The sequence below is a fragment of the Myotis yumanensis genome, unplaced genomic scaffold (assembly GCF_028538775.1).
Source record: "Myotis yumanensis isolate MYYU_CA2020_CCGP unplaced genomic scaffold, mMyoYum1.0.hap1 SCAF_22, whole genome shotgun sequence".
NCBI classification, from domain to species: Eukaryota; Metazoa; Chordata; class Mammalia; order Chiroptera; family Vespertilionidae; genus Myotis; species Myotis yumanensis.
Window position 1 is genome coordinate 58,103 of NW_027223773.1, and position 261,450 is coordinate 319,552.

A 261,450-nucleotide genomic window follows, 5' to 3' on the forward strand; every position below is an offset into this window, starting at 1 on the left:
CTGACCCGTCAGTAGTCACAGAGGGACTCGGACCCACGCACAATCCAGACGAGGACTTGTTCCGGGTTTGCAAGGAGCACATGGGAGACGAGAGGGAGACTCACAAGAGAGGCTGGGAGACTCGTGTGGCGAACATCCGATTAGGACTTGATGTTCTTGTCCCAGGAAAGGCACTTGGTTGAAAAGCCCTCTGACTCATTCTGGCTCATGCTGTTCTGAACTTTTCACTCACTGCCTATGACTTCAGAGCCGGCAAGGAATGAACCTGTCCTGGATCTTTGGCCAAACAAGGGACCCACACACAGGGCCAAGCCATGCGGAGCCTTGATCAGAAGTTCGGATCTTATCCTAAGAGTGAGGAGGGTCAAAAGGGAGTTAGGCCGAGTGACGGCACTGGGCCTGGCCCGGACAAGCCTGTGGGAGACAGGAGCAGCGGCTGTGGAGGTCAGGAGGGATGGCCTGCTCCTGGGGAATCAGCAGTCACCTGGACTGCTCCCTGGTGCCTCCTGCAGACCCAGGCTCCCAACACGCCCTCTTCTGCTCATTCCGGAGCCACTTTCAGAGCCAGCACGTCCATGGCTGAAAGGCCTCCACTCTCAGGCCGAGCTGCGGGACACAGCGTGCGGAGGGGAATGCTGAGGGGAGAGGCGGGTGCTGCTGGGCTCGCGGAGGAAACACAGGACAGCCTGGTTTGGGGCGCAGTGGGTTACACAACAGTTTTCACTTGGCCAGGAGCCTGGACGGGGAAGACATGGCTGCCAGGAAAGCCTGGTAATTGCTGGCTGGAAGAGCTGGGGCGGAGGCTGCAGAGGCCAGGAAGTGGAGGTCTTTGGAAATGCGGGAAGCCCCGTCACCCTGTTGGTTCTTTGGCTGGCAGGTGCTGCGGGTTTCTCAATCCCCCTTGGGCCGACAGTGCTCCCCACACCACTCCCCAGCCTGTTGGTTCCTTCACTGCCAGTCCGTTCCCATAAAAGGGATGATTTGGGGCACAGAGGAGTGGAGGGAACAGGTATAAAAGGAGGGTGAGGCCCCGGAAGAGGCAGCTGGGCACAGAAGCACAGCAAGAGGCCACACCATGCCCCTGTCTGCTGCGGCCAGGACGGGTCTGAGGGTGGCTCAGACAGGTCTCTGGGCTGACCACGGGTCTGGGTTGTGGGTGTTCAGGCTGAAGGGCCCAGACGGCCTGCAGAGCCGCTGCACGGAGGGGTCTGGACCTGCTGTGGGGAGGGCAGAGGCAGTGGCGGGAGAGGAAGCAGAGCCAGGGGTGGGGGAGGGGGGAGGGGGGAGGAGGAAGTGGAGGGAGAGGAGGAGGAGGGGGGGAGGGGCAGGTGCACTTGCAGGGTCTGACCCTGGTTCTCCCACAGGCTTTGTGGTCCTGCTGGTGGTGCAGAGCTGTGAGTACCCCCTTGGGTTCCGGGACGGGAGGTGGGGGTGAGGGGGGTGGTGAGGTGGGCGGTGAGGAAGGATCGGCAGATTCATGTTTGCTAAAGGAGGTGAAGAACAGTTACCATCGTTATCTGGATGTTTATTTTACTAGTGTGTACTTGTCTGTATATTGGAAATTTTTCAAAATACAAATATTTCCAAGGCTCGGGTTCAGTGAGGCCTGGGGGAGCCCAGTGGCAGTGTGGCTGGGAGATGCCCGCTGTCCTGCCTCCAGGACCAGGAGGGCAGAAACGCTTTCTTGGCACCAGGAGGACTTGGGACCCCTGCCCTGGGGCCCAGCTGGGGGAAGGGCTGCGGGGCCTGGGGGCTGACAAGTCAGGACGCCCAGAGAAGAGGCTGCCAGAGCCTCTCAGGTCAAACACCCACCACGGGGCCTGCCAGGTCCACCCTAGAGGCCGGGGTCTCCTCCAGGAACCCTTCCTGACCTCACTCCTCTTGATCAGCCTGGGGACTCCCAGAGCCGCCCCTTCATTCACATTCTAACTTTGCTCAAACTCTGCCCTGAGTGCTGAGCTCAGGGCTCAGCGAGAGGGTCCCTGGCGGAACCCTGGCCCAGGTCCCACCTGACCTTTCCTGTAGGTGCCGCCTACCAGTTGGTCTGCTACTACACCAGCTGGTCCCAGTACCGAGAGGGGGACGGGAGCTGCTTCCCAGATGCCATAGACCCCTTTCTCTGCACCCACGTCATCTACAGCTTCGCCAACATCAGCAACAATGAGATCGACACCTGGGAGTGGAACGATGTGTCTCTATACGAAACGCTGAACACACTCAAGACCAGGTTGGGCCAGGGCAGGGGGAGGATGGAGGTGGAACGGCTGGTCCTGGGCAGGGCACCTCTGCCCAGCCCATGGCCCAGCCTCTGGGTAGATCATCTGAGGCCTTAGCTTACGTGGGAGGCGGTGACGTAAGCAGGTGCTGGGCAGGGTTTGGGGTGATGGTGGAGGCGGTGACGGCAGCAGGTGCTGGGCAGCGTTTGGGGTGATGAGGAGGCGGCTGGAGAAAGGGGACCTCTGAGCTCTGAGAAGGGAGGCCTCCCCGTCACTGTCAGTCCCTGAGGGCGTCTCTCGGGCGCATGGGCCTTGCTGCTGCTCTGTTCCTCCATATCCGGCTTCCCCACTGGGGAAGGGGGGGATAGGCAGCCCACCTTAGTCTTAGAAACAGAGTCTCAGGGCTGGAAGGACCTTGGAAGCCAAACCTGGGGCCACCCAGTGTCTCGGCATTTACGTCACCTGCCTCCCGCCTCCTCCTCCTCACAGGAACCCCAACCTGAAGACCCTCTTGTCTGTGGGAGGATGGAACTTCGGTTCTGAAAGGTAGGACCCCTCCCCACACAAAGCTGGACTAGGTGTGTGGACATGAGGCTCACAGGGACCCCAGACTGGTCGGCACAGGGGCCGAAATGGCCGTCGGGGCCCCACCTCGTGTACAACCAAAAGGGACTTGCCAAGATCGCACAACAGCTGACAATGGATCTTATCCGTCCTCTTTACCACCTCAGACCTGAGGCTGCACGGAGCGGGGTGGAAAGAATGGGAATCAGGTGGAGAGTCTGGGAAGACTTCCTGGAGAGGGTGGTGTGGGAGCAGGGTGTACAGAGGGGGCGGGGCGTACAGAGGGGCGGGGCGTACAGAGGGGGCGGGGTGTACAGAGGGGGCGGGGCGTACAGAGGGGGTGGGGCGTGCAGAGGGGGCGGGGCGTACAGGGGGCGGGGCACGGCCACAGCAGCTCCCATTCAGTGAGTGGTTACTAAGTGTCAGGCGCCCTTTCAGGCCATTTCACATGCAATCCTCACAGTGGCACCGAGAGAGCACATTCATCCCCGTTTTACAGACGAGCTCACTGCGACCCAGGTCACAGCCTGTGCGAGTGGCTTGGCTCGTGGGTGACGGAGCCTCCCTTGGGAACCAGAGGTGTCTGGCTCCAAAGCACATGACTAGAAGTGGGTCCCACCCAGGCCGTGTCTCCTGGGGCTGTGGGCTAAGGCTCCCTGCTCCTCGGGGAACAGAAACCCCCCCGAGGGGACCGTGCCCAGCATCTCAGCACTAAGCACTCTTCTGCGGTGATTTCATTCCTAGATTTTCCAAAATAGCCGCCAACACCCAGAGTCGCAGGACTTTCATCAAGTCGGTGCCACCGTTCCTTCGGACCCATGGCTTTGACGGGCTGGACCTGGCCTGGCTCTACCCTGGACGAAGGGACAAGCGGCATCTCACCTCTCTGGTCAAGGTGCTGGTCATGTCTGGGACAGGGGCAGGGAGGCAGCCCAAGCATCTCCAGGGACCGGGGACAGCGACCGTCCACACACATCGCCCACAGCACCAGCTCTGGCACGTTCACTCTGGTCTCTGTGCCTGCGGGGACAGAGCACAGACCAAAAGGCAGTCCCCTGGAGTCCAACTGGGATCTTGCAGTCCCTCCAGGGCAGGAGTCACTGAGTGACGGGGTAGGGGGTGGGCACGAGATGAGTCCCAGGATCGGCCTGGGGACAGGGCCACTGAGGCACCACCCGTGGTCCCCAGAGCCCCTCAGGGGCTATGAGGTGCTCAGAACTGGCCTCCCAGCACGGGGCTCTCTCCCACCCCCGGGACCCCTTCAACCTGCGGCCTCCCTCCCACCAGGAAATGAAGGCTGAGTTTGTAAAGGAAGCCCCGAAGGAAAAGCAGCCGTTGCTCCTGAGCGCCGCGGTGTCCGCCGGGAAGGTGACCCTGGACAGAGGCTACGACATGTCCCGGCTGGCCCAGTGAGTCCCCGCCACCTGCCCTCCGTGGGAGCCAGAGGCAGCTCAGGAGGTCGCGCTCCCTCTCTGCGTCTCGTCTCCCCGTCCATCGTGGGGAGAATAACACCTCTCCTTCCTTTCCACTTGGGTCTAGTACAACGGTGGAGAGAGTGGCCGGGCACGAGTTTGCGGGAAAGGAAGTAGGAGGAGCTTACACACCAGCCAGCCGAGCCGCCCAGCGCTGTCCTGAGTGCTCCTCCCTGAGTGGCTTTTCCTTGCCAGGTGGTCAGGGCAGCCTGACAGGCTCACTCAGGCGGGTCCCCCTGTTCCTCAGCCTGCCCCCCAAGCCCCAAATGAGGAGCAGCCACAGCCAAGGGCCTGATGGCAGGTGGGGCTAAGGCCTGGGCCTCAGGAAGCCAGGAGTGAAGGACGAGGGCTCTGCTATGATGTCAGATCTTCTTTACCACATTTGAGGGGTGGAGACTCAGAGCCTAAATGCACCATGAGGAGGGGAGGACTCAAGCATTTGCCCCCAACACCTGACGCTCAGGTCCACGAGTCCGTCTGCTGTCTCTTGTGTGCATGTCCAGGTCTGGTGCCCTCTGTCCTGCTGTCTGTTGATGACACTTTTTTAAAAAATATATTTTTATTGATTTTTTACAGAGAGGAAGGGAGGGGGGTAGAGAGTCAGAAACATCAATGAGAGAGAAACACCAATCAGCTGCCTCCTGCACACCCCCCACCGGGGATGTGCCCAGAACCAAGGTACATGCCCTTGACCGGAATCGAACCTGGGACCCTTCAGTCTGCAGGCTGACGCTCTATCCACTGAGCCAAACAGGTCAGGGCTGATGACACTTTTTTAAAAAATATTTTTTTATTGATGTCAGAGAGGAAGGGAGAGGGACACATAGAAACATCAATGTTGAGAGAGAATCATGGACTGGCTGCCTCCTGCACGCCCCACACTGGGGATGGAGCCCACAACCCGGGCCTGTGCCCTGACCGGGAATCAAACCCTGACCTCCTGGTTCATAGGTCAACACTCAACCACTGAGCCACGCCAGCCGGGCAGCTGATGACAGTTTTAATCTGCTCTCAACACAATGAACTGGAGGGGTCCGGTCTGGGAGCCTGGACAGTGGGTCACTGGGCGGGACTGGGTTGGGTGGATGGCCCGTCTCTCCAGTCTGCCCTGCTCACATCCCGTGGGACTGGCAGCTTCTCCAGTTCCCACCTCGCCCTCCCTCCGCTCCCACAGACACCTGGACTTCATCAGCCTCCTGACCTACGACTTCCATGGAGCCTGGCGCCAGAGCGCGGGACACCACAGCCCCCTGTTCCCAGGCCAGGAGGCCCCAAGTTCTGACAGATACAGCAACACTGTGAGTAGGGGACAGTCCTGCATGGCAGGGGCTTCGGGCCCAGGTCATAGATGCGGAGACTGAGGCCCAGGGGCCACGCGTCCCCACAGTCTGAGAACAGAGGGCGCCACCCCTCTGTGGAGGAGCCAGGCCTCAACTGACGGCCCCGGGGGTGCGTGCAGGCCGAGGGGGGACGAGAGGATGGGGGGCCGGGGCTGAGGAGGCCGGTCGGGTCTAGACCTGCCTTTTGCTGACCGTGGAGCCTGAGCCCGCCGCCCGGTTTCACAGCTGTCGTAGCTGACACTCCTCCCTGTGCTCAGGAGGCTTTTTGAGACCCCAGCTGTGCAGTGCCCTTTAGACCGAGGTTATGGGTCCCTGGGAGGAAGGGGAGCCCCAGGTGTGTGTAGGACAGACTGACGGCTCCACTGTCCTCCCCCACTCCCAGGACTACGCCGTGGGCTACGCGCTCAGGCTGGGGGTCCCGGCCCAGAAGCTGCTCATGGGCATCCCCACCTTCGGGAGGAGCTTCACGCTGGCCTCTTCGAAGATCGGAGTGGGAGCCCCCATCTCAGGGCCTGGGCTGCCCGGCCAGTTCACCAAGGAAGGCGGGATCCTCGCTTACTATGAGGTGCGACTGGGGAGAAGGGAGTTCCTGGGGAAGGTGAGCCGCCGCCCACCCCCTCTGCTCTCTCCGTGTTCCAGGCTACTGGTGTCCAGGCTGAGGGGAGTCAGGCACACCCGGTCTTCCTCTGTCCGCCAGCCCCAGGTGCTTTGGTTTCTGGCGGCCTCTGCTCTTCGCAGCCAGGACCACACAGCTGGGGACATGGGCCTCTGCTCGCTAGCAGGCAGCCAGGCGTCTGCCGAGGGCACATGTGCCTGCGGCTGAGAGGCTGGAGGAGTCGCACCCTGTGCCCTGCGGCCCCTCACACCCTGACTGTCCTCTGCTCAGATCTGTGACTTCCTTCGTGGAGCGACCGTGCACCGACTCCCTGACCAGCAGGTCCCCTATGCCACCAAGGGCAACCAGTGGGTGGGGTACGATGACCAGGAGAGCGTCAAAACCAAGGTAGGTCTCGCAGGCCACGCCCCAGGAGGGAGAGGGAGAGGAGCCCAGGGCGCCCTGCTGGAGGGCGATGCTGAGTCACCTGGGGCGGGGCCAGGACAGCAGGTCCCCCCTACGCACATCAGGCAGGTAACCCAGCGCTGCCCGTCTGGGCCTCCCCTGCCAGGTGCAGTACCTGAAGAACCGGGGGCTGGCAGGAGCCATGGTGTGGGCCCTGGACCTGGACGACTTCCGGGGCACCTTCTGCGGCCAGAATCTGCACTTCCCCCTCACCAGCGCCATCAAGGAAGCCCTGGCTGCCGCTTAGCGCTCCGTCCGTCCCTCCGTCCAGCACATGCTGGGCAGGGCACTGCTCCTGGGGTTCTTGCTGCTCAGGAGCTGGTCACCTGTCCCGCTGCACCTCAGTCTCCCTCCCTGGCCCTACAGAGGGTCCAGCTCTGAGCTCTGCGCTCAGCTTTGTGGGCTGGCAGGGGGCGGTGGGGCTGTGGGCAGTGAGGGCTGGATCCCCACAGTGTCAGGCAGGGACAGCGCACACGTTGAGGAGTGAAAACGCCACTCCCTCCCCGGGCCTCCTCGGCAGAGGCCACACGAGCAAGCTCCTCCACCCAGCACGGACGTCATGCAGGAGGCAGTGACCACACAGATCCAGCCTCCGCGTGCCCGGCTTCAAACCTCCACCAGGAGCGTCCTCTCGCCTCCCTCCCAATCCCCAGCTGCTCAATAAAGCACCGGAGCTTCTGTGTTGGCATTTGCTGACCCGTCTCTGAGGCCCATGGGCTCCTCTCTCCCCTCTCGTCTGGGTTCCCCTCTCCCAAGTTTGGGGGCCCTGAGCTTGCAGAAGGGGAGGCCAGCGTGGCCACTGCCAGGGCCTTGGGAGTCCCCAAAAGAGGCAGCCTCTTCAAACCCGCCTGCCTGGCTCCACCCGGCTGGGCTGAGAGCGTCCACTGGAACTTACTGTCATCCAGAGCTCTCACCTCAGCTCCTTGTTGAGAGAACCCTGTTTCTGTAAGGCCAGCAGGAAGGAGAAGGAGGGACGCCCCAATCCTAACCCTTCATCTGCCAGGGGAGATGTAGGCGCCAGCACAGGGCCAGGCTGCAGAGCTCTGACTCAACTTCCAGCTGGAAGGAGACACCAGGTTGCATCACCCGTCCTCCCTTCGCCCAGGTCTGGATCCAGCCTCCCCATGTTCCTGCCATTCCCAAGGGCTCACCACGGCAACCCCGTCCCCTCATCTCTCTCTTGGGACACACTGAGCCCTCAATCCAGCGTGGCTCCTCAGCCGGGCTGGCCTGAGACATGTGGTGGGCAGGAGGGGACGTGTGGGATGACGTGCTGTGCAGCCAGAGAAAGTCCTCGAGGATTCATTCGTGGAGGCTCTGATGTTTGGACTCTGACTTGGCCAGTGGTTTGTGACGCTAGTTTGAGGTGCAGGGAAGGAAATACCTATTGGCTGCATTGAAATCTGAACCAGCTGGAGCTGGGCAGATGCAACTGGTCTCAAGGTCACAGCTCAGCCAAAGGCACAGAAGGTGGGGACCTGGCCAGAGCCTCGGGGTACGTGACATTTCCCCGCCGGCCAGAGGGACCAAGCTTCCCTAATCCCTGAAAGAAATACAGGCCATGCGTGCTTTCGCGTGTACAGGGTACCCCACCACCCAGGGTCTTTGAAAGCCGGGGCTGTGAGCCCTCCGGGGCGGCCACCCCTCCACCCTGCCCCCTGGGCCAGCCTTCCGCCGACTGGGACACGCCCGGCAGGGGTGACTCAGGGTCCTGCACTTAGTCACGTTCCCTTATAGCTGCAGACTCAGCGCAAGGCCTGGGGATCGGTCTCCAGGGCCCACCCCCTGCCCGGCAGGACCCTGAGTCCCCTGGCACCGGCCCCCAGGCCACTCCCCACAAGGACAGCCAGGGGAGAGGCAGCCACAAGCGCGTGGCCTCACCCCGGGGACAGAGAAGAGGGTGCCTGCGGCTGAGGACCTACATAAGTACACGTGTCCTGGACTTGACATGGGGCACCGTCCAGGATAAAGCCTGCCTGGCCTGTGTTTCTTTCATTTAAAGAATTGCTTCATTGTGAAAACTTGTGTAGCCGCCACCCAGGACGGGAAACGAGACCTCAGTCATGCTCCCCAAACTCCGCTCGGGGCAGCCACATCCTGGCTTCCTCCGTGGTCTCGCCACCTGGGGACGCCCCTGGAAGCAGAGAGCCGGCCACTGACTGCATCTGCATTGGATGTGGGTGGGTGACACCGTGGTGCTTTGTGGGTGCAGACTCTCTCACAGTCGCCTACGCACCCCCCGCCGGGGCAGCGCTCTCCGAGCTGCCAGCTGTGGCGCATGATCCTGTGGGGACGGTTCCTGCAGGGCTGTCTCCCGAGGGCCGAGGGCCGGCACCGCCGGGCGTGGAGTGTGCACTGTGCTTGGTCCCATCTCACATTTTCAAAGGGGATTCCTCCGTCCACAGCCGAGCCCACACGCCCAGCAGCAGTAAGAGCCCTGGTCTCCGTCTCCCTGACCCTAGTGTTGTCCGGATTTAGATGGTCACCAATCTGACATGTTAGGGATGAACAAACCAACAACTACAGATATGTACCTGCCTCATTTCCTCCACTGCCAATGCCCACGCCAGGCCCTGCTTTGAAGCATCTAGAAGGTTCCGAGTGCTGGCTTCCTCCATGGTCCTTCCCACGCCTGACTTACTGACATGAACCACCCCAGGGGTTGGCTGGGGGTCTGTCAGCGGCGCTGTGACAGGTGGGGCAACGGAGGCCCCAAGAGGGTCCTGCCAGCATCTCAGAGAGGCAGTAACAGGGCCCTGGACCCCCTTCCTGGAATCCCGTTGCTGAGAGACCCACCTTGGCACCCCAACTCCTCCCTCTCTAGGGCCCGCAGCAGCATACAGCACAAGGGAGACCCCCGGGAATGGGAGGGCAGGGGCACGGCTCCCAGGGGAGGCTATTTCAGGCAGTCTGGGCCCCAGCCCCAGGCTCCGGGGCCTGGCCACACGTGACCCCCGAGAGGCCAAGGCGGCCTGAGCTGGGTTCACCCTCCAGATGGAAGCTCTCGTTGCCACTGCCCTGACCCCTGGCACCGGCCACTGCCAGCGTCCTATCTCACCCATCTGTGCCTTCCTCCCATCTGGGCACCAGCACCCTGGCTGCTGGGAGCCAACCCGGGTGATGGACGACACAGTGCCCTCTCAAGGGACCCTCCGTCCCTCCCCCAGAGCTATTCCTGGCCGAGGCGCCTCCCCACTCCCAGCCCCCACCTGGCCTGACCCCACAGCTGGGAACCATTTGGCCGGGGGTGGGGCAGCCCTGCCTATATAAGCCTGGTCCTAGGTGTCCCAGGCACCCTGGAGGCCCAGACCCTCCACAGCTGACCTCTGCACACTCAGCCTGACCACAGCCAGCCCGGCAATGACAGCGACCTCGCAGGCCCCTGACTATGGTCCGGAGGAGCCCGCCTCCGAGGTGCCCAAGGTGCCCACAGAGCCCTCAGGAGAAGGGGCAGCGTCGAAGGCCTCAGGGGAGGAGCAGGCTCCAGCAGCAACCTCTGAGGCTCCTGCCCCCGCAGCCTCGCAGGCCCCTGACCATGGTCCGGAGGAGCCCGCCTCCGAGGTGCCCACGGAGCCCACGGAGCCCTCAGGAGAAGGGGCAGCATCGGAGGCCACGGGGGAGGAGCAGGCTCCCACGGCAACCCCTGAGGCACCTGCCCCCGAAGCCACTAAACCTGCACCTCGAAGTGAAGGTGAGCAGAGCGGGGGCAGGCGGAGGAGGGAGGCAGGCGGGGCCGAAGACGGGGGGACCCTGGTCACACACCTTTCCCCTCCCCTCCTTCTCCCACAGACGTGCCCAGTGTCCCGCTGCAGCTGACCATCGAGGACGTGAGCGACTGCTCGGTGACCGTGAGCTGGGAGCCTCCGGAGAGGCTGGGGAGTCAGGGCCTCCAGGGCTACCTGCTGGAGCTTCGCAAGGAAGGAGGTGAGCTCTGGGCACAGCCCCGCGGGCACCAGAGAGTGGGCTTGGGGGCCGCCAGCCCCAGACCCCACTCCGTGCCAGGAACGCGAGGAGGCAGAGGGTCAGCGTGTCCCCAGGAAGTGCTTGTCCCCCAGCTCCAGGGAGCCCCTGAGTGACAGCACTGGGATGGGGACGGGGCACTGCTCTGCGGAGAAGTGAAGGAGGGGCTGCCTCTCAGAAGACCCCGTCGGGGCAGGGCAAGCAGCAGGCAGAGCAGAGGAGCTGGGGGTGGAGGGACGGTGAGACGGTGAGGAGAAATGGGACACATTCCTGTTTCCACCTCCAAGGCAGCCAAGCTCAGCCTGGCCTCGGCCTCTGACCCGACCTTGCTGTGCGACTTGGCCACTGTGTCCACCCTCTGAGCTGGAGAACAATCCTCTGGCCACTCGCCCAGCCCTTCCATCAGGTGTCCTCCATGCGTAGAAACAAGGGGCCAGGAACGGGAGGAAAGGGGAACTAGGCCCAGCTCCTCGGCGAGAAGGGTGCCCGTGGCCACGAAGCCAGGGCCTCCCGGCCTCTCCCTCCTCAGCCTCGGAATGGGTGCCCGTGAACGCCCGGCCCATGATGGTGACCCAGCAGACCGTGCGGAAACTGGCCCCGGGAGACAAGTTCTTCCTGCGCGTGGCTGCCGTGAGCCCCGCGGGAGCCGGCCCCCCCGCGACGCTGGACCAGCCCATCCACATCCGGGAGATCATCGGTGAGGCCTGCGTCCCACCCCCAGCCCGTCCCAGGCACTCATGGGATGGATGGAGAAGCTGAGGCCAATGGGCAGAGGGGACAGGCAGTCATTCCGGCCCTACCATGCGCACAAGCCACGTGCTGTCGCCATCTTGCCTTTAGAAAGTTCCGGGTCCCTCTGAAGGTCCAAGAGCCCATTTCTCTGAGTATCCCGTCACCCAAGCTTGGGGGAAGGGTTTCCTGACCCCAGAACGAAGGCTCAGCTCCCCTGGTCACCTGCCTCAGGGTCCCAATGCCACACTCATTCCGCCCGTCCTCCTGTCTGAGAGCCATGAACGCTCCTTCCTGCTCCTTCCTCTGGCCTGGGTTCCAGAGCTCCCCTGGGGTCCAGGTCTCTGGTGGGAGGAAGACACGGCCCTTAAACGGCCCATGAAGGTTTCTCCATCTCCAGAGAGCAGCACCACCCTGGGGACCTGGGAGCCCAGCTGTTTCCCTTGCTAAGGTTTCTATTTGTGGGGGCACCAGCCTCTCACCTACCCCTGTTCCCTGCCAGAGCCGGTCAGGTTTCAGTCTCCTTCGGCTCCAAGGTCTCTGGGGACAGCCCAGGGCGCAGTGAGGAGAGGTACAGGCCAGCAGGTGGCTGAGGCCTCCTCACCTCCGTCCTTGCTCTGCACCTCCAGCCTCCGAAGGGGAACCCACAGGTCTGAGCAAGGCCTCCAGAAACAGGGGTTTTCACGGCCACAGGAAGGGTCAAGCTTGGGTTCAAGGCGATAATCTCAGCTCCAGGGCCAAGGAGATGTGACCACGGGAACTAAGAACCCTTGGCTGTCAAGCTCGTCCCCAGGGTCAGGGACTCTGGGGAGACCCAGGCTCCGGCCGCTCCCAGAACCTGCCTCCACACAGGCCCTCTCCTGCCTCCAGGGCGCAGGGAATGTTCTTCCTGGTTTTCAAAAGCCAAGGGTGCTCCCAGCCTTTGTCTGCAGCACAGACACTGAGACCTGTAGGGAAGGCGCTGGGTCTTCCCCGGGGCCCCAGGGAGCTCAGGCTCTGCGAGGCCGCAGGGCCCGACCTCTACCCCGAAGCCCAGCGCTGACAGCCAGCCTCGGCCCCTGCTACTCCGTGAGAATTCCTCTGGCAGCCGAGAAGGGGATTTCCTGGAGAGAAGAGGGGAGAGACTGTGAACAAACAGGGACCAGCCAGCCCTCCTGGTGGGCAGGGCAGGGTGGGGGCCTGTCCAGGTTCCTCGGCTGCTCAGCTGTCCCTCCTTGGCCACCTGCAGCTGCCAAGCATTCCACCCCGAAGCTCCCAGAGCCAAGTGCCCACACAGCTAATCCTCGGAGACACAGTGTTCCTTCTCCCTGTCTCCTCCCTCTGCCCTGTGAGCCACCAACTGCCGCCACCTGTCCGCCCAGAAGCCTCAGTCACCACCCCCACCCCCGCCCAGGGCAGCGGCTTGGCTGCGCTGCCTCCCTAGGAATGCCCGTGGTGCAGGGCTGCACCTGGTTGGGTGATGGTCAGGACCGTGGTGTCCTGTCCTCGTAGATTCCAGAAAGGCTTCCCGACTGAGAGACTGGATGGTGGCGGGGGGGAGGGGGAAGGGGGGTTAGGGTGGGGCAGAGAAGAAGGGAATTTTCTGCTCTGGCCTCTTCTAGGAAGACCTCCTAACCCTCCCACGTGACCAGGAGGCAGAGCACAAGCACTTGGGTCTCTTGGAAGGTCCTGGGCTCTTGTGGGTGGAGGGGCTGGGTTCGGGCCTAGGCTGTGCCCCTTTCTGGGAATGCAGGTCCCCAACATCTGGACCCAGGAATCTGGGGCTGCAGGAGAATCCCAGCCAGCAGGGCCCAGGAGCCTAGGGAATCCAGATGCTTCTCCATCCACACCATGGAGGCCTGCCCTCCTGGGACTTTCTGGCTTAGTTCCCCAGGGGCTTTAGGGGGGTTGGGGCCCCTTGATTTCAGGAGCAAGTTTCATTCATCCCACAAGATGGCCCCACAACACACCCAAGAGCCCTCCTGCCCAGCCCTCAGGCCTCACCAATCAGCAAGCCCAGTGCTGTGCTGAGCCGCCTCTCCCTTTGATGCAGAGGCACCCAGGATCCGTGTGCCCCGCCACCTGCGTCAGACCTACATCCGCCAGGTGGGAGAGATGGTCAACCTGCAGATTCCCTTCCAGGTGTGTGTGGGAATCAGGGTACCAGCTTGGGTGGAAATCAGGGCCCCTTTGGGTTGGTCAGAAGAGCCCAGGAAATGTCAGGATCTCTGTGGGGGGTCTGTCTGGGGACCCCCCCAGAGGTTCCCCCTCCTGCACATTCTCCAACCTGTGGACGGGGCAGCTCGCCCCAAGGCTGGCTGGACATCCATGGGTGACAGTCTGAGCAGCAGCTGGGGCTCCAGCCTCTGCTGCCCCTCCTGGGAGGACTGGTGGGGATGGCTCCCTGCACACAGCTCCAGAGACCCCAGCGTGGGGTGGCTGTAGGTGCTGGCACCTCCCTGCACACCCTGAGGGCTCCTCCCTCCCAGGGGAATCCCAAGCCTCAAGTCTCGTGGACCCACAACGGCCAAGCTTTGGACAGCAAGAGAGTGAGCGTGCGCACCGGGGACCAGGACTCCATCCTCTTCATCCGCTCGGCCCAGCGCTCAGACTCAGGCTGCTATGAGCTCACTGTGCGGCTGGAAACCCTGGAGGCCCGGGCAGCCATCAACATCCTGGTCATTGGTATGGGGCAGGGGAGGCAGCGTGCCTCCCAGGGGCCAGACACCCCCACATCCTACACCACAGCTGACGCTCATGGGGTCAGGCCAGGGGAGTGTGATAGGAGCAAGATCCTGGGGGTGGGGGTTGTCGGGCCAGCCCAGCCCGCCCCCTCACCCCTCCTGACACTGGTCCTGCAGAGAAGCCCAACCCGCCCAGCAGCATCCGGCTAGTGGACGTCTGGGGCTGCAATGTGGCCCTCGAGTGGACGCCGCCCCAGGACACCGGCAACACTGAGCTTCTGGGCTACACGGTGCAAAAGGCGGACAAGAAGACAGAGGTGAGGCTCCCGGGCCAACCTGGGTGGGGAAGTGTGAGTGGGGCGAGGGAGGAAGTGGACGAGATGGGGGGAAGGCCCAGCCCACTGAGAGTCGGGGACTGAGCTCAGGTCTGCCTACCACTGGCCTGACTCCTCCTGCAGCTTTAGGCACGATCCCTTTCATCTCTGGGCCTCATTTCCCCCATGAAGACTGCAGGGGCGGGGGAGGGGGGGAAGATGCTCTCTGAGGACCCCAGAGAGGTCACCCAAACGACCCAGAATGATCCCAAGAGGTCACCCGAATGACCCAGAGGCCCCCCTCAGGCCCAAGGTAGATGCTGCAGCCTCCCCGGGGAGTAGGAGCCGGGTGAGCAGGAGGGTGAGGTGGGTGGGCTGTGATGACAGGGTCGGGTCCCCACAGCAATGGTTCACCGTGCTGGAGCGCTACCATCCGACCTCTTGCACCGTCTCCGACCTCATCGTGGGCAACTCGTACTCCTTCCGGGTCTTTTCGGAAAACCTATGTGGACTCAGTGACTCGCCCGCCGTCACCAAGGAGCTGGCCCACATCCGGAAGATAGGTAGGTCTGGGCCTGGACAGGAGGGAAGCCAGGCCCAGCAAGGCTGACTCTCTCCCCATCTCCATCTCCATCTCTACCTTTTCCTGGTGTGTCAGCTGCCCTCTCTGAGGACTCCTCATGGATGCCACTCCACACACAACTATGCATACACAGCCATGCACACCAATGCACACAGCTGTGCGCACACACAGCCATGCACACACAGCCATGCACAGCTGTGCACACACACAGCCATGCACACACAGCCATACACACCAATGCACACAGCCATGCACAGCTGTGCACGCACAGCCATGCACCCATACACAGTCATGCACACACACAGCCACATGCACACACAGCCATGCACAGCTATGCACGCACACACAGCCATGCACACATAGCCACGCACGCACACAGCCATGCACACATACAGCTATGCACGCACACACAGTCATGCACAGCTGTGCACGCACAGCCATGCACACACACAGCCACGTGCACACACACACAGCCATGTACACACACACAGTCATGCACACACACAGCCATGCACACACACACAGTCATGCACACACACAGCCACATGCACACACAGCCATGCACAGCCATGTACACACACACAGCCATGCACACACACACAGCCATGCACAGCCATGTACACACACACAGCCAGGCGCACACACAGCCATGCACACACACACAGTCATGCACACGCACAGCCACACGCACACACACGCAACTGCAAAGGGATGGATGTGGTGGATGATTGAACAAGTACGTCCGAGTGTCTCATGCAAATAAGAAGGGTCCCTTGGGAGAGGGAGACTGTGTATTTATTCCACAGATGCCCTGTGGCTGCCGACATCAGGGTGGTCATTAGGCCTCACGTGCACTGTCCCCAAAGAACCAGCATGAGGGCAGTGGGGACAGTGGACTCTGGCAAGTTTGCTGATAGCACAGACCTCCAACCCTAATATAACTCCACGTGGATGGACGGGAGACACTCAGCATTTACTCTCTCCACACGGGCAAGACCCCTCACGTCGAAGGTTAAATCCCAGGCCCTTTCTCCTTCACCCTGCGTGCTCCAAAGCCCTCCCCTATGTGGAGTCTGTGTGGGTCCGGAAGGCACACACTTGTTAACAGCAGCCTGAGTTGTACAGAATTAGAAAGAAATTTTTGTTTAAAAAAGGAAAGCCAGTTATTTCTCCAAAGACAAACAGAAATAAAATGTAGTATCTCCAGACTGCTGGTCTCCACCATCAGCCAAGATCCTCTCCTCTCTCTGCTCTCCTGCCCACCCTCTCAGCTCCCCTTGCTCTGCCCCTGGGACACACTCTGTCCTACGTCCCCACACACTGGCCAGGAGCTTGGGACCCGCCACGGCGCTCAGAGGAGGGCAGGGTGGCATGGATTGTCATCGTCCTCTGGACGCTAAGACCTTCCTCCAGGCTGTCAGAGCCAGTCGTCAGAAGATGCCTAGATGGAAGCTGTAGCGATCGTTTGGGGAAAAGGGCTGAGGTCCATCCTAAGAGATCTCCTCCTATATCTCAAATTTACCCCATTTTCTCCCATGAACCCAGATATTGTTGCCAAACTTAAAGGGTTTGTTGAGAGAGACTTCTCAGAAGCCCCTTCCTTCACCCAGCCCCTGGCTGATCACACCACCACCTCCGGCTACAGCACCCAGCTCTCCTGCAGCGTGCGAGCGTCACCCAAGGTGAGGGCAGGCCTGGCTGTGCCTCGGGGGCGGGGGACAAGCAGGGCAGTGGGGCTGAGGAATCCAGCCTGGGAGAGCCAGTCCCAGCCCACAGCCTGCCCAGCCGCCCTGTGGCCCTGCTCCCCAGCCCAAGATCATCTGGATGAAGAACAACATGAACATCCAGGGGGACCCCAAATACCGCACCTTCTCTGAGCAAGGCGTCTACACCCTGGAGATCCGGAAACCCAGCCCCTTTGATTCCGGGGTCTACACCTGCAAGGCCGTCAACATGCTGGGGGAGGCCTCTGTGGACTGCCGGCTGGAGGTCAAAGGTGAGGGCTGGAGGAGGGGCTCCTGAGGGACCTGCCATGGCGGAGAACAGGAGATGCACCTCTTCTCCTGCGAGACTAGCGGAGGCTGAGCCCTGGAAACCCGCAGGACGGGGCAGTGCAATCGCGGTGGGGCTGCCAGGACTGTCCACGCTCGGGAGGGTGGCTTATGTGGGCAGAGGAGGAGGAGTGTCCGCCTGGGAGGTGGCCATGAGCTGCTCTGGTTTCTCCACCCCCAACCTGGGCCCCAGAGGACCCCCCAGCTCTAACCTGTGGGATCTCTTCCAGCCTTAGCCACACACTGAGGAGCACGGAGGAGGCTGCGATGGAGACACAGGTAAATGCTGGACCTGCTCCCGGTGCTGCATCTGGGCAGGGGTGGGGCAGGTGAGAAGGGGAGGGGCAGTCAGCGTGGGCACAAGTCTGCAGTCACACACAGTCCAGAGACGGGGGAAGCTGGCAGGCAGGGCAATGCTGGTGGGGCCTGGGGGCGGTGACTTGGTGGACGGTCCAGTCCTGGCTCTGAGTGACCTGGGACTGGGGCGCACTCTTGGACCTGTTTCTCGTCAGAAAAGTGGGGCCCACAGCGCGTGCCCAAATTCTCTGCGAGGTGGTTCTTAGGTGCTGGACGGGGGGAAGTGGCAGAGCCCAGACGCGAGGAAGGAGAGAGGGCCCGCTTTCCCTGCCCTCCTCACCCCTCAGCCCGGTTTGCCAAGACCAGGGTCATGGAACCTGTTCTCTGCCAGGTGCTGTGGGCCTGAGGGGTCAGGGCCGCCAGGCCCATATCCGGCGCCATGAGTCTCCAGACCCCTCTCTGTTGTGATGATGGACGGACAGCTCTGCTTCCTGGCCCCAGCCTCACCTCCCTCCACTCGCGGCTGCGGCCCAGTGCCCAGGAGTGGGCCTGGCAGCCCCAGGGACAGGATGACTGGGCACAAGGCCCTGGACGGTGCCAAGATTGCTGGGCCCTGCAAAAGCTGCATGCTGGGCAAGAACCAGTCCAATAAAGGTGCATGTGTACTGCCTGGGACTCTGACAGTGATGATCGTCTGAGGGGAGGCGCCATGTCACTGCAAAGCGGTGACTGCATCGCCATTAGGGGTCTCCCCATGGGACCCCACGCGCAAGGTCCACGGGAGGGGACTCGGGAGTCAGGGGGCTTCTTGACCTGAGATGTTTCAGGATCTTGCTCTCACGTTCAGGACTTGCCAGCCCAAGCCAATAGCTGTAAGAACACACGCCCCCCTCGCGGGAACCGGGGGGGAACCGGGGGGCACGTTGCCCGGCTCCCACTCCTTGACCTCCCCAGGGAGTCCTCTCTGCGAGGCTGTCTGTCGCCCTCGGTGTGGCGGTGGGTGCCTAGCAGTGGCTCTGCATGTGGATTCACAGTCTTTTATTAGTCGTGTGCCCCCTGGGAGCACGGCACAGCACCTCTGAGAGAGGCAAGGGCCTGGAATCAAGGCCTGGAGTCGCTACTCATACAGAATCCGCCCCTCCACCCTCTGCACCAGGACCCTGAGCCTGGCAGGGGTGGCTCTTCCCCAGAAACCCTGAAACCCTTGGCTCTGCAGGAGACCCCACAGCCCCTGGAAACCGGGCTACATGCCAGGGCCCTGGGGGTAGTTAAAGGCCAGCAGGACCTTCCCGCCTCCTCTCTCAGGGGCTGGATCCTCTGTCTGGCTCCGGCCTGTCACCCCCCATCCCAGGAGTGCCCCGTCAGCGACTCCCCGGCCCAGCCCTCAGCAGGAGGCACAACTCTCTCGAGAGCTGATGGGTCTCCGTCAGGCCCAGGAGCAGCAGGGAAGGTGCTACTTAGGAGAGTCCAGGCCTGTCTGGGGGCAGGTGCACCTGCTGGGCTGGTCCTGGATGACAGGTAGTCACACTCCAGCTTCCTCCTGGGGATGCTCAGTGCTGCCACCTGATGGCTGGGTGAGGCCCACACCACCACTGCCTACTAGCTGCTGGGCTCCAAGCCCCCACCAGGCTCCAAAGGCTGGTGCAGAATAAAGCGAACGTTGGAAATGACCTCTGCGCTGGCTCTTCCTACCTCCCTCTCAAGTACAGTCTTGGGGTGCTCAGAGCAAGGGGGTGGCACCGTGGCACCCAGCGTGGCTGGGAGCCTGGGGCTGGGGAGGTAGGGCCTGAGGCTCCTTCATGACTGCCCCTCACTGGCTCGGCCACCTTCTCCTTCAGAGACAGCATCTTCTTCACACATCTTGGCGGGGATGTCCTCCCTCCTGAGGCCTGGTCCCAGGCTGCAGGGTCACAGCCGCTGAGACGAGAGCGCCCCCACCTGCAGGAGCAGAGATGGCCTCCCCGCCGCGGGGCCCTTTGCCTGAAGCAGGGGCTGCCCAGGGACAGGCAGCAGGTGGGGTGGCTCAAGCCACTTCCCTCCTTCCCTCAGGTTGCCTGGTTTCCCCCCACGGACGGCCCCCACAGCCCCGGCCCGGCCGGGGAGGCCCATGGAGACAGTTAGATGGTGGGGAGTGAGCCGCGCTGAGGTGCTCTGGCTGTGGGCAGGGAGAGTCTAGTCATCCGGCCTCTCTTCCGGGGGGCCCTCGTCCACGGGGGGTGCGGGCTGGCAGCGGAAATGGTCATTCCAAATCTTGAGGAAGGTGACCCGGAACTTCTGGATGCGGAAGGCGTAGACGATGGGGTTCATGGCGGAGTTGCCGTGCGTGAGGAAGATGGCGATGTAGGTGAGCAGGCTGGGCTTGTGGCAGCTCGGGCAGAAGAGGGTGATGCAGTTCAGGATGTGCAGGGGCAGCCAGCTGAGCGCGAAGAGGAGGAGAATGAGCGCCAGCGACTTGGCGATCTTCAGCTCCTTCCCGTAGTACTTGTGCGGGTCGCCCGAGGAGGCCGACACCTTCTTGCTGAGCTGCCGGCGGATCAGGTAGAACACCTCCAGGTAGACGAGCGCCATGAGCAGCAGCGGCGGCAGCACCCAGACGAAGAAGTTGAAGTAGACCATGTACTCCATGCTGATGACCTTCTCAAACTCGCACTTGATCACGGGCTCCCCGGCGCTGCCGTTGGCCGCCCAGGCCCGCTGCACCGCACCCAGGTTGTTCCAGCCAAACATGGGCGTCAGGCCCACCACGAGGGAGAGGATCCAGCAGCCGGCGATGGCCACCGCGGCCCTGCGGGGCGTCACCACCGTCTTGTACCTGGGGAGGGAGGGCAGTGTGAGTCCCCGTGAGGCTCCCTGACCTCCCCTGCCCCCCCCCCAAGAGGCCACCCCCGCCAGGGCCCAGGGAGCGGGGAGTGTGTGTCTTTGGCTAAAGTGCCAATTTCTCAGGATCTGAGATTTGGACACGCACTGGCTCACCTGTCTTGGTTGATGATAGAAATCATAACCGAAAGCAGAGAACGCTCTTTAGGAGTTTTAATAAAATCACCAAAGTGAAATCACCGTGTGTGCTGGGCGTGTCCCCTGGTGGCCTCATCCCTGTTTCATGACCCCCTTGTGGGTGGGAAGCACCAGCAGGTGAAGATGAGGAGGTGCACGGCGCCCTGCGACCTGCCGGGGCTTCCCAACTCCTGTCCCCACTGGCCACTCAGCCACTGGTGCACAAGCCACCTCCCCGGGCGGCAACACTCAGGAAGCATCCACACCCTCCTCTGGGCTCGTCCACTCCCCGGGCAGCCCCCCATCGCCCAGCTCCTCCGCCCGCCCTTCCCCTCCCCTCCCCATCACTGCACACGGCTTGGCCTCAAGAACCAGCTGTGCACGCCCGGGCCCCTTGGGAATGGCTCTCGGAAGAGAAAGCTGTGCTCCCTGCGCCCCTGCTCATGTCCAGCGAGCTCTGCGTGCTGTGGGTCCTGGCACTGCTCTCCGCTGGGAGTGAGACGAGGACCCGCCTCTCTCAGCTCACCTTTGGGAGAAGACACAGAGAACACAAAAGGAGGAGATAAGGCAACAGGCAGCTGCAGGCTGTGACCTGTCCTTGAAAGGAAACGCAAGGGAAGATGTCGAGGGAACGAGCTTTCACATGACAGGACACACGCACGATGTAAACATGTGGATGATACAGAATCTACCGAGGTGACGACCCCGCACCCCCCACTGAGGCCGAGGGTGTCCATGTCCCCACTTCCCGTGAAGCAAGCGCGGCCAGCAGCCAGCATGTCCTCTGGCCACACACGGACTCGGAGAAGGAGCCAAAGGCCGGGCCCCAGCTCCACGCAAGGAGCTGGCTCAGCACAGCGGCCCGGGGTTATTTTCCAAAGCGGCTTCCAAGCCAGCGCTGGCTGCCCCGTGAGCCTGTGAACAGCTACTGGGACCCAGGGTGTGAGGGCCTCCCTCCAGCTGCTTCTCTTCCCGTGCCCGTGGCTCTCGCCTTCCCAGTGATGACGCCCAAGGCCCTTCCTCGTGGGGCCTTTCCACTCACCACGGCCCCCTGTCCCGCGAAGGCTTCACAGGAAGGAGAGGGGAGGGGCGGTTTGGGGTGGGAGGAATCTGCAAAGTGAGGTGGATGGGACCCTCATTTCTAATCTCCTTATCTTTCTGGTGGGGACACTGAGGACCCCAGGTGACTCCCCCTCCTCCCCTCCCCTGTGATCATGCGTCCTGTGTCCCCACAGCACAGCCCTGAGGGCTGCCCCACTGGCCGTGCCTGCCTGGGGTTCTCTTCGCCTGCACCTTTGCTCTGCTACAGCTGAAGCCGTTCCCTCCACGGGGACCCCAGCAGGAAGGCCCGCCTGGGGCATATGCTGGAAGGAGACCAAGTCTGGCCCCCAAGTCTGCAAGCTACTACATCAACTCCTCCTCTGAGAAATGGGCCCACGGGACCCACGTCAGAGGGTGAGGACCCGATAACACGTATAAACACCCCCCGGTACTCCTGGGCCTGGGCTCCCACACCTCCAAGCCCCTTGAAACATTCCCACCTGGAACCCTCTGGTATAGCAAGGTGCTCAGCAAACGCAAGCTCTGCCAGCACCTGGCTCAGGCTTGGTCCTGAGACTCGGAGTGTCTCCAATGTCCCCAAGAAGCTTGGCCATGAGTCTATTGGGCCAGACCAAAGGGCACAGATCATCCCGAGGAGAGAGAAGAAGGCAGAGGGACACAGAGACCCGGGCACTACCCACATCTGCAGGGTTTATAGCGGGTTTATTGTCAACAAGCCCTTTTACATTCATGCCTCGGGGAACCCCGTAGCATCCTGGGAGGAGCCCCAATTTCAGATTCAAGACACAGAGGCGGCCATCGTGTGCCATGTCTACTGATCTGAGACCCGCTCTCCTCAGGGCGACAGCTGCCTGGGCTGTTTGGATGCAGGATGATCGGCAGAGCGAGAAGGTTCCTTTCCTACAAGTTCACACGTGGGAACGGCTGGCCCTGTTCTAAGAAGAACCTCCAGAGATGGGGGTGGGCCATGAGGACCCACCGAGAGAGGAGGTGGTACTGACAGTGTCCAGGTGGGAGGCGGCGGGGAGGCCACTCCTAGTGAGAGAGGGCCCCCCTCCCTTCCTGACTTCCTGGAGCCCCTAAATCACCTTGTTCCTGGGCTCCTCCAGGGCCAGGTCCCAGCAGACCCTGCAGCCAGGGTATCAGTTCTCATCTGTTTTTCTTGCTATTTTCTCCATGGTGGGAAAGGGCCGGACGCAGGACCTTGCCTGAGGTGGGGCAGGCTCTCACAGGAAGGGCGGCCCCCCCCCCCCCCCCCCCCGCCGGCTAGGGAGCAGCCCCCCTCTCCTCCACGTGGGAAAGAAAAGCGGAGGCTGCACAGCGGGTGAGGCACGCTGATGTGCCTCCGACACTCGGGGTGTCCCTCCCAAATCAGGGTGCAAGGCCTGGCCACCTCGGGGCTGTGCTGGGAACTAGCCCTCGAGGCGAGACAAGAGGCTGCCCTCAGGAGTGAGCTGCCCAGCCCAGGGGGAGCCACAGGAGGCAGTGACACTCCCAGTGGGGCCCTGTCCACAGGCAGCTTCTTGAAGATACCATCAAAGGGACGACCCAGCACCTCCAACCCCTCAGGGCCTGAGACCCACACTGCGAGCCTGTGCTTGGGCTGAGAGCTGCCTCTCTGTTATTCTTAGGAGCAGAGATAACTCCAGCTCCACGGCATGAGTCAATCTACTAGTATCTCCTGTCGAAGATCAACGTGGAAGGACAGTCGGGGGAGGGAGGCCAGAGCCTGAAGGAAAGGCGGGGGAGGGGGGTCCCCGATGCCGAGAGCGAGCCTGGCTGGAGGGGAAAGTCGTTCCCACTGTAGCTGGTGCCAGAGCAAGTGAAAGGCTCAGAAATGGGGTTAGAGGCCAAGACTACAAACCCTGGGGTCCAGGAAGAGTGACTGGTGAGGAGGGGGCCAGAGCGGGAGGCGGGGCCACAGGTGCGATCTGGGTTGGTCACCCAGGGCTGGGTGGGTCACTGTCAAGGTTCTGGGGTTTGTTCTAAGCCCTGCAGCCCCTTTGCTGGGCCGAGGACGGAGGAGCGGCTGGAGCACGCTGGTCCTGAAGCCCTGCTCTGCGTCCCATGGTCTGAGCCCCCACGGTGGCATTTCCCCGGCTCGTGAGCCAGGTGGGTCCTCGGGAGGCACTGCAGTGCCCACGGGAAGGGACAGAAGCCAGGACAGCTCCTCCCTCTCTGTCACCGAGGCCACGGATGCCAGGCAGCAGCTGTGTCTCCTCCTGGGCTCCACCTCCCACAGGGAGGCCACCACATTGCAGCCCTGGGTCCCAGACCCGCCTCCCCCTGTGCCCTGCAGCCCAGGGAGGGGTCGCCTGCAGGTGGTGCCGACCTCTGCTCCTCGCTGACCCCTGCCTGGCTTCGGGTGCTTCATCACGGCTGTGGCCAATTTCAGGCCTCAAAGGCCTTCCGTGGAAACACCTACATGATCCCCGTGTTCCTGGTTCGGCCCCAAAGGTTCGGCACAACACTGGAGTGGGGAGAACTGAGTAGTCACCACAGAGGACTTCCTGCCAGCGAGGACTGCCAGCCTCTTCGTAGATTTGTGTTGACTCAGAAGGAAAGAGAGAGAATCGTGCAGGGGGTTGGGAAAGGCATGGGGTGAGGAAGCGTCCAGCCAACTGCTGAAACCCGGGCAGGGCCCCAAGGCCTGGCCGTCCTCCGCGTCCCTGTCGCCGACTCCCGCAAGGAGCCCACGGCTGGGTGGGCATCGGGGGGCAGCACCCTCTGCTGCTCTGAGGCTTGGGTGGCACCGGCCAACCCTGTCTGGCCTCCTCTTCGCTGGCGTCTGAGATGGAGGCTATCATTGCTCCCGTCCTCTCCCCCTGCCTCCCTCCTCGGCAGGGATCTCAGCCACTTGTAACTGAAAACTTGGACCTCAAGACCAGGAAGTAAGGCTTTCAGACCATTAAACTACTTCCTGCCAAGAAATTCTTCCTCCCCAAGGAGCACAGGAAACCAGATACAATCAAGGGCATCGGAGGCTCTGGCACACTCCAGGGGCCACGTCTTTAGCATTAACTTTGCCCAGAGGAGTGTGGGTGAAGGGCCCAGGAGGGGCTGGACGTCTGGGCCCCGAGATCCAGCTGAGGATCTCACTGCCTGGGCCCCGTGGCATCGCCCGGCATCTGGGAATGTCTGTGCCACGTCCCCAAGGGCACCTCCTGACCTGGCCAGCACCCAGCCCTACGGGAGGGAGGGCCCTGGGCTCCGTGAAGGAAGGAGCAGATGTGTCACTAGGCTCTTCGTGTCATGGGCCTTGGAAGTCGCTCCTGCTCACTTGTGAGGACAAATAACCCACGAGCTGGCGGGAAAGACCAGCCTCTGTGGGTGTCTCCCCCACCCTTTCCGAATCAGTTTCTGGTCCTTTCCTGCCCCTGGGCATCTGGGAGGAGCAGAAGGAAGACAGCCCTGCCTCAGGGAGCCCTGTCCCATGGAGGCACAGCCCCTGCGGGAAGGGAGCTCCCAGTGGAGGGCCAGCTGGTGCGGAAGCATCTGAGGCCACACCCCCCTCAGAGGTCGCACGGGTACTGCCCTCACAGATGCCTTGTCCCTGGTGCTCCCACTCGCACAACGAGGGGCTTGGGTTTGCTCAGAAGTTCTGACCCAGAGGAGTCCACAGGGGGAGGTGCTGGGAGGAGGTTCTCTGACCCTGAGGGCGGCTGCAGGCCCCACATCCCAGGGGCCGGCGGTCCTTGGGGAAGAGGGCGTCCGACCCGGCAGTTACCTCGGGACACTTCCTGCTCGGAGACCTGGCTCTCTCCAGCCCCAGCAAAGCCAGGACAGTCCCACCTGCTGTGGGTGACTTTCCAACTCATCAGGAGGCATGGAAAAATCCATCCTGTCCGCGCAGGGATTCAATGACCTGTGAGAGGCTGTGCAGCCAGGCCTGCCCGGGGCGTCCACAGCATCCAGGAGGTAACATTCCTTCCCAGTGAAGTGGAAAGGCCTGGCGTTGTGGGGACCGTGGTCACCTAAAGGGGTGGCGGAGTCCCACGGCCTGGCTGGCACGGAGGAGGGAGCTGAACTGTTTAGTGTCTCATCTCATTGTCCTGGGCTTGAGAGCACAGAGAGGGACCCACACTGCCCAGCGAGGGGGCCTGCACCAGAAGCAGCCGGGTCAGGACCCCGAGAGCGGCCTCCTGCCTGGAATAGTGGCGCTGGCGTCAGGAGAACAGGGTCAGTCAGGCCGCTGGGGAGGGAGCTGGCCTTGGTGAAACCCCTCCCCTGGCGGCAACTGTGTCCTCAGCGGGCTGACGGGGACTGAATGCAAGGCCAGCTGGGCACCCACGGGAGGGAGGGAGGAATAGAGAGCCAGCGAGGGTGGGAGGAGCCGGGCACATTCAATTCCCGGCAGGGCGGCAGGGCGTACTCGCCCAAGGAGGGGAGATGGGGCGCCATGGGATGGAGAGAAATAAACATTCGCTGAGGACCCAGATCTGAGTTCAAACTGTGCGCGCCCCCCCCCCCCCCCCCCAGCTAATAGCTGGTGCCTCCAGCTGGTCTCAGTTCCTTGTCCGGGGTCTTGTCTGGGGCCCAGTGAGGTGACAGGCTTGCTTGGCCGGCCATGAGGCTGAGCCAGGCCCCCCTAGGTGAGCAGAAGAAACTGGTGCCCATTGTATTCACACCAAACACACACACATGCACGCACGCACACACACACACGCACACATGCACGCACGCACGCACACGCACGCACACACGCACGCACGCACACGCACACGCACGCACGCACGCACGCGCACACACACACATGCACGCACACACACGCACACATGCACGCACACACGCACACGCACGCGCACACGCACACACACGCACACCGCCCGGAGGACCCCCTGGGACAATGAAACAGAAAATCGCACTGTGTCCTGGTCTGTCCCACTGGGGTCCGAGTCCAGCAGAGACTGGGTGGGCGTGGGAGCTGGCCCAGCACCTCCCCCTGCTCCCTGGGGCTCGAAAGCCCTCGGGGTAAGTGGCCTGTGTGGAGACTGCAGCGGGGCGCCCAGGCCCTGTCTCCCACACTCTCTGCTGTCGGGAACCAGGGGTGACTACGCCTCTGCCTAAAGGGCCAGTTCCCTGTGGGAAGGATCTTGTGCAGACAGACACCCCGTGCCCAAACCTGCCCTGGTCTGGGGACAAGGATGCTTGCCCTCAGGGGGCAACTGCGCTCCCCGCCTTGCGTTCATCTCTGTCTCTGCCACCTGGGACCTTGGGGCTCCCACCGTCCATGGTGTCTGGCCCTCGACTCTGGAAAAGATGCAACACAAGGCAGACTGTGCGGGGAGGAGAGAGGACAGACAGAGCTCCCCACCTCGGAAACTTTTCCAAAGAAAGAAGACGCTCCCCCCTGCCCCGCCCCCCCGCCCCGCGGGCCTCCACTCCGTCCCTTGCGCTTTTACACCAGGAAGTCCACCCTGGGGTCTAGCTTCAGTGGCTCCTGCTGCAACACAGCCCGGGGCCGAGCAGGGAGGGCACAGCTGTTCCCCAGGTCTCTGGTGCTCTCTCCCTCCTGTTTACTGCACAGGCACTCACGGAGCCGCACTAGCAGCCAGGACCAACCAGGAGCCAGCTCTCCTCAGCCAGCTGCGCACAGAGGAGCCCCTGTCTTGTGCCCCCCCCCCCCCCCCGGCCCCTCCAGCCCCTTGATGTGCAGAGATGGGCTGGGGCAGGAGGGGCCTGGTGCAGTGGGAGGTGGGAGGTGGGAGGTGAGAGGTGGGAGGCACCCGGCCGGCCCAGATGGATGCAGGGGTGGAGCGGATCCCCTGAGGGACGATCAGTCCAATTCTCTGTTTTCCTCCCTGAGCATTCACTGCAAGTACCCGGAGGTGGGAACCAGGCCCAGTTCCATGTGGGTTCCTAGCACCTGCCAGCGTCCCTGGCACACACGGGCATCCAGTGACACTGGGGAAGGAAAGCAGGTTCCTACACTACACAAAGCTCCATTAAAACCAGAGAACGCAGAGGAAGAGGGGGGCTGGGGAAGAAACGGAGAATGAGCCCAATGAATAGAAAACAGTTACAAACATGAGAGAGATGAACTCAACGACAGCAATCCTCAGGGTTTGAGGGTGAGAGAAGCAGGAGGGGGGTAGGGCTTCCTGCTCCTCGCCATCCCTCCTGTCCCCCACCCCCCCACACAGATAGGGGGTCGGGATTTCAATTCCACGCTCCTGCCTCCGCCCCCCATCCAACACATTAAGCCACTTAATTAGGAGGTTCTAGCAGGAGTCCAGCCTCGGCTCCTCCTGCTGCAGGACCAGCCCTCTGCTCTGCCTGCCCTGGTGCAGGGGGAACAGCCTGTTCTCTGGGGGTGTGGCCTGCACCCCCTGAATGGAGCGGCAGGGAGCCTGGCTGCAGCCTGGCAGCATCCCAGAGCCTCTGAGGGGAGATCAAGCGGCTCATTCTCTGTCAGCTCTCCCACCTCAGCAGAGCCCTGCAGAGCCCTCACAGGGGCCAGGCCCTGCATGGGGCTCTCAATGACCGTGGGGGGCGGGGGGGGGAGGGCAGAGAGGGGGAGGGGGAGGGGAAGGGGAGAGGAAGCTTATTAAATCAGAGCCTTTTCCCCACCCACCATTCACGAAAGCTTGAAAGCACAGTGCTCAGAGCTGGAAAAAGAACATCAGTCTGCGAGCAACAATGGGCCTTGGGGACTGCACAGGACGGGGCCTCCGGCAGCCTCGGCGGGCGAGGGGGAGCCACAGTGCCTTCCCTCCCCCACGGAAACCAATCCCCACCACGTGGGCCATCCGGAGGTCCTGGTCCATGAGGAGCTAGAGCCCAGCACCAGCTCTCAGGTCCCCAAAAGCCAGATACCGCACCTGTCCCTCGCCGACCCTGACTCCTGACCCCTGACCTCCGTGGCTGCCGGCTTCCCCAACAGAGGTCGCGCTAGAGGGACAAGGTCTGACTCAGTCTCCACTTGCTGTCAGTGAATCCCGCCGCCTCTCAGAGCCTGTTTCCTCGACTGTGACACGGAGTGAGTGACATCTGTCGCCACCTCCCAGGTTTCCATGGTCACCGGGACCCGAGCTCCCCAGCAGTCTCCTTCCCCTCCTTGGTCCACTCACCAGGGTGACTAGTCCAGGTCACAGCTGGTGGCTGAACGGGTCAGAGCCTGCAAGGCCCTGAACTGCTGAGGCCAAGGCCGCGAGGAAGTGAGCACAAAGCCTCCTAGTCCGCGTTCCCACCGAGCTTCCCCAGGCCCCTGGCACTCGGGTCTGGCTCACAAGAAGCCCGGCCCAACCTCGTCTGCGAGGAGCCCAGGAGGAGGGGAGGCATCGTCTTGGATCCCGTAGGAAACAGGACCGCGAACCCTCGCCATGGAGAGCATCCCCAGCACACGCAGAGAAAAAGGCGGGACCAGGTGGGAGACGGAGCGGGCAGAGGCTCCGCCTCACAGGCCGCAGGGCACACAGCACCACTCAGAGGGCTTCTGCTGGTGCCATTTCACAGATGGGGAAACCAAGGCCCAGGGTGGGTCAGGGAGATCCCGAGCCGCAGCAGGGTGGGCTGGGGTTGGGGTGGAGACTGGCCCGTGCCCTGCCGCGCGCCTCTCTCTCTCCTGTGGTGCAGAGAGGCCTCCCCGAGCCCATCTCCACCTCTCACCTCCGAGCGCCTGGAGGGTTATTTCTGCTGCCATGATGCTAGCAACACCCGGATTTAGCTTCCCTGCCCTTGTGACCCAGGCAGCCGTGTAGAGGAGCACACACAGGCCCTGGGTCCAGAAAGGAAGCAGTCGGGGCGGACAGGAAACCACGCCAGCCTGCGCCCACCAGCAGCCTCGGGCCTGGCTTCGCCCTCTCCGTTCGGCCGGTGCCAATCTCTCTCGCCACCTGGTCTCAGCGGGGACACTCCCTGGGGACAGTGGCTGAGGGAGCAGTTGTCACACAGCATCCACGTCAGGGTCTGCCAGGCAGGTGTTCAAATCCCGTTTTCCTACTCACTCACTCATTTTCAAGTTCCTTCATCTCCCTGCTTCTCAGTGTCTGCATTTGTGAAATGCGTGGACACCGGCCGTGCAAAGTAAATACAACTGAAGTTGCCACAAAGAAAGCATCCAAGCTGCCCCGACGTCCAGGGGACAGTCAGCTGCCAGGCACCCCAGCCCTGCCCAACGGTGGGCCTCACAGACCAGCTCAGAGCAGAGGGAGGGGCCCCTTGCACTGTGCCCTGAGCAGCGACAGGCCCGCCCTCACCTGGGCACAGGGCTCTCTGTGGCTCCCGCCGCCACAGTCACTTCCCCTTGGTCGACGCCAACACTGTCCGTGTAAAGGAACCCTCAAGCCTCCCTGTGGGTGGGCGTGTCAGCTGCCCACCCCAACCGCACAGGCGGACAGACACGCGCGCGAACACCGCTGTCCACCCCTCGTCCTCCTCCCGGCAGCTGCAGGAAAGGGGAAGAAGGGGAGCTTTTACCTCCGAGCCTCTGCAATCCCGAGAGGCACATGTTAGTCTTTCCAGTTTGCAGAAGAAGAAACTGAGGCTTAGAAATGTGGCCGAGGTGAGAGCAGAGCTGAGGCTGGGAGGCCAGCATGGCAGTCTGCCCCCCATGCCCTGGTCCTGAGAACCCTAAGGAGTTGGGCCGTGACCGCGATCCCCTGACCGATGAGGAGCTTGTCCAGTGGGCCAGGGGCAGACCAGGCCCTGAGCTCGGGGCTCTGGGTTCCCAGCCCCAAGTTCCCCTCTTTACTGGGCCGATTGCGGGATCTCTTCTCTCCCAGCCTCCCCCAGGTGGGAGGGGCTCCCCTACTCTTGAGTCGCCTCAAAGATGTTTCCCTTGAACATTTTTCTTCATGTCTTGACTGCAAACTGAGTTCGGACTCGGGCCACATTCTGACGGGACAAGGGGGGCCTCTAGAATGTCCCCTCCTGGCTGATGCAACTTCAGCAGTGGGGGGAGGCGCACCCCTAGGCAGACCCTCGAGGCCCTGGAGCAGCCCCGTCAGCGAGAGCTTAGAGCCCAGCACCAGCTGCACCTGGATCAGCCCCAGGTGCCTCCCCACCTCATGGGTCAGGGAGTTCTTGTGGGTGCGGAGCCTCCGTTCCCCTGGCTGCTCACTGCCCACTGATCACCGAGCCTCACGCTCATTGTCCCGCAGCTCCAGTGGGTGGGAGACAGAGAGGAAGCAGGTCAGCTCCGGGCGTGGGGCACTCCCACTCCTAACTGCACACTCCCACACTCGGGCCTGCAGCTCAATGCCAAGCAATCAGGCCAGGCCTGGGGCAGCTCTGAACTGCAGGCCAGAGACCAGACGGGGGAGGGGGAGGGGGGAGATGGGTCAGGGTGCCTAACCCTCCTCCCCCACGCACCCAGAGCCAGCTCAGCCCTGAACAATGAAGCTATTCTTCCTTCCCACTCCGAGAGCGCTGCTTTGCAGACAAATATTTGCAGTAGGGATTGGAATTAAGCCCATTTTATAGATGTGGAAACTGAGACCCAAACAGGTAAGTGATTTACCCACGTTCACTCAGCATTAAGTGTTTAAATCAAGGCTCAAATCTGGGTCTTTTCATTCATCTGTTCAACTACTCATTTGACGATTCTGGTCACACTTAGCAGGCATGTGGCTGTTAGCCTCAGCTTTCTCAGAAAATGTGAGAAATAGTGATATGTTATATGGTTAATATAAAATGCTCTTGGTACCTCTTATAAGATTGTGCAAGAATTTCAATAAGAGAATCCATGTAAAGTATTCGGCACAGGGCCCAGCAAACACTAGGTACTCAAAGTCACTTGCCACTACCACCATTCACTCAGTGACTCGCTGGGCCGGTTATCAGATACCAAGAACAGGCAGAACCTATGCCGGGCACTGTGGCCACAGAGAGATTGGCTGGGACCACACCCTCAAGTTGCTCACCAGCCAGTGGGGGAGATTTGACAAGGGCTGTGTACAGGGGAGCATATAGACCTGTGGGAACAGGAAGGCAAACTAGGAAGGCCTCCTGGAGGAGGTGTCGTCTGAGCTGACTTTTAAAGGATGAGTAAGAACTAGACAGACAAGAGAAGGGAGCAGCTTTCTGGGTGTTTATGTGAGTGGTCTTACCCTTCTCTCAACTCCAAGGCCCGGGCAGGTCCAGAAGAGATGGCCAGGGGGCAGGGAAGTGTTTTGAACACAGGTAGAAGGCGTTGTGGGTGCTGTGGGCCTAGTGTGGGCCAGGCCTGCTCAGGCCTCCTGCAGGGGCAGCTGGTGAATGATCAGCCTGTGGGCCTGCGCCCTGGAGGACAGGGCTGGTGTCACCAGAAGACACTTGCTGACTTGAACATGTAAATCATGTTCCTGCCTCAGGGAGATTAACAGTGGGGGTGGGGCGCATGCAGGAAGGAGGGTAGCTTGGCTGGGACTCACATCTGGGACTGGGAGAAGGAGGGGTTGGGTGGGACAGCATTTTTTGATTTCTAAAAATAAAAGTAAAAAGATATAACCCCTCCACACACACAGGTGTGAATGTGTGAATACACCTCCCCCTCTCCCACTAATTGCCTAAAGCCACTGTGACCTCCAGCAGTGATTAAGGGGGGGTGGTGTCATGCCTTCCGGCCCCTGGCTCCTGGCTCCTGGCTCCTGGCTCAGTCCACTCGGTCAGCCCCAGGCCTGGGCCTGCCAGCAGCTCTGAATGGTGTCTGTGTTCCTCTCAGCCACTGTCATCACAGGGGGCCCTGGGAGACTGTGACGGGGGCACAGAGGCGGGTGCGGTGTTCACTCTGCAGGGGACAGGCCCCGTGCGTGTGCCCGCTGAGCACAGGAGCCCCCACACTCCGGATATTTTCTTCCCGGGGCCACGTGTGGAGCTGGTTCACCCAGGGGCCTTGCTTCTGCTCCCTGAGATGCCAGGGCCTGGAGCTGCCCAGCATGAGGCCTCGGGAGACAAGGAGGGTTGTGAGGGGCTAATCACAAATCTCCCCCAGAATCAGGAGCGCGCTGGGGGTCGGGAGGCCAGGATGCGGCCCTAACTTGCCAGGTGAGCTCTCTGTGCCCCAGCCCCACACCCTCTGCTCTCTTGGGAATGTTTTAATGAAATAACCTTCATTCTCCAGGACCGGCCTTTGCCCTGTGGGTGGATATGAAATGCCCAAGTAGCGTCTTCCAGGGCGACCCAACCTCCCCAGGAAGATTTCCCTCCCTTCGAGCATTCTCCCATCCTCCGCAACAGGCATGGATTCACCACCCGCTAAGGCGTGTGTTCGGCACAGGACCATGGTGAGCGAGACGGGAGGACGGGAGAGAACCACACCTGCCCTCACGTGCCGGCAGCTCCTCCTGACACAGAGCTGAGCCCAGTGGGTGCTGAGGCCACATGTCATCACGCGGTTCCGGGGGATCTGACAGAGTCACAGCCCCACTTACTGGGCGCCGGGACCTGCAGGCCCTTCACGTCTCTCATGAAAGCCTCCTGACGACGGTGAGGACATGGACACCGAGTCTCGTCCCAGATGGAGCCTGGCCGGAGGGAGGAACCCCTGGCTCAGCACCTGGAGCAGCTGAGGCGCTGGGAAGCCGGCTGGACCTTCGAGAGACCCCTTCCTTGAGCCAGGCAAGCAGGGCCCGTCTGCCGGGCCACAGGAAGGGACAGAAGCAGGGGTGAGCGAGAGGGGACCCCCTGGGACCTGCCAAAGCTCCAGAGGAGTCTCGAGTCTCCAGGATTCAGACCTCCCCAGCTCCTTCCTCACCCTCCGTGTTCCGGGAGGGGCAGCACCATCCCCCCGGCAGTTCCTTCTCCCACTTGGCGCGTCAGCTCCAGTGCCAGGCAGTTCTACCGCTGTGATGTTCCTGTCCTCTCCACCCTCCCTAGCCCCACCGCCCGCGTCGTCCCTGCCCGCCACCCGGCAGCAGGGACCTTCTGTGTTAATGTGCTGAGCGCACCACCCTGCACCCACCGAACAGCCCTCTTTGGCTAGGACATACTATGCTTTTCACATATCACAGGATCTCACTCGCTAATATTTTATTCAGGACTTTTGACCTCTCGGATATGTAATTGGTTTTATGTCATTTCCCTGCTTAAAGCACTTTAAATGCACTTAGAACACAATGTGACCTCTTGACCCTGAGCCTCAGCCACCAGCCCCACCTCAGTCCTCAGCCCCTGTGAGCCTCTCGGGACACTGTCCACGGGAATCTGGAGAAGCCACAGAGAATGCAGGGTGGCTCCCTCCCTCGAATTCTTCTCGGTTGTCACGGCAGCTCTGTGCCCACGGGTCTCCAGGTTCCACAAAGGCAGTGCCCTCACACCTGTCACAGAATCTGTCACCTCTGAATCGGTGACGGAACGAGCTCTCCTCAGGGCCGGCCGGGCCACGGGAGTCTCCAGGGACCTCAGCGGCCGGTCCCGCTGCCCCAATCACACAGGCCTCCTGACTCGTCACTGCCCCACTCGCGAGAGAATCATTTCACACCCGTGACTCCCCATCACAACTCCCGCCTCCTCCCTCTCCACCACGACCTCGCTTCCCGCCTCACCTCCCAGCTCTGGCATCTACACTCTGCCTCCTGCCCTGGAAGCATGTGCCCCGACCGGGAATCAAACCGTGACCTCCTGGTGCATAGGCTGATGCTCACCCACTGAGCCACGCCGGCCGGGCCAGCTTTTTAATCACAAATCAACATCCTCCCGTCACTCTCCCCTGACCCACCACTGATTTGCTCTTGACCAGCGGAGGCTGCACATCTCAGCTCTGTTCCTTGCAAAGGGTCATTGCTGAGAGCTTCCTGCCAAGCCTTTTGGGGGGTCAGAGGCTGGGAGCAAGTCCCACTGGGGGGAGGGGGTTGACCTTGAACACCTGGAGGAGTGACCTGGACCACCCCAGAATCCTGGGCCTCTGCTTCCTCCTCGCTGGTGAGAGCCTGGACATCAGGGCTCCTCTTGTGTCTCCCACTCCAGGCCTCTGACTAATCTGTCCTCACACAGAGCTGAGAGCAGGTGCCAAGACGACAGAGCAATTGTTCTGGGACCTGAGACCACAGACCACAGCCTGCGGGGCCCCAGCCCAGGAGCACTTTACTGTCAGGAAAAGCCCCAGCTGGTCCGGGGAGGAGGCCACATTGATGGCTAAAAGCGAACACACCCTAATCTACCAGATTCCATTCGCCGCCGGAGCCTGGTCCAGCAGGCTGGCTTCCCTGTCAGCAGCCCAGCTGGGCAGGCTTCCAGCTGTGGACAGAGGCAAGGCTACCAGGGGCTCCCCTGCCCAGTGGAGGGAAGGTGAGGAGGGAGGGAGCGCATAGGCTAAGCGGGGGGCAGGGGACACTGACAAAGCCCAGAGGAGAGCGATCACCCTGCTGACAGCCTTGAGGAAACCCCTCCACGAACCCTGCAGCTTCTTGGGCTGATTCCAGAAGCCCAGGGGCTCGCTGGTTACAGACATCGGGTGGACAAGGCGGAGTTAGATCCTGTCTCCCCCTGACAGGGCGTTTGGGCAAATTTCTGAACCTCCCTGAGCCTCAGACCTCAATTTATCTTAAAAAAAAAAAAAGAGTCTTTAAAATAGGAATTTACAATAACATCTACTACTGAGAGGCTATGAGCATTGAGCGAGATAAAGCAGATAAAAACACAGCATCGTGCTAGTTCTTAGCACTCAGAGCTAAAAACACAACTCGACTGTCCCAGGATCTCAAAACAGCACTGTCAGGACCGACAACAAGGCAGAGCCACCGAGAGCTGGAAGGAACCTTGACATCCTGCATCCAGCCCCTTGTCTAACAGACGAGGGGAAGGGCTCAGAGAGGTTGAACAGCTTATCCAGGGCTGCACAGCTCGTCAGCAACAGAGCAAGGTTCAAACTCAGGTCGTTCTGACTCCCAAACCCCCACCACCTCTCACCCCACCCCACCCGTCTTGGGTCAGGGAGCCCTGCTGGCCCTCCTCCCGCAGCCAGCCCCCTGAGGGGGCGCCACCAAGAAACCCTGGGGTGAATGCCCAGAGCAGGAGCGAGGGGAACAAGGCAGCAGTCACCCAGCATGTGAAGGTGTTATGCAAATGACATGCAGAGTACATGTAAATGACCACAGGTTATTGAGGAATCAGCCCTTCCAGGTTTGTTTTTGTTGTGTTTCGGGGGTAACTGGATCACAGTACTTGCACTGAACCTTCTTTCTCTCTTGTGTCTCTGCCAGGTGGAAGGAAGTAACATTTCTGGTTGACTGACCAAACCATGCCTGGCTTGGTGAGGGGCCCAGTGGACACGTCACCCAGATGCCCGTGAAAGCCTCGCCAGGCTTGGTCAGCATTCCCCCTTGGAGACCAGGGCCCGTCCACCTCTGACTGGCTCACCAGGGCAGGGAGCGAGGTGAGCCCCTGGCTGAGAGGTGACTCAGGCAGACCAGCAGGGAGCAGGGACAGGCAAGTCCCTGGAGCGGCCCCTCCCCGCGGCCCGGCCTCCAGGACCCCAGCTTGGGACCAGCCCCCACAGGAGAAAGGTTCCTCGCTGTGGGCACCAGCGCGGCGCCCTGAGCGATGGGCAGCCGGTCAGGGCTGCAGAGGAGAAGCACAGAGGTCCAGCCCCAGCAAAAGGGTGACCCAGAGGGTCCACCCCCGAAGGCCTGCTGGAGGCTCCACCACGAGCTCTGCACTCTCGTGGGTTCACTCCACGCTTCCTGAGGCCTGTCCTGGGCCAGGCCCCGAGCTCGGATTTCTGGAGAAACAGCAGAAACAGACAGGAAGCCGGGCTGCCTCAGCCGCTGCCCCTGAGACGCTGACGACCCACCAAGGGAGCAAAGGCCAGAACAGATGTGACTTCACGGGACCTTGACGCCCCCTTAAAAGGGGGGGTGCTACTGTGTGAAAGGAAGAGTGGGTGGGGCAGAGCTTCCCTGCTCAGCCCCTCTGAGCCACAGGTTAACAGTGACGCAACGACAAACACAGACCTACCCCCGACCCCGTGCGGCTGGCGCACCACAGGTCAGGCACGGGCTAAGAGCTTCCTGCCCTCGGGCATCCCGGGGAGAGAGTCAAACACTCATGGCCCCTTTTATAGATGAGGAAACTGCAGCTTAGAGACGTCAGTGAGTGCCCTCCCGGTCACAGCTCGAGACTCCCAGGAGGGCTGCCCGCAGGTCCATATGCTTAGCCTCCTGCCCGCAGGGAGCAGCCTCCACCCTAGAACACAGCCCCTCAGGGCCCCCGCTCCTCACTCCTCCAGGCCAGAGACAGAAGCTGCCCCCAGAGGGAGGGAGGGGCAGGCCTGCAGCCACCGCCACTCGGGCAAGTGGGGCACATTCCGCTGTCACATGGGGACCAGGCCTTTGATCACCCTCACACCCTCTCCAGACAGTCTGAGCCGCTTTCCACCTCTGCCCATCTGCGTTTCCTGATGGAGGACACTGTGCTCGGCTCGCGGTCCCGCCACCCTGATGGGCAGGACCAGCCTCCCCTGCACAGCCCCTGCCCCGGGACCACGGCAGCACCAAGGCCCTCCAGTGCCCACCGGCTGGGGCTCCGCACGTCCCTGCCTCCCCCCCACCCCCAGCAGCGGTCTCGGCCCCACCTACCCGGGATGCCTGGGGGCTGGGGAGGCAGGCAGAGCTGCTGGGTGTGGGGGAACTGGGAAGTCAGGGGCCGGGGAACCCAGGCTCCCTCCCAGCGGCAGCAGGACCCTCGGGGTGTCGGTGTTCCCTTCACCAGCCCCACTGGCGCTTCCCATAGGATCATGGTGAGAACGGGGAAAATGCTGCAGGAAAAAAAGCTTCCAAAGTTCCACGAATTGAACGCAAGCAGGAGGTACGTGGGCGGGAGGCCTGCCTGGGCAGACTGCCAAGTGAGGCCAGAGGCCCTCGTCCCAGATATGGGAGCAGGTGCCAGCGACGGCCAGAGCTCCTCGCTGCTGACCTGATGGGACTGAGGGGGCCGCACGGGCGTCCCCGCAGGGCAGCCTGGCAGGGCGCCCAGGCACTGCCTGTGACAAGACTGTGGCCTGGGTGTCCTGGGCACGGGCCCCATGTGGACTCGACACCCACGTGAGGACGGCCACCGCCAGGCCACCCACCAGGGTGCTGCTGGACACAACGCGTGGGTCCCCCTGCTGTGACCCGAAAAGACCTGCAGGGGTTTGTGACGGAACAAGGATGTCAAGAGAAGGGGCCCTGTTTCTCCCTCCTCCTGCCTGCAGCCGAGATCCCGGCAGTGGGAGTGGGGCAGAGGGACTCTGACTGCTCAGCTCCCAGGGCAGCCCGGAGGGTGGAGCCGGCGGGCACAGAGATGAGTGTCTCCGGGAAGGCTGCCCTGTCTGGCTCCTGGCGGGCACCCTCCACACAAGATGACCCCACCCCAGCAACCTGCTCCCCTTATGCTCCCCTGGGACTGGTGGGCTCAGCTTGTCCACCTAGCGCTCACCTTGACTGTCCTCCTAACCCCCACCCCAGGCTGGACAGCTGGCCATGCCCTCAGAACAGCAGCAGCTTGGCTCAGGGCTCCTGGGCACTGCAGGGTCCCATCCTCCAGCCACCAGCATCCTCCTGCTTCCACCACAGCTCAGCCCAGCACCCAGAGCAGGGCAGGAGGCCGCCTGGGGACTGGACACCTGGCCCAGAGGACTCTGGGTTACGGGGGTCTGTGTCCACCTTCTGTCCTCTCCAGAGGGCCCTCACACCACCCAGCATGGGCGTGGCCAGTACCCTCCGCGGCTGGGGACTCACCGGAGCGGGATCTTGACGCGCAGGTAGCGGTCCACGGCGATGGCCAGCAGGGCCAGGATGGAGCTCTGGGTGAGGATGAGCACGGGGCAGGCGACCATGAGGCAGGTGTGGAAGTAGGTCTGCGGCCCGATGTTGATGAGGATGGCCAGCGGGATGACCAGGGCGCCCACGGCCACGTCAGCCACGGCCAGCGAGGCGATGAAGCAGAAGGTGGCGTCCCGCAGCGCCTGGTTCACACGCACGGCCCAGATCACCAGCACATTCCCCGGCACAGACACCAGGGCGATGAGCACCTCGATGCTGATGTAGGCGGCCTGGAAGGCCGAGACCGGCGGCATGGCGGGCAGAGGCCGGGCACATCGGCGAGGGGCACCTGTGGTCAGGAAGCTGGGGTGGGGAGGTTGTGGGGGGCAGGGGACACAGGGGACGGGGCTCCCTCCCCTTGGAGCTGTGCCCACTTGGCACAATGGTGCCCCCGGGGCTAGTGAGACCCCCGGCCCTCTCTCTGCCTGGTCTCTGTCCCTCCCCTTATCACCCCCGAGGTTTCATTCAGCAACTTGGGAGAGCAGCGCTCACTCCTCCCGCCCCACTGCACACGCCCCACCAGGTCCCCACGCCTGCCTCTGCCCACCGATGCCCCAGATCAGGGTGCCAGGAGCTCACCAGCCTGTCTGCTGGCCGCCAGGGGGGCCCAGAGGTGGTGCCCAAAGTTGGGGGCACCTGCTGCCGCCCAGAGCTGGGGACTCGGGGCTGGGCTGGGCTGGGCTCCGGGCACCACGCAGGCAGCTCATGTCCTCGCTGCAGCGCAGCCGGCCCAGCCTCGCCAGCATCACATGGTGCGCGGAGGCTCTGCCCGGCCGCTTTTAAAGAGGCAGCACCCTGCCCTCACCTGGGACGGGGTCTGGGGTCTGAGTCTGACACCGGCGGGGCGGGGATCCCTTTCCCCGTGTGCGCCCTCCCACCACCGCCACCGCCGCCGGAGACGTGGGCACCAGCTCCCAGCGGCGCCCTGGCCCCGCTCCAGCTCTGCAGGACCGCGCTGCCCACCCGCCCTGGAAGGGGGCTCCCTAGCCGCCTGCTTCGCCCGCCCGCACCCTCCGGAGCCCGGAGCCCGATGCGGAGGAACCACAGACCTGCCCAAGGTCACCGGAGCCGGCAGCGCTCAGCCACCTGAGCAGTCCAAGCCTCCCAGCCAGGCGCTCAGCCACCGCCAGCGCGGGGCACCCGGGAACCCCGGCCAGCCCGCCAAGTCCACGTCCAGGTCCAGTCCAGTCCACGTCCAGTCCAGGTCCAGGTCGGTCTGGACTTGGCTCAGGCGCAGGGCACGGGGCTGAGTGACAACAGGGCTCCACACACTGGAGGGGCGGGGGCGGCGGCACCTAGGGGCCCCTCCCTCCTCGCCCTCCACCTCCTCCCTCACCCCCTCCGCTCAACAAAGGAAGTGATTCTGGGTGAGAAATGCTGGGAAAATGTGAGCTTTCCCTGGGCCCCTCCCCGTGTGAATTCAGCCTCCAGGCGCCCGCTCCCCTTCTGGATGCAGGATGCCGGGAGGCGCCCCTACATCAGCTGCGCAGCGCCCCCACATCCAGCCTCACCGACGGCCCCTCCCCGCTCCTCAGTCCTGAAACTGCTCCCCCGAGCCAGTCGGCAACTCGCATCCTCCGTGCCTCACTTTGCAGACTCTCTCCTGAGTCATTTCATTACATTCTTTCTCCGTCTCTCAGCAAATTCCCTTTACGGACGGGGGTACCGGAACTGGGGCTCAGGAAGCGCCTCGCTCCCGAGGTCACCTCCATCCCCCCCCCCCCCCCCCCGCCCCTCTCCTGCCCCCTCTGTCCCCTCTCCCTCTTGTCACAGCCCAATTGGCGGGTGTTGCAGGAGCCCAGCCAGGGAGCGAGGTGCACAGGAAATCCTAACAGAGACCCTGGATGGTGCGCCCCACCTTTCCCCACCTGGGTCCCCTCTGGCTGCCTCCTGCTGCAGGTTCAGGTTAGGTGGCACCGGTATCCACTGAGGACTCCCGACACCGCCCCCCGCCCCCGCCCCGCCCCAAGGCTGACCCTCATCCAGAATAGAGATCCCAACCTGAAGCCTTGGGTGGGTGGGTGCGGGGGGGGGGGGGCATCTTCCATTTCTGCTCAGCCACAGGGAGTCGTGAACTTCCCTGGAGCCTCGTTGGAGAAGCTGGGAAGGGTAATTCTTCCCCAGGCTACGCAGGCTTCCGGAGCACTCTCAGGGGCATCCGTGCTGGAGGCTCCTCACTCCCCTGCCGCCGACTTGTCTCTCCACCCTGTCCAAGCCTCTCAGGCCCTCACCTGGCACCACCAGCCAGCCTGCCCCAGGCCCCAGGCACGTGCCACAGTTAAAGACTCAGCTTGCCCTGGCCGATGTGACTCAGTGGATAGAGAGTCAGCCTGCGGACCAAAGGGTCCCGGGGTTCAATTCCGGTCAAAGGCACGTACCTCGTACCTTGGTGGCAGGCTCCTCCCTGGCCCGGGCCCTGGTCAGGGCACATGCAGAAGGCAACCAATCGATGTGTTTCTCTCACATCGATGTTTCTCTCCGTCTTTCTCTCTTCCACTCTCTCTAAAAATCAATGGAATAATATCCTTGGGTGAGGATTTAAAAAAATAATAATAAAATAAAAAAATTAAAAAAAGACTCAGCCTCCCCTGGCACCTGCAGCCCTTCATCAGGCAGGCCCCCCTCCGCCCCCAGCCTGGGGCGCGAGCTGTGGATCTGGGCTTCTCTGACCTGGATGCAGCCTCTGGCAGATCCACACCACCAGGTCCACCACACCACCTGGAGGACCTGCTCGCTCATCATGGTACGGACTCAGCAGAGCTCAGGCCCTGGCACCGCCCAGCTCGCCCTCCTTGCCAGACCCTCACACACCAAAGGGCACAGGGCAGAAGGGCAATCAAGGCGGGGAGAAACGGGACTCCCTCATGCCCCCTGTCTCCTTCCTGCCCATCAAGCAGTCCTCCTGCTCCTCAGTCGGAAGAAATATGCCCACTAGCTCCTGCATGTGCTGAGGGGGAGAGGAGTCCGTGGAGAGGTGGGCAGGGAGTTGCCGATGAGATTCAGAGCACCCAGTTACATTTTACTGGGATATAACTTCTATGTCGTAAAGTTCACCCATTTAAAGTGTGCAGCTCAGTGGTGTTCAGTGCAGTTACAGAAGGTGCAACCATCACCCTAATCTCCTTTTAGGATGCTTTCATCATCCCTGAAACCTTCCGGTTCTTTCCAGCCCCACCCCATCCCGCTCAGACCCCGGAATCACCGAGCCACGTTCTGTCTCAGGATTGGCCTATTCTGGACGTTCCACATAAACGGAGCCGTGACGCCGTGCAGGACGACCACTGAAGAATGAAGTCTATCAACACGCTGTTGTGTAGAGCTCTCTGCCTCGCACGTGGCTGGTGAAGTAGAGTTATTTACCCATTTCGCAGAGTAGGAGACTGAGGCTCAGGGAGGGATGTGGATCTGCTGAGCGGTCCGGTGCATCCAGAGCCAGGAGCAGCTGCTCCGTACGGGCCGGTGCCTGGGGCTCGGGGTCCCCCTGCTGGCCAGACGGAAGCCCAGACGTGGGGCGAGGAGGCTGCTCCTTGCCCACTGGGTGCTGGGTCCTGTGCTGGTGGGAGGAACCTAGTCTGCATAAAGCTTTAGGGAGACGGTCCGCTGCACCCCACCTCTGAGGGTCTGTGAGCTCACCTGGGAGCTGAAGACCCCCTAGGAATGTCCAGCAAACCTCGCCACCAAAGAATGGGGGGCTGGGTCCTGCCGCCCGCTCCAAGGCCACGTCTCCTAAACCAGGCCCAAGCGATGAGGTCACTCCTGCTTGGAGAAATCTCCAGAGACAAGGGTTTTCAGCTTCCACCGATCTGACTGCCCGCCCTCCGTTCTGACTCTGAGAAAGTCGGACCTAGACCCCCTCCCCCCCGGGGGGACTGCTGGGCATTTCGCTAATTCGGTCCTCCTCGGAGGTTGTGGATTTGGGCTCTTGTGTCAAATAAATTGGGCGTCAAATGTCCCTCTGTCCCTTCTCGAGTGTCTGATGAAGGAGCCTCGGTTTTTCCACCTGTGAACTGGGAGGCGTGGTGCTTTCACAAGGGCTGCTGGGAGGGCGGGGTGCTGGGCTCTACGGTCAGTAGCACTGTGCTCAGTAGACGGTGCTTTTCTACTCTGTCACTTCCCTAGAGAAGAACGGTGAGGGCTCAGGGCACAGAGGAGAATTCTGGACAGAAAAGGGTGGCCTGTCCTGCCATCCCCTCACCGCCTTGTGCTCCTGCCCCTGTGTGCAAGGGGAGGGTGGCAGCTGCTTTGGTCCCCTGCCTGGGCCCTGACCAGCCAAAAGCCTGGAATGGCCCAGATGCCTGGGGTTTAGGGTTCGGCCCAGGGCGGCGGGGGTTGGAGAAGACGGGGGCCCACAGGGAGCATGTCCTCGGTCTCCTTATGTCGCGCACCCTGCAGGGCCCCGAGCCTCCCAGGTCAGCGGCCCCAGCCTGGGGCGGGGGCACAGGAGTTCCCCCTCCTTCCCTCCCTGGTCTCCTGCCCTCTGGTGCCTTCTTCCTGAGGCTGAACCCACCCCTCCCCACCCCACCCACCTGCTGCCAGCTGTCACTGGCCTGAGCCGGGCACTCCGCCTGCTGCACCCCATGAATCGCCAGCATTCACGCTCTGGCCCCAGCTCCACCTGTTCCCCTCGGACGGAGCAGCAGGGCTGTGTGGCCCCAGCTGTTGTCCTCCAAGCAGCTCTCAGTGCGAGAGACGACACTTCAAACAAACCCCAGCTTCACCTGCAGGAGGGTGGGGATGGCTGAGGGAGGGTCTGGGTCGGGGCCTGTCCTTCCCACCCAGGCCCACCAGCACCCTCGCCAACAGCCTGCCTTCCAGATTGAAAAACACAAAGCGCTCACTCTTCCCCAAAGGGCATTTGCATATTTCATGGCGCCCTCTTACCACCTGTCATTTAATCTGGGCCGGGGCCCGAATGAAGGGCCCATCAGTGTGCAATGTCAACAGAACAACCCAACGTTTTTTAATTCATGTTCGTTATGCAGGCGATCTATGAGCGCAGGAGAGGAAGCATGTCCTGGGCACCACAGGACGTGTGTCACCAGCGCGGGCAGCCGCGATACAATGCACAGCCTGGGCCGTCACCAGCAGAGTTATGTTCTCACGGTTCTGGAGGCTGCACGTCTGAGGTCAGGGCCCAGCGTGGTCCGGTTCGGCGAGGACGCTCCTCCTGCGGCCGCCTTCTTGCTCAGCTCACATGCCTTTCCTCGGTCCGAGCAGGTGGAGGGAGGGCTCTCTCTGGGGTCTCTTCTTTTTATTGTTTTGTCATTGATTTCAGAGAGGAAAGGAGAGGGAAAGAGAGAGGTAGAAATATCAGTGATGAGAGAGAATCACGGATCAGCTGCCTCCTGCACACCCCCTACTGGGGATGGAGCCCGCAACCTGGGCCTGTGCCCTGACCAGGAATCAAACCCTGACCTCCTGGTTCACAGGTAGATGCTCAACCACTGAGCCACTCTGGGCTCTGGTGTTTCTTATACCAGGTGGACCGCTTAATAATGCAGATTTTTTTTCACTAGATGGAGTCACACATAGGTTGATATAGATGCGATTTGATATGTATGCTATTTTGTTGTATTGACAACAAGCTTCAAAACTTCCTATGTCAAATTTTCTGAAGTTGTTAACATCATAGATATTTTTACGCTTAAAAAGGTCAAATTTCATGCCAAAAAAAAGATCATTTGCGGGAAATTTGAATTCACTACTTTATTTTGAATAAAAGTGCTGCTGAAAGTGATCACATACTTCGGGAAGCTTATGGTGAACATGCGCCATCTCAAGATACTTGTGAACGCTGGTTTAAACGCTTTAAAAGGGATGATTTCGATGTGAAAGGCAAAGAATATCCAGGTCAACTGAAAAAGTTTGAAGACCAACGATGACAAGCATTATTGGGTGAAGATACGTGTCAAACTCAAAAACAACTTGCAGAAAGATGAAACGTTGTTCAGCAAACAATTTCCGATCGTTTACAAGCAATGGGAAGGATTTTAAAGGAAGGAAAGTGGGTGCCCCATCAACTGAATGAAAGACAAATGGAAAACTGAAAAGTCATCAGTAAAATGTTGCTTCAACGGCACAAAAGAAAGTCTTTTTTGCATTGAATTGTGACTGGCGATGAAAAGTGGATTTATTTTGAGAATCCCAAATGAGCAAAATCATGGGTTGATCCAGGTCAACCATCAACATCGACTGCAAGGCCAAATCGCTTCGAAAAGAAGACAATGCTCTGCGTTTGGTGGGATCAGGAAGGTGTGGTGTATTAGGAGCTTCTCAAACCAGGTGAAACCGCTAGTACTGATCGCTACCGACAACAAATAATCAATTTGAACCACGCTTTGATCATAAAATGACCAGAATGGGCCAGAGGACACGGCAAAGTAATGTTGCTTCATGATGACGCACCATCACACACTTCAAAACCAGTGAAAGACACGTTAAAAGATCTTGCCTGGGAAGTATGAACCCACCCGCCGTATTCACCAGCCCTTGCTCCCTCAGATGACCACTTGTTTCGATCGATGGCACACGCACTTTCTGAGCAGCACTTCAAAACATATGAAGAAGTGGAAAATTGGGTCTCTGAATGGTTTGCCTCAAAACAAGAAAGGTTCTACTGGGACGGTATCCACAAGTGACCTGAAAGACGGGGGAATGTGTAGCTAGCGATGGCCATTACTTTGAACAAAGCACTTTTGATGTTTCTCTTGAAATTATCGTGTTTTCTTTGATAACAAAATCCGCACTATTAGCCGGTAAAGGGTCAATCCACATTTTTAACAGGTACCGGTTCAGAATGCGGATACTGGTTAATAATGCGGATTGACACTTTCCGGGTTACAAATGCGGATACCTGTTAGTAATGCGGATTGTGTTTGGGGGAGTGGGAATGAGAATGAAGACAGGGCCCAAGGGTTCTCACCTCACTCCCCCAACAAGGCTGTGGGCTTGCTTAGCTCTGCGGACTCAGAAAACCATGCCTTACAAGCCCTCTGGCTTGGGGCCTGCCCCTGACCCTCAGGTTCTCTGTGCGGGCTCCACCCACCTTTTAGCTGCTGGCCCCGCCTGAGGAGGGAGCTCGCTACCTCTGTGCACTTCCTCTAAGTGGGCACTTCCTTCCAAGAGAGCTGTCCCCAGAGGTTCCCTTCACATCCGCAGTGATGGAGAGGGGGGAGGAGGCAAGAAAGGGGAAGAGCTTTGAGTTATAAAGCAGAGAAAATAGAATTTCTGCTGAGCAGAGGGAGAGGGGGAGGGAGGAGGGAGACGGGATCCAGAAAGCTTCCGCTTTGGTCTCAGCATCAGGGGTTCATGGGACAGATGGTGTGTGTGTGTTGGGAGGGGAGGTGGTATTTATAACTCAAAACAGACCGAGCTGAGATCCCTCAAGCACCAGGGGCTTGGCTGACAATGGACGGGCGGGGTAGGGACTGAGGCTTCCTCTAGGACTCCTGGATGCTGGTTTGCGGCAGGGTGGGGGTGGGGGGTCACCATTGAAAGGCTGCAGAGCTCTGCCTACCAGGCTGGGTGGGAAGTCCTCCAGAGAACCAAGCTTTTAGGGACAACAACATCCCTCTAGTAGTAATAGCTGCCTGGGTACCAGGCCCTAGGCGACGTGTACTATTCTCCCCATTTGCAGAATGAGAAACTGAGGCTTGGAGGGTAAGTAACCAACTGAAGCCTCACAGCTGTCAATGGTGAAGCCTCTGCCTGGCACCTGGCTTGTGTGGCGGGAGGAGAGGCCCAGATGTAGACATCCCCACTGTCAGCTCAGCCCTCAGCCACTGAACCCTGGACCGTGAGCATTGATGGGGTGGGAAGGGGACAGGAAGCTACCAACCCAGGAGTGTGTGTGTGTGTGTGTGTGTGCGTGAGTGTGTGCAGTGTGTGTGACTATGAGTGTGTGACTATGAGTGTGTGTATGACTGTGGCTGTGGCTGTGAATGTGTGTGTATGACTGTGAGTGTGACTGTGAGTGTGTGTGTGTCTGTCAGTGTGTGTGTCTGTCAGTGTGTGTGTGTCTGTCAGTGTGTGTGTGACTGTGTGTGTGTGTGTGTGTGTGTGTGTGTGTGTGTAGTGTGTGTGTGCTGCAGTGGGTCCATACACCCAGGTGATCCCCCGGTGAAGGCACACAGATGTGTGATGATACGTGGAGGGGCTTCATTCTCCTTAAATGCGTGTTCGTGGCTCTGAGGATGGAGAGGCGGCGGCTGGAGTCCAGGGCGGCTCCCTCGCTCTCCCACCTGCCACTCAGGCCAGTTGCTCCCTGCTCCCCAGTCCTCCGCCTCGTCCTTGGTCTGAGGTCCCCAGCTCTGATCAGATGCTTCTACGGCTTCACAGCAGCCACAGGGTCAGGAGGGGAGGCTTGGGAGGCCTGAGGTCAGAAGTCATGCTCTTGGCCACCAAACTCAAGGCCGGGAACCAGGCCCCGGCCAGGAAGCCGGTGAGAGCAGAGCCGACAGGAGACATCACAGGCACCGTCTGCTCCAGGAGGAGGGAGGGAGGAGGTGCCGTGAGCACCGTGCATCATGCCAACACCCACTCCCAGGCTCCAGGCACTGCTCCAGGCTCGCCCTCTGCAGGGAGATGGAATATTCCTAAATTCACGACTCCAGAGCGAGGCTGCCCGTCTCAGAATAAACAGACACACACCCCCACGCTCCCAACCCCGGCAGCTCCAGTCCTCGCTGCCCCCATCTTCGGAGGGTCAGGTCTCCCACCTCCTGCCTCTTTCTTGACAATCCTCTGCTCCCCTGAACTACACCCTCATCTTTGCCCAATGGGTACCACCAACATCCACAGGACCAGGAGTTCGCCCAAGTCACAGACACATGGGCTGTGACGTCCAGGTCACCCCAAGAAGGAGAGGGGCCCTGAACCCTCACTCTGCACAGAAGGGACTGGCTTGGATGAGGTTGGCTCTGTCTCTCGGTTCAGCTGTCAGTGAGTACCCAGTGAGCACACCACGCGCACTGCTGAGTGCCTACTGCATACACTCCGGAGAGGAGCTGGTCCCGCTGTCGTCCAGGGCCTGCGATTTAGCCGTAACCTTAGTGGACGAGGCTGTTCTCGACTCTGGAGTCGGCCAGGCTGGTGCTGATCCTGCCTCCACCTTCTGTTACTCCCGGAGCAGACTCCTCCCCGTGACTCCCAGTCCAAACCTGGAGTGACGGTACCCCCCATGGTCACTGCAGGGCTGTCGTCCGCGTGGGCGAGTCCTGAATGATGGTGTCGCTGTGGGTGAGGACCTGGAAAGAATGGCCACTGTCCCCTCGTCAGTCCTGCCTGGGCTGAGGGTGCCTCCCACCTTCCAGCACCCCCCCCACCCCCCCGCCGGGGATGCCACCGGCAGCACCCAGCTGGCTCTGGGCTTAGGAATCTGAGGCGCCTGCTCCTCGCCCGGGACCAGGAAGTGGGAGGGCCACGCTGGCCACCAAAGGAAACATCACTTTCAGAAATGTGGCCACAGCCAGGAAAGATGAGGCGCAGGCAGGGACTGGAGAATTGGGGGGCCAGACCCAGTGCTGGGAAACAGCTCTACAGAAAGGCTGGCAGGGGGCAAGTGCGGGTGCTGAGCCCCAGTCCAGTCCAGTCCCCTGACCCGGTTCCTAAGCCTCGACTTCCCCTCCCCATCTGTAACGGCAGAAAGACCAGCCCTAGGCTGGGGGAGGTGGGGCTGTGTCTCTGGGGAGAGGGGAGCCAAGATGGGTGAGAGCTGGTGAGCATGGGCTGTGGGGACTCCACCAGTGCGGTGAGGGGGTGAGGAGAAGTCCCCCAACCCCACCCCTGCCCCAGGAGGCCATCGGCTGGCCCAGGCCCGCGAGGAAGGGCACATGTGGCTCGGGAAGAACAGGCTGGGCACCGGGGCCGAGGGTGGAATGTGGTGTCCGCACGGTCGGCTATGCGGGGAACGCAGCAGATGGACTTGCCCGGGAACATTTGTTTCCTTGTCTCGCAGACTCCCTGGAGAGGAGGGAGGAAGGCTGGGGACAGACAGACAAAGGAGAATGTCAGGGAAGGAGGGAAGCCAAGCCAGGAACGACGGAGTGGGCGGCATGAGTCATCAGTAGAGGGACACGGGAATGGGGAGAGTGAACGGGTTCCCTGTCAGACGCACTTGATGGAAGTGCATGTCCACCCTGACCTTGGGCATGTGGTCGGCAGCTCAGGCCACAGAGTACGGCCTTGGGAGTCATTCATTGAGGCACCGCAGTGCAGAGCAGCCAACCTCCACCAGCATTTACACACGCAGGCGTGCACCCTGGTGGCAGAGCGGGGCTACCCAGGGGGGTGCAGGACAAGGTCTAAGAAGAGAGGCCTCTCCTCAAGGGGAGGTAGAGGAGGGATGAGGAGGAAACCCAGAGGAGCCAGGAGGGTGCAGGTGGCAGGAGCTAGGAGAGCAGAGCTCAGGAGACCGTGGCCAACAGACCACTCCGGTGAGGTCGACACAGCCCTCGCCTGCAGCGGCACCTGTGTCCCAGGGAGGGCGGAGGCCTTGAGTAGACAAGTGAGTGTGAAGTCCCGTCCCAGATCCCAGAAACGGTGCCGAAGGAGAGGCTGGGACAGAGCTGTCGCCCAGGGCGCCGTGGAAAAGGGGGTTCTGGGTGGAGTGACTTCCACACGTTTGTGCTCAGGGGAAAGGCCAGCAGGGACGGAGAAGTTAGAGATACTTGGGAAAGAGGGACATGGAATGAAGTCCTTCGAGAAGACGAGAGGAGCTCCGAGCCCCTGCAGTTAACAGGCGACACACTAGCTACGGCCGGGAGAGAGCTTATCACCCCGTTTTGAAGACGGAAAAATGAAGCTCCGAGGGGAAGAGACGGCCTCAGACACAGAGGCGGTCAGTCCTGTGCTGCATGTGGCCACCTGACTTTCTGGGCCAGAAAGGCCCCTTACCAGTCCAGGGCGGGGCTGGACACCCGAGTTCCCAGGAGGGGAATGCAGGGAGGGTCCCACAGCACATTCTCGGGGGGGCGGGGGCTGGGGGAGAGGCACGGGGAGAGAAGACAGAGCCGGGGGGAAGCAAAGGCATCTCCGCCCGGCAGCAGCTGCTCCCAAATATGTCACAACTTGTCAAAGAGGCAGAAATAGAAGCTGCCCAGGGAGTGGGAGGGGGTGTGGCCCGCGGGGCTTCTGAGCCCCAAGGAGGGCAGAAGGGGGGGCGGGGGGGAGTCCATGGTAAGTGGGACAGTGGTGCCATGCCTAGGGGGGCTGGAAGTGGTCCAGGGAGCCATCCAGGGGCCTCAGGGAGACTGAGCTTGGGGTGGGGCAGGCATGGCAGCAGGAAAGGAAGAGCCGCCCACGCACATGGTCCCCACTGACCCCGCGTCCACTCCTCAGGGTGAGGCCTGTCTCTCTCGCTCTCAGCAGTCCTCCTGCCCGAGCCCTGAGCCCCGCAGGCCACAGGCTGAGTCGGAACCAGGGCGCCACCTTTCAAGGGGCCACTGGGGTCACTCAGTCCAGCACCTGATTGACACAGGGGAGACCAGGGAGGAGACAGGGCAGCAAGGCCCAGGGCTCCCTCCTCCACGGCCTTCCCTTCCGACAGGTCGTCCCGGGAGCTGAGGGCCCAGATCAGGAACCACTTGGGTGCTCACATGCCCACCTCCACGGCTCAGGTGCACACTGCCCACACCCTGAGGGCCCGCCGGGCTCTGTAAACCTCGTTCGGTGCTTTGTGACCGCCAAGCGCCTCCTCAGACCCGTCCCCTGGACCCTCCTGTCCACTCCAGGCCTCACCTTCGCCCGCCCAGCAGAGGCCAGAGATTCTTGGCGAGTGACCTGGCGCTGAGCCGACCCCAGCGGGAGGGACTTCCCAGGGTTATCTGATGCTTGTCCTCGGAGGAAAAGGACACATATGGGCCTCCAGGCCCTCCCCTCCCTGCTCCTCACCTCCCCACCCCCCTCCCCAGGCCCCATTTGCCTCCAAACCCTCCTCTGGTCCCAAGCCCCCAGGTTTCCCGGTCCCCAGCCCATCGCCCCTTAGCCCTGGTGTGTCTTCTTTCCATCTCTCCGTCAGGCCTTCTCTGACGTCTCCCTGACTCTCCATTCGACGCCTAGAGCCCTCCAACCCCCTGCCGCCTCCTACCTGTGCCTGAGCCCACCTGGAAAGCAGGTACTCACAGTGAGAACTGGGCCTTCTCCACCCGTCAGCCTCAGGGAAGGAGAGGGGGCCCCTGGCTCTGCCCCAAGGCCCAAGCTCAGGCACCACGAGCCAACACCCCTCACACTCTGACAGGGTGCCTGTGCCTCCTCAGGAGAGTCACTTTCTTCTCTGTGTGTAGGAGGAAGCTTCCCCACTCAGGTTTTCTCAGATTCTGGATCTGTTCTCACTGCAAAGCTACTGCCCCACAGAGAGCTGGTGCTGGTTGGCACCCATTGTTCCGGCTTCAGGGGCCCGTGGGAGCATTTTCCTGCCGCCCCAGGGACCCAGCCAGGGACCCAGCCAGGGACCCAGCCAGGGACCCAGCCAGAGACCCAGCCAGAGACCCAGCCCGGAGAACAGAAGCTCAGCCATCTTTGCAGAAGCCAAAGGCTCTCACTCCCCGATTCCCAGCACCTGAGACTCTGGACCTGGAACCTGGTTGGATGTTAGCCAATCAACCTGGCAGCCCAGGTCCGCCCACCTGAGAGGTCAGCTGGGACTGGGAGATGCTGGGGGAGCAGAGGGGGGAGGAGAGAGCAGGGAGCAGGTGAAGGGGGTTTCCAAGACCATGCAAGCGCGGCCAGCCCAGCATGCAAGTAACAGTCACATTGGGAGGATGGGTGGGGTGAGGGCTGCCTCTGGAGGGGCCGGGACTGCAGGGGCCTGTGTGCCCAGGCCAGTGGGGTGGGGATTAGGGCCTGACGCCCCGCTGTCAGGGCGCAGCTGATGGATCTCCACTGCTGGGAGCACAAAGACTGCTCTGTGGTGGCCCCAATGTGTTCCTGTCCATCAGAGGGCGGCTTGGGCGGGGGGGGGGCGGGGGGGGCGGGGTGCCAGGGGGAGGAAGGCCAAGTCTCCAGGTGCCGCTTCCCACATCGCGGCTCTGAGGGGAGCAAGGTGGGTAAAGGGACAGTCCCCCCTTGGGGTGTGGCCGTCAGAGACACCGGAGCTGCCCTATCTTCCGAGTCCTCTGTCCCAGGCGGGGGGGGGGGGGGGGGGGGGCTGGTGTCCCTCCCCCTCCCTGCTGCTCTGGTTCCCTGGCGGCTGTGGGGGAGCTAGGGATCCAGCCTCAGGGGGGCCAGGGGGTGAGGAGAGGTGTCTCCACCTGCCCACTGCCCTCTCCTTACCACCATCACCTGCCTCACTCACACACTCACACACTCACACACTCACACACTCACACACTCTCACACACTCGCACACTCGCACACTCACACACTCGCACACTCGCACACTCGCACACTCGCACACTCGCACACTCACACACACCATCCTTCGCCAGCTGACACGCCTGTCCTCCCAGTCCACACTTCCTCCTGCCTCTGAGTCGGCCGTTCTACACCCAGGACCACGCGCCTCGCTCCCGAAGGCCCGCCGTGGTCTTCCATGGGGTGCCCTGGCCTCACTTCCAAGTCCCTCCATCGCTGCTGGGCGTCCCCTTCTCTGCAGGCTTCTCCTGAACCCTGAGCTCCACCAACCGGTCCCTGTCCCCTCCTCTTCCCGTCTGGACCCTGCGTGACCTCCTGACCCAGCGGTGCTCTCCTCCTCCTCAGCCCCGACGCAGGCTCTCCACAAACTCCTGACACACCTGCTTGACGAGCCCACTCATTGCACACGATGGCAGCCCCGTGCTTACGGCAGAGCTGAAACCACTCGCTGGCAGTGAGACTGGGCATTCCCGTTCTCCAGGCTCATCAGCTAGAGCGTGAGGTCCCGAAACTCCCACGACACAAGCCCGGTCCTCCTGCTCCCGCTTCTCGAGGACATGGGCACGCTGTCCGGAGGAAGGGCAATTGGCTTCCAAAAGGCCAAGTGTTGCCATTTCTGGGTTTCCATAGTAACTTCAGCATCCCTCCTATTCTCAAGGCTCCTAGGATTAGCGTGTAGTGACCCTGCAGCCCTAAAGTGAGCCTTGTCCACTTCTGGCCCCCCCTGGACGGGAGCACGGGTCCTCTCAGCCCCCAAGCCTCTGCCGAGAGGGGACCCCGCACTGAGAGGCCCAGAGATGAACCAGTCCCTCCTGCCCCCGCATTCGAGAGAGACCTGCAGGGCGACCTGAAGGCACAGACAGGAAGAGGCAGAACCAGCAGGAAGCCAGGAGCCCGGAGATTTACACTGCGTGGAGGGGCTCTGCTCCCCCCGCCCCTGCCCACGGCGAGGACTCGGGAAACCTCGGGTCCGACTGGGGCAGAAACAGACTGGAGGAGATGACATAGGAGGATGCAGAGGGAGGGAGGGCGGAGATGCAGGTTCCCCAGACCCGATTTTCCACAGCTGGACAGTGGCACCATGACCAGCGTATTCCAGGCTCCCACTGGACCTGCCACAGGAGAAAAACAAGACCCCGAATTCCTCCTCCCTCCATGTATCCCCATCACTGAGCCCTGAGAGACACGGTCAAGGCTGCCGTGGAGACCAGAAGGGGAGGCCATGTGTCCCCTTCCATCGGCCCTTCTTGCCCCTGGACACGCCTGCCGGACGGGCAGCAGCCAGCCCTCTGGGAGGGACTCCTGTCTGGCTGAGGCTCACGGAGCTGCCAGGAAGCAGGGGACGAATGAATTGACATAGGACCCCTTCCAGCCGAAACCCACCCCTCTGGCCCCCACCCTAACTCTTTGGGACCAGCAAGGGAGCAGGCAGGCCCCCCGCCAGGAGTAATTGAAAGGAGCAGATGAGAATGTGTCCCCCACCTCCCCTGCCTGCCCCAGGGGGGCTGCCGAGAAATGAAAACTAATCAAATTACACCCGACGGCCTCCCTCCTGGGCCCAGGAGCCCAGGGCTGGCCGGGGCAGGCAGGCTGGGTGGGTGGGTGGAGGCGGGGGGGGGGGGGGGGTCACGTCTAATCCACTGTGAACGTCTTGATGTGCAGCAACAGCTTAGAGGGGGCTCAGGTTTCCGTGGCGTTGGCTATATTTATCTCTGGTTCCATGCCAGCGGGAAGGGTTTAAATGGCACCCAGCAGTTGGCGTGAGGGGCTGCAGGAGCTTGGGGGCCAGTGGCAGGAACGAGCCTCTTCCGACCCCATGGAGCTGTATGAGACACCCCCTTACTTCTACCAGGAGCCCCACTTCTACGACGGGGAAAACTACCTGCCCGTCCACCTCCAGGGCTTCGAGCCGCCGGGCTACGAGCGGACTGAGCTCAGCCTGAGCCCCGAGGCCCGGGGGCCCCTCGAAGACAAGGGGCTGGGGACCCCCGAGCACTGCCCGGGCCAGTGCCTGCCGTGGGCGTGCAAGGCGTGTAAGAGGAAGTCCGTGTCCGTGGACCGGCGGCGGGCGGCCACGCTGAGGGAGAAACGCCGGCTCAAGAAGGTGAACGAGGCCTTCGAGGCCCTGAAGCGGAGCACCCTGCTGAACCCCAACCAGCGGCTGCCCAAGGTGGAGATCCTGCGGAGCGCCATCCAGTACATCGAGCGCCTGCAGGCCCTGCTCAGCTCCCTCCGTCAGGAGGAGCGCGGGCTGCGCTGCCCGCGGGGCGGCCCCCCGGCGGGGGTAAGTGGTTGCCCCACCTGCCCGTGGGCTCGGGGACAGTCCTTGGTCAGAGCTGGGCGCCCAGCCATCGCTGTGTCCCGTGTCCTTTCCAGATAGGACAGGCAGCAGGACAAGCAGAGATGGAGGTGGGGGGCAGGGGTCCGGAGGAGGGTCAAGGAACAAGTCCCGAGTCAGCCGGGTCAGTGCCTGGGGATGGACAGCTCCACCCCCACCAGCCCACCCGGAACCCCAGCACTTGCATAGAGAGGCCCTGGCTGGGCCGGACACCCTGATCTCTGGGTCAGGAAAACCAGGCGCCCCTTTAAGCTGGTGTCCACCCCAGATGGAAGCCAGGAAAGGCCTGGAAGCTGGGGCTCTGTGGCCAGGCGGGGGCAGGGAAGGGGTGAGTTGTGATGCTCCCAGTGGAGGGGGTGACCTGGGCTGGAGGGGTAGCCTGGGCACAGGAGCTTCTGCCCTGGGGACTGGACAGAGGGCACCACAGAGACCGCTGGGCCTGACCTTGGGCCTCGGTGTCTAGCAGGTACCCAGTGAATGCAGCTCCCACAGCGCCTCCTGCAGTCCAGAGTGGGGCAGCGCCCTGGAGTTCGGCCCCAACCCAGGGGGTAAGTGAGGTGGGACCTGATCAGCTTGGCTCAAATCCCTCAGCCTATGTCCAGCCCAGGTCGCCCCTCTTCCCTTATTCCCTGCCCCGGTTTCTCCCCTCGGCCTCTGTGGGGACCTGCTGAACCCAGGGCCCCAGGGGTGGACTGAAGCCTTGGCCAGCTAGAGCCGGGCCTCCTGCAGCTCCTGCCTTGTGCCTGGTGGCCAGTGGCTGACCTTCTCCACAGGGAGGAGACTGTCTCTACCCCAGGGGTCCCTGGGAGTCCCGAGTCCGTGCTGCCTAATGCCAGCAAGGGCAGGGCTGTCTCCCAGGACACACCACCCAGGCTCCAACTCCCAGGGCAGTCGGAATAGCTACTTCCAACCCCAGCCCAGCCCCAGGAGCGGAGTTGGGAGGAGGCACCTGTCCCACGCGTGCCACTGGGAAGGGCAGTAGCACTCCTGAGCTGGAGACGCCTGTCGCCAGGTGACCCCCGCCCACCTTCTCCCCACAGACCATCTGCTCCCAGCGGACCCTGCTGACGCCCACAACCTGCACTCTCTCACCTCCATCGTGGACAGCATCACCATGGAGGACGTCTCTGTGGCCTTCCCGGATGAAACCCTGCCCAACTGAGGTGGTCTGCGGCCGGCGGCCAGGGGCCCACAGGCTGGCCACAGATGCCGCCACTGGGGCACGGAGGCCGCCGAAGCCAGGCTGTCCTGATGCCAGGAGGCCAGCCTGCCCCCCTCCTCGCCTGTCGAAGGTTAAGCCACCACCCAGAGAGGGAGTGGGCGCTCTCTCTTGGCTGACTGCTCAGAGCTCCCAGGGCCATCCGGGTCCAGGGAGACAGAGCAGGGGACCAGAGCGCCCGCGGGTGCCCCGCTCAGGGGCAAACTCAGGAGCTTCCCTTCGAGTATAACCCAGCCTTCCGCTCCACCCCACCCCCAAATCCAGTCTGAGCGACAGTGTCCTGACCCGGACACACGGTGCACCTCCGTCTGCTCTTCCTGAGGCAGCGGCTGGGCTGGGCCTGCCCTGACTCAGGAGCAGGGAGAGGTGCCCTGTCCCCCAGTCCCCGGGGGCCAAGCTTCTGCCGTGAACACTGGGAACCCCAGGTTTTATGTTGTTTGTTTTGTGTGTTGTTTGTGAAGCTGCCATCTGACCAAGGTGTCCTGTGCAGAGTTGCCAGGTACGGGAGGGGGCGGGGCTCTCGGGGTGACTTCCTTTGATGACTAAGCATTGTGTGGTTTTGCTATTGTTTTGTAATTTTTTTTGCTAACTTATTTGGATTTCCTTTTTTAAAAAATGAATAAACACTGGTTGCTAGATGTCCGTGATGATGTAGACAGAGGGGTGCCTGCCGCTCCTGCGCCCCTCAGTCCAGACACGCCCAGGATCGGGCATGAGCTCCCATTGCTGGTGGTCACCAGGCCCTGGGACCCCTGGAAGCCAGGTCGGTCCACAGGCCAGGGAAGACACGCCAGCCCCCTGCTGAGGCCTGTCACCCTCTAATTCATGACACTGTGCACTCACTACCATCCCGCCAGGTCCTCCAATGAACTGAGCACAGGCCTGGCGCCCAGCCCACAGCCCGCAAGTGGGGGTGCAGCTGGAATCTGTGGATTTCCCTCCCTAATCCCTGCCTCTCCTCTGGTGTGGCATTACCAGGAGCCCATAGGGAAGTGGGAGATGATGGAATCCCACTGCACCCTTCCACCGTCCATCATCCGGGAAGAGGGGGCTGTGGCCTGGCCTGCAGTCCAGAGGATGAAGACTCAGCAGTGGGGGAAGCACACGGGGGCTCCCCAAGAACCACCACAGGAAGGGACGCTGAGCTGCTGCTTTCAGTCTGGCTTCCTGAGGGGGAACAAGGACTGGACACATGACACGAGGGTCAACAGGGGAGGCATCAGGAGCTAGAATTTCCCTGGATGAACATCCACTAAAAACTTTATTAATTCCAACTGCTTCAGGCTGTTTGTCTGATTTATTGCAAATTATAAGTTTCAGAATCATGACAGAAGTCAGGACTCTGCATGGGGTCCCTCCAGCCCCGACTCAGTTCTCTGGGACCCCAGGTGCTGAGCAGGCACTGGTGCCCAAGGGCTCAGCCCTCCAGACTTGCTCCTGGAGACAGGCCCACATGCAGCCCCCCAGGGTGTGCCCAGAAACTGCATAAGAAAGAGGAGGAGCCGGAACCGGTGTGGCTCAGTGGATAGAGCGTCGGCCTGCGGACTGAAAGGTCCCAGGTTCGATTCCGGTCAAGGGCATGTACCTGGGTTGCGGGCACATCCCCGGTGGGGGATGTGCAGGAGGCAGCTGATCGATGTTTCTCTCTCATCGATGTTTCTAACTCTCTATCCCTCTCCCTTCCTCTCTGTAAAAAATCAATAAAATATATTTTTAAAAAAAAAAGAAAAGAAAGAGGAGGAGACAGGCAGGCTCAGGCCCCAGGCGAGGGTGAGGGCGAGGGCCGGGCCTGGTGGGAATCACAGGTTGGGCCAACAACATGTGGGGTTTCCCTCTGCCTCTGCATCCTGGTGTTTCCTCCCACCCCCTGGGAAGGGTGCAGGGAACACCTGGGTCCCTCCCTGACTCACTGGCCTTGGACAGGAGGGCTGCTCAGGCCCATTTCCTCTGCCCAACACCCTCCAGGCTCCCGGGGACACTGCTGCCGCCCTCAGGTGCCCCTGGCTGGGGCTGGGGCTGGCCAAGGGCTTCCGTCTCTGTTCAGGACATGGGGGGCTCTGGGGCTGCTGGATATATTTTTAAAGTTTATTCCTCTGTAGTTATCATGTCATTTGGGAGCTGAAGTTCATATTCATACGCTGGTGAGAGGAACAGTCCTCAACGATGGTCAGGGTTGGCAGTTCCCTCCGTGGTCAGGTGTGGCCATGGCCTGCCTTGCTTCCCACCATGGAGGATGCAGCCGCTCTGCCAGCCTCACCCTGATCGCGAAGCCCAGGGACTTTCCGACATTAACAAGAGCGCAGCCTTCACAATTACATTCCAGAGAAGGATGAATGAATAATGAGGGGAGTTCTTTAGGGAAATTAGCCCAAGTCCCAGTCTCCAGTGGAAGCGCCTACAAGAAATCCAACTGGGTTAATCAAATGTTGGGGAATCAGGCTTTGGGGAATCAGGCTGGAAGGAGACCATGGCTGGCAAAGGGTACGGCCAGCAGCCAGGCGGCCCTCCCTCCCACCCCCGGGCACGAGCAGCCCGAACCGCCCTCTCAGGCCCGGGGCATGTGGAGCAGAAGCTACCGCCCTCAGCTCTCCAAGGAGCTGCTTCCCCAAGGGCAGCCCTAGGCCCGGAGGACGGACATGCAGGTGAGCTCCAGGTTAGAAAAGGACCAGAACATGTTTACGTTGTCGTAAAACCAGGTTTATTGGTGGGGCACACGCACACCCACACGCACACACACCCACGCACCCCCTCCGGATGCACGGGGCTAGCACAGTGCTGAGCAGGGACCTGACAGGAAGCTGTGAGGGCTCAGGCCTCGGGACTCTGCAAATGCACTGACTGAGAAACAGCCTCCTCTGATCAGCAGACAGCAGCCTCATCCCCCACCGGCCTCTCCTCCATCACCTCCCTGAAACACTCCACGATGCCCTGAAGGGACCCAGGTCCCCCAGCTGCTGCCTCACGACACAACCGCGTGGAGGACGGCTGTGGCCGCGCCCTCGTACCAGCTCATCGGGTCCCCTGACCATCATACGCCTTGTGGTCCCCACCCCACCAACCAGAGCCTGGGGTTTCTCCACGACCTTCGGGCCCATCACCCAAGCACAGGGCTTTCTCTCCCGCCCTCATCTCCGCAGTGGCTGATGCCAGGGAGGGCAGGGCGCGAGGGGAGCCCCCACCCCAGCGTGGGGACCTCACCTCTGAGAGGTTGCCAAGTGCTGAGCCTGCACTGCCTCACTAGCGCAGCCTCACTCAGCCCCCAGTCCAGCTGCTCAGCCACCGGCCGGGAGTGTGGCCTCCACACACCTGCCTCTGCTCTCGCTTGGATGAAGCCTGGGTTCCTCCCACATCCTGAACTTGGGTCCCCAGCACTTCCAGCACCGAGGGGGGTGAGGAATGGGCGAGGAAGAGGATTTCCTGGGAATGCCATGCTGCTGGGGAACGCTGCCCACTTGGTAGGAATTTCTAGAGGAGGCAGCCCCTGCACACCCAGGCAGCCCTGAGCAAGGGGTGGAGGGCGGCCTTCACCCACATTCATTCGATGACCTGGGCGGGGCCGACTCACTTAGGGGAAGCATCAAGCTCTTCCCAGGAGAGAAGGGGAGGCAGCCTCAGCCTCCCTCCTCCCCAAGCCGGAGCTGAGGCAGGGCACACCCACTCCACCATGGGCGCGCTATGGGGCTGGGATTCCTGCAGGGGGCAGAGGGGCTGAGGGACAGGGTGCGGGGCAGGGCTGGCAGTGCCTGGGATATGGGGTGATCTCTGTCCTGCCCAGAGCTAAGGCCGCAGGCCCCGACCCTCCCCCACAGCATCCCCCACCCCCCAGCAGCTCTACCCCACGCGGGACGGGCGGCATCCCACTGCCCTTTGGGTGAGGCCACCACAGCCTCTGGTCTCCTCCACTGACCAGCCTGTGCCTCACTGAATGGGGGGCTGTTTCCACACCTGGACCCTCGGCCCAAAGCTCAGGGGCCCATTTCTCCCAGGTTCTTCTCAAATTCACATTTGGGATTCAGCTTAGGCCAGGCCTGGGACCTCCTCCCCAGCCTCACCCAGGACAGGCCTGCTGCCGACCAGCCCCGCAGGGGGTCCCGGAGCAGAAACCATGGCAGTCAGGCCACTGGGCAGAGCCAGGACAGGGACAGGGACCAGAGGCCAGATAGCCCACACGCAGAGGGTGAAGTGCCCTTTTCTTGGCAGGTCACCCGGCCCGCGTGCACGACTCCAGAAGGCGCAGCCACATCAGAGATGACAAAGGACACGCGGGGCCTGGGGTGGGGGACGGCCCAGGGGTGGACACATGTATTCGGAGACCCAGGGCGGCTGGAGAGTCACTGAAGAGCCTGGGAGCCTGGAGGAAGGGGTCGAGCAGGAGGGGTCCAGCGGCCGAGCCTGTGGAGCCCTGGGGGCCGTAGCTAGTCTCGGAAGGCAGAGAGCATGTGTCCGTAGAGATAGTGGGAGTGCGCTGAGAGAGAGGGGGGCGTCAGCTGTAGACAGTGCCTCGAGCGGAGGCCGGGTGGCAGGGCACCCCAGCAAGCAGAGCACCAAGCAGATGCAGCAGAGCGCGCGGGCCAGCCGGGAGGGCGAGGAGGGGCGAAGGCCATGCGGCTGGGCTGGCCCACTTACCCCGAGCACGGGCCACGGGCACAGGGCCAGACCGGGAGGGTCAGCAGGTGTAGGTCCGCACCGTGGAGGTCTCCGGTCTCTGCACCCCGGCCGGCCCGGCTGCGAGAGGCGGCAGCCGAGAACACACAGGCGGCTGTTAGTACGAGCGCTTGCTGGGGCGGCCAGGCCACGGCCACAGCAGGTCAGTGCAGCCTCAGGCAGCCAGGGCGGACAGCGTCACTCACCTTCAGGCGTGACCTTCTTAGGCGGGGCCGGTGGAGGCTGCAGGGACCCCAGCGGGGACACGCCAAGCATGCCTGCGGAGAGGTCCCGCGGCCGGAAGCGCTTCCTCCAGGAGGGCGCGCGGCGGAACACCTTGTCCTCCCCCTGCAGGGGACACAGTGGGATGCACCTCCCTCCCGCCTGGGCGCTCGGCGGGGCCCTGGATGACTCCTTGACGGGAACTGTCTCGGGGATGGGAGGCCTCTGGTGGGATCTGCCCATCACGCACCCGTCATCTCACCTGGGCTTGGGGCCCCCCAGGACCCCCCAGTTTTTCTCCTGTGTCATCGTGGGATGCGCTCACCAGGCAGCCCCCACCCAGCAGGGCCCCCTGCAGGGCACTGGTGAGATCAGATCCCCAAGAGTGGGGTCTGGCAGTCTACTCCTTTCCTGGAACCCACACACGTTCTACACATGTGTGTGTGTGCCTGTGTGTGTGTGTGTGCCTGTGTGTATGTGCGCCTATGTGTGTGCCTGTGCCTGTGCGTGCCTGTGTGTGTGCGCCTGTGTGTGTGTGCCTGTGTGTGTGTGCCTGCGTGTGTGTGCCTGTGTGTGTGTGCCTGTGTGTGTGTGTGCCTGTGTGTATGTGCGCCTGTGTGTGTGCCTGTGTATGTATGTGCCTGTGTGTGTGTGTGCCTGCGTGTGTGTGTGTGTGCCTGTGTGTGTATGTACCTGTGTGTGTAGCAAACTCCAGGGCACCCCATGCAGTCGGTGCTGGCGGCCTGCGTGTGTCCTGTCTGCTGAGGCCCTGCGGTCAGACCACAAGGAGGGCTCAGACCTACTGGGAAGGAAGCTCTAGGACGTCTCAGAGGCCGGCGGTGTGAGTAGGGGCCTCGGGGCCTCGGGGTGGGGGGTGCTCACAGAGCAGATGGAGTGAGGATGGGGAAACCGCCGTTAAGCGGTCTGGGGTCGTCTGTAACTCGTTTGGAGCCAAGGAGCTAAGGCAGACCTGACAGGCAGGGGCACGCAAGGCCAGGCCGGGGACGGGAACGTGAGGGGTGGGGTGTCAGGTGTCCCGATGGGCGCTAGGAGCCACCAATGACAAACCCAAGGCCCCATCAGGGCGGGCGCTCACATCATCCAGCTTCCGGTCGGTGCCCAAGGCCAAGAGGTTGTTGAACTCTCTCTCCATCGCCTGGCGGGCCTGGCGTCCACAGGGAGAGGGAGAGGCAGGGGGGCTGTGGTTAGTCAGCTCTGTGCCCGGTCTGCCACCTGTTTCCTAGGGGCCACGTCCACGCAGACGCAGTTTCAGGACACTTAACCCTCCAACTGATCTGCCCCTTCGCGCAAACCTCAGGGCCCTCTCAAGTCAGCTGTGAACCGGGCTCCTTCCCACAGAGCAAACTAGGAAACTGACTGTAAAAAGCAGGTCACAGATCACACGGAAGGCAGGCCTCACCTACTGGGGAAAGCCCACATTGTGCACCAAGTGAACATCACGCCTTTCTGGGCGGGTAAGTGAGCAGCAGGAGGCCCTGGGGAACAGGATGTAGCTGATCTGGGTGAAGGGCCACGGTTCACTTGGAGGCAGCTCAGTCGTCGGCTGGTGGCCCAGGGCTGAAGGGGGCACAGAGGTCCTCCCACGAGGCCCGGGAGTTTAACTCGGGAGATTTGGGAAATGCCAGAAATAAGCAAGTTTTCAAAAATGCCACCAGATATCAGCAACCATTTTTAAGGAAGGATTCCTACTGGTCCGGATCCGACCTCCCCAACAGCTAAGCCGTGAAGGGTCAGGAGAGTGAGAAGGACTGGGCCCTGCTCCTGCTCACGGGTGAGTCCCGTTCACAGAACCCGGTGACACGGAGACAGGAAACGGAAGACGGAGAACTCGGCCCATTTCTGGGTGAAAACAGCCCCCATGTTGCTCCATAAAGACCATCCTTCTCGGTCCTGGGAACCCTTTCCAAGTGGCCGGGAGGGAGAGGGAGGACGTCCCGCAGCCTGGCACTCTTGCGGGCCGTGGCGGGGAGGACCCGCTCCGACTGGAGCCCCCCAGGCTGAGGGTGGGGAGTGCAGACCAGGTTGGAGGAGGACAAACACAGGAATCCGCATCTGGGGGACATCCAGGCGCTCCTTAGAGAACGGGGGTCTGTGCTCTCCACTGTGGCTGCAGAGCCCGGTGGACACGCTGGCCCTGTGTTGCCTGCGCCCCCAAGGAGACAGGCGAGGCCAGGGCAGCACATCAGAGCCGCGACACCACCAGAGTGGAGGCTGGCGAACTCGCCCACCTTCCACCCCTGAGGCTGGGAAGAGGCTCCCTCCCGGCTGCCCGGCTCGTTCAGGACAAATACAGGAGGAAGCCTTTCAGAGGCAGCACTTGCAGCCCCACTGCCCGCAGGACGGGCACAGGCCGGACATAAACAGCTCAGAGAAGTCAACACATTCTTGGATGGGTTCCCAGGACAACGACATGTAATTTACATGTAATTCACGAGTATCCCTCGGCCCACGCTGAGGCACAGGCAGCGGGGCCCCTGACGCCAGTGCCGCCCACCTGGGTGTTCTGTGTGGGGATCTGCAGGACCAGGGCCAGCGTGTTGTGGTCGAAGTTCTCGTCCAGGGCCAGCAAGGCGCCGTGCACGCCGCTCTCCTGCAGGTTCCCTGCGTAGTCCCGGAGCCCAATGGATTGGACCCAGTGGACCACCTGCTCATTGGTCCAGACCAGCACATCTAGAGGCAGGAAAAGAGCAGAAGGACCCGGGGTCCAGAGGCTTCCAGGGAAGAGGGGAGCCCCCAGACCAGAGCCCCAGCCTTCCCTGCCCTCGGCTCCACCCCATCTCCCTCCTCCATCCTGAGCCCCCTCTCCTCCTTCCCTCTCAGCTTTGGGGTGAGGCCCCTGCACCCAGGCGCGCACCTGCGAGGCCCCAGTGACCCCCTTACCCCTGATCTCGTGCTGGCTCTCCTCCCGCCTCCTCTCCAGCTCCTTCCGGTCATAATTGAGCCTCTTGAGACACATGATGCCGTACTGCAGGCTGCTCCTGCAGGCACACAGCCCACCACAGCCTCAGGGCCACGCTCCTGCCCAGCTGCCCACGTTCTCCAGCACAGACAGCCCCCAGACGCTCTGCTCCACCTGCACGTGCCCCGCCAAGGCCACCTCCCTCTCTGGTCCCCTGTCCCCCCTCAGCCCGGTTGGGCCTCACGGTGAAGTTCTCAGCATGGAAGTAGCATGGCCCTCCCTCTCCAGGACTGAGTGACAAAGACCCGACAGCCCACCAGTCACAGGGAAAGATACCCTTTTGTTCTCATTTCACCGGCTCCTCACACAAGCCTATGGATGCTACCGGGTCCTCCTGCACCGTCTGAGCTCAGGGACACCTGCCTCGCTGCCCACAGGCCTCGGGGCCTTTGCACTGGCTGCACTGCTGCCGGGAGCACTCCCATTCTGCTGCCTTACAGCCTTGCTGAAATGCCGCCGTGCCCACCCGACTATATGACCATCACCACCCAGCCCACCCCCAGCCTCCTTACCCAGGTCTAATTTTCCTGCCACTCGATCCCAGTTAGCATGGAAGCTCCCTCCCGGATCTCACCCCCTGGGACGAGTTCACAGAAAGGACCGGAAGCACTCGTGCTGCAGCAGGTGCACACGGGGCACTCGCTCCATCACAACGAACCCGCGGAGAACCAGAGCCGGGGGTGACATGGGACCCCAGAGGCCATCGCTCCGAGCGCCCGCCTCATGCAGGAGGCAGCACCCGTGCCAGCCTCTGGGGACGGACAGCTCACTACCTCCTGGGGCAGCTCGTCCCACCTCGGGCCGCGACTGCTCCTGCTAAAGAGCGGCCCTGGCGTGTGGCCTCTGGTGTCGTCGCCTGCGAAGCTGAGGAGCAGAGGAGAAACTCCCTGCCAACCCCACTGTCTCCACTCCACTGAGGCCACTGCTTTGCGAGATTCGATTATGCAGACAGCTCCCTCCTCGGCCCCTCCGCTGCCCCAGCCTTTCTGCCCGGAAATCACTTCACGGTTCAGACACCCCTTCCAGGAACTAGCGACCTGGACAGTCTGAGCTGGTGTTAGCAAGGACTTCCTCACACCGTTTTCAGCCCTGCTCTGCAAGCCCAATGCCGCCTGGGGCCAGGAGGCATTTACTGCAAATGGGCGAGCAGGCTGCGGGGCTGAGGGGCTGCGGGGGCTGGTGGAGTCCATGCGACAATGTGACGATAGATAGAGCTTTCAATTTGTGAGGATCCAGACATCCAAAATTTTGTGTAAAATTTCCTAGTGCTTAAAAACTAGCAACTAAATTCATAATTTTAAAAATACCATGTGGGCCACACAAAACACATCTGCGGGCCAAATCCCGTCCACGGCTGCCAATCTGGGACCTCCAAACACCTCTGAACAGAAGATATTTCAGCAAAGAGAGGGGAGGCCTGGGTGACATCCTGCAGCAAAGACCGTGGGTTCGGGCTGGAAGCTCGGGACGGGCACACTGGCCGGGCAAGGGCCCAGGGGACCTGTCCTCCAGCCGGAAGGGGTCAGTGCCCCCTGCACCCGGGGTCCAGGCGAGTCGTCTCCGGGTAAACAGAATCCAGCTAGCCCGTGACGAGCACGAAACAGCCTGGGAGAAACCCCCAGGAGGGGAGTTAAGGGAAACAACTTTGGTCGTTAGGGTTGAAGGGGAGAGAGTCCAGCTCCCCAAGGAGCTGCTGCCACCCAGAAGGCCACGGGAAGAGACTGGACGGAGCCCAGCGCTGGGCCCGGTCGGGAGGGCCGCCGCCTGCTCACCGGTGGAAGCTGTCCACCATCTTCAGGTGCACCCGCAGGTCCTTCTTGGTGAGGTGGTCCAGCATGCGTGCGTCCACCAGGCACTCCATGAAGTAGCTGCGGTACTGGGGCAGCCCCAGGCTGGGCAGCCACTCGTTCCCGATCCACTCGTGGCTCATGTCCCCATAGGCCAGGGTCTGGGAGGAAGGCAGTGCCAGGCTGCAGCCGACTACAGTAGTTCACCCAGGGGTGGGCATGGTGGGAGGTGGGGGTTTTAAATGAAGCTTTTTAGGTCCCAAAATGACGTGGCTCTGTCAGGGACAAACCCCCTGCACTGAGGTCAGAGCTGCTCCCAGGCAGTCGTGTAGGGGCCGTGGGGCAGCTGCCTCCGATTCTCAGCCTCACCCCTGCTGGCGGCTGCAGGGCAGAGGGCGCCAGAGCCAGGGAAACCCAGGGGGGTCTGCTCCTCCCCACCCCACACCCCGAGGGGACCCCTGAGCTCTGTGTCCCTCGCTCGAAAAAAGGTTTAACGGTTTTTACAATCACCAAGTGCGTTTCTCTAAGACCACGATATTCAACCTTTTTCATCTCAAGGCACACGTAAGCTAATTACCAAAATCCTGTGGCACAAAAATACATTGTGTTTCTTGCAGACCTGAGAAAAGTGGGTGTGGTTTTGACTCGTTCATAGTGTGGTGCTGGCTGCTGCCATTTTCCATGTGGAAAGCGAAGGAGGAGGCCAGGCCCTGACTGAGCCGGGCAGCGCCTGGCTAACCCTCTGGGCACAGCAGCGACCGTGTGCTTAAGCCACACACCAGCTCTGCCGGCCTTCCTGGGCTCAGCACCCCGCTGCTGAGGACAGGCTGACATCTGCACTGACCGGCTTCCCTGTGCGACGGCCGTGCTTGCAGCCCCACCGTGGTCTCACTTGCCTGGCTCGCTGTCCAGAGGCGTGGCTGCATTCACTGCCTGTCTCCCTAGAATACGAGCCCGAGAGGGCAGCTTGTTCACGCCTGTGTCCAGAGCCTGGAATATTTCTCACTAAGTGAATGAACAAGAGGTCTCTGCTCAGCTCACAGGCCCCCGAGAGGGCGGAGGGAGGAACAGGATGCTTCCAACCTACACCTCATCATTCCTGAAGGGAGACCAATGGGGGGAGGGGGGGAGTGGGGGGTGGATAGAGGCACCAGGCAGGCACAGCCCGCGGGCTCCTCTCCTGCCAACCTGAGAAGCCAGGACAGTAGCTAAAGGGGAACGAGGAGGGAGGGTCCTCGCAGGTGCCCTGGACCCCGCGTCCGGCAGGGGGTCTTACCTGAGCCCAGCTGCCCTCCTCACTGTCCTAGCAGGAACGTGCAGCGTGAGGGGAAATGGCCAAGTCAAGAACCTGGCAGCACGCACTCCAGGCCCCATCGAGTGGGAGCCCACACCCAGGGCTGGTGGGTGAGCAAGGAAAGTGTTGGCGAGGTTGGGAGAGGAGGCAGGTGTGGGTGCCATGCTTTCGGTAAAAGGGCAGCAAGGCCCTCCCGTCCTTGCACAGGTCTCAGCGCCAGGCAGGACCCGGGTCTAGGCCCACAGCAGCGCAAAGCTCTCTTCACCCCCCCCCCTCCCGCCCGCCTGGTGCCAGCTGTGACCGTGGAATGGACTCTGCCCCCCACCCCCACCCAACCGCTCTGTCTCTCTCCTTCCCCACCAACCTCCACCTGAGAACAAGCTCAGTCACACGTCAGGGCTAATCTCACACTCGGCCGACTTCCCACAACCTCCCCCGCCCGCCTTGGGCCATCAGCCCTAACCCCAGGCCCAGGGCCGACTCACTGTTTTAGTGGATGTTGCCAGAGTCTCCATCTCTTCATGGGTGACCCAGACATTCCCGGAGGACTGTAGAGAGAGAAAACCTAGCTGGCCCTGCAGTGGGTCCCTGGGGCCCCCCGAGGACAAGGACAAAGCTCCCTCCCTGAGTCCTCCCACAGCCTGGCCCCGCTCCGCTCACTGTCCAGCTCTGTGTCCCTTGCTGAGCACAGAGCCTGGCTCTGGGACGTCCCCAGCGCCCCCTCAGTGAGCGAGCATGAATGCTGCAGCGCGGACAAGAGCTGCCCCCAGCCACAGGGAAGGCCTACGGAGAGGCTGGAGGCCTGGGACAGAGTTCACAGATCCCACTCCCTCAGCCACCGCCATCTGACCACACAGACCCGGAGTCCCAGCTGCCTGGAGAGTCAGGGGGGAGACGGAGCCCCTGGTGGTATGTGGGAGGCAGAAGCTAGGGCTGCTGGGACCCCAGAATCAACATCACCCCCTGCAGACCAGATGGACCCCTGTGTGGGGATGGGAAGTGAGGGGCAGACACGCTACCATCTCTCCCAAGACCCATGGGAGGTTCGGCAGAGCTATTCCAGGGCCTCGGGAAGGGTCTTGGGGAGGGAGAGGCCACTCACAGTCCTGGAGGTGGGCGGGGCGGAGGGGCTGGTCAGCGACACCATCTCCTGGATGGCCAGCCGCAGCTTCAGCCGGTGCAGGGCGTTGCTGATGCCGATCTCCCGCTGGATCTCCGTGTCCGACAGGGCCGACATGATGGCCCCACTCTTGACGTTGGCACGGCAGGCTGCCACGTACCAGGCTGGCATCCCCACCCAGAGCTGCAGACACAGGCACGGGGTCACTCAGCCGCCTCTCCAAGGGCTGGGCAACCCCCAGGGCAAGGCCAGGCCCAGCCATGTCTCAGAAGAGCAGATGTGGAGAGGACCATCATCAAACGCGTCTCCCTTCACAGTGGAAACTCTGGGCCTGGGGGAGGAAGGGGCTCCCAGCTCTGCCCGGGGACCAGCTCCCGGGGGCGGCCACAGTCAACGCCTGTGGGCCCTATGGCTCAGCGGGGCCTGCCGCCCTTAGCCATCAAGGTAACCGCTGTGTGCTGATGGGCATGGGGGCGGGGCAAGTCTAGGTCCCATGTGTACTTGGCAGGGGAGAAGCATGCTGGGAAAGTTCTGCCCAGGAGTCCCCCACCCAGGCCCGGAGTAGACCCTCTGCCTAGGTACCTCTAGCCAGGAGACCACAGTAGGGCCGTCCCACTGGGCAAAGGGCAGTCCCTTTCGGCGCGCGTCTTCAAGCAGCTGGTGCCTTGCAGGGAGAGGAGCAGACTCAGCAGTCCTTCCTGTGCCACCCGGGCTGGCCCCAGGGACACGGCTGTACCCCGTGCTGGGCTCCCCTGCTCACCGCCCCCCCGCCCGCCACCCGGCTGCCACCCTGCTCTGTGCCTGAAGCAGTGTGACTCCAAGACACGGGCAGGGACGCCCTCCAAACTTAGGGCGAGAGCTCTCACTGTGCACGCGGCCCGACCACGACCATGTCGGTCTGCTCTGCCAGAGCCACCCTAACAGCCAGCGCCCAGCCTCTGCGTGACCCCACGAACCAGGCCAGCTCAGTTCAGAAAGGGCATCCTGGGCTCTGACCACCTGAGCTCAGCCCCATGCGGCCCACGGGACGGGCAGTGGTGGCAGCCAGGGGACGGGCAGGGGGTGGCAGCCAGCCTGGACGCTGCTCTTACTTCTTCTTCAGCCGCCGGTCCCTCTCTGCCTGGGTCCCCAGCTTGGCAGGCACCAGGGGCTCCTGCAGCCCGAGCTCGGAGTCTGTTAGAACTAGAAGGGAAGCAATGGCAGGTCAGCCAGACCCTCTGCTGGTCTCCCTGGTGGGTCCAGGACTGGGAGCAGACCAGCTGGAAGCTCCTCAGTGCATGGAACCCAGGGCCTGACGGGACCACCCACCATTCCCGGAGCCTCCGCTCAGCGTCCGAGCCCAGGCCCCCCAGCCCCGACGGTGCCCCTGAGCGTTGGCCCTGCGGGTATTTTCCGATGCGATGGAGCCACACTGTGCGACACTAACAGCAGCAGAATCCTCACCAGGACTTGTCCCTCCTCCAAACCAAGCTGCAAAGGAGACCCGGAGAACCAGACCCGATGGGCCACGAGGCTGAGAGAGTTCTCCTGGCCCAGGTCCGACGGGGAGACCGCCTCTCAGGGTGCCCTCCTTCGCCAAAACCACCACGAGAACAAGGACAAGTCTGTCCGCTCCACCCACGGCCTCCTGAGCGGAGGCCGTCCCCCAGAGCGCATGCAGGGCAGCACCTGTGCGGGCACAGAGGGCAGCTGGTGTGGCTGGTCCAGAAGTCGGAGGCGCTGCCCTAGGCTCAGGTGCCAGCAGGCGGGAGGAGCACAGGAAATCGGCTTCACACAGAAGCCTCCTGCCCTGATCAGACGCAGCAGCCTGGTCTGGGGCGTTCAGCTCCCCTGTGCTGGGGCAGAGGCTCCCACACAGAGTAGAGGGCTCTCCCCTCCGTCCTCCTAGCTCACTGGGTTCTGACTCACACCTTCCCGGGTGCAGGAAGGTATAATTATGCAATTATGCATTGGGCTCAAAGGTTCCTTTTCTCATTGATCATGCAGGTTCCCCTTCATGAAATTGGTTAATGCTCTCGCTGCCTTGGGGGCTTCTAAACCTCTTCAGCTGATTCTGCAAGGCCCTTATGAGCTAACCCAGCCCAGGGTCCAAGCCCACCTTCCCCTCCCCCACCCCTCCTACCCACTCGGAACAGACTCAGCTGCATACAGGACTCTCACACCCACGTCAGACCCCCTTCCCCTCCTACTTTGCCTCTAGATTCACCCAAGATATTGACAGCAGAGCAAGCCGCTCCGTGGCCCCCACTGCACCTCGGGCATCTCACTGTCGTTGAATTGTCTCTTCATTGCTACCTTTTCATCAGAGCTATTTGCAGGAATGGACTTAACACTGAGCCTGTGTCCAGAGTTACTCCACAAGTGTCTGCTAAGCAAAGGACTGAGGAGATGCGGGAAGCGAGGAGGGAAGGAAGAGAGCTGACACGGCTGTGTGCCTACCACCTGCCAAGGCGTGCACTAGGGCTTCCTATCATCGCACAGGGGCGCAGGGCCCGCTGCCAGGCTCCGACTCGAACAGGCCTATGAAATGTGGGTCCTGGAGGCCAGACGGGCCAGAAGGAAGTTCCAACCACACTGACTCTCCTGAAGGTCCCGGGCACAGAGCATCAGACCCTCGGCTGGACGACCCCTCGCAGGCCCAGCCTTCACTCCGTACAGGAACCTCTTCAGCCACGGCGGCCTGACCCTGGTTGGAGCCCCCGGGGGACGGGCAGCCGCCCTCTGGGGAGCAACAAGCTAACGGAAACCCCGTCGGGCTGGGGTCCCTGCAGACAGCAGCAGCAGCAGCCAAGCCCACACCCAGCCCCCTCCTGCCTCTGGCCCTCTACTTGAACTTGGACTTGTTTGCTGGGAAGGGGGCAGAGACCGTGGCCCGCAGCTCCATCGTGGCTCAGCTGGGTCAGCCTGCCCTTCTCCTTTTTCCCAAACAGGCGGCCGATGGACGACTTGATGCCTTTGCGCTTGGCGCCCTTGTGCAAGGAGTCCTGGCTGCTGTTGCTGCTGCTGGGGTTGCTGCCCTGGTCCTCCACGGCACTGAGGGCAGCACAGAGGGGAGAAGTACAGCAGGAGGGTGGAGGTCAGACCTCAGGAAGAACTTACAGGCAGTGTCAGAGTTGGGTGGGGGGAGGGGGCAATCAGAGCAGGTGACAAGGGAGACGTGGGACTGTCCTTCCCTGATGGTGATTCAGAGAAGTGAGATGTCAAGATCGCTGGATGCAGTGATGGCCTTGGGGATGGAGAGCTGGGAGGGCTCCCTTACCTCTTGCCTTCCTCCTGGCTCAGGGCTGGGTGGCCGAGCTTCTCGAGCCGCAGCGTCCTGGGTGAGGAAGGAGGAGAGGTCTCACATTTTATGGTGGCTTTATCCTCTCGGTTCTGTTCCCGAGACACTGGTGACTGAACAGACAGTGGAGCCATCAGGGGATAGAGGGAGAGATCTGGCCGCAGGAAGAGCGCAGCGGGGAGGCCTGGGGCTGGGGAGAAGCCAGAGAACCGACCACAGGACCTGCTCAAGCCCACTCACCTGCAGCTTCCTCCGGTGCTTCCGCAAGTCACTGGGCTGGAAGAGAGAGAAGCGTGAGCTCACTCACCCTCTGGGTGCCTGCAAGTCCACCCCAAGGGGAGCCCAGGTCTCAGAAGGGGAAGGTAGGAGTCAGGACCTCGCCCAGGTCTGCAGAGAACAGCTGGCCCAGAACAATAAGCCAGGGCCTCTGGGGGGAGACAGGTGGGCAGCGGTGGGCTTCCTGAGCCCATGCTCCTCCAGGGAGAGGTGTGTCCAGAACAGGACGTGCTCGTGGCGGGACGTGTGGGGTGTGCGCACATCACGGGAAGAGGTGGAGCCCTGCCAGCCCCAAGGCTGAGCCCAGCGACAACAGGGCTGCTCCTCTACTGTCCCAAGACTCACCAGGGTCATGACCCCCATTCGGTCCAGGTCCTGAACAGCACTGCGGGAGGCACACTTAGCTGTGGAGCGGCCACTAAATGCAGGCGACCCACTGGCCAAGGACAGGGCAGTCAGAGAGGTGGGGATGGGGCCGCGCCTGTGCGGCTGGGTCAGATTGAGGGCCTCCATGCTGCCGCTCGTCACTCGCGTCTCAATCTCCTCCGCGCGGAGCTCCGTGGACTCTTTCTCCTCCTGGATCATCCTGGAGGCACAGACCAGCATCAGCCCCAGCATCGGCCCCAGCATCGGCCCCGGCACCAGCCCCAGTGGGCCACCAGGAGGCAGGTGTTTCTGGCCTTGCCCAGCACTTCCCACTGCAGCTTAGAAAGATTCTTCTCTTTCTTGTGAGCTCAACTATGTAACAAAACTCCCCAGTTTAACAAAAGCAGTTGCTGGGAACGGAGGCAATTTAGTCAGAGGAATACAAACCATTTGCACGTCAGAATCGTCAGCCTAACACCAACTACAGGGGGACCTCGAGTCAGGCACTTGGCTCTCTGGCCTCAGTTTCCCAATGTGAGGAGTGGGCTACGTCCCCAACACTGGACCTTTCACTGTGCTGACCCGTTCACAGGAAAATGAGAATAATGGGAGGGGGGCTCAGAGAGACGCTGTCACACACGCTGTGTACGCACAGTCACACACCTACTGACGTAGAGGTGCCAGCTGAGGAAGAGGACCTGCTTTTCTGTGGGGAGTATGTCTTCCCAACGTTAGGGTGCTAAAGGTCTGATGGTTGTAGAATGGCTGTGACAGTCGGGAGACTAGAAGCTGGCGGTCCTGTCAGCGTGTGTGTGTGTGTGTGTGTACCATGTTAACTGGCCTGTGACATCCCAGTGTGGGCGCCCCTGACCCAGAGCCCTCTGCGGCCCTGAAGAGCTGGTGCTGTCCGGCCGGCTCTTCCTTGTCATTGGTCATAACATTAACAAACCCTCTCGACAGCAGGCAAAGTGCCCACCCGGGTAACTTCCTGTCTGAGGCCCTGTTGTGGGGGCGGTGACACCCGTCTGAGTCCTGGCTCTGCCACTCCCTGTGCTGCTTTAGGCAAATCCATTGGTCGCTGGTTTCTGTCCCTTGTCTGTCAAGTGGAGATGATACCGTCTCCCCCAGAAATGGTGGTGAGACTGCAACAGCCTTGGTGGGGTGGGAGCTGCACCCTTGGTGTCCGCTACAGACGCCACCGGGGCACAGCCAGCCCCGAAGGTCGGTCTGAGGTCAGTGCTGGGCACAGCCTCCGGGTCCCTGGACAGCGGCGCTCTCGGGCGCATCTATGAGAGACAAGCGAACTGCGCACTTCCTCCTGCGGCAGCCCTGACCTGATCTCCTCGTTGATGGCATCCAGCTGCTCCTGCAGCATCATGGCCAGGGTCTGCGCATCGGAGTGGCTGCCCGGGGAGACAACATCCACGGAGCCCACCAGACCCCCTGGCCCATCCTCATCCACGTCAGAGATCTCAGGGTCGCTGTCGAAGGCAGGGGCGGGCGTGGGGGCCAGCACGCCAGGCAGTGGAGACCGCTCCCAGTCCTGAGCAAAGGAGGGAGGAGGAGGGGCATTTGTTCACCCCAGAACTGGGGGTGCAGAACCTGCATTTTAACAAGAGCCCTGGCTGATCTATTTGCACATAAAGTCTAAGAAATACGACTGGACTATCAAGGAGCCCGACCGCAACGTGCTTAGCGGGGATTCCAGAGGCAGAGATGCTCCAGCCAACACTGGCTGTGCAGCCACCGAGAAGTCGTTTCACCACCCTGTGCCTCAGTTTGCTCGTCTGTAAAAGGGGTATTCACAGGACCGTGCCATAGGCAGTTGTGAGGACTACAGTGCTCAGCCGTGTCTGGCACAAAGTAAGCACGAGTAACACAAACAAAGGGCGACGAGCCCCAGGGTGTCTCGGGTCCCGGTTTGCACAGCAGGACCCTCTGGTCACCCCGAGAAGAGGAAGCTTCTCCGAAATCATCCTGTGAACCTCTCTGGTGGACAGAGGCCCTCGAGAGGCACAGAGCAGAGCTGGGGCAGCCAGAGAGCAGGGGAGAAGAGGAGCGGGGCCTGGGCAGCAGCTGAACAGGAAGAGGGTGAGGGGAGAGAAAGAGGAGCCTTCACACTGACTCCCCACCCCTCAGAAGAGGAGCTCCTTCCCCCTCCCTGTCTTGGGGGCCCTGGGCTCAGGACAGAGGCCAGCCATCCCGGGCCAGGCGGCCACCAGACGCCTGCGCTTCCTGCTCCTCCGAAGGCTCAGTGAGATCTCACAGCAGCACCTCAGGAAACTCAGGTGCCGTCCCAGGGCCCGCTCGCTACCCTGCCATCCCGCCATCTCCCCTCAGACCACAGCTTTGTTCCAGAAAGCGTGCCAATTCCCTCCTGCCCCCGTCCCCGCCCGACCACACGCCTGCACACCCAGCACACGTGCGCACGCTTCGGTGGGCCCCAGGGACCAGGAGGCTGGGGGAACGCAGCTGTTGCAGCTGCCGAGGCCCCATCCAGGGCTGCAGCTGTCACTGGCACGGGGTGGGGGGCAGGGGAGGATTTGTACCACACGCCAGCCAGCTGTGAAACTGGAGCCAGGCACGCGGCCGAAGTGACCCCACCTCCTGGGAGATGCCCCCCTCACCCTCCACCCCTCACCTTGGCAGACTCTTCCCGCAGCGAGAAGCGGCGACGCAGGCCCGGGGCTGCCGTGCTCAAGGAGAACCGCAGGTCCACCGCGCTGCCCGTGTGCGACCTTGCGTGGGGCAGGGAGAGGACGGGCTGAGCCCAGTGCACCCCACAGGCCCACAGAGTCCCAGTCTGAGAAGAGGGGTCTCTGCTCCCCTACACGCAGCCCGTGCTGTGATGGGCCCAGAGTGTCTACAGTCAGAGCCACGGATTCCCGACACTGAGGAAAGCAAGCATGGCAAGCGGCCTGGTGTCCTCGGGCCACGTCTTATGAATTCAGGGCTGGTCTCTCCTGAGCAGCCTGCAGGAAGGGAGAGCCGAGTGCCGCCCACTGGCTCCGTCCCCTCCCTGCCCCACCACACTCCACACAGGAACGCCTGCTGACCACTGAAGATGCAGCTAAGTCTTACCACCGACACCACAGGCTCAGCACCCCTTTCCCTAACCCCAGCCCCACCCACACACACCACACGCTTCCTTTCACCTCTGCAGAGAAACTGTCCCATTGCCCACAGATCGCTATTGCCTCGAGGGCTCTGATCTAAAGGACATTGTTGGGGAGGACACGGCCAGGCCTGCGAACCTTGATGGATTCACTCATTCAGTCTGTTCCTCACCTGCCTCTGGCAGAGAAGGGAGGCAGGGCCACGTCGCCTGCTTCACAAAATATGGAGATAAACCCAGAAGCTCCCTGCAGCATGGGCCCAATTCCAGCACGAGGAGAGCCCCACCCCCATCTCTTAAATGTTCTTGGGAAAGATGCACAACCGTGTGAGGAACAGTAAGGGAGCTCCTGATGCCTCACTTCAATCTCTCCTGCTGCTTTTGTGCCCGCTGCCTGCCTCCTGCCATAGGCGGCCCTCAGCTCAAACAGCAATCCTGCAGACCCCTGGAGATGGTGTCTCCAGAGAACTAGAGGGAACCAGACACCCTCCCTGGGCGGGCTGTGGGCCGTGCGCCGTGAGCCGTGGGCGAGCATGTAACTCGGCAGACTCTCTGCAGGGCAAGCCCTGTCCAGGAAGCAGGAAGGATGGCCTGTGTCCACGGCCTGGGGAGGGCTCCCTGTGTGTGACCTGAGCACCCCTCCAAGGTCAGGGCTCCCTGCTCAGCTGACAATGAGCTGGGTGGCTTTGACCAAGCTCTCCAGGCCTCAATGTCCCGCCCTGAGGTCCTAGGCGGTCTTTTGGTGGGAGGAAGCCTCCTCCTCGGGGTCCACCAGGACCCCACCCAGCCTCCCGTGCTCCAGTACCTGGAGTGGATGCCATCCACCAACGGCCCCCCTCGACCCTTCAGCTGGTCCACCTCTTGGCGCAGCTTCTCAATCTCTTCGGACAGGCGGCCCTGTGCCAGGCAGACCCGGTGTGGGGTGGGGGTCAGGGAGGGACAGAGAGGGGAGAGAGGGACAAAGAGGGTAGCAGAGTTGGGGAGAAGCAGCAGAGGGCACTGCAAAGTGCAAAGCCAGGGCCCAGACCAGGCCCACAGATCACACCAAAGAGACTCGGTCCAAGTGAAGAGCAAACAGAAGGTGGCGGCAGGCGGGCCGGGCTGGGCTAGGACAGGGTCTGCCTGGGGAAGGAAGGGGCTTAGGAGCAGGCCTGAAACCCTCACCACACCTGGCATGACCCTCGAGCTGGGCAGCAGAGGCCCGTGCCCTCGGACCTCACAGACACTGCCCAGGCAGGAACAGTGGCCGAGCCTCCTGGAACCCCTGCTCTGAGGCCTCAGCAAGCTGTTCTGCTGGGTCCTTCACTGGCCCTGGTCTCTGCCGCCTACTCTATGCCCTATGCTGTGGCCTCAGGTTCTTCTTTACACACAGGTGTAATGCACCTACTGTGGCAGGCTCCAGTGAGGATCAATGAGATCACCTGCACCATCCAGCCAATGGGCTCACTGTGTGCTGGGCACCAGAGCAGCTGCACCCAGCACAGCCCCCGCCCTCCCCGGCTCGGCGGCGGGCAGGCAGCGGGTACCTTGTGGTGGTGCTGCTCCTCGATCTGCCGCTGGGAGCTCTCCAGCTCCTGCATCAGCGTGTTCTGGGGAGAGCAGTCATGAGCCAGGACCCAAGGGCTCCTTCCCCACCTGCCGGGACCTGGCCTGCGAGTCTGCCCTCTAGGGCGGCAGCTCCTCCCTTCTCCAGCCTGACTATGGGCAGGCAGAGGCGCCAGGCCCAGGCCAGCCTCCACCCTGACGACCCTCTCACATCCAACCCAGCCCCTCCGGCCCCTCCGGCCCCTCCCCTCTAGCAGGCCCTGTTCTCCAGCAGACCCCATCCCCCCACAGCCCCACCCCTCCGACCTGGGACACCCACCTTCTCCTCCAGCGCAGCCATGCGCTCCTTGAGGTGGAGCTGCAGGCGCTCGTTGGACTCGCTGAGCAGCCGGTCCACGGTGTCTGACAGCCGCTTGTTGTGGTCCTCGTTCATCTTCTCCCGCTGGCGCACCTGCACACCAGGCACCCCAGGGCCATCCATGCTCACCTGTCCCATTCTCATTCTCCGAAGCCCCTCTCCAACTCCCCAACCGCCTCCTCCCACCCCTCTGTGGCCATCCCTGGCCAGTGCCTTCGCCCTGCCCGCTTCCTCCCTGCCCCACCCACAGACCACCCTGGGGGTGGTTAGAGAGGGGCCTCACCCTCGCCAGCTCCTGGTTCTTCTCCTCCAGCTGGCCCTCCAGCTGCCGCAGGTGCTCCTCAATGTTGCCATGCCTTTCCTCAGCCTGCGGGCAGGGACAGGTCAGCGCAGCCTGGTGTCTGCCCTCCTGCTCAGGTCACCTGTTTCCTGCATCCTGGTGCCAAATGGTCTCTGGAGATCGGGGCCTCAGGGGCCAACGGAGCCCAGCCCTCCCCCTGCCACCCTGGAGCAGAACAGCCTTAAAACTTCCTGGAGGTGCATCGCAAGACACTGGAAATTCTCCACACACTTCGGGAAAAACTCCACCTGAAGGCATGAGCTGCCTCCAGAGAAACTGACCTGCACTTAAGTGCATGGACTCAAGCCAGAGCCTGGACTCAAATCCTGGCTCCCCTCTTCCCAGCTGTGTGACCCTGGGCCAGTTGCTGAACCTCTATGTGCCTCAGTTTCCTCAACTGCACAATGTGGGTAACAACAGCTCTGACGCCTACCACCTGCAAGGACTAAATGAGACAACAAACGCTAGCCATGGCTATGACCTTTGTGATCAGCCAGCCCAGACAGAGTGTCTCCCATTCTGTTCATGATCTCCAGAGATGGAGACCCCCTTGTTTCTGCTGACGAGGTAGTCCAGTCCACCCCTCACCTTACAGTCAGGACAACCCTCCTCATGACTCATGGGAAAAAGGGAGTCCCTCTGTCAGTTCTGGGACATACTAGAGCTGCTGCTCAGCATCACACATCCTCGCACTCTCTACCCAGCCTTGATTCCCAGGGGCTGGGAAGTCCTTCGAAACCACCAAGTCCAAACCCAATAATCATCATGATGATGACATCATCATAGAGCCAATGGTGTCATCACATACATGACATCATCATGGATATGATGACATCATCAAAGAGACGATGGTGTCAACGTAGAGATAACAACACTGGTGTCCAATCAGGGAGGGACGGACTTTTCCCTGGTCACAAGCCAGTCAGTGGCAGAAGCAGACTTGGCCCTGCGTCTACCTAGGTACACCCAGCTGCAGGTTCCACCCACAGGGCCCTAAGCTGCCACACAAGCAGAGGCCGGGCCTGATGCTTACGATACTGGCTTCCTTCTCTGCATGGGTGGGGGGTTAGCCTCTGCCTGGCGGCAAAGCCTCCTAAATCCCCGATTCATCCACACATGTCTATGTCATGCCCTCCCCCAGCTCTCCCAGAGCCCAGTGTTCAGGCTGCACACCTCTTATGAATTATTATCCATAAAGTTAACTATCCACTCGTTAAAATCATATTCTCTTTCTTCATCCTAAAGCTGCAGCCTTCAAGCAACCAGCGTGGTCCCTAGATCCAGATGCTTCACTTTAATAATGGTAGATAAGCATGGATTAAACTCCACCCCCTTCAGGAACTACAGACTTGGATCCCATCTCCTCTCAGACCTCATCTTTCCAGGGATGAAAGTCCTAATTTTCCACTCCAGACACAAACCCAAGGAAGTATTAACCACATGGTGGAAACGATCATTGAAAGAATTTGCACGAGCACCGTCTCTTCTACTTCTCGGAGCGCATTCACGCCTGCTGTGGGGCTGTCCCATCCCACGGGGCAATGAGAGCGCGCACCACTCCTCCAACCAACAGACACCGGGTGGGCTTCCTGCAGTCGCCAGTGGGAAGTGGCAGGGACACCGCGGACCCCTGGGCCCGGCCACTCACCTTGGTGAGGGCTGCGATTCTCTGGGCCAGCTCGGCCTCCACCTCCGGCAGCGTCTCTGCCTTCCGCAGGGTCTGCTGCAGCTTCTGCTCTGCCACCTCCAGCAGCTCCTGCAGGTGTCGAGCCTTCTCCTCGCACTGGAGAGTGTGGCAGGGGGGACAGTCAGGAGGGAGCGCTGCAGCCCCCCAGCCTCAGCACAGCGCAGGACAGGCCAGGAGGCAAGGAACGACCCTGGTTCTTGGCTGCCCAAGGCGACCTGCAGGACCCCAGAGGCCGCTGGGCCACCCAGGTAAGGTTCCTGCATGAGGGAGACTCCCAGGTCCAGCACACGCCCCCACCCCACCAGGAGCAGCTACCTGGCGGTGCAGGGACTCCTTATTGGCCAGCTCGTTCTCCAGCTTGTCATTGAGGTCATGGATGGACGTGGCCTCACGCTGAGCAGCCAGGTAGCGCTTCTCCAGTGTGGTGATCCGCTCCTCCATGTCTTCCTTCTGGGCCAGAGCCTGGGCAGGAGCGAGGGGCCCCAGGCAAGGTCATCGGCTCCCCCTGCACCTCCCTGTCTGCGCCTCCCACCAGTGCCTGGTGGGCTGTCTCTCTCCACACTGCCCTGCCCGCGTCTACCTTACCTTCTCTGTCCGCAGCTCCTGCCCTAACGGGGCCCCACCAAGTGCTCAGTCTTACACTCCCCAGCACTCGCCTGGCCCCCCTCACTCCCAAGGCATCCAGGCAGTTGCCCTCCTGAGCGCTGAACACTGCACCCAGCACACTGGGGCAGGCCAGGCCTTGCTCACCTCCCGCAGGTCCCGCTGATGCCTGCTGCTCAGCTCCTCTGACTTGATCAGGTCCCGGCGGGCGGTGCCCAGGTCCTCCTCCAGTTCAGCCACTGCTGCTGTCAGAGTTACCAGTCGCTCCCGGGCCTGGCTCAGCTCAAAGTTCTGCTTCTCCAGCAACTCCTGCAGCTCCTGCAGCCGGCCCTCGTCATCCTCCAGGGACAGTCAGCCGTCAGTCCACCATTGGTGCCCAAGACATCCCACTCCCCTGTGCCACCCAGGCAGGTCGGAGGAGGGATGCTCTGCCCAGCTTCTGAGCACACCTCAGTCCACCTGCCTCCTCTGGGCCCAGGAGCTCACTCTTGCTCTCCTGTGTGTCTCTTGAAAAGCAATACTTTCTAGTTTGACCTACTATTTCAGCATCTTATAACCTAGAGAGGGGCCTGACTGAAGAACAGGCTCAGAGAAAGCATCTTCCCTGACGGAAGCTGACACACAGGTAGATGGGCCCTGACAGTTCAGGTAGACAAGCACCTATGTGCCTAGCAGTGGGCACGGAAACAAAACTATAGATTTCTCTGCAAATGGGGTGTGGAAAGAGAAAAGAGAAGGGGATATTGGAAGAAGCCCTGAAATACTTTGAGCAGCTGCTCCACTGAACAGGTCAGGGCCCCGCCTCCTGTCTGTGGGAAGACATGCCCCTGCATGCAGCTCCCATAACCCACCTTCCATACGCGTTTCAGACCCAGCTCCACGGTCCCCTCCTCTTCCGCCACTCCATCCCGAAGCCCTGCTCCCTGCTGCAGGGCAGACACCTGCAGGGCACAGTCCCAGCAGAGTGAGTCAGAGACAAGAGAAGCTCTCCTATGTTCCAGACCCTTCTGGGCCCCCTGCCTCCCTTCAGCCAGCAGTCTCCAGCCAAGACAGCGAGACAGCAGTGAGCATCTACAGGAAGCCGCTGGGCAAAGGGTGAACCAGCCTTGGCTTCCAGCTCAGGTACAGATGGAGGGTGAGCAGGCGCTTACCTGCTGGTGGGCACCTGCCAGCTGCTCCTCCAAGGTGGTGACTCGCTCCAGGGCCGCCCGGAGCCGCTCTCGCACCTGCCCAGGTAAGGAGGTGAGGGATGGAGGAAGAAACAGAGACCCCACTGGGCGCAGGCTGGGGGAGCCTGGGCTTGGCTGACCACTGTGGTGTGAGGCAGAGAGGCCCTGCCAAGAGCAAACTTCCAGAGGGAACCTAAGGGGAGCCCCTGACACTGGGCAACGGAGGAGGGAGCCTGTTATGAAGCTGGCAGATGGGGTGGGAAAGAGGATGCAGGAATCACAGAGAAGGGTGCGCCGGGGGTACCTTCTCGTCCAGGGCCTTGTGGTGCTCAAACAGCGACTTGAGGGCCTTCAGCACCTCCACCTCACTGGAGACCCCTGAGGGCGACTGGGCCTGGCGCTTCACCACCGTCATCCGCAGCGATCGCTCATGGCGGGACACCAGGCACTCCAGGTGTTCCAGAAGCAGCTGGCGCAACCAGGAGGCGAGAGGAGGGCCGTGAGCAAGGGGGTAAGGGTTCTAGGAGGGCCCACGTGATCACAGTACACACGAATACAGCCATGTGCGCCGTTAACATGTTGAAATATTTCCGTGTTCATAAGCAACTGCTGTCCCAACCAAATTCCACCCCATGCCAGCTGCCCTGGCCTCCCCCCAGGACCTCAGGTGAAAAGCCCAGCACTGATGGTGGAATAATCTATCACCCAGACATAAGGCAGAGATGTGCCTAGGCTGGCCAAGGGGTCCACCCCACACACACAGGCCAGGTCACCCCACTGACCCTCGTGTTGTTCCGCTCTGCTTTCAGCTCCGATATCTCTTCCTCCCGCTCTAGAAGCTGCTCCCGACACATGCTCAGCTCCCGGGTTAAGGTGGCAAATTCCTGAAAAGCCCACAGCCCCTCAGTGCATGGGGCTCCCGCGGAGCCTGAGAGGCCACGGCCCTGTGCCCCTGCCCCTACCCCTGGATTGCTGCCTTTCTATCAAGGCCACGGCCAGATGGCCAAGCATCTCACACCCTGGCAGGCCTGGCGCTGGCACTGGTTCACTCCTCAGCTCCCACACTGTCATGCACACTGTACCGACACAGGACTCGATGGCACGCCCGGGGCACCGTGACACCACCCCAAAGGACTGGTGCTCCCCTCGCCTCCTCCGCTCATCGCTGCCTGGTTCCCCAGGCCTGGATGCCTCCCACCTGCCCCTCACCTTGGCCCACCTGATCCAAAGCACAACGTTAACACAAACTTCTTTCCGGGTTTTCCAGTTTCTGTCTCAAGGACCCTTTCCAAGCCCTCTAAGGTCTGGTCAACCTGAGTCACCTGCTGTCTACCTTTGCTCCAGGGGCTCCCTATCCCCCTCACCCCGCTCCGGAGCCCAGCCCTCTGTCACCACCTGAGGAAATCACATCCTCCTCAGACCTTCCCAGGGCTCCCCACCTGCCACCTCCAAGAACAGGGTCTGGGGAGCAGCAGCCAGCCTGGGGTGCCACCTGCTGGCCACATGAGCTCACTGCAGCTGCCAACTATGGCCGTTTTCTTCCTGCATCCAATTCCACCCGCTTCTCCAGAAGCTTGGAAGGGACAGGGAAGGGATCTGCAGGGAGGTGAGGGGCAGTGGAGGCTCTGAGGGTTCCATCTGCTGACATGCAACTGAGATGGCCTGCTGAGGGCCCTGAGGGTGCTGGGCTCAGCAGGGCTGGGGGCGGGGAGGCGTGCAGGCTCAGGTCTGACCTGGGGGAGGGCGGAGTTCAGGTGGCGCTGCAGCTGGTCCCGCTCATGCAGGGCATCCTGGAGCCGGCCCTGTGTGGCCGCCAAGGTCTCCTGACTCTCACGAAGGGACTCAAGCAGCTTCTCCCGCTCATCCAGCATGTTCACCATCAGCTGCTCAAAGTTGGCATCCGCATCAGCACCATGTGGGGGCCCCAGAGGGTCCCCCTCGTTGATTGTGGGCATCACCTCACACATGGTGGGGTGGGAGGGCCTTCTCAGCGTGGGGGACAGGGAAGGGATTTACAGGGCTGGCACCTCCAGGGGGACCCAGAGCAGGGGCCTCAGAGCGGGCAGTGCCAGGCGAGCAGACAGGTGGGCAAGGCTCCTCCCATGGCATCAGTTGCTCTTGGTCTGAAAGGGGCCAGGTGCCTGAGGCGCCCCTGTGAAATGGAGCCCGGGGGCCTGGCCTAACCCCTCAGGGCTGGGGCTGGGTGGGCTGTATTCCCAGGCAGGCAGGCAGCAGCTGAGCGTGGCCATGGCAGACAGGAAGAGGGTGGCTGGAAGAAGGCCCTTTGCTTAGACGGAGTTCTGGAGCCTGGCAGAGTCCCAGCTGGGTCGAGCAACACCCATGGTTCTGGAGGGCAGTGGCCTGTGGGAGAAGAGACTGCTGTGAGGACCCGAGGAGCAGAGAAGGCACCCAGGGAAGGGTGGAGAAAAGGAGAGGGAGGTGTCAGTGCACGCCCCTTCTCAGCTTACTCCCACCCCAGCTTCTGCCCCTGCTCCCCACCCCAGCTGTCAGAAGTACAGCCGCAGTGGAGTGGTTCCCACCCACGTGGCTCCCTGGCCAAATATAGAAATGATTCAGGCAGCGGCAGGCTGCCCAGAGCCCTCCTGAGACCTGGGGTGGGAGAGAGCAAGGGGAGGGACCAGGGTCTCTGGCCCCACACTCTGGCCAAGGCAGGCAAGAAGGGGTTAAAGGGCACCGGGTGGTCCTGCCCTGATCACAGTGCAGCTGGGCTCCCTGGAGAGGCACCTTGGTGAGGCCCGGCTGGCCCTGAGGCCCAGCATTCAGGGAGGAGGCTCTGGCTCATCACCCCACCCCTGAAACCTGGCACACAGCAGCAGGTGTCCATGCTGCTTCCATCACCAGACGATTCAAGGAAACCCAGGTGGATGTGGGGTGGGGCTGTCACTCTCCTGGGGCGGGGCTAAGACGTGGGGGCCCTGCTCAAGGCTTGGAATCTTCTCTCTCCATATAACTTCCATTGCTGGTTCTGTGTTAGCATGTGCACAGCCTGGTTCCAGCAATGCCTTGAGCCTGGCACAGGGATGCCCAGTGATCAGAGCAAAGGAGGCGGCAGGCAGCTGGGGACTTCCCTGCCTGCAGCCAGCTTCCAACCACCCTGCTGCTGCTGAAGGCCACCACCTGAGTCACTTTGCAGAGCTCCTGTTACATGAGAGACATGAGGCGCCCAGCAGAGCAATGCTCCACAGACAGTCTTTCCTTCCTTCCCTCTCCCTCTCCACTTGGGAGACACAGGGACAGCTTCTTGTCCACCCCTCAGGCGGCAGATGCGAGAGGACAAGACACATGGGGACCCAGTGTGAGGTCAGAATCCACAGGAGAACCAGAGAAGAGCCAAGCCTCTCCCACCCCAACCCACCGGCCATGCCCTCCCCGAAAGTGCTGATGATCTGGGCAGAAACGGGCGCTGAGGGAGGCTGGGGAAGGATGTAGGCCTGGACCAGAGGAAGTTAGAGTGCCAGCGTGAGAACTAGAGGGCCAGTGGTTCAAGCAGGCGTGTGGGTACTGCCCACACATGTACAGAGGTAGACACAGAGCACAGAGACCCAGGACATAAACACACATGGCCATGCACACGCTCCCAGACACACTCTAACCCAGGGGATCCTGTCCCCAAGCTGACAGCCACCATGGAGGCAAGAGTAGTGCCCTGGCCTGCACCTGCCCACCCGCATCCCTGCCCCCAGAACAGGAGCCCCGCCGCCATCTCACTGATGCTGCCAGCACCAGTGCCCAGGACCCTGCACCCTGGGTGCTCCACCTGGGAGGCTGAAAGGTCACAATGCCCCACCTCCCCAAGCTCAGCATGGCCAGGTCCTCATCCCTCCCCTCCCCGACGCCCACCCCAAGAAAAGAATGAGAGAGCAGGAGGGAGGCTGAGGTAGAAAGCATGCTGAGGAGGGACACTGATCCAGGGCCGCCTGCAGGGAGTGTAGTGACCCGAGCTGGCACCAAGGAGACCACCTGGGTCGCCCTGGACTTCTCACCACCTACCGAGGCCTCTGCTGTCAGACGGACCCACAAAGTCTGCTTTGCTCCCTCAGAGGGATGAGCTCATAGATAACAGAGCTGGGAACAGCAGGAAGCACCATGATGCAGAGCAGTACGAAGCACCAGTGCTGGGCAAAGGTGGGCCTGCGGGAGGGCTTCACAGGTCCTCATAGGAAAGGCCTGGGAGGTTCTCAGGCTGCCCACTGTGACATGCTGGCTATCTGGTCCAACTTGGCCTCCCCCGAAATCCTCCTGGTCATTCTGGCAACTGAGAAGCTAGCTTCGCTGCCACCAGCCCTCTCCCAGCCGCCCTCCTAGCCAGGTGCCAGGTAGCAGCTCCATTTGCCCTGGCAAAATGCCATCAGGCAGAGCCAGATGCCCTGCTGAGGGGGTTGGCCGAAGGGAGCCCTGGGACAGGGACACCTTTAAATAGCGCAGTTATCACCTCAGCCTAACAAAGCCTCAGCTCTTGCCGTCCAGTAACACGCACAGGCCCTGATTCAGAGGCAAAAGCTACCGCCCAAAGCAAACATTGTTGGGGGATGGAGGGGTTGCCAGTGAAGGGTGCGGGCAGGCTGTAGAACAGCGGAAGAGGCTCCAGATGAGCAGGACCATGTGGGTGTGAGCAGGGAGGGGTCAGGGCTCACAAATACGGGACACGAAAACTGAGGTCCCTTGGGCTTCCCCAAGCTTACCCCATCCTTTCCCAGCAAACAGGAGGAATGGGTACTTGGGTCCGATGCTCTGGCTCCCCGCTGCCCCACCAGATGGCAGGCCCCAGCACTGTGAGAACGCGTCCAGGGCCAGGATGCTGCCCCACGGAAGCCACAGGGCCAGCGCCAAGCTGTCAGTTGGTGCTCAAATCCCGAAGCCCATGAGTTGGGCCAAGAGGGAGCCTCAGAGCAAAGAGCTAAGAGGAAGGTCATCCTCCCAATTTGACGGCAGGAAATGGGGAGGGAGGTGTGACACAGGAAAAGAACAATTGTGACAGCAACTATGATTTACTCAGCTTTTACCACGTGCCAGGCTTGTGTTGATGGTTGGCGTATCTTAACTCATTCCAGTCCTCACGTTTCCTTTCAAGGACACGGAATTCTTCTTCCCATTTCAGAGACATGGGAATCGGGACTCAGTCACATAACCAAGTTTCCACAGTAAGAAGAAGAACTAGGTTCAAATCCAGTCTGTTTGAGTCCATAGAGGGGCCTTACTCCTTCACCCCATGACCTTTCTCAGGCCTTTCCGACCCTCATCCAGGGTGCCAGGGTGCTGCAGCCTAGGGACAGCCCCCCCTCCCCTCTGGGGGCAGGTCTCTGAGCAGCAGCCACCCTGGTCACTGACAAGGCCACTGGACCTCTATCTGTGAAGCCCATCTCTCTAGCTGCTCCCAGGTGTAGTCCTTGAATCCGTGTGACTATGAGAGGGAGAGGGGGTTAGGACGTGGATGAGAATAAAGGAGTGAAAATTCCATCTGTTGCACATATTCTGACCCAAACAAGGGCCAAATATTGTTGTTCCACGACTGGCCTAGTGTAAGCTGAGTTCTAGTAACTGGGCCCATCTCCCCTGCTACTTACTGCACCCATCAGAGCCTCACTGCAGGGTCCCCCAAGCCCAGGACTCCACATGCATTAGCAATGGTGGTGATCACCCCATGAACCGCCCCCTCCCCGAATGTCCACTACTCATGGACCAGCCAGGCTCGCCATCCCAGCATCTCTCCTTTAAGCAGAGTCCTGCTCCGTAGTAGTTGCTGGGCCTCCACCCTCCAGCACTCACCCGACCCCAACTCCCTTACCTAGAACTCCGGGTTCCTGCTTGGAAGGGCTCTCTGAGGTCCTGCATGCCCACCTCCCCACAAGCCTACAGCCTGCGCCCACTGTGCCACTGGTGAGCCAGTAGCTGGGTGAGTCCTCAGGCTCTGCTGGCTTTGGAGCGACCCCTCCCCAGCCCAGAGCCCCTGCCCCACAGCCCTGCCCCCACAGCATTCTCAGTTCCGAGACCCCTCAGTGCATCAAAGGGCCTAAGAGCAGCCCCTACAGAGCTGGCCTCCACGTACTTTTTGCTCTGATGACCATCCAGAGGGCCACATTTGCTCCTATGAGCCAGTACCGTATGCCTTCCAGAGCTAATTATAGGTCAGTGAGCCAGCAGGCCGAAGGGGGGACAGATGGTGACTTCCTGTGGCTGCAATGCCCACTCCCTCCCCTCCATTTCTCCCAATTCTCTACCTGGGACCTGGGGCAGCTTTCCATCCTTCAGTCATCCCTACTCCGTACCAACCCCTCCTCTCCAGCGCACATACTCCACACAGCTCCATACCACCCCATGTTCCCATAGCAACCCATCCAAGGGCCTAAGCCCTAGGGGAGAGTATCCCTGGCACAGAGTGACCACAGCTAGCTCCCTCACATCCTAAAGCCCTCTCGCCCCCAGCTCCCTGGCCCTGCTGAGCCTTCACCCTGCCTCACTGCAACCACAGCCTGACTGCCCGTCCTCTCCCCAACTCTCACCATGATCCTCAGAGGCTCTGAAAAGACCAGAAACCCCTGACAACTCTTTCCAACCCTAAGAGTTTAGCAATCGAGAGACCCAGGAGCCTGGCTCCCTGCCCTGCCCCTCCAATGGCTCCTTAACACCCAGCTGCCAGGTCACACACCTGGGTCTGACAACATGATGTGCTCAGCAGCACATGCCCAGACAGCACTGGCTGGAGGAGCTTCCCTTCCACACCCCCTGCCCCCACACTCTGCTGTCTTCCAGAGCTGGAGCCCCCGCTAGGCCAGGTGTCTAGAGCAGTCTGGGGGAGGGGGCAATAACTACTGGATGTTCATCATCTCCTTATTCTGAGATACCATTCACCCCAGGCCGCCTCCGCAGACCTCAGGACAAAGTCCTAGAAAACAGCCAAGGGAAATCATTCAAACAGCTCCTCCTGCCCAGGCAGCTCCCCTGGGAGTGCCCGGCTGCTGATGGGAGGGGTGGATGGGCTGGAATCCCCCTGCGGGCTCTGCCCTTTTCTAATCCAATAGCCATATAACGAAATGGGGAGGGGCTGCTACACGTGCCTAGAGGGTAACTATGCGTACCTTTCAACTGCCCCATGGCCCTAAATTGCCTTGAAAAGACCTAGCCCCTAGCACTATCTGGCATACAGTAGGTGTCCAATAAATGTTTGCTGAACAGAGTACTAAGTGCCAGTTCCAACATCTCTGGAGAAGCCTGGCTATTGGAGGGGCCGCACGGGGAGCCTCCTCTGTAACCACTTGCTCACTTACAGCAGCAGAGCAGCAACCCCAACCCCCTGCCCCTAATGGACACCGCCTGGTGCCTCTCCTCAAAGGTGACATCAGCACCTAGTGGCACCTTGTCCTCCACCCCCATCCTGCTCAAAGCACCCACACGGGTTTCCAAGCCCTCCAACCGGACTGGACAGCTCTGTTCCCACCACCAGAAGCTGCAGGATCGGCCCTGGAAAACAGACTGCGTGGTGGTCAGCTCCGCACCCTCGCCCCCACCTCAGTGGGACTCGGGCTGGCACTGCGCAGACGGGCATCTCAGGCTCAGTTTGCACCTGACAGTTGGAGGGTGAAGAGCTGGCGACATTGAGAAGGGCGCTGTGAGAGGCCAGGAAGGTTGAGGACCCCCGTCCTCAGCGCCGCTGGTGCACCCTGGTATCTGTGGAGCAGAGCTGGCCCAGGAGTTGAGGCGCTTCTCCGACTCTCCTGGGGTGGGGGTAGGGGAGGAGGAATGGGGGTGCAGCCCCTCCCGTTTTCTCCAGACCTGCCACTTAGCCCCCTCCTCCGAGGCCGACGGATGAGCACGAACTCCACCACCCGACAAATTGGGCATCGCCCCATGCTCACCCCAAGGGCACAGCACTGAACAGGCCGGTGAGGGGTGGCGGCAGAGGGACAGAGGGACTCCGGAAAACGGGCTGATGCTGAAGGCGCAGGAGACCCCTCCCCAAACTGTGCGGAAGCTGAAGGTGGAGACATCTACCCCCGATCCGGGCTCTGGACGCTCACCTGCCTGCAGTCCTCGAAGGCCGGGCAGCTCAGCTGGGCAAGGAGCCCCCGGATCGCGAGGCCCCTGGCTGATCGGAGCAGCTGCAGCCTCCCAGACACAAGCCCCGCCCCCGACAGGACCACGCCCCCGCCGAGACACGTCCCGCCCCCCACGTGACCAGAGGCCACTGCAGCCTCCCTGCGGAGCCCCACCCTAGGGGCGGGGCCTGCGGCTCCCTCAAGCCCGCCCCGGCACGTGACCTGAGCAGCTGGGAGGCTACGGGTCTCGGCTAAGCCGCCTCCCTTTGAACCGCCCAGTCCCTACTCTGGCCACCGGCTCCCCGGCTGGGCCGGGTCCTGGCCTTGTTGTCTGGTCTGTCACCTTTCACACCTGCTCGCTCGTGCCTTTATTTTTCCTTTGGTCACACCCACTTTTTAGTGGAGAGACTTGAAGTCAGATACATGTCCGCAATGTGCACTCAAGAGAACTGTCTCACTTTTACCAATTCAGGCACTTGGTGATTGTTAACATTATGAAGACAGTCTCAACGCCAACATTCCTGATTGACAAATGATAGTATTCTCTCCATTTTCCTGAACTGCTCCTTCCCCCATCCAGTGTGGCTATTGATGCATCATTCCAATCTGGTTTGTGTTTATCCCTGAGCCTGCTCAGTCCTGCACAAGGCCATGTGCACTGCAGAAGAGTAAGAATTTTTATGTGCTTGCACTGTGTACGTATTTACAGATGTGCACATGTTCAATAAAGCTGTAGTTGAGGTCAGTTGCATATATAACCTTTTTTTTCTTTCCTCCAATAAAGTCACCATTTGGCTTAGTTTCCAGGTATCTTTTGTAGAATGTAGGAAAATCTGAGTAATTGTGATGTATTTGGGGGGTGAGAAATGAAGCTAAATGTACAGTTTGTCTGACCGTCAGAGCAAAATCAAGGTATCTATTTAAGGAAGTGAAAATTACAAAACAGGTTTTACACAAGTAGTCCAAAAAGTTCCAAACCTTCCCCAGGTGGTTTAGGGGGTCTCATCAAAGAGAAATCCCTGAGACACTTCACATCCTTTCACTAATAAACACAAATCACCCTAGAAAAGGCAACTCAGCCAGTGAAGAGGGAACGCTAAAGCCATGTTAATCAAGTGTTTGTCAACGCTATGCTGAAGCAACATCTAGTTTGTCAATCATCATACCACAGTTTGATACAGAACCTCAGAAGCTGTCAGGTCAGCCAGCTAAATGCATTTCACTCCCCTTTTTAAAGGGAACTCCTAAATGGGGGACAGAAATCCACCAGGAGAGCCCCCTTGTGCTCCACAGAATCTCGAGTTCCGGGACTAGGGATCTGTGCTTCTCTTCTCCTGCCTCTGGGGCAATGTCTGACTGTAGAGATGGGCAAGGCGCTTACTGTCCTTGGGTTTTGTTTGTTTTTATCACTTAAATGCCCCAATTCTGTTTTTTGTGGACCCAAGCTCACTTTTTGTATGCACAGCTTTAATTCCACCCTCGGTGTGGGCTAAGGTTAGCTGTCAGCCGATGCTCCTTAAATAGCAGGGGGCAGGGAGGATGGTAAGGAAAACAACACGCTAATTTAGCAGTATGGTGACAACATTTTCCCGTCTAAAGAGTATCATCTTAACACCCACCTCATGGCAATCTCCAGCTCATGTGGCGGGGGATCAGGCGGCAGAAAGCAGCAAGATGATCTTGTTAGCAAAAACAAAACAAAACCAAAAAAAACCATCCCAGCCAGGATGCCCTTCTCAGAGCACACCAGCTACAGCACGGCCTCTGGCAACTGTGCTTCTGCAGGAACAACACAGGATGCCCGGCCGCCCAGGGCGGAGCAGGAGAGTCAGTGCTTGTAATTCAGGACCCCAGTTTCGACAGGGGATGTATTTTTAATGACCTTCAGTATAATAAATGCCTAACAATTCAATGAAAATACCACCATCTTTCCTATAATAAATTTCCTGGTTTGTTTTACATTTTACTTAGAAACACGTATTTAACAGATTCTTTCATCAATTTTATACACCTTCAGGTTGATTAGGGATAAGGCACACTACAAACTTTTACTCACCTTTGACTTTTTCTATGTGCACTCTGCCTACTTCCCTCTGCCACCATCTACCACAAGAAAACCAAGAATAACCTTCTAACTGTGGGAGAGCTGGGAGTCCTGCCTGTCACTGATTCCGTTTCCTCAACCACAGGATGAGAGCAGTACCTACCTTGCAGGACTGTGGAAATTAGAGATATTATATAAAGTTCCTAGTACAGGACCTAGGGACACAGTCATTACTATTACTATTCTCAGCCTCATGCAAAAAAATACCTAAAATCCCAAAGTGGCAAAAGAATATTTATGTGATAAATATCCAAAAATTATTTTTAAAGAAAGATACACAAGCCAATCTTAGATTCTGAAAACCCTGTCACCTGGTTTATTTCTGGAGAAGGGTAAAGGGAGAATAGTCACTTGAATTTGAGGGGCAGCTAAATTGGAAGCAACAGCAGCAGCAATTCTATGCCTCTAAGGTTCCTCTGATCCATAGGGAATGCTTAAACTTCCTTGTTTGATTCAAGAGTCTAATTTTTTCCTAGAGCAAGATCATCCATTTTCATTGGGATAAAAGAATAAAAACAAACTCAATAGCACCAAGTGAGGTTTAACACAGAAAATAGGGCCCAGTTTCTCCTTTCAGATGAAACTCTTACATTAAAATATGTTTAGAAGTCGCGGCTGTTTTTCCTCTTGATTCAACCCTTCTCCCTCCCCCAGCAGGAGCCCCAGGAACCTGCAGAGCATGTGCCTCACTAACCAGAGAAACAATCCAGCCACCCCTCCCACGGGACAGGACACAGGGACTATGCTCTCAGGGAGAACGGGTACTGGGGGTGCCACCAGTCAAAGAGGCGAACGCTGTGCACTGGGTCCAGGATGACTTGCACACCCTGCTCACTGCGCAGTTTCCGACCACCGTGCACAGGAGTATCTTGGAACACCAGTCTCACTCGATGATGCCGCATGTCCGCGCTCACATTGATCGTAAACTGGGAGGGGAAAGCAAATGACATTACATCCCATACCCAAATTGAACAGCCTTGTTCTCCTACAGTCCCTCTGAAATGAGAGTCTAGACAAAATTTACATTGGCAAGGCCACAAGATAATCTCTGCAAAGATATAAAAAAATTAAGAGTGATTTTATAAGTTCTTCTTAGCTTGATATATTTAAAGTAGACTAAGAAATGGCTGAATAAATCAGGATATATGCACAAAGACTACCACCAAAGCCAACTTTTAAATACTGGGTTAGAGCTGGATGACTTGAAGGAATTTTGAACAGATATTGTTGAGCAAGTGAAATCAAGATTCATAAAACGCACCCAGATCCCATTTTTTGTTTTCTTGGTAAAATACACCACAAAATCTCTAAATATGTTTATGCATGTGTAGGTCCACATAAAACAACATGGGTATCAAGTACCTAACGTAGGAGTGATACACAGCGAGGTCATTAACGTGGCCTAACCTAGAGGAAGGGGAGAGGTGCCTACAATAAGAGCAGCGTGTGTGACATTACACAAAATTACTTAAGAGGGGCCGGGTATCCATGCACATACTGACAGACACATTAAAGAACAATCCCTAAAAGGTACATTGCAGTTGTAGGTTATTAGAAGTCCGTCAATGTATATATGCATTATTTAAATTCTTTAAATGAAGTAGGTATTATTTATTTTACCATTTAAAAAAAAAGCTATCTAGGGCTCACGTACGGCCTCATCCTTGTCCCTAGTACAGCGGTTCTCAACCTGTGGGTTGTGACCCCTTTGGGGGTCGAACGACCCTTTCACAGGGGTCGCCTAAGACCATCGGAAAACACATATATAATTACATATTATTTTTGTGATTAATCACTATGCTTTTATTATGTTCAATTTGTAACAATGAAATTGGGGGTCACCACAACATGAGGAACTGTATTAAAGGGCCGCGGCATTAGGAAGGTTGAGAACCACTGCCCTAATAGGATATGTTTCTCACATTAATGATCACTACAAAGGAGATGCAGAAACATTCCCTTTACTTCAGAGAAGAGATAAAATACTCTCAAACATGAATAACTGCTACATAAATTTGTTCCTAATATACAACTCTGCTTTCAGACTCTTTTAAATCTTCATTAAAGATTTCTTCTTCAATGGTTAAATTTACAAATTTCTTTTAAAACCTAGGTAGTCAGAGTCTGTGAAAGAGCGGAGGCGACATCCTGTCTCCACTTACCAGGGTGAATATCATCCCCATAACAATTGGAATAAAGATGAAATTGAGGGTGGTGACCTGCAGGAGGCAGCAGTCATGGTCGGGGTTGGTATGAACATCTTGGTACTGAACAGGAGGCTGCAACCCTCCCACGCACTTGCTCTTTAATCTGGGGGACTGAGGAGAACGGAAAATTAATCTCATGGCTGAGAGGACATGTTTATGGACCAGACTCCACCAATGACAATTTTATGGCTCAACTGATGCTGTGAGACCTATGTTTCTGTTTTCTCCTCTTTTTTTTATGTACATATTGGTTTCCATAAAGATCAAGAAAACCTCCCGTTTGAAAGGGGCGCACCTATGGATGGGCAATGTGGAGTGGGTGCAATGCTGCGTTTAGATGGTGTTTCCTGCCACTCGGCAAGAAATGGAAACGAACAGCTGTCAGAAGCCCTCCAATGTCTGGAAGACCGCAGATTCCCTGTGACCTGTCAACTGCAGACAACACATGCTGCACAAAGGGGGACACCGGCCCCCACTCCCAGGCATCCTGCACGCTGTGTTCCCAGGCCCAGGACCCACTCTCTGCATTAAGCTGTTACACCCTGTGTGTCTTTCTTTTTTTTTTTTTTTTTAAATATATTTTATTGATATTTTACAGATAGGAAGGGAGAGGGATAGAGAGCTAGAAACATTAATGAGAGAGAAACATCGATCAGCTGCCTCCTGCACACCCCCCACTGGGGATGTGCCCGCAACCAAGGCACATGCCCTTGACCGGAATCGAACCTGGGACCCTTGAGTCTGCAGGCCGACGCTCTATCCACTGAGCCAAACCGGTTTGGGCTCCCTGTGTGTCTTTCACACAGGAGTTCCCTCTTCATTTTCTCTTCATGGCATTTTACAGGTTTTGATGTGTATTTTATTTTAATAAGTCAACTTTATGCCTAGTTAAATTTACTAGAACAAGATATCTGAAAAACAAAAAGGAGATACAATTACATACCTGTTTTTTAAACTTGAAGTTGAATTCCCACATTGGTTCCTGTCTGTTCCCAACAATCTTTCGGTACCAGAAAAGTAAGCACTATAAGAAAATAAAATAAACCAAAAATAAATAAAAGACAGAAAAAAAAAAATCAAAATAAGGCAACAAAAAAATAATCAGCAGAAACCTTTCTAAATGTGTGGTTTCACTCTGGCACAGATAGAGACCCGCCCCCCAATCTGACACTGTGCCACGTGCAGAGACAGTCCCAGGCTACTCAGCACAGAGAAGAGGGACCAATGTAAGTCAACCTCAGAGGCTGTGAGGTCAACCCTCATCTCTAAGGACAGAAACATGGTCTCTAGGGACTGGGGCGTTCTCTGATTCAGCAGGCCACTCCACTATATTAAAACATAGGTAGCCACCAGGCAAGATGGTATCAAAGGCAGGCAGAGAAGGCCAGCCCTGTAATCAACAGGAGCCAGCCACTCAGGACCCTCTGGGAGCCGACAGCCAGGGCTGAACTCAGTACGCCCCTCGGTGAAGCAGGCTACAGCTAAGTTTAAGCACAAGAAGTCAAGTACCTCCCAGGGGACAAGGGGTGGGTCGTCCGCCGTGCCAGCTGTCCTGCCCTTCAGACATGCCCTGTACGTCCTGATGTTCCATCAAAAATAATGGGCTTGGCTTTAAGGGGCAAACACTTCTGCTGCCATCACAACGGCTCCAGTGTCCCACACAAGCTATGCTACTGAAAAGAGAGAGAGGGAGAATCAAATACGAAAAGCTGGAGTCCGGGAACATGGGACTGCTCCTTCGGGCGTGCTGGCAACTCCCTGAATGCCATGTGACTGTGGCTGCACAAGTGGCAAGGCCATGCGTGGGACAGCTGCCACTGCAGGTCCACGTCCTCTTCAGATCTCTAACAAGGCACAGAAGCAGCAGCCAGGTAGCCTGGGCTTATTATCTGGATGAAACATCAGCTATCATTCCACTTTGCCTTTAAGAGTCCACTTTTAAGAGTTACTACGCGGTGACAAGAGTGTGAAGACACAGGTCCTTTAGGACTGGGCACTGGAGCCGCTACGATGTGTCAGCACGAGTTTGCCCGACGCTGCTCTGCTTCCAGCAACCGACCTACACCTGCCTGGTCAGCTCTGGGGCGATGCCCTCCTCATCACAGTAGGTCTGACACAATCACTATTCGGAAGGGTGTGGGGGACTGTAAACGCAACACATACACTGTCCACTCACATTACAAGCAGAAACAGCTGCTGGGTGCAATTCTACCCCAGCCCTGTATCCATCAGCTGGCGTGTTATTAAACTGAGCTCAGCTCATGGCCTGACCACCTCCATCTGCAACCCTGGGAGCAACCTTGATAAATCACCTTGAAATCAGCAGCACCTTTTAATCAATATGTATAAGGTAGAATATGATCACACTGGGGCTACATTAGGGGAGAAAAATCATTGTACCATCCAAAGCATAAAAACAAGATACAAAAGAGTAGGAAGTGCTATAGAACACCAGATTTTGTGTAGGCTGAGAATAAAAATTACCTACAGGATCAAAAGATACAAAACTTAAACAATATTAGTTTGGGGGGTGGGCGTGGAGACCATCAACTGGCCTGAATCATAATATCTGCCATACAAGCTCTGCCGGACAAAGGTGTGTTCACTAGGTATTTCATTATGAAGGAGAAAAGGAAGAGAACGGACCAAGCTAACACACCTACGTACAAATCAGAATGCCAGCAAACGCTAAGGGAGCAAGGCCCACACCAGGACCCTAAAGGAGGTCAACAAGAAGGGAAATCCAGATGTCAATGTCCCAACAGAAAGAGAAAACTAGTAAGCCCTTCGTGTTCTACCTCTGCATCATGATTTAAAACACTTAAGAATTACAGTTGAGACCTACCATGTGAGTTGTGTCTTCCTAACCCAAACCATCAAAACCATCTAGCGTGAAAATAATGCATGAAAATAAGACAAAAGCTCAGGAAGCCAGGCCGGCAGAGCAGGGACGTCTTGGAGACGTGAAGACCCTGAGCCCTGGAAGTTTACGTTCGTCCCCTAGCAGCCTGGGACCCGGAGGCCTAGCCTCCCCACCAAGGAAGCTGGAGACAAGCCACGCGAACAGGCCTACCACACAAGAACCCCACGCTGATTCTCACTTACTTTGGAATTCTTTAATGTGCTGGGCGTGCTTTCTGGAATGGCTGGATTTTTGGAGATTCGAGCAGCGAAGGGCTCATACATATGGTACAGAGATCGGATCACACACGCCCGGAGGCAGCGCAGCTTCTCCATGGACTCTGGGCGCAGGCGCAAAGGCAGAGAGGCATCCAGCGTGTAGTGCCTGAAACACGACACATGACTCCTACCAACGTGTGGCCTGTCTCTCCTGCTCCAGGTCAGCCTCCTATGACTCCTGGTCTCAGTCTGACTTCGCTCTCATACACACACACATCACCATCTCTTCACTTCTCAGCTACTCTTGCTTCTTTGCTATGTGAAAGTCAATTTACACATACCTTATAATCTTACACTTCTCCATCCTTTTTAAAATTTCTAATTATCCTTATTTCACCCTAAGAAAGGGAAAGTCTTCGCTTTGCTAGGAGTACCAGATACTTCAGACCCTGTCCAGAAGGGACACCAAGTTCTCTACTTGCTTCCCACTACATTCTCACTGACAGTTCCTAGCCTCACTACGCTTCTGCACCCAGTATCAAGAACTACCCTTTCACTAGCCACACTGTTCACCCTCTCCTCACCCGTACAAGTGTATGTAGGGCAGCATAAGAACAAAACTATATGGTACTTCAAGACGACCAACAAATATAAGAAACTAATCTAGTTAGAAAGACAAACAGGTGGGCATCTGAAGCTTTTGAAATTTCCAGCTAAGGCAACCCCCTGAGGAAAAATCAAAGACAATTCTTCTGAAACGTGAAGCAACAGTTTGCAAACGGATATGGGATCAGGGGAGGGGACAACCACAGGGAAGACAGCTGCCTTGATGAATTAATAATATAAATTTTAAATGAGGATCTCAAGGAACCCAAAGCCAGGCTCACACCAGGCCTGGAGTAGAGAAAGTGCAAAGGCCACCATCCCAGGAGCAGTTTCACATCACAAACAGCATGAAATCAGCTACACAGACAGCAGTGAGCTCCCTGTGGCCGCACCTTCGGTACAACCTGGTCCAAAAGGCGGCAGTGCAAGTGACAGTCCAGGCATTCTTACAAATCAGGGAAAAATTCACAATGTCCTCAGGACGAATGTAGGAGGCCAGCAACAGCCAAATATCCATGGGGTACTCTTCACCTCCAGCCCCATCCAGGTCTTCTGAAACAGAAGAAAAGAACTATCATCTCTGACCTTTCCTTTTTACAAAAAACATGGGGTCTTCTAGGTTTTAAGGGTACGTTTCTAGGATACATGACATGTATATTACACTGTGTGCCCACCACCCATAGTTAAATCATCTTCCATAAACTCTGAACTTCTATTACACACATATCTAAAAATCCCCAATCACTTAGATTCTCCCAGGTCTTGCACAGCTAAGAAAAAGGTTTAAAAGGTCCAAGAAGCCTCTCAAACTCATCATTTCCTGCTTATTCCAGCTGCTGGAAACTTTTGCTTCCTGTTGCCCCAGTGAATAGGTCTTGTTTTTAAGGCTTTTATTTAATAATTATTTATATGCTATTTTGAAGTTTTCAAAGTAATGTTGCATACATTAAATCATTCAATTCTGGGCTAATCCTAAAGCTAACCTTTAACCTTTAGCTCAGACCTATCATAGAACTATCCAAAAACCAGATTTCTTCCTCCTCTTTCCGGAGCAAAACGCCTCTACACCACCTCCCCACTGCTGCCTCTGCTTTTCTAGGTAATTGCTCCCAGCAGTTCGTTGACTTAATCAGGTTCTTGCGTTGAGTTCCTCATATCAGAGACCAAGGCCTCTAAAGCCACATCCTCTTTTTTGGTTCCTATCCTTTCTTGAAATCACTTAAAGCTTGGTCTATCGTGTTTGGGCCCCACCTTACATCACATTACATCGCTCTCTGAAAGAGAGGGCACCAGCATTTCCCCCACTGAGACCCATCAGAACATTTATGAAGCACAGTGCTATTAAAAATTTGTCTTTAGGGTCAAAATTCAATAATGATTAAAGAACTGTATTTTAAACATAATTATTAAGAAATTTCAAAATGTCAGAATGGAATCAGCAAAGAGAAGCTTCATGGCATGTTGAACCCTGTCCCACTCCTGAGATCCACACTCGGATTCTCTACTTGCTGTCACCACACACAGGACGCACGAACCAAGAGAGAGCAAGCCCTGTACCTCTGTGCCTCCTGCTTTTCTTTTTCCTGGAGACGGGTCTCTCATGGATGCTCTCCTCCTGCGCATCCATCTCGTCACTGCTGTCAGGGACATCGCAGGGCTCCCCAGCCCCGGAGAGGGCTTCCACCGCGGGAACCTGAGAGGCTTCCAAGCCGCAGAGAGATTTTACTAGAAGGAAAGAAGGAAAGAGTGAGAAGGCAGAGTCCCATCCAGAAATACAGACGGCTGAGGCAGGAGATCGGCATTCACGAGGGGGGAAGACAAAAGGAAAAACCAGCATGAGAGTCTGCTGAAAAAGCTGAGACTCTAAAAAGAAAGAAAATTAAGCATTTTAACACTTGGAGTGCGGGAAACGAGTTAAGTCGGCTCGCGTGAATTGCGTGTACTCCGCGGGAGCCGTCTTAACTCGGTTCATATAGATTTGCGGTGGAGTGCAGGAAACGTGTAAACTCGGGCCGATTGTAACTGCGTATTACCAAATATTTGTTTGTTTGCCATTCACAAAGATACCTACCTGCGTATGCGAACCGTTTCATACCCATTGGGGTAATAGGTATCATAAAAATCCCTTGTAAGTAGAGAACACTTTATGGCGCTGGTCGAGTACAATACCGTTAGGGTACCAATGTATTGTTTTCTCATTTTATAACCGATATCCCTGGTTATCTCACCATGCAAAGAGAATAGTTATTGAGAAATACTTCTTGTGTCCGGACGTCTTTAGTTTTGAGTTTTGTGAATATTATTACGTGTTTAAACTAACTGATTTTGCGCGGGAAACCTAAATAATTGCCCGCGCCATCTTATATTTTGGCGGGAAATTCACCCGACACCGTAGTGTTAAATGTTTTAAAAAAATGGAAAGCAATGGGCAAACTGCCTCCCGAAGAGTGCCGACCTCAGAGGTGAAGACAGAGGGACGCACTATTCTCCCGCTATAAGGCCAGGGGCCAAAGCTAAAGGCGAATGCTGTTCTCATGTGCACACATTCTGAGACCAGCGTTTTGAGCGGCACTAAGTCCAATTTAATCATGTTCTTGGGTTGGAGGCTGTGGGTGTCATAAAAACACACGTCTCACCAGGCCCACGTGGCTCAGTGGTGGAGCCTGGACCTACGAACCAGGAGGTCATGGTTCCCGCTCAGGGCACACACCCGGGTTTCGGCTCCATCTCCGCTGCGGGGCGTGCAGGAGGCAGCCGGTCCATGATTCTCTCTCATCATTGATGTTTCTCTGTCTCCCCCTCTCCTTTCCTCTCTGAAATCAATAAAAATATATATTTTTAAAAACACAAGTCTCAAGGATATGCAAGTACAACGCTTGAAAGTACGAGGAACATGGGAGAAGGAAACGAATATACTGCAAGGTTCTTGCACTAGAAGCACCTGCAGAGCACGCGGGCACCGGGGAACTGCAGGGCAAGGGCTGAGCAAGGAGGCGCACACAGAGGCGTCCGTAATGCGGGCGGACACGGGCATTTCCGTACGGAAACCGCCAGCGGAGGCTCCGGCTCCCGCGCCCTCCCGGAGTCCATGGAGCCGCCCCGCGGAGAGCCCACCGCTCACGAAGATGCCCGAGGGCTGCAAGGGAAACACGGACGGAGCCCCCGAACAGACGCCCGCCGGCACCTACCTTCCTGCTGAACAGCATTGGCCACGGCTTTCTTGACTCGTCCGGACCTCACGACGGCCGGGTCCGAGTTGGCATAATCCGCCACGGTCACTGCAACAAGCGGGACCCTCAGCGGGGGCGGCCCGCTCCCCTCCGCGTCCCCCCCGCCGGCCCGGCCGCCTCCCCCGCCCCCAGCCCGGCCTTTCCCCGCCCGGCCCCGCGCTCACCTCGACCCGAGCAGGCGTCGTGGGCCCGGAACTTGAGCCGCTTCCCTCGCTTGGGCATGGCGGCCGGGTCGGGGCGAGGCCGCCCTAGCGGGCCGGGACCCCGGGCCATGTCCTGGGCCCCAGAGCTGGCTCCGGGAGCCGCCGGACAGCGCCGCCCGGCTCCGTGGCCATCCCGCGCCGCAGGACCGCTCTCGCGAGGACGCAGTCCGGGCTCTGCGTCGCAGCGGCGCTACGTCCTCCTTGGACGCCAATCAGCGCCCGTCGTGGTGACGTCATCCTCCAGCGCCGAGGGCTGGGCCTGCGCCGCGGTGGCGCCGTGGGGGCCCTGTGGGTCTCCGCGGTTTGCACCCTTTGCAGGGAGATTGCCGCCAGCGGTCAGTGCTGTGGCCTCTCCAGATGTTAACCAAAGAGTCTTTCTGACCGTCGGGATCTTGGTTTTTATCTTTTCACTTTGTAATTGACTCGGTGTTTGACATGGAACATGTGTCGTATTTATACTTGGGGAAATAGCAGTACAACTACTTTTATTGGGAGAGAAATGTGGCGCCGTTCCAGCCCAGAGCCTTGGATCTCGGCCAGAACCCGGGGAGCAGGGAGCTGACCCAGGACGTCCTCACCCCTCCCTGGCACCTCCTGGGGACCGGTGCTGGGTGAGGTGGGTGGGCGGGACACAATGGTTGTCAGGGAGGGTGTCATGGGAGAGCAGTGACCAAGTTTGTCTTGCCTCAGAGGATGCATATTCTGGCCCGATCCCTGCCTCTCCACGACTCCCCAGACATTACTTTCTCTTCTTCTTAACTTTGGGGGAGTCCTGAACACTCAGGAGTGTGGAGTTGAGTTCCTGTGTGCCAGAAAGAGGAAATCTGAGATGGAACGCCAGCTCCAGTCGAGGTGATACCCTGGGGAACGAAGGTGCCTCAGAAAGGGAGATGGTCTCCTGGATCTCTGACTCGGTCCCAATCATAGATCCTTAATACGTGCCTGTTAGGTTCTCCAGAGGAAACCAATAGGATCTATAGGCAAGAGAGATTTATTATGAGGATGAGCAAACCAAGTCTCCAGTCCCACGGTTTGTTGGAGGCCCAGGAAAGCTGCTGGTGTGGTTTCCAGTCCAAATCTGAAGGCCTGAGAACCAGGGGACCTGATGTCTGAGCGCAGAAGAAAATGGATGCCCCAACTCAAGCAGAGAGAGACCAGCACATGCATCATGGGAATCCCAGAAGAAAAGAGAGAAAGAGGCAGAGAGAACATTTGAAGAAATAATGGCTGAAATCTTCCTGAATTTGACGAATATAAATTTCCAAGAACTTCAACAAACTCCAAGTAAAATGAACTTAAAAGACCCACACCAGGCCACATAATCAAACTTTCAAAACAAAGAGAGAATCTAAAAAGCAGTGAGAGAGGAATCATCACATACAAGGGTCCTTAGTAAAATCATCAACAGAAAAGAAGTTGAAAACTGGCTGGGGAGCTCAGTTGGTTAGTGTCCTCCCGATACGCCAAGGTTGTGGCTCGATTTCTCCCTCTCCATCTGGGCACATAAAGAATCAACCAAAGAATGCATAAATAAGTGGAACAAATCAATGTTTTTATCTCCCTCTCTAAAATCATTTTTTAAAAGAGTTATTTCTATATTTTTTAAGAAGTTGAAAACATGACCATTCAAGAACTGTCCATAAATATTTATAGCAGTTTTGTTCATAATTGCCCAAACTTGAAGGAAACCAGGATATCTGTCAGCAGAATGGGTAAATGAAACTGTGGTGCATCCACATAATGGAATATTACTCGGTGCTAAAAAGAAATACGCTATCAAGCCTTGAAAAGACATGGTGGTACCTTGAATGTATATGACTAAGTGAACGAAACCAGTATGAAATAGCTACATAGTGTATGATTCCAACTATATGCCATTCTGGAAAAGGCAAAACTATGGAGACAGTAAAAAAAAGATGAGTGGTTTCCATGGGGTTGGGGTGGGGGGAATGAATAGGCAGAGCTCAGAGGATATTTAGAGCAGTGAAAATATATGTATTATAATGATGGATACATGTCATGTCCAAACCCTTAGCATGTACCACACCGAGAGTGAGCCCTAATGTAAACAATGAGCTTTGGATGATGGTGACGTGTGGACGTAGGTTCATCAGTTATAACAAACCCACTAGTTTGGTGAGTGGTGTTGATAATGACAGAGGCTGTGCATGTGGGGGTAGGGGGTATTTGGGAAATCTCTATACCTTCCTTCAATTTTGCTGTGAACCTAAAATTTCTCTAAAAAAATAGTCTTTTAAAAAATTTATATATTATTTATATATTATTTATATATTATTTATACAATCATTTCCTGATTCACAAAACACATTACTGTCAGCCATAGCCGGTTTGGCTCAGTGGCTAGAGCATCAGCCTGCGGACTGAAGGGTCCTGGTTCAATCCCACTCAAGGGCACCTGCCAGGGTTGCTGGCTCAGTCCCCAGTGGGAGGCATGCAGGAGGCAGCCAATCAATGATTCTTATCATTGATGTTTCTATCTCCCTCTCCTTCTCTCTTCCTCTCTGAAATCAATAAAAATAAAAACGCATTACTGTCAAATGGTAACTTTTCTCGACAGTGTAAAGGCAGACATCTGAATATAACCCCTGGTCACAGATGAGGAAGCTGCTGTAGGTCCTCCCCACCCGGCACCATGAGAGATGCCCTGTGCCTGCTCGTCTCTGCTGCAGCAGCGCTGCTCTCCGTCTTCTTCTTCATTAACGAAAACCCTTTGGACACCACAAGTTTCCTGTCCTTGGTGAGTACCAGAAGCTGTGGGTCGGGCACAGGTGAAGTCCCTGGACTGAGAAAAAGGAGACACTAAGTGTCCATTTGTGTGCGACTGTCACTAACATTATAGACACTCCGAGAAGAAAGAGAATAAAGCCTAGGACTCAACATATTTTTCTTTGATGGGGCAATAAAGGAGGTGGCACCCTGGAAGAAAGAATTCAGGGTTGGGAAGAAAGCACACTTCTTTCCTATGGTTTCAAAGTTACACATTTTATCCCCATTTTATTCCATAAGATCCTGAACCTCAGAGAAGTTGTCATTTTTCTAAGCCAAGAAAAACTGTAAGGGGATGAGAAATTTCACCAGAACCCAGAAAAGGCAAAAAAGAAAAGAAAGGAGGGGAGAATGAACTTGGAGGGTGAAGAGTTTAGACTGGGGCATTGCAGCGGCATCACTGTGTCTCCTCTCATGCCTAGCACATGCTTCGCCCTTCATGGGATTAAGTGACCCACATCAGACTAGTCAGAGAGATGACTGTGGGGGAAGAATGGCATGGACTGATACCATCTCATTCCCTACATGAAACCCCGCACTCCCTTCACCCCAGGACCCATAACCTGTACAAGAATCCCCGGGTAGAACTTTTTCAGAAGATAAGGACGAAACTGACTGAGCCCTGAGCAACCTGCCCTGTGTCCTGGAGATGTTTTATTATGTGATGCAAAGCGGAACCCACCCAGCCATTATTCTCAAAGGGAGGGCTCAGAGATGCGACTTACTCTCTTCTCAGGAGGAAAAGGAGCTGGTGGCTTGGCAGAGAACCCGGATGCAGCTTAACCCTGGTAGAACACGCCACCTGCAAACCTTCAAAGATATGCAGAAAAACTCAGAACCATTCAAAAACGTGAATTCCTATATCTTGATTGGAGCCCCTCCTAGGAAAAAAAGTGAGTGTGCACAAGGGGTCCAGACCGTGAAGGGGCAGGACAGGCAGGTGGACAGCAGGGACCTAGAACATCTGACACAACAGACCACTCTCCTGTCAACACTCTCTCCAGTTGCTTCCAGGACCCCAAGCTCTGGTTTCCCTCCAGCCTCACTCATAGATCCTCAGTGTCTTCTGCTGGTTTATCTTCTCTCCAGCATCTAAATGTTGATGTGCCCAGAGCTCAGTCCTTGTCTGGACTGCCTTGGTGACCTCGCCCAGTCTCACAGCTTTAAGTGCCATCTATAGGCCGATTACTCTAAAAATACAGCTCCGGCTAGGTCTGTCTGTGATCCCCACTGACCCCTGCAGTGTCCTCCCCCCCCCCCCCCCCCCCCCCCGGTAACCATGCTGGCAGCTGTTGCCAAGATCTGTGTCTAGACAATATGTGGCCTCTAATCTGTCAGCTCAGTTGGACTTTGTCATTCCCCCTGCTCGGCAAGCTTCCCTTTGGGACTGCACCCTCCTGAGGTCCAACTATGACACTCATTGGATCCTCATAAGTTACATTGATGAGAAAAAATAAACCTTAACACAGAATAAGCTTTTTCTGACTCAAACAGTTTAAGAATTCAAAGGGCAAGACTAAGCTATTATGTTAATAAAATACAGTTACGTTCAAGGGGGCTGAAGAGTGTTGGCCTTAATTATACAAGAACTCTGCCCTGGCTGGGTATCCCAGGCCCATGAGAGTGTCATCCCAATATTCAAAGGTTAAAGGTTCGATCCCCGGTCAGAGCACATACAAGAAAAAACCAATGAATGCATGGATGAGTGGAACAACAAATCAGTGCTTCTCTCTCTCCCTCCCTCCCTCTCAAATCAATAAATTAAAAAAAAACAATAACACAAGAATGCTGAGTAAAGAAAAACTTTATTCTTTAAAAGTAATGCTTTTTATTATTCAGTTAGCAATAATCCCACTTTTTATAAACCTCACTGGCTATGATGCTGTACTTTTTTAATTAAATGCACTATGAAGTAGTATGAATGCATGATGGTATTTTATCTTTTTAGAAATATATATTTTGGCTCTATCCAGTGGCCTATAAATGAGTGTTTGTTACATAAATACTGTTTTCCACTAAAAATAACCAGGCTGATTCCAGGTCCAAGGCAGGAAATGTCCTCTCAGATAGCAAGGAAGCCTTAAAAAATGACTAAAGTTGTATCAAAAAGACTCAGGATCCAACTTCAAAAGGCTGTTTGCCAAAGATAGGACAATTTGAGCCTCAATAGGATCAAATTTCCATGGTTTGAAACATGAAATTCATGAGTTTATACAGATGCCTCTCTACGTCTCAATGTCACCTTCAGGGAGCCACACCCAGGGCTTTATCCTAGAGGTAAAAGCCACATCAGCTCTGCCCTCTCCTGCTGCTGCTGCCTGGAGTTCCTGCTCCAGTCCCGGGGTTCCCGCCAGCCCAGGACTCACCCATAGGCTCTCCCCGGGCAGACCTTCCACTTTACTTAGAAAATCATAGCACTTTCGCCTGCGATGGATGTGGCCACAGCCAGCCCCTTAGTGGTCAGTGGTCCAGTGGTTCTGGAAACAGTCCTGTGACTGATAATCCAGGTGACCATCCCAGGGCTCATACCTGTCGTTTGGTGGCTCGAACTTAGAATTCCTCTGAGGCTTTCAGTATGAAACTAAATCTCTGCACTTGTTTTCTCTGTGTGTCTTCTGAACTATGAATTCTTCTACTTAGACTTTTTCACCACCCCCGTTCCATATTCTCTGTCTTCTAAGAATTCTGCAAATATTACGGTTCTCTAATGGCAAGCTTTCTGGTTTTTCAGTGGGACTCTGGTTGAGGAGACATAAATGCAAATGTCTTTAGTTTATCATATTTTATTTCTCCAATAATAGTTTCTCAAAGGTAATGATTTTTTTTTTTAACTCACAACTTGTGACCAGATTATTAACTCCTGACATCGTCCAAGCTTAGGCTTGGGGGAGAAAATGTACAATAACCACAGAAAGACATTAAGTTGGTGTATGGAAAGACCTGCGAGTATTATAACCTCACCCATAGCAACTATGTTTCTCACTTCTGTAAGTTGACAAAGGTCCTCTCTTCTCCCCAACCCTAGAACTGCTGACCATAGGGATTTCCTCCGGGCAGCGTCCTGAAGGGAGCCACCTCGTGGACACCCTGCAGTCTCTCTTCTTTGCTTCCTCCTCATCCGAGCGGAAACACTTCACCGTTCTGGTACACCTAGCAGGTCCTGACCCCAAATGGCTTGTTCAGATGATCTACAACCTCTCAGCCATGTTTAAACCACACATACAGGCCAGAGAGCTGGTGGTGATCACTACTCCTCTCACAAGCTATCTTCCTTTGAAGGATCTTAAAGTGACCTTTAATGACCCTCCTGTCCACTCAGCCTTCCACTCCAGGCAAAACATGGACTATGCCTTCCTCATGAACTTTGCCACCCAGCACTCTGACTATTTCCTGGTGGTCGAAGATGATGTGAAATGTGCCCCCGGATTTGTCACCCAGATAGCTACTGCAGTGTCAGCCTGGGCAAACAGACCCTGGGTGACCCTGGAGTTCTCCCCGCTGGGCCTCACCGGGAAACTCTTCCATACTGGAGACTTGCCCCGCTTCGTTCACTTCCTTCTCCTCTTCTACCGAGAAATGCCCTGGGACTGCCTCCTCTCCCATTTTCAGAACCTGCTGCAGCACACACCAATCAAGTTCCTGCCCTCCCTCTTCCAGCAAGTAGGCAACTCCTCCTCCTTTGAGGAAGAGGACACTGGCTCTCCCAGCAATCCTGCTGCCTCCATCCACACCAGCCTGAAGGTTGCCAATGACTCTGCTCCCTCACACGCCTACAGCCTGGATGAGAATTTCTTTTACACCAAGTCGGCTGAGCCTGGCAGCCATCTGACTGTGGTTTTGGATGTACCTGCCCACGTGTCCCGAGTTCAGGTGCTGACGGGCTCTGACCCGAGAGGTTGGAATCAGCTGGAAGAGGGACAAGTAGAGCTGGGCTGTGACTCTACAAACAGGGTCAGTGACTGTGACGACTACACTCTGCTGGGGCTGCTGGTAAATGGCGTCCTGAACAAGCAGGTGTTGTCTCCCACGTCTGGGAAGAAGGTGAAATGTGTGAGGCTGCTTGTGACAGCCGCTGCTCCTTCTGGAATAGTGGTCAGGCACATCCACCTCTGGACCAACTGAGGTTTAAGTGATAAATGGAGAAGCCACCAGGAGTTGTGGGAGTGGTCAGATTGGAGGTTAGAGTCTACAGAGGTTAAACAAACAAAAGATTAAAATGTTGCACTTGGGTCCTTCAGGATTGTTCGTTCAGAAGAGATGCGTGTTGAAAGGCAGAGTGAAGGTCACGTGCTCTTGGTCCCAGAACCACTGGTGGACGAGGTGGGCTTGTTGAATGGCTTCCTGGTTTACTCACCAGAAGGTCTCCCATTCGGAATTCTTCCCTTGGAGCAGGAACACCAGACTCGCAGGAACAGGAGGAGCGCGTGGGTAGGACTGAGTGATGCTCATATCGCACGACGGGACGGGGTCTCTTCACCAGCAGAAATGGACTCATTAAAGGCGGAACTTCCTGGGTGGCAGGAAAGAAACACGGCTGTGTGCTCGGTGGTCTCATTTCCCATTAAAGGTGGTCATTCGATGCACACTACTGACCCCTTATGGTCAGGCAGAGTCCTCTTCTCCATGGTCACCCAGCATGTCCGGTATTCCTTTTCAAATAGCCTCCAAATGACTGAAAATCACTTGTTCTGATCTGTGATAGCTCCTGTCCAGCAGTCTTATCTCTGGGACCATAAGGTGACATAGGTTTCTGATAGGAAAACCTTTGGATCTGTTACTAACTTTTTTTAGTTCAGTTTGGCTATGAGATCTTTATTTCCAGAAAAATCTGAGCCCTGAGCTCAGCTAATGTGCAGTGTCTGGTTTCCACTAGCTTGACTATAATCCATGAAAGCAGGGAGAGGAGAAAAGGAGAACTCTAAGAGGGATATTTGGGAAAAACCCAAATCAAAAGCCAGCCAGTGTATCCCAATGAGCTGTAACCCAAGTAGATGCAGGAGCCAGAGAGCCTGGAAACAGGATGTGGGACAGAAACAAGGAGAGGATGGGGGACAAATAAGGGCAGGAGGGAGCAGCTCTGAGCATCAGGCAGCCACAGGATCCACCGCAGTGTTGGTGGCAAGGCCACGCTCTCCACAGAATGGTCCCCCTGGTGGAGAGCCCATTCTGGCAAGATGGAGGGTGCCTCTGACAGGTGACCTCAGCCTGTTGGAACTCCCAGAACCACACTGCAGTCCGGGGCTTCCTGGCCAAGACTTCCTTCGTCACCTCCCACCCTTGTCAGACCTTGACGACAATCTGAAGCCTCTCCTGCCTCCTCCCCTCCACTAATGAAGCTCTGGGATGTATAATCCCATGTTCCTGTCAGCAGTTTGGCAGGTGTGAACTGACACAGGCGTGCTGAGAGTATCCTGGGGAAATGGACAGCAAGGTGGGGATTTGGGACTGGCTTCCTCATGATACTCAGGTAGCTGTGGAAATAGAGGCTAAAACAGGATAACAGAGCATCATCACTGTGGGTAAAGTAGGTAGGGAGACGACAACCACAAAAGGCAAAAATGGAGGGGCAGGAGGTTGAGGACAGTCACCCCAATAAGTCAATCCCTTGCCTGGTTCTGGATCTCAGCCACTTTTCAGGTCCATGTGCACTGATGGAAGAGGTGGGCAGGTCCCTAGAAGGAAGGTCCCTGAGACACAAATCCTGTAAGATTCCCCAGACACCCTACCACCACCACCACAGCGCCTTACAGATATGTACTTGGGTAACTGTAAGCTGGGGAGAGGGAAACACCCAGACATTTAAGGAGGTCACCAGTTCGATTCCCAGTCAGGGCACATGCCCTATAACTGGATATCCTGTAACATGGATGGTTCCTCCAGGAGCCATATGGGGCCCTCTAGTCGGGAAGCGATCACTCAATATCCTCCCTTGTCGATTTGATTCAAGCTGACAGTTAATTTTCAGCTTCTGGGTTGAGATAAGACTGGAAAGCTGGCTTTAAACCCTTATTCCCACCATATCCAGAAACAGGTGCTTGATGTGAGCAGTCCCCATTCAGGGTGAACAATGGTTGTCAGGGAGGGTCTCCTGGGATGGTGACTAGTTTCTGCTGCCTCAGAGGAGCCACTCTGGGCTCCTACCCTGCAGCATTGAAGGTGAAGACTGCAGAAGACTGCATTGGTGAAGTTTTTTTCTCTGTGATTTCAGAGAAATCCCTGCTCTCTGCTGGTTGATCAAGCCACATTTTCTGTTAGACACAAAGCCTCCCATCGCTGTGGCTCTGCAAACCTGGTCAAGACTTCCACAGGATTAGAAATTTCCAGCCACTTCTAGGTTTCCATCCTTCCTACCGGTCCAGGGTGGGGAGACACGCAAGAGTTTCCTTTGATCCCTCTGACTTGATTCAAAACCTCGTAATCTGTCTGAAATAACCCCCAGTGGAGACTTTAACTCAAGTTTGAGTTTAGGGAGCTAACACCTACCCCTTGATTTCTGGCAACACATCCCCTCTGGTGGGGCCTCTACTCCAAGTGGCTAAACCAATGTGCTCCAGTTCTACCTGGAAACCAGACGAGCTGAAGAAGGCAGCAGCTGAATAGAACCAAACTCCATGACGTTTGTCTCTCCTCAGATGGCTACATTGGGGGGAGAGGAGGGGGCGAAGTGGGTGGAAAAGATTTAGGAAGTAAATTGGCAGAGATGTCCAGGAGGAAGGGTGGGGGGAGGGAGGGGAGGCTGCAGGCAACAGGAGGACATGCCTGGCTTCTCACTCAGGATCCAACTCCTGCTCACTTCCTGTCAAGGGCCAGGCCCAGCACCATGACGCTGTGGAAATACTCCCTCCTGGCTGTGTCCCTCATCTCCCTGAGCTTCTTCCTCCAGGACAAGAGGAACAAGCGCCTTGAGTACAGCGTGTCTTTGGTAAGTTCCAGAAATTGAGAGGGATTACTTGCCAACACTTCGGCAGGGAGGAAATATGTCGTTATGTAAGCATGCAAGTATCACCATAGAAGTTCTAAGAAGAGGGCACTTGAAGATTCAGGAACGTGTCAAAAAAAGTTATTAACCCAGCCTTGAATATGGCCAGGATTTGCATAGGGTGAGGGAGGAAGAGGGCATTCTACGCGTGGAGAGAGCCTTGCCCAGACCTTCTAGGTGGCCCTGCTGCCACTCTCCTCCCATCCTCCCTTCAGGGACAGACTCCAGCCCTAAGATGACTCCTCCCACATGCACAGCGTCTGCAGTGGAGAAGTTCATGCTCAGGTTCTGGGGTCCACCTTCTCCCTACGTGCTTCAGACCGGCTAGAGCAGAGGGGGAGGTGGCTGTGGGGCAGTGTGCAGCCAGAACCGAGCAAAGAAAGGCCTTTAGAACTGAGGCACCAGGTGTCATTCCTTCAGGACAAGACAGCTCGTTCTTCAGCAGCTGTCCCACACCCAGCACAGTCCAAGCAGAGCCAGGGGCTCTGCCAGCCGGTAATGGTGGAGAAATTAGACCTGGGTAAGGTGGGGCAGGCAGGTTCTTCCTCTGCAGAAGCCTGGGGCCTTCCCACAGGCATTCCACACAGAACTGGAGAGCCCCACTTCCCCCACTCCAAGGCCCACCACCCCTTCCAGCACCACGGGTGTTCCCATGATGAGGTGGGGACAGTGCTTCACTGAGCCCCGATCCTCGAGCTCCCTGGTGACTGGATCCTGGGGCTTACTTGGTCAGTCCTAGGAGGGAGATTTGCCCTCATTTGTCTCCAGAGGAGCTGGGGTGAAGCTCAGGGCTGACGCGTATCCATCCTTAGCAGGAGGAAAAGAAGAAAATACTGCAGCAGCTGGACCAGGAGCAAATCAGCTCTGAAAGCAAGAACCACTTGGAGACCTTCAAGGAGATGCAGAGACGCTCCCCTGTGCTCCAGCTCACCAGCTACAAAGTCCTGGCTGGAGCCCTTCCCCAGGAGAAGAGTGAGTACGTGGGAGAGAGGTCAGACTGAGGGGAGAGGGAGGGGAGGACCCAGAGGGAGATGATTGTGATGGGTGCCAGCTCACTGGGCACTGTACTACGAGAGCCCTCCGGTTCCTCTGTCCCTGCCAACCCTGCCTTCCAGGTCTGAGGTCCCGGCTCATATGCCATGCCAGCAGATTTCCCGTTGGTACAGGGCAGCCTCCCCATCAGAGAGCCTAGTCCTCCAACGACCTTGCAAAGTAGTGATCAAATAAAACCACTTCACAATCTGACCAAAGATTTATCTCTTATGTAACCACACTCTCCAAGGGAAAGGAAACGTGACTTTGTCCCCAGGGGTTGGCATTAAGGAGAGAGGGGCGGAGGGTCTTGTCACCACCTCAAGTGCTAATGGTGCCCTATGCCTCCTACCCCCAGAACTACTGACGGTGGGGATCTCCTCAGTGCAGCGTCCTCATGGGAGCACCCTCTTGCACACCCTGCAGTCTCTGTTCCAAGCCTCCTCAGAGTCTGAGCTGGACTGTATCGTGGTGCTGGTCCACCTGTCAGATCCTGAGCCTGCATGGCTCAGCCAAATGGTCGCCAGCCTATCAGGCCTCTTCCAACCTCATCTTGAGGCCCAGAAGCTGCTTGTGATCCACGGTCATCTCAGTGGCTCTCTTGTCCCAGGAGATCTGGGCAACATTAATGACTCCTCACCCTGTGAAGCTGTTTATTCCAGGCAGAAAGTCGACTATGCCCTCCTTATGAACTTCGCTGCCAGCCTCTCTGAATACTTTCTGATGGTAGAAGATCACGTTGACTGCACCCCCAAATTTGTTTCTACCATCTATCGGGCACTGGCAGCCTGGAAAGAACGACCCTGGGTGACCCTGGAGTTCTCCAGCCTGAGCTTCTCCGGGAAAGTCTTCCACAGCAGCGACCTCTCCCGCCTGACCACCTCCCTCCTCCTCTTCCCTAAGGGCACGCCTACTCACTTGCTTCTCTCTGAATTCCGCCTTCTCTTGGCCCAACATGTTCCTATTCGTTTCAGTCCCTCCGTCTTCTATCCAACGGGCAATTATTCTGCGTCTGAGAACACCTGCTTTCCTGTGGAGAAGGAAGTGGTCTTTGGTGATCCCGACAACCCGGTAGCCAATGTCCTCACTGACATGAGGCCGATACCGAATGTGATTCCCCAGTACGCCTACTTTCTGAACACGGAGAGCTACATCACCCTTGATGCCTTAAGGGGCAACTACCTGGTGGTGGTTTTGGAAAGGCCACAGAAAGTCGTCCGCATAGAGGTGCTGACAGGCGCTGACAAGCAAGGGCAGTACCGGCTGCAGCAAGGCCAAGTAGAACTGGGCTACGACCCGCTGGCGCACCCCGAAAGCTGTGCGCGCTACACCGTGCTGGGCCCGCTGGTGCAGGGGAACTTGGACCAGAGGGTGTTTTACGAAGAGGGCAGCGTAGAGCAGCTGAGCTGCATACGACTGCTGGTGCTGGCCTCTCAGGGCTCCTGGCTCGTCATCAGACAGATCAGGGTCTGGACTCAGCCCGAGGAAGAGGAGCGCTGGAGGCACGCTGGGGATTCTGCAGGGATGGGCCTGGGGAATGCAGCCTACATGGCCGGCAGGAAATAAAGATGGGCACTGTACTACGAGTCCAGGCCTGTGCACTCGGAGCGGAGTGACCGTGTAAGTTACTGTCCAAACTGGGGTGCGTGTGAGAAGGAAAGGAAGCGCCACTGAAAATCGCACTCCAACCGCAGGGGTGAGCCAGCCTGCCCCCGGCGAGCAGAGGTGTGTGCTCAACCTCATCCAGTTGTGTGGGCCCCGTCGGACGACACGGTCCGAGGGGGAGAGAGAAGACAATCTCCTTTCGGCTTCCAAGGGCCAGAGAGAGGGAAGGAGGCACCGTGACCGGCCCTCCTTCTCATCTGCACACAAGCACTACACTCTCGCTTCTTTCCATCAAGGAGCCCCTGCCCTGCCGGGGGCCGCGAGTCCTGGGAGTATCGCGCTCCTTTCCGCACCGCCCTTTCCGGTCCCCACGCCCTGGGTCAGGTCCCGCCCCTTCCGCCTCCGCCACTGCCGTACAGCCCCGCCCCTTTCACGCCAATCCCTTCGTCCCCGGCGCCTTTCACAGGCCCCGCCCTTTCCGGGCCGAGACTGTGGTCAGGCCCGCCCCCCGCCCCTCCCGACACCGCAGCTTCCATCCCCCCTCTTGCCAGGCCACGCACCTTCAGACCGGCCCTTTCCGACACTACCTCGCGCTTTGTCAGGCCCCGCTCTTTGCAGCCTCAACCCCCACCCCTCCGTCCCTTCTGGTCCTCTGTCGCCAGACCCCGCTCTTCCGGCTTCCGGCTTCCGGCCCCTTACTGTGTCAGCTCCGCCCCTTCCGGGCCCTCCTTCCGGCCCGCTCCCAGTGAGGCCTCACCTCTTCCTGTCCCGCCCCTTCCGCCTCCCTCTCCGCGGGCCTGCCCCTCTTTGCCAGGCCCCGCCTTTTTGGACCCACGCCTTTCCGCCTCCCCGGTGCCAGGCCCCCCACCGCTCCTTCCAGCCCAGCTCCCTCCAGGCCCCGCCTCTGGCCCACGCGCGGCGACTCGTGGGAACGCCCCCCGGGCGCAGCGGTGGAGGACGCGGTGCTCGGTCATGGGGTTCCAGCCGGTGAGACCGACCTGCAGGCCCTGCTCCACTCCATCTGGTTCTGGCCCCTCAGCTATGGGCCTGGGGTCTCCCCGCCGCCCTCGCCCTGATGTCGGGTCCCAGGACCCTGCCCCAGGGACCCCTCCGGCCGGCGCCTGCTCCCGCGCTGGGGCTCGGGCCGCTGGTCGTGCGGGACGGTCCGTCCTGTGCCGCGGGCTCTCCTCTCGCGGGGCGGTCACAGTGCCTCCTCTCCCCACAGAGCCCAGCGCTGCTGGCCTCCCTCGGGGCGGGGCTGCTGACTCTGCTCGGCCTGGCTCTGGGCTCCTACTTGGTGCGGAGGTCCCGCCGCCCACGGGTCACTCTCCTGGACCCCAATGAGAAGTACCTGCTGCGGCTGCTGGATAAGACGGTGAGCCGCGGAGGAAGGGGTGGGGTAGAGGCGGGACCAGAGCTCCCCTCTTGTGTGAAGCCACCGCATCCACTGTGGTCGGGATGTCCTGGTGACACTGTCATCCGTCCTCCAGACTGTGAGCCACAACACCAAGAGGTTCCGATTTGCCCTGCCCACCGCCCAGCACACTCTGGGGCTGCCTGTGGGTAAGGAACGTGTGGGCTCCTTTTCCCAGCATCCTAAGAGCGCGATTCTCCTTCCCGAGTCTCCCAAAACACGCAGCTTTCGTCTAGTCCCTCCCTCCGCACGCTCCCCTTCCTCGCCTGGCTGGATCCTCCAGGTTGTCAGTGGGTCATTCTAGGGTGAGCTTCTGTGCCCCAGACATCTTTAACACTCAACAGTCCCCCTCCTTCCCGCAGGATTTGCTCTACCTCCCCCTGAGCAGCCACTAATTTCATACCCATCTCTGCTGCTGCTGCTAAGGTCCTGGTAGTAACAGAGAAGAGTTTGTCCACTGGAGGATTGAAGAGGGATCCAACTGGGGGCTCAAATGGGGTGGATCCTCCCTGCCTGATAGCTGATTGGGGCAAGACGTCCTTGTTCTCTCAAACCTCCCTGGGTATTTTGAAAGGTAACTGGAACACAGCACATCCACAAGCCACCCTCATGTCATTCTCTGCATGGTCCCCAGGCAAACATGTCTACCTCTCAGCCCGAATCGATGGCAGCCTGGTCATCAGGCCATACACTCCTGTCACCAGTGATGAAGACCAAGGCTATGTGGATCTTGTCATCAAGGTAAGGGGGTAGGAAGGAACCCCAGGAGCTCTCCACCCTACTTTTTCTGGGATTTGGGGAAACTTCTGAGTTTGTTAGATAGCAGGAGGCGTGTGTCCTTTGTAGATATGAAGAGTACGTAGACTGGGGAAAAGAAAGCACGTGCGTATATGGTCCCAGCCTAGGGAGGCTCAGTCAACGGGGCCTCAGAAATCAGTGAGAGTCCAAATAAAATCTTTTTTTTCTTTATTGATTAAGGCATTACATATGTGTCCTTATCCCCCCATTGCCCCCTCCCCCACTCATGCCCTCATCCCCCTGGTGTCTGTGTCCATTGGTTAGGCTTATATGCATGTATACAAGACTGCTGGTTGATCTCTCCCCCTTACCCCCACCCTCCCCTACCTTCCCTCTGAGGTTTGACAGTCTGATCGATGCTTTTCTGTCTCTGGGTCTGTTTTTGTTCATCAGTTTATGTTGGTCATTATATTCCACAAATAAGCGAGATCATGTGATACTTATCTTTCTCTGACTGGCTTATTTCACTTAGCATAATGCTCTCTAGTTCCATCCATGCTGTTGCAAATGGTAAGAATTCTTCTTTTTTTACCACAGTGTAGTATTCCATCGTGTAGGTGTACCACCATTTTTTAATCCACTCATCTGCTGATGGGCACTTAGGCTGTTTCCAAATCTTAGCTATTATAAATTGTGCTTCTGTGAACATAGCGGTGCATATATCCTTTCTGATTGGTGTTTCTGTTTTTTGGGATATATTCCCAGAAGTGGGATCACTGGGTCAAATGGGAGTTCCATTTTTAGTTTTTTGAGGAAACTCCATACTGTTTTCCATAGTGGCTGCACCAGTCTGCATTCCCACCAGCCGTGAAGGAGGGTTCCTTTTTCTCTGCATCCTCGCCAGCACTTGTCATTTGTTGATTTGTTGGTGATAGCCATTCTGACAGGTGTGAGATGGTACCACATTGTCGTTTTGATTTGCATCTCTCGGATTAGTGACTTTGAGCATGTTTTCATATGTCTCTTGGCCTTCCTTATGTCCTCCCAAATAAAGTCTTTTCCATTATGTCTTATCAGGTCTACCTGAAAGGTGTGCACCCCAAGTTTCCTGAGGGAGGGAAGATGTCTCAGTACCTGGACAGCCTGGAGATTGGGGATGTGGTGGAATTTCGAGGGCCGAGTGGGTTGCTCACTTACATGGGGAAAGGTAAGGGCCCCTCTGCTCCTCGAGCCTCTCCCAGCTCTCCAGTCCTCTGGGCACACGTGCCGTGCAGAGGGGCCAGGGCTGCCTTCCTGTACACATAGCTCTGACAGTATCGAGAGGCAGAGGGCTCAGCCCACTTGTCACCGGGATCAGGATCAGTTCCCTGTCCACTTGAATTCGCCAACCACGACAGCTGTGGAGATAAGTAAAGCAGCCCTGCCTCACAGATTCGCCCCTCAGGCTGAGCTGTTTAGGGAGCCAGAGAGAGCTTTTAGCCCTTCCCAGGGGAACAGCATTAGCAAGTCCTTGGGGCTGCTCTGTGCACTTGGAAAAGTAGATTCACACCTGTCCCCAGGACAGTTGCCCTCACTAGGGGTGACCCTCTGCTCGAAGCAGCTGCTGACTCACTGTGTGGCCTAAACTGGTGGTTAATAATACAGGCCATGTGATCCTGGCCCCATTGACCCTCCTGTGTATTATCAGGGCTGGCCTAACTCAGATGTCCGCCCAGCTCCAGGGTCAGATTTCATTGCAGCTGCTAACTTGGGATGTTTTTAGTTCTGCATTTGTTTTCTTCATTTCCTGTATTGACTTCACTCTTCCATCCCTTCTTCTCTTGACTTCTCAGGGAATTTTAGCATTCAGCCCAACCAAAAGTCTCCACCAGAGCCCCGAGTGGCGAAGAGACTGGGCATGATCGCCGGCGGGACAGGTGTGTGTTGCTTGGGGGCCCTTCTCTCCCACCATTGTTGTTGTTGCCATGAAAACTTCCCGGGGACCCTCGGAAGGTTTTGGAATCATGATCAAGCTGGTAATTGGGACTCGCAGCAATGCCCAGGGCTCCCCAGTACCTGAAAAAAAAAAAATCATGATCAGGTGGAAACCAATAGCAATTTTTTAACCGATAGAATAAGAGATAACTCATGTGTGCTCTCCTAAGACCTCCCACTGAATGGATCTCCTTTCGGTGAGAACAGGGACACCGCTAGAAACAGGCCAGTCAAGAAGAAAGTTAGCACTGGACATTTCCACATAGTAGACACTATGGTAGGCTCTTTACGTCTGTATCTATGAGAAAAGGCAGCTGCAGAGAGTTTAAGAGGTAAAGGATTAGTATCCAGCTCTGCCTGGTTCCAGAGCACTTGCCCTGAACCTGCAAGCCCAGTTCAGGGCTGTCCCACTGAGTCAGCACCTGTGACATCTGAGTCCTAGCCAACAGGGGACGTTTGGAGGAAGTCTTAGAAGGACTTAAACAATATGAGCCCACAGCGACATGAGGGTGGCTTGAACTGAGCATGACGACAGTTCACCTACCACATACCAGTTTTTGTGAGTTTATGGTAAGAGGCATGTCTATCCAGAACTGTGGGTGCTGGAGAATACACAGGAGGTTAGAGGACTTGGACACTGAGTGAAGGTGGTGCATGGTGAATGGGAAGCATTCAGATGAAAGCGTTGGTTGGCTAAGGAACTGGAACAGGTAGGCTGTGACTACCATGTCTCCCTGTGGCTGTCTATGCAGGAATCACCCCGATGCTTCAGCTGATCCGGGCCATCCTGAAAGACCCCACAGATCCAACCCAGTGCTCTTTGCTTTTTGCCAACCAGGTTGGTTTGCTTTTCTCGGTCCTGGGACTTTTCAGTTGTGTGGGTCAGCTCAGAGATGTGGCACCCATGGGCAGAAACAGGCCAGTGCCCAAGATCCCCCTGTAGCTAGAGGACGCCCTGCTACCATAAGAGGACAAAGCCCTGAGCCAATTCCTTCCCTGGGCCCAAGGAAAGAAGAAAAAACATTTTGGGAATATCGTCCTGAGCATAAAAACTTGCTCTTTGGGTTACCTTGGTTAGATATGCCATCTTTATTTCTTCATGCTGTGTAAATAAAGCCTGTTCCCCTCTCCTTCCCCCTCATCCTAACCAACCTAAAAGTCATGCTTTCTTTTTCTCTCCTGGTTACAAAATGTTATGTGGGCCTGAGAAGATTCCTTAAAGGCTTTGTTTCTCCTTTTCATTTCAGACTGAAAAGGACATAATCTTACGGGAGGACTTGGAGGAGCTGCAGGCCCAACACCCCAGTCGCTTTCAACTCTGGTTCACCCTGGATCATCCCCCAGCAGGTACCCGCCCCATTCTGGATATCCCAGAACCAGGGCCTTGCCCCTACTGGGTTCTGGTTTCGGTGGAACCAGCCTCCCTGACACGGCTGAGCTCCCCCCGTCTGTGTGCAGGGACGCAGGGGTCTCCCGGCCCTTTCCCTCAGGTCCCTGCTCACCGGGCGGGCGGGCGGGCGGCAGGAACAGCTGTGCTGCTGAGGCAGGCTGAGGCAGGCTGTGTTTCACTTGACACCTTCTCCAGAGCCTTTCTGGGCCTCCCCACCTCAGGCTCTACACCCCTTGCCAGCATGGGTCTGGAGTGACTGTTCTCTCCTCTCCACTGCAGATTGGGCCTATAGCCAGGGCTTTGTGACTGCGGACATGATCCAGGAGCACCTGCCTTCCCCGGGGGACGACGTGCTGCTGCTTCTCTGTGGGCCTCCCCCAATGGTGCAGCTGGCCTGCCACCCCAACCTGGACAAACTGGGCTACTCTCAAAAGATGCGCTTCACCTACTGATCGTCCCCTGGCTTCCCTGGTCCATTCCGGGCAATGTTCCTGGTCAGAGCTCGCATGCTGTAAGTCCTAGCTCTCTTTCCTGGAAGGGTAAGCCTTTTGTCCTTTTCTGAAGCTGAAATCTGATGGTACCTACAGGAACAGCATCCTTGTAGCCCTGGAGAGAGCTAAGGCCGAGGCGTTCTCTGGAAGGCCCCCCAAATCTCCCTGTGACAAAAGGTCCAGGTCAGGCCATGGAGCAGTCTCTTCCATGGGTCAGGAAGAAGGAAGCACGTACCTTCGTCCCAAGCCTGCCTATTTCCTTGGTAGCATCACACTCTTCTTTGTGTGGAAAGGAACAACCTATGTAATGGGTTTTACTTACTACTCAGTGCTTAACTCGTAGCAGATTCTGTGAGTGCAAGTTGAGCAGACTTCTAAAGCTAGTCTTACAGAGGTTGCAGGAAAGGAGCAGGTGGTTTCTTCAGACCTGCAGGCCTCAGAGAGAAGAATCTCAAATATGTATTTGCATGTCTGTCTCTTTCTGCCCAGCCCAGGCTAGAGGGAAGTGGCTATCCACAGTCTGAGACTGCTGCTTGTGGCAGGAACCTCTGGCTATGCAAATAAATGGGCTAAGGCCCCAGTGTTATACCTATAGGGCTGTTGTGTCTGATGGTCTTGCCAAGGCTTTTCACACCTGAGAGTTTGCGGAGGAAGGGCTTCCCAGCACAGAATTCTTCCAGGTCTTCCCAAGAACCCTTGAGCAGTTGTCCTGTGTGCTAAAACGTAAGCTGTCCCCAAACCGTGATCATCTTTGCAGCTGTCTCAGCAGAAGCAGAAGCTTAGCTTCTCCCTGGAGGCTTTTCAGGTCGCGGACAGAGTACAGCTTAGAGGGGATGCGTTTTGAGCCCAGGTCCAGTGGTCCTTTCGTTGGCCACTCTTCCTTCTCCCTTCTCTTGACCCTTCCTTCACCATATTCATCCTTCAGGGTACCTGGCAAAAAAATGAAAGTACTGTATTGTCTTTCTGTTTGGAAGAGAAGCCTTCTCCTTTAAAAGTAACCTAAGGCCAGCCAGTGTTTCTCAGTGGTTGAGTGTCCACCTGTGAACCAGGAGGTCACAGTTTGATTCCCAGTCAGGGCACATGCCCGGGTTGGGGGATCAATCCCCAGTAGGGAGCCTGTAGGAGGCAGCCAATCAATGATTCTCTCTGGTCATTGTTTCTATTTCTTTCTCCCTCTCCCTTCCTTTCTAAAATCAATAAAAATACATTTTTTAAAAACAATAACCTGACATCACCAGCCCAGCCAGACTTATTGGTGCCTGGACAGAGTTGGCCTCCCTGGCCCATCCGTCTTGTCTGCCCTCGCCTCTGTTATGACGTCATGACCCAATCCACTCCCATCTCCCAGGGTTGGACCAGGCAGCTTTTTGAGATCTTTGTTAGTCCCATTGGGATAGAACTATGCATCAGTCTCAGGAGGAAAGGTCAGCATTGTTTTTCTGCATGGAACCATGTATTGCTTTCTTTGGGGCCCCTAAAAGAAGGGTTATGGGATCCTGAGAATTCATCCCTTTCATAAAGCAGAATCATCAGTAAATCCTGTTATTGGTATTCTATCAAACATTTCTTGATCAGCTAGTATGTGTGTTCTACTAGATGTGTATACAGGGGGAGACACTTAGCTTCCTCATCTCCAGAAAGGAAAATCGTGCTTAGGATTGTTGGGTTCAGATAATAAAGCAGCCCAGCAAAGAAAATTCTTCACACACAAGTTCACCGTTCCTTGTTCTGCATGGGTTTCTGTCTCATCCATTCAGTAGGCAAACATTTCTTTAGAGCCTGCCATGTGCCAAGCACCGTGCCCAGCGCAGGATACCACTGTGACAAGACTGGTCTCTGACCCCCAAAAGCTCCTCGTCCAAAGTAAAATAGACATGTGAATAGTAATTACAACACAGTGATTAATACTAGAATAGAGATACAAGATGTGGATGGGGGGAAGGATTCAGAAGAGGAGGAAGAGAAGAAAAAACGTTGCTGAGTTCACAGCCACAAACCAGACACTTGCTCAAGTATTCATAATTTAATCCTTATGATCATCCTGAGTCTAGGATTAAGGATTTGGCAAAGGTCTCGCTGAGGAAAATCAAAGTCAGTCCGGTGGACAGTGAATGTTTCTGAGGGTTTTATACAGCAGGCATCACATAACAGCCAGCATGTATGAAGCATTGCCATTTGCCTGGCATCATAGAAGAGCCTGCATAAATCATCTCAATCCTGACAAAGACCCAGTGAAGGAGACGGTTTTCTTCCCATTTTTCAGGTGAGGCATTCAGTAAGGTGCTCAAGATGATCGGCTGGCCAGGAATGGAAACCTGGGTCTGGGTTACTCAAGCCCATGCTTTTAACCAGCACCAAGAGCATCTCACTGCCCCCAGGTCCATAGACTGTCACCAACTACCATCTAAAATCGCACTAGTTATGCCCATCCTCCGGAGAACTGAGAGAGTGGTCCCTCAGATCAGTGATATTCAACCTTTTTCATCTCATAGCCCATGTAAACTAACTTAAAATTCTCTGTCACACCAAAAAATATAAATTTTGCTGATCTAGCTCGTCGGTTGAAAATCACTGCCTCAAATCACTCTCTGTGGTTAGAGGGGGGGGTGCACCACCTGTGGTCTCCCAGACCTGCGCTCGCCGGAGCGTGGGAGCACAGACTGGGCAGTGAGTTCTGGAGCAAGGCTGGAGGCCGTTGTTCATGCCAGAAATAACAGGCGCCAAACCGAAGCGGAGCCCAGTACTTCGCACGTGATGGTGCCGGCCAATCAATGTGGGCGGGACCAAGAGGCTGAAGAAGAGGGGCAAACAACCGGCATCGGCCATGGTGAGATCAGGGGTTTGCCAGCGGAGAGGACGGGCACAGGGATGAAACGGGGCGGGGTGCAGCCCAACTCCCCGACATTCCTCGGTCGGGCGCTCCCGCGTGCAGCTGGGGGTGTGGTCCACACGAAGCCAAGGAGGCGGGGCTCGGGGTTGGAGCTGCGCGGGGGCGTGGCCCAGGGGAGCGGGCCTGTGATTGGCCTGCTGGAGGAAGACCCCCCGGGGGAGGGGCCGGGAGCTGCGGCGCAGAGGTGACGTCAGCGCTGGGCCCCCTTCCGGCGCGGGGAGCGTCCAGATCGGGCCGCTGGGCTGCAGGCCGCCTGCGGCGCTGCGGGATGTAGCGCGGGCTCCGCGGCCCCAGCTGAGCCCGTCGCCGGCGGTAAGTTTCGGGGGCGGCGGCGAGCGAGTGGACGGGGGTTGGGGGGCCGCGAGGCGCTAGGCCCCGGCTCGCGACGGGGGCGCCCCGAGGTCCGAGACCCCCGCCCGACGCCGGCCGCGCCTCCGGCTCCTCCGAGGTCCGTGTTGTAAACATTTCCGGCCCCTCCCAGCCGCGCGCCGCCTCCGAGGCCACCTCGAAAGCCTCTTAAGGGCGGGTGGGCCGCGGCCCCGGCTTCCGAGCGGCCCGCCGTGCTGGTGAGTGCGGTGTCCTCCCGGCCGCGCCGGGGAGATGTCGGGATTCGGGCTCTGGCTGGGGGCGGGCCAGGCCCAGAACGGAGCCCGGTCCCGGTCCCGGCCGCGGCGCGAGCGCGGGGGCAGCGGGGGGAGGGTGGGCGCCGGCTCGCAGGACCGCGGCCCGAGAGCCCCAGGATCCTCGACCTGGTCTTGGTCAGATCAGACCGACGCTGCCCCCTCCTCGGGGTTGGGAAAGGGGAGGTTGGCGGACAGTTCACCTTTGTTTACGGGAATCCTGAACGCTGACCTGGAGCAAAGGCTAAACTACTTGGGGGAAGACGAAATTCCATTCCCTCAGAAATTCTGCATTGATGTTTGCCATCTTATGCTTAAGATTTGTCCTTCACGCCTTTGATTTTTAAGAAAATCAAGTAGATGGATGCTTCCCCTCAGCTTTTCCTGCTTCCTCGGCGGTGGGAACCTGACGAGGACTTCAGTTGACACGGAATCCGTGTGGGAGGAGCCGTAGGAGCCCAGTAGTCTTTGCTCGGTAGTTAGACCGACAGCGACAGGGGAAGCGGCCACTTAGATAGCTGAACGCTGTGGTGGCTCTTTTCTGAAAGGAAGCGGGGGTCTGTTCACTGCTTTCCTCTTGGAGGGCGCGGGGCACCTGTCCCGGTGCAGCTGCTCGATGTTTTCACAGCATCTGCGGTCGGAGGAGCTCGCTGGGTGGTGCTTACCAGATCGCAGTGTCCGGCAGCAGTCCCCGCTCACAGCCACAGAGCGATTCCGGGAGGAACGGCTGCCCCTGTCCTGGTTGGCACCCGGGGAGTCAGTCCTACCGGCCTGCGGAGGCCCATCTTAGAGCACCTCCCCTGTACCTGCTTGCAGAGCGGAATCTGAACGCCTTCTGTTCTCAGTGGCCAAGCATTTCTGTGATTCTCCAGGGATTAAATCAATCACTTTACCTGCAAGTAGGAAAGACTCTCAGGGAAGTGTCAGGAAGCAGCATTAATCCAGAGGCTCCCACTGCTGATGGGTCAAGTGCAGCAGCCTTGGTAGGCTGTCAGGCCATCTTCCTTTTCTTCAGGCTGGCCTCAGTTTACCTTTCCAAGAATTCTTTATGGAAAAGTTGGGGGCGGGGGGAGCTTAAAAAGGAAAACAATACGAAAAAGAAAGAACAAAAACAAAATTTGTGTTTCTTTCTAGGCCAGTTCTCTATTTCCCTGGAAGGTCTCTACTTCCTTATAACATAAAGCCACACTGACACTCCTGATACATTACATTATTCCTTTCCATCTCCTGTGATCACACTGGCGAACTAAACATTCATCTTTAAATTGGAAGCTTTATGAATTATGTTGGGGGTTTTCTGGTGTTGGTACCCATTAAAAGCATTACATTTTCTCCTTAACGTCCATTTGTCCCTAATGCCTCTCACTGGACTTTGTTCCTCTCACTACACTCAGAGTTGATTCTCTTTTTCTGCTCAGAAGTGTTGGGGTGTGGTTATTATTTATAAAGTTTGTAGCTATCTTGGTTTGAAAGGACCTTGAAAGTGCCCCCTAGACAAACCAGTTCCCAGTAATTGGCTTCTCAGTGTGTACTTGGCTTGCGTTTGTTCCATGGGGGATTCTGGGGCACCCCGTGTCACGTGACCACTACGGTGTGTAACTACTCACCGTGTGTCTGTAACGTACTGATGGCCAGGTACTGAAACAGGGACTGCTGCCTGTGCCTGTGTACCATTCACTTTTTTCTTCTTCTTCTTTTTTTATTTTTATCATGGCATTTGAAAAGCTTACTGTCTGTTTGGGAAAGGAAAAAAAAAAGACCTGCTGGGACTGCTTTAGCTGGAGAAGAGCTACAAAGGACATAAGCTTGTGATTTTCCGCTTCAGACTCTTAAGCCAGTGACTTGGCATCAAGTAGGAAAGCCGAGGCCCTGTTACTGCAGTTGGTAATTTTCAGCATCGGCCTTTTCCCAGCAGAGGGTATCAAGAGGAGAAGACAGCTGTGTGCTCTCTTGTCTTTTCTGCTAGACTGGTCAGGTAGGCATACACAGAGCCTACCCATGGAACCTGTAGGGGTGCAGGGACCCCAGAATAAAACCTCTAGGAGCTTGTGCCCATTGACTCCAGGGAAGGAGTGTACAATAGCCTGGAAAATTGGGAACTGGTTCTCAGCATAAATGTCAAAAAATGTCTCCAGCTGGCTGGCGAGTGATTGAGAATCAGTCCTTTCTCAAGTTTGGCACAAGATTATCTTATTTATAGGAGCACAAACACCTCCCTGCCTCCATATTCTACTCTCTGATATTGGTTTATCCAGATAGAAAGCTTAGTGGTAAAGACTTATTAGCTGGAATTGAAGAAATCCCATCAAAAATGCATTCGGTGGGATTTGGCCCAATTATAATTTGCTGTATTGGGTGTGGTGAATTTTCTAAAATACATAAGGATGTAGCTGGCTGAAGTCCTTAGTGCTCCCAGAATCAGTCTTAACAACTTAAGGGTTTATGCTGATTTTATATATCATAGAGACTAAAACATTTGTAATAACTCCCAGCTGTTTATGAGTGGGCTGCCCTGTCAGAAACTGTATTTTCAGGTCCTAGTATTACCTGCTCTTCTTTCTTGCCAGACCTCCGACCCCTCTCTCTCTCCCTCTCCTGTCTCTGTGTTGCTACAGTTTAGAAGACCAAAGTGGACAGTGGACTTTTGCTCACTATGATGACCTCCACTGTATGTATTTCATTGCATGATGACATATCTTGTAGCGGATGGCGGGTTGATGAGTTAGTGGGGTGTTAGGCTTAGTGACTGAATCTAGGAGACACTGCTGGGGGGTGGGGAGTGTAGGAGCGAGTAATAGAGGAGTTGGAGGGAATCAGAAAAATTAGCAGCAGATGATTTGGACAGAAACGGGAAAGACTTTGATGAGGGCCAAAAACTGAGGTTATCCTAGGACAGTGATGGCGAACCTTTTGAGCTCGGTGTGTCAGCATTTTGAAAAACCCTAACTTAACTCTGGTGCCGTGTCACATATAGAAATTTTTTGATATTTGCAACCATAGTAAAACAAAGATTTATATTTTTGATATTTATTTTATATATTTAAATGCCATTTAACAAAAAAAAGTCAACCAAAAAAATGAGGTCATAGGTTCGCCATCACTGTCCTAGGAGAACCTAGACTTGAGGGCGTAGGAACTTTTCAGATCAAATGAGGAAATTTTAAGACTACCAAGCTGGGTTCTGCATCTGATCTCTTGACCCTGATTGCCCAACTTAACGTTTGCCTATGTTATTCTGATTGCTTCTCCTAAAATAGTTTCCCAGCATTCAGAGTAACTGAACTTTGTGTGTGGCTGTTCTAGTTTAGGGGTTCTTGTATCCCTGGCTTTACTGATGCCACAAATTACCTTGTGCCCTCTGATTGTAGGCTCCTTGACGTGTTCCACTTTGTATTTTGCACAGTAGCTGAGAATGCCTGAGGGGGCAGCACTAAATGCATTGGTTACATATTCAGTGAAAGGAGAAAGCTCCACCAGCACCAGAAAGCGCATAAATCCTTAGCTAGTGATAAAGGTTCATGAGTCACATGCTTGCTGGCTGGAAAGCTGCCCCAATCATCCATTCATTCCTTTTGGACTGTGGGCTCTGACCAGAATCAGGGATCTGTATCCACTCGAGGTAGTACTGGATCCCTAAACCTGAGAATAATTTTTGGGCCGTCTCTGAAGTACTGCCAGCAGTATACTAAGCTAAGTGTATTCTCCTTTCGAGACTTACTTCTGCAAGATGCCCAAAGCTATTTTTTTATGTTTCCCAATATAAAGCCCTTCTCAGTAAAGCTGTTGATAAGGTAGTGCTTCCCTGTGAGGAAACATGTTTTGTGGTCAGCCTACTGAAGAGGATTTCCCAACGTTGCTCCTCACATGGGTTGCCTCTCTCCTGAGCTGTCCAGGGGCCTCCCGTTTCCTGGTCTCCGTGGGCTCAGCTGTTGCCTAAGTGGCCTCTGTCTTGTCAGTCTGCACATTTGAAGAAAGAGGAACTTTCTTTGTGTTGACACCGTGGAAAGGCCTCTGTACAGTGAATTTTTGTTTGTCTCTTAAACTAAATTTGCTTGTTGCTTTCCGTTGTGCTTGTGAGTTGAGCACAGCATGACTTTTGAAACTTGAGGATTGCCCTCACTTGCCTACATAAACCAACTGTAATCCCTGAGAAGAAAGTGTGATTACTTTTGGATTTTAAAAGAAGAACTCGAAAAAAATAAAAAATAAAAGAAGAACTCGTACAAGAAAGAGACAGTCTCCGCTGGGAGCAGAGTCACGCTTACTTGCTGCCCTCACACAAGCTGTGGTTCCCTGAGCTTAAGTTTCCACTCCTGTAAAGCAACTCATTCCATGAGTAGGTGTTACCTGTCCTCTTTGCATTGCCCTGGAGTTATGGGGACACAGGTAGCCAGGGCAAGAAAATGCTAATATTATGGCTACGACTATATCTATGAGACATAGGCTCCTTGTTTCTGGGAGAGGGAAAAACCTGGTCATTTACAGGATAGTGGAACTCTCTGGGCACCTTTCAATACTATTTTCATGACCCTGAGGCCTGGTTAAAGACTGCTATCTGAAATCCAGCTCTGGAGGGCCTGAAGGTTTGGAGAGTTCCTAGAAAACGGAGTTCTAGGTTTCCCTGGTTTTCCTGAAGAATCTGTGCCTGTCTGGTTTCTGAAAGGCTCGTTTGAGTGGGGCTTTGCTCACGACCTGTGGTGGCTGGCCAGGCTCTTGCTGAGCAGGTTGTTTGGGATTTGTGTGGCAAAGGGCAAGGCTGCCTCCTTGTGCTCAGCTTCCTGCTTTCAGGTAAGTGATTGGTTACCTTACAGGGAAATGGTGGTGAAGTGTGTTATCTAAGTGTTGAACCCAAGCTCTAATCCTATCATAGAATTAGGAGGCCTCACAGAGAAATTAACCGCTGGGCATCTAGCCCAGGAGCTCCCTCTGCATGCAGGGTATTTGCATTATCCGAGCATTTGTAGGTAAAACCCAGCTGAGTCCAGCTGGCACTTAATTCCTTTCTAAGCCTGGGAGGCCTTGTAGTTACAGCCAGGTGTTGACTTCATATTTTTGCTCCACAGTCTCGAAGCCAGACCTTTCTTGGGCGAATAGCTTTGGCTTGATGGGCTATTTCTTCTCACTGAATGGGGTCCGTACAAGTGGGGGAGTTGAGGGTAGACACTGTTTTTCTGTGGTGACAGTTTGGTACAAAAACCACAGATGCTTTGAAGGCAAACAACCAAGTGCTCTATTTTCAGCCTTACCTGTGAGATTAGTGGGGTTCTGAGTAAAGGCTACTATTAAAGAGGAAGAAGGAATAGATTTCATTTTAGCACTAAGTGGCCTTTAGAATTGGCGACAGAATGAGTTTATTAGCTAGCATCGTACTCAGTGCCGACTTGTGGAAATGGAACCAGAAGAGGAGCAATTTGTCAGTGCCCTTCTTGTCTGTGTTTGCTTTTAGTGTCTGCCCCTGGGGCTGAGACACCCAGCCTGTCCCCAAGCTGAAGCTGCAGGCTCCTGAGGTACCAGCTAGATGTCTTCTCACAAAGGACCGGTGGTGGCACAGGGCAATGGGGCTCCTGCCAGTAACAGGGAGACTGACACGGTGGAGCTGGCGGAACTGGGACCCCTGCTGGAAGAGAAGGGCAAACGCGGGATCGCTGACCCAGCCAAAGTAAGTTGTCTTTCCTGGAGTGATGTCCTCCATCGGACTTTCTCCTGGAGCCTCTGCCGTCTCAACTCCCTCCCCAGAAGGGGAACCAGGGCACCCTGGGAATGTCTCACCTCGTCGTCATGCTGGGTCAAAGGATCTTTTTATTTGTCTGTTTTCCCCACTGTGCGCTTGTACAAGTTCGCTCATCTTCATAACCCCAGTGCTTAGCACAAGGCCTGCACTCCCATAAGTCATCAGTAAATGGCTGAGCGAACGAAGGGTCAGTTAGGTGAGGTTTGGCTTCATATAACGAACAGACATCCCTGTGGCTCTGGCAAGACAGCAGTCTGTCCAGTAAAGGGTTCTAGAAGGAACTGGCCAAGGCTGTGTGGAGGCTGCGCCACTGCCAGGCACCTGTCTTGCTCCTCCTTCATTTAAAAAAATTATTTTTAATTTATTGGAGTGACACTGGCTAATAACATTATATAGGTTCTAGGGGTGCAATTCTATAATTCATCATCTGTATATTGTATCACGTGTCCTCCTTCCATCACCATTTATTCCCCCCTTTACCCTCTCCGACCTCCCCCGCTGCTTTCCCTCAGATAATCACCATGACTCATGGATACAGAGAACAGACTGATAGCTGTCAGGGGAGGGGTTGTGGGGCTGGGTGGAAAAGGTGAAGGGATTAAGCACAAAGAAAACCCGCCTCCTTCATTCTTGAGGTCACCCACCAGGCCCGCACTGGCCACCACCCAGGAGGAGGGGAGAAGGACCCGCCCTTTCTAGAAGGGTCTCCGGACACTGCCCTTGACGCCACCTGTGGGAAGTCGTCGTGGAGTCATGTTCAGCTGCAGTGGAGCTTGGGCAACACAGCTTCTCATTGGGCCTGAGTAAAATTACTGTAACGACACCAAGGCCTTGGCACACTGGACTCTGTCACGAGGACAAGAGGGAGTGTGCTGTTGGGTAGGCAGGCTGGAACCTGTCACAGCCCGAGAGGGGCCGTCTGCTTACCAGGGACCATCAGCAGGAGAGAGAGGATGTCGGGGAAGGAGCTGAGTGCCAGGCTCCGCCGTGGCTTGGAGACTCGGGACAGTCTCCGTGAGGGCGCCCCCCCCCCCCCCCCCCCCCGGGTGCACACAGTGTCAGTGCTGCCTTCGTCTGTGGAATCAGTCCCGGGCCCTGGTCCTCCTGAGGATACAAAGTTCTGTCATCATGGCATCCCCAAAGTCAGCAAACAGGGAACTGTGAGCAGATCTCAGTCCTCGGGGAATCTGAGACTCAGTCCTGCTCGTTGCTTTGAGAATCTCGTGGTCTGGGAGATGGAAGTATTTGGGAAATTGGGGGAACTTGAGAAGCGCTGTTCTAGAGATTGGGGGAGGGGGGCCTTCAGACTTAGAGAACGTGGGGACTCGTGTGCTCATCCTGCGTCCCTCTCTCTGTTGCCAGTTCCCCTCAGCCCGTCTCCTGTGTGAACAGCTTTCACGCCAGCGTTTACACAGTATCAGTCGATCTTGACCTAGAGTGTCGTGAGCTTACTGACTGTCCTGCTTTTAGAGAAGAGGCCACAGGCCCTGTGCACACGGCATTGAGTTTGGGTTTCCCCAGAGCTGTCTGGCCTGCAGTAGCACGGTTTATGAGGTGACTGCTAGGATGGGTTTGTGTTCATTTTTTCTCCCAGGCTGAAGAAGAGCAAGCATGCCCAGCGCCCCAGGAGGAGGAGGAGGAGGTGAGGGTCCTGACACTCCCCCTGCAAGCACACCATGCCATGGAGAAGATGGAGGAGTTCGTGTATAAGGTGCTGAGCTTATGGAGGGGAGGGGTGGTGGGCTTACTGGGGGTGTCCCAGCGGGTGGGCCTGCAGTGGGCTAAAGACCTTTTATTCTTGTGTGTATTTGTTTTTGCTTAAGGTACAGTAAATATCAGGCTAGCAGATTTTTACTGCCTAATGTGTTAAAGCATTATTCAAAATATGTTCTGAGCAGGAGTGGCGATGGGGGCGGGGGGGAGGGGTGGCAATCGGGAAAAAGGAGACACGTAATACTTTAAACAATAAAAATAAATAAATAAATAAATAAATATTTAAATATATGTACTAAACAGGAGCTCTCAATTATTTTTGCTGTGGATCCCTTTGGCAGTCATCAAAATATTAAAATGTGATTGGGCTCCTTTATTAAAACATTAAATATGCATTAATGACAAGCTTTAAAATATTATATTAAAATTTGTGGTTTTTTTAATTTTATTGATTTTTTTTTAAGAGAGAGAGAGAGAGAGAGAGAGATCGATTTGTTGTTCCACTTATCTATACATTTATTTGTTGATTCTTTTTTTTTTTTTTTAAATATATTTTATTGATTTTTTACAGAGAGGAAGAGAGAGGGATAGAGAGTTAGAAACATCGATGAGAGAGAAACATCGATCAGCTGCCTCCTGCACATCTCTTACTGGGGATGTGCCCGCAACCCAGGTACATGCCCTTGACCGGAATCGAACCTGGGACCCTTGAGTCCGCAGGCTGACGCTCTATCCACTGAGCCAAACCGGTTTCGGCTATTTGTTGATTCTTGTATGTGCCCTGACTGGGGATGGGATCAGACCCACAGCCTTTTATGTATTGGGTAGCTCTAACCAACTAAGCTACCCGGCCAGGACAAAATTTTTAAGTTCTAAGTAATGATGAATAAAAATATGTTGGTATCTGCAAAACTAAGGTATGAAAATATCTGTGATTTCTGTTGGTGACAGTGTCACAGTTCTAATCCTACTGTGGTTTGCTGCTCACACTTAAATTGAGGGAAATGGTGAATTTTAGTTAGAGGTGAGTGAAAACGAGAAGTTTTTCCATCTCGTCCCTGGCTTCTGCTCACTGTCCACGTGTCTGAGGCTGAGATCCCCTGCTCTAAAAGACACTGAGGATTTCGTTTCCTGGGAAGGGCAGAGCAGGGGCGGCCAGAATCTCCAGGAGGAGCGGGTCAAGGAGGCTGAAATGATGGTTTTAAAAGCCACAGGCACATTCATGTTCCCACCGTTCCAGGTCTGGGAGGGGCGCTGGAGGGTCATCCCGTACGACGTGCTCCCTGACTGGCTGAAAGACAACGACTACCTGCTCCACGGCCACAGGCCGCCCATGCCCTCCTTCCGGGCCTGCTTCCGGAGCATCTTCCGCATCCACACGGAGACCGGCAATATCTGGACCCATCTGCTTGGTGAGTGATGTGGGTGGGAAAATGCAGTTTTTGTCTCTTTAAGTGCAAAGGAGTTTTATAGCCTTCGTCTCTGGCTAGGAAGAACAAAGTTGTTCTGGCTGACTGAAAGCTGGCATTGCACCTCCAAACTGCCAGTGAGCTTGGTCAGCTCTTGGTCATTGGTCTGTAAGGCAGGCAGGGGTGGGGGGTGGGGGGACTAGAAATGGAAGAAGATTCCTGGAATAACTGTCCAGCATGGAGGCAGTTCCTTCCATTCCATACATTTCCACTATCACAGCAAAGTGCCAACATTTTCTTAAATGATCTTTTTGTCTGGGTCTATGTGACTGGTGCCATTTTCTCCAGAATTTTGGACTACAGTTCCCACAGCTAAACCCTATAATGTTAGTCGTGATTTAAAACCAACCGTCAGAATGCACACTTTCTCTTCCTCCTCAGCTCTGTTCCTCTTCCTCCTCTAGGTTTTGTGCTGTTTCTGTTCCTGGGAATCTTGACCATGCTGAGACCAAACATGTACTTCATGGCGCCCCTGCAGGAGAAGGTGGTGTTCGGCATGTTCTTCCTGGGCGCAGTGCTCTGCCTCAGCTTCTCCTGGCTCTTTCACACCGTCTACTGTCACTCAGAGAAAGTCTCTCGGACTTTTTCCAAGTGAGTGGAAGGCCTGACATTGGGACAGGGGTGAGGAGGGAGGGGAATACCAGGCCCTGCTGTCACATCCTGTGACCTGAGGACTGGGACCCCCAGTGGCCCCTGAAGACGCCCTGCTGTGCCCAAGGAAAGGCTCTCTACCTTATAGGTGTAATAGAGTGGTGAGGTTCTTTTAAATCCTTCATGAAAAAATGGACGGTAGCCCCAACAGCTGGAACCCAGCTGTGGACTGTATTTCCCACCTGCTCAGCGCTGTCCTGGGTGAGCTGGGTGCGAGTGGGCTACTCTGCAGACCAGGCGCCCGGGCCCAGCAGGGCGTGGCGACCGGTCCTGGCTGCGTTCTGCTGTGCTCCTGCACACGGCCAAGCAGCTTATCTTCGCTGCCCACACATCGCTGGAAGCCCCAGATACCTGTCATCTGCTGCCTTCCATAATCCCCCGTTCTGAGCCTGTTGTTGTTGGTGGGGGTGGATTATTTTGTTTTTTTTCCCAATAACACCAGTAATGGCAATACATTTTTATCATTTAAAAGTCAATTAAAACAGCAGTACCTCTTACTACTACTTCTAATTTAAGGGTTTGTGTTTAGAACTCAACTTGTCAGAACTGGGGGACAGTCAGAGCCCTCCTGAGCGAAAAGCTGAATTTAAGTGCCAATAGGGGGCCTGAGGGGAAGAGAGTTCTGTGATTGGGGACTCTTAGCAACTCTTCCACCACAGAGACAAGTGCTCAACCTTGTGGGTTTCAATCCAGGATATAGACAGGAGATGGGGTGGTCAGATCTGCGAGCAGATGGAGAGAAAAACACAGTAAAGCCATTCGAAGTCTTCATTTCTCCCACTGATGCATTTTAACTTTGTGGCTCTCTTTCAGACTGGACTATTCAGGGATTGCCCTGCTGATTATGGGGAGCTTTGTCCCATGGCTCTATTACTCCTTCTACTGCTCCCCACAGCCACGGCTCATCTACCTCTCCATCATCTGTGTCCTGGGCATTTCCGCCATCATTGTGGCGCAGTGGGACCGGTTTGCCACTCCTAAGCACCGGCAGACAAGAGCAGGTGGGTATGAAGGTGCTGTAAATCTCACAGGTCTTTCAGCCTTGACCCTAATAGGCTCAACCTTAGGCCCTAAGATTTGCAGTTTGAGGACCCCAGTCAAACCCTGATGTGTGTTTAGAATCCTGAGAGCAGTGTTGTTGTTTTTATGTTTTTATTAATTTAGGGAGACTGAAAGGGAGAACGGGAGAGAAAGAAATGTCGATGAGAGAGAGTCACTGACCATGTGCACTCCCCCCGGGGATCACACCCACAACCTGGAGGATATGCCCTGACCGAGCCGGCAGCCTTTGGGCGCATGGGACGGTGCCCAGCTACTGAGCCACGGCGGCCAGGCGACAGTATGGGCTCCTGAAGCTCCGTTAACGCCCAGGTTTCATACTATTCCATAGAATGCTAATAAGCCACATAGTGACCAAGTTTGTCAGTTAGCTGCAAGTATAGAAATGACTGCTCTTATAAAAACGTACAGCCCTGGCCAGTGTGGCTCAGTTGACTGAGCATCATTCCGTGCACCCAAAGGTCACCAATTCAATTCCCAGTTGCATATACCCAGGGTGTCGTTCGGTTTGGTCCCAAGTCGGGGTGCGTACGGGAGGCCACCGGTTGATGTCAACTACTGGAATAGCTAAAGCCTGATCATCTTTGGGTTGTGCCACCTATACTCCTATCTTAAGCTTTATTCCTTACATATTACTTACAGCAACACCAGTGACCTCTTTAGATTTCTTATTGTCTGGTATGTTGTAACTTTCAGTTAAAAGAATTCAATGTTCATCAAGCATCAGCACATGCTGGGTGTGGTGCTTTAACAAGGTACATCTAAGAGTGGAGAGGTGGTCCCTGCCCCCCCCCCCCCAACCCCCGTTGTGTTGAGACAGGTGCCCGTTCTTCCCTTCCTCTTACCTCCCTTGTCTGTCCCAGCAGCTACACCAGCTTCTAACTTGAATGTCTCCACCTGCTCGGGTCAGAGCCTGGGTACTTCATAGTGTACGATCTTCCTGGGGAGCTGTCTACCCCTCCCCACCTCAGAGGCACCTGAAGCTTGCATCTGAGCTCGATGGCACCAGAACTGCGAGCAGGTGAAGAATGGCTCGTTTAACTCTTATTCCTGCTCCTCACCTGCTCGCAGATCTGATGCCACCAGAGGGTTTGGTCACTTTTGCCTAACAAATAGTGAAGAATGTGAGTGGTTTGTTCTTGGTGCTGTTTAGAGGGTAATATCTATATAAGCACTTTCACAGCCTTCTTCCCATTCCGGATGTTGAAGAAATATCTGCTAACTATTCTCCATTTTGTGGCCAAACTTCCTGAAAAGTAGCTGATTTTCACAGACATCGAATTCCAGAGGGAAGCAGCAGTGTGCACCGTGTGGTGGCTGTCCCCTCCCTGACCGTCTGGTCTGCTCTGTGCAGGGGTGTTCCTGGGCCTGGGTCTGAGCGGCGTCGTGCCCACCATGCACTTTACCATCGCCGAGGGCTTCGTCAAGGCCACCACCGTGGGCCAGATGGGCTGGTTCTTCCTCATGGCTGTGATGTACATCACCGGGGCTGGCCTCTATGCAGCTCGAATTCCTGAGCGCTTCTTTCCTGGAAAGTTTGACATATGGGTAAGAAACGGCTCTACCGGCAGTGCCTGTGGTCAGGGACTGGCCCCAGGTGAAAGGTCTGAGTAAAAGGCAGTACAGACATGGGGTCATGTAGTGTTTGGGGTACATATATGTACAGGGGAAGTGAGCAGGGGGAGGGAGTGATCAATATGAACATTTTGGTGTATTTCTGACACTTTTATTTATTTTTTAATCTATTTTTATTGATTTCAGAGAGGAAGGGAGACGGAGAGCAATATAGAAACATCATGATGAGAGAATCACTGATTGGCTGCCTCCTGCCTGCCCCACACTGGGGATCAAGCCCGCAACTAGGAATCAAACTGTGACCTCCTGGTCCATAGGTGGAGGCTCAACCACTGAGCCAAGCTGGCTGAGCTCTGACGCCCTGGCTGGTGTGGCTCAGTGCCTTGAGCGTCCGTCCTGTGCACCAAAGGTTGGTTCAGTTCCCAGTCAGGCACATGCCCTGGTTGTGGATACAATCTGCCAGTCAGGGTCCATGCCAGAGGCAATTGATCGATGTTCTCTCCCTCTCCCTTCTTCTCCCTAAAATCAATAAAAACATTAAAAAAATTTATAGCAAATATATAATTTTCATGACATAAAACTTTGAGAGAAGTTAGATGAGGTAAGAGCTCTCTTCTCATGTCTCATCCCTCCTTGCCATACTCTAAGGGTCACCTCTTGTTCCTACAGTTCCAGTCGCATCAGATTTTTCATGTCCTGGTGGTGGCAGCAGCCTTCGTCCACTTCTATGGGGTCTCCAACCTTCAGGAATTCCGCTACGGCTTGGAAGGCGGCTGTACCGATGACTCTCTTCTCTGAGCCTCCCACTTGAGGCTGGAGGGGAACTTCCCAAGTGCTTTCAAAAATAACTTCCTTGCTGAAGTGAAAGGAAGCGTCTGAGTTGTCTGTTTCTAGAAGAAACCTCTTAGAGAATTCAGTGCCAGCCCGGCTTCAGCCCACCTTCCCGCCTCCGGGCGGGGGATAAGCTTTCCATGTCCCTCGCCGAGGAGGGGTGACCACTGGCCACGCCCCTCCTCAGCAAGGCAGCTCTGTCCCCTTGGCACAGAGCGTTCTGAAGCTCATGTTGAGATTTTATCCCTCCTCCAACCATTTTGGGAAAAAATGATGGACTGGGACTCTTCAGAAATTCTGTTTCTGGAAGAAAATGTCCCTCCCTTACCCCCGTCCTTACTTTGTAACCTGGCTTGGAACAGGCCATCCATTTTGTAGCACACTTTTCAGAAACGATCGTAGCCGGTCCCGTCTCAGGCCTGGATCTGACGACAGCAGGAAGAAGGCACCAACTTTGAGGCAGCAGCTAATCATGGAAGTGTGTCCAGGCTTCAGATAACTTGAGTTTTAGTTTTTTTCTTGGCAGAGTAATGTAAAATTAAAATGGGGAGAGATATTTAATATTTAATACTAAGCTTTAAAAAGAAATTTGCTATCATTGCTGTGTATCCTGATGCAAAGGCTATGATGATAATAAAAGGAAGTGCAGAAGACAATTAGCATTCAAATATTTAACATGTGTGGTCTCAACTATTTGCACATAACTCCAAAGTATTAAAACCAGAAAAGTAATCTCGGATTCTGCAGAAGCACAAATTTGAATCAGGATTGACAGGCTGGCGTGTGCGAGCCATTGAATAAGCCCAATTGATTTCCGAGCATCAGCTCCTATGTACAGCCTTACTTTTCTCTACTTATTGCACAGACTTTCACTAGAGAAATTATTCTGAAGTAGTATTTAATGATTAAATGGTTCTCAAAGGTATCGGGGTATATCCCTGTGACTGTCAGAGGTCTACCGTACATTACTCTAGGGTTCAGTTCTCTTAAGGTTGTCTCCTCAGAGGTCATTCTCTGCCTTCGGAATCGTACTCGACCTGAGAGGAGTTGTGTTTGTGTGTGTGGCCTGCAGCAGTCATTTCCGAGCGGAGGTCGGCAGTTAGAAGGCAGTTTTCTCGGGTTACAAAGATGCATTTGCTCAATTTATGCAATTGGGAGGATAAGTTACCTTTTAAAAAATAATCCAGCGAGGCTGACAAGCAGGAAACGTTCTCAACCTCGTGGTAATCGGGGAAATGTAAATTAAAACCAAAGTGATAGCCATTTCACTACCACCAGATTGGCACACATTAAAAACCCTAATACTGCGTTTGTGTGGATGTGAGCAGACCAGGAACTACGTTGGCAGGACCGGTTTTGTCGAGGGGTAGAGAATATGGGTATGTGTTGCAACATGCAAACACTGCGTGAAACCCACCTTACAATATGAGATGTATCTAAAATTCATCCTAAATTAATTCATTTCAAAAATGTTGGTTCTGGCACTGGCCAGGTAGCTTTGTTGGTTAGAGCATCGTCCTGATATGCCAAGGTTGCAGGTTTGGTCCCCAGTCAGGGCATATCCCACAGTTTGAAAACCACTGCTCTTGAGAGGTATCAGAAAGATTCATTACAGCTTCGGCTGGTGTGGCTCAGTGGGCATCATCTAGTGCACCAAAAGTTTGCGGCTTCGATTCCCAGTCGGCACATGCCTGGGTTGCGGGCTCCATCCCTGGTGGGGACCGTGCAGGAAGCAGCCCATTGAAGTTCAGCTTCACATCTCACATCAATCTTTCTCTTCCCCCACCCTCTTTCTAAAAATCAATAAAAATATTTTTTAAAAAAGATACATTGCTGCGGATGTATTAGCAATTCACTAAAATGAAGCCAAATATCCAAAACTGTTTACTGGAATAATAAATTTTGGCTTATTCATATAACGAAAGACTATGAAAATTAGTGACAAGCGACAACACAGGAGGAAGGGAGGGAAGCAACTTACAGAACATGTCTGATTGCATTTCAGTAAAGTTCAGAATTTTGCAAAACTAATGGTAGTTTAGGGTCACAAATATTGCAAGAATTTTAAAAGGATTTTAATTCAGAAAAAAATGGTTACCTCAGAACAGGAGGGAGGGAGGAGGACAGGACATTTCATTACTGTCGCTTATATTCTTTTTAACTAGGTGGTAAGTACCTGGATGTTCCTTAAACCATGATTATTTTTCTTGTATATATGTATTAAGTATATCTATTTAATAAAAACTTTTAAGTTTTTAGAAAGACTTGAGCTGATAGCAGAAGCCACAATGGTTCATAAACATGCTTTGGCCTGCAGTGGGAAGTCGGTGCTAACTGTGTGCTCACCAGGTCACCATTGTCCCTGCCTAGCTCTAGAGCAGCGGTTCTCAACCTGGGGGTTGAGACCCCTTTGGGGGTCGAACGGCCCTTTCACAGGGGTCGCCTAAGACCATCGGAAAACATAATTACATACTGTTTTTGTGATTAATCAGTATGCTTTAATTATGTCCAATTTGTAACAGTGAAAATACATCCTGCCTATCAGATATTTACATGACGATTCATAACAGTAGCAACATTACAGTTATGAAGCAGCAACGAAAATAATTTTATGGTTGGGGGTCACCACAACATGAGGAACTGTATTAAAGGGTCGCAGCAATAGGAAGGTTGAGAACCACTGCTCTAGAGGCATCTGAGTTTGCAACACTTGGTCTATCTGATCCAACCCATCCATTTCCTACATGAGGAAGTACAGAGCTCCCTAGTCATTGGTGAGATAGAGTGCTAGGCGCTGTGGGAGAATGAGGAAATGATGAGCTGTGATGAAAGAAAGGCCAAGAATAAAAGCTAAGAATATGACTCCAGCCTTTTCTTATCAGTAAAAAGACTAATATCTCTATCAAACTTGCATTTGTTTTCAGTTTTAAATCGTGGCAAAGGGGTAATATCCAAAGAAATTGTTGGAGGTGCTGTTAGTCCACTTGGGGAAACATTTGCCAAAATGAAACATGCAAGGGTTTTATTAGGAGACCAGAGAAGGCTGGGGGAGCCTTTCGACTTCCCTGCAAGTCTGGCTCCCTCGAAGGACTGAGGGGAGACAGTGGGAAGCGCCTGGACTACCTTGCATTCCAAGAAAGGTGCAGCAAAACCCTTCAGAACAAGTCCTTGATGCAACGTCTGCTGACAGAAGAGGCCCATCTTCCCCAGGAAAGGTCCGCTTTCGTGTTTCCGTCCCCCGTGGGCTAGGAACTAACGCTGAGGACGCAGGACCTGGCCTGGATGCAGATTCAGGGATGAATTTCAGAGCAGCAGCTGGGGCCCTGCTTTGATTCTATTCAGTGAGTAACTAAGATCTTTTATTAAGTTCCTTCTCACATTGGAAAAATGTTTTATTTAGCATTCACACTCAGAAAACAAGGGTTATTTTTACTTTTAAAACTGTACATATTTTTAACGCACTGAAAAGTTCAGAAAGCACAAAAAGTCACAGAGGGGGAAATCTCCCTCCCGTCCCGTCTCCCAAGCAACCAGTTCCTCCCTCCAAAGAAACTAAAATGACCACTTTATTTCGTATGTTTATGCAGATACAAGTAGATAGGAATATATTCTCCCAACCCCTTTACACAAATAGTAGCAAACTATACGCAGCGTTCACAACCTCATGGTATTGCACGGAGATGGAGATAAGCACTTGGCTGACCCAGTCCTGCACGCACATCGTTGTCCGTGTGCAAGAGCACTGATGAAGGATAAATCCGCATGCATAATTTTGGCGACGTTTTCCAAAATGTGTCGTCAGGGGCTTCCGGCCCCTCTCCCACCTGGCGTGGCGGTTCCAACAGCACCTGCACCCCCTGCTCTCCGACCCTCCAGGTCAGGGATGACTTCAGAGCAGAGCGGGGATGTGAGAGGTGGAAACGCCGTGTAAAACCCGCGGTTTATCTCTAAGGAGCCCCGGGCCCGCTGCAGACCCACCAGGTCGGGCAGGTGCACCCAGTCACTCAGGAGCAAACCCCAGGCGGTCGGACCGCTCAGCCCGGGGGGCAGGGCGAGGAGGACCGAGGCTTCCGCCGCGCAGTGACCTCGGGTGGCGGCGGGCAATGGCCTGGGCGAACCGGGCGCCTCCGTGGATTGTTCCCGACGGGAGCGGCTCCCGAGGGTCCCGCGGGGAAGACATGCCCGCCATCAGCTCCGGGGCACAGGGATCCCGGCGCCCTCCGTCCGCGGGGCCGCGCGCACCGCCGGGGGACTCGCTGCCGACCTCCCCGCCCACCCCGTCCCGCTCCGCCCGCAACGGGTCCGCAGCCACCGCGCGGGGTCCTGGGGGTCACGTGATGCAGCCCGGGGCGGCTCTCACGCTGCAGCGTCATCACATCGCGCGGCCGGCTGGGCCTGGTGATCACGTGACGCGGGGAGGGCGGTCTTTGCGCTGCGACGTCATCACGTCGCGCGGCCGCGGGGCGGACTGAGCGAGACGAGCCCAGTGACGGCTCCCGAGCCTCCGGGTCGGGGCGGCGGCGGCGGCGGCGGCTCCTGGGCTTCTCCTGAGCCGCCTGCTGGCCGCGCGCCCCCCTCTCGACCCCGCCGGCGGGCGCAGGTGAGCTGACGGCAGGGCGCTCGGTGTCTCCGTCCCTCCCTCCCTCCCTCCGCCCGGCGGGCCTGGCCCCCAGGTCGTCTCTCCGCGGGGACGGTGGCGGGGGCTCCCCGCCCCTCGTAGGGGGCCTCCACCTGCGGCGCCGGCTGTCGTCGGGGGCTTCCCGCTCTTCCCCCATCTGGACCGTGGCGGTTCCGGGGTCTGACGCCCCTCCCGAACCTCCGGCGGGGGACCCCATTCCGGTGTCTCGGAAGCTCTTGGCGGAGGGGGTGCTGGCTTCGCGCGCCGAGGCCGATCCCCACGCTGCACCAGGGCGGCCCGGTTTGACCGTGAGGTGGTGCCGCCCAGTCCAGGCCGAGCCCGGTGGGAGCCCCTGCAAACGGGCTTTGTTCAGACCTTCCCGGTCTGCAGAGCTGCACCCGGAGCTGGAACATCGTCCGCTTGTGACTCACTGTCACCTGGGTCTGCAGGGCCCCGGGGGGTGGTCAGGGGAGCTGCACGGCACCGGCTGGCTCTGGACGGCCCCGGCGGGAATTCGGGCCCCTGTTTGCTCTTCAGAATCACGGTCGTCAGTTGTGGGCTCGTGGGTTGTTTTTTTGTTTTGTTTTGTTTCTTTCTTGAATCATCTATGAAAGCGTGGGAACCCAAATAAGAGAGAGCCTCTTAGTAACCACCCCATTTCATTCCCCACAAGTTGTCGTTCGAGGAAAATGCAGTGTGACTACAGCCTGTCCGTAATCGAGAAAGCACGTCTTACACTGACTTCCTTTAAATGTGGAATCTGTTGCCGAGTTCATTTAACTGATGGCGCACAAGTGAGCTTTGCAAGTGACTGACTGGCAGAAAACAAGTAGTGAGTTGGGTAAGTTTCTGTCCTGGTAAGGCTCTTTGTCTCAGGATAGAAGAATTTCTACAAATACTGGTTTGCTGGTGTGGGTGGACATCCACTGATGCTGTGGAGGAGGAAGACCCTTCCCTGAAAGACTGTTCGTAGCTTAGCCAAGTGGGAGTCCATAGAAACGCTTGCATGGCTCCCCTTGTCCAGTGTAGATACTGGGTCCTCGTTGGGCCCAGGTTTATTGGAAATCTTCATACATAATTCTCTACATACTTCTTTGGAAAAAAAATTATTTTTGCTGGCTCTGGCTTTTACTGCTCTAAGTTGAATACCCAATTCTTTTTTTGCATTCATTTACTACATACTTATTGTACACCTGCTGTGATAGAAAAATATATACACATTGCCCTAGCCGGTGTGGCTCAGTGGATAGAGCATCGGCCTGGGGACTGAAAGGTCCTGGGTTCGATTCCCGGTCAGTGCACATGCCTGGGTTGCAGGCTTGATTCCCCAGGAGGGGGCATGCAGGAGACAGCCAATCAATGATTCTCTCTAATCATTGATGTTTCTATCTCTCTCTCCCTCTCCAGTCCTGTTGAACTCATTTAAAATACATTTTTTAAAAAATATGTATATATACACAATGGATCTCCATCCTCTAAATATTTACCCATTTAATCTGCTTATGGATATTCAATAGTAGTGATAGAGGCCTTTATTTTTCCATCATTTTATCATTTCAGACAAGAGCCTTGTGAAGCTCTGCAGGGCCTGTATGGTTTCTGTTTACAATGCAGTTGAGTGCTGATGATGAGTGCCAAGTGGCAGGGCCACTCTGTGCTATTGGAATCCAGAGAAGGGAGAGCATTCTTACTTGGGATGATTAGTGGCCGGACTGGGGGGTGATGCCAGGAAGTGGAGTGCTCCCTACTCCGTGTTTGGTTCTGAGGAAGCCGCCTTCATTTGTAAAGCTGCGTGGAAAATGTTCCGTTTCCCCAGCCCTTCAGGTACGCTCATTGTTTTTCCCTCTTGTATTTCCAGAATCCAAGGACCCCTTTCGTTGCTTCTCCACTTTGCTTGATGGGAGGCATTATGGCCCCCAAAGACATCATGACAAATACACATGCTAAATCCATCCTCAATTCAATGAACTCCCTCAGGAAGAGCAACACCCTGTGTGACGTGACGCTGAGAGTGGAGCAGAAGGACTTCCCGGCCCATCGCATCGTGCTGGCGGCCTGTAGCGATTACTTCTGTGCCATGTTCACTAGTGAGGTGAGAGGCCTGCCCTTTCAGTATAAAGGTAGAACTTTGGCAGGAATTCATTCGTTTTATAGCTTGATTCTCGAGTTTTCGTCTTTATTTTTAAGAATAATTATTACTCATAACTTCAAGGATGTATTCCAGGCAAAATATACCATCAGCGATTCGGTGATCCCAAAAACAAGTTAACCCAGTATCTTGCAAAGTATCAAACAACTCAGTAAAATTGATATTCCAGGAAGGTGTCACCTCACTGTGTGCTCTTGGGTTACATTCAGTTCCTTCCCCATTGGAACAACTACAAATACATGCTTTATACAAATCAAACAAAATAGACTATAACTTTAAAAAGATGTGTATTCGGTTCATATTATTAACATCCCTCAGGCTGTTGGATATGAGATGCTGCCTTTATCATGGAGAATTATAACCACGAGTATTTCATACCCTTTGTATTTTCAGCTTTCAGAGAAAGGGAAACCTTACGTCGATATCCAAGGTTTAACTGCCTCCACCATGGAAATCCTGTTGGACTTTGTGTACACAGAAACCGTGCATGTGACGGTGGAGAACGTGCAGGAGCTGCTCCCTGCAGCCTGTCTGCTGCAGCTGAAAGGTACAGGTGCTACTATTGTGCGTGCCAAGATGGCCCGGAATGTTTAAAGTGAAGGCTGTGGAGACAGACGTAGGCGCTCACATGTACTGCCCATGCGCAGAGATCGGGTTTCAGTCGCAGTAGAAAGGGCCTCTCCCAATGTGAGTGTCGGGCTCTTTAGAAGAGATCATTTACCCCAGTTCTGTTTTCAGAAAAATGGAGGAGAGGACAGATGCGCTTCCTTGCGCGCATGTACACGATAGCCTGCAAGGGCACAAGAGACCGATGCTGTGGTCGCCCACGTAGAGGGTTGAGATGGCCAGGGGGATAGGGAGGCCGGGGGGCTGTTCATGGGAACCCTTTGTACCTGGACTTTTCTGCACCGTGTAAAGTGTGTATTGAACATTGTAATTGACACACAAACATGAAGTGAACGTTTTCACGGAGTTAGCGGAGCTGACCCTTCCAGGGCCCCGTCCACTCCTTCACTCCAGTGCTGTTTCTGCTGTTTGCCGTTTTAATGGTTGAAACAATGGAGGGTTCTGCATTACTGCACAGCCAGACCGTTAGGTTTATGCTCTGAACTTCTCAGTTAGAGAAGTATGAGCCAGATATTCGTTTCCTATTGTTTCTTCACTGGAGTCTTTTAGTAAATTAAAAAAACAAACTCTTAACTTTTCAATTACAGTTGACATTCAGTATTATATTAGTTCCGGGTGTACAGCGTAATGATTTCACATTTATGTAACTTACGAGGTAAATTTTCACATAGAGTAGAAATTAGGTACATATGCTGAACTAGAATTGGTTTTATAGCTTGATTTTCAAGAGTTTTATGGGCAGTTTTGCTTAATTGTGCCAGTATCCGCAGAAGCAGTTTGTCTTGCTATACTTGTTTTAAAGCTGAAGCAGAGACCATCGTAAAGGCCTTATTGGAGGTCACCTATGCATAACACAGAAATAGGTTTGCATTCCTTAAGCATGAAATTTCTAATCTGGTCCTTAGTGCTGAGCCAAGGTTCTCTAACTCTGTGTAGAGAAGATGTTGCGATTGAGAACAGAGACCAGAGCACAGCTGGCCACGTGCCTGAAGTGTTCCATGTCTGTGTTTGTCCTAGGTGTGAAGCAAGCCTGCTGTGAGTTCTTAGAAAGTCAGTTGGACCCTTCTAATTGCCTGGGTATCAGGGACTTTGCTGAAACTCACAGTTGTGTTGACCTGATGCAAGCCGCTGAGGTTTTCAGCCAGAAGCACTTCCCTGAGGTGGTGCAGCACGAAGAATTCATCCTCCTGAGTCAGGGAGAGGTGGAAAAGCTCATCAAGTGTGATGAAATCCAGGTACAGATTGGGCTTCTTACGGTGGCTGCTTCAAGATTGGGCCATTACAAAAAGCCAGGTGGAGTTCCATGTTTCTGTAGCAGGGCTTCTTACTCCACTGTCCACATTGGCTCCACGGGTTTCATTCAATGCCCCTGAGATCACATGCCAAGTTATTGGCGTGTTTATGGAGGGAATTCACCACCTTCCTGAATGAAATGTGTGATCCCAGTGTTTGGGAATCACTGCTGTACAGAGGGGATGAAGCAGAAATGGGAAGGAAAGTGAATTTCTCTGTTACCCATTCACTCATCTTACAAACATCTATCACGAATATCTGTGACATAGCAATCAATGTGCCAGGTTCTATGGACCCAGAAGAAAGAGGCAGTTCTTGTTTTCAGAGAATTCACAGTGCAGTGGTAGAGACAACACCAAAACTGATTGTCATAGAGTGTAATGAGAATAACGAGCCTACCCAAATGAGGGCCTTGCATAGGAGAAAGAAGAGTGAGCCTAGGTTTAGATTAGATCAGAAAGGAAGGGACAGGTTGGAGACGGTGAGCAGGAGCCAGGTTCTGAGTGCCGTGTGGGGGACGAGGAAGTGAGGGAGGGGCCTGGGACACGGGTGTGAGGCAGCGTTCAGTGCTGAGTCGGCAAGGGAACTTCAGTCCCACTCCCTCGCAGTTTTCAGTGCACGTGCGTCTCGGGATCGTGAGAAGTCTATCACAGAGCTGCTCGTATCAGGAGACCTGAGGCCTTCCTCTCTAGTCGTCCAGTTCTGTGATCTAGTCAGGAGCGTCTGGGAAATACCTAGCAGAGCACGTGGGGGGGTGACGTCCACCTGTGGGCTTTGTCCCCGCAGTTAGTGGACGTTCAGCTCTATAGGAAGCTCAGAGTTCCTCCTCCCCGCGTCCCCCCTTGCTCTCCTTGGATATAGTAAAACATGAATTTTAAATTAGTGGATTCCCAGACAGTAGTGGCTCCTCGATTTCAAGGGCTCCCAGTGCTCAGCCTTTACTTTGTTCTACCCAAGATCGTCAGTGACCCTTACAGACCTCGGTGTGACCAGGTCACAGGCCGGCTTGAGGCTTTTCATGGCTCCCAGTCGCTCTCAGAGTGAAGGCAGTCTCCGCGGCTGTGACGGCCTCGTTTACGTCTGCAGCTGATCTGTCCCCACCCGTTCATTCCATGGCACCCGCCTCCTCAGTCCCCAAGTGGTCAGTGCTGCTGCGCTCTGGGATAGCTGCGCTCTGGGACGGCGCTGTGGGCTAGACATCCTGAGCAGATGGAGAGGACCTGTGTCCACGCTGTCCAGCTCAGTAGCCACTGGAGCACCACAGGCTGGCGAGTGTGGCCGAGCAGCCGAGTTCCAGTTCCACTTACTTTTGATGAAAGTCAGTGCAGTTGCCGCACGGGCTGGCTCCGGGTGGACAGTGCGGCTCCAGGTTTCTGCTGGTGCTCTGTCTGCCCAGAGGCCTCTCTCCCTGGCCAACTGCCGCTCGCCCATCAGATGTAAATCCCTGAGGCCTTCCCTGGCCCATCAGTGGGAACGAGGAAATCGCGTGCATTTCTGTCTCATGCCCCTGTGCTCTCCCAGTGCCGTGTATAAGGACCAAATGGGAGTCTGCACTTTCTGATTTTACCATGATCTCCCCACTCCAGGGCCCGGTTCATGTCTGACCTGTTGACCACTGAGTGACCGCCTCAGGCACAGTGCCTGGCACTCAGTAGGTGTCGGGAAAGCCCTCGGAGGAGTGGACATTCTGTGGCATTTTCTGTGTTTTCAGTTCTTAGGAAAAGTTCACAGAGTGGTTTCCTGTGTAGGTCCTGTCACTCCCTGGAAGGCGTCTGTCAGGACAGTACCCTCGGGCTGGTGGGAGGGACTCAGGACCCTACTCTGGTGTCGTCTTTGGAAGGTCCTGGGTGCTGTCACAGCTGGTGCTCTTCCAGGGCAATAGTACCGGCTGTTTATGGTTCTTACCTTATCCAGTCTGTCACAGCTAAGCCTAGACTCGGGTTCCCCAGGCGGGGCCTATGTGCAGCGTGTCCCCCCAAAATGTATCCACACTCTAACAGCGGTTAGCTCACCTTTGAAATGAAATGCATTTTAGTAAACACTGCCTTTATAATTGGCCAGAATGTGGAGATATTTTGGGGCACCCTGTATATTGTCTCAGTAGCTCCGTGCCTCTTACAGCAGGTGCCCGGGTGCTGGGCCCATAGTGATGTGGAGAAGCCGGGGGGCATCCACAGCACGAGCGAGTGGGCGTTCCCTTAGAGCCAGCTTTGAGTCGGCAACAGATCCTCCCCACGCCCCCGGGAGCTTCAGAATGACCAGAGGAGGTTCTCGAGTGGAGGACATTCTGAAGGAAACACCAGCCGTGGCTGGGGGCTTACTGGGCACGCTCCGTCTCAGATATTTCACCCACATTCACCATCATCTTCTTCCTGGTCTTAGGGACTTGTGTGTGAAAAGATGTTTTCCTAAGAACCCAGCTCTTTCTGGAAGATGTTAAATAATGGTGGCGGGGGACGGGAACAGGAAGGGAGAGGTAGGCCTGGCTACTTTCGGAGCTTGTGAGGCGATTGGCAGAACACAGGTCTGTAATTGTGCACTGGTAGGTGGATTCTGAAGAGCCCGTCTTCGAGGCCGTCATCAACTGGGTGAAGCACGCCAAGAAGGAGCGGGAAGAGTCCCTGCCTGACCTGCTGCAGTATGTGCGGATGCCCCTGCTGACCCCCAGGTACATCACAGACGTCATTGACGCAGAGGTGAGTCCTGGGAGACACAGGGTCCCGAGCCTGGCTGTCCGACAGCTTGGAGTTGTGCCCTCAGGTTCCTTAGTCATTTCCGACGCCACCGCGTAGTTGCTGCCAGAGCCTCATGGAACCACATTTTGGAAATTGGTTTCTATATGAGAAGTTAATTACAACTTAACCATAAACATGCCATTTATCCTATGACATTAGTGGGGCCACGCCCCCCTCTGCTCTGTGTTCCAGCCTTTCATCCGCTGCAGTCTCCAGTGCAGGGACCTCGTCGATGAGGCAAAGAAATTCCACCTGAGGCCTGAACTGCGGAGTCAGATGCAGGGACCCAGGACACGGGCTCGTCTGGGTGAGCTGGCGTCTGTAGAACACTGCCCCTTGCCGGGTGGATGATGGAGCTAAGAAGGGCATTCTGTAGAAAATACAAAGACCTTGTCTCAGGCCTGTTTTTAATCTTCTCTTCATCGTGTCCTCTCAGACCCATCACCTTACCACCCGAGCTTTCTTCCATATCTATTTTGTACAACTCTTTGGAGGATTCAGTGAGATAAAGTGCAGCAATTTATAAATTGTCAAGTTTTGTTTCAATATGTTTGGAGTCTGTGAATTGGGAATTATTTAGACTATCATGTAGGACTTGGTATGTTCCCATCCACCTGCCCCCTTCTCCTGTGTGTTTCCCTTCTGGGTGAGGAAGGAAGGCGGAGCAGGTGGTGGGGACAGCCCAGGGGTGGGCAGGGGCCTGCAGTGGGTAGAGTCCTCACTCACACCAGGCTGGGTGGGTGCAGTTACACAGGGATTTCCTCAAAAGACTTTGTCTTTGGAAAGAAACAAGGTAGGAAAGGTTATCAAATATCTTTGGGAAAATTGTAGAGAAGATCCCTTTAAGAGCCTAGTCTTATGATTACTTGGCAGTTTTGATGACATAGTTGGCTAAACTGGAAAAATAAAAGTTCATAGAAAAGAGATTTATGTTTTTAATGATTTTAGAGGAAGAGAGAGGGATAGAGAAATAGAAACATTGATGAGAGAGAAACATCATCGGCTGCCTCCTGCACGGCCCCCACTGGGGATCAAGCCCACAACCCAGACATGTGCCCTGACTGGGAATCGAACCAGTGGCTTCTCAGTGCACTGGATGGCACTCAGCCACCTGAGCCACACCGGCCAGGGCATGGACAAGAGATTTTTAAATATATCACTTGGTTCCCATTTCACAACTCTCAGCTTTTTTGAGACAAGGTTAGGAGAGTGGTCTTTCATCACCAAAAAAACTTACATTTTGAGGTTCAGGCTGAGAAGGGCAGGGAGCTCCTCTTGGCTCCTACCTGCACGTGGAACTTCAGTCGATGTGTCGGCCAGAGTCGTCTGGTGGCTGGGAAGGTGTGATGGACTCAAATTTGCCTTCTGCAGTTTTAATGTCCAGAAATTTAAATTTAAGATATTGGAGTTCTCAAGAGCTAGAGCCTCTAGAACAGTGGTTCTCACCCTTCTGGCCCTTTAAATACAGTCCCTCATGTTGTGACCCAACCATAAAATTATTTTCGTGGCTACTTCATAACTGTAATGTTGCTACTGTGATGAATCGTCGTGTAAATATCTGATATGCAGGATGGTCTTAGGCGACGCCTGTGAAAGGGTCGTTCGACCGCCAAAGGGGTCGCGAGCCACAGGTTGAGAACCGCTGCTCTAGAAGAAGTAATTCCTCTGAGGACACCTTACAGTGACTCTTCTTTTTCGACTGCTTCTCTGGGCACGGAAAACGACATTCATTGTAGAGCTGTTGCTGCTTATACTCCCTGCGCGTGTTCACCCAGCCAAGGGCGGTGCAGAGACCTGCCTTCCTCCCTGTCTCCTCAGGAGCCAATGAAGTGCTGCTGGTGGTTGGGGGCTTTGGCAGCCAGCAGTCTCCCATCGACGTGGTGGAGAAGTATGACCCCAAGACTCAGGAGTGGAGCTTTTTGCCAGTAAGTAAGGGTGGAACCCGTCGTGGAGAAAGAGCTCGCATGTCCTCCGTCCCTGGCTCTGCGTCATAAATAACCCAGCTCTAAAAAGAGGGAAACCTAGTAACGGCTAACGCTCCTTACAACGGTGTCATGCGCACAGTAGGTACTCAATAGATAAATATCAACTATTTACATTAGGTCAGACCTCAGAATGCCGGTGTCAGCTGCCACCCTGTTTCAGCACCTTCCAGAGCTGTCTGTAACTCCCAGCATGCTCCACTGGTCCTGCTCTGTCACCCTGAGCTTGGTGTTAAGTTGTATGAAATTGAACTCAAGTTTGTATCTTAGTCTGTCTCTGAGTGGCGAAAATAATAATTCTGAGAAAACCTGGAAATCTTTCAATCAAGCCTCATGACTTTAGGGTCGTTGAGTCTGGCCCTGAGATGAGCAGCGTGGGAAAACTTCCACTCTAGGGGAGGATCTGAGTCTGTAGCACAGAGCCCTATGGAGGAGAAAGGAGTGAGACACTGGAGAACGGGAAGCCTTGGGGGGAGGCAGGGGTGCAGGAGCCTTGATGCTAGAGCATCACAACACGTGAGAGAGTGCTCAGTGGGCAGACAGCTGGAGGCCACTGAGGAAGAGCTACTGCCGAAGGCTCCTGCTGGCGAGTGAAGAAGCGGAAACAGGACGGAGAGCCGGGGGCGGCCGAGGCTGCGTGACTGAAGTGCTCCGTACCCTTCTCTCCTGGACCACAGAGCATCACTCGGAAGAGACGTTACGTGGCCTCCGTGTCTTTACATGACCGGATCTATGTCATCGGTGGCTACGATGGCCGTTCCCGCCTCAGTTCAGTGGAATGTCTGGACTACACAGCAGATGAGGATGGGGTCTGGTATTCCGTGGCCCCCATGAATGTCCGACGAGGCCTTGCCGGCGCCACCACCCTAGGAGGTAGGCAGGGTGTGCAGGGTGGCGTTGCCATGCTGTGGGGCTGGATCGGGGCTCAGACCTCCTTGCTGTCTGGCAGGAACATGGCAGGGAGGGTCCCGGGGAGGTCAGACGCTCCTGTTGGCGTGGGCAATAGCAGTTACAGAGCTCTCAGTGCTCACGGGAGCTTCAGTGCTGACAGCATGCTGGGTAGGGTCGCAACGTACTGAGTGGGACGTGGCTCTGGGTTTCTGGGGCCTGCGGCTGGTCTTCGGGGACTTCGTCCACTGTCTGTACATGTGTGGCCTGTGCTCTCTTCCTGATCGATAAGACTTCATTGACTTACCCTGTAAGAAACACTTTGGTTTTGCTCCCAAGCACTTGAAGGACTTGTGGGGAACTGGTAGAGCAAAGTGATTAGCAATCTCTCCTTGGGGGAGGGCATGTGCTGGGGGTGGGGGTGGCCGGGAGAGTTCCATGGGGGGAAAGGAGACCTATGTAATACTTGAAACAATAAAGAACTGAAATTTAAAAAATAAATAAATTTCTTAGTGAAGAATGAGGCTGTTGTTGATATAATTAGAGTGATTTATGATTAAAATGTTTAAATTCACAACATTAAAAAAAATCCTCTAAGAGTCTGTGGTTGGTTCATTCTGAACAGATATGATCTACGTCTCTGGAGGCTTTGACGGGAGCAGGCGTCACACCAGCATGGAGCGCTATGACCCCAACATTGACCAGTGGAGCATGCTGGGAGATATGCAGACAGCCCGGGAAGGCGCGGGGCTGGTGGTGGCCGGCGGCGTGATCTACTGTCTAGGTGTTGAGCCGGGGAGGCAGGGATGGGAGAGGGTGTCATGGGTGGCAGCCTTTTGGGCGGGTGAGTTCTCTTTTTACCAGAATCAAGGTCATAGATGGCCTTCAACTAAAACCCTGGTTTATCCCAATACAGTTCCGTTAACTGGGATTATCTTTTTCGTGGGAGCAGATCATGGGATTCTGTTAGATCTCTCTTTGGACTGTTGGAACCCTTGAAGGAGAACTGAGATTAAAGATCAAGTGGGAACACAGAAAGGCAGACCGAGTGGGGCCGGGATTTGTGGTTCTTTCTGGAATGGCCTCCACTTTGTCTTTCAGGAGGATACGACGGCTTGAATATCTTAAATTCAGTTGAGAAATATGACCCCCATACAGGACACTGGACTAATGTCACACCGATGGCCACCAAGCGCTCTGGTAAGACCGTCGGGTCTGAGGGAGGGGCAGTCTGCCGTCAGGTCTCTGCTTGCACAGTGTGGGGGGCGGGGGGCAGTCACAGGACAGCCTGTCAGTCGGGGTTGTAGCTCCTCTTTGCTCGGCTTCAGCGAAGCATGCGTCAGATTTCACCTTCCTCCTCCCCTCTGATCTCCGTGTCCTGAGATGAAGACAGCTTCTCAGATGGAGTATACACTTGAGGACAGAAGTCTCTTGTTTTATTCATTTTTTAAATCCCAGCATTGTCACGTCTGGTACAGTCGTGTGTGTTTAGCGTGTTACGTGGGCGAGTGCTGGGCTCTGAGGCAGGAGAACGCTGTGCTGTTGTGTTCACTTTCTCTGTACAAACTGCTCCAGAACCGGTCACAGCTCCTTTCCTTCCTTCTCTTTCATTGCCTTCTTTTCCCGTTTCTTTCTTTTCTGTTAACGGAGAGTTGGGTTCTGAATTAATGAGAGTGAAGGTGAGGACCATTTTGTGTGCTTTTCTTCTCATTCACCTCCCACCAGTGGGTTTACAGATGGGATAACCTGTGCTGGCTGATTATTTCATTCAGGCCTGTCTGGCTCTGTGCCCATCCCTGAGCTACCTGAGGACTCAGCTGGCCATCAGCGACCATGTTTTCTTTCTAGAATCCAGCCTCAGTTCAGTAGTAGTAACCTGCTCTCCTTCTTTCCAGGTGCAGGAGTAGCCCTGCTGAATGACCATATTTATGTGGTGGGGGGATTTGATGGCACAGCCCACCTTTCCTCCGTTGAAGCGTACAACATCCGTACCGATTCCTGGACGGCTGTCACCTGCATGACCACCCCTCGATGCTATGTGGGGGCCACGGTGCTTCGGGGTCGGCTTTATGCAATTGCAGGGTGAGGATTTAAAACCAGGCTGGGGCCATCATGCATCAGGGCAACATGATCTGATCCACACTGTTGGGTGGAGACAGGGTGTGGGTCAGGGGAGATGTCTCCATGGCGACCTCAATGTGGGGTGTGGGTGGAGAGGAACAGAAAGCTCATTTCCCTCTTTGGCTTCTTCCCCACTCAGATATGATGGGAACTCCCTGCTGAGCAGCATCGAGTGCTATGACCCTGTCATCGACAGCTGGGAAGTGGTGACCTCCATGGGAACCCAGCGCTGTGATGCTGGCGTGTGTGTTCTCCGAGAGAAGTGACCTGTTGGAGCTCCATCCAGAGCTAGTGACCAGTCCAGGGGCCAGATAGCAGGAGAATCAAGGATCGTGCCCAGAATGTCTGCTGCTCGCTGTGTGCTCAGGGCGATTACAAGCACCGGTGCCATGATGATGGTCTTTATTTGCACACACTCCCCCTCGCGCTGGGACTTGTCCCTGAGTAGAGTGGTGAACGGACACTCACGGGAAAAGAATGCACTGAGTGGATATGCGAGGCCAGGCCACCTCCTGGTCTGGGCAGCACTCTCTGGTTGTGTCTGACTCACCACGTGCTTGGGAGGACATGCATACATTGTGCCCGTGTGTTGCAGAGAACGAAGGTGAGGGTGGCCTACTAGAGGTGGGCAGTGTCCAGCCGACGTCTGGATTGGAAGGATTCCAACTTGAGTCGGCCTGATAAAGTGCAAGTCCTGTTTTCCAGGAATAAGTATCTTTCCTGGTCTGCAGGTAGCTGCAGCGCAGCTCTGTTCTGGAGAGGAACCCAGGGAAGCGCCCTGTCACAGCTGTGGGGCTTGGGAGAAACTTGTGTGACACTCCTGGGGGGCAGAGCTGCTGTATCCGAACTGGGCTGAGTGACGTGACCTGAACTCGCTCGTGTGAGTGAGCCTAGACCTCCACAGACGTGAGGCCTGGAAGACAGGGTGGATATTGGAAGGGTCTTCTGATGTCCCTGGTCTTTCTGGACTGCAGTGTGGTTTGCCTGGCCCTGGTGCCTGTGGGAGACAAGCACGGTGAACAAGTGTCGGTGGGCGGAGTGGAGTCAGTGGGGGACAGAGAAGTACCTGTGAGTTTGTATTTGTCACACTCCTCCCAGGGCTCATCCCCCGCAGCCAGGTTTGCCTCGGGGAGAGGGCTTTGTGGAATCAGATGCTACTATGCTGTAACATTTCCATACTATTTATTGGGGGAAGGGGTGGGGGTACAGCAGCCTGAAAGTTCAGCTACTTGGTATTGCCCGTCCTTTTAAGCGCACACTTCGCTAAGGGGTGGTTTTACTGCTGTTTGGTACATTTCGTCCTTGTCCTACTGTTGGGTTCCCAACCTGTCCTTAGAGTGAATTATGTTCGTCCCAGGACAGAAGAATCCAAGGACAACCCAAAGTCCTGTGTTATCCAGTACCTGCTCTCACCATTTCTGAGCCACCATTCTAGGCTCTCCTGTGCTATGGAGTGAAATTCTTGCTTTATGGTATTGGGAGTGTGGGAATGTGATGACCTAAACGAAAACCCTTTCCCTTTACATTGAAATTCCATGTTCTCCTCTCCCTGAATTGAATTGACCTAAAGAGTTCATTTCCTTTGTATATTTTTAAGAAAATATTAAAAATAATCTGTCTCAAATGCCTTAAGAGAATTTGTGGCAAACCAGCACTGCCCTCCTACATTTGGGGGAGCAGACATAGAGATCAGCTGTGGGTCCCGAGTCTTCAACCTGTTGGCCTTGTGTTTGCCAACTGGCTCCACTGTTTCTCTGAAGACACAGGTACGAGAGTCTCACCAGGAAAATGTTTCTGAATTTGCCATATTCATTGACTCCTCTCACACGAGGCGTGTCCTTGAGCCCTACAGGGAATCAAGAAGCTCGTTTAGTATCCACTTGAATTTCAGGGTTTAATCATCCCAGCCCTTGTTTGCTTCAGTCTATGGCACGTGATAGAATCAGCTATGCAGAAGGCCTGCAAAACTGCAGAAGTCCAGATAGTCCCAGAGCAATGGGAAGGGGAAGCCAAAGAGGAAGTGGTTCCTGAAGAAGCCTGCACAGCTCTCTAGCAGATGGACTGCCTGCTGGTGAAACTGCGGCTGGGAAACGGGTGCCTCGCTCAGCTAGAGCCTCTGGGGAGGCAGACTCTGTGGCTCCTCAAAGGAGTTTCAGACACGACACCGCAACCAGCTGTTGTGCTGTGCTCCCTCTCCATGCTTCCCGTCACACACAAATCCTGCCCACCCATGGGTGCCCCTAACTTGGCAGTTCCTCCTGCTTTTCTCGGTCTCTTAACTGTAAGCCAGTCACTTGGTTATCCACCGCGGAAAGCTATTGTTCATTTTGTGCGCACACATTTGATTCGTTTCTGGGTTCTGCACGGTTTTATCTCTGTCCCAAATCTGTTCCTGCATTTTTACTCCCTCGTAGTGCAGGCCTTTCACCCGGACTCACAGAGCAGTGGCCTCCTGATGTCCTTGCCACTTCCCTGTCTTCCAGCCCAGGCCCTCCATTTGTCCTGCTAACTCTCCAAAGCACAGCTGGGATCATCGCAGCACCGGACATACAGCGAGTTTTCAGGAAATGTCGAAGTTATTTCTGGTACCAAGTGCCCATCGCCGAGGGTCCTGAGCGGTTGGCATATTATGAGAGTGCGCCATGAATGCCGAGTTGACAGGAGGAGGAAATGAAGGGGGGTCATAGGGGGTGGGGGGTGACACCTGGCCTGACCCCATGCGCGCCTGGGTTCAGGACCCTGAGCCCGCGGCTCTGACCTGACGACCTGGGGACTCTGACTGTCCTGCCCGAGGGGATGTGATGACGGCCGTGCCTGACCGCTGCAACGCTGCACCCCGGAGGTCAGATCTGACCCGGACCTTGCTCACTGCGCCCATCGGATGCATGAGCGACAACCACAGGGAGGTCGTGACGATCCAGCTCGGTTCTCAAGCGCTTCCACCCCACGCTGCCCGCTGGTGAGAGGTCACTGTTTGGCACTGACCGGCCCTTGCTCCCAGCATGAAGGGGGGCGTGTCCCCGCGGGTGGGACCCACATTGCCTTCCGTCCCCTCCCGCTCGGCACTGAATTCACGCCTCAGAAGACAGGGGGTTACGAGCAACTCTGATGACTCCATAGTAAGGGAGTTGGGTGACCGGGTCAGTGTGCAGGGAACTCGTGTCCGCCCTGCCCGGTCCTGTCACAAAGCCGCCGGCGCCTGCCACTCAGAGCCGCGGGGAGGGTCTGCGCATGCGCAGTAGAGTCGCGCGGGCAGTGGGCGCCTGCGCAGGAAGGCGTGGCCGTCCGCTCCGCCCTCGACGAGAGCCGCGCCGGCGCAGTCGGGCGAGACCGACCCAGCCGAGCCGCGCCTGCGCGGTCCGGACCGAGACTGGCGGCGGCGATGGAGCCCGCGGCGCCGCGGAACGAGCTAGTGTCGGCGGAGGGCCGGAACCGGAAGGCGGTGCTCTGCCAGCGCTGCGGCTCGCGGGTGCTGCAGCCGGGCACGGCGCTCTTCTCCCGCCGGCAGGTAGGCGCCGGGCGGGGTCGGCAGGGCGCCGGGAGGGGCCGCCCTGCAGGGCGAGCCTCAGCTCCGGGACCCAGGTCCTGCTTCCTCCAAGTCACCGGCCTTCATGCCCTCCTTCCGCCGCCACCGCTCGTGAGAAGGCGGAAGGGATGGCCGCTTAACCTGCCGCAGGAAAAGGTTAATCCGCACCGGGGGCTCCGCCCGCAGCGCCTCTCACTGGGACCGGGTTCAGCTAAGAACGGGGACACGGTGTAGCGGGGCTGGTGGCACCTCCGGGTGGGGGGGAGCCCTGAAGACGCCGCGCCCTCCCACACCTGGGACCCCACACCTGGGATCCCACCCCACACCTGGGACCTCACACCTGGGACCCCACCCCACACCTGGGACTTCACACCTGGGAACCCACACCTGGGACTTCACACCTGGGACCCCACACCTGGGACCCCACCCCACACCTGGGACCTCACACCTGGGACCCCACCCCACACCTGGGACTTCACACCTGGGAACCCACACCTGGGACCCCACACCTGGGACCCCACCCCACACCTGGGACCTCACACCTGGGACCCCACCCCACACCTGGGACTCACACCTGGGACCTCACACCCGGGGTCTCGGCTGATCCCGTGACTCTCCTTGTCCCGCCAGTTCTCGCTCGGGGTCTTTCCTGAACTGTGGTCGCAGCGACACCTGAGCAGTGGGGTAGCCCAGCGGCTCCCAGCGCCGGTGTGGCCTCCAGGGCACTGACCTCCAGGCCACCACAGGGCCTGCCCGGCTCCAGGGCACAGCGTGAGCTCCGCTGGGTGGAAGGGTTGTCGCAGAATTCGTGGCCGTGTCTTAAAACCACCCAAGTTCTCAGCGGAGGGAGAAGTTAGAAACCACAGAGATTCCGTCGGTATTGTAAGAGTTTTTCATTCTCATCTTAATCAGAGAAAGGGGAAAATTAGAAACAGGTTAACAGAAGTTTACGCTCGATCGTAACAGTTTCCGTTCTCATCTACACTGTAGCATGCCTGCCAAGTTTTCTACACTAAGAATGTATTTTCTACAAAGAAGATATTCTTGAAAAAGCAACTGCGGCATCAACAGAATCTTTCTGAGTTGTGGCGGTTACCTATCTCTGAGGAGCCCATACAACATTAGGGGCCAATTTTTTTTTAATTTTTAAAAGCTGCCTGCTTTTACTAGATGTACCGGTTAGTAATGTGGATTGACCCTTTACCAGTTAATAATGCGGATTTTGTAATCAAAGAAAACACAATAATTTCAAGAGAAACATCAAAAGTGCTTTATTCAAAGTCATGTCCGTCGCCAGCTACACATTCCCCCGTCTTTCAGGTCATTTGTGGACACCGTCCCAATAGAACTTTTCTTGTTTTGAGGCAGACCATTCAGAGACCCCATTGTCCACTTCTTCGTACGTGTTGAAGTGCTGCTCAGAAAGTGCGGGTGCCGTCGATGGGAACAAGTGCTCATCTGAGGGAGCAAGGTCTGGTGAATACGGCGGGTGGGTTCATACTTCCCAGGCAAGATCGTTTAACGTGTCTTTCACTGGTTTTGAAGTGTGTGATGGTGCGTCATCATGAAGCAAAATTACTTTGCTGTGTCTTCTGGCCCATTCTGGTGGTTTTACGATCAGAGCGTGGTTCCAATTGATTATTTGTTGTCGGTAGTGATCGGTATTAACGGTTTCACCTGGTTTTAGAAGCTCATAATACACCACACCTTCCTGATCCCACCAAATGCAGAGCATTTTCTTCTCTCTCAAGCGATTTGGCCTTGCAGTCGATGTTGATGGTTGACCTGGATCAAACCATGATTTTGTGCTTTTGGGATTCTCAAAATGAATCCACTTTTCATTGCCAGTCACAATTTGATGCAAAAAAGACTTTCTTTTGTGCCGTTGAAGCCACATTTTACTGATGACTTTTCGATTTTCCATTTGTCTTTCGTTCAGTTAATGGGGCACCCATTTTCCTTCCTTTAAAATCCTTCCCATTGCTTGTAAACGATCGGGAATTGTTTGCTGAGCAGCATTTAATCTTTCTGCAAGCTGTTTTTGAATTTGACATGCATCTTTATCCACAAATGCTTGTCATCGTTGGTCTTCAAATGTTTTTGGTTGACCTGGACGTTCTTTGTCTTTCACATCGAAATCATCACTTTTAAAGCATTTAAACCAGCGTTCACAAGTATCTTGAGATGGAGCATGTTCACCGTAAGCTTCCCGACGTATGCGATCACTTTCAGCGGCACTTTTCTTCAAAATAATGAATTAAAACTTCCCGAAAAATGCTCTTTTTTTTGGCACGAAATTCGACATTTTTAAGCGTAAAGATATCTATGATGTTAACACCTTCAGCAAATTTGACATATGAAGTTTTGAAGCTTGTTGTCAATACAAAATAGCATACATATCAAATCGCATCTATATCAACATATGTGTAACTTCATTTATTGAAAAAAATCCGCATTATTCACCGGTCCACCTAGTATTGTGATTGTCAATGCCAGACAAGCACATGGAGACCATGCTGTTTTGTGAAAGAGTTTGGGAAGCCCTGGCCAGGTTGCTCAGTTGGTTAAAGCATCGCCCATCCTAATACGCCAAGGTTGCGGGTTTGATCCTAGATCCGGGCACATACAAGAATCAACCAACGAATGCATACATAAGTGGAGCAACAAAGCCATGTTTCTCTCTCCCTGATAAATAAATTAATAATAATAATACAGCGGGCATTATGGGAAGCTAATTCAGATTGTTTGGCTAAGGAAGACTTACCAAGGAGGTTACTTTTGAGCTGAATATCAAGAAGGGGCTGGCCTAGCCAAGACCTGAGGGCAGAGTAGACTTACCCGCCTGAGGAAGGCAGGAAGGCCCGTGTGGCTGGAGCAGGGTAAGCTCCGGGGAGCTTAGGAGCCAGTGGGGCCTCGAAGCCCAAGGTCAGGATGGCAGTGAAGCCAAGTTACCACCATAGCTGCTCAGAGTTCCTTTTTCAGTCTCTTTAGAATCAGGGCACAGACGACAGAGGAGCAGCCCGCATCCTCGTCTGTGACCTGATAGGACTGCGTGTCTTGCTGGTGAGGGCCCCGCGTGAAGCCCACGTGAATGGGGGGCGGTGTGACGGTGCTCAGCACGGCATTCCTGTGTTCTCCCCGCAGCTCTTCCTTCCCTCCATGAGGAAGAAGCCGGCTCTGGCCGAGGGCAGCAGCCCTGAGGGCGACCTCCTCCAGGAGCACTGGCTGGTGGAGGACATGTTCATCTTCGAGAACGTGGGCTTCACCAAGGACGTGGGCAACATCAAGTTTCTGGTCTGCGCAGACTGTGAGATCGGCCCCATCGGCTGGCATTGCCTCGATGACAAGAGCAGTTTCTATGTGGCCTTGGAACGGGTTTCCCATGAGTAACTGAGGGGAGGGGGCCCAGCTGCACCCCCAAGTATGAGAGCGGCCCCTTCACAAGAACTGGTTTTTAACCTGGTGCAACGGTTCTGCTGCTGCATCTCTGTCCTAATTACGAGAGTGGGTACATCCAGCTGAACGGGCGGGGCCCACCCTGCTTCCTCAGAGCCTGGCGTGCACCTCTCGTCTAGGTCACGTGGCACCGCCCCATGTCCTGAGCTCCTTCCCCCAGTTGCGGACACGGCTCACCCCACACTTCTCTCACCTCTGCATCCTGCTGGGCTCTCCTTTACCCGGGGCTCCCCTGCTGCTTGCTCTGGACGAGTATCGCCCACCTTTCAGCCACGCAATGCTCATGTGCTCAAAGTGGAGGCTTCACCTTTTCCCTCTCATTCAAGAAGGCACACAGATGTCTGGGAGTGACCTTGTTGTGTGGCTAACTTCACAGGCATTTATTCTTTTTAAACATATAACCTTTACAAGCTTTAGTATTTAATCAGAAACGCTGCGGGTGCACCCCTATGCCAGGTGTGAGAACCTCACCTCTAGGTTGATAGAAGCCTTTCGTGGTGAAGATGAAGGTGGTCCCTCTTCCCTTCAAACCCTGATGAGGTTGACAGCCTGTATGTTGAGATTCAGACTTTCAGCCCCATTGGGAGCCACCCTAGGAAAGCTCAGCCTGGGCCGTTTTCCCAGGATCTAAGACCCCAGAAGAGGACGGGGGCGTCTCAGGGGAATAGGCCTTGGCCATATTGCACAGGAGTGTGTAGGTTTGTCTTTTCTGGACAAGTTACTGCTTCCTTTGTTCTCAAGAAAGACTTCCTTAATGGATAATGTCATTTACTGAACCTGCTGGGCCTGGTTCGTTTGGAATCTCTACACCAACCCCCAATACAAACCTTCCATCCAGAGGCCTCTGTTGCTACAGCTGGGGGGTTGCTCTAACCGTGTGATTTTAGCCAAGTATTTCGCCTTTCCCTAGGACTTTAGTGGTTCTGTCGTTTCTCTTCTGGAATGACTCGCCTCAGCAGGACTCTGTGCAGCCAGGTCCAGGTTCCTCCCCATCACCCACCTCTCAGACCCAGGAGACCTGGCATTGCACGAGGACTAACTCAAGACCGCCTCTCTGAGTCCGTTTGTCCCCTCCCATCCCCTCACCCCCTCCAGAGCTTACTCTAAGGGCTCCCTCAGTAACAGTGGGCCTTGGGCATGGTTTTGCAACTGGCCTACTTCCTCCTCCTCGGTCAGAGCTCCAGCAGAAATGAGAGAACCGTTTTCTAGACAAGTGGTCTAGTGTCCATGATTATGGCATTTACAGAAAGACAACTGTGAGAATTCTCCACTCAGGTTGGAAGGAACAAAACCAAGTAGATGCCTCTATGGGCGAGTGGCCCCTCCTAGCACAGCCAAGCCCAGGCAAAGCATTCTCTAAAATTAGGCTTTGACTTTTCTTTCCTTTTTTTAATCACAGAAATAGTACCCATTCATTGCAGATAAATAGAAAAATGGGCATAAACATTTTTAATCCCTCGTATTTCCACCATCCACAAATTGCCAGTGGTAATGCTGTGTATGTCCATCTCAATGTTTTCTACATGTATGTATGGTTTCTAAACAAATATGAGCCCATACTCTTGTTATAACTTGCTTTGTCCATTTAACAACACACCGACTCCTCCTGTGTGTAGATATCTCCTGGTGCACACCCTTGTTTTTAGTCTGCCCTCGTATTTCTGTATTTATTTAAACAATCCCGTTAGGTTGTAGCTAAACCTGTATGCACATTCCTAATTGTTCCCTCGGGGTGAAACGTGGGATCGCAGGGTGTGCAGTGCACATGCCTCAGGATTGGCCGTGCTATTCACCCTCCAGAGTAAGACAGGCTCGCGCTGCTGAACCGTCCCAACACCGGGCATGTGTTACCATTAAAAGACTACGTGGCCCTGGCCACGAAACTCAGTGGGTTAGAGTGTCGTCCAGATACGCCCAGGCTGCGGGTTCAACCTCCAGTCAGGGTATACATGCAAGAATCAGCCAGTGAATGCACCAATGTGTGGAACAACAAATCCATGTTTCTCTCTCAAAAAGATATATTTTGCCACTTTAATAGAAACAATAGTCTCGTTTTGATTTGCATTTGTTATTTCTATTGAAGTTTTTATATACTTAGTGGTGATTTGTATCTTTTTTTTTTTTTTTTTTTGAGAATTGCCAAACACTGTTGCCCAGTAGCCAAAAATATCAAGTTGTTTATCCTGCCTTTTCAGTTTGATTTGAAAGAAATAAAGGCATTTAAACAATGGAAATGATACTCCTGTATATCCTGGGAAAGAATATGTGATTCTTTTTTTTTAATTGATTTTTTTACAGAGAGGAAGGGAGAGAGATAGAGAACTAGAAACATTGATGAGAGAGAAACGTCGATCAGCTGCCTCCTGCACACTCACTACTGGGGATGTGCCTGCAACCAAAGTACATGCCCTTGACCGGATTCGAACCTGGGACCCTTGAGTCTGCAGGCCGATGCTCTATCCCCTGAGCCAAGCCAGTTAGGGCAAGAATATGTGATTTTAAACAGCAGAGGAGAGCTGAAACAGGTCTGTCAACGCAGTGGTTAACCACGTAGTGTCTGTGACACAATGAGAGTGTCAGCTCTTGGTCTCCCTCACACAATAAGGCAGGCGGAGAACCCGCACTCGCTGTTTTTGAGGACAGAGAGCTGCCTTCCTGCGGGGGAGGTGGATTTTCCTACGGACTCGTTGTTTCTACAAAAACCGTTTTTAACCCAGAACCAAAGCTGGACGGTGGTGTGCTGACAGTTTACGTATTTGTTACTATGCTGTGCAGGAGGCAGCTCGATGTTAGTTAAGGACATAACTGGCAAGACTTCGGCTGAGAAGCACGGACAGGTCACTTGGACTGACCGTCCCACCGATGGCCGCTAGAAGGGCTGGACAGAATACTGTTTAAGTCAGAAGGCATCAGCCCGAGCCCGTGTGGCTCAGTGCATAGAGCATCAGCCTGCGGACTGAAGGGTCCCAGGTTCGATTCCAGTCAAGTGCACGTTCCTCGGATGGAGGCTGGATCCCCAACCCTGGTCGGGGCTTGTGTGGGAGGCAGCCAATCGATGGGTATCTCTCACATCCATGTTTCTCTGTGTCTCTCCCCCTCCCACGGTCTAAAAGCCAATGGAAAAATACCATCGAGTGAGGATTAAACAAAAAAACTTTTTTAATCCAATAACCAAAATTAAGAATTCAGTGGAAGGTTTTAACAGCCAAGTAGGCACAGCCTTGCAGAGGTTCTGGTGAAAGCCACTGAAAGGATACCTGCCCCAAGCATCCCGACAGAAAGCACTCAATTTCAGTGTCCAGGAGCAACCTGCACTTTGCCTGTCCTCCCTCTCGGCAGCCAGCAGAGGGCAGTAGAGGCTGAAGCCACAGGCCAGTCCGGCCCAGGCCTTGTGGTCCCAGGGTCCCCAAACCAGGATTCTGAAGGACAGGGGGTGTTTAGTCTGGGGCTGTGAACACCAGAAATAACGTCTAAAGATCCTTTGGGGCCTTTTAGGCAAGGAGGTCTATACCTCTTATTCTCAAAGGGTCCCCAATGAGAAAGGAACTATCATAGAGGGTCTGGCCACACATGTTCTTAAGGTCCAGGTGTCAGTCACTGGCAGGTGCCCTGACCGGGAATCGGGCCATGGCCTCTTGGTTCATAGGTCGGCGTTCAACCACTGAGCCGCGCTGGCCGGGCATCTGGTCTTTTTAAGCACCAGTGAGCTGCAGGGCTGCCCGGAAATGCCACAGGGTGTCTAGTTGTCAGCATTAACCTGGGCCAATGAATGAATTAGCGTTCATCGGTGGGTCCTGCTTGCGGGGTCCCTGGGAGGGCTTGCTGAGAGGGTGGGATCTGAGGGCCCATCAGCACAGGGCTCAGGCCACAGACAGGACCCCTGCCGGGGAGCCGCCTGCACTTAACAGGGGCCGTGGTCTCTCTCTGGTGTCCCATTTCCCTCCATCGTCGCGGCTCCTGGGTTCCCCCGGTTCCCTCAGTCCCCAGACTCCCAAGAGACAAGGCCCTCGGCCTGCGTTAGCTCTTTGTCTTCATTCCTCCAAGGCCGTGTCATGGCTGTTGACTTTCTACCTTAGACTCTGTGTCTGCAAAGCTGTTCCTGGCTGACTCTCGGCCTCCAGGTTCCCCTGGGACCCAAGGGCTCGGGTTAGAGGTGGAGTTGGGGTTCAGTCGGGCAGGAAGGCGGTTAGGAAAACTGCCTGGCACTTATTCAAGGGTGGGCCTGTGTCTGCTCGGCTGTAGGGCCGGCTCCACTGGTCTCTTCACCCAGAAGCCAGGAGCTGACCTGCTCCTTCCTGTTTTCCCAGTACGCACCACCCAGGGGAGCAGGCTCCAGGGGACGGGACAAGCTGATCATCATTTGCATGAACTTCATTTGCATAAACTTCACTGCCATGACCTTCTCTCAGGGCCCCAAACCAGAAAAGAAGTGGAGACCAGGGAGGCTGCTCACCATCCTAGGAGGTACTGGACAGACCCCACGTGGTCCAAGGAGGAAGCCCAAGGTTGTCCCCGACACCCCTCCCCACAGGCAGGTCATGTCCACGACCCCTCCCCACAGGCAGGTCACGGCTCTGTGGCTCAGCCCTCCCCTCCCACCCCGGCTCCGGCTGAAGCACTGTGATGACTGCCTCTGCCTCTGTCCCTCCCCTCCTGGTGCCGGAACCTTCCAGCAGCTGCGGAGCCGAGGTTTTTCAGTCTCAGCACCACGGACGAGGACAGAGTGGGGGCAGTTGGGCGGTTGCTTTTGGTGCACAGGCCTCACCTAAAATCCAGCAGCGACAGGTGGGAAGTGGGAATCCCTTGCTCCTGTCTTGTACCTAACGTAGAATTCATCTTTTATTCGTTCACGTGAATGGGAGGAAGGAGTTAGATGCTATTCAAGCATTTCCGTCTTCTAAGAAGAAGCATTTCAGGGGAGAGAGAACCCACCAGGCCGTTCTGAGGATGCAGTGAGTCTAGGAAAGGCAGGTCCATGGGGCAGCAGCCCACCCCCCAACACTGGGGCCCTTGTCCCTCCAAGGCCACTGCCTAGGGGTCCCAGACCCATTGGAGCCTGGAAGAGAAGAAACAGTGAGGAGAGGAAGATATGGGAACCCTTCGCAATGCAGTGTGACACACGGGAGTAGAAACGTGAATAAAGTCAGGACCTGCGACGGTCTCGGGGGGTGGGCAGCAGCTGACCAGAAGGAAGAGGTCGAGGGCCAAGTAGGACGTCTCAGACCCAGGCTGGTCTCATGCTGGGCCAAGGCTGAGCCGAGCAGCAGAAACGGGTACCAACTGTGAGCAGGGACATCCTGACCCGACAAGAGGTCCTGCTGATGAGTTAGACGTGTGTGTGTGTGTGTGTGTGTGTGTGTCCCAGGCACACGGAGCTGGCCCCGTGCACACGCGTGTCCTGAGCTGGCTGAGGGACTTGGGTGGGAGGCAGGAAGCAGGAGCTGTGGTATCCGGCTGTGGACAGAGCGGTGGTGACCTCCCGGGACCTCAGGGTCAGGGAGTCAGGGATCCAGGGATGGTGATGAATGTCGGTGACTCTGTGTCCCTGCCATCTGACCTGCACCATGAGGCTCGGTCTTCCTTCCCAGGGACAGAAGGAACAAGAAACAAAACTGGTGACGGAGTTCTGGCCTCGGCCTTGAGCTGGGCCTCCCTCTGCCACCCACGTGCAGAGAAGGACGCTGCCCCCAGGCCTTCGGGTGGGAAAATCCACCCTCCCCACCTACCAGGGGCGGGGCCAAGCATCCTACCTGCCTGGTCCTGTCCTACCTACCTGCCTGAGTCCCCTGAAGCTCCTGGGCAGGAGGGACAGGCTCAGGAGGGTGGTGGGTGGAGTGTGCACCCCCCTTGGAGTCCCCCCTCACCCCTCATCTACCCCCACCCCCACCCCCACTGTGCCAGGTGGGAGCAGCCCCAGGCAGCAAGGGGTGGAAAGAGATCAGCCCAGCAGTGGGCTCGACCCTGAACCTCATTATTCCGTCCACAGGGGGCGCCCGCTCCCCACAGAGGCCTGCAGGAGACAAGTTTGCACTGAGGCCCTCACCCTCACTCCCCACCGAGGGGAGATTCAGTAAAAGTTTGGAAAATGAGCCCAGCCAGCATGGCTCAGTGGTTGAGCCCCGACCCAAGAACCAGGAGGTCACGGTTCCATTCCCGGTCAGGGCACTCGTCCGGGTTGTGGCCTCGATCCCCACTGGGGGGGGCGTGCAGGAGGCAGCCGATCCATGATTCTCTCATCATTGATGTTTTGGTCTCCCTCTCCCTCTCCTTTCCTCTCTGACATCAATAAAAAATATTTTTTAAAAAGAAAAAGAAAAACAGACTGTGAGTCACTCGTCTGGGAGCAAAGGGGAAGGCACAGGCCTCCTGACGTCTCTGGTACGTAACGCGTGCTGGAGCGTCTCCCTCTGACCCTCTTCCCTCGTCCCGCCACTCAGAGGGGCTGGAATGAAACGGCTTCCAGGCTTTCATTGTTCGCACCCTTTACCGATCGATCTTCAACCCTGAGCCGCTTCGGTGGCCCTGGCGCTCTCCTCCCAGAGGTAGATGTGCCTGACCATGAGCCCACCCGCCTGGTCGGCGTTCACCACCAGCTTCACGCAGCTCACGTCGGCCCCCGCGGGAGCCGGCAGCACCTCCTGATCCAGCTGCCCCTCCAGGAGCTGGCCCAGCAGGACGAAGCTGGTGCAGAACTGGGGCCCCCCCTGGGGGCTGTGGCCCAGCTCCACCTGCCCCCTCTGCAGGGCGTGCTTCCCCTCCACGATGGTGCCCGTCAGCACCTGCACGCGGCTCAGGTTCGCGGGGCGGTTCAGAATGACCGTCAGGTGGCTCCCGGCGCTGACGTTGTGGGTCCAGAAGAAAGATTCGTCCAGGGTGTAGGCCTCCCAGGGGAAGTGGACACCGAAGACCTTCATGTCCGTGAACACGGCTCCCGGCGGGTTTTGGGGGCCGTGGGGGGCCCGGCTCTGAGCGGCCCGGGCCTGGTGGTCCCGGTTGGCGCTGTAGTGGGGGACCCGGTGGTAGAAGAGGAAGGGCCTGCAGAGGGCGGGCCTCCTCTGGGCCAGGAGGATGCTGAAACGCGGGATCAGCCGGTCCAGGGGCTGGTCCTCGTGGAAGAGCAGGAGGAAGCGGGCCAGCCGGGGGAGGTCGCCGCCGCGGAACAGCTTGCCCAGGGAGCCCCTGTTGGAGAACTCCAGCAGCGCCCAGGGGTGGGCGCGCATGGCCCACACCTTCTGACGAATGTGGGTGAGGAAGCTGGGGGCGCAGAAGGTGTTGTCCCTCAGCAGGAGGAAGTAGTTGGAGAGCCCGGCTGCGAAGCTCACCAGGAAGGCGTGGTCCACGTTCCGCTTGGAGGAGGCGCCCCCGCAGCGGGCCTCCTGGCCCCCGACGGGACCCGCTGCGGAGTAGGCGTCCGGGGGCGCATGGATCAGCACCAGCTGCCCCGCCAGGATCTGGGGGCTGAAGCGGCTTGAGATCTGAACGACGGTCTCCTGGAGCCACGTGAGGTCCGAGTCCGCCAGGTGGACCAGCACCGTGAGGTGCTTCTGCTCCACCTCGGAGGAGGCGCGGAACAGGTTGCTCAGCGTGTACAGGAGGCCGTTGGGGTCCCGCCCTGGGCCCGAGGAGATGCCCACCGTCAGCCACGCTGGGGGATAAGACAGGGACAGCTGTCAGTGTGCGTGGGGGGTGTCGTCAAGGGGGCGGGGTGGGAAGTTCTTTGGGCCTCTCCTCTTCCTTTCTTCCCCCTATTTTCTTTTTTTTTATTATTAAATAATTTTTATGGATGTCAGAGAGGAAGGGAGAGGGAGAGAGATGGAAACACCAATGATGAGAGAGAATCATTGATTGGCTGCCTCCTGCACACCTCCCATTGGGGATCGAGCCTGAAACCCAGGCATGTGCCCTGACGGGGAATGAATGGGTGACCTCTGGTTCCTGGGTCAATGCTCAACCACGGAGCCTCGCCAGCTGGCCCCCCTCCCATTTTCCATGGAGTCTGCCTTTCGGTGGAGGAGGTTCGAGTCCTGGCTACCAAAGTGTGGTCCTCAGTCCAGGAACACCAGCCTCGCCCGGGAGCTTCCGGAAATGCAGACGTGGGCCCCGCCCGACCTGGACTTAAACAGAGCCGGACTGTGACTGACATCACCAGGTGCCTCGTGCGCGCATTCGGTTTGCGAAGCGCTGAGCTGTGTGATGCTGAGTCCCCTGCTCCCTCCGAGGCTTCTCTGGGCAGGTTTATGGCGCTCGGTCCGCGTGCTCAGGATCCACCAGCTCTTTGTGTGCCCGGTCGTCTCCCCAAAGCTCTCCTCTGAAGAGATGCACTAGGAAAAGCACTTCTCCTACAAGTCAGGGCCCCCAGGTCCCCCCCCCCCCCCCCCGCCCCAAGGTTTCCTGCCACTGACGGCGTGATCCTGAGCAAGTCCCTTCACCCCCGAGCCTCGTTCCTGGTCCGTAAACCGGAGGGGGTGGGACCATGTGACTCTAAGGCCTGTTCCGGTCCTGGTGTTCTCTAATCCCTAGAGCAAGTAACTGTGTCTGTCATGTAGGAGCTTGGTGGGGAGAAAGTGGCCAGATTCAGATATTCCCGGGCAAAGTGCTGCGTTTCCTCCCTCCTCCCTCTCTCCTTCCTCGCTATCGGACTTTTCCGGACACCCCTGCCTCCCGTGGGACCCCACTCCCCTCCCTGGGACTCACTCTTTCTTCTCTGCTGGATCGTTTTCATGTATTTGGAGGTGAGGTCCTGCCAGTCGGCTAGTGGTCTCGGGGCCTTCCTTCCGCCGTGACTGTCCTGGGGCATCAATGAAAGCAAAGCATGGGCCTTCTTTCAGGAAAGGAACCAGGTTGAGCTCTGGCGGCTTCTCTAGGGGGAGGGGGGGAAGGGGTCCCTCTCCCTAGGTGAGCCCAGTGCATTCTCAGGACGTCTGACCACTGGCCCAAGGATCCAGGCTCCAGCAGTATTTGCTGCCTTTCTTACCTCAGCCCATGGCGGGGGGGGGGGGGAGGTCAGGGGCTGGAAGGGGGGGATGCAGCTTCTTTATGGACCAACGGGTCCCAGTCCACACCCACCCCCTTCGGAGCTTCCTGCTCTCAGTGGACAGGGACAGGCACTTTGAGAGTCTGCCTGTCCACCACCCCCCCCCCCCATATCCTCAGTTCCCTCTGAGAGCAACTTGGCCTTTACATTTTTATCCTCGTCCTTGTCCCTGGGGATTTGCAAAGTGAGGAAGAGCCACAGGAATCCGACGGCCACAGAGATCAGGAGGCAGTGTCTGAGGGAACACCGCATGGTGTCGGTGCTGGGACTCGGTTCCTGCAGCCAAAAGTCAACATGCACCCTGGGGACGGCCCATCCCGTCCACACCTACAGCTTCCCCTTATCCCCCAGAGCCTCGTCCCTAAACCCTCCAGGCCCTATTCTTCCTCTTCTTTTTATTTTATTTTTAAAATATGTTTTTACTGATTTCAGAGAGGAAGGCAGAGGGAAGAAGAGATAGATACATCAACGATGAGAGAGAACCATGGATCGGCTGCCTCCTGCACGCCCCACACTGGGAATCGAGCCCACAACCCGGGCATGTGCCCTTGACCTCCTGGTTCATAGGTCGATGCTCAACCACTGAACCACACCAGCCGGACCCTCTTCTTCATCATGAATTATTGCCCAAGCCAGTCTTTTCTTTTTCCTTTAAAAAATTCTTTAAATCCTCACCTGATGGTATTTTTCCTTTGATTTTTAGGGAGAGGGGAAGAGAGAGGGAAAGATAGAAACATCGATGTGAGAGAAACACATCGATTGGTTGCCTCCTGCACATGCCCCGACCAGGGCCAGGGATCGAGCCTGCAACCGAGGTCCGTGCCCTTGACCGGAAACGAACCTGGGACCCTTCGGTCCGCAGGCCAACGCTCTGTCGTGAGACAAACTGGCCAGCGCCCCAGCCTGTCTTTTCACCTGAGCCGGGACCTCACGGAAGTAGCTGTGCTCACCCCCCAGGAGGGAGGCTGCCTGTGTTGGGGCCTCTGTGACTTCTCTTTACAGCTTCCACTTTACCAACGTTTTTCCTCTCAAATGGTGAGTGCCAGCCGCACACTCACTCGCATGGCGGCCTCTTCGGGGAGGAGGCCTGTTTATTTTAGAAAACAGATGTTCGCCAGCCCACCCTGCTTTTCCTAACAAAAGTGAAGCTATTTCATAAAATCGCTGGACGCGAAGGGCTGATAAGTGCTAAGCAACTTGGGTGCCTCTCTTTGCTTTTGAATCGAGGAGACCCTTGATTGCCCCCAACCCATAATCCTATTCACAGGCCTTGATCAGAACGGGATCCTGGAACTGTGAGGGTGGGGCTGCCGGGACGGCTGGCTCGGCCTCAGACGCCCGCGTGCGCTTTCCTCCTCTGTGGCTTTTCTCTGGAGAGAATGTTTTCCTCTGTTTCTACATGATCAGAGGAAAGCCTTTACTATGCTTGTCACCAGCTCTGGAGTCTTACAGGGCGTATTCGGGACACAAAAGAAATCGCAGTCAGTCATCTCCACGCTCCCGAGGCCTCAACATTCTCAATCTCCCCGTTTCCATGGAACCTGCCAGGTCAGTGTTTCAGCGGAGGTTAGCAGGCTCCTCTCCCTGAACCATTTAGCTTTAAATATATATTATTATTATTTTTATTGATTTCAGAGAGGAAGGGAGAGGGAGAGAGAGAAACATCCATGATGAGAGAGAATCATGGATCGGCTGCCTCCTAAATGCCCCCTACTGGGGAGGGAGCCCACAACCCGGGCATGTGCCCTGACTGGGAATTGAACAGTGACCTCCTGGTTCCTAGGTTGATGCTCAATCACTGAGCAACACTGGCCGGGCCATGTGATAGGAGCTATTAAAATACTTACAGTGGTAGTAGGGCTTCACAGATTAAACTTTTCTTACCAGGACTTTTTGTCAGAGGCGATTCACATACAAACCGCTTTACATAAGAGAAATAGGCTGGCCCTCGCCGGCTTGGCTCAGTGGGTAGAGCATCGGCGTCGGCCTGCAGTCTGAGGGGTCCCAGGTTTGATTCAGGTCTAGGGCACATGCCCAGGTTGTGGGCTGGATCCCCAGTAGGGGGCGTGCAGGAGGCAGCGGATCCATGATTCTCTCTCATCATGGATGTTTCTCTCCTTCTCCCTCTCTGAAATCAATAAAAGTATTTTTTTAAAAACAGGCTGCTCTGCTCTACAGCAGAAGAGCATGGGGAGGGTGTGTTTACTGCGTGAAGGCTCTCCTGTGACAGCTGGAGGCGCCCACACAGGGCTCTGTCCCCTCTGCCCCCCTGTCCTTTACCTGTCACTCCAGCCCTCCGACCCCCACAGGCGTCTGCAAAGAGGTGAGGACGTGGGTGCCAGGACCCACTGTAGGCGTCTAAACAGAGGGGGGAGGGGGGGAGGGCCGGCAAAGCACCTGGAGGCTCCTCAGGTCTCCACCCTTGAACGAGGCTCCTCTGTGATGTTACCCTTGTGTGCTGCTCCCCGCCCGGCATCACAGGTGCACAGGACAGGGCTCCCCGGAGCGGTGCCTGCTCAGGGGCTGGCACTGTGCACTGTGATGCGTCTGGAGGGCAGCACCAGCATCTCTTCAGGGAAAAGAGATGGGAGCACTGGGGACCCCGAACCCCCTGCACCACACCCTCTGGTCCTGCAGGGGGCGGTGCCCAAATCCCACCCCCTCACCTTCTCATTCCTCACCCCTGCACTCACCCTCCTCTCCCCATCCCTCCTGGATTCACGTTCTCTCCAAATTCTGTCCCATTTCTCCGCAACCCTCCCCGGCAAGCTCCTTGAAAGCGTTGCCTTGATCAGTCAGTCCCGCTTCATCTCGAAGTCTCTCTCCTCATCTTACCAACCTCTTTGTGACTTGGACGCAATTGCCTTCTGCCTCCTCCTTCCGTGCGTCACCTGCCACACGGCCCGTCCTCCTCAGTCTCTTCCCTGGCTCAGCCTCGGCCCAGCTGAGCTGCTGCTCAGGGCTTGCCTTCTCCAGGCCCTCCTTGGTGATTTGACCCAGCCTGTGGCTTTTTTTTTTTTTTAATATATTTTTACTAGAGGCCTGGCGCACAAAATCTGTGTGCAGTACGGTCCCTAGGCCTGGCCTGTAACCAGGGCCATCTTCTCCAGCTGCCCACAGCCGGCCCTGCCCGCCGCTGCCACCCACCCCCGGTTCCCCATTCGCCATCGGGTGATCGGTGCCTGATGGCCGGGGAAAGGGAACTAGAGGTGGTCAGTGTGCCTCAGTGACTGGTCCAGCAGTCGTTCTGCTCTTGGGGTCAATTTGCATATTACCCTTTTATTATATAGTATTGATTTCAGAGAGGAAGGGAGAGGGAGAGAGAGAGAGAAACATCAACGAGGAGAGAGAATCATTGATCGGCTGCCTCCTGCACACTGGGGATCGAGCTTGCAACCCAGGCATGTGCCCTGACCAGGAATCGAACCCGGACCTCCTGGTTCATAGGTCAATGCTCACCCACTGAGCCACGCTGGCCGGGCTAGAAAAGGGCAAGTATTATTTTGTGAAGCTGTTCGTGCTGGAGATCACAGACAAAACAGCATGAAGCCGCTTTGTGGAGCACGGACACGTGTTGGCAGGAGGAGGGGCCGCGTGGATCGGAGACCGGCTTCTACGTCCCTTTCCTCCGTTTCACAGACGTCGGCTTGGTGTTGGGGAGGCCAGAGGCTGTGGGGCCGCCATTCCGGCCCAGCTCTGTTACGACCTCGTCACTTTGGCTGAATAACCTTTCTGAGCCTCAGTTTCTCCACCTGAAAAGTGGTGACAATGCCCATTCACAGGGTTGATACGCCCACAAGTTACTCCAGCCACGGGCCCTGTCTTACTCCCAATAGCACAGCGTTCCCAGGTGCTCCTGCCATCCCTTCCTGCCAGGAGGAGGGAGTGAGCTTTGGGACGTCAGGTGTCAGACCCTGTACTCCGTGGGCTGAGGACACGACACAGTTTGGTTGAACACTGTGTGTTTCAAATGAGCTTGGCAGAGTCCTGGTGCCGCCTGACGTCCTGATACAATTCGTGTAGCAAAGCCTCCAAGCCGGGAGCATGCTGAGAGGGGCCCTCAGTCCAGAGAAGGGGGGGGGGGGGGGGTGGCAGGAGGACCAGGGAACACGAGTTTCCCCATCTGCCGCTCAGCGGCTCCGGGCTGGGAGTCTGCGACCTGCAAAGTGGCCCAACCTGAATAAGAGGCAACACCCAAGGCCATGGTGCGGGGTTCGCTGCCCCACCCCACGCCTGGGCAGGGCGTGGGAACCTCCCACCCACTGGTGCCTGTGGGAGGCGGCCCACACCCAGGGACCCGGAGGCCCTGGACCCTGGGTCCCCTGAGCTGAGGCAGCCAGTAAGGGTCGCAGGACTGGGGAGGAGGAGGGGCCCCGGACCCAGCTTCCCAGGGAACAAGCTCAGAAACGAGGCCCTTGTCATGGTGGGAGGCGATCAGCCAGGGGCAAGGGGTCCCCATGGCTGGGCCGGGACAGAACCGGGGCACCGGGCCACACACAGAAGACCGGCCCCTCAGAGAAGGGTACTGAGCGGGGCCAGGCCATGGGGCGCCCCTGACCCCCACGTGCCGACCGACGGTGCCCTCTCCCCACCTGGAAGCCAGCTTCTCCTGTCCAGCCCCTGCTCCGTCCCCAGTCCCGGCTCCAGGCCACCCTCCGCCTCAACAAGTGTTTGTGGAGCTTCTACGGGGGCTGGTGCCAGGGCCGGTGCCCACGGCCCTCCCTCCGCAGCTGGGATCCGGGAGGCAGGGGCAGGGGCAGGGGCAGCGAGGGTGTCGGAGAGGCAGCACCCAGTCACAGGCGCCCGACGCAGGGACGAGACGTCCAGGGGACGCAATAGACAAAGCAGGAGCCCGGGGGCCGCAGCGCATCGAGAGGTCGCGGGGCCTGCGGTCTCCACCCGGACGCCGTCCGACGCCGGGCATCGCGGGCCCAGAGGGTGGCGAGGCGCCCGCACCGAACCGGGGAAGAGCGGGGAGGCGCGGAGGCTGGGGAGGCCCGAGCCGGGGAGGTTGGGGAGACCGGGGGGGGGGGGGGGACGGGGGGGAGGTCAGGGGGTCAGTGGGGAGCAGGGCCCCGGCCCGGGGGGAGCGGAGGGGAGAAGGGCCGCAGTCCCGGAAGGCGCAGGCCCGAGGCGCGGGCGGAAGAGCCCCGGAAAGCGGGGGAGGCGGCGGGGAAGGGGGGGCGGGGGCGGGCACCCCACACGTGCGCTACGTGCTGAGCGAGCGCTCCTCCCCCGCCCCGGCCGCGGGGAGCAGGGCCCGCCCCCATCCTTCCCGGCCCCGCGGTGCTTGGGGGCTGGGCTGGGGGGAAGCTCGTCGCCCCCAAACCGGGGGCCCTAAGCGACCGGAGGGAACGCGGAGCGCGCCCCTCGCAGGGGGTCCTGGGGGGCGCCAGCCGCGGGGGGTCGGGCAGGTGGGGTCGGAGCGGGCCGGGCCGGACGGAGACCCCGGGGTGGGTCCGAGGCTCCCGGCTGCTCGGCGGCGGGGGGCGGGGTGTCGGGAAGGGGGGCTCCTGGGGACGTGGCACTGCGGCGGGCGGGCTCCGCCGGGGCCTCCGCGCTCCGGCCCCGCTTCCTCCCGGGAGCCGAGCCGGCCCCGGCCCCGGCCTCGCGTCCGGAGTCCCGCGACCCCTGCGCGGCGCCCGCCGTCCCGGGCGGCCGGTCCGGCCTCCGGGGTGCCCCGCGGCCCCGACCAGACAATGCGGCCCGGCCCCGCCCCCGGGGCCCCGCGGCCAATCGGCGCCCGCGGCCGGGCTCTTTAAAAAAAGAAGGTCCGGCGGCGGCGCCAGCTGGGGGCTCCCTCCGCCATGTAAACACGCATCATAAAGGCGGAGGCGCCGTCCTCGCGCCGCCCCCTGACGTCACGGCGGCCGCCTCACCTGGGAGCCCCGCGGCTCCGGGCGGGGGCCCCGCCGGAAACCGGGGCGCACCTGGGCCGGGGGGTGGCGGCAGGACCGGCCACGCAGCGGGGGGTGTTCCGAGGCGGGATCGGTGCGCCCAGCCAAGTGCGAGGCATCAGTCATGTGTCTGCAACTTTCCTCGGGGGGTGCCCCTGGGTCGGGGGGTGCGCCTGGGTCGGGGGTGCCAGCGTTGAGTGTGACCCCCCAGGGCAGGGACTCCACTCCGAGACCCTCAGAAGCTCCGCCCGCCCTTGACAAAGGCCCCAGGATGGTTTTTCTCCCCATTTTATTAGGAAAAAGTGTCACATACTCAGCAAAGTTACATTTTTGCAGCAAACCCCCCCAGGCCCACCCGGTCCCCCCAGGAACATCCGATCACTCGCCGGGCGCTGGCGACTTCCTCCAGCCGATGCCCCCGCCCTGGGCTGGTCTGCAGCCCGCGGTCCGGGAGGCGACGGGAGGGCTGCCTGCCAGGACCCGCTCGGCTCTCGGGGGCCAGGTCCTCCTGGCTGAGGATCCCGGAGGCGGCAGCAGGCCAGGCCTCCGTGGACCCTCCGGACGAGGCCCCAGCGCGCAGGCCTTCCCAGGGGCTGGCTGCTCTCCGGGTAAAAGGGGTCTTTTCAGTGTGAAAAGTCTTATCTTTGGAGTTTGCTCTCCCCTTTTCTGGGGCAGAACCCTAATACCCCCCCTCCCCCCAATAAAGAAGCGCCCGACGAGTTCATGGCTCGAGGTTAACCTCTGTGCGCCGTGGCCTGCTCTGCGCGATGGGGACACGGCAGCTCCCGCCCCACAGGACGGTTGTGGAGACGAGCGGACAGACTAACGCAGGCCGAGCCCCCTCACCCGCAGGAGCAGCCGATAGAGCTGTTTATTGTGCACAGACACGCGGGGTCTCTCCCCCGGCACCAGAGACCCCTCCGAGTCGCCACGTCCGGGGGGACCGCCCTGGGCCCTGCCCAGCTGACTTCTCGCCCATCTGACCCGAGGCCTGGCTCGGGGCGCGCACGCTGGCCTGCACCCCGGGCCCCGAGTCATCCTGAGGCCCCCGGGCCCCCGTGGGACCTCCCCGCTCGCATCCCTCCCTCTGAGCCGCCTCACGCTCCTGTGGCCGGTGGACCCTCTCCGCGACACCGCCGCCCGCCCGCCCGCCCTCCGCAGAGGCTGCATCCACCCCGCGCCTCGCCGTCCTCCTCCGTGAAATGGGAACAAGGGGCCCGGCCTCCGGGGGCAGCTCTTAGGAAGGTGCCAGGACAGGCGGGGGACCCGCTGCTCCCTCCTCGGGGTCACCACGGGGAGCGGGCGCCTGTGCCCCCGGGGGTCCCCCGAGGGTGCGCCTCCCCCGCGGCTCGTAGCACCGGGCGCGACGCCCCGGGCGCCAGGCGACCGCAGGCCCCCTCCTCCGCCTGGAGCGGCCGGCGGCGGGCAGGGCCCCGGGCGCGCAGGGAGGGGCCCGTGGAGGCGGGACCGCGGGCCCTGCCCGGCCTCCCTGGGGGCGGCGGGGGGCGGGGCGGGACTCCTTTTCCTGCCGCGGCGCGGAGGAGCACAGCGTGGATGCGCAGCCGCGGTGCCGCCATCGGCGGAGGGGGAGGAGGAGGAGGAGGAAGGCCGAGGCCCCGCGGAGGCTGAGCAGCCCGGCCGCCGTCCCCTCCCGCAGCCCGGACCCCGTCCGCGCCCGTCCGCGCCCCCCGAGCCGCGGCGATGGAGCCGGCCGCCGCGCCGCCCTCCTGCCCGCGCCCCGCGCCGCCGCTCGGGGGCCCCGGGCCGCTGGGCGAGTTCCTGCCGCCGCCCGAGTGCCCGGTGTTCGAGCCCAGCTGGGAGGAGTTCGCCGACCCGTTCGCCTTCATCCACAAGATCCGGCCCATCGCCGAGCAGACGGGCATCTGCAAGGTGCGGCCGCCGCCGGTGAGTGCGGGCCGGGCGCGGGCCGGGCGCGGGGGCGGCGGGCGCGGAGGCCGGCGGCGGGGACGTGCGGGCGGCGCGGGGCGCGGGGGCGGCGGGGAGTCCCGTGCGCGCAGCAAAGTTTCAATATGGCGGCGGCCGGTCCTTTGTGTGGCGGCGGCGGCCTCACCTGGGCCGCGCTCGGCGGCTCCGGGCACCGGGGCGGCTCCGGCACCGGGAGTGCGGGCGGCCGGGGGACGGGCGCGGCGCGCGGGCGGGGCGGCGGGGGCGCGGGGGCGGCGCCGGGCGGGACCCCCTTCGGGGACGGGCCGGTCTCCGGCCCGGGGCTGGGGCGCCCCCTCGTGCCGGGGGCGGGGGCGGTGGGGGCCCTTGAAACGGTCCCCAACGGCCGCAACGTCCGCGGAGCGGAGCCCCCGCCCGAGCGGACGCGCCCGCACCCCCGCCCCCGCCGGCCTCGTGGGGCGCAGGGGCCGTTGGGCCGGACGGCGGTTGGACGGCGGGGCCGTTGGGACGGGGCTTAACTGCCGCTGCGACGGCCGCCGCCGAGTCGCCTCCCGCCCCGCCCCTCCCTCCGCAGGGACCGGCCCTCCGGCCTCCCCGCCCCCAGCCCGGTCCTCCCGGGGCGCCTCCGCCGTGACCTTCGCAGTTGCAGCGACTCCCTCCGGCGACCCCTGCGTTCGGGGAGCTGTTGTCAGCGGCTTCCCCACCGAGAACCCCGGGTCTCAGCTGCCCCCCCATTAAAACACCGACCCCCGAGCTGTAGTTTTTCGCAAGTTTGCAGTCGGACCCGACCTGCGCGCCCAGGAAACTACCGGCCGCCGGGGTGGGGGCGGGGGGGGGCGGCTGGGAAGCGGGGCGCAGCCCGGGGAGGTGCGCTCAGCGCGCAGGGACCCGCACGCGTCGCCGCGGGCCTGGCTCCGGCCCAGCTTCGGTCTCTCGAAAGCGCGCGGTTCCGACGCGGGGCCGCGGGCGGGGAGGGTGCTCGCTGCGCTCGGGGGGCTTCGCGCCGGCGTCGGGCACCTCGAGTTCTCGGTCCCCGCAACGTGCAGTCCCGCGCCCGGGAGTGAGCTGTGGGGACGGGGCTGCTGAGCCCGGGCCCGGCTCCCTGGACGCCTTTTATGGGCTTTTGCCCCCAAAGACGGTTGGGTCAGGGGCTCGGGTCCCGGCTCGGCTCAGAGGCGCATGGCGGTCCCTGCAGAGTGTGCGGTGGCGGCACGAAGGGCACCATCTTGTGTGGAGAGGGCGCCCCGCAGCCCCGCAGGCAGCCCCGCACCTGGCCCTGCTCCCCGGGCCCTGGCGGGGCTCGCTGCCCCTTTGTCTGGAGCTCCGGGGCCCAGGGCAGAGGCGGGGGCCGTGCTCGGGGGTGGGATCCCAGGAGGAACGGCTCCCCGACGGGCAGCTCTCGAGGGGCGTCTTCTGGGAGATGGAAACGGTGTTTTAGAAACTTGGGTTTTCGGAAGCTCATTGGGAACAAGTGGCTTCATCTTGTAGAAACAGTAACGCGGAGGAGCGGCCGCGGTTACATAACGTCTGCTGCTCGGGGAGTTTTGCTCGCTAAGTCTCTGGGCAGGAGTGGCTGTTAGTTACACGGTGTCGGTCGTTGGGAGGCCAGGGCACGGATTATACTGCGTTTGTTTGCTTTTGTTGTTTGGATCCTCAGTTAGGGGCAGGCAGGTAGCGGGTAGCTGCTTCCTCGTGAGGGAGGGGCCTGAAGGGCCTTCCTCTTGAAAACATGGGGGCTGTTTCACAGAAACGTGGAAATACAGTAAAATACATGCGATTCGGGGAATGAGGAGTTTAGAGAGGAACTGGACCTTGTTTCCAGGTCCATCGGCTGTCGGGTAACCAGGCTGTGTCCTGTGCTGCTGTTCCTTTACTCTTCCGTTAACCTGACTCCTGGTTTTGTTACCTTTAAAATACAAATTTCCATCTCCTTCTTGATGTACTTGGGTGTCTTTTTAAGGATACGGTGCATTTGCCATGTCGCTGTGTGGTGCTGGGAGATGGTCATTTCAGGGACGAACTATCAGGCAGACGTAGGTGACTGCTCAGCACACACTTTCTGCATCTCCCGAGTTTGATGGGAATGTAGTTGATGCTTTAATAACTTCCTTCCTTGCCCCAAACATTTGGCCATAGGTAGGCAAGATTTCACAAATTTCTCCTTTGGCAAAGTCCAAAAGCCAGGGATTTAAGTCAAACCCCAGATGGCACCGGAGGCACATTTTTTTCAACTTTCACTTCCTGTGGTCATTCATTTGATCCCTTCATCATGGTAGCCAAAGAGTAAAACAGACTTTCAAGTGTTTTAACACAGTCAGCATCTTTGCGTGAGCCTGTTGGTTCCACCCTTAGGAGCGGATAAGAACTAAATCCTTCCTTTGTGTAATAGAAGTGTTAGTGATACGGAGCTCACTCACCCTCATTACAGCCTATCATTCTCCCTAATTCTCAGTTTGCTTGATTTTGTTGTTAATCCTCACTGGAGAATATTTTTTTTCCCATTGATTTTTTTTTTCTTTTTTTAAGAGAGAGTGGAAAGAAGGGGGAGAGATGGCGAGAGAAAAAGCATCCACATGAGAGAAACATTGATTGGTTGCCTTCCGCACGTGCCCGGATCAGGGCTGAGGATTGAGCCTGCAACGCAGTCAAACCCGGGACCCTTCCGTCCAAGGGCCGACCCTCTATCCACTGAGCAAAACCCGCGAGGGCCGGTTGATGGACTTTGGCCTCACCTCCTCTGGTTTTCTACTTCTGTGTGTGTCTGTCACATTTTTCTGTAGTTGTGAGTCCTTGGCCAAGTTAAGCCCTTGACATTTGGAGAAAAGTCTTATCAATAGAAACATTAAGTGAAGGAAGAACATACAATTACTTTAAAAAATAACAGGTTTATTGAGATATAATTCATATACTGTACAACTCATCAGTTTTTCGTGTTTCACAGAGTCAGCACTAGAACATTTTTTTAAAATATATTTTATTGATTTTTTACACAGAGGAAGGGAGAGGGATAGAGAGCTAGAAACATCGATGAGAGAGAAACATCGATCAGCTGCCTCCTGCACACCTCCTACTGGGGATGTGCCCGCAACCAAGGTACATGCCCTTGGCCGGAATCGAACCCGGGACCCTTCAGTCCGCAGGCCAACGCTCTATCCACTGAGCCACACCGGTCAGGGCACTAGAACATTTTTATCTTTCCCAAAGAAACCCATAACCATTTGTGAACTTTTTTTTTAATCCTCACCTGAGAATATGTATATTGACTTATTTTCATTTTTAGAGGGAGAGGAGCAGGGCGGGGAGAGACAGACAGACAGACAGACAGATGTTGGTATGAGAGAGAAACATGGATCGATCGCCTCCCGTATGTGCCCTGACTGGGGATGGAACCTGCAGCCTAGCTATCTTCCCTGACGGGGAATTGAACCCACAACCTTTTGGTGTCCGGAGAATCCCCAGCCAACTGAATCACCCGGCCAGGCTGTAACTGAATTTTAAAATCTAAGGTGTGAGAAGCTTCAGTCAGTGGTTCTCAACCTTCCTCATGCCGCGACCCTTTAATACAGTTCCTCATGTTGTGGTGACCCCCAATTTCATTGCTACAAATTGAACATAATTAAATCATAGTGATTCATCACTAAAACAATATGTAATTATATATGTGTTTTCCGATGGTCTTAGGCTACCCCTGTGAAAGGGTCGTTCGACCCCCAAAGGGGTTGCGGCCCACAGGTTGAGAATCGCTGTTCTAGGGCAGTGGTCGGCAAACCTCGACTCGTAAGCCCCATGCGGCTCTGGCCCCTTGAGTGCGGCTCTTCCACAAAATACCGACTTCTCCCCATGGGCCACGAAGTTTCAATCGCACTGTACGTGCGTGTGCGCACGTGGTATTTTGTGGAAGAGCCACACTCGAGGGGCCAAAGAGCCGCATGTGGCTCGAGAGCCGCGGTTTGCCGACCACGGTTCTAGGCAAATGAGACCTTTCTGAGCCATAATTATAAGATGTTTAGAACAAAGATGTGGAATTTGACTTAATGCATTCATGTAAGTCCTTTTTTAAAAAAACAACAACAACACGCATTTAAATCTTTCCTTGTAGACCATTCCTCGTGAAGCATCGTTGCCAGGCGCCCTCAGACCTGGCCAGGCCTCCTCCCCTCTGTTCATTTGTTTATTTCAGTCATAAGCTCTCTTCCTGGTATAGCCAGAGCGGTCACTTCCAGGTGTGAGAGAAACACTTTTTATTATGGAAATATTCACGCATCTGCATGAGGGAGAAAGAGAGAGTGCCCTTAGCCGCATTCCTGGATGGGAGAGAACAAAGCTGAGGGCAGCACTGGGGCCGAGCCACTGGGGCTGAGCGTGGACTAGTGACTGTTGAAGAGAACACGCTGGCCCAACTGTAGTTCTCTCTGGGGCGGGAGTGGGATTGGGCAGTTAGGAACGGGGTTCCAGTCTCCAGGGAGTGTGGGGGCTGCATTTCAGTTCCCGTCGGTGGTTTTGTTGCCTTTTTACACATTTGTTGGAACCTGTGTAGAAACGTGGCCGCCTCTTGGCACAGTGCTTGGGGTGGGGGGAGGGCATTCTCCATTCTGCTATTTGTCCAGTTTCCTACCCGCCAGGTTTTATCAACCGAACAGACCTGGGAGTCAGGAGTCGCCAGGAAAGAGAATGAAGCCGCTTTTGGAAAAGGAGTTTCAAGGAAACGGGAATTGAAAGGCCCCAATGAGTTGGGCCAGGTTGTCGGGCTGTTTTCCGGGAAAATGGTGGTCTGACTTTCAGCCCGGACGGCAGTTTCTCTTCAGCAGATCTGCTATCTGACGTGTAGGTGGTACCAACTACATAAAAGAACACTTTAAAAGCCAGGTCGCTGGGAAATATTTCCTGTCGATACCCCTAAAGTCCAAGTGCTCTTCCCCTCACAAGAATAACTTCATTTCTCCGATGAAAGACTAGTTAACAGTGCCAGGCAGAAGATCACATATGATGCTTTTTAGAACTTGTGGATTTCATTTCACTTGGTAATCTGTTATTTTACAACAGATGTGAAACTTAAGTACTATTTTGCTGGTATAAAAAGTTTTATCAAGGGGGGGGAGAGTGGATTTTTATGTGTTTTTAAAAGTCAGTTTCTCTTATGCAAATGAAGGAGTAACTTTCTAAATCTAAAAAACAAATAAGTGGGTAGAATCTCGAATCTAATTCCATCATGACCTCGGACAAAGTTATTTTTCTCCGGAGTAAGTATAAGGGGATCTGACACTGACCTGGGGCTGCTGTCGGATTAAGTAATGGATGGCTTGCAAGGAGCTTGCCCAAAGCATATTTGCTTACTGCTGGGAGAAGGGGACAGACTTAGCGAGACAGGCTAGTGCCAAATCCACGTGCCTCGTTTTCTCCTGTAGTGAAGGGATTTTAAAAAAGTGAAACCTGAGAAGTGAAAGGCCCACCCAGCATCAGAACTCGAATATACAGAATATAATCCTTCCGTTGGTTTAGGCGGAGCTTTTCTGTACCTGGTGCTTAAGAAATTAGTGTGATAAGTTATTTCAGAAATGTATTTAGTGTAGTGCGTGTGTACAGGCAGGAGTTTGTATTTGGTGAATTTTGTGTTAAGAAGTGTTTAAAATTGCCCCTAGTATGGGATGGCTGTGATGCTGTGGAATCCACTTGTTGCCTGACAGGAGGATAAACAGATTGAGTTTTAAATATTCTACAGTTATTGTACTTGTAAAGCGAGGAGGAAGTAGAAGAGGCGAGGGAGGGGGTAAAATTCACAGGCTGGATTGTTATTCTTTACTATCAGGCAGACTTAACAAAAAAGCTAATTAGAACTTATACGTAGTCACACAAACCGGATTCGCCAGTGTTTTGTTAAATAAACCTGCTGTTATTGGATCTCATAGCTCGTAGGCGGACCCATGTACTAGTAGACTCTATTTCCAGAGTGTTTTTTGTTTGTTTTTATCTTGAATCTAGAAATTTACTTAATACTGCTCTCTAGATGTATTAAATGTTCTTCCCATGGTGTGTGTGTCAGGTTTTACATCTCAGTGTTGGAGCTGAGTTGTGAACATGCATCAGGCTGAGCTTTCTCTTCCCGCTAAGCGGCTTTCTGTGTGGCTGCAGGCAGAGCTTGAGCATTCCTGTGTGAATTCTTGCCCTCTCACCAGCTTGACCAAATCGTAATGTTCAGAGAACTAAAGTCTAAAACCTCGAGTGCTCTGAACACTTGGTTAGAGCTTTTATTAAGCATCTTCCCATGAGGCGTACATATTCCAGACTAAAGATACCAAAACATTACCATTTTACTCTAATCTCATAACTGCAGAAACGAAGAACAAATCCCTATCAAAACCACATAATTACAAGGTCTTTAAGGCAAGATCCTCCCAATTTTCTGTGTGGTTGTACCAGCTCATCATTGGGTAATATTTAAACCAGATGGTACGGCCTCCTCTCGCCAGCTCTCACTTGGAGGGAGGGAGGGAGGAGAGGGAGAGCAGGATCTTCTAGGATTTGCATTCTGGTGAGGGGATGGAGGCGAGAGGGAGAGAGCACTATTAAGAGAATTTTGGGCGCACATATAACCTCCAGCTTGTGAGATCCCAGGCATCCCAGCTTGTTCTTCTGGAGCGGCTCTTGGCCAGAATTACGATACGTTTTGGACGAATGGAGAAGAGCCACCAAACTTTGCGGGGGAGGCTGGCGTCGGGTCTGTGCAGGGTGTGGGTCGCGGGTCTTAGACCCGTTCTTCCGGGTTCCTCTGCACCTACGTGTTTTCACACTAACCTTGAGGCTGTCCAACCTTCATTTGCAAAAATATATCTTTTTCTTACGTAACAGGTCATTGCTCATCAGGATCCTGGGGTGGGGGGCAGGGGCAGGGTTTAGAGTTTGATTTAGATCCAAGGTAATTTGGTTTGGAAGTTGGTTGGTTAGAGAGTAGAGGTCCCGTGGGAAGGACACTAGGGTAGGAATAAGAACATTTGGCTTCTGGTATGTGCTCATCGTTGTGCTAAGGTGTAGCAGTTTTACAGGTAAGGAGACTGTGCTGAGAGAAGTTAGTGACTTGCCTAAGATGTCACAGCCGTCACAGGACAGATTGAGGGATTCCACTCGGTGTTCTTCCAGCACCGATACCAGAAGTCACCCAGCTTCTCAGCTCCCCTCCCAGCTCCCCTCTGGCCATCCAAACACAACTGCAGGGAAATCAGTTAAGATCCTAAGATGCACATATATGACATCATCATACCACTTCTTTTAATTTTTTCCTAGATTTCAATTTTCCCATCACCATTTACCCCCCTCTACCCTCTCCTACCTCCCTCTCCCCGCCCTTCCCACACTGTTGTCCATGTCCATGAGTTTTGTTTTGCTCAACGTACCATGTCTTTTGTCTATTATATTTGTCTATAATTTAAAAATATATATATATTTTTATTGATTTCAGAGAAAAAGGGAGAGGGAGGGAGAAATAGAAACATCAACGATGAGAGGGAATCATGGATCGGCTGCCTCTCGGACGTCCCCCACCGGGGATCGAGCCCGCAACCTGGGCATGTGCCCTTGACCAGAATCGAACCTGGGACCCTTCAGTCCACAGGCTGACGCTCTATCCACTGAGCCAAACCAGTTAGGGCTGTCTATGAAATTTTATTTTATTTTTTAAAATATACTTTTAATGAATTAGGAGAAGAAGGGAGAGGGAGAAAGATAGAAACATCAATGATGAGAGAGAATCATTGATCAGCTGCCTCCTGCACGTCCCCTATTGGGGATCGAGCCCGCAACCTGGGCATATGCCCTTTACAAGAATTGAACCCGGGACCCTTCAGTCTGCAGGCCAGTGCTCTATCCACTGAGCCAAACCAGCTCGGGCTGTCTATGAAATTTTAAGTATACCTTCATTCTTTTAGTTTATCAATATGTATGAGCTTAGGCATTGCACGTGCTGTTTATTGGTTGCCTGGCTCATTTGTGTGGAAACTCCTGGTTCATCGATGTCACTGACCACTGTAGGGCCCAAGTGTTTGAGTTTTGAGTAGCGCTTCTGGTCACGCTAAAGCTCAGCCAACCGGGCTACCTAGGCAGGTCGCCTTTCCAGATCTTTAATATTTAGAAATTAAAACATTCTTTTAAGTAAGTCGTTCTGTGAAACTGGACTGATACTTTGGCCAGGCCTGTTCTATCTATAGTCACCATTTTCCCAAGTGTTCTGATCCTTTGGTCCTTATTATTTTAATACCACGCATGTTTGCAGGTGATTGTGTTGGTATTTTCGGGATCATTTCGATGGTAGGACTTTGGGGAACACTGGTTTGACGTGGTGTCTAGAGATGTTGGCCCCTCATACACAGGTCAGGAATTGACATTTGTGAAAGGAGACAGCACGTGAAAGGCTGCTTTTAAAACCTGGGTAGACAGTTTGCTGGAAGGACAGATGGGATGGGGAGCCCTTAGGGGCTCGCTGAGGGCAGTTGGTTTCCGAGTTTGGGCTGAGGACCTGGGAGGATGCGCAGACCCTCTCAGCAGGTCCAAGGGAACCTCGTCTTGTCAACTAGATGCCAGTGGCCGTCTTTTCTTTCTATGTTTGAACCAAGACAACTGACGCTGCAACTGACTGACTGTGGGAGATAGGAAAACCCAGCTTATTTCTATTAAGCCAGATACAAAGAATTGGAAAATGTATGCGAAATAAAACAATGCCACTATTTTTTGCTTAATAAATGAGTTTCTAAAATGCCTTCATTTCTGATGTGATAAAAGTGAATAGCTGTTTCTCATACAAATTAAAGCTCTTTGAAGTCCTCAGCTTTTAAGTTTAAAAAGGGTCCTGCCCTGGCTGGTTTGGCTCAGTGGATAGAGGGTTGGCCTGCGGACTGAGGGTCCCGGGTGTGATGCTGGTCAAGGGTGCATGCCTGTGTTGTGGGCTCGATCCCTGGTGGGGTGGGGAGGGGCTGCAGGAGGCAACCTATCGATGATTCTTTCTCATTATAGACATTTGTCTCTCCCTCCTCTGAAATCAGTAAAAATATATTTTAAAAAAGGGAGGGGGGTGTCCTGAGGCCAAAACTTTGAGAATGGTTGTGTTAGTAAAAAGGGAAAGTTGCTTAGGAAGGCTTGGCTCTCGCTCTTCCCTGGAAGAGGCCATTGTGGAACCAGGGGAGGGTTTGGTGAGGGCTCAGCTAGTTACCCACCTGTTGCTCCATGAAGTGAAAAAGTGAAATTCTATGTAGCCAGGAGCAACTGAAAAGTTGAAGTGGGCCCCTTTGGTGTCATTTTGTCATTTCGTTAGTTTTACTAACTTCGTGAACCACGTGGTTACTAAGCTAGTCTCTCGCGCAGATTGCCTCCGTTTTCCCTGCCGCCCCTCTGGGGCGGGACCCCATCCAGGCTGCCCTGTTCACGGAGCTGTCGCGGCTCTTCAGGCTCTTCTTAGCGATGACGGTTTCTCAGACTTTTCCTTGGTTTTGATGACCTTGTTTGAGGAGTACTGACTGACTGGGTGTTTTGTAGGAATTTATTTGATGTTTTCCTCATGGTAAGACTGGGTATATGAGTAGCTGAGTATTTTTTAAAGGGACATCTGTCTCTCCTTGCAGCCTTTCCTGTTGTCTGTGGAAGGGTTTAACATTAAAGCTGTGGGAGCTTCTTAATGAAGGGAAACCAGCTACAGTGAGAACCTCAGTTGCTACAGTTGCCTATGAACAGTTTTCTCTTTGTTTACAAAGTCTTGTCACTCAGTTGTCTTGATTGGCAACTTTTTAGCAGTCAGCTTTTGATTTTCTAGTTTTCACCTTTAGCTCTAAAGCAACATTGAAATGTAACTTCCTATGGCCCTGGCTGGGCGCCTCAGGGGGTAGAGCATCGTCCTGATACCCCAAGGTTGTGAGTTCCTTCCCCAGGCAGGGCACATACCAGAATCAACCAATGGCCCTGGCCGGTTTGGCTCAGTGGATAGAGCGTTGGCCTGTGGACTCAAGGGTCCTGGGTTCGATTCCGGTCAAGGGCACATGCCCGGGTTGCGGGCACATGCCCAGTAGGGGCGTGCAGGAGTCAGCCAATCAATGAATCTCTCTCATCATTGATGTTTCTATCTCTCCCTTCCTCTCTGATACCAATAAAAAAATATTTTTAAAAAAGAATCAACCAATGAATGCATGAATAAGTGGAACAACAAATCGATGTCTCTCCCTTTCTCTCTAAAATCAATAAAGTAAAAAAAAAAAATTAACTGTCCTAATTAGAATTTTTACTTGCTCAGTAGCATTTATTGAACACCAGTAGCACTGTTTTATGAGGCGGTTGTCGCACTAACGGGTAACTGGTGTCTGTCTATGGAGCCAAATGAAGCCCCATTCTTTTTTTTCTTTTTTTAAAATATATTTTACTGATTTTTTACAGAGAGGAGGGAGAGGGAGAGGGAGTTAGAAACATCGATGAGAGAGAAACATCGATCAGCTGCCTCCTGCACACCCCCTACTGGGGATGTGCCCGCAACCAAGGTACATGCCCTTGACCGGAATCGAACCTGGGACCCTTGAGTCCGCAGGCCGACGCTCTATCCACTGAGCCAAACCGGTCAGGGCTGAAGCCCCATTCTTGAGTCCAAGCTGCTGTGATCAGGTTGATTCCCCCTCAACCTGCAGTACGTGAGACCTGGACCATTGAATGAGGCTCAAGCAAGCTTCCCTAAGGGCATGGGGGTCTTGTTTATAGTGAATACGATTGGAAAGGAAAGGAAAGAACCTAGAAGTATCCACTGAAACCCTAGGACCCAGGGTTTTAATTGAAAACGATGTTTAAAATGCCAGAATTATAAATTCTTGTAACAAAAGCCTTTGCTTCATCCCCAGGATTGGCAGCCACCGTTTGCATGTGATGTCGACAAGCTTCACTTCACGCCCCGGATCCAGAGGCTGAACGAGTTGGAGGTACTGTCTTCACTGCTGCGCTGGTGCCTGGGTCTTGGGTGGAGGAGGGGAGCCCCTGGCAAAAGGCTCCCCCACAGGGCTAGTGGTTTTAGTGAAACTGAAATATGGCCAAATCACTGAAAATCATAGTCAAGAAAGTGGCAACGAGGCCTTCGCAGCAAACCCATTTTCATTGAAAACCGATTTCCGTCCCTGGTTGGCCGGTTCTTTCATTCAATCCACATTTGGTGGCAACCCCTCGAATTTGGGTTGTGAAGGAATGTCCTTTGAGAACCATCTAAAGGAGAGACCTTCAGCTCTGGCTTCTCCCAAATGCACATCTCACCCCAGTTTGCTGGCACTTGTTTCCCGAGGAGTGAGCAGGGGCTCTAGAGAGGAGCGGTGTGTCTCAGCGCCGTCTGCGGAGGCCCTAACTGCAGGGCGCGCGGGGCTTGGGGTGGGTAACGGAGGAGGCAGGGTGTTTGCCGTCATGGTTTGTCGATCTGGTTTTTGTTTTGAACGAAACCATATTTTGTTTTTCTCTACTGAGCAAACATTCTTCACTTAGTGGGCACGGGTGTCCACTGGGTTCTGTGGGTCCTGGTGGTGGTGGTACTCGATGTGCATTTTTGAGTTGAACTCGGAAGACAGGAGATAGGCATAGCTCTGAGGCCTGGGAAGGTGTTGGGAAGGTCTTTAAAGTGCCTACATGGTAAAAAGATGGAGGGGAGCATATGGAAGCTTACTTGTCATAACAGCACTGCTTCCCGTGCCCTTGTAGGAAGCACTTTCATAGCCCTCGGGTGCGGGGGAGGCCTTACTGGGTGCAGATCCCGCAGGTGCGGGGGAGGCCTTACTGGGTGCAGATCCCGCAGGTGCTGGGGAGGCCTTACTGGGTGCTTCCCTTCTGCTGGCACACGGTAGGAGTGGAATTAAATTTTTGTTGAGTTAATATTTAATTATTTAACCAGTTTTATTTTGTATCTTTTTGATAGTTTCCCTATTGAATTCAAAAGTGTTCTTGCACTTAAATATTGTAAGAATGAAAAGACCTTAACATTAGATTGAAACACAATTCTTTGACATTTAGGCTCAAACCCGTGTGAAACTGAATTTCCTGGACCAGATTGCGAAGTACTGGGAGCTGCAGGGAAGTACTCTGAAGATCCCGCACGTGGAGAGGAAGATCCTGGACTTGTTTCAGCTCAACAAGGTAAAGGCGAATGGGCGTCTCCCATGGAGTCCTCGTCCTGACAGGAGGATGGGTCTTCTTTGCTTAAGGCTCAAACTTACGGTTAAAATGTGTCAAATGAAATTCTTCATTCAGCTGAGTTGATTGGGCTCTTACTTGGCAGATCTTTAAAGCCTTATTTTGTGAAATATTTTGCTGCCACCCGTGTTTTGTTTTTGTTTTTAATATATTTTTATTGGTTTCAGAGAGGAAGGGAGAGAGAGAGAGAGAGAGAGAGAGAGAGAGAAACATCAATGATGAGAGAGAATTGTCAGTTGGCTGCCTCCTGCACGCCCCCCACTGGGGATTGAGCCCATACCCCAGGCATGTGCCCTGACCGGAATCGAACCCGGGACCCTTCAGTCCGCAGGGGTCAGCGCACATCATAGCGAGCGGTTGAACTCCGCCCAAGGGGACAATGTGCATGGTAGGCTTTTATTATAGAGGAAGGACGACTGAGCTCAGAGAAAACTGACCGAGCTAAGAAGCCCGAGTCATTTAACACCTTAACTTAAGGTTCCAGCCTTAAGTCTCCGTTCTTCCTACAAACACACTGCCTTCCTCCCGACTTTTAGCTTGTGGAGATTAAAGGGTCACTGAGTCGGACCCTTTCTTTAGAGAGAGATTTCATTGTTAATCTAGTGCTTCACCCCAGAGAGGGAAGTAGCTTTTGGGGTGCAGAACGATTATGGAGTATGCTATCAAAAGCGATGTTTTAATTTTCTAGCTTAAAAATAACAGTGTAGCCCTGGCCGGTGGCTCAGTTGGTTGGAGCATCATCCCTACACCTAAAGCTTGCGAGTTGGGTTCCGTCAGGGCATATGCTTAGGTTGGGAGTTGGGAAGGATTCTTTAAAGAGGTCGTGTGTGTGTGTGTTTTCTTTTGGCTTAGGAAGTGTGTCTTTGGAGATCACCACGGCCGAGAGCACTGTGCTTTGGAGTCACACGTCGGCACGAGGGAATTAGCAGGGGTGTCCGTGGAGGGGTCTCTGATTTCTCTTGCTATTTCATTGAACAGTTAGTTGCAGAAGAAGGTGGATTTGCAGTTGTTTGCAAGGATAGAAAATGGACCAAAATTGCCACCAAGATGGGGTTTGCTCCTGGCAAAGCCGTGGGCTCCCACATCAGAGGGCACTACGAGCGAATCCTCCACCCCTACAACCTGTTCTTGTCCGGAGACAGTTTGCGGGTGAGTGTCGGGTGGCCTGACGCTGTCGTGTTTCACTGATGATCCGCACGTTGTCTCCACGGGGAATGAAAGGCCTTGATTGTGTGTGGAAGACACTGCTTGTAAGACACTGCTTGGTTGTGTGTGTGTGTGTGTGTGTGTGTGTGTGTGTGTGTGTGTGTGAGAGAGAGGCTGGCAAGTGTGGACTTTGTGTTTATTTAGATTTTTAAAAATTGCAGGCCTGTATGTATGTAATAAGTAATTGCTAAATAGACCTTTAAAAATTCCAGTGAAATTGTCTAAGATTTAAAAAGGGGGGGATTCTTGTGTTTTATTCTAGTGTCTGCAGAAGCCAAACCTGGCCACAGACACGAAGGACAAGGAGTACAAGCCACATGACATCCCCCAGAGGCAGTCAGTGCAGCCCGTGGAAACCTGCCCCCCCGCCCGGCGAGCAAAGCGCATGCGAGCAGAGGTGAGAGCCTGTGCGCGTCCGTCTGACCGGGTTCCGTCTGTCCCACGCGGGCTCTCTCGGTCTCCAGCCTCCTTGGTGTGCAGAGGGTCCGGGTGTGCTCTCGCTTCTGTATTTGGGGACTGTGCTGCCGGAGGATGGGGAGTCCCCGAACTCGCTCTGGTTGCTGCTGCCTGGACGGATGGCTGCTTGTTAACAGTCCTGGGAAGATGGGCGTCCACACGCGGCCCTGGGCTCCGTCGCCTCGGAGGGAGCGAGGAGAGGGGAGGCTGGAGAGAACTTTTAAAAATCCCAACTGAGGATGTTTTTTTCTTAGGGACACACTGACTGGTTGCCTCCCACATGCACCCCAATGGGGCTGAGAAACTTGCAACCACGGTATGTGCCCTTGGCCGGGAATCAAACCCGGGACCCTCCCATCCGCAGGCCGGGCTCTAACCACGGAGCCAGTTTGACCAGGGCCTTTACAAAAATAGAGACATTAGATAAGAGTGAAGCTGTTTTTCTCGTGTTTCCGCAAAAGGGGGAGGGAGCCTTGACTGTCAGCAGCCCTGAGGGGAGCGTGAGGACCCACAAGGAGGACCAAGCTTCCGCATCTCGAGGGCGGAGAGGGACGTTTGGATACCATGTTAATAAACAGTTTATGGGATGGTAGCCACTTTGAGGCTCCAGGTGGAGTTGAGAGTTATTGTTTTTAAAGGATATATTTACGTGTGTGACAACTGTTTTCAAGGCCATGAACATTAAAATAGAACCAGAAGAGACAACAGAAGCCAGAACTCACAACCTGAGACGTCGAATGGGTTGCCCGACTCCGAAGTATGAGAACGGTAAGGAAGCTGTGCAGAGGCAGCAAGTGAAAGCCGTGGTTTGTTTGTTATGAAGAGAACACGGGGCAGCTGTTCCCTCGGCATCGCTGGGTTAAGGTGCTTCTCCTCGTGAAGCGCCAGCTAACAGGCAGGTGGGCACCTGGGCGTGTAGCTGCTGCTCTGAAACGCAAGAGCAGTGGTCTGTGCCTGGGCTGCATGTCCGACAGGTGTGTTTCCACTGGGCAGGCAGACCTGCTCTGAGTCTGAATTTTGGTGGAAAGTCGTTTGCCTGGCCTTGCTGGATGCCAGGCACTGAGGTGTAGGCTTGGGACTCGCAGGGGGAGTCCTGTGTCCTGGACAGGCAGTCACGGACCTGGTTCCTGGTGATGGTCGAGTGAGCGGAGGCAGTGCGTGTAATGGGGAGTGATTTTTAAAAACACAGACCCAGCCCTGGCTCGGCCACTGACTGGTTTATGACCTTAGAGAGATTCCTTGACGGCCTTTAATGTGTTTTCTTGTCTTTGGAATGGATTTGTTGCAAAGGGTTAGTGGTTTATGGAAAGCATTTAGCACGGTGCCCACCACAGGGTAGTTCATGCAGCTCTGTTTTCGCCACAGTTCCTGGAACAGGCAGTGGGAGGTGAGGCAGGTGGTCGTGGAGGCTTGTCCATTTGCAGGAGGCCCGCGGGCAGGGCGCAGGCTCTGGCAGGCAGGGCCACGAGGGCTTCCTTGACACAGTGTGTGTTTTGTCGGTGGTGGTTTTACTTTTTTACTGAAGTTACTGGGGTGACATTGGCTAGTAAAGTTACGTAGGGTTCAGGTACAGGTCTCTAATCCATCCTCTGCGTCTTGTATTATGTCTTCACCCCATTCACCAGCCCAGTCTCCTTCCATTTCCATCTTCCCCTTCACCCTCTTCTGCCTCCCTCACCCTCAGTACATGTTGTTTTAAACGGTTACAAATCTGAGCAGCATCTGTACCCACATCTTGGATATAAATGGGGTGAGAGTTTGCATTTTATCCTCATGAGTTGAACGCAGTACGCTGGGCGTCACTGCTGCTGAGCGGGAAGAAACATGAGGCCGTGTTCATGTCCCGTGTGCGTTTGGAGGGAAGGAGGGGCGAGGAGGCGGAGCACAGCACAGGAGGAGCTAACGTGGACGACTTCTTGCAGAGAAAGACATGAAGAGCAGCATTAAGCAAGAACCCATTGAGAAGAAAGAGCACCTTCTGGAAAGTGAGAGGGAGAAACCCAAGAGTCGACCTAAGAAAACCACCAGTGCTGTGAGTGACATCGTTAACACTCCCCCCCGAGTGCATCCTTCGTGCTTAGGCTGCTAGCTCGGTGTCTGACAGTGGAAAGGCCTCCTCGAGTCAGTTTATCGTATGAGCTTATAAGTGAGGAGGCACACGGGTACCTGAGCACCGAGGCGGGGAGCTGGTGGCTCAGAATTGCTCAGGGTCACGAGCTCCTCCAGACGCGCTGAAAGCCAATCAAACCCAAGCGGGTGCTGCCCGGCCGGTGTGGGTCAGGGGTGGAGCGTCGACCTACCTGGTATGAACCAGGAGGTCACGGTTGGATTCCCAGTCAGGGCACAGGCCCAGGTTGTGGGCTGGATCCCCAGTGGGGGGCGTGCAGGAGGCAGCGATCCATGATTCTCTCTCATCATTGACATTCTATCTCTTCCTCTCCCTTCCTCTCTCTGAAATGAATTCAGATACATTTTTAAAAAAATCAAGCAGGTGTTTTCTAACTTCCAGCTCAGAAGGAAAAGGGAGGCGTGGGGAGCAGGTGCCGGGCGGCCTGTGTGTGCACAGGGTCGGGGGGTGAGGGGGGACGTCGTTCGCAGCAGGGACAGGCTGGGTCATACCTGTGACCCGTTAGTTCTTAGAGTCTCACAAAGGCCGAAGGACTCACGTGCCGGTGCCCTGTCCTGGCTGCAGGTGGACCTGTACGTCTGCCTCTTGTGCGGCAGCGGCAGCGACGAGGACCGGCTGCTCCTGTGTGACGGGTGTGACGACAGCTACCACACCTTCTGCCTGGTGCCGCCCCTGCACGACGTGCCCAAGGGAGACTGGCGGTGTCCGAAGTGCGTGGCCCAGGTGAGGAGGGACAGCCGGGCGGGCAGACGTGCGAGCGCTGTGCTGCCTCTGGGTCAGACCTGGCCTTGGGGATCATGTCCCAGAGGAACTGGGCTGCCTCTGCACAGGGAGGCGTCTTCTCACGGCTGAGCCGGAGCAGGAAGCAGGAGGAGGTTAATCACGACACTTGAAGCTTTTCCACTGAATAAAACACTGTGCTCTTGGCAGAAATTCTTAAACACTGAACGACTTCAACAAAGTGATTTTATAACCTGTAGGTCACCATGGCTAACGTTTTGATGTATATTCACCCAGACTTTTTTCTGTTTTAAATGAGTGGAATTATATTACTTAAGCATTTTAGTAATCTGCTTTTTGGGGGGTGTGTGTGTGTGTGTGTGTGTATGTATGTATATGTATAAATTATTATTATTTTTTGGGCAGGAGTGTAGTAAGCCACAAGAAGCATTTGGCTTTGAGCAAGCAGCCAGAGACTATACCCTCCGTACCTTTGGGGAAATGGCAGATGCGTTCAAGTCCGACTACTTCAACATGCCAGTCCACGTATGTACATACATACTGCTTTGATTGAGGATTTTAATAACTTTTTGAAAAGGTGGGTCTGAAGGCACATTTGGATGGCACTTTCCTCTGGTCGCCATGGTCGTGCACAGGGACACCTGTAATTGTTTAGTGGTATTAAAATTCAACAAAATGTTAAGATGCATTCCAGTTTTTCATTTGATTTCTCTAGAGATAGAGATTTTGCCACACAAATTGCACAGCAGCAGTAACAATATCAATACAGGAAATCTCCAATAATCCTCTCAGCTCAGCAAATGTAATTTAAAGAAAAATTCACAAAATTTATTGAATGACCAATCCGTGTGCCACTAAGTGCGCTGTGCATTGGAAACGCGTTTATACACTGAAATTGCGCTTATTCATGGAGGAGCATCGCGTGCTTCGCCCAGCATTTCACGCTCGTACGGGAGCACAAGCATTAAAGGCTTCTGGCCTAATTGTGGATCTTGAGCGGCGCTCTTCTCCCCTCGGGGAAGTGTGGCCGGGGCCTCCGCACGCTGGTCCTGCCGCCGGACCGTGTTCGTGGGAGGTGACGGACTCAGATCGCTGCTGGTCATTCACGGCCCCTGACGTCACTGACGTCACTGACGTCACGAGTGTTTGCTTACTTAGTGGGGTTACGGCTCCTGGTGATGCGCCGCCTTTCCCTTCTCTGGCCCCTTGTGCGTTGTTGCCCAGGTGTTTGCTCACCCAGCCCTGCCGGCTTGTCCGTGGCCTCTTCTGTCTCTGGTTGACTTTTTAAAAATTATTATTATTATTATTTTAAATATATTTTTATTGATTTCAGAGAGGAAGAAAGAGGGAGAGAGATAGAAACATCCATGATGAGAGAGAAACATTGATCGGCTGCCTCCTGCACGCCCCACACTGGGGATCGAGCCTGCAACCCGGGCATGTGCCCTTGACCGGAGTCGAACCCGGGATCCTTCAGTTGCAGGACTACGCTCTATCCACTGAGCCACACTGGCCAGGGCCAGAAATATGAATGCTTAACCCTCGTTACTCCTTTAGTAACGAAATAGCGGGACTGTCTGGACTCCAAGGCGGAACAGAGAGAACCATGTCCCGTAGGTGGGGTCCTAAGCACCTGGTCAGGCTGGCCGCCGGCCGTGCGTGTCTGCGGAAATGCATTTCTTCTCCTGCTGATTACGGTTTTGTCTCCAGATGGTCCCCACTGAACTGGTTGAGAAGGAATTTTGGCGGCTGGTCAGCACGATTGAGGAAGACGTCACCGTCGAGTACGGAGCCGATATCGCCTCCAAGGAGTTTGGCAGTGGCTTCCCCGTCCGCGACGGGAAGGTCGAACTCTCCCCCGAGGAGGAGGTGGGTGCAGGGGCAGCGCCTGCCTTTCGAGGACCTGCTAGTGAGCTTGTGCCTGCCCTGCGGGGCGGCATCCTGGGCCAGTGGCAGCCTCCCTGCAATCGATGCCGCTTGGGACTCGGGCTGTTGGTTCCGTGTCCGGTTGGTTGGCTGGAAGCGATTGGTGACTACTTTCAGGAAAACCTTAAGTACCAGGTTTTCAATGATTTCAAGAAAAATAGGAAGAACCCACAAGTAATCTTAGTCCCCGCTGTGCCACTGCACGGGGACGACATGGGACAGTGACTTCGCTCCCTTGGCCTACAGGCGCTCTAACCTGGCTTTCTCTTTCTGAAGGAAATCTGAGGGATTGGGGCCAGACATACTTGTCTTTGAATTTTATTTTATTTTATTTATTTATTTATTTTTTAAAATATATTTTATTGATTTTTTACAGAGTGGAAGGGAGAGGGATAGAGAGTTAGAAACATCGATGAGAGAGAAACATCGATCAGCTGCCTCCTGCACGCCCCCCACTGGGGATGTGCCCGCAACCAAGGTACATGCCCTTGACCGGAGTTGAACCTGGGACCCTTCAGTCCGTAGGCCGACGCTCTATCCACTGAGCCAAACCGGTCAGGGCTGAATTTTAAAGTTTGAGTCCATTATTTTCCCCACTAGCAAGTTCCTAGCATGGTTTCTGTTCTATCCTAGTAAGAAGTCAGATCTTTTCGGGGGCTCAACTTCCTTGAAATCTATTTGCACAGAAAAGTCCACAACTACATGTGCAGCTTGATGAGTTTTCCCCAGTTGAATACTCCGTCTAGCAGCACAGGAAGATCCATGATGTCACCCCGTTCTCCCCGCAGCTGCTCCTGCCCTCTGCTCCCCACCTCCCGTCTCAGACGACCCCTCCCCCACAGCACTGTCCTGGCTGCAGCACCTTAGAGTCATGTGCCCATTTTTTTAACTTTATGCAAAACCACTCGTGTTGTCTGTGCTCTTTTGTAGTCACATAAGGAGGGGGTGGGCACACCAGCCTGTGCTGTGGGAGTCCGTTTGTATAAAATGCCAGAAGCCGCCTGTGGCGTCCGAGGGTCAGCAGAGTGGCTTCTCCCTCCCACCCGGCGTTTTTATTTGGAAGGAGACTGCTTTCACCGTCGTTTTAAACAAGCAGTTGTAAGATGTGCGCCTGCTGTGGCTGAGCCTCGTGGTCTTGACCTGTCCGTAGGAATATCTGGACAGCGGTTGGAACCTGAACAACATGCCGGTGATGGAGCAGTCGGTCCTGGCCCACATCACGGCCGACATCTGCGGCATGAAGCTGCCCTGGCTGTACGTGGGCATGTGCTTCTCCTCCTTCTGCTGGCACATCGAGGACCACTGGAGCTACTCCATCAACTACCTGCACTGGTGAGTCCTCCCCTCGGATGTCTCAGCTCTTGACTGACACATCTCTTAGCTGTGTATGAAGAGTGATGACCTACGTTTTTTTTCCTTAAGATTTTTCCCTGCTGTTGGAACAGGCGTCCTAACGAGTTAAGGAGTGGCTCTGAAGTATTTCTAGGGAGCCCAGGAGCCCGAGATTGCGCACACGCTGTTTTCAAGTCTGACGTGTTTCTGAGGGGAGGGGAGCCAGTTGTCAAAGGCTCTCCTCCCGGAGGGCTGAGCGGAGCCTCGGGGTTCCTGTGGCAGCCCCTCTGTACCTTTGGGGGCGTGTGGCGTGTGGAGGGTAGGCACGCGGTGCCCTCCAGCTCCTGGGACTTCCCGCTGCTGTTTGTGGTGCTGATTCTGGCCTCGCCACACAGTCCAGTGGGCCCCGCCACAGGAGGGGGGAAGGCTGAGGCAGCTTTTCAACTCTTCATCCAGAGCCATTTCCCCCTCTGTCCTCCCCTCCGCATTTCCCTTCTTTTCTAAGAACAAGATATTTGAAGATCTGTCACTCAGTAAATCCCACCACCAGGAACGGAAGGATGTAGTCAGAAAGGGCTAGTCATATAGTGGTAGCCTCTCTGTCCTGCTTCCCTGGGGCCTAGGCAAGGGCTCGGAGCTGTAACATGAGGGTTGCATTTACCATACCTCACAGGGGTGCTCAGGGTCACTGTTGGGCAGCGTAAAGTGCTTTGAAGAATAAGCTCTTTAGGATGCTAATTGCCTTAGTGGTGTTTGCTCCCTGTCGGAATGGACAAGGTAAAGGGAGATGGAGAGCTGTCCTTCCTTGTCAGCCTAGGAAATTGTGGCAACCCAATATCCTACACTGCGTGACACCTGATATTCCCAGGGATTCTAGAGACTTGCATTTCTGAAGGGTCAGACGAAGGGGGGAGGACAGGGATCTCGGGGGAAAGCCCATGTTCAGCCTCCGTGCCTGGAGGGAAAACGCACCCACACGGACGGTCAGACCCGTGTCCCCAGGTGTCCCCAGGGTGCGCGTCCTGTGGGGACTGCCTGGCCGTGTTGATGTTGCAGGTTGATTCTGTGAATGTGTGTGATTTGAAGAAGCGACTGAAGGGTCATGGTTGCATGTTTTTTGAGATGGATTGGTTTTTCTAATCTGTTCCCAGGGGTGAGCCCAAAACCTGGTACGGCGTCCCCGGGTACGCGGCCGAGCAGCTGGAGAGCGTCATGAAGAGGCTGGCGCCCGAGCTCTTCGTGTCCCAGCCGGACCTGCTGCACCAGCTGGTGACCATCATGAACCCCAACACCCTGATGACGCATGAAGTGCCTGTACGTCTCAGCCCTCCTCTTGCTTCACACCCGGGGGCGCTGGGTATCGCGGGGGTTGGGGGACGCCTGGCCGGCGACGCTGTTGGGTGCGTTTGGTACGGCACTGAGGATCCTCGGCCATAAGAGGCTTTCTCTGTGTGTCCATCCATTCACAGTCACGCAGCTTCACCGCTTAATTCTCCTTTCATTTATACCTCGTTCCTTTCTGCAACAAGACAAAACCTTAAATAGTACACGTGACATGTCAGTATAAACCCCTGGGGAAAAGGCTAGATTCTGTTATAATCAGAAATCCACACTCCGTCCCTGCTCTAAAAAATGGTTTATTGAACCTATAGGATCTTAATTTTCAATGACGAACTGAAAATAACATGTTATTAATTTATCTGTCTACCTGTTGATCTATTGTTGTTGAGAGCTTGTTTATTAAGCTGGGGATGTGTTACAAGGGAGGGCTTAGGCTAGAGGAAGAGAGAGACGGCATGGCTGCTTGGCTGACGGGAAAGGGGGCATCGAAGTCAGGCTCGAGGGGTGAGTCTGGGATGAGCTACTGCTCACTGCACCCCTGGTTGCATGTCTCATGGGAACCCTAGAGTTCAGGAGATGCGTGCCTGTGGGGGAGCAGAGTCCCCTGGGATGCAGACAGCGCCACAGGCAACACCACGACCAGCTGAGCCACGCCGGCCGGGCCAGGCTGAGCTTATTTTAAAAAATACGTTCTTTTTTATTGATTTGAGAGAAAGAGGAAAGAAGAGAGAGAGAGGGGTAGAAACATCAATGATGAGAGAGAATCATGGATCTGCTGCCTCCTGCACGCCCCCACTGGGGATTGAGCCCACAACCTAGGTGTGTGCCCTGACCGGGAATCGAACCAGCAGCCTGTTTTGGTTTAATGACATAGGACACTCTTCACCGTGGCTGCATTAGAAAGATGAGTCCTGATCCGGGATGTAGCCATGATTTCTTTCAGACCCCCCACAGCCCTGTGGCTGGGGCACTGCTCTGTCCTGTGTTCTGCCACAGTGGTGTGTGCTGTTTTTTCTGGCTCACTTTTGATTAGTGGAAAGCCACCCTTCGAGGAGTCTAGTCCAGTCTAGTCCAGATGGTCTTCCGTGAGCACGTCACTGAACCTCCCGTGTGTCCCGCAGGTTTACCGGACGAACCAGTGCGCCGGGGAGTTTGTGATCACGTTCCCGAGGGCCTACCACAGCGGCTTCAACCAAGGCTTTAACTTCGCCGAGGCCGTCAACTTCTGCACGGTGGACTGGGTAGGGCGATGCCTCTGCCTCAGTCTCGAGTGCAGAACGCTCTGCGGGCAGTTGCTTGATTAACCTGTTGCCACTCGGAAGGAAGCCTGGTCTGCCGGTAGTTGCCCGCCCGCGAGACCGGGCGCTCGCACACGTTGTGCTTGGATTGCACGTCCGGCCTGTACTGAGCCCTCTGCTCGGTTCCGTGGACAGTTGTTTCTTGTGTAAAAGACTCAACAGAGAGTCTCTTGATTTACATTTTGACTGCAGCTCAGTATCTCATTGCAAACCGATGACAGTCCAGCCTTAAGACGGGTCCGTGCTGAGCACTACCTCAGTGTCCCCAGCAGCAGTTGTAGGGGCGCCTTTGGCCTCAGTTACTTGTGAGCAGGGTTTTATGTCCGTGTTCATGCTGCTCACTCACCAAGGTGTCTGACTTACGTGTGACGTTAGCTCTGACGATGCCGACGCTGCTCGTGGCTTCTGAGCGATGAGGCTCCTGCACCTGTAACTATTCGGTGTCGTTTGGAGCATTTCTGTCCCTGAAGGACGTTAGCCACGCCCCGCTCAGCACAGCTGCTTCAGAAAATGTGTAAATCCGTATTTCCCATGAGGTTTTACCTTGTGAACAGTGATGCATTGTTAATACATTGGGGCTTTGTAAGTGACTTTTTAATGAAGGCGACTCATATGCCAGGTCTTGGAGATGCAAAGATTTAAAGAGGCCCCAGGCTCCTAGAGCTGATACGTGATCTGCAGGACCCAGACGGCAACCTTGGGTGATTGGGTAACGAGGTCGGCACCCTTGGCAGCAGGAAGGTGGCTCATGTGCTTTCCTGTCCCCCAGCTGCCCCTGGGCCGCCAGTGCGTGGAGCACTACCGCCTGCTGCACCGCTACTGCGTGTTCTCCCACGACGAGATGATCTGCCGCATGGCCGCCAAGGCCGGCGTGCTGGACGTGGTCGTGGCTTCCACTGTCCAGAAGGACATGGCCATCATGATCGAGGACGAGCGAGCTCTCCGAGAGACCGTCCGCAAACTGGTGAGCCTTCTGGAACCCCAGCGTTGTGCTGTTTCAGCCAAGTTCTTAGGCACTTGAATACCATTTATAAACGTCATGTCAGTCTAGTTTCCAGTGGATGTGGATGAGTGGAACAACAGGTGTCTGTCTGTCTGTCTCTCTCCCTTCCTCGCTCTCTAAAATACTAGTAGTTTTAAAAACCCCACAAAAACAGAATAAAAGAGTGAAACAGAGGAGCCTGATGGTCCATGAGCTGACTTCACTCAGGCTGGGTTTGGATCCAGGCCCAGATGAGGAGGGAGGTGAGGGTTCGCTCTGTCACCGACGAGCTGCGTCCTGGGTCTGGCTGTCACGTGGAGCAGCTGCAGGTGAAGTTCACGGCTTCAGCCTTGGTTTTTCTTGACACCTTTTCCGTTAGCAGATGCTCTATTGTGACTCGTTCTTGTCAGGGAACGGGATCCCTTCAGATAACTTTTGGGGTGAAGGGCTCTGTGCCACTCGGCACTGCCCCTCTCGGCAGGCCCTGCTCACAGTCCTGCTCGCCCCCCTCCTCCCTGTCCTCGTGCTGGTCCTCCGTGGGTTCTCCAGCTTCTTCCCCTGAAGCTGAAAGCACACACATTTCCTTGGCTCTGCCCTCTGCCCCTTGAAGTAGAATAAGCAGCTGCTCTCGAGTTTTGTCATCCTGCTCATCACTGTTTTCTCACATCAAAATGGCCAAACACAAGGACGTAGCCTCGTCCAACAAGGACGGGCCCTCACCAGACGAGTGAGGCAGACGCCGCCGTGTTGGCGGTCCTTGCCGCCTGGTGTTCCCCACGGTGGGGTCTGTGCGCGCGTGGTGGTCCGGCAGCCACTGCGTGCTCGGCTCCGGGCTGGTGGGTCACACTGTCCCGCGGAGACCCCAAGCTCACTTTATTCCAGGGAGTAATTGATTCGGAAAGAATGGACTTTGAGCTGTTGCCGGACGACGAGCGTCAGTGCATAAAGTGCAAGACGACGTGCTTCATGTCGGCCGTGTCGTGTGCCTGCAAGCCCGGCCTGCTGGTGTGCCTGCACCACGTGCCCGAGCTGTGCTCCTGTCCTCCTGGCAAATACAAGCTGCGGTGAGTAGGTTTTTTAAAAAATTGTTTTAAGAAGATGGCTTTTTTCTGTGGGAAACACGAAATCTGTAACAAAAGCTCAGTGACATCCCTGTGCCGGGGCTGAAACACTGCGTGTAAAGCATCTGACTTTCTCCAAACCCACATGTCCGGCTGCAGATACAGATACACCCTGGACGACCTGTACCCCATGATGAACGCGCTGAAGCTGCGAGCAGAGTCCTACAATGAATGGGCCGTGACCGTGAACGAAGCTCTGGAGGCAAAGATCAGCAAGAAGCAGAGTGCGTGTCAGGAAGGACCTGCGGTTGGCGGTGGGGCTGGTGGCAGGAGCCACGCCGGGTAGCACAGCCGCCGGCTCATGCCGCACGGCTCACCCAGCAGGAGCCGGGGAGGTTTAACCCGAGTGGTTTAACCCGAGACGCCCCTGCATCCCAGAGGGGCTGATGGGGGGCAGTGCGTGAGGTGCTGCTTGCTGGCCACATGGCAGGGAGCAGAGTGACCTTCACCTCTTTGTCTCAGAAACAAAAGTGTTTCACGTTTTACACGGAACCTTAGGAAACGTCTTTATTAACAAGACGTCCCGGTAAAGGCAGCACCTCTGAAGTGCTGGCTGTCAGGTCCTGTTCTCTCATCAGCCTCCTGCCTCCTCAGTGTCGCCGCGCTTCCCTGGCTGAGCCGCACGGGCTGTGCCCTCGGTGTTCAGGGCCGGCACTGGGCCCCGCCCGTGAGCACACGCTCCCTGCCCGCTGCAGAGGGAGTGCAGGAGGGAGGCGTGCGGCTCCGTCAGGGTTGGCACTGACTTTGCTTTGATAAGTCGGCTGCTTTCCATGTCAGCGTTTCCGCTCTGAAGGGTTCCGTGCTGAAGGGCACCTCTGGGCACTTGTCGGGAACACCCCGCACTGAGCGTAACCGGGTAGGGATGTGAAGCATCGCAGCTGCTTGCAGAGCAGAGCTGGTGAAAGCGGGCTCCCCTCTGCACGTCCGTCTGGGTGTGGACGCGATGGCCACAGGAGGCGCCTTTCCTTCATTCCCAGGCCTCGCCAGCTTGAAGGCTTTGATCGAAGAGTCAGAGATGAAGAAATTCCCAGACAACGACCTCCTGCGCCACCTGCGCCTGGTCACGCAGGACGCGGAGAAGTGTGCCTCTGTCGCCCAGCAGCTGCTCAACGGGAAACGGCAGACCAGGTGTGTGCCGGGGACCCCTGGCCTCGTGGGCTGAGCCGGGTGTGTGCTCACGTGGCTTCCCCGCGGGTGTGTGCTCACGTGGCTTCCCCGGCCTGTGTCTCCAAAGATTCCGATCTGGGGGAGGAAAGTCCCCGAACCAGCTGACGGTGAGCGAGCTCCGGCAGTTCGTGGCGCAGCTGTACGCGCTCCCCTGCGCCCTCAGCCAGGCGCCGCTGCTGAAGGTAACGGCCCGGCGCCGGGAGGCCTGGGGAGTTGGCTATGTTGTCTTCCTGAAGGTGCTGCGAGTGGCACGGAGGGCTGTGTACAGGGAGAGCATAGAGGCTCTCACAGCGGAGGGAAAGCGCCGCCAGCTGCTCATGGCTGCTGGTCAGGGTCTTGTTTGAGTCCCTCGTCTCAGTGGTCAGTTAGCGTGTGTTCCCTCATTTAACCGAATTCTCCCTAAAACCCAGCAAGATGACACGGGCGCCTTGCTATGCGCGGGGAGTTCTAAGTGGGAAAGAAACTGACTGAAATCACAGCTCTGATCAGCAGCCTGGGTGCTTTCAGGACCTTCTGAGCCGCGTGGAAGATTTCCAGCAGCAGAGCCAGAAGCTGCTCTCCGAGGAGGCGCCCCGTGCGGCCGAGCTGCAGGAGCTGCTGGACGTCAGCTTTGAGTTTGACGTGGACCTCCCGCAGCTCGCGGAGGTGCGCGTCCGCCTGGAGCAGGCCCGCTGGCTGGAGGAAGTGCAGCAGGCGTGCCTGGACCCCAGCTCCCTCACCTTAGATGATATGAGGCGCCTCATAGACCTGGGGGTGGGCCTGGCCCCGTATGCAGCCGTGGAGAAAGCCATGGCCAGGCTCCAGGAGCTGCTCACGGTGTCCGAGCACTGGGACGACAAGGCCAAGAGCCTGCTCAGAGCCAGGTGAGCCGGCCAGCGGGCGGCCCGGGGTGGGGGGGTTGGGCAGGTGACAGACGGCCCTCGGCTGCTGCAGCTGTGCATGGGGATGCAGGGAGAAACCGGGGAGATACTGGGGCTGGCTTGGAAGTTGGACAAAAGAAGGTTAATTTTTTTTTTTTTCTGATTATGAAAGGAATCATTCAAATAGACATGCCTTTTCTAGCCTTTTTCTATGTGATACCATCTTTGAGAGAGAAAATATTCACAAATAGGTGGAACTGTTGTTTCACTCAGCGAATGAATGATATCCAAGGGGCCTTAGAGAGGAAGGTCTGAGCCCGTGCTGGTTCTGTGGCATGAGGGGCCCGGCTGGACGCGGGGCTGCCGCAGAGGAGTCGCGAGCGCCTTGTCTGTCCTGAGCGTGCACTGGGCCCGGCAAACTGTCCGCCATCCTGCCGTCTGTCTGAGGGGTCCTTGGGTCCAGCTGACAACATAAAGTACAAGAAATAATCTAAGTCACAGACCTTTGTAATCCTAACGTGGTGGTCGGCCATTGGCAGAGTGCAAGGGTTTGTCATGCGGTGCTTTTGGCATGTTGACATCCTAGAGAATTTTTAAAGGTTTTTAATTGAATTGGCTGGGGGGACATTGGCTAATAAAATGATACAGGCTTCAGGTATACAGTTCGATAAACATTTGTATATGGTGATATCCTAGATGATTTTAATTTTCTTAGTGAAACTGTGTGTCGACACTTATCTAGTTTAGCATAAAGTACCACTGAGTGAGCCTCGCGTGGAAGTGTGCGGTTGTACCCGCGTAAAACGAGGAGTAAGTAGAACTGAGATGCTTTGCTGTGACTGAGATGCTCTTACGTCTTAGGCGGCCATTAAGCTAATTAACGGAGTACCTGGTGGTGGTTGCCGTTTACGGAGGTTCCTTGGAGGTGGTTTTTCTCGTTTCTCTGGGAAACCCCACGAGAAGTGACGTCGTGCACACGCTGAGAGCTTGCTTCTCTCTGCCAGGCCCCGGCAGTCGCTGACCAGCCTGGCCACGGCCGTGAAGGAGATGGAGGAGATCCCCGCCTACCTGCCCAGCGGGGCGGTTCTGAAGGACTCGGTGCAGAGAGCCAGGGACTGGCTGCAGGATGTGGAGGCCCTGCAGGTCAGTCAAACAGGCCCGAGGGTGTCGGTGTGTCTGTTGAGAGCAAGAACGGGAAGTCCGTGCAGGGACCGTGCTGGGCTTCACTGCGCAGACTCGTCGTTTGGGTGGGCCCGGGCTTTTCTCGCTTTTCTGAGTTGCTCTCCTTGTTCTCGATGTTTAGGCTGGAGGGCGTGTGCCCGTGTTGGACACGCTGGTGGAGCTGGTCACACGCGGCCGCTGCATCCCCGTGCACCTGAGCCCCCTGCCACAGCTGGAGTCCCTGGTAGCTGAGGTCCAGGCCTGGAAGGAATGTGCTGCCAACACATTCTTGATGGAGGACTCCCCGTACTCCCTCCTGGAGGTAAGGGCAGCGGCCGCAGCACACCTCGCTCCGGGCTCGCTGGGACCCATCTGTGCTGCACGCGCTGCTGTTCAGTAGAGCAGGGAGCTCCTCCTGAGCTTGGAGCGACGTCACGGCCCCGTGTCTGTGGCGCCGTGAGGAGGGTGCTCGGTGTCTGGGGAGGGAAGGGCTTTTTCTCCTGGAAGTCGTCTCCCTCCCCCCTCCCCTCGTCGTGTTGAGATGGCACTTTCCCGCCCGCAGACAGTGAGCTGGCCACGTGCGCGCCTCGTGGAGGGCTGTCGCTCACTCTGTTTTCATGGCCTGAGGCTGGTCATGTCTGTGACTGGAATCAAGGTCCATGCTTGGCGAGATTTGCTTCTTCTCCTTCGTCCCTGTCTTCCCTCCCCAGTCAGGGCCGCTTGTCACAGATAAAATGCTGGACGGTCAGAAACGTGGGTCCCCCCACCACTCGGGCTCCGGGCTCGTGGGCCGAGTCTGAAGCCCGCGGACGAGCTTGTGCTGTGCCCCTCGTTAGGTGCTGTGTCCTCGCTGTGACATCGGCCTTTTGGGATCAAAGCGGAAGCAGAGGAAGTTGAAGGAGCCCTTGCCCAACGGGAAGAAGCGGAGCAGCCGGCTGGAGAGCCTGAGCGACCTGGAGCGGGCCCTGGCCGAGAGCAAGGAGACGGCCGCAGCTGTGCGTAGCCCCCCAACCCCCCCATTACACGCCTGCGCATGCCCCCCACCCCCCCATTACACGCCTGCGGGGAGGGCTAGCAGGAGAGCCGTGTTATACATACTCCGTTTTACCAGAAAGACTTCCTGGAACCTGTGGAAAGTGAAAGTGTCCCATGGAGGATGCACAGAGGCCAGCAGATCTGGGGGCGGGGGTGCTGGGTGCTGACGACCTTACGGTGAGAACGGCCCGAGGGCGGGCTGGGGCCTGCGCTGAGCGAGCCTTGCGATTCAGGGAAGCCCGTCTCAGGATGAGCCCATATGTGGCTGTGTTCAGTGAGCACAGTTTCAGGGCAGAGGGAGTGTGATTTGGATGCTTAAAAGACGTTTTTTAATTGAAGTACAATTGACATGTAGCATTACTTTAGTTTCGGGTGCACAGAGAGCGATTGGGTGTTTGTGTTGTGAATGATCACACAGTCTGAACACCCTCACCACACGGAGACTTTTTTAATAAGACGCTTCGGGTCTGCTGGCCTCTGCACCTGTCCCATCCTCAGTGCAGCCACCACCCTGGGTGCTGCCCCAGGACTGGCCTCGGTGAAAGCTGGACGCCTGGGCCTTCTGACCCCCTGCACCCACAGTGCCCACTCGCCACCTGCCTCTGGCACCCACCGCTCTGCTCTCTGTGTCTGCGCTTGGGGCGTCTAGATTCCATGGAAGGTGACATGGACGACTCGTCTCTGTCTGACGGTGTCACTAGCCGATCCCTCAGGTCCCTCCACGTTGCAAACGGCAGGGTTTCCTTCTCTTTATGGCTGAGCAGTGTCTCGCTGTGTCTGTGCCCCGTCTTTGCCCATCACCCATCACGGACCCTTCACGAGGGGCCGGGGATCACTGGCTGTGGTTGCTGGGACCAGTGCACACACGGCCGGGGTTGCAGACGGTAGACACGGCCAACGGTCATGTGGCGGCTGCTCCAGGAGGCGCCTCCATCTGCAGCGACTGGGCTGGAAGCCCATGGAGACCTCAGGAGTCAGCGCACGGAGCGTGTGCAGAGCAGGCCCTTCTGTAGAGACGAGGGGGCAGGAAGTTAGACTCTCGGGCGGCGCCTGCGGAGAGTTTGCTCACACCCAGTGCAGGCGCGTGCCAGCCGTGTCTCTCACTGCCGCCTGCAGGCGGGCACGGTGTTCCTCGCACCTCACACGTGTGACACTGTCCGCTGGTCACTGCCTTTCAGATGGCGGCCCTGGGAGAAGCCCGTCTCCGGGAGATGGAGGCCCTGCAGTCCCTCCGCCTGGCCAACGAGGGGAAGCTGCTGGCGCCCGGCCAGGAGGCGGAGACGAAGGTCTGCCTGTGCCAGAAGGCCCCGGCCACCCCGATGGTCCAGTGCGAGCTCTGCCGGGACGCCTTCCACACGGGCTGCGTGGCGGTGCCCGGCGCCTCGCCAGGCCCCCGCATCTGGCTGTGTCCCCTCTGCCGGCGCTCGGAGAAGCCTCCCCTGGAGAAGATCCTGCCACTGCTGGCCTCCCTGCAGCGCCTCCGCGTGCGCCTGCCCGAGGGCGACGCCCTGCGCTACATGATCGAGAGGACGGTGAGCTGGCAGCACAGGGCCCAGCAGCTGCTGGCGTCCGGGAGCCTCACGCCCGTGCAGGCGCGCACAGGCCCCGGGACGTCCCACGGCAGGTGGTCAGCCGCGGCGGGACTGGCGTCCGAGACCAGCAAGGTGAGCCGAGCTTCTCTGCTGGCTGTGGGAGCGGGTCCTCTGCAGGTTTTTCCGGACAGAGCCTGCGCTCCGGTGTTGCTGGTTCTGGTGCTTGGCCATCCCTGGCACAGCGCCCACCTTGCCTGGGCCCCACCTCTGGGGCTGTGTCTCCACGTGGCTGTTTTCTCAGCTCCCATGGCCAGGACGCGTCTCGGCCAGTCTGTCTGTAGAGCAGGTGCGCACGGTGTTTCCGTGCACGTGTAGGGCCCAGGCACGTGCCTGGTACGTGTGTGCATATGTACATATATTTGCTTATTTTCTCCCTGTTCTTCTCTGACTCGCCGAGTAGAACTGGACCTGGCCCTCTGCCTGCTGTTCTGGGAGGAAGAACAGGCTGAAGGGTCCGGGCAGCAGGGACGAGGCCTAGGTCTGACACCGTCTGAGCTTCCTGTGAAAGCCGGCGTTCCGACCACCATGCTGGCCGAGTCTGTGTGTCCCTGGAAACTGCCGCAGGTGGAGACTCGAAGTGCCACCCGTGGGCAGCTTCCTCCCCCAGGTGAACCGGCCGGCCAGCAGGAGGTCCCGGTGCCCTCGAGAGCGAGGGACACAGGCCGTACACATCCTGTGAGTTCAGAGGTCAACAAGCCAGAGAGAAGGACAGAAAGTTGGTCCTCATATTTCTCATTTTTTACGTTTCTGTCCAGGCATTTGAAATCCAGTGCCTGGCACTTAGCAAGTGATGGGTTACACTTTCGTTGCCCAGATGTGAGATGGCTGTGGGCAGCCCGGGGGGGGACACGTGTCCCTGTGCGCAGGCTTTGCCAGGGCCGTGGTTGCTAGTCGAGGGGAGGACACGACTGTTAATTTACTGATTTGGGGTCAGTGGAGCGTTTCTCCTGGCTCCTCCCGCGGACAGGGAGGGCGGGAAGGGGAGTGTGGCTGCCAGCAGGGCCTCCGCTGGCTGTTCCATCCTGGCCGCTCCCGCGTGCGGTCGTCTGTGGGAAACGGCAGAGGACACGCTGACTTCCTGTGGTGCCCTCCCTCGGGGTCAGGAGGCTCGTGGGCCGGCGCTGACCTGGTCAGATCCGAGACGCCAGGGCTGTTTCACTTGGGACGTGGCCGGTGCCTGCCTGCCTGTGGCCCTGGACGGAGGCGTTTCGGTCCCAGGCCAGCCTGACTCTGCCCTGCTTCCTCCCTTAGGCGCCTCAGCCTCCCGGCACCGCGTCCTCCGAGCCCGGCGACCAGGACAGGAGCTTGTCTCTGCAGGCTCCCTTCTCGGTGGGATGGAGCTGCATTCCCCTGCACGGTGCGTGTCTCATGCTTGTTGGAGGCTGGGGCGCAGCAGGCGATGTCGCAGTGGCTCGTGCTGTGGGTGATCATGTGGGAGAGGGGACTGGGCGTTTGCAAGTAGGAGGAGCCAGTGTGAATGTTTCCAACCGGGAGGCAGGAGGTCCCGGAGCCATCCCTTCAGCGGGGAGGGGAAGCCCTCCCAGGGAGAATCAGGCAGCGTTTCCTCAGAGGCGGAGCCGTGGGCTCTGGGCTCCTCCTTCCTTAGGAGACTGGGGATCAGGAGACGAGCTGCCGCCTCCTCTCCTCTCTCTGCCTGTAGCGGCCGCCCGTGAGCCTGCGGAAGCTGTGCCTGGGTCGGTGCCCGCGCCCGGGGGTTGTGTGCCGTCCGTCAGGGCTGCTTAGAGTAATAGAGTGAGCAGGGTCGCTGTAGGGTCAGCACGTCCCTGGTCATCAGGAGACTCAGGAGGTCGAGTTTGCGCTCAGTTGTGCTCACTGCTTCAGGCACATTAGGTGAAGCTGGGCTTCAGGTGAAGGTCGCTTCCTCTGCCGTGCCACGGGTCTGGCTGTGGGCGACCCCGTGGCCGTCCGCATGGTGACCTGTCTGCTCTGTGACAGGTGTGAGCCCAGAAGTGAGCGAGCTGCTGATGGAGGCGCAGCTGCTCCAGGTCACCCTTCCTGAAATCCAGGAGCTTTACCAGGCGTTGCTCGCGAAGCCCAGCCCTGCCCAGCAGACGGGCCGCAGCTCCCCAGGCAGACCCGGCAGCGAGAAGGTGAGTGTGGCTGGGAGGCTGGGGAGGGAGGGGTTGCGGCCAGTGGACGGAGGTGCCTCTCGTCTGCAGGGAGCAGGGGTCTGGTCCTGCTCGAGTCTCTGGATTTTTTCCTTCTCACAAAAGGTGCTTCTACCATTTCCGTGTGAAGGAGCTGGAAGCAGGTTATGTCTCTCCTGTAAGAGACGCAGTAGAGACGAGTGCGGTCCTAGTGGGAAGGCCTTTTGAGAGAACCTTCAAAACTCAGATATTCTCCGAGTCACTATTTAACACCTGCTTTGCTCCTCTAACCTTGCGAGACAGCTGGTGGGGGACGGGTGAGACGGGTTCGTGCTGAGTGCTGACCAAACGAGGGGGACACTGGCCTGGCCCGGGTCAGGGGCTGCATCCCCCTGTCCTGCGCTCACTGACCCGTAACCCTCAGGGCCTGGAATGCGGTGGATCAGGGAGTCTCCTGAGCAGAGGCTGCTGCTGCAGTACCTGTGGCGCCATTGGTTGCGGCCGTGTGCCCCTGCGCGTCTGCGGGTGGAGGCCCCACCCGTCCTTAGAGGAGGGGGTGCTGGCTGGTTCCCTAGGAGCCGTGGCCAGGGACAGGCTCTGCTGTCAGTCCCGCCTCCGGCTGCCACTGAAGGAAGGAGGGAGGCAGCGCCCACCGCCCGTGCGGGTGGGTCACCTGGGGGTCAGGCGTGTCTGGAGCATCTTTTCCCAGAACCCTGTGAGGCACTAGCAGGAGGCTGCCGTCCTGCGGGGCCCGGGAAGGGGTGACGTGGGGGTCCAGGCGCAGTGTTCCTCAGGTTGATGGGGCTCCTGGGGTTCTCACGGCGAACCCTCGGCCTCGCTGGCTTCCGTTGTGGGCAGACTGGAGGCTGAACTGAGTTTGCTTGTCTCCCCCCAGAGCGACTGCTGCCGGGCAAAGCGAGAGGGAAGCAGCAGCCTGGAGAGGAAGCTGAAGCGCCGCCCCGAGAGAGACGGCCTCGCCAGCGAGCGCTGGGGCCGGGTGCGGAAAGTGTGGGCCCCCGGGAGGAAGAGGATCAGACTGGGGCCCCCCCAGGACACGGACACTTTCCAGTTAGAGAGCGAGCGCGGCTACGCGCCCGTCCGCTCCGCCGACACCCACTCCCTGCCCTCGGACACCTCCTCCTCGGAGCAGGAGGACTCTGAGGACGAAGACGCCATCTGCCCGGCTGGGAGCTGCCTGCAGCCGGAGGGAGACGAGGTCAGTGCGGCTTGGCCTCGAGGACGCGCTTCCCCTTAGCTCCGCACCGCGGTCTGTCTCTCCTGCTGCCTGCTCTGCTCTGAGTGATCTCCTCTCCACCGGGCTCTGCTCTCACCAGCGCTCCTGGGTCTTCTCCCTTTTCCTGAAGAAACTCTTCTCTTCCCTCCTTCCTCTTCCTGCTCCTCCAGCGTCACCGCCCTGGCGCCCGGCAGGTGGGGGGGTGCGGCTGACGCCCGTGGCTCAGAGTCACCGGCGGCTGTCTCGGCCCCAAGGCAGCCACGACCGAAGAGTGGCTCTGACTCGGTGGCTTCGCTGCTGTCCCCGTGGTGGGGCGGCCGCGGCGGCGCCCGGCCTGGATGCTCGGAGGGGCCTGCCCGGACGCGCCCGTTCTCCTCTGAACACCCGTCTCCCTGCTCTTTGTAACCAGGTGGACTGGGTCCAGTGTGATGGCAGCTGCAACCAGTGGTTCCATCAGGTCTGTGTTGGTGTCTCCCCAGAGACGGCGGCGAAGGAGGACTACGTCTGTGCGCGCTGCGCGGGGACGGCCGCGCCGAGCCAGAAATGAGCCCGCCCCTTGTGTCGTTCAGGACTCACCGGGAGGGACCGCGGCCGTTCCTCCGCAAAGCCACAGGACTGGGTCAGACCAGCCTGTACTCGGTGCTATTTCTATTCCGAATGGATCGTTTTCCAGAACTCTTTGGAAAAAAGAAAAAAAACAACTAAAAAATTTTTTGACACCTTTTGTATTTTTTCCTTAAGAGCTGTTTGTGGTTGTGGGGTGACATGCTGGTCTGTGGCGGGTTCCCACCCCCCGAAGGCTCTGGCGCTCGCCCCTTCGCACGCACAGCACCCCACGCGCTGCCGGATCCCCGCCGCGAGCCCAGCTCCGTCCGTGCCCAGAGGCACAGAAATTCCAGTAAATCCTCGTGGGAGGAGTCTCCGTTTACTGTTACCATATTGGGAACTTGAGTTTCACTTTGGGGTTTTGTTTGTTTCTTTATCCGCTTTTCTTTTCCTCGTAGACTAGGTTTATTTATCTGAGCAATAACTTCCATGTTGTTTCAGTGGCTGGAATTAAAACAAAACAAACTTCCGAACAGCGTGTTGGTGTTGCGCATGTGGTTGGTTGGCGTGCGGAGCGCCCGTGTCGGTCGCGGTGTCGGACCGGTGTCCCCGATGAGCTCGTGACCTAGAAAGAGTGCTGAGGGCTGCCCAGCATGGCTGTCTCCGGCCGCCCCCTCCCCTGTTCTTTTGGTAGCTGGTATCACATGAGGCACTGGCTTTGTGGATGAGTGCTTGGTTCTGCGAGAGCCACCAGACCGCCACCCTTCTGGGGGGCGCATGCGCTGGCCTCTGCCCAGCGGGCCTGCAGCTGCCGTGGGCGGTGCTGCTCACACTCAGGGCCATGGCCCCATCCCCGCCCCCCAAGTGTCAGGATAGGAACGGTGCCTGACGCCTGCTTCCTCAGAGCGGCCAGGTCGCTCCCAGACTCGGAATCCGTGCTCCGTGCAGGCGTGGCCTCTCGTTACATGTGAGCTGACGAGGAACTGGGTGCCGTGTCAGGAAACGTAAGGGCTTGGAAGTAGGGTGTCGCCTGGTCTGACGGGTGATGGGCCCACAGACAGAACGCTCCAGGTGCCGTCTGGATACTACGATTTGGCCTTTTTAAATGTCCACATCCTTAGCGCCCCGGCCCTGGGGCAGGATGCCCGCTGCCCGCGGCGTTGGGACGAGAGGGACACTGAGGAAGCTGTGTGCAGAGAGTGTCTGCCCACCTGGCGCCCGCTCCCGCCCACCAGCTCTTCTTTCTTTTTTTAAAAATATATTTTATTGATTTTTTCACAGAGTGGAAGGGAGAGGGATAGAGAGTTAGAAACATCGATGAGAGAGAAACATCGATCAGCTGCCTCCTGCACACCCCCCACTGGGGATGTGCCCACAACCAAGGTACATGCCCTTGACCGGAATCGAACCCGGGACCCTTGAGTCTGCAGGCCGATGCTCCACCCACTGAGCCAAACCGCTATGGCCCACCAGCTCTTCTTGTTCACCTGTGGGTTGTACCCAGTCCCAGCCAGAAGCACCTTTGTTGGCCGGGTGGGGGGGATTGCCTCGCTGATGAGGGGAAAGCAGGAGTGAGAGCCGGGTCTCTGATGCTGCTGAAGGTCATCTCTGCCCGAGCCCCGGTCCCACACACCCCTCTCCTCATGGCTGTTTCTAGCTCAGGGCATTGCCTTCCAGCCGGCGCCTGGGGTGCCCAGGACGGCTGCAGAGGGGTGTTCTCTGAACACCGTGTGTTGAGGGTTCACTGAAGCCAGGCTGTATCCCACAGAAACGCCTGAACACGTCAGTCCTCAGCTCTGAGGGGAGCGGCTGTGAGGAGCCTGCGCCCAGGGTCGTCGGGTAAAGAAAGAACCCGGTGGGTGCGGGCCCGGCCCAGCGTCCGAGTCAGACTCCGGGCATTTCTCACGCAGCCTCCGGCCTGAGGGAGTCGCGGACGAGCTGTGGGAGGCCGGCTGCTGGCACCTTCCTCCCAGCTTCCCAGGAGGCTTCTGTCTCGAGGTTGGAGCCAGCGCGGCCTCCTGTGGGGGGAGCTGGTAGAACCGAGTCCCTGCTTCATTCTGCCGAGCGGAGCTTAGAAGGGCGAGAGGGGAAGATGCTGAGATTGTGGATCTCGGACTCGAAGCCCCATGTTGGGAAGAAGAGCTGAGCACAGCACGGGGCCTCACAGCCTTGCCCGGCCCCTAAGCCTCCGCTTCCCTAGATGGGGGGGGCGGGGGGGGGGGGGGCTGTGGGGAAAGAGCCGCCCAAACAAAACATTGTCTCAAGTAGGAACTTCCATCAAGGAAAACTGCTGTAGACCCGTTTTCTGTAAAGTGTGTGCTTCCCTTCTTTACGTAACAGCTGTGCACGCTCCCGGTGGCTGCAGGCAAACGCAGCCACACTTGCATCTTCAGGTGAACGTTGGAGCCAGCAGGAGCCGAGCCGCTCCTGTTCGATCTGGGTCCCTGTACCAGGACGCAGGGCTGGCGTGACGCGTGTGGATGTGTCTTGTTTCCAGGGCCGCCTGCTGCGCTGGGACAGGATGGGCAGACACGTGATCTGTCCCAGGTGAGTGACGCGAAAGGCCTGTTCGTTCTCTCTTCCCTCGGATGTGAAAGTAGAGAAATTTAAAAATTGCCTTTCTGAGGAAACAAAGTTCCTTGCTCTATTTAAAGCAAGAGCCAAAGACACCCCCTCTTCCCAAGGAAACCGAGCTCCTGGCAAACATCCCTGGTTACAGGCCTGCCCTTGCCAGTACTTTTCCGTAGTTCTAACAGGAGCACAGACAAAGAAAGCCCCTTTGCCCGGGCTTGGGAGAGGAAGGGTGACCAAGGATGAAAAAGACACGTGGAGCCCGGCTGGTGTTGCTCAGTGGTTGAGCATTGACCTATGAACCAGGAGGTCACGGATTCACAGTTCAATTCCCGGTCAAGGGCACATGCCCGGTTGCAGGCTCTACCTCCAGTGTGGGGCGTGCAGGAGGCAGCCGCTCAATGGTTCTCTCTCATCATTGATGTTTCTCTCTCTCCCTCTTCTTCCCTCTCTGAAATAAAAATTTATAAAAATTCTTGCACTCGTTTCATTGGTTTATGTAATAATTAAAGCAGTCACTATAGAAGATGGACTGTTGCAGAGCTCGGAACAAATACCACTGAGCAGGTGAGGCGAGAGGAGGCTGTGGGTGCTGGGCGGGCCGGGCCAGGGTGATTTCTCAGAAGAAATGAGCTGGTTCGGAGGGTGGGGAAGCCCCGGGTCTCCCAGGAGATGCTTGGAGCTCCTGGAGCCGCCCCGAGCCACGGATTCAGCCACTTCCAGCAGACGTGGGACTCTGCTCTTTTAACGCTGCTAGTAAGTGGTCACGTGGCCAGTATCCGTTTCACTGAAGAGGTGGTGGGCGCTAGAGAGGGCTTTGCTACCAGAGGAGAGGAGACCGACCTGGGCTGCACCTTGTTCTAGGGGAGCCCGTCTCCAGGGCTGGGCTGGCTCCTTGTTGCAGGCTCTGGGTTTCGACCCGACCCGAGCACATGGGTCCCCGTGCTGGGGAGCCGGCTTCATGCCTCTCCCTGCCCACACGCTCCTCTCGTTCCCAGACACAGTGGGCAGTGTGGCCTGGGGCCACAGCCACCAGTAGGTCACTTGCTTTTTTGTGGCCCAGGTTGTGAGGCCCTTGTTTCCTAGAGAAATGTAGCGGCCGTCTCCAGCTCCAGTGACCAAAGTCACAGGACAAAATGCCTAAGTATCCCCCTCACAGACACTGAGGACATGACCAGTGCCCTGTTCACGGCGTCGCCATCTCATTCCCATCCCACTCCGCTGGCCCTGCCCCCCGGCTCCCCAATATATTCCTCAGGCACAAGAGGGAACAGCTTTGGGTGGGAACTGCGCCCAGAAAGGAGGGCCGTTTGGGGAGGGACTGAGATGGGGGGGTGCCTGGATAGAGGCTCCCAGAGCTATGGCTGAAGGCAACTCGCTGCCACTCCAGGCTTGGCCAGCAGAGGGCACCATGTGTCCCGGCAAGAGCCATGGATCTTCCTGCCACTTGGGGTTTGTCTGGCTTACGCCGTTCACCAGGTGAACCGTTACTAACGCGGATTCTTTCCAGTAGATGGAGTCACAGGTATGTTGACATAGATGCGATTTGATATGGATGCTATTGTGCTGTATTGACAAGCTTCAAAACTCCATACGTCAAATTTGCTGAAGGTGTTAGCATCATAGATATTTTCACGTTTAAAAATGTCGAATTTCGTGCCAAAAAGAAGAGCATTTGCGGGAAGTTTTAATTCATTTATTTTGAAGAAAAGTGCTAGCGATGGAATTACTTTGACTAAAGCACTTTTGATGTTTCTCTTGAAATTATCGTGTTTTCGTTGATTACAAAATCCGAATTATTAACCGGTTAACAATCCGCATGACTAACCGGTTAACAGTTAATCCGCATGACTAACCAGTACACCTAGAGCGGGTGCGTGGAGGCGGCCTTGGTGCGTTTAGGAATTCCGGGCTCCATCCGCTTCCTGAACACCACCTCCCGGCCGTGGCCTTTGAATAGGTTTATTGATGGGAAGAGTAGAGATGAAGGACATGGGTCCCCTGGGTCCTGCGAGGCTGCAGGGAGAGGCCGGCCTGGTCGGAGGGCACCTGTTATTGCTGCCCCAGCGCCGCCTCAGAGGAGAAGGGCCAGGACGGGCCTGCGGGAGGGCTGGCTGGGGCTCGGGGCCCACAGACTGAGTGTGGGGAAGCAGTTGTGTGTGTGTGTGGGGGGGGCATAGGACTTGGGGGCTTGGAGCCGGTGGCTGAGCCAGACCGTGTTTCCCTCTGCACCGTGACCTCTGCCGCGTCACCGAGTTCTTCTGGTGCCTCGGTGCACTAAGTTCTTAGGGCTTCGTGTGGGCTTAATTCTAACACGGATGAGGTCACACTTCCCTGTGGGTGTGGGCAAGGCTGTGCCCCTGTTGGCCTTAGAGCTACTTTCATTGCCCAAAGCATGATTATGTGGCCACCTGTGTTAAGAGCCTGCTCAGTGTCAAACGTATTATTTGACCTTTGCAAACCTTCATCTGTTAAACAGATAGAGAAGCCGAGGCTGTGGAGAGGCGGAGAAACACACCTCAGGTCACTCAGCTTCCTGACACCAACCCCAGGGTCTTCGGAGAGATCTTCAGCTGCTGGTGTCCTGCCCCCCCCCCCCCCCCCCCCCCCCCCCCCGCACGCCTTGCTCTCCATCGCCAACCTGGAGGCTGGGGCAGGGAATTCCCGGCCTCCTACGAGGTGGAGTTGGTGCTCTCTCTCAGGTTCCCATGCACCTCCCTCAGGCGACTGGTTGCCTCAATCTCTGAGCTGGTCCAGGTGAGCAGCAGGCCCCTCCCCTGGCCGACACCTGGCAGGCAGCATCCCAGGAGGAGGTAGGGTTTTATTGACCTGATGGGTGACGGCCACATGAATGAGGCTGAAGTTTAAGAGCCTTTGTTCCAGATTTGCCCTCACAGCCCAGGCAGGAGAGGCTGGGGCCACAGCCCAAGTGAGAGCAGAGGAGGGGGGGGAAGGGGGAGTAAAGGCGGGTGTTTGAAGTGCAGGTGATGTGGGTCAGCGAGAGAATGGCCTAGAGCAGTGGTTCTCAACCTTGGCTGCACATTAGAATCACCTGGGTATCTTTTTAAAAATCCTGATTTCTGGGCCTCGTCATTCTTCCTGTTTCTGTCGCCCGAGGCCTGGGGGCATAAGCAAGAGGAATGCCGAGCTCCTGATTAGGCCTATCACGGAGACCTCCGGGTCCTGACAAATTAAAAGAACATTGAGGCCGTAGCCGGGGACACCACATTTTTCACTGAACCAAATTGACTGCAGCGCTGACTCCTGGCTGGCAGGCAGGCTGCCTTCCTCCGCCCGTCGGTTCCCCGCGAGCTGGTTGGGAACAGGCTTCCGGGGGAGTGGCGGGCGGCGAGCCGGCCAGCGCGCTCGGCTGGGCTCCTGGCTCCCTGCCAGGAGGCTGCGGCCCTTTCTGGCTCTGCGTCCTGCAGACTCACTGTCCGTGTGGGGAGCAGGGAGGAGAGAACGGGGTACAGCGGCCGGTCTGGTCAAGCCACAGTCCTGGGATCGCCTGGCGAAGGGCGGGGCCCGGTGTCCCATCTCAGTCAGGATGACGGGCGGGCGGACTCCCTCTACCTCCTCTGCCAGTGCCCAGGCTGCGCTGCAGTGGGTGGGGGGCAGGGGGGAGGGAGGCAGGGGGGAGGGGCTGACCTCCAGGCCTCAGGGCTGTGGGTACCGCCTGCCTCCCCCAGGACTCCTGACAGCCGGGAGGTGGCAGCCACTGCCCGCCAGGTGCTCTGAGGCCGCCTGATGGATTGGCCTCCCGGTTCCACCTGGTGTTCCTGGCAAAGTGACGGGAAAAACACCCTCCGCTGCCTCCCCCCAGGATTTGCTGTCATAAAGGTTGGCTCCCAGACTAAAGCGAATTTTCCCATTGTGCTGCCGGGAAGGGCTGGCCTGCCCTCCTCCCAGGAAGGGCCCCAGGTTGTCTGTGCAGCGCCCCGCCCCCCGCCCCTCCTTCTCCCCACGGCCACAATCCTCACTGCAAACTTCCCACTTCCAAGGGACATGCCAACCCCAGCCGGTGTGGGTCAGTGGATAGAGCGTCGGCCGGGGGACTGAAGGGTCCCGGGTTGACCCCCAGTGTGGGGACTGCAGGAGGCAGTGACTCTCATCATTGATGTTTCTGTATCTCTCTCCCTCTCCCTTCCTCTCTGAATCAATAAAAACATTTAAAAAATAATAAAATAAAATAAAAGGGACATGTCAGCATGAAGAAACTCGCGCGTGTGGAAACCCTGGTCTTTAACCAATGCGAGTTCCCTCTCTTCCTCCCGGCCCCCTCCCAGGATCCCCTCTTCCTCACCAACCCCCGGGCTCCAGGTGACACCTGGAGGGGAGGTGTCCTGGGGGGAGGGGAGGGGGGAGGGGAGGGGCTCAGATCGCAGTGGCTGTTGGGGAGGGGCTCCCGGTAACGTGGCCTGAATGGGCCACGAGGCCTGACTCCTCCTGACCTTCAGCAGGAGGCCGGGCGCCGGGAGCCTGGGCTGCGCTGCAGGGGGCGGGGGGCGCTGCGAAGGGTGGGCAGGGTGGGTGCAGCCCCCCTCCCCTCCCCCTCCCCGCCCTTTGCTCTCCCTCCTCTTCCCTCCGCCTCTGCCCGCCCCCTCCGGCCCCGCCCCGCGCCGCAGCGCGCACGCCCTCCCGCTCCTCCCTCCTCCTCCCCCTGCGCCCGCCTCGCGTCCTCCTCCTCCCTCCTCCCTCCTCCCTCCTCCCCGCTCCCTCCTCCCCTCCCTGCTCCGCGGGCACCGCTCCGCGAGTCTGCGGCAGAGCCTCTTGGCCGAGTTGGGGCCGGGCCGGCGCGGGGACTGGGGCCGGGGCTGGGCCAGCGCGTCCTCGCCGCCCGCCCCCCACTTCGCCCTCGCGCGGGGCCGGGGTCTCTCCTGCTGCTGCGGCCGCTCCGGGTGAGTACGCCCCCCGCCTGCGGGGCACCCCTGCCCCCGAACTTTCTCCTCCCGCGGGCTCTGCCCCAGCCCCGGGCGCGGTGGGACCCTGCGGGCTGGGTGGTGGGGAAGTTGTGGGCGAGGGGAGTTTGGACGCGTCCGGACGCGAGGCTCGTTTTGGGGACCCGGCTTCTCTGCGGGTTCAGGGCGGGAGGGGGGCGCAGACTCCGCTGGCTCCCAGGATGCGCCGCAGCGCAGGGCGCCCCCGCCTCAAACTTGGGGACCCGGTCCCGTCGTGGTGGGAGCGGGGGAGAGGGGCCCCAGGAAGCAGAGGCCCTGGGTCCTGGCGAGGGTGGGAAACACGGCGGGGTGGGGAGGCGCTGGGACAGGGACTTGGGGAGATGGCGGCCCCCCCTCCTCTCCGCAAATCTCATGACTCAGCAGGACTAGGGCGTCCTGTCCGCGCCAGCGCCTGCCCGGGGCTTGGCTCCCACCCGCCCTCTTGGACTCCTCCCTGACCTGTCCCATTGCCCCCTCCCCTGCTCTTCCCTCGCCCCTATTTCAAGGCACAGGGTTTTTAACGGAAAAGACATCACTGATGCTTCCAGCCCTTGAACCCAGGTCCCCTCCCCCATCCTCCCCCTTGTCACCCCCACATTCTGCAGGTGCCTCTGGGACACCCCAGCCCCGGGTATGTGGGGGCTGCCAGAGCCCCCTCTCCCCTTGGCAGCACCCCCTCCCAGTTAGGGAGAGAAGTGGGTGCTCGCAGGCCAGCAAGAGGAAGGGAGAGCAGGGTGAGAGCAGGGCCCACGGGGGCATGAGGATGGGAACTCCTCAGGGTCCGGGTGCCCAGAAAGCCAGGCCTGTGGGCGAGGGTCTGATGGGAGATGGAGGGCTCCCGCTCCCCTCCTCCCGCTGCTGCCCCCGTGTGGTCTAGGTCGTCCCCAACTGGACCGTCCAGCCCTGGTGACCGGGCACGAATCAGAGGGGTGACCATGAGGGGCAGGGCAGCCCTCAGCCCTGTCGCTGTCTCCCCTGCTCATGTCCAAGCCCAGCCTCCTGGCTGCAGGACGAGCTGCAAAGGAGAGCCATGCCCAGTGCCCCAAGGCCAGGCCCGAGGGCCGGGTGTGAGGGGCAGGGCCCTTCTGATGCAGTGGGACGTGCTGGCCTGGCCTGCATCCTGGCGGGCAGTGGCCTGGCGGGCACTGCCAGCTGCAGCCTGTGCCGGGGCGGGGGGTGAGTCAGCGTCAGAGGCCCAACCAGGACCCTGTGGCCAGGCCCAGGGAGCCCAGCCCCCCCTCCTCCATGGGCCCCTGGGCAGGACCAGCGCCACCTGCACCCTCATTCCTGGCCTCTGTCCGCCACCTGCCTGCCTCTGCCCACCTGGCTCTGGGACAGGTCTCCGGCCTCATCTTCTAGGAAGCCCCTTGGGGCCTGGCTTTTTCTGGGGACCTCTCAGGCTTGACCCTCACCCCTCCCCTTCCTGTCTTGCCCAAGGAGGAGCTGGGGGGCTGCTGGGAAGTTGGGGGGGGCAGAGAGAAGTGCTCCACCTCCAGCCTCCCCTGGCCCTGGTCCTGGTCCCCGGGCTGCTCTTGTGAGTCAGCTTTGTTCCAGGAGCTTTTCGGGCAACTTTGGGGGCGGGGGGCGGAGGGGGTGATGGCGCCAACACAGTCCTCTTTCTCAGCTTTGCAGCCTGATGGGCTGGCACCCACAGACCAGGACCCAGGACCCCGGGCGGGAGCGGGGTTGGTGTTTATAAACATGGCTCTTACCCCACAGACAAGCTGGCAGCCGCTCCTCTCTGGCTGGTACTGGCTTTCTCCCGGGCAGAGCGTGGGCGCGTCGAAGGCACGTCAGGGGCAGGGAGACCCTTTCCGGAGCTGGGTCTGGGTGCCTCTGACCTCCCCCTCAGGCAGCTTCCAGGCCACTGGGACAGGGCTGCAAGGACCTGGGGGAGGGGGGTGGAGGACCGCCGGAGAGGCCTCGCTGGTGCCCTCCCGGAGCCCACTCCCACCAGCCCAGGCCCTCTCCTTTCTCTGGATGACGTCCTCTCTCCACACCCAGTCTGTGCAGCCTCTTGGAGAGAGAGTCGATGGAGGGGGCGCAGGAGGCTTGGGAGTGGGTGTGGGCAGGACGGTGAGCGTGGAGAAAAGGTGGGAGCTCAGTGGACGGGAAGAATGGAGGTCAGCCGGCCCTGGACCGGAGTGTCCTCAGGTAGTCAAGGCCGTGCATGAGCAGAAATGCTTCCGGTTCTTTCAGAACTTGGTGTTTGGGCTTTCCTGACCCAGGTTCTAGCTGGAGCTGGGTTTGCTCTCCTCGAGCCAGAGAACACAGAAGCCCAGGTGACAGCAATGCTCTTTAAAAGTAGAGCCCAGATGGCGTGGCTCACCGGTTGAGCGTCGACCGGTGAACCAGGAGGTCAGGGTTCGATTTTCAGTCAGGCAATGCCCAGGTTGTAGGCTGGATCCCCTGTGTGGGATGTGCAGGAGGCAGCTGATCAACAATTCTGTCATCATTGATATTTCTATCTCTCTCTCTCTCTTCCCTCCTCTCTGAAATCAATTAAAATATATATATATATTTTAAAAGAATCCATCATAACTGTGACAGGTGTTAGGAAGGCATGCAGGATGTGTTGAGAGCATAGAATGGGGTCATCTGACCAGGTCTGGAGAATTTCACCTGTGAAACAGGTACCGATACTCACCGCACAGCCAAGGAGAACTGTGATTTGGCTGCTGGACAGGTACAGCCGGCGGCATCTTTCCGCTGGCAGGGAGCAGAGAGGCCTGGATTCAGTCACGGGAAGCCTGGGAGGAGCAAGGCTTCATTGGAGAAAAGTCAAGTCAGAGATATTTTTCCTGCGAAGCAGTCGGGTGACTATAGCCGGACTGCCTGTCCGGCTTCCATCTGGTTCTGCCACTCACCCTGACTTGGGCCAGTTATTCCATCTTTCTCAGTCTTCCCATCTGTAGAATGGGGACAAAATTCCGGTCTGTGACTCGGGTTGTTTGGGGGGAGGGTGAAAGGAATCAACTCCTGTAAAGTAGGCCCCGCCCCTGCCCACTGGCCAGGTCTCACTGGGTCCGCAGATCGGGGAGCACTTTCCACCCGATTTTCTTAAAGATTCGGGGGGAAGAACTGCTCCAACTTCCTTGGTGGCTCTCCAGCACCTCACCCTTCTGAGCTTCAGGCCCCTCTTTATGCCTCACGAGCTGCCTCTTGCTGAAGCTTAACTTCTGCAAAGGTTCGGCCCCTGCAACCCTTTTCATCCCTGGAACTGACAGTCCAGGGCAGTGGCCCAAGTGAGAGAGGCCGAGAGGCCCTGACTGGGCCCTGTGAGCCTGGACTGCAGGGAGTGCCTGGCTGCCGGCTTCCCCTAAGAGGCCTGAACTCCAGCAAGGAGTCCACCGTTCAATGTCAGGACACAGAGGGAGGGGGGGCTGAATTCCAGATCCCTCCCGACTGCCCGCTGGTTTCGGTGCCACCAAGCAGCCCCCCAATTGGAAGTCGGGCAGGAATGGAAGGGGGGGTACCCGGCTGTTGTAAAGTCAGGAGAGGGTCTCCTTGGGGTCTCTTGTTTCCGCCTGAGAGAGGCTTCGTCTGCTGCCTGCCTGCCTGCGGAGCCTGCAGAGGATGGGCGAGAACCTAGGGGGGAGGCTCTGGGGTCCTGGGGAAGCACCCCGGGGGCTGACATCACCTCACAGCCGTGAGCCACAGAAAGTTAGCGGTGACCCGGGAAGCACAGGCCGGCTGGGCAAGGACTGGTGCTGGCGGGAAGCGTGGAGCTAATGGAGGGGTGGGGGGTGGGGAGCGGGGATGCTGCCTCTCCCAGTTCGACTCTCCTCGCGTTAATAAGCTGCCCTGGTTCCTCATCAATCCTGGCGCTGCAGGAGGCAAAGGGAAAACGCAGCCGAGAAATTGGATTAGCTCCTGTATGCTGGGAGCTGGGGCTGCTGCCGGAGGCAGGGGAGCAGCCAGGCCTGGCCTGTAGTCACAGCCCGGCCGAGGTCTGGGCTTCTCAGGGCCGCTGGGGGGCGGGGGGCAGCAGGGCCACCCCGGGGCCAAGACGGTGACAGAGCCAGGTGCTCATCACTGCAGGCGATGGCGCTTCCCCCAGGGTGTCGACAGTGAGCTCTGCAGGCCTGGGGCGGGCAGGTGGGAGAGGCCAGCACCCCAGGCCCAGGCCCCACAGGCATCGCTGGGACAGCAGGTGGGATCTGGCTCTTGTAGTGGTGACATGAGATGCCTAAGGACCATGATTCTCAAAGGGTGGTCCATGGGCCCCTGGGAGCCCCCAGGAATTTCCAGCATGGCAGTCGTGTGGTCTGCTTGCAAACTTTAGACCCCAAACCGTTGCAGCCGCCATCTGTGATCAGGAGTGAACGCAGGTGAAGTTGCTTGGCTGCGACCGGCGGCAAGCCCGTTCTGGAGGCGGCATTGGCGGGCTGTGGAGCTCAGAGCAGGAGGCATGGTGGGAAGCTGAATGAGACAGTGGGTCCAGGACCAGTCCCTGTCCTAGTGACAGAGGTCGTGGGGGAGAGGAGAGGGAGAGAAAGGCATGTAAGACAGTATCTGGGCTGATAAACCCTCTCGCTGACATGAAGGGCTCGCCTGAAGCAAGGGCTGCTTCAGATTCCCTCATGGTGACAGGTTCCACCTGTGTCCCAAGTTCTACCGGTTCCCTGTCCCCAGTGTTGGAGCCAGGACGAGAGGCTGGGACCCCTGGCCTTGCAGCCTCCACTGGGTCACACTGGTCAGCCCCCCACTCATTCATTCATTCATTCATTCACTTATGCAACAAGAATTCACGAGCAAGCACTCTCTGCCAGGCTACAGTGGTGACAAAGAGAACAGACACAGTCCCTGCCCTCCTGACCCTAATCGTCTGAAGGAAGCAAGACATTAAGCAAAAGGATGGCACAATTGATTATTTAATTACAATGACGATAATTGGGGTGAAGTGAAAGCTGCTCAATGCTCCAAGGATTGACAGGGGGTCACTGGCTGAGTGGGAATAGGGGGTGGGTGGCCACCATGATTCATGGTCAATGGGGTCAGGGCATAGGCACTCCTGGGCCTTCTCATGGATGTCAGGGCACGCCTGACACTGGCAGGTGTGTGTGGAGGGCACACCTATGGGACAGAACACCTGGCAGGGTGGGCTCTGGGATGAGCTCTGAGTTGGGAGGCAGGATCTGCCTCTCATCCTCCAGGTAACCTTGAGCTTGCCACCTCCCCTCTTTGTATCTGTTCCTTCCTCTGTAAAGCGAGATTTGACCAGAAAGTCCCAGGAGTTCCTTCTCAGGGTCCCAGGAAAGTCTTCGAGGTTTTCAAAGTTCTTCCCCTGGGGAGACAAGAAATGGACTTAGGAACAGGCCTGAGAAGGCTCCTGGGTCACTCCAGGGAGCAGGGAAAGACGGAGAGCAAGGGGACCTTGGCCCTTTGTGCCACACATGGAGGAGTGGCCCTGGCAGGTGGAGCCGGCTGCTGTCACTGCACGGAGGGCATCCCTGGAGCAGTGGTCCAGAACTGAAACAAGCAGGGCTTGGGGGGACATTAGGCGGCACCTTCCTGCTTGTGGGGCAGGCTGTTGGAGGGGTGGACAGAGAGTGTCAAATAGATGGCCCAGCAAGGCAGAGCAGCCTTCCAGAGGGCGGCTGGGGTGAGTGGATGACCTTCATCCCTGCATTTTTCTCCTCGCCATGCCACTGATGTCAGCGCTGTCTAGAAGATGTCAGTCCTCTTGGAAATGAGTTTTTGAGCATAAACTATCCCCAGTTCACATCTCTTGGTGACACATGTGGCCAACTGTGCAGCTGTCACACTCAATCAAATTGAGCCCAGTGACACCTTTGCTCTCTCGTCCTGCTGTGTAAACATGGCTTCTGAGAAGTGTATTCGTGGTTGGCAATGTGATTGCTGCGGAGGCTGGGTTTGGGGGCTGAGGAAGGCCAAGGTCAGCTCTTGGAGGGTGTGGGACTGGCAGCCTGTGAGGCCTTCTTCCCCACAGCAGTCCTATCTCTAGAATTGGGGGATGGATCAGAGGCCCTCTCAAGGATCCTTTGTGACTTGTTGTTGTTGTTACCCTGGTCACAGGCTCTGTGTGGATGTAGGTGTGTGTGTGTGTGGGGAGTATTGCTCTTGTGCATGTGTCTGCCTAAAGATTACACAAGGTCCAATGGAACCCTGATCCCCACTTCCTCTGTGAAACATACTCCACATCGTAAAAATACTCACAATGTCAGAAAGGCAGTAGAATTGACCTATAGCATGAAGGACTTCAGGGGATACAAAGAGGATTTCTGAACTGTACACATGGTTAGACAGTTGTGAGAGAAGACCAAACAGGTGCTAAGACTTCCTTCAGGGAGAAGGAAAGTCAGGGACAGGGGAGGCATGAGGAAAGGATATGTTGGCCACCAAGATTCCCTCCACCCCAGGGTTAATGTGGGTATAGACATGCTGGAGAGAGTTGGCTGTACACAATTGCCATGGTTTACTTGAATGCTGTGAGTGTATCACAGTGCGGGGGAAGGGGGGCGGGGGGAGAGGAGGAGAGGAGGAGAATAATGCCTCTTGGTAGGGCCTTTCAAATCCACCCACACCTTCTAAAGAGTCTGCTGTTGTCCACATATCCCCCCAATTGTCTTGGCCTTCTCTTCCCATCACTTCTTCCTTAGAAAGTTTCCCCTTTGAATCAGGTGGCCATGCTCAGCCCAAGGTAATGAGAAGAGGTGATGGATTGGGATGGTGCACGCCTTCCCCGTGCACTTGGGCATTTCCCCATGTGTCCCCTTGGATTCCGTCTCCACCTCCTTTCTCTGAACCCGCCATAGCACTGAAGGCCCCAACAATGCTTAGAAATCAAACCATGGTGCGCAGGACTGGGGTTCAGCACCGTGGACAGATCCCAGCACAAACTCACACAAGAGGCCTGACTTTCAGCACCACGGACAGCGCACAAACCCACCCCGGCCCCTCTATACCAGCGTGGAGACGGGTTTCAGCACCGTGGACAGAGGCCGTCACCAACAAGACTGAGGGAGCAGCTAAGGCTGGATTTCAGCACCCTGGACAGAGACGCCGCCAACAAGACGGGGGAGCTAGACCTGGGTTTCAGCACCACGGACAGAGCTGCGCCCCCCCCCCCCCCCCCCCCCCCCCCCCCAGCAGCCCATGCTACTGACTTTCCAGTTTTGGGGACAGAGACATGGGCGAGGGTTATGAAAGCTATTTCCACCCTTTACGGACGTAGACCGTGGCCAGGCCACCTCCTCTCTCTGGGCCCCACTTCGTACTCTGTAAAATGAGGAGGGTGAGCTCCCAGCTCCCCGGGGCTGTGAACCTGAGTGCCTAGGACTGTCCTTTGGAGGTCGTTGGACGTGCATGGCCTGGCAGGGCGGGGGGGGGGGGGGGAGCGTGGCTGGTAGGCGATAGGAGTTCAGGACCTCAGGTACCAGAGTTGGCTGTGGTCAGTGGCTCGCATCTCTCTCCAGCATTTTGAAATGTTGAGAGCACGGGCGTATTCCAGATACGTGGCTTGCAGGAAGGCTGGGCTGCAGTGGGAGCACCCTGGCTCGATCAAATGGCCCAGGGCCCGGTGTGGGGAGCGGGTGGGCAGAAGCTGGAAACTGCCCAGAGCTCCGAGCCTGGGGGAAGCTGTGATGGTGGGAGAGAGGACAGAGTGTCAGGCTGTGACTGTGGCCCGTGAGCCTGAAAGTCCTCCTACAGGCCTCTTGGTTCATCTAAACAGGGTCTTCTCCTTCCAGGCCCAGGTCACCCTGCAGGGAGCGGGAGGCTTTTTCCCCTTTAGTTTCTTCTCCCCGCCCTCCCCCATCTCCGTCTCTCCCTGGACTCACGGGCTGTGTGGCCTTAGGCGAATCAGTGGACTCCTCTGAGCATCCTTCCGTTGCACCATAAGGCCACTCTGCAGGGCCGTTCTAAGTGCCCAGGGGGCAGGGAGCCTCCTAGGAGAGCGGGGTTCCTGCCCCTGTCCGCCATCAGCATCCCACGTGCCCCTCCCAGACACCCCAGGGCTGCATGCTGTACCTGTATTTGCCCCAGCGACCCTTCCTGAGAGTCCACCAATGTTCTGAATGGCGGGCAGTGTAAACACCCCAAAAGCAGGCAAGTCCAGTTCCAAGAATTAAGAACTGTGGGCCCCTGCCCCCTCCCCTGCAAAGTACAACCCAAGAAGGCTACCCCATAGGCCTCCTTGCACAAAACCCACTTCTCTCTGGGGAAGTAACCCCCTCCATGGGTGTGTGTGTGTGTGTGTGTGTGTGTTCACCACCCTAAGTCAAGTCTCCTTCCACCATCATTTATTCCCTCTTTCACCTCCCCCAGCCCCAGCCCTTTGGCAATCACCAAACTGTTGCCTCTGTCAGTGAGGTGTTCTTTGTTTGTTTAATCCCTTCCTTTAATCCCAAGCCTCCTCCCCTCTGACAGCTGCCAGTCTGCTCTCTGTGATTCTGTTTCTATTCTGTTTTTAAAATATTTATTGTTGAAAATATTACATATGTCCCCCTACCCCCTCCACTGACCCCTTCTTGCCCCTCTGCCCCCTCTATTTTATTTGTTAGTTTATTTTGTTTATTATAGTCCCCATATGAGTGAAATCATATGGTATTCGTCTCTATCTGATTGGCTTTTTTCACTTAGCATAATACTGTCCAGGTCCACCATGCGGCCCCAAAGGGTACGATTTCCTTCTTCTTTTTTTTCCCGCCGACCCCCTCCATGGTTCTGCGAGCCAGGGAAACCCAGGAGTCCCACACCGACCAAGAGGGCAGCATGAAACATCTGGTGACACACACCCGCCACAGTCCCGGCTGAATATTTCACCCCGGAGCAATGATCCATTAGTCACCATCAATTATTCATCCCCATCAGAGCCAGGGACGCAGCCTGGGAGCAGCTGCAGCCAGGACCCACGCCCACTCTGCCTCCTTCCCCGAAGGCAGTCAGCACTCTCCCCCACCCCCACCCCCGCCCACCTGGGGTCCTCCTGGGCGCCCACCTCTGAGCAGTGCCCAGGAGAGTCAGGTGGCATCGCACCACTGAACAGGTGGCCAGCCAGTCGCAGGCCAAACTGCACTGGGGTCCAGGAGCCTCACAATAAGGATTTCCAAGAACGGGACGCAGACATGCTCTCGTTACCAAGCCGACGAGCATACTTGGTGGCAGGTTGATAGAGCAGACGTGGCCAAAGGTGCTGGGCCATGTGTCCTTGAGGAAGATGTCCGCTGCCCGCCCAGCTCCAGCCCCTTCGGAAGGTCACCTTTCTTCAAAAGAGGTCCCAGAATCAGGGGTCCTCAGAGCTGAAGAGAAAAGGCCCTCGAGGCCACGCCAACAGTGCCACGGGCGCCCGTCAGCCACACACAGGCCAGTGGCCACCTGGCCTCTGTGGACAGTTCTAACCCTTCGCCATCCATTCAGTAAATATTTCCTGAGCATCTTCCAAGTGCCAGGCAGTGAACAAGGCCCCAGGCTTACGCCCAAACGGACCCAGCTCTCGCTCTGTCAGAACCCTCTTTCTAAGAGTGGGTCCAAACCCATCTCCACAGACCCTGTGCTCCTGAGCCTTACCAGAAATGAGATGCAGAGTCCATTCTCTTGAAGACCAAAGCCTTGGGCTCACTGTGGTAGGACTGTGGGACCCAGCTTGCTCCTGCAGGCTGGCCTTGTACCCCAGCACTGCCTGCCTCCCTGTTTGGGCAATGGCCTTGGGAACGGATCTGAGCAATGGGTACTCCTGATGCCAGGAGTATAGGCCCCCAGTTCCCTCTACCCCCCGCCCCCCAAGAGCGTTGTACACACACACACACACGCACACGCACACGCACACGCACACGCACACGCACACAATAGCCTTCAGAGCCATGTCTGCAGCCTCAGCCTCTTGGCCTCTTCGCTCCACCCCATCCCCAGCTCCTGTCCTCCTCCCCTTCCCCACTGACCCTGAGGGAATGATGTCACTGGGATCCCAGGATAGAATTACAGCCACCAGCAGCCCCGTGTCCTGTGCCTGGAGAAGGCTGGCTGATCCCGATATGGGAGGGGAGGGGATGATGGGAACAGCAGTGTGTGTGTGTGTGTGTGTGTGTGTGTGTGTGTGTGTGGGTTCTCCCTTGCATTTGTGAAGTGGTAAGTGATGTCCTCTGTACGTGTGCGTAAGGGTCTGCACTCGTCTCCTTAGATCAGTGGTTCTCAACCTTCCTAATGCCGCGACCCTTTCATACAGTTCCTCATGTTGTGGTGACCCCCAACCACAAAATTATTTTCGTTGCTACTTCATAACTGTAATTTTGCTACTGTTATGAATCGTAATGTAAATATCTGATATGCAGGATGTATTTTCATTGTTACAAATTGAACATCATTAAAGCATAGTGATGAATCACAAAAACAATGTGTAATTGTATATGTGTTTTCCAATGGTCTTAGGCGACCCCTGTGAAAGGGTCGTTTGACCGCCAAAGGGGTCACGACCCACAGGTTGAGAACCGCTGCCTTAGATGGAGGACAGCAGGGAGGGGCTGAGTGAGGGGGAAATGTAGCTTCAGTGGCTAGGAGGATTTGGGGTGACCCTCCCTTGGTTGGGCACCCGCCCCTCCTCCCCTCCTGCCCATCAGCTGTCACCGTGTCCTGTGGGGAGAGGAAGCGCCATTCACAAGATTCCACAGTGCGTCCTGTCCGTGCGTCTCCTGGAGGGGGGCTGGGGTGCTCTGGTTCCCTGCTCCGGCAGCAGTTACGCGATGGCCCACATTAATTAGACGCCTCAGGATTTTCATGTTTGGTTTTATGAAGCTCTATATTTAGCAAGCATGTCTGGAGCCCCAGTCTGAGTGGCGGTGCTGTGCTGGTTCCGGGACAGAGCTGGGGGCCACGGCCCGGCTGCAGGGAGCCCCGGCCCGGGGACACTGACCAGACAAATGTGCCTTTGGAGCAGGGAGATGGACATGTCAGTCATGCCAGGGGGGCGGGTGTCGAGGCCCAGGCTGGGCTGCGGGCGGGGGGTCGGGGGGCAGGCGGGTGTTGAGCCCCATGGAGAAGGGGCCTGAGTGCCTGGGAGGGTGTGGAGCAGGGTGTGATGTGACCAGGTGCGCGTTAGGAAGTTCACTCTGGTGTGCAGGGGTGCAGGAGCAGGGGAGCGTGGGGAGATAATTGCGGAGTGAATCTAGGTGAGGGAGGATGAGGGGCTGGGCCTCTGGGAGACGGAGTCTGCATTCGGGATCTAATTAGGAAGAAGAATGCGCCAAACCTGATAACCAATTATAGGTGAGAGGTGGAGGCGGCGGCGGGGGGATCCCTGAGCCCCGCAGCCAGGTGATGAGTGTGGTGTGTGTGTGCAGGCACGCATGTGTGCATGTACTCACGTGTGTGTGCCCATGTGTGTATGTGCGAGTATGCATGTACTCATCTGTGTGCATGTACTCGTGTGTACATGTGCTAATGTGCATGTGTGTGCACACGTGTTCCTGTGTGTGCGTGTGCATGCACGTATATATGTGTGCATGTGTGAATGGCATAAACGTGAGTTTATCTGTAGGTGGGAGATTGGGGAGGGTTTCGAGCAGGATCCCAGGGGAGGTGGGGGGGCACTGGCCTCACACAGAGTAAGGACAGGGTCCCTGGGAGCGAGGCTGGGCCAGGAAGAGGCCTAGGGAAGTGGGTGCCCGAGGAGCGGGTGGGTGAGCCAGCGCCATGTGCTGCAGCCGTTACCTGGCACAGCAGACTCCCCGTGACACTTGACGAGACACTGGTAACAGAGCACCTCCAATTAGTGGCTTAAAACAACCCCGTCTTTGCTTTGTCATCTGGTTGGAGCAGGGCCCACCGCAGTGGGTCGTCTCTGTCCCGCACGCTGCCAGCCTGCCTGGGGCGTGCGAGCCCAGAATGGCTCGTTCCGTGGCCACAAGGCAGTGGGTTCAGCCAAGGCCGTGGGCGGGAAGTGGGGGTGCAGCCAAGGCTGTGGGTGGGAAGTGGGGTGTAGCCGAGGCCGTGGGTGGGAAGTGGGGGTGCAGCCAAGGCTGTGGGTGGGAAGTGGGGTGCAGCCGAGGCTGTGGGTGGGCAGTGGGGTGCAGCCGAGGCCGTGGGTGGGAAGTGGGGGTGCAGCCGAGGCTGTGGGTGGGAAGTGGGGGTGCAGCCGAGGCTGTGGGCGGGAAGTGGGGGTGCAGCCGAGGCTGTGGGTGGGCAGTGGGGGTGCAGCCGAGGCCGTGGGCGGGAAGTGGGGGTGAGGCCGTGGGCCGGGCCACTGTCCCGCAGCGTCACCGTCAGCATCGCTCAGTGGTCAGAGCCTCACAAGACCCCCTCGGCTGTGGGGGAGGGGACACCGACGTCTCAGTGTCGCCGTCACAGTCACAGCGTCCGGAGAGCACGTGGGACGGGAGAGACCCCCCCACGGTGACCTCACAGAAGGTGAGACCTATTCTTCGTCCACCGGCCTCTCTCAGCGTCACGTGTGAACTGTGGGACGGAGCTGCCTCTTTGGTACGCGCCGTGGCTGGTGTCTCGGCTCCGGCCCGGGGACGCTGCTAGCGCATCCTGGGTGCGGCTTCAGCTTGACCTCCCCTCCCTGAGGCCAAACACTGGCCGGTGCGAGCTGCTGTGGGGAGAGCTGTCGAGCTGTCGGATCCAGAGAGCGGAGCCTGGCTGCCGGGCGTGAGACACAGGGCTCAGGCCCTCTGTGGGCCTCCGTCTTCAGCAGGCAGACAGGTCAGGAGTCGGAGGGGATAGAGGGGTGGGTGAGCCAGGAGCTGGGTGGGAGGGAAGGGGGTCTGGGGCAGGGTTCTCGCCGGGGAGACACACACATGCCCAAGGGGTGGGGACGCCAGGGAGCTCCCGGCCACTCCTGCCTGGGCGGCCTCTGCAGGCGCCAAGTCTGTGGGCGCATGGGTGTCGGATGTCCAGCCTCCAGAGCTGTGAGAAATGCCTACTGACTATCGGCTGCCTGTCCGTCTCTGGCATTTGTGAAGCCACCGGACGGACCCACATCCCGGGTGGGGAAGGGGCAGTGAGTGCCCGGAGGCAGGGCTGGGTGTGATGGAGCGAGCGGAAGCTGCGGTCAGCATGGCAGGGCCAGGTCAGCGGCCACGAGGTCACGGGAAGGGCCCTGGCAGCTCCGGAGAGTTTGGCCAAGGAGAGGTAACGGGTTTCCTGCTGAGAGGACTCCTGGGGCCGAGCACGGATGTGCCCCCGTCAGTGACACAGACGTGAACGTGTGCGGTCCTGGTGCGTCCACGCCCTGCGTGTCGTGTGTGCACACAGGTCATTGTGCACACCGTGCTCATGTGCCCAGCCCCGGGCGTGCGCTCTCACACGGCTCACGCGGGCCCCGCGGTCACTGCTGCTAGAGCCGCCCATCACCCGCTTTTCACCCCGGCTTCTGTCGGCAAATGAGATCAGAACTCTGAGAGGAATTGTCCTCTCCGCTGAGCGTGAACGTGCTACATAAATCTCCCGCCTCGGGTAAATCTACAGAAGTAGGAGGTGCATTACAGGCGCTGCAGGCGGTGGGGGGACGGGAGGAGATGTGCGAGGGGCGTGCGCAGCGGGGGCTCTGTGGGGCCGGGCAGCATGGGTGTCACCCCACGAGGATAGTGACCCGGCTGCAGCCTCCCTCCCTGGCGGATGTGTCCTGTCGGTGGAGGCTGTCGGACTCCCCCAGGACGTGGGCAAGTGGGGTTCAGACACAAGCAGCCCATCCTGTGCTCGTTCTGGGAGGAAAAACACTCAGTGGGGTCGAAGCTCAGTCGGAACATGACACGCAGCCCCGGCCGGTGTGGCTCAGTGGCTGAGCGTCAACCTACGAACCAGGAGGTCACAGTTCAATTCCCGGTCAGGGCACATGCCGGGTTGCAGGCTCGATCCCCAGTAGGGGGAGTGCAGGAGGCAGCCGATCCATGATTCTCTCTCATCATGGATGTGTGTCTCTTTCTCCCTCCCTCCCTCTCCTTTCCTCTTTGAAATCAATAATAAAAAACAATCAAACAAAAAAACAGGCAGAAGAATGGGAACAAAGGAGGAACTCTGTGTGCAGAGCAGTGGCCAGGCCGTCTGTCCCTCCCTGTCACGCGGGGTCCCCTACAGCTGCCGTCAGGCCCGAGGGGTGAGGGGCCCCGTCACCTGCCAGGCCCCACGCCTACTGCTCAGAAGCCGACATGGCCGTTACAAATGGCGTCCTCCTGGGCGCTCCGCTTCCGGGCAGGGCAGTCATTAATCCTGGCGGGAACTACATCCATCTTGATTTCGTGCCCAGCGTCCTTGCACCCCCTTCTCCGCCCGTCACCTGTCTGCACAGTAATGACTCCAGAAAGCATGTGAATTCCCGGCGACGGCACCTGGGTGGGGTGGAGGGGACCTGCGGCTCGTCCGCTACTGGGAGCCCCAGGCATGTCCCCCGATGTTCAGCCCGCGGCTCTCTGGGTGCCGAAGGGAATATGGCGACACGGGGGTGGGGTGGGGTAGGGTGGGGGGGTGGAGTTCAGTGCCTGGTTCTCCCACTTTTCTGTTTCCTGCAGCTTTTCTCTGTCTAGGCTCCTGGGTCTGCTGAGTCCCTCCACCTGCTCCCAGAGGTTCCCTGAGCTGCAGGTTAAATTCTTTTTTTTTTAAAATATTTTTATTTATTTCAGAGAAGAAGAGAGAGGGAGAGAGAGAGAAACATCAATAAGAGTCATTGATTGGCTGCCTCCTGCAAACCCCCCACTGGGGATCGAGCCCACAACCCGGACATGTGCCCTGACCCGGAATCGAACCGTGACCTCCTGGTTCATAGGTCAACACTCAGCCACCAGGCTGCAGGTTAAATTCTAACAGTCGAGCCTCCCCAAGCACTGACCCCTCACTCTGAGGCCCGCTCACGGCCTGGGGGTGCCCTCCGGGTTGCTGGGGGCCCTCGGACGCGTGAGCACCGCCCTGTGTCTGTGAGTAAACGCGTGCCGGCCAAGGTTTGGGGCGGAGGGCGGCACCATCGTGAAGATCCGCTGGGCCTGGACCCCCAAGCTCTGAGTCGTCAGATCTTCTCTTTCCACACAAACCCGGGAAAGCCCTCGCCAGGCGGGTGGCAGGGCCACGGGGACGCCCTGACCCGGACGGCCGGGCTCGGGGACAGCGGCCGAGCGAGAGGGGCGAGCTCCTGTCTTCCTCCTTAACCACCGTCTTAAAACCTGTTAAAGATAGACGTGAACGTTAACTGATGCTTCTAAACGGTGTTTGAATGCACGGTTTGATGCGAAACTTGGAGACGTAACGATATGGGCCGGTCAGGTGCCTCGCAGTAGCTGATCTGTGTCAGCAGCTGACACTTCCCCGCACGCGCGTGTGGAATTGACGCGTGTGCGTTTATGAACGGATTCAGAAACACCCAGGGCTCTGAATTCCCACGGCCTTGACCAGCCGGAGCCGCAGGGTCAGCCCCTCGTGCCTCCGTTGAAACAGAACCCTGCTGGTCTCGTTTCCCACGCGGACCCGTGTGCGTCCCGTGTTGTGCTGTGTGACGGCCGCCTCCCGTTGTGTGAGGCCCCGTCTGGCCGTCCTCGATGCCCAGACACTAGCGCAGCCTCGGTGCCTGACGGGTGCTCGAGGGGTTGGACACGTGAATGAATGAATGAAGTAAAGGTACCAGCTTGACCCCTGAGGAAGTGAGGGACGGCTCGGAGCCTGTCAGCCCCTCGGCAAAATCAGGCGGCGGGGGGGGGGGGGGGGGGGGGGGGCGGCGGCGGGGGCGGGGGGCGGTGAGCCCCAGAGGCTGAGTGTGTGTGAAACCCCCGGCCGGTGGTGGGAAGGGCCCAGCCTGCCGAGCGTCCTCCCTGAACACCTGCCCCCTTGGAGCCGAGACTGGCGCTGGCAGCTGTGATGGATGCCGGGTTGGCTTGAAAAATGGAGGCCACAGGCTGAGCCAGCTCCACCAGGCGGCTCGAGGGCCCCACGTGTGCAGCGCATCCACGGGGGAGTGTTACCGAGGGCCCCACACGCACGGTGTTCGGGGTTAGCCTGTCCTCACACGTAATCATGAAGCCTGGGATTATATTGGGGGCAGGGCGGGACGGAGGAGAAAGCAATGCTGATGCCCGCGGTGAAGAGGCGAGAGCTGGGGAGCGGCCACGCCACCCATCCCGATGCCCCACTGGGTGGTCCCCGTGGGCTGCCCTGCGTGTGGGGGCAGCAGCCTCCTGACACTGGCCTCTGCCTTGGGGCTTGGAGCTGGGGGCCCCAGGGCAGGTGGCCCCGAAGGCCATCTCTTCCTCGGCCTTTTTCTGACAAGGAGGCTTCGCAGGTGTCACCCTTGGCACTGAGCACAGGGCCTGGCAGCGAGTGGGCAGGTGGTAGCATTGAATGAACGAACGAACGAACGAGTGAGTGAGTGGCCCGGCCAGCCTGGCTCAGGGGTTGAGCGTCGACCTAGGAACCAGGAGGTCAGGGTTCGATTCCCGGTCAGGGCACAGGCCCGGGTTGCGGGCTGGATCCCCAGTGTGGGGCGTGCAGGAGGCAACTGGTCCATGATTCTCTCTCATCGTTGATGTTTCTCTCTCTCTCTCTCTCTCTCTCTCTCTCTCTCTTTCTTCCCCTCTGAAATCAATTTAAAAAATACATTTTAAAAATGAGTGAATGAGTGAGTGAGTGAGTGAGCGAGTGAGTCATTAGTTACACGTGTCTGTGACCCCCGAGGGCAAGGGCTCCGGCACCTGGATCCGTTTCCGGTCGCTGCTCGTTAGCGTTTGCCGGGTGGTGAGCCGACCTGGGGAACTGGTTGCACATGGACGGGCTGAGGCCGGAGAACAGGGAGCACAGCCCAGCGTGAGGGGAAGTCGCTGGGCGGGGCGAGGGGCAGGGCCGAGGGCTGCACCCCCACAGTCCTCGCCCTGGGCTCGGCCCCTCCCCGCTGCCCTGTGTGCAGTGTGGTCTGGGGACCCCATGTCACATACCAGGGCGCCCGAGCTGACCCTATGGAGTCAGAGTCTCGGGGTGGGGCCTGGGCACCTGCACTTCTGGGAGTTCCCAGGAGACGGGTGATGCACTGGGCAGGCTGCTGTGTGGCTGCCCTGCTTCACTCACTCTCCCGGGCGGTGGAAGGGAGCCCGGGAGCAGCCTGCATCCAGGAGGGCCTGTGGGCGCTGTCCGTAAGCCTCCCTACAGCCTGTGCAGCGAGCCTGGTACCACCCACCACAGACAGGAAACAGGCTCAGAGAAGTCGATGAAGCTGCCCTGAGACACACAGCACTTAGAGAGAGTTGGGGGCAGAATCTGGGCTGGTGAATGTGATGCTGCCTCTCAGGGTCCCCTCTGCTTCCTGGCGGGTGCCCCCCCTCCCCAGAGGCTCACCCCACCCCCCTCTCTGTCTCTGGAGCCAGTTGAGCTTTTTCTTTTTAATATGTTTTTTAAATTATTATTGATTTTCAGAGAGAGAGGAAGGGAGAGGGAGGGAGAGATAGCAACATCGATGCGTGAGGAACAACATCAATCAGCTGCCTCCTGCACGGCCCCCACTGGGCATCGAGCCTGCAACCAAGCTATGTGCCCTCGACTGGAATCGAGCCTGGGACTCTTCAGTCCGCAGGTCAAAGCTCTATCCACTGAGCCAAATCGGCCAGGGCCAGCCAGCCTGAGCTTTGATGGAAACACACAGGCAAGGGGAGGAGGGGGTCCATTTGTTTTCATTTAAAGACCCACCAGCCGAACAGCAGGGCCTGCAGGCACCTCCTGTCCGGGGCCCAGGGAGTCCGGTGGCCGCAGGGCCAGGTCCTGCCTGCAGCTCCCTGCTCCTCGCCGCGACGTACCTGCCGGCGGCTGTCACCTGCTCAGCAGATGGCAGACTGGTGGCTGGCTCCTCGCCCTGAGCTGTGCCCAGATGGGCTCAGCCGTGTCCTGGTTGCCCTGAGCCAGGCCATCTGTGCCCGAGAGAGACCCAACACTCTGCAGAGAGAGCTCCGGGCAGGCCAGACGCAGCTTCCCCTGGCCCTGCAGAGCAGCTCTCAGAGGCCAGAACGCACCTCTGTCCCGGCCACATGCTCTCCTCTGGGCCATCCCCTCTGCTCCCTGTCAGCAGGGAGCCCCCTCCCTCCATCTCCTGGTCCTGGGGAACCGAGAGGGGGAGGGGGGACATGGCAGGGATGAGTCTGCCCCTGCCCCTGTGCTCCTCCTTGGGGTTCATTCTCATGGTCATTCTCATGGCTGATGGAGGGAACATGTCACTTTGTTAACTGGGAAGCAGAGCTGACCTGAAAATTCCCTTAAAATGAAACCCAAGCCCGGCCGGCGTGGCTCAGTGGTTGAGGGTTGACCTGTGAACCAGGAGGTCACGGTTCAATTCACGGTCAGGGCACAGGCCCGGGTTTGGGCATTGGCAGGGGGCACATGGGAGAGAAAGACACCCTGAGACCCTCAGCAGACCCAGCCCTTGAGATTGTCCGCCCCACCCTCCAAAAAATCTCATTGAGAGAGAGAGAGAGAGAGAGGTTCTTGAATCTCAAGGTGTCCCTGCCTCTGAGATGGAGCCAGAGCCTCCGGGGACCAGGGAGCTGAGAAGTGCTCCAGTTTGACAGACATCAGCTTCCGCCAGCCTGCGTCCCGGCCTTGGGGAGCAGCCAGCCCCTCAGCCTTCCTCCACCCAGACCTCCTGGTCCCACTAGGATCAGAGGGTGGGGGGCTGCCCACTGGGGGGGGGGGTGAGAGGTGGCCCAGCCCCTGAGAAGGAGGGCGACGCCCCAGCTCCAGGCCACCTCCCCCTGAGGCGATGGGCTGCACAGTTCCCTGGGAAATGAGGACTTTTAGGAAAAAAAACTCGCAACAACAGACTTGCCGAGCACCGCATTGCAGTGCCTGTGGGATCGGAGCAGCTGCTGGCTGCTGTGTGGGCTCCACGCGTCCCTGCCCGGCCTGTGCCCAGGGCCGGAGGCGGAGGAAGTGGGTCACCAGCCCCCTGGCACCCCTCTGCGCACTGGGCATCGGCGGGGTGACAGCTGGTGGGGGCGACGGCAGGGGTGCAGTGGCCCGACCCCGGCTGTGTCTGTGGCCTTTGTCACACGCCCTGGTTATCTGTCATCCGGGGCTCCTTTCGCTGGAACCTGCAGGCCCCAGCGCTGACACCCCCCCCCCCATCATCTCATCATGTCCTCGTTCTCTCCACAAAGGGGCCACACAGCCTCTGCGTCCACCCACCTCCGTTCTCCGCCTCACACACTCGGAGCCGAAACGGTCCGGTCCAATCCCTTGATTTTATTAACAAGGAACCTGAGACCCAGAGAGAAGAGGGGGCGGGGCAGGGCTGGTCTTAGAACAGAGACCCAGAGGTCGTGAGGTCGTGGGGGGGGGTAGGTGATGGGAAGTGGGGAGTGAGGCCCTGGGCAGAGGCGACGACTTCCTGCTGATGGACCAGTGAGTCTGTAGATTCGCTGTTTAAGGCGCCCACGGAGGCCAGCAGCACCCACAGGCGGGGTCTGTGTCCCCACACCCCAAGCTTCCTGCAGAACCCCCCCCCACGGGAGCCCCCCGCCCTCACTCACCCTCCAGGACCCCCACAATGCTGGCTGGGGGCCTTATCAGGGTGCTGGGGCTCCCGGCCTCCATTCAGCTGCTGCTCTCAGCTCTGGACCAGGGTGCTGCGGCCTTTGGGGCGACAGGGAAGCCAGACAGGGGGTCAGGACCCCAAAACCAGCTCAGGGCTCTCCTGGGTGAGGGGCAGAGGGAAGAACACGGGGAACCACCCACACGGTCCAGCTCAGAGACGGTCCAGCTGGACAGAGCTGGCTGCCCGTTCCCTCCTGGGCTGTCCCAGGGCCACCAGGCAGCCCCCAGCGGGCACCAAAGCCGCCAGAGGGAGAGAGGCTCTGTCCAGGGTCCTGACCTCCGCCTCGCAGGGCCCGGCACAGGCCGGCCTGGGTGGGGACGAGGCCGCCGGTGCTGGGCCTCCGGAGGCTGCCTTTGGGACTGGCCAGGGGGGCCGTGGTGAGCGCGCCTCTGGCGGGGGGGGGGGGTCTGGACCCCATTTTCCTGGAGGCAGCTTTGCGGCAGACTCAGGTGTCTGCACCCCTCTCAGGAGAAGGAGCTATGGGGGTCCCTCCAGCCCCCCGCGCCCACACAAGCACCAACTCGCAGTCATTACGGGGGCGCTCCCAACCCAGGGGGGTGTCCTGAGGCCCTCAGCCTCAGGACACCCCAAAGTCTCACCCGAATCCCCTGAACTTCCCGCCCTTTCCTCCCTCCTCCCGGCAAAGGAAGCTTTGAGGGATTTCACAAGGGAACCATTTCTCTGGGGGCGGGGGGAGAGGGAGGTGGCAGCGGGGGTGTGGGGTGCGGAGGGGTGGGGAGCCCCTGACCTTGAGCCCTGGGCCCTCAGTCCCTTTTTCCGTCTGAGGAGCGGCGCGGGGGGGACGGGGGGAGGAGGGCGGGAGGAGGGGGGCGGAGGCGGGACTCAGGCGTCAGTCCCGGCCCCCCACGCGGACGCGCAGCCCCCGCCGGCATGTGGGCGGTGCGAGCGGCCTGGAAATTCCCGACTCAGCGTTTCTGCGTCCAGCGCCCGTGACGAGGGAGCTGCGCGGATCCAGACACAGGCTCAGCTCAGCCCAGCGCGGAGCCCCGTGGCCGGTGCCGCAGCGCCGCAGAGCGCACGGGGGCGGGGCGGGGGGCGGGGGGCGGGGAGGGGGAGAGAGGAAAGGGGGGATGCGTGGAGCTCGTGGGAAATCCCGGCCTCCTCAGTGAGGCCTCCCACGTCGGGGGGGGCACTTCCTGGGTCGAACCCCAAACTTGAGCCATGGTTCTGAGTGCACAGAGCAGCAGGAAGGGGTGCCGCTGGGCTGGGGGGAGCGCGCAGAGCGGGCGGGGCTGGGAGGCCAGGGGACCAGGGCTGGGAGCCTGACACCCGCAGAAATGCCACGCGGGGCTGGGGTCCCGCGGTCTCAGCGGGCGGGTGCTGGGGGCAGAGGTGGAGGCAGAAGGAGGTCACCCAGGCTCCGCGCCCCCTGCTTCCGGCCTCCAGTGGGAATGCCTGGCCCCCGGTGCTGGGGAGGCCGGGTCCCTGCGCAGGGTCCTGTGGGAGGGTCCTTATCTGCGCTGCAGATAAGCCCGCCCTCCAGCCCCCGCCCTCCGCCTCCATCCCCCGTCCCGCCCTCTCGGCTCTCAGGAGTCGGGGCTGGACTGCGCCCCCTGGGACTGAGGCTGGGGCGCCCCGGTCCCGGCTCTCGGGGCGGAAGGAACCGCACCTCGCCGGCCCCTCCGGATTCTGCCCTTTGTCTGCCTCACTCCACGTCGCCCTCCCTCCCCGTGTCTTTCCCGACTCAGGAAACCCTGCGTATCCCCTGAAGCGAGTCGGCGCCCCCGCTCGCACGCCGCCCCCGCCGGCCCCTCCCACGCTCGTCCCCGCACCCAAAAGGCTCCCCAAGCGGGTGGGCGGCGGGGGCGGCTCAGGGGCGCACGGACCGGGCGGGGACCGTCCGCATTGTCCCGCGGGCTCCGGAGGCGCGAAGCCGGCCCGCCGCCCCAAACTTCTCCAGGGGCGCGCCCTCCCCCCGCCGCTCTGCACACCCCTGCCCGCCCTGTCCGCCCACCGCCACCCCCGGTGCAGAGGGGCTCGGGCGCGCGGGGGCGGCTCCGCGGCCGGGATCGCCCTGGCGGGGCGGCCGCACCGTGCGCAGCGGATGTGAGGAGCATGTCAATTGGCGGCGGGGGAGAGGCTGGGCTGTTCCTACCGCAGAGCGAGCGCGCGCGGAGCCGGCGGGGGAGCGCGGCGGCCGGCCGCGCGAGTAGAGGGGACCCCGGCCGCCCCACCCTCCGCGCTCTCGGCCAGCTTGGTCCGCAGTGCGGCCGGACGCCCCGGGTAAGAGGAGCCGGCGGGACCCCCGCGAGGGCGGCCCTGGGTCCCGAGAGAAGCCGCGCCGCAGCCGCCGCCGCAGCCGCCCGGAGGGCCTGCGCGCCCGGGACCAGGCAGCATCTCCAGGCCGGACGCTCGCACTTTGTGGGCTGGGCGCTCACAGCCGCGTAAACTAACTGCGGGACGGAGCGGGCGGTGGGAACTGGGCTCCGGGAATCCACGCGCGTCGGGCTTGCCCGGTTAGTCCCGCAGGAGGCGTCCCGAGGGGTTCCGGGCACCCCTGGCCCTCGACCTGGTTCTCCGCGCCGGAGGGCGGGCGAGGGGGGTGGGGGAGCAGGCGGGGCGGCCGCGCATGACCACCGGGAGGCTACAGCGCCCGGACTGAGAACGTGGGAAGGCGGGGAAGGGGGTGTGGGGCGCCTGGTACCTCCCCCGCCCCCGCCGCAGTGAGGAGGGGCTGGAAGCTCACGCGCGGAGCTCCGAGCCCCCTTGCGCAGAGCGGGACGCGCCGGGGACCCTGGCGGTGCGCGGGGCCCGATTCCCCTCTGTGCGCGCCCCGCGCCAGGCAGCGCCGCAGCCATCCGGGCTGGGATGGTACCGGCATCTTCCTCCCCTTCCTCTCCCTGAAACTTTCTCTCCTCCAGCCGACGCCAGGGTTGAGGAATTGGAGGAGGCAGGAGCCCGAGGTGCCCACCGGCCTCGGAGCCGGGAGGGGCAGGGGTGGGGGATGGGCCAGGGGCCACGGGCAGTCGGAGCGCATGCTCCACTGGGTGTGCGGTGTGACCTTGGGCTGGCCGCCGCACCACTCTGAACCTGCGTGGTGGAGGCGCCTGGGGAGGCGGAGTAGGGCTGATGGGGACCGGGTGGCGGGGAACCAGCCCTGGGCCTCCAGGAGCTGTGCACCCCGCGCTCCAGGGGGAGCTGGGACCTTCCACTCCCACCCGGCCTCTGGCCTTGGACAGACACTCACCCCCTGGGCCTCAGTATCTCGGTCTGGAAAATGGGCGTTTGGGACGTCGGGTGCCTGAAACCGCTCCCAGCCCCGCACCTGCTGGCCCGCAGGCCACTCCCTGTACCTTCCAGGGGAGGCCAGCAGCCTCGCTGGCAGCATCCTTCTGTGACCCGGCTTGGGGACACTGGCTCCCCTTCCCCCTAAAGGTGGCAGGGCTGGGAGCCCCTCAGCCCCTCAGTCACCCTCCTCCGCAGGGGACACCCCTTCCTCCTCCCCAGGGGCACCCCTCTCTCCTCCCCAGGGGGCACCCTTCCTCCTCCCCAGGGGGCACCCTCTCTCCGCCCCAGGGGCACCCCTCTCTCCTCCCCAGGGGCACCCCTCCCTCCTCTGCAGGGGGTACCCCTCTCTCCTCCCCAGGGCCACCCCTCCCTGGGGAGAGCTTTCCTGGGTTAAGGGGGCTGTCAAGGACCTCCCAAGGTCATGAGCCTGGCCCCTGGTTCTGGGCAGGGCTGCCCCACCTCAGACAGGGGCTATCTGGAGGGACTGTTGGAACGGCCTGCACCACAACAGCCATTGGGTGACCTCCCAGCCTCACCCAGGAAGGTCTGACCCTCCTCCGGGGTGAAGGACGCGTCTCCCTGGGCCTCAGGGTGTCGTGGGAGGAGTCCTGGCTTAAGGTGGGAGGCGTGAGTGGGATTCTAGGCTCTGCCTCCCATCTGTGTGCCCTTGTGTGCCCTTGGGCAAGCCCCGTTTTCCTCTCCTCGCTGGACACCGAGGGTCAAACTCATAACCTCCAGGGTCCTTCCCGCCAGCTGCTCGGTGACTGAGGTTCTGGGCTGGGGTTGGAGCAGCAGGAAGGGAGCTGGGCGGGGGCCGGGGCCGGGGCTGGGGGGGGGTCTCCAGGAACCCCCCACTTCTGTCCCGGGAGCCAGACAGCGAGAGGCACAGTGTCTGTGTGAATGGGCCGTGCCCAGCCCTGTCCACCCTGGCGTGAGCCTCGGACCCTGCCTCTGCGGGGATTCTCCATGTGACCTTGGGAAAGCGCCTTGGCGGTTTCTGGAGCCTCAGTGAGTTGTCAGGACGCAGTGGTCGCCGCAGGGGGTGTGAGGGTTTCCGTAGACGATGATCAGTGGGCCGCCGAGCCCTCTGCATCCTCCGTGACAATGACAGGAAGGGCTGGCACCAGGCAGCGGGCACCTCTCTGTGGGCAGCGGGCATGGCGGGGCGCAGGGGGAGGTTTGCCGACTGGCAGGGTGGCCGTGGGGTTTAGGAAGCTGCCCTGCAGAGTGGGGACAGCCCTCTGTCTCCCTCCCCCCTCTGTCTCTGTCTTTGTCTCCCTTTCTTTCTGTTTCTCTGTCTGTCTCTCTGTCTCTCTGTCTCCCTCATTCTGAGCAGTAATTTCATGGAAAGGAAACTGCTCCACTTTGCTGCAGTCTCTCCCACCCCCCCCCGCCCTTCCTGTGGTTAGGATAAGGTGGGCGGTTATCTGCCCTGAGGGAAGGACAGGAAGTAGTCGGACTTGAGGGCTGGCCGCAGCGCACCCCCCGACTTTTAAAGGAGCCTTTGGATTGGCTGCATTCAGTGACCCTCTGTGTCCAGCCCACGGCCTCTCACCCACCCCAGCCCTGCTCCTCATAAACCCCCCTCATTGTTTGAGCTGCTGGTCCCAGCCTGTCTTTGTGCAGCCGCCTGGGGCTGAGGGGCCACTGGGGCCTCAAGGGAGGGCTCGGCCAGAACCCCGGAAGCAGCTTCCTTATTGGGGGGGGGGTCGGGGGAGCCCAGGAAAGATGTGGAAAAGTCCTTGGCAGGTCAGGACCGGCTGCGGGTGGTTTTCTTCCTGCCTTGGCTTCGTTCTCTTTCCTTTTCTCTCCTCTGCATCCTGCTCCCTGGTCCCGGCGTCCTGAGCTTGGGGAGGGCTGGGGGAGGAGGCCCAAAGCCCACAGCTTCTCCTCACTTGGAGGGCAGGACGGTGCAGTGGGCCCCGCGGGGTGGGGACCAGCAGTGCCTCTATGTTGTGGACCTGGAAACAAGACCAGGACGGGGAGGGGGACCTCCCAAGGTCACAGAGCTGGCCGGTAGCAGGGGGAGGTTTTGAGCAAAGTCTGTCTCCTCCCAAACCTGCACTCCCGTCTGATGAGAAAGGTGGGCGAGGGGCCGAGGACAGCCTGACCCAGGGACACTATGGAAGGTCTCTGGGCAGGTGGGCTCTGGCTCCTCCGGCCGGGCGCCCTGTCTCATCTCCTCCCTGGTGCCCTGGCGGGAATGCCCGTGGGCACTCTCCTGGGCCTCGGTCTTGTCCCAGATGGAACAGGTGTGGCACTTGCTCACCCAGGTGAGGGCGGTGATGGCCAAGCATCCCTCCTTCCTTCCACGGGTGGCGGACGCAGCGAGTGCCTCCAGGGCCAGCTGTTCCTGCCTCTGGGGGGGGGGGGGGGGATGAGCTGGAATTTGGGGCCTCAGCCCCCCTCCCCACCAATGCCTGCATCCCTTACCAGCTCCGTGGGCCTAATGAGCTCCCTGCCGTGCGATGCCTTCCACATTCACCTTTTTCTCTAATGAGCCTCAGAGGGCGAAGCTGGGCTCCGTCTCATTGGTCACCCCCATCCTCCCGTCAGGAAGCCACGGTGGGGCTATTCCCCATCTGGGTCCAGACTCAGCTCCCCGAGGCCCATGGCGCCTGGACCCAGCCCTGGGGAAACCCGCCCCTCCGTCTCGCCCCCATGAAAAAAATCCAGAAACAGCAAAATGAAGACCACACGCCCATCGGCGGGTTGCAGCCGCGTGTCCCGTGCCTGTAGAACGGCTCACAGACGGGCGCGTCACAGCCACCTGCCTTCCGGGTGAAGCCGCCGACCCCGCAACGGTTCTGATTTCCACGCAGGCCGAGGGCTCCCACGACCCCTCATTGTCAGGAAGTAGCCCAAGTGTTGCTTTTGTTCATGAAAAAAGCTGGGTTAGTTTTGCTTTTGTGGCTCATGTGGTTTTGTCTGTCGGTTCAGAGGCTCAGGGAATTCTCAAGTCTGGTCTCTATTTTTTTTTAATGTGTTTTTATTGGTTTCAGAGAGGGGAAGAGAGGAGAGAGAGAGAGAAAAACATTAATGAGGGAGAGAGAATCATTGATCGGCTGCCTCCTGCACGCCCCACACTGGGGATCGAGCCCCCGCAACCCGGGTCAGTGTGCCCTGACTGGGAATCGAACCCTGACCTCCTGGTTCATAGGTCGACGCTCAACCACTGAGCCACACCAGCTGGGCTCTATTTTGTATTTCATGTCAACACCTCCTAGCCGGTCCTGCAGGTGCAGGGATGATACAGAGAGAACTGTGAGCTCCCCATGGCCCGGGGGTGGGGGGAGGGGGGCAGCTTGAGGACTGACCGCCCCGGGTCGGGGGTTACTGGGGCCTGGACGGATGAGGCCGCGCGCTCATGGGGTGGCTTGAAGATAGGTGTCAGCTGTAGAGACTCCAGGGGTTGGAACAGGGACCTTGAAACTCAGCTGGGCCTGCCCCAGAGGCCAGGCACCAGCCCACCCCTCTGGCTTCACCTGCCGCCTTCCCCTGCTCCCAGGTGGGACCCCAGAACAATTCCACGTGGGGATTTTCCAGTTTGGAATTTCCCCGCATCTCCTCCCGCCTGGTGGCATTTTGAGGACACAGCTCCCCCCCCCCCCGCCCCCCCCCCGTTTCCTGTTCCTGCCCCCAGGTGGTCGGGGGAGGAAGTTGGCTTCTTCCTGGAATGTAATTGTGCCCCCAGGACTTGCCTGACCCACTTACCTCCGGGAGACCACAGCCTGTCAGAGGCGCGGGCAGTAATGGGCATCTCCTGAGTGAGTGGCCTCTCCCCTGGGGACAGCCTGGTCTGGGAGGAGCAGGGACAGGCTGTGTCCTCTTCAGCCGGCCTCCCCCAGGCGTCCAGGATGGCAGAGCAGTGACCATCCGTTTGTCCCTGCCAAGCCCCAGATCCTGCCCCCCCAGTCCTTCCGAAGCCCCCCCTTGAGCGTGACCAGGGCCACGCCCCCACAGCCCACCCCTGCCTCACACTCACAGCTCACACACACCCCAGGCCCATGACAGGTGAGCAGACCTCCAGGTCCCAGCAGTGCACCCCCCCCCCCCACTTTCCATAACCTATAGCAGGCAGCCCAGGGCCCGCTGACCTCCAAGCTTTCGTGGGTCCCCACTCAGTCACCCATTTGGGGTCCCCACCCTTCCCAGCCTGCTTCCCAAGCGTCCTGGCACTGGTCCCTGAAAGACCCTCCCTGCAGGAGTGGGAGACCCCGAAGGCTGCTGGGCAGGGGGACCCAGTGAAAGTCCAGTGTTCTGAGTCTGGAGGGAAGGCATGGGGGCAGCAGGGGGGCCCTGAGCTGGCAGTGGGGGCCCCCCAGCAGGCTGCTCCCTGGCCAGCCGGGTGGACGGTGACTCAGCAACCTTCTCTTCCAGTAGAGCGCGAGGTACAGCCGGACTCATGGTTTCTTCAGGTGCAAGCTGCGGTCCTGAGGGGTCGCATTGGGGCGCCCCTGCCCCTCACCCCTGTATCCACAGAGCTGGCGAAGGATGAGCAGCACTAGAGGGCTCGCTGGGGCTACAGAGAGCAGGACGCGGGGGTGGGAGGCTGTGCCCCATTCCGCAGGTGACTCCTGTGATGGGCCGGGACCCCTTTGGGGCCTCAGTTTCTTCGTTTGCTCTGCATTTTCTGCAGGTTCCCCGAGCTCACACAACCCAGGACTTTGCGGTTTAAAAAGACCTGCTCCCAACATCTGGGCTCAGAGAGAAACCCCCACAGCAGGCGTGTGGGGCTGAGGGTTGCAGGCCTGCAGAACAGGAGGGCCAACCCTCACTTCGAGGTTCAGAGGGTGGCTGAGCCAGGGAACCAGGCCGGCATCTGGCCTTCCTCTCTGAGCCTCAGGCCTCCGCCCGGCCTCCTCTCAAAGGGCCTGGGATTGCTGAGCGCAGCTTCGATGCAAGAGAAGGGAAATGAGTTGTCGCCGCAGGAGAGATTGAAGTTAGACTCAGAAAGGACTTTCCAGACCTCAGTGGCCGCAGCGGCCGCCTTGTTCCGCCCAGGAAGACGCACCGGCCTCTGCACACAGGGAACTCACAGACACGGGCAGTTCATTATTGAAACGTGCCCGGAAATGAATTCATGAAAACTTTATCCCCTGTCTCCCGGGACCCATGGGTCCGGAAAATAACGGCATAAATTCATCCTTAAGGCTGAACTTTGCTATCCTGTGCGCTCCTGCGAGAGGCATCTTGCTGGGTAGCCTGCTTCCATCTCATTAGCGCGGCGTCTGCAAATGCAGGTCGGGAAGATGAAACACGTTGTGTCCAGTAGCTCATTGTTATCCGCGTCGTCCGAGGCCAGGCCCGAGGGGGACCGTCCGTGGGAGCGTGGTCCTCCCGTCCTAGTCGTTGGTTTGGGGGGCAGGTGGTGGGAGTGTGGGCGTGGGTGTCACATCGCCTCTACTCTAACTCCCTTGCAGCCCACCTGCCAGGTGTGGGTGGTGGAGTTTCCGTTAGTTTCCACCCAGGACTACAGCCGGCTCTGAGCACCTCTGAGTGTTTGGAGTTAAGGGATGTTCCTGCGTGTTGTCAGGAGGGCCCTGGGAGCGTGGCCCCGGGAGGCGTGGCCGGGGGAGGCCTAGTTTGTCACTGTAGTTGGTCCCAGGCAGAGAGGTGGTCACACCCACCTACCCACCCCAGGCCACACGTGGCTGGTTCCCGTGGCCGCTCACGAGCGCTCAGAGATACGTGTGCCAGGACCACATGCACCTACCGCATCACCCGGCCCTGCCACCCTCTTCAGACCTGCAGGCCGGCGAGCAGGTGCCTCCACGGGCCCAGGCCCAGCACCCGCGGCATCTCTGCCTAATGGCCTGTCTCACACTTTCCCGCTCGGGCAGTTCTGAGCAGACAGAGGTGCTCACTCTGCTCAGGGCCCCTGGAGCCCCCGGTCATTCATCATCCTCAGCTCTGCCAGCCGCTGCCTCCCCAGGAGTGCAGCTTGAGCGGCGAGGCGGCGGGGGGGGGGGGGTGGGCAGCTCCCCAGCCCCGGGGACTCAGCTGTTCCTTCTTGCTGGGTTCCTGCCCCGATGCCCGCACCCTGCGCCCTGGGTAGTGACTCGTCCTGGGGTGGAGGCGGCTGTGCTATGGGGAAAGAGCACAGCTGTGCGGCCTCAGAGAGTGGAAGGAAGGGGAGAGACACAAAGGGAGAAACATGGATGTGACAAAGGCCCATTAATTGGTTGCCTCCAGCACGTACCGCAACCAGGGTACACGCCCTTAACCAGAATTGAACCTAGAACCCTTTAGTCCACGGGCCGACGCTCTATCCACCAAGCCAAACCGGCTGGCTGACACTTGTTTTTGGTTTTTTTTTTAAACCTAAGTTGCTGATACCACCATCGTTCAGGACCGGGCAAGGGCTAGGAGGCCAGAGGGCACAGCATTGCACAGACCAGACCTCTGGCCCGCCTGTTCCTCACGTATGTCCCTGAGCACCTACTAGGTGCAGTCAAAGATCTGCAGTCATGGTTCTTAAATCCCAGCGAAGGGCAGACAACAACTAAAACACAGCCTGTTGGTGACAAGTGCAGAAGGAGGGGCTGGCAGTCCCAGGGGACCTCGCGGAGCGGAAGTGAGCCCCGTGGGGTCTGTGGGAAAAGCGTTTCAGGTCCAGGGAACAGCAGGTGTGAGGCTCCGAGTGATCAGGGAGGACGCAGCTCTTGGAGGGGACGAAGCCCTGGTGTTTGGTCACAGGACTGGGAGGGGCCCTGGCTGCTCACCTGCCCTTCCTCTCTCACCCACAGCCACCCCCGCGGCCACCATGTGGAACATCTTCAAGAAGAACCAGCAGCCGGAGGCGGCGCCGACCACCACCACGGCCACCATGCCCGCCGGGCCCGTGGGCAACTCCACCGAGAGTGGGGGTGCCGGGGGGAGCAAGGAAGACATGTTTGCCAAGATAAAGGAGAAATTCTTCAATGAGATGCACAAGATCCCCCGTGAGTGTCCTCGAGGCTGGGTGTGGGTGGGGATGCCCAGGGGCACAATTGGCTGGGTTCTTTCCTGAACCGGGTTTAGGCTGTATTATTGGGGCGCCCTGTCGATAATGGGGAATGTGGGCTGGCTTACTGAAGGGAGCAGGGGGTATATATGGCCCAACCTCCCAGGGAAACAAGTTCTTATACAATTTAGAAAACTGTCAAAAGATGAAAACAAAATATTAAAAAATATATATTTTAAAAAATGGATTTCAGAGAGGAAGCGAGAGGGAAAGAGAGAGAGAAACATCCATGATGAGAGAGAATCATGGATCAGTTGCCTCCTGCACGCCCCACACAGGGGATCAAGCCTGTAACCCGGGCATGTGCCCTGACCGGGAATCGAACCAGTGACCTCCTGGTTCATATGTCAATGCTCAACCGCTGAGCCGCACCGGGCGGGCAGTGATGGACATTTTTGTACCTTATGGTGCCCCTGCCTTGTGACCTCCTGGCTAAGTCTGTGTGGGAAACACAGAGGCCACACTCAGCCTCACCAGCTTACATGGTGGTCAGGACAGCGGACAGCAGTCAGAACCGCGGACAGTAGCCAGGTGGGTCAGAACCGCGGACAGTAGCCAGGTGGGTCAGGACCGCGGACAGCGGCCAGGTGGGTCAGGACCGCGGGCAGCAATCAGGTGGTCAGGACCGCGGACAGCGGCCCCAGGTCCTTAAGGGCCGTGGACAGCATCCCAGCCTGGGCACTCTGTGGGATCTTCCCACCTTGTCCGAGGACCACCCCACCCTCTGCCATCCGACCAGTTCTCCATGGGTCAGACTGGTCAACGCCCGTAGAGCCCAGTTCACCTCCCGGCACGTTCAGCCTGAAGGCATCTCCCCGTTGGCAGGTGTGTCCACGGGGCCATGGGCTAGGTGCCTGTGATAAGGCAGGTGAAGCACAGGCAACTTCCCTGAAGATCGCGCACGAGTGTGTGGTTGAACAGGGTAGGCTGGGCAGGGGCCACGGTCCCCACCCAGGGCCGAGCCCTGCTGACGTCCATGCTCTCCCGTGGGCAGTGCCGCCCTGGGCGCTGATAGCCATCACCGTGGTGGCCGGCCTCCTGCTCCTCACCTGCTGCTTCTGCATCTGCAAGAAGTGTTGCTGCCGGAAGAAGAAGAACAAGAAGGAGAAGGGCAAGGGCGCCAAGAATGCCATGAGCATGAAGGACATGAAGGGCGGGCAGGTAGGACGGGGGGGGGGGGGGGGGGAGGGCACGGGAGGGGACTCCTGTCCCTCAGAGGCCAAGGAGGGCCACTGGGCTCTGCAGCCACCGGGGTCCCCCCCCCCCCGACTGCACGGTCCCCACTGGCTATGTCTGCGGCTTCACCTGTTGACCCAAGGTGCTCGTGGGAGGGGGACTGATGTGTGGGGGGGGGGGCGTTCTTGAAAGGGCAGAGGAACAGAATATGCATCGACCCCAGGAGAGGCTGTTGGGACACAATGTTGGAGGGAGACCCCCCATCTGGGAGGCCACCCCAGGAGTGAACTGTGGCTCCTGCCGGAGGTCCCACAGCCTCTGCCTGGGGGCAGGGCGGGGACTGGACGAGGCCAAGTACAGTCCTGTCATCATTCACCCTGTCCTTTGGGGCCGGTCAGCTGGAAGGTCCTCACACACCCAGGTTTCCCCTTCGAAGTTTGCAGAGGCCTCGGGGAGCTCCCCCTTCCCCCACGCCCGGGGGTGATGGGAGCAGTTTCCTGCTCAGGAGTCAACCCAAGGGGAGGGTAGACAGTGGAGGAAGGGCCTGACCTCAGAACCGGCCAGGAAGCAAACACCTCTGTGTGTGTTTGTGTGCACGTGTGTACGTGCACAATACGCCTCTGTTCAGGCGTGCATGTGTGCACACGTGTGTATATGTGTGCACATGCCTATGGGGGGAAGGGGCCTGCAGTGGGGGCATGGGGGCTCCAAGAACGCCCTGGGCACAGTCTAGCCAGGTCCCCCATCCGGGAGGCCCCCCCAGTGGCTGTGACCCCAGGGGACTGTCTGGGCTGCAAAATTTTTCTCTTGACCACATTCTCCCTCTCTCCCCACCTCTGTGGACTCGCCCTGCTCCTGCTCGCCGGGGCTGCTCACCTGCCCGGTAAGTCTTGCCCAGGGTGTGTGGGGCCTGAGCTGGGGGAAGTAGGGGGGCGGCGGGGGAGGGCTGACAAGGGAGATGCTGGGTCCTGCAGGGGAGAGGCACAGGGCAGGGCCCTGGAGGACTGCCCGCCCCCACAGTTCCCTTCCCTGTCCCTCCCCTGACTCTGAGCTGGAGTCTGCACAGAGGCCCTCTTTCCATGGCCCCTGTGCTGGGCGGGGCCGCTCTGTCCTCTCCTAACTCTGTCCCTCTCTCCGCAGCCCCCGCAGGATGATGACGATGCAGAGGCCGGCCTCACCGAGGGGGAAGGGGAGGGCGAGGAGGAGAAGGAGCCGGAGAACCTGGGCAAGCTGCAGTTCTCCCTGGACTACGACTTCCAGGCCAACCAGGTGGGCGACTGGAGGCGAGCGGCAGGGGACAGAAACCACCCCTCTCTGCGCAGGAGCAGGCTGGAAGGATCCCTGGCCCCACTCCCTCCATTCACCCACCCGACCTTGGGCCAGTCGGTGGCCTCTCAACTCCGGTGACCCCTGTGTCGTCCCGAGTTCTTGGGGGTGGAGGGGGGATGATCCTTCTCCTGCCCCAGCTTTGCCCCCGGACCCCGGCCTCTGGGAGGGTGGCTGGTGCTGCTCAGGCAGAGCGGGTGAGGGGCGGTCCTGAGACCCCGTGGCCCCCTGTCTCCACAGCTGACCGTCGGCGTGCTGCAGGCCGCAGAACTGCCCGCCCTGGACATGGGAGGCACCTCAGACCCTTACGTCAAAGTCTTCCTCCTCCCAGACAAGAAGAAGAAATACGAGACCAAAGTGCACCGCAAGACGCTGAATCCCGCCTTCAACGAAACCTTCACCTTCAAGGTGACAAGGGCCGGAGGGCAGACCCCAGGCCCGCCTGCCTCCTGCTCACCTCTCCCGGCTCCATACCGTGGCTGACTTCACAGAACCAACCAGCCTGGAACGAGGGCGGCTGGATCAGGCCCCCCCCCCAACCCCGACTGTTCCCCCAGAGCCCAGGTCTTCCCTCCATCTCCACGGCCTCACCGGGAGTCCCGTGGGCAGCGGGGAGAACGCTGGGCCCAGGGCCCGGCCCACAGCAGCCCCTGCAGGTGTGTGAGCCGCCCTGTCCTGCTCTGACCCCGCCTGTGCCCTGCAGGTGCCGTACCAGGAGCTGGGGGGCAAGACCCTGGTGATGGCCATCTACGACTTCGACCGCTTCTCCAAGCACGACATCATCGGGGAGGTGAAGGTGCCCATGAACACGGTGGACCTCGGCCAGCCCATCGAGGAGTGGAGAGACCTGCAGGGCGGCGAGAAGGAGGAGGTGAGAGCAGAGATGTGTTTGTTTTGTTGTCTGTTGAGTCCATCAGCTTGCTCCCCACCCCACCCCTCCTCACAGGCCTGTTCCCTTGGTGGAGAGCGAACCATCTCACTGGGGCAAGGACAGGAGGGACACAGGGATGGACCACGGTGGCCACATAGGTGCTCACACGCTCCACCTGTTGACCCAAGGTGCTTGGGGGAGGGGGGCTGGTGGGGGGACCCATTCTTGAAAGGGCAGAGCAACAGAACACGCATCCAACCCAGGAGAGGCTGTTGGGACAAAATGTTGGAGGGAGACCCCCCATCTGGGAGGTAGACCCCCATCTGGCTTACTGGACCGCGGACAGGGGTCAGGTGGTCAGGACCGCGGACAGCGGCCAGGTGGTCAGGACCGCGGACAGGGGTCAGGTGGTCAGGGCCGCGGACAGGGGGTCAGGGGGTCAGGACCGCGGACAGGGGTCAGGTGGTCAGGACCGCGGACAGCGGCCAGGTGGTCAGGACCGCGGACAGCGGCCCCAGGTCCTTAAGGGCCGTGGACAGCATCCCAGCCTGGGCACTCTGTGGGAAAGCACAACTTTCTTTTTAAAAAAATATTTTTATTGATTTCAGAGAGGAAGGGAGAGAGAGAGAGAGAGAGAGAAACATCGATGGTGACAGAGAATCATCCATCAGCTGCCTCCTGCACGCCCCCACTGGGGACAGAGCCTGCAACCTGGACATGCGCCCTGACTGGGAATCGAACCCTGACCTCCTGGTTCATAGGTCTACGCTCAACCACTGAGCCACGCCGGCCGGGCCACTTACCACAGATTTATCGAGCACCTACTATGTGCCTGAGCTCGCCCTCTGTCCCGGCCAAGCCCTGCAGTGTGCCCCGCGTTCCCAGCAGTGACGGAGGGGAGAAAAGAGGCCCTTAAGGAACCTTCTCCACCTGGGGGCCGGCGCTGTCCCGGGGAAGGGCCCGCACCTGAGCCGTGGCGGGGGGTGGGGTGGCCAGTCTCTGAGAAGCGGTGACTGCAGCCCGGTGGGCAGAGGCCTCCGGGGTCCCCCCTCCCCGCTCAGTGGCTGTGGGAGGTTGCGCACATCCTCCCATCTCTGCTCCTCCGCCTGGCCCTCCGCAAGGACTCCCGGCCCGTTCACCGGAAGGAGCTGCAGTGACAATAACAGGGAAAGGGCCGCAAAGTGCTCTGAGGTCCGCGTGTCCTCACGCGCAGCCGTCCCGGTGGGCGGACACGTGGGGGGACGGTGCCCAGGTGCTGCCTCCAGGGCCCTGGGCATCGGGCCCGTCCACCTGGCTGAGGCCTGGGGTAGCAGAAGGCCTGGGTATCATGACCACCGCCTGCCAGGCACCACCGCCCACACCTGCCTGCAGCCTGTCCTCCACGCCCCGGACAGCTGCTCACTCGCTCTCCCCCGGGGGGTCTGACGCTGAGACACCTGCTCGGCCTCCTGTAGGGGCGGGAGGGGCCGTGCCCGAGGCGCGGGGGTGGCCGAGCTGACCGGTCCCGCCTCCTGCGCAGCCGGAGAAGCTGGGCGACATCTGCACGTCCCTGCGCTACGTGCCCACGGCCGGGAAGCTCACCGTCTGCATCCTCGAGGCCAAGAACCTGAAGAAGATGGACGTGGGCGGCCTCTCAGGTACCTGCAGCGCTTCCGGCCGCCACAGGGTGGCAGCAGCGAGCCAGCCCCCGCGGGCACTGCCACCGGAGGCCTCCCGCCTGGGACCGGCGGCTCTGAGGCTGAGTCCCCCCACCCCCACCCCGAGGGCAGGACCGGGCAGCAGGGTGTCGGGCTCCCCGGAGCCCCCTTTCTCCGAGGGCCCCCTTCCTGGCTCCGAGATGCCTTCGGTGCTGTGCTCTGAGTCCGAGGTTTAGGATTCGCCTTCCCCCAGGAAGCGTGGGTGCCCCCATGATCCGGACTCCACCCTGGGAGGGACCTGGGGGACGGGAAGGGCCTGGGGGGGCCTGGCCCCCGGCACAGGAGGGCGTCTGCTGGACGTGCCTCCCGAGGAGCAGGTGTGACCTCCGCCAGGCCACATCCCCTCTGTGGGCACCTGGGGTCCCCCCCCCACCGTGAGAGGCGCTGGGGGCAGCTGGGGGTTCCCTCCTCCCCCGTGAGAGGCGCTGAGGGCCCTGGGGTCCCCCTCACCCCTGTGAGAGGCGCTGGGGGCAGCTGGGGGTTCCCTCCTCCCCCGTGAGAGGCGCTGAGGGCCCTGGGGTCCCCCTCACCCCTGTGAGAGGCGCTGGGGGCACCTGGGGTCCCCCCCCCCCCGTGAGGCGCTGAGGCACCTGGCGGCTCTCCCTGCGCAGACCCCTACGTGAAGATCCACCTGATGCAGAACGGCAAGCGGCTCAAGAAGAAGAAGACGACGGTGAAGAAGAAGACGCTGAACCCCTACTTCAACGAGTCCTTCAGCTTCGAGATCCCCTTTGAGCAGATCCAGGTGCCTGGGCCTTGGGGACTGGCGGGCGGGCGGGCGGCGGTCTGGGCTCGAGGGGAGCAGTGCGGGCATGGCCCCCCTCCGCCGGCCGACCCCTCCCCCTCTGTCCCCGGCAGAAAGTCCAGGTGGTGGTCACGGTGCTGGACTACGACAAGCTGGGCAAGAACGAGGCCATCGGCAAGATCTTCGTGGGCAGCAACGCCACGGGCACGGAGCTGCGGCACTGGTCTGACATGCTGGCCAACCCGCGCCGGCCCATCGCCCAGTGGCACTCGCTGAAGCCCGAGGAGGAGGTGGACGCTCTCCTGGGCAAGAACAAGTAGGAGCAGCGGCCGCCGCGGCCACACGGCCGGCTCGGACCGACAGACCCAGAGCTCTCGATACCTCAGTTACGCCCTCGAGGTTCCCCCCCTGTGGTCGCGTCCTCGTTCCCCTTCCTTTCTGTCTGTTTAAAGACCGGCTTCCCGCTGGCGGCTCTGAGGAGCGTCCCCAACCAGTGGACGAGGAGCCCGGCTCTTGTCACCGTCCGGGAGCCGCCCACTGCTGCATGCCCGTCACCGTCATCGTCATCACGGTCCCATCGGGTCCCTCGGTCCCAGCCTCGCCCGAGCCTCGCGGGAGTGAGGCCGTCTGGTGGCAGAAAGTCGAGGCGCGTCCCGTTTTTCCCGTGTTCTGGACCCACACACTGGCACTTCCTGTGTCCTGGGAGGGAAGGCTGCACAGTGGCCAGCGACCGTGTGTGTGCACACGTGTCCACATGTGTGTGCACACGTGTCCACATGCGGGTGCACACGTATACACGCAGGTGTGTGAGTGCATTGTGTGTGCTTGTGTGTAAGGGCACTGTGCACGCGCGTGTGTGTGAGAGGGCACTGTGCACACGTGCGTGTGTGCATGTGTGTAAGGGCATTGTGCACACGTGCGTGTGTGTGAGGGCACTGTGCACACGTGTGTGTGTGCATGTGTGTGAGCGCATGTGTGTAAGGGCATTGTGCACGCGTGTGTGTGAGGGCACTGTGCACACGTGTGTGTGCATGTGTGTGAGGGCATTGTGCACACGTGTGTGTGTGAGAGGTCACTGTGCACATGTGTGTGTGTGCATGTGTGTGAGCGCATGTATGTAAGGGCATTGTGCACACGCGTGTGTGCTTGTGCGTAAGGGCATTGTGCACACGTGCGTATGTGCATGCATGCAAGGGCATTGTGCACACGTGTGTGCATGTATGTGAGCATCTCCACATTCCTGGAACGAGCCATGGACAGCGCACGTCTGCAGGAAAGGAAGGCTCACCGGGGACCCTGACGCCATGGCAGGTCCTGGGTCTGCATGGGAGGCAGCGGTGGCGAAGGCCCCGGACCCACTCAGTTGCCCGAAGCACCCACCCTCCTCACGGGCAACCGTCTGGGAGGCGAGCTGTGGGGATGGATCTGTCCGGAGCCAGGACCAAGCCCTGCCACCATGGACTTCCTGTGCTCAGCGCGGTGGCCACGGGGGTGGCTTCTGGGACATTCGTGGACGTGAGCCATTCGCCGGGTTGGTCGGCCTCCGAGAGGGACTGTCATCTCACACCACAAAGAACCAGGGGCCCCATGACCCCGAGACCAAGCACCCCTCCTGGACCCTTGCTCCCCCCCCCCCCACCCGGGGGAGCAGACGCCCCAGGGTCCACGCCCTCATTTCCCATCATGCTTTGGCTTTTCTCTCTTAAACCAAGTGGAGCGACCTGTGGGCAGCCCCGGCACCCGTGTGGAGCCAGAGGGAGCTTTACCAGGGACGTTGGCTGGTTTAGTCCCCGAGGTCCAGGTGAGGCGGCGGGGGGGAGGTGCGGGGGGCAGACGGCAGCGTCCCAGGATGAGGCAGACAGGGCACGGAGGGTCCCCGGCTCCCACCCCTCGGCCCTCCTGGCTGGAGGCTGGTGGGCAGCGGCCTGACCCGGCCGCCCGTCCTCCGGAGGAGGCTCCGAACTCCTAGAGGCAGGGCCCCCTCCCAACGGGGGTGGAGGACACTGGGGTTGCTCCCCACACTCGCGTCCCTGCCCCGTCTCCCCGTGCCCCCAGCATTGATAAAAAGCCATATATATGTTCCCGTCGGCACTGAATCCCCTTCCGGACCCACAGCCGGGCGAGCGAGGCAGCCCCTGGCCGTGCCCCCAGCCCTGAAGCCCACAGCCCCCCCCCCAGCGCCCCCACATCCATGAGAACTCTCCTCCCCAGAACGCGCCCCCCCCCCCCATCCCCTCGGCTTCCTTGGCTCCTGGGACAGGTGGCCGGTGTCGGAGCAGCAGCACCAGGTGCAGGCAGCTTCTGTTTTACCAAGAGGAGGAGGGGCGTGGTCTTGGCTTTGCCACCTTCAGCTGGAGGGGGGGTGAGGGGACCCTCCACCCGAAACGGGGGAGTGGCTCGGCCTCGCCCGCCTCTCAGAGCCCCCTCCCCGCGGCCTTGGGACATGGAAGTTGTTCGTTCCTGGACCCCGTGTGCGCGCACGTGTGTGTATGTGTGTGTTCTCATGATGAGGCGGGAGGACCCCACAGGGTGAGGAGCGTGTAGGGCAGGGGGTGCCCGCAGAGACGGAGGTCAGAGGCCCCTGGGCTCCGCCCCCTGCTCCAGAGCAGTGGGACTTTGGTGCTTTCTCAGGGTGTGTCCCCCTCATTCCCTCCCGTGTCCCACAAACCTTATCACAGACTCTCCGGTCAATCTCACCCCCCTTCCCCGCCCACCTGCCCGCCCCCCCACCTTCCCCGCCTTCCAGAGCCCAGGTGGACCTCACACAGGCATCGCTCTGGGCCCACCTCTAGGGGGCGGCCTTGAGGGGTGGGGACGGGGCTGAGAGTTTTTGTTGGCTCCAGAGACACCTGGGTGTGGGGGGCCATGGGCCCAGGCGAGCCGTCCTGCAGAAGGCGCCTGTCCGGCCTGCGTAGGAGTTCTCTCCTCTGGGGGGGGGGGGGTCGTTACCCAAGCCACAGGGCACGTTCTGAGCCCTCGATGCCCCATGGGGTTCTTTCTGGGCCCTTGGGGAGTGGGGTGCAGGCCCCACGTAGGAGGCAGTGGGGGCTGGAGGCCTCCGGGGCTGGGAGTCTGAAACCATGAAAACAGCCCCACCCCGAACCCAGGTGAGGCCAGGAGGCTGGGCTTTCTCCTTCCTCCTCGGGGATCTTTCCAGAAGGGAGACCAGCTCAGCCAGGGCCCGGGGTGGGTGAAGCAGAGGTGGGGGAGCAGGTGCCGGGCATGAGCGGGAAGTGAGATTCCAGGGGTCCCTCTGCCCCACACCCTCTCCCGCAGCATCCATCGGGGCGCGGGGCTGGCCCAGGGCTTCAGCCAGGGAAGGGGGGTTGCAGCCACCCTCGAGGCAGTGGGGTGCCCTCGGGGGAGCCCAGAGGTTGAGAACTGTCCCCCTCCACCGGCCCCCTCTCCCCACCCCCGGGGGAGGGCAGGTAGGGAAGTGTCCCAGGCTGGATCTCGGGGCCCAGAGCCCCGTGACATGAACAGTGAAACTGTTAAACGTAGGGGCGTCCCAGGCACGACCTGGGACACAACCCACTGGATGTACTTGGCTGTGTGTCCCTGACATTCGAGTCTAACTGGCCGGGCTGTGGGTTCTGTGACCGCGTTTCCTGGGGGGGCCCCTCGTCCGGTGGAGACAGGTCCTCCCCTGGGTTTTGAGCTGCAATATGATGGAGGAGGAGGACGCTGAGACTTGAAGACACATGAATATACTTTATTTTTTAAGCGACAACAAAACCAGAACCTTCTGAAGCCATTTGAGCCGCCCCCCCCCCCCCCCGTGGGTACAGTTGTCTATAACTGACCCCGTGCCCGTAGACGCCTGACCGAGCCTCGTCCCACATGCATGTCTTCCTGTGAGCAGCGCATGGCCCAGCTGAGCGCCGGCCCCTCCCCCAAGTCTGCGTCCAGAAGTCTGTCACCCCCCAACCCCCCTCACCCACCGGGAACCGCCCCCCACCCCCTGCTGTTGCCAGCCCTGCCCTGGGGTTGCTGGCGCCTGAGCCCCCCCGCCCCTCCGGGGTCCCCTCTGTCTGCAGGGCTGACCTGACCGTGCTGTGTCCAGCCCGCTGTCTGGTGTCCGTGTGTGTGTGTGGTGTCCCCCCACCCACTGTGTGAACTAACTGACAAGCCATACAGGGGCCCCCAGGAGCCCCGCCCCCGTGGCTCCCGACCCCCCATGAAGGGCTCCCCGCTGCTTCCTCCTGCTCAGCCCGTGTGGTGAGGACGAAGGTGCCCAGGGTCTGCACCCGTGGTGGACGGCCGTGCTGGGCACCCCAGGGGGGCCTGTCCAGGCGCCCGGCGGGCATGTGCAGCCGGGCAGGGGCTCAGCCTGCGGTCAGGCTCCCGTCACCGCTGGGGTGGACGGTGCTCACTTCCCACGTGGGGTCAGGTCTGGGTGACCAACGAGGGGGACCCGCTCTTCCTATCGCCCCTCCTGCCGTCTGACGAGGGCACCTGAGGCTGCAGGGCCCCCCGGAGAGTGGAGGGCAGGTCTAGGGGGAGCACGGGGCTCCCAGCCCGCCCGCAGCCCCAGCCTGGCCCGGCAGGGCATCAGGCAGGTGTCGGACGGGCCACAGGGGCCAGGTGGGCGCTGCCCTTCGTGATGTGAGCACACGGCCCGGCCCCGCCAGGGCCACCTTCATCTTCACAGAACACGCGGCAGCCTGTCCCCCCCACACACACCTGCCTGGCGATGCTCTCACCCCTCGTGTGGCCCCTTGTTCTCGTCTGATCTCGTCAAATCGTTATTTTGTAATGAGCTGCGTCTCCTTATTAAAGAAATGAGCTGAGAGGAACTGGGGGTGGGGCGTGTCCGGTTGTGTTTGCTGGGGGGGCGGGGGAGGGGGGTCTGGGCTCCGAGGGCAGCAGCCTGCGTGGCTGAGGCCTCTCCCTGGGCTGGGGATGGAGCCCTGAGCCGGGCGTGGGGGAGCCTGGCCCCGAGTCTGGAAAGTGAGAATTTCTACACGGTCTTCCGCCAACCGCCGCGAATGTCTGACTTTGGAGGCAAAGGTGCTGGGGACCAGACAGGGCTCCGGCGCTCAGCCTGCCCTGGGCCGGCGGCCGGCCGAACCGCAGCCCTGACGTGGCGGGTTTGTTCTGCTGTGGACGGACCGGGGCCGGGCACGGAGCAGCCGGGCGGTCAGCCGGTCACAGGCTTTGTCTCTGGCGACAGCCACGTGGACGCGGAGGGTGCGCTCCTCCTCTGAGCTCTGCTGTCTCCACGGAAATACACGGGCGCCCTGGCCTGGCGGCTCCGTGGGTCCTCCCTGGGCCTCAGCTCGGCCCGACTCATGAACCTGCCCTGGGGCGTGTCCCGGGGCAGAGGTGGGCGTGTCCTGGGGCAGAGGTGGGCGGGGCCAGGACCGAGGCGGGCGGGGCCAGGGCTGAGGCGGGCGGGGCCCGGGGCAGGGGTGGGCGTGTCCCGGGACAGAGGTGGTGGTATCCCGGGGCAGAGGTGGGCGTGTCCCGGGCAGAGGTGGGCGTGTCCTGGGGCAGAGGTAGGCGGGGCCAGGGCCAAGGCGGGCGGGGCCCGGGGCAGAGGTGGGCGTGTCCCGGACAGAGGTGGTGGTATCCCGGGGCAGAGGTGGGGTGTCCTGGGCAGAGGTGGGCGTGTCCCGGGGCAGGGGTAGGCGTGTCCCGGGGCAGAGGTGGGGTGTCCCGGGGCAGAGGTGGGGTGTCCCGGGGCAGAGGTGGGCGTGTCCCGGGGCAGGGGTAGGCGTGTCCCGGGGCAGAGGTGGGGTGTCCCGGCTCAGAGGTGGGTGTGTCCCGGGCAGAGGTGGTGGTATCCTGGGGCAGAGGTGGGCATGTCCCGGGGCAGAGGTGGGGGTGTCCGGGGCAGGGGTGGGGGGTGTCCTGGGGCAGAGGTGGGCGGGGCCCGGGGAAGAGGTGGGTGTGTCCCGGACAGAGGTGGTGGTATCCCGGGGCAGAGGTGGGCGTGTCCGGGGCAGGGGTAGGCGTGTCCCGGGGCAGAGGTGGGCGGGGCCCGGGACAGAGGTGGGTGTGTCCCGGGCAGAGGTGGTGGTATCCCGGGGCAGAGGTGGGGTGTCCTGGGCAGAGGTGGGCGTGTCCCGGGGCAGGGGTAGGCGTGTCCCGGGGCAGAGGTGGGGTGTCCCGGGGCAGAGGTGGGTGTGTCCCGGGCAGAGGTGGTGGTATCCTGGGGCAGAGCTGGGCGTGTCCCGGGGCAGAGGTGGGGGTGTCCGGGGCAGAGGTGGGGGGTGTCCCGGGGCAGAGGTGGGGGTGTCCCGGGCAGAGGTGGTGGTATCCCGGGGCAGAGGTGGGGTGTCCTGGGCAGAGGTGGGCGTGTCCCGGGGCAGGGGTAGGCGTGTCCCGGGGCAGAGGTGGGGTGTCCCGGGGCAGAGGTGGGTGTGTCCCGGGCAGAGGTGGGCGGGGCCCGGGGCAGAGGTGGGTGTGTCCCGGGCAGAGGTGGTGGTATTCTGGGGCAGAGGTGGGCGTGTCCCGGGGCAGGGATAGGCGTGTCCCGGGGCAGAGGTGGGGTGTCCCGGCTCAGAGGTGGGTGTGTCCCGGGCAGAGGTGGTGGTATCCTGGGGCAGAGGTGGGCATGTCCCGGGGCAGAGGTGGGGGTGTCCCGGGCAGAGGTGGTGGTATCCTGGGGCAGAGGTGGGCGTGTCCCGGGGCAGAGGTGGGGGTGTCCGGGGCAGGGGTGGGGGGTGTCCTGGGGCAGAGGTGGGCGGGGCCCGGGGAAGAGGTGGGTGTGTCCCGGACAGAGGTGGTGGTATCCCGGGGCAGAGGTGGGCGTGTCCCGGGGCAGGGGTAGGCGTGTCCCGGGGCAGAGGTGGGCGGGGCCCGGGGCAGAGGTGGGTGTGTCCCGGGCAGAGGTGGTGGTATCCCGGGGCAGAGGTGGGGTGTCCTGGGCAGAGGTGGGCGTGTCCCGGGGCAGAGGTGGGGGTGTCCCGGGCAGAGGTGGTGGTATCCTGGGGCAGAGGTGGGCGTGTCCCGGGGCAGAGGTGGGGGTGTCCGGGGCAGGGGTGGGGGGTGTCCTGGGGCAGAGGTGGGCGGGGCCCGGGGAAGAGGTGGGTGTGTCCCGGGCAGAGGTGGTGGTATCCTGGGGCAGAGGTGGGCATGTCCCGGGGCAGAGGTGGGGGTGTCCCGGGCAGAGGTGGTGGTATCCCGGGGCAGAGGTGGGCGTGTCCCGGGGCAGGGGTAGGCGTGTCCCGGGGCAGAGGTGGGCGGGGCCTGGGACAGAGGTGGGTGTGTCCCGGGCAGAGGTGGTGGTATCCCGGGGCAGAGGTGGGGTGTCCTGGGCAGAGGTGGGCGTGTCCCGGGGCAGGGGTAGGCGTGTCCCGGGGCAGAGGTGGGGTGTCCCGGGGCAGAGGTGGGTGTGTCCCGGGCAGAGGTGGTGGTATCCTGGGGCAGAGCTGGGCGTGTCCCGGGGCAGAGGTGGGGGTGTCCGGGGCAGAGGTGGGGGGTGTCCCGGGGCAGAGGTGGGGGTGTCCCGGGCAGAGGTGGTGGTATCCCGGGGCAGAGGTGGGGTGTCCTGGGCAGAGGTGGGCGTGTCCCGGGGCAGGGGTAGGCGTGTCCCGGGGCAGAGGTGGGGTGTCCCGGGGCAGAGGTGGGTGTGTCCCGGGCAGAGGTGGTGGTATCCTGGGGCAGAGGTGGGCATGTCCCGGGGCAGAGGTGGGGGTGTCCCGGGCAGAGGTGGTGGTATCCTGGGGCAGAGGTGGGGGTGTCCGGGGCAGGGGTGGGGGTGTCCTGGGGCAGAGGTGGGCGGGGCCCGGGGAAGAGGTGGGTGTGTCCCGGACAGAGGTGGTGGTATCCCAGGGCAGAGGTGGGCGTGTCCCGGGGCAGGGGTAGGCGTGTCCCGGGGCCGAGGTGGGCGGGGCCCGGGGCAGAGGTGGGTGTGTCCCGGGCAGAGGTGGTGGTATTCTGGGGCAGAGGTGGGCGTGTCCCGGGGCAGGGATAGGCGTGTCCCGGGGCAGAGGTGGGGTGTCCCGGCTCAGAGGTGGGTGTGTCCCGGGCAGAGGTGGTGGTATCCTGGGGCAGAGGTGGGCATGTCCCGGGGCAGAGGTGGGGGTGTCCCGGGCAGAGGTGGTGGTATCCTGGGGCAGAGGTGGGCGTGTCCCGGGGCAGAGGTGGGGGTGTCCGGGGCAGGGGTGGGGGGTGTCCTGGGGCAGAGGTGGGCGGGGCCCGGGGAAGAGGTGGGTGTGTCCCGGACAGAGGTGGTGGTATCCCGGGGCAGAGGTGGGCGTGTCCCGGGGCAGGGGTAGGCGTGTCCCGGGGCAGAGGTGGGCGGGGCCCGGGGCAGAGGTGGGTGTGTCCCGGGCAGAGGTGGTGGTATCCCGGGGCAGAGGTGGGGTGTCCTGGGCAGAGGTGGGCGTGTCCCGGGGCAGAGGTGGGGGTGTCCCGGGCAGAGGTGGTGGTATCCTGGGGCAGAGGTGGGCGTGTCCCGGGGCAGAGGTGGGGGTGTCCGGGGCAGGGGTGGGGGGGTGTCCTGGGGCAGAGGTGGGCGGGGCCCGGGGAAGAGGTGGGTGTGTCCCGGGCAGAGGTGGTGGTATCCTGGGGCAGAGGTGGGCATGTCCCGGGGCAGAGGTGGGGGTGTCCCGGGCAGAGGTGGTGGTATCCCGGGGCAGAGGTGGGCGTGTCCCGGGGCAGGGGTAGGCGTGTCCCGGGGCAGAGGTGGGCGGGGCCTGGGACAGAGGTGGGTGTGTCCCGGGCAGAGGTGGTGGTATCCCGGGGCAGAGGTGGGGTGTCCTGGGCAGAGGTGGGCGTGTCCCGGGGCAGGGGTAGGCGTGTCCCGGGGCAGAGGTGGGGTGTCCCGGGGCAGAGGTGGGTGTGTCCCGGGCAGAGGTGGTGGTATCCTGGGGCAGAGCTGGGCGTGTCCCGGGGCAGAGGTGGGGGTGTCCGGGGCAGAGGTGGGGGGTGTCCCGGGGCAGAGGTGGGGGTGTCCCGGGCAGAGGTGGTGGTATCCCGGGGCAGAGGTGGGGTGTCCTGGGCAGAGGTGGGCGTGTCCCGGGGCAGGGGTAGGCGTGTCCCGGGGCAGAGGTGGGGTGTCCCGGGGCAGAGGTGGGTGTGTCCCGGGCAGAGGTGGTGGTATCCTGGGGCAGAGGTGGGCATGTCCCGGGGCAGAGGTGGGGGTGTCCCGGGCAGAGGTGGTGGTATCCTGGGGCAGAGGTGGGCGTGTCCCGGGGCAGGGATAGGCGTGTCCCGGGGCAGAGGTGGGGTGTCCCGGCTCAGAGGTGGGTGTGTCCCGGGCAGAGGTGGTGGTATCCTGGGGCAGAGGTGGGCATGTCCCGGGGCAGAGGTGGGGGTGTCCCGGGCAGAGGTGGTGGTATCCTGGGGCAGAGGTGGGCGTGTCCCGGGGCAGAGGTGGGGGTGTCCGGGGCAGGGGTGGGGGGTGTCCTGGGGCAGAGGTGGGCGGGGCCCGGGGAAGAGGTGGGTGTGTCCCGGACAGAGGTGGTGGTATCCCGGGGCAGAGGTGGGCGTGTCCCGGGGCAGGGGTAGGCGTGTCCCGGGGCAGAGGTGGGCGGGGCCCGGGGCAGAGGTGGGTGTGTCCCGGGCAGA

General features: G+C 57.9%; 13 protein-coding genes and 2 long non-coding RNA genes across 30 annotated transcripts; 10 read left to right on the forward strand and 5 right to left on the reverse strand.

Annotated features, from left to right (window-relative positions):
- Positions 1 to 980: 980 nt before the first annotated feature.
- CHI3L1 (chitinase 3 like 1) lies at positions 981 to 7,340 on the forward strand. The gene is made up of 10 exons (XM_070401330.1): positions 981 to 1,124; positions 1,365 to 1,394; positions 2,026 to 2,227; positions 2,706 to 2,762; positions 3,525 to 3,675; positions 4,068 to 4,189; positions 5,427 to 5,550; positions 5,975 to 6,157; positions 6,479 to 6,595; positions 6,759 to 7,340. Exons 1-10 carry the CDS (start codon positions 1,076 to 1,078, stop codon positions 6,897 to 6,899), a joined length of 1,176 nt encoding a protein of 391 aa, XP_070257431.1. The 5' UTR covers positions 981 to 1,075; the 3' UTR covers positions 6,900 to 7,340.
- A 2,596-nt stretch (positions 7,341 to 9,936) lies between these two features.
- MYBPH (myosin binding protein H) lies at positions 9,937 to 17,917 on the forward strand. The gene is made up of 11 exons (XM_070401329.1): positions 9,937 to 10,343; positions 10,442 to 10,576; positions 11,142 to 11,309; positions 13,374 to 13,462; positions 13,810 to 14,005; positions 14,182 to 14,321; positions 14,722 to 14,881; positions 16,447 to 16,583; positions 16,711 to 16,897; positions 17,183 to 17,231; positions 17,641 to 17,917. Exons 1-10 carry the CDS (start codon positions 10,013 to 10,015, stop codon positions 17,197 to 17,199), a joined length of 1,560 nt encoding a protein of 519 aa, XP_070257430.1. The 5' UTR covers positions 9,937 to 10,012; the 3' UTR covers positions 17,200 to 17,231; positions 17,641 to 17,917.
- Positions 17,918 to 18,272: 355 nt separating this feature from the next.
- ADORA1 (adenosine A1 receptor) lies at positions 18,273 to 39,347 on the reverse strand. Of its 2 annotated transcripts, none has more exons than XM_070401331.1 (3): positions 39,076 to 39,347; positions 37,943 to 38,315; positions 18,273 to 20,061 (listed from the first exon to the last, which is right to left on the reverse strand). In XM_070401331.1, the coding sequence occupies exons 2-3, from the start codon at positions 38,278 to 38,280 to the stop codon at positions 19,422 to 19,424; spliced, it is 978 nt and encodes a 325-aa protein (XP_070257432.1). In that variant the 5' UTR covers positions 38,281 to 38,315; positions 39,076 to 39,347; the 3' UTR covers positions 18,273 to 19,421. The 2 variants fall into 2 exon arrangements, with proteins under 2 accessions (XP_070257432.1, XP_070257433.1); XM_070401332.1 differs by lacking the exon at positions 39,076 to 39,347 and adding an exon at positions 38,606 to 38,887.
- A 13,683-nt stretch (positions 39,348 to 53,030) lies between these two features.
- Positions 53,031 to 56,210, forward strand: MYOG (myogenin). Its single transcript, XM_070401148.1, has 3 exons — positions 53,031 to 53,660; positions 54,178 to 54,262; positions 54,755 to 56,210. The coding sequence occupies exons 1-3, from the start codon at positions 53,118 to 53,120 to the stop codon at positions 54,874 to 54,876; spliced, it is 750 nt and encodes a 249-aa protein (XP_070257249.1). The 5' UTR covers positions 53,031 to 53,117; the 3' UTR covers positions 54,877 to 56,210.
- A 1,412-nt stretch (positions 56,211 to 57,622) lies between these two features.
- PPFIA4 (PTPRF interacting protein alpha 4) lies at positions 57,623 to 87,833 on the reverse strand. Of its 5 annotated transcripts, none has more exons than XM_070401027.1 (31): positions 87,756 to 87,833; positions 81,453 to 82,080; positions 80,502 to 80,603; positions 80,024 to 80,188; positions 79,702 to 79,776; positions 79,402 to 79,491; positions 78,698 to 78,889; positions 78,263 to 78,409; positions 77,909 to 78,043; positions 76,204 to 76,287; positions 75,882 to 76,013; positions 75,544 to 75,606; positions 74,823 to 74,914; positions 73,544 to 73,640; positions 72,237 to 72,445; positions 70,882 to 71,122; positions 70,501 to 70,536; positions 70,240 to 70,373; positions 69,847 to 70,013; positions 68,072 to 68,153; positions 67,563 to 67,644; positions 66,963 to 67,163; positions 66,346 to 66,408; positions 65,843 to 65,869; positions 64,552 to 64,727; positions 62,701 to 62,798; positions 62,315 to 62,490; positions 60,896 to 60,964; positions 59,784 to 59,925; positions 59,560 to 59,658; positions 57,623 to 59,398 (listed from the first exon to the last, which is right to left on the reverse strand). In XM_070401027.1, exons 2-30 carry the CDS (start codon positions 81,684 to 81,686, stop codon positions 59,600 to 59,602), a joined length of 3,570 nt encoding a protein of 1,189 aa, XP_070257128.1. In that variant the 5' UTR covers positions 81,687 to 82,080; positions 87,756 to 87,833; the 3' UTR covers positions 57,623 to 59,398; positions 59,560 to 59,599. The 5 variants fall into 5 exon arrangements, with proteins under 5 accessions (XP_070257128.1, XP_070257126.1, XP_070257129.1 ...); XM_070401025.1 differs by having other exon boundaries at positions 68,072 to 68,162; XM_070401028.1 differs by lacking the exon at positions 65,843 to 65,869 and having other exon boundaries at positions 68,072 to 68,162.
- A 2,332-nt stretch (positions 87,834 to 90,165) lies between these two features.
- On the reverse strand, positions 90,166 to 99,397 carry TMEM183A (transmembrane protein 183A). Of its 3 annotated transcripts, none has more exons than XM_070401151.1 (8): positions 99,205 to 99,397; positions 98,999 to 99,088; positions 97,368 to 97,535; positions 96,203 to 96,362; positions 95,190 to 95,370; positions 93,028 to 93,108; positions 92,040 to 92,195; positions 90,166 to 90,803 (listed from the first exon to the last, which is right to left on the reverse strand). In XM_070401151.1, the coding sequence occupies exons 1-8, from the start codon at positions 99,311 to 99,313 to the stop codon at positions 90,618 to 90,620; spliced, it is 1,131 nt and encodes a 376-aa protein (XP_070257252.1). In that variant the 5' UTR covers positions 99,314 to 99,397; the 3' UTR covers positions 90,166 to 90,617. The 3 variants fall into 3 exon arrangements, with proteins under 3 accessions (XP_070257252.1, XP_070257250.1, XP_070257251.1); XM_070401149.1 differs by having other exon boundaries at positions 96,203 to 96,359; positions 99,205 to 99,390; XM_070401150.1 differs by lacking the exon at positions 92,040 to 92,195 and having other exon boundaries at positions 99,205 to 99,390.
- A 488-nt stretch (positions 99,398 to 99,885) lies between these two features.
- Positions 99,886 to 106,595, forward strand: LOC138999114 (alpha-1,3-mannosyl-glycoprotein 4-beta-N-acetylglucosaminyltransferase C-like). Of its 4 annotated transcripts, none has more exons than XM_070401142.1 (4): positions 99,886 to 101,379; positions 101,822 to 102,001; positions 102,767 to 102,923; positions 105,056 to 106,595. In XM_070401142.1, the coding sequence occupies exons 2-4, from the start codon at positions 101,897 to 101,899 to the stop codon at positions 106,150 to 106,152; spliced, it is 1,359 nt and encodes a 452-aa protein (XP_070257243.1). In that variant the 5' UTR covers positions 99,886 to 101,379; positions 101,822 to 101,896; the 3' UTR covers positions 106,153 to 106,595. The 4 variants fall into 4 exon arrangements, with proteins under 4 accessions (XP_070257243.1, XP_070257244.1, XP_070257245.1 ...); XM_070401143.1 differs by having other exon boundaries at positions 99,886 to 100,955; XM_070401144.1 differs by having other exon boundaries at positions 99,886 to 100,686.
- On the reverse strand, positions 104,798 to 112,320 carry LOC138999115 (uncharacterized). The gene is made up of 3 exons (XR_011469327.1): positions 112,207 to 112,320; positions 110,960 to 111,071; positions 104,798 to 106,540 (listed from the first exon to the last, which is right to left on the reverse strand). It is a non-coding gene; the product is annotated as an uncharacterized lncRNA (long non-coding RNA).
- Positions 112,321 to 112,452: 132 nt separating this feature from the next.
- Positions 112,453 to 120,187, forward strand: CYB5R1 (cytochrome b5 reductase 1). 3 transcript variants are annotated; one of them, XR_011469354.1, is made up of 10 exons: positions 112,453 to 112,633; positions 112,872 to 113,021; positions 113,137 to 113,209; positions 113,695 to 113,801; positions 114,876 to 115,005; positions 115,631 to 115,714; positions 116,525 to 116,610; positions 117,020 to 117,119; positions 117,442 to 117,673; positions 119,917 to 120,187. XR_011469354.1 is itself a non-coding variant. In XM_070401357.1 (9 exons), the coding sequence occupies exons 1-9, from the start codon at positions 112,619 to 112,621 to the stop codon at positions 117,612 to 117,614; spliced, it is 918 nt and encodes a 305-aa protein (XP_070257458.1). In that variant the 5' UTR covers positions 112,453 to 112,618; the 3' UTR covers positions 117,615 to 118,247. The 3 variants fall into 3 exon arrangements, 1 of the variants encoding a protein (XP_070257458.1); XR_011469353.1 differs by lacking the exon at positions 119,917 to 120,187 and adding an exon at positions 117,750 to 118,247; XM_070401357.1 differs by lacking the exon at positions 119,917 to 120,187 and having other exon boundaries at positions 117,442 to 118,247.
- A 559-nt stretch (positions 120,188 to 120,746) lies between these two features.
- ADIPOR1 (adiponectin receptor 1) lies at positions 120,747 to 134,860 on the forward strand. 2 transcript variants are annotated; one of them, XM_070401359.1, is made up of 9 exons: positions 122,889 to 123,138; positions 123,779 to 123,831; positions 126,610 to 126,822; positions 128,489 to 128,605; positions 129,848 to 130,019; positions 130,481 to 130,667; positions 131,541 to 131,728; positions 133,141 to 133,334; positions 134,031 to 134,860. In XM_070401359.1, exons 3-9 carry the CDS (start codon positions 126,682 to 126,684, stop codon positions 134,157 to 134,159), a joined length of 1,128 nt encoding a protein of 375 aa, XP_070257460.1. In that variant the 5' UTR covers positions 122,889 to 123,138; positions 123,779 to 123,831; positions 126,610 to 126,681; the 3' UTR covers positions 134,160 to 134,860. The 2 variants fall into 2 exon arrangements, with proteins under 2 accessions (XP_070257459.1, XP_070257460.1); XM_070401358.1 differs by lacking the exons at positions 122,889 to 123,138; positions 123,779 to 123,831 and adding an exon at positions 120,747 to 120,855.
- A 3,797-nt stretch (positions 134,861 to 138,657) lies between these two features.
- On the forward strand, positions 138,658 to 152,229 carry KLHL12 (kelch like family member 12). Its single transcript, XM_070401167.1, has 13 exons — positions 138,658 to 138,792; positions 139,484 to 139,651; positions 140,669 to 140,902; positions 141,353 to 141,506; positions 142,604 to 142,821; positions 145,426 to 145,575; positions 145,807 to 145,921; positions 147,433 to 147,539; positions 148,274 to 148,469; positions 149,110 to 149,268; positions 149,586 to 149,684; positions 150,380 to 150,566; positions 150,745 to 152,229. Exons 3-13 carry the CDS (start codon positions 140,708 to 140,710, stop codon positions 150,869 to 150,871), a joined length of 1,707 nt encoding a protein of 568 aa, XP_070257268.1. The 5' UTR covers positions 138,658 to 138,792; positions 139,484 to 139,651; positions 140,669 to 140,707; the 3' UTR covers positions 150,872 to 152,229.
- A 1,746-nt stretch (positions 152,230 to 153,975) lies between these two features.
- RABIF (RAB interacting factor) lies at positions 153,976 to 159,821 on the forward strand. The gene is made up of 2 exons (XM_070401174.1): positions 153,976 to 154,113; positions 157,276 to 159,821. The coding sequence occupies exons 1-2, from the start codon at positions 153,988 to 153,990 to the stop codon at positions 157,519 to 157,521; spliced, it is 372 nt and encodes a 123-aa protein (XP_070257275.1). The 5' UTR covers positions 153,976 to 153,987; the 3' UTR covers positions 157,522 to 159,821.
- Positions 159,822 to 165,175: 5,354 nt separating this feature from the next.
- On the reverse strand, positions 165,176 to 166,837 carry LOC138999234 (uncharacterized). Its single transcript, XR_011469339.1, has 3 exons — positions 166,769 to 166,837; positions 166,282 to 166,375; positions 165,176 to 165,232 (listed from the first exon to the last, which is right to left on the reverse strand). It is a non-coding gene; the product is annotated as an uncharacterized lncRNA (long non-coding RNA).
- A 7,275-nt stretch (positions 166,838 to 174,112) lies between these two features.
- KDM5B (lysine demethylase 5B) lies at positions 174,113 to 209,376 on the forward strand. Of its 2 annotated transcripts, none has more exons than XM_070401390.1 (27): positions 174,113 to 174,423; positions 185,283 to 185,360; positions 186,430 to 186,552; positions 187,588 to 187,758; positions 188,078 to 188,212; positions 188,943 to 189,039; positions 190,194 to 190,303; positions 190,964 to 191,122; positions 191,546 to 191,665; positions 192,851 to 193,009; positions 194,217 to 194,398; positions 195,550 to 195,712; positions 196,861 to 196,980; positions 197,807 to 198,001; positions 198,902 to 199,083; positions 199,240 to 199,364; positions 200,118 to 200,268; positions 200,375 to 200,489; positions 200,815 to 201,170; positions 202,172 to 202,310; positions 202,471 to 202,650; positions 203,165 to 203,323; positions 204,542 to 205,027; positions 206,207 to 206,312; positions 206,912 to 207,066; positions 207,959 to 208,279; positions 208,777 to 209,376. In XM_070401390.1, the coding sequence occupies exons 1-27, from the start codon at positions 174,220 to 174,222 to the stop codon at positions 209,035 to 209,037; spliced, it is 4,752 nt and encodes a 1,583-aa protein (XP_070257491.1). In that variant the 5' UTR covers positions 174,113 to 174,219; the 3' UTR covers positions 209,038 to 209,376. The 2 variants fall into 2 exon arrangements, with proteins under 2 accessions (XP_070257491.1, XP_070257492.1); XM_070401391.1 differs by having other exon boundaries at positions 208,707 to 209,016.
- Positions 209,377 to 216,181: 6,805 nt separating this feature from the next.
- SYT2 (synaptotagmin 2) lies at positions 216,182 to 256,732 on the forward strand. 2 transcript variants are annotated; one of them, XM_070401397.1, is made up of 9 exons: positions 216,182 to 216,312; positions 245,860 to 246,054; positions 247,111 to 247,277; positions 248,442 to 248,561; positions 248,859 to 249,026; positions 249,322 to 249,489; positions 251,009 to 251,126; positions 251,798 to 251,931; positions 252,045 to 256,732. In XM_070401397.1, the coding sequence occupies exons 2-9, from the start codon at positions 245,877 to 245,879 to the stop codon at positions 252,249 to 252,251; spliced, it is 1,260 nt and encodes a 419-aa protein (XP_070257498.1). In that variant the 5' UTR covers positions 216,182 to 216,312; positions 245,860 to 245,876; the 3' UTR covers positions 252,252 to 256,732. The 2 variants fall into 2 exon arrangements, with proteins under 2 accessions (XP_070257498.1, XP_070257499.1); XM_070401398.1 differs by lacking the exon at positions 216,182 to 216,312 and adding an exon at positions 237,920 to 238,105.
- Positions 256,733 to 261,450: the final 4,718 nt, after the last annotated feature.

Bases quoted from the DNA above. Each gene is read 5' to 3' on its own strand.
- CHI3L1 (XM_070401330.1), top strand. From the start codon at position 1,076: ATGCCCCTGTCTGCTGCGGCCAGGACGGGTCTGAGGGTGGCTCAGACA. The intron at 6,158-6,478 runs GTGCGACTGGGG...TCCTCTGCTCAG, and splicing joins GGATCCTCGCTTACTATGAG to ATCTGTGACTTCCTTCGTGG. The intron at 6,596-6,758 runs GTAGGTCTCGCA...CTCCCCTGCCAG, and splicing joins AGGAGAGCGTCAAAACCAAG to GTGCAGTACCTGAAGAACCG.
- MYBPH (XM_070401329.1), top strand. From the start codon at position 10,013: ATGACAGCGACCTCGCAGGCCCCTGACTATGGTCCGGAGGAGCCCGCC. The intron at 14,882-16,446 runs GTAGGTCTGGGC...CCATGAACCCAG, and splicing joins GGCCCACATCCGGAAGATAG to ATATTGTTGCCAAACTTAAA. The intron at 16,584-16,710 runs GTGAGGGCAGGC...CCTGCTCCCCAG, and splicing joins GCGTGCGAGCGTCACCCAAG to CCCAAGATCATCTGGATGAA.
- ADORA1 (XM_070401331.1), bottom strand. From the start codon at position 38,280: ATGCCGCCGGTCTCGGCCTTCCAGGCCGCCTACATCAGCATCGAGGTG. The intron at 20,062-37,942 runs GTGAGTCCCCAG...CTCCCTCCCCAG, and splicing joins CGCGTCAAGATCCCGCTCCG to GTACAAGACGGTGGTGACGC.
- MYOG (XM_070401148.1), top strand. From the start codon at position 53,118: ATGGCACCCAGCAGTTGGCGTGAGGGGCTGCAGGAGCTTGGGGGCCAG. The intron at 53,661-54,177 runs GTAAGTGGTTGC...CTCGGTGTCTAG, and splicing joins GGGGCGGCCCCCCGGCGGGG to CAGGTACCCAGTGAATGCAG. The intron at 54,263-54,754 runs GTAAGTGAGGTG...TTCTCCCCACAG, and splicing joins GTTCGGCCCCAACCCAGGGG to ACCATCTGCTCCCAGCGGAC.
- PPFIA4 (XM_070401025.1), bottom strand. From the start codon at position 81,686: ATGTGTGAGGTGATGCCCACAATCAACGAGGGGGACCCTCTGGGGCCC. The intron at 70,537-70,881 runs GTGAGTCTTGGG...TCTCTCTTCCAG, and splicing joins GAATGGGGGTCATGACCCTG to CCCAGTGACTTGCGGAAGCA. The intron at 65,870-66,345 runs GTGAGTCGGCCC...CGTTCCTGCTAG, and splicing joins TGGCAACATCCACTAAAACA to GACAGTGAGGAGGGCAGCTG.
- TMEM183A (XM_070401151.1), bottom strand. From the start codon at position 99,313: ATGGCCCGGGGTCCCGGCCCGCTAGGGCGGCCTCGCCCCGACCCGGCC. The intron at 96,363-97,367 runs GTACAGGGCTTG...CTTCTGTTTCAG, and splicing joins GAAAAGCAGGAGGCACAGAG to AAGACCTGGATGGGGCTGGA. The intron at 93,109-95,189 runs GTAAGTGAGAAT...ATTTTCTTATAG, and splicing joins GCACATTAAAGAATTCCAAA to TGCTTACTTTTCTGGTACCG.
- LOC138999114 (XM_070401142.1), top strand. From the start codon at position 101,897: ATGAGAGATGCCCTGTGCCTGCTCGTCTCTGCTGCAGCAGCGCTGCTC. The intron at 102,002-102,766 runs GTGAGTACCAGA...CTCTCTTCTCAG, and splicing joins CCACAAGTTTCCTGTCCTTG to GAGGAAAAGGAGCTGGTGGC. The intron at 102,924-105,055 runs GTGAGTGTGCAC...CCCCAACCCTAG, and splicing joins AGCCCCTCCTAGGAAAAAAA to AACTGCTGACCATAGGGATT.
- CYB5R1 (XM_070401357.1), top strand. The intron at 113,802-114,875 runs GTAAGGGGGTAG...ATGTCTTATCAG, and splicing joins ATGTGGATCTTGTCATCAAG to GTCTACCTGAAAGGTGTGCA. The intron at 115,715-116,524 runs GTGTGTGTTGCT...CTGTCTATGCAG, and splicing joins CATGATCGCCGGCGGGACAG to GAATCACCCCGATGCTTCAG.
- ADIPOR1 (XM_070401358.1), top strand. From the start codon at position 126,682: ATGTCTTCTCACAAAGGACCGGTGGTGGCACAGGGCAATGGGGCTCCT. The intron at 130,668-131,540 runs GTGAGTGGAAGG...GCTCTCTTTCAG, and splicing joins GTCTCTCGGACTTTTTCCAA to ACTGGACTATTCAGGGATTG. The intron at 133,335-134,030 runs GTAAGAAACGGC...TTGTTCCTACAG, and splicing joins CTGGAAAGTTTGACATATGG to TTCCAGTCGCATCAGATTTT.
- KLHL12 (XM_070401167.1), top strand. From the start codon at position 140,708: ATGGGAGGCATTATGGCCCCCAAAGACATCATGACAAATACACATGCT. The intron at 142,822-145,425 runs GTACAGATTGGG...GTGCACTGGTAG, and splicing joins TCAAGTGTGATGAAATCCAG to GTGGATTCTGAAGAGCCCGT. The intron at 148,470-149,109 runs GTAGGCAGGGTG...CATTCTGAACAG, and splicing joins CGGCGCCACCACCCTAGGAG to ATATGATCTACGTCTCTGGA.
- RABIF (XM_070401174.1), top strand. From the start codon at position 153,988: ATGGAGCCCGCGGCGCCGCGGAACGAGCTAGTGTCGGCGGAGGGCCGG. The intron at 154,114-157,275 runs GTAGGCGCCGGG...TTCTCCCCGCAG, and splicing joins CGCTCTTCTCCCGCCGGCAG to CTCTTCCTTCCCTCCATGAG.
- KDM5B (XM_070401390.1), top strand. From the start codon at position 174,220: ATGGAGCCGGCCGCCGCGCCGCCCTCCTGCCCGCGCCCCGCGCCGCCG. The intron at 186,553-187,587 runs GTAAAGGCGAAT...TTCATTGAACAG, and splicing joins ACTTGTTTCAGCTCAACAAG to TTAGTTGCAGAAGAAGGTGG. The intron at 189,040-190,193 runs GTAAGGAAGCTG...GACTTCTTGCAG, and splicing joins GACTCCGAAGTATGAGAACG to AGAAAGACATGAAGAGCAGC.
- SYT2 (XM_070401397.1), top strand. From the start codon at position 245,877: ATGTGGAACATCTTCAAGAAGAACCAGCAGCCGGAGGCGGCGCCGACC. The intron at 248,562-248,858 runs GTGGGCGACTGG...CTGTCTCCACAG, and splicing joins ACGACTTCCAGGCCAACCAG to CTGACCGTCGGCGTGCTGCA. The intron at 249,027-249,321 runs GTGACAAGGGCC...TGTGCCCTGCAG, and splicing joins ACGAAACCTTCACCTTCAAG to GTGCCGTACCAGGAGCTGGG.